This window comes from Hyla sarda, chromosome 8 (assembly GCF_029499605.1).
Source record: "Hyla sarda isolate aHylSar1 chromosome 8, aHylSar1.hap1, whole genome shotgun sequence".
Taxonomy (NCBI): Eukaryota; Metazoa; Chordata; class Amphibia; order Anura; family Hylidae; genus Hyla; species Hyla sarda.
The window spans coordinates 170,765,798-171,054,155 of NC_079196.1; the positions used below are offsets into that span (position 1 = coordinate 170,765,798).

General features: G+C 45.0%; 3 long non-coding RNA genes across 3 annotated transcripts; 2 read left to right on the top strand and 1 right to left on the bottom strand.

Annotated features, from left to right (window-relative positions):
- The first annotated feature begins 816 nt into the window (after positions 1–816).
- Positions 817–30,193, top strand: LOC130284301 (uncharacterized). The gene is made up of 4 exons (XR_008846973.1): positions 817–850; positions 1,595–1,655; positions 3,032–3,146; positions 30,086–30,193. It is a non-coding gene; the product is annotated as an uncharacterized LOC130284301 (long non-coding RNA).
- A 4,778-nt stretch (positions 30,194–34,971) lies between these two features.
- LOC130284303 (uncharacterized) lies at positions 34,972–137,684 on the top strand. Its single transcript, XR_008846975.1, has 4 exons — positions 34,972–35,097; positions 36,216–36,330; positions 37,728–37,780; positions 137,494–137,684. It is a non-coding gene; the product is annotated as an uncharacterized LOC130284303 (long non-coding RNA).
- On the bottom strand, positions 109,404–168,253 carry LOC130284302 (uncharacterized). The gene is made up of 3 exons (XR_008846974.1): positions 168,094–168,253; positions 131,679–131,862; positions 109,404–109,760 (listed from the first exon to the last, which is right to left on the bottom strand). It is a non-coding gene; the product is annotated as an uncharacterized LOC130284302 (long non-coding RNA).
- Between the last annotated feature and the right edge of the window lie 120,105 nt (positions 168,254–288,358).

The following is a 288,358-nucleotide window of genomic DNA, read 5'->3' on the forward strand; positions in this document are numbered from 1 at the left end:
AAATGGATAGAGGTGTCAGCAGAGAGCTCTGTGGTCATGATGTCAGCAGAGAGCTCTGTGTTCCACAAAGAAAATAATTTCCTCTTTGGTATTCAGCAGCTAATAAGTACTGGAAGGATTAAGATTTTTTTAATAGAAGTAATTTACAAATCTGTATAACTTTCTGGCACTAGTTGATTAAAAAATAAAAAGTTTTTCCACCGGAGTACCCCTTTAAGTTCCACTGCATCATGACGTACATTTATGTCCATTGTCGGTAAGGGGTTAAGAGCATTAGTTTGTGCACCACTATTCTGGGACATACATTTTGTAAAAGCGGCAGGCGACATCCTCTGTGCCATGTGTCTGCTGTGCTCCCTGGCCTTCCTCCTCTGGACTCTCTACTGCAGCTTTAGCCATTGCTGCAGTTTCCTCATTGTCCTCTAGGGGGCCGCACAATCACTGGCAGAGATTTATAGGGCCAGCATGCACTCCCTAATGGATCCCCTTCTAATCTCTGCCAGACACTGCCTATATAACTTTGCTCCACCTGTTCCCTGATGCCTTAGCAATTGTGTAGTTCTAACACAACAAAGGTCTCTGAGTTTGTCTGCCATCCAAGTGTTTCCTGCCATAGCCTGCCTTCTGGACTTTACTTGTGCCTTTTCCCTTGGATCCTGCCTTGTCTCTCCTCTGTATGAAATTGGACTGTCGACCAGGCCTCTGTTGGCCCCCAAGCTTGTTCCACCTAGCTGCACCTGCAGCCTTCTCAGCTCTGCTGTTCTCACAGCATCTGCTCTGCTGCATCTGATGCCAGTTAAGTGTCAGTTTGTCCCATTTGCCTCCCTGGCCAACAGACACTTGTGGCACAGTGAGTCTACCCCCATGGGGCGTTAGAGATATAACACACTAATAAGTTTAATTGTTAATCATTATAAATAAAAAATATTGGTATTCAATTTAAGACTGGAGTCATACACAGTGGCCGACATTTATCATTGTCTTTAGACAGTTTTTTGTGTCTAGAAAAGGCACAAAAAAGGCACAAGCAGGGTTTATTTACTCATTTTTTGCGCCTTTTAGTTTACACATTTCTGCTGATTTTGAGTTGCAATCCACTGATTTTGGCAATACACATGATATGGAAGGGTTTTATGAACTGCGCCTTTTTGTGAAAAGGTGCAAAAAAGGTGGAAAGCCACTGAAATGTCTCTAAAACTAAACCAGCCCAGACTTAGCTTTTTGGTGTATGTGAAGAGAGAAATTTCAGAAAATATGACCTGCACAAAATATATCAAATGCTCTGTGACCATTTAATAAATTTGGTGCTCCTAAACAGTGGCGTCTCCAGCATTCATATTTAGAGGGGGCACATGGGGGGCCAGTGACAAAAGTGGGGGGCCAATTTTAAAACGTGTGTGTGTGTGTGTATATATATATATATATATATATAAATATATATATATATACACACACACACACACTGTGCAGAACATGTTTAATTTAAAAACATAAATCAGATTTTTGCAGACTCCGTCTGCAAACTGCATTCTCAGGTAGGTAAGGTAGCAGCACTGCTCGCTCCACTCATTCCCTCTGCAAACTGCTTTCTCAGGTAGATGATGTGTAGCCGTACTGTCCTCACCACTGGCTCCCTCTGCAAACTGCAATCTCAGGTAGGTAAGGTGTAGCCGCACTGTCCACTTGCTCTGCTCCCCCTTTCTTGCCCAGGTCCCCCTTACTTGCTCTGCTCTCAGCCCCCCCCCTTACTTGCTCTGCTCACTGCTCTACTTGCTCTGCTCCCTCTTCCTTGCTCAGCCCCCCCACTTACTTGCTCAGCCCCCCCTTACTTTTTCAGCCCCCCCTCACTTGCTCAGCCCCCCTTACTTGCTCAGCCCCCCCTTACTTGCTCAGCCCCCTCCTTACTTGCTCAGCCCCCCCTTACTTGCTCTGCTCCCCCTTAATTGCTCAGCTCCCCTTACTTGCTCAGCCCCCTGCTGCTCCTTACTTGCTCAGCCTCCCTTGTTTGCTCAACCCCCCTTACTTGCTAAGCACCCCCTTATTTGATAAGCCCCCCTATTAGCTCAGCCCTCCTTAATTGCTCATCCTCCCCTGTTTGCTCACCCCCCTTACTTGCTCAGTCCCCCCTTACTTACTTCCTTTGCTCCTCCTTACTTGCTCTGTTCTCTGCTCCCCCTTCCTTGCCCAGCCCCCTTACTTGCCCAGCCCCCTATTAGCTAAGCCTCCTCTTACAGCTCAGCCCCCCTTATTTGTTCAGTCCCCCCTTATTAGTTCAGCCCTCCTTACTTGTTCAGCTCCCCCTTACCTTACTTGCTCATCCCCCTTATTTGCTCAGCCTTCCCCCCTTATTTGCTCAACCCCCTCACTTGCTCAGCCCCCCTTATTTGCTCAGTCCCCCCTTATTAGCTCAGCCCCCTTACTTGCTCAGCCCCCCTTATTTGCTCAGCCCCCTCTTATTAGCTCAGCCCCCCTTATTTGCTCAGCCCCCTTTTTTGCTCATCCCCCTTTTACAGCTTCCCCATTATTTGCTCAGCCCCCCTTATTTGCTCATCTCCCTTATTTACTCGCCTTCCCCCCCCTTATTTGCTCAGCCCCCTCTTATTAGCTCAGCCCCCCTTACTTGCTCAGCCCCCCTATTTGCTCATCCGCCTCTTACAGCTTCCCCCTTACTTGCTCAGCCCCCCTTACCTTACTTATTCATCTCCCTTTACTTGCTCATTCCCCCTTGTTAGCTCAACCCCCTTAAGTTATTTGCTGAGGCCCCCTTATACAGAGCCCAGAATCAGACCCCACCATAATACAGACCCCAGAATTAGACCCCACCATAATACAGACCCCGGAATCACTATATATGTAGATGACTGTGTCCCGTAGCTGAATGTAAACTGTGCAGAGATTGGCTGTACACATAGATTCCATCAGCAGAACAGAGGGGTCAGGGATGGACAGAGGGGTCTACAACAAAGTTACACTTCTACCTAATAGTTGAGGCAGGAGCACTTTCATATCTCCAAATCTGTTCTTGCTGCAGGTTCTCTCACCCTCTTTGTGTCAGTGGCAGGTCTGGCAGGCAGCATTCAGCGGAGCACACTGAAATGGCATGGCGAAGTTAAGCGTATGTACACAGTGACACCTCCAACAGAATAGTGAGTACAGCTCTGGAGTATAATACAGGATATAACTCAGGATCAGTACAGGAAGGGTAATGTAATGTATGTACACAGTGACCTCACCAGCAGAATAGTGAGTGCAGCGCTGGAGTATTACAGGATATAACTCAGGATCAGTACAGGATAAGTAATGTAATGTATGTACACAGTGACCTCACCAGCAGAATAGTGAGTACAGCTCTGGAGTATAATACAGGATATAACTCAGGATCAGTACAGGAAGGGTTATGTAATGTATGTACACAGTGACCTCACCAGCAGAATAGTGAGTGCAGCTCTGGAGTATTACAGGATATAACTCAGGATCAGTACAGGATAAGTAATGTAATGTATGTACACAGTGACCTCACCAGCAGAGTAGTGAGTACAGCTCTGGAGTGCTGACCAATTAGGTGTGGTCGTGCTTCAGCTGTGCTGTGTGTGTCTGCTGTGTCTCCTGAGCTCCAGGGATTTCCATCTGTTCCACCTGGGGCCTGCTTCCTCCTCCCCAGGGAGGGAGTGGGTTTCCAGGCATGAGTGAGGGAGGCGAGGCCCAGGCTTCTGCTCCTCGGAATAGGCCGCAGGGGAGCAGTAGAAGCCAGCAAGCGGCCGGAACATCGGAGGATTTGGGTGTGAGGCATTCCACCAGGAGTCGCAGCAATGCTGCTCCAACTCCCCCCACAGAGGCGAAAAACTCCAAGGTGGGATCCTCCTTGGGAAAGCTGGGTGCTGCCAGTGGAAAGCTGGGTTCGTCCGGAAGAAGGCAGAGTACTCACGGAGGTGAAGCCGACCTCAGTGAGGAAGGCTGGGGAGTGCTGATGACCCGGGAGTCTATTTCCACCTATACCTCCAGGGTAAAAAGTCACCTCCGTGAGTATGAAGACGCCTGTAAGGCCATCAGGAGGCTCCGAGAGGAACTGTGCTGTGCCCGTGCCAGGGCTAAGGTAACTCCTAAACGGAAAAAAACTGAGATCCACTCAGAGATAAAAAGACTTATGGCTGACATGCAAGTTTTGGAGGAGAGGAGAGCAGAATTACTGGAGAAGAGTGGGCCATTTAAAGAAAAATTGGAAAATGAGGAACGCTTCAGGGTGACAGAAGAAGAAAAAAATAAAAGGTTGATGAGGCTGCAACCTGAGAGCCAGGTGGATGATGTGGAGGAGATGGAGGAAGAACTACATCCAGATCCACCTGGTGGCCTGCGGCAACAGCAGCAGGCCCCGTACAGTGGGCCCCCTGCACAGCAGCCAGCATTATCACCTGCCGACTCAGGAGAGGACAGTGACAGCAGCTACCAGGGAGGGGCGCTAATGGCCCAGATCCGCATGCTGGAATCCCCAGTGTGTCCTCAGAACCTGGTGTTTGGAGATGAGCTCCCAAATGAGGCACCTGGGGATAGGAAGAAAAAGAAGACCAAGCCAAAGCAGCAAGAAGTGGTGAGTTACATCTACACCCCCCTCCCTGTAAACCCTGAGTCGGCCGCAGGGTCAGCTCATTGTGCAAGCCCCGTTACCCAGCCCAGCCCGTGTTCTGTGGTGGACTCGGTGCAAAGGTGCGGGGAGAGTACAAATACTAAAAGGGCGCAGAGCTCCATGCCTGTTTGCAGTAGCAGGGATAGAGCAGAGAAGGCATCGGCCGCAAGGACGTACAGCGAGGGCAGCCCAGCAGTGGGCAGAGAGGCAGACTCCGGTGCTGTAGTTCGCTCCCCTGTGGGAGAGGGGGGTGACTCAGTGCCGGAGGTAGTAAAGGGCATAACGGACTCTCCCAAAAGTGAATAAAAACGTTTGTTTTGCATTGGTGCCGCTGATCCCATTGATCAGCGGCGCCATGAAAAGACTGGAGATGATGCTGATGAGGCGGAGGGCACTAATAAGAACAGGGCTGGGGCCTCCTCTAGACCGGGCAAGCATGCTGCCCAGTCCCTTAAAGGGCCAGCGGAGGTTGTCCCAGCCCCAGTGCCCCGTGATGCTGAGGCAAAACTGGAAAAAACATCATCATCATCCTCGTTTCCCGGATTTGCTATTTCTGGTCCAGCTAGAGTGAATGAGAAGGTAAATGGGGGTACGGGGTGTATGACTGGGGAGAGGATTGAGGTTAATGTTATTGGAGAAGGTGATTTTGCTGTTGCTGTAATTGGGGGTGGTGGTGATGGGACTACAGATGAGGCTATTGGAAACAATGTTGTTGGGGGAAGTGCTAATGTTTTCATTGGGGGTGGTGGGGATGTTGTCATTGGCAGTGGTGTAGGTGTAGGGTCGGGTCCAGTTGCCCCCCCAGTGGTGACAGACCATAGGAGTTATGCCAATGTCACTGCTAGGGGAAGTAGAATATTTTCCTCGTCTCCTGACTCTAGGGACGGTTTATTGCAGCGACGTCTCCTGGAAGCTCTGAAAAAGGGGGAAAGGTTGATTAATGTAGAGGGTAGAGCAGTTGATCTGTCTTTCTGGATAGAGAGACACGGTCTCTCTGCCTTCCGAGAGGAAAGAGGGGGCGATACTGTGTGGTCCCTCCCAACAGCCGGGGCAGGTAGTAACCGTAGGAATGTGGTTCGTCTTCGGTGGCAGGGCGAAGATATGTGTCCTTCAAGGACCAAAGTGGTTGAGCTCTTGCTAAAGATGGACTTCAAGGCAGTCGATATCTTCGCCTTGATACATCCCTACGGTACTCCTGAATTCGATATCAGTTTTGTTTGGCCAGAGGGGCTTGAGCTTTTCTGGTCGAATTATGAATTGGTAAAGAATGAGCCCGGCTGGCGAGACTTTGCCGTACAGGCATTGTCTCGTCAAAAGGAAATCAAGAAAGTGACCGTTTTGACCCGTAACGAATCACTCTCTTGTGTTGACATCATCACCTGGTTAGGACGGTATGGCGAGGTAATGGGGGTCCTGCAGAAGAACAGGGACGAGTTTGGCATCTGGTCAGGAGCCTGGACGTTTTTGGTAAAACTTAAGCGTTCAGGAAATACAGTTACCCATATTCCATCCTCTGCCTTTCTCGGTAGGGATCGTATCCAGATTTTCTACCGGGGTCAGCCGAAGCTCTGTCACAGATGTGGTGACCCCACACACTTCAGTGCAAACTGTACGGTGCAGAAATGTGCCTTGTGTGGGGGTGTAGGCCATCTTGCCGCATCTTGTGCAGAGATTAGGTGTCACCTGTGTGGTGACTTAGGTCACCCATTCAGTCGTTGTCCTCGTTCTTTCGCTAATGCGGTCTTGTCCCCAGTGGGTGAAGATCACGAGCCGGAATCTGCTGGGGAGGGGACTAGCAGGGGTGGAGGAACTGAGGGGTCAGTGAGGAACAGCAAGAGAAAGACACCAGCCCAACTAAGACGTCTTGATAAACGCCAAAGGGATAGGGTGATGGGGAAAGCCCGGGTTACCGGGATGACCTCTCATTCTGTCCCAGAGGCCAACCTTGCTGCTGAGACCCCGAGGGATGGCGAGTTGAATGAGGAGGTCAGGAGGATCCAGAATGAGGAAGGTGCCATCTCCTCAGATAGCGTGGAGGAGGATGATGGGGGATGGCAGAAGGAGACACGAAAGCGGGGTACAAGTAGAAAAAAGGGAGATTTAAGATCTTCTCCCACCCTGGTCCAGGTGCCAAAGGAAGGCAAAACTGACTCCCCTCTGGTTGGTCTTTCCAATCGATTACGACCCCTCAGGGACATCTCCTCCTCTTCTTCGGAAGGGGAGGATGAGGGGGAGGTGGCAGAGGGGCTTCCAGGGGGCGCCGAGTCCTCTTCCCCTGGGGAGGTTATGTCCTCAGGGGAAGGGACTGGCCTAGAATCCGGAGACGAGGAAAGTAAAACGACGTCTGGTGAGATGGACACTTCTATTTCTCTAAAAAGGGTGAAGAGTTCTTCTCATGTGGAGGGTGAGAAGGGGAGTGGGAAAAAGAAAGCTGTTTAACTCAATCACCCTTGATGGCAGCACCCTCTCCGTTGACGCTGGCGTCCATTAATGTCGCCAGCATTAAGTCAGATACAGCTCGTTTTGCTGCCTATGATTTTTTTGCCCATATTAATGCTGATATTTTATTTTTGCAGTAGACCAGGCTAACAGATATGTCATCTATCTACAAGGCTAAAAGAGGGTGGAGGAATGGGCCCTCCTACTGGTCTCTTGGGGCCGAGCCGTATAGCGGAGTGGCGGTCCTTTTTACCGCAGCGGTAGAATGCCGACGGATTATCGAGTTAGAAATGGGGAGGTGCCTGATCTTAGATGTCCTCATGAGGGGACAAGAACTTCGCCTTATTAACATCTACGGCCCACAGTCTAAGTGGGACCGGAAGTGTCTCTTTATGAGGATCAAGCCCTATCTTTTTACAAGTCGGCAGGTGGTTTTGGAGGGGACTTTAATGCTGTCACGAGGCCCCAAGACAGGGGAGGTTCCAGAGACAAGCTGACTTATGATAGCGTCGCCCTTAATAGCATAGCGAGTGAGGCTCGCCTGGTGGATGTCCACATCCGGCACACCCCAGGCCACGCGGGATTCACCTATCATAGGGGTAGTTGTAGGTCTAGGATAGACAGGTTTTATTTAAAGGAGGAAGCCGTCTCTTCAGCAGTGTCTGTTGTTGAGGTGGAGTTCTCCGATCACTGTTTAATTTTGTTTTCTCTGAATGTCACAGAGACCCCCCGGATGGGCAGAGGCTATTGGAAGCTGAATTCGTCTCTCTTGGAAGAAGCGGAGATAAGACAGTCCTTTGAGGATTTTCTTCAGAGCCAGGTACCATTGCTGGGCCTTTGTAGCAGTAAGTCAGAGTGGTGGGAGATCTTCAAGGAAAGGGTTGCGAGATTCTTCCGCCAGCTCTCAGGCCTCAGAAGCCTAAACAGGTACCGCTTGTACCAGGGCCTGAGGAAGAAACTTGAGAACCTTGTCTCGACTGGAGGTAGTCGTGATGATATCTCCAGAGTGAAGTCCTTGCTGATGAAGTGCCAGTACAATAGGCACGCATCTTTGATTTTTGAGAGGGATTACGGGAAGTACCGCTCGCCCGACCCTTTCAGAAACTGCAAGATGTCAGTGAATAGTAAAGTAGTCTCAGGACTGATTGATAGTACGGGATCCTTGAAAAGGTCCAGATCAGGGATCCTGGAGGTCGTCAGATCCTTATACTCGCACCTCTTGGGAAGGAAGGATCTAGATCGAGATAAGGTGTCAGCTTTCTTGGCTGAAACTGTCCCTGAACCAGGAGTAGACCCCTCTCTTGGCATTTTGACAGAGATGATCCGGGAAGAGAAAGTCAGGATGGCTATTGATGGGCTTGCCCTCAAGAAGTCACCCGGTCCGGATGGCTTAACATCTGAGTTCTATAAGACCTTTAAGGACACTTTGGTTCCACTCTTGACCGCGGTTTTTAATGAGTGTCTATCCTCGGGCACTCTGCCAAAGTCAATGAGGAGGTCAGCGCTGATCATCCTGTCAAAGGGTAAAGACCCGTCCCACATTGAGAATTGGCGTCCCATAGCACTTCTCAATGCGGACAGAAAGATTCTGGCAAAAGTGCTGTTTAACCGACTGGTGGAGTTTGCACCCCGGCTCCTTTCGGGGGCTCAGCATTGCTCTGTTCCGGGCCGCAGTACATTTAGTGCTGTGTTCAGTGTCCGAGAGGCTGTGGAGCAGGGTAGGGCTGGGCACTGGAAGGGGTACTTGATGTCCTTGGATCAGGCAAAAGCGTTTGATCGGGTTAACCATGAGTACCTCTGGTCTGTCCTTCTGAGATATGGTCTGCCAGGGGGGTTTGTTGATTGGCTTAAGACCTTGTATGTAGGGGCAGAGAGTTTCCCGCTTGTGAATGGTTGGATTGGCCGCTCTTTTGAGGTTGGGTCTGGTGTCCGTCAGGGTTGTCCTTTGAGCCCTTTGCTGTGCGTGTTTGCAATCGATCCTTTCTTTAGAAGGATTGATTGTGGACCGTCGGCGGGGGTGAGAATGGACCTGGTGGTGCCGGATTCGGCTCTGAGGGCGGTAGCGTACGCTGATGATGTCACCGTGTTTGTCTCCTCACAAGAGGAGGGCAGATGGGTGATGTCAGAGGTGGACCGCTACTCGGAGGCATCCGGGTCCAAGATCAATCAGGATAAGTGTGAGAGTCTCTGGCTGGGAGGGGGAGATCCTGATTTTGATCTCCCGGGCGCCCTTCCAGAGCCCCAGGAATCCGCAAAAGTCCTCGGCATCGAATTTAGTCAAGGGGATTACCCCAAACAAAACTGGGAAAGCAGGCTTAAGATCGCCGCTCAGAAGGTGGATCAGTGGAAGAGTTGGTCTTTGACCCTCCGGGAAAGGGTTAACCTGATGAAAACTTTCCTGCTCCCTTTGCTGATATATCTGGGCAGTGTATGCATGTTGCCAGAACCTCTTTGGACCCGGGTCTACAGTGTGTTCTTCCAAATGTTATGGGGGAATAGACTGAACCTAGTGAAGAGGGAGGTTACTTACCGTACGAGGAGACTAGGGGGGTTGTGTATGGTCAACCCTGTGGTGTTCCTAGTGAATACCTTTCTTAAGACCAATATAGCAAACCTCTGGTCAGAGAGGGCTCCTCCGTGGGTATCCTCCTGTAGGGGATGGTTTCGGCCTTTCTTCCAGGAATGGGAGACAGGAGGGCAAGTGAAGGATCTTCGCACACCACACGGACATCGCCCGGCTTATGCTACCCTGGTTCTGAAGGTTATTCGTCGGTGGGGTCTGGGGATGTGGGAGATTAGGACTCTGTCGAGGAAATTCCTTGACAAGAGGGTCCTGTCTTCTCATTTCATGAGGCCATTGGCGCTCAAGGACTGCCCAAGTCGGGATCTGGAGGTGGGTTTAGAGCTTTTGAATTCTATCAGGATCCCCTTGAAGTTTTGGGACTTGACTTGGCGGTGCTTCCATGGGAAACTGTGTGTGAGGGACAATCTGAAGTGCAGGAGCTCTGATGACCGGGGATGTCCCCGCGAAGAGTGTGGAGGCATGCTGGAAAGCATGGAGCATTTTCTGCTTCATTGTCCCTTTAACACAGAGGTTTACAACAGGGTGGGCGCTTCCGTTGGTTGGCCTCGGCTGGCCAGTCTCTCCTATGCGGAATGGGCCTATAGGGCATTCAGAAACCTTGGAGGCTGGGACCGGTGCACTTTATTCCTAGTCAGCTCAGTGGTCAGGTATTACACGTGGAACGCACGGTGTTTAGTGTCGAGACAGCGTAAAATCCTCCCTGTGGGTGAGGTGGTTAGGAACATTCTCGGTGACCTGGTGAAGGTGCGTTCTCTGGAGTACGAGAGGCTGGGTGCTGGCAGGGCCTCCCGTCTGTGGAGGGGCTCTGCCTTTAAAGTGCCTTAGCCTGTTGTCTGCCCCTGGTGGTGGGCTGATGCTGGCACATTAGTCTTTTTGTTTTGGGCTGTAGATATATGGTGATATAGGGCTTGCAGGCACTGAACTTGAGCTTTAGGGGTTTGTGTGATTGAAAAGCCTTATTGTTGTTTGTTGTTTGGTTTGTATAGTTTGTATTATTTTGTATATATTTGTTTTGTTTGTACATTTATGTATATGTGTATATATGTATATATATTGTATTTTTTTTCTAGGGGTTGTGTTGTGTTGGGGTTTAGTGTTAGGTTGGGTGGTGGGTAGATGGGGGGAGGGGGGTTTCTGTGTGGGACCTTTTATAAAAAAAAAAAATCCTGGACGTCTGTTATCATGTACTGGGGGCATGGGATGCGGGACCAGCTCAGGGCCAAAAAACAAACAAACAAAAAAAAAACATTGTATATTCTGTTTTTCTGTTTGCGGTGTTTGTTGGTGGTTTGACACATATTTATTATATTTATTATTTTGGGTGGGGAAATGAAACCGGACCAGTTTTTAGTTATTATTGTTGTTGTTATTATTATTACTGTAAGTATTATTATTATTGTAGAGTGTTTAGTAGTTGTTGTTATTATAGCGGTGTGTTTGGTGAGAATGAGGCTGGACCAGAAGATACTTGGTTGGACATTTTTGGACTAATATGGACTCATTTTTGTATATATTATACAGGTGTATGTTGTTTGTATTATTGTTATGGTGATGTTCGTTCTTTTTGTAATGTTTTATATTTTTTAATAAAAGATCTACAGGATATAACTCAGGATCAGTACAGGATAAGTAACGTAATTGTTACGCCGAGCGCTCCGGGTCCCCGCTCCTCCCCGGAGCGCTCACGGCGTCTCTCTCCCTGCAGCGCCCCGGTCAGTCCCGCTGACCGGGAGCGCTGCTCTGACATGGCCGTCGGGGATGCGATTCGCACAGCGGGACCCGCCCGCTCGCGAATCGCATCCCATGTCACTTACCCGTCCCGGTCCCCTGCTGTCATGTGCTGGCGCGCGCGGCTCCGCTCTCTAGGGCGCGCGCGCGCCAGCTCTCTGAGACTTAAAGGGCCAGTGCACCAATGATTGGTGCCTGGCCCAATTAGCTTAATTGGCTTCCATCTGCTCCCAGACTATATCTGCTCACTGCCCCTGCACTCCCTTGCCGGATCTTGTTGCCTTGTGCCAGTGAAAGCGTTTAGCGTGTCCAAAGCCTGTGTTAACTGAACTTCTGCTATCCATCTTGACTACGAACCTTGCCGCCTGCCCCGACCTTCTGCTACGTCTGACCTTGCCTCTGCCTAGTCCTTCTGTCCCACGCCTTCTCAGCAGTCAGCGAGGTTGAGCCGTTGCTAGTGGATACGACCTGGTTGCTACTGCCGCAGCAAGACCATCCCGCTTTGCGGCGGGCTCTGGTGAACACCAGTAGCCTCTTAGAACCGGTCCACTAGCACGGTCCACGCCAATCCCTCGCTGACACAGAGGATCCACTACCTGTAAGCCGAATCGTGACAGTAGATCCGGCCATGGATCCCGCTGAGGTGCCGCTGCCAAGTCTTGCTGACCTTCCCTCGGTGGTCGCTCAGCAATCGCAGCAGATTGCCCAACAAGGACAGCAGCTGTCGCAGTTGACCGCCATGTTACAGCAACTTCTGCCTCTGCTACAGCAGCAACCATCTCCTCCGCCAGCTCCTGCACCTCCTCCGCAGCGAGTGGCCGCTCCTAGCCTCCGCTTGTCCCTGCCGGACAAATTTGATGGGGACTCTAGACTCTGCCGTGGATTTCTGTCTCAGTGTTCCCTGCATATGGAGATGTTGTCGGACTTGTTTCCTACAGAACGGTCTAAGGTGGCGTTCGTAGTGAGCCTTCTTTCAGGAAAGGCCTTGTCTTGGGCCACACCGCTCTGGGACCACAATGATCCTGCCACAGCCACAGTCCAGTCCTTCTTCGCTGAGGTCCGTAGTGTCTTCGAGGAGCCAGCCCGAGCTTCTTCTGCCGAGACTGCCCTGCTGAACCTGGTCCAGGGTAATTCTTCAGTGGGCGAGTACGCCATCCAATTTCGTACTCTTGCGTCCGAATTATCAAGGAATAACGAGGCTCTCTGCGCGACCTTTAAAAAAGGCCTATCCAGTCGCATCAAGGATGTGCTGGCCGCACGAGAGATTCCTGCCAACCTGCAAGAACTTATCCATTTGGCCACCCGCATTGACATGCGTTTTTCTGAGAGACATCAAGAGCTCTGTCAGGAAAAAGACTTAGATCTCTGGGCACCTCTCCCACAGTCTCCGTTGCAATCTACGCCTGGGCCTCCCGCCGAGGAGGCCATGCAAGTGGATCGGTCTCGCCTGACCCAGGAAGAGAGGAATCGCCGTAGGGAAGAAAATCTTTGTCTGTACTGTGCCAGTACCGAGCATTTCTTGGTGGATTGCCCTATTCGTCCTCCACGTCTGGGAAACGCACGCACCCAGCTCTCGTGGGTGTGGCGTCTCTTGGTTCAAAGTCTGCTTCTCCACGTCTCACGGTGCCCGTGCGGAATTCTCCTTCAGCCAACTCCTCCCTCTCAGCCGTGGCCTGCTTGGACTCTGGTGCCTCTGGGAATTTTATTCTGGATTCTTTGGTGAATAGCTTCTGCATCCCGGTGACCCGTCTCGTCAAGCCGCTCTACATTTCCGCGGTCAACGGAGTCAGATTGAATTGCACTGTGCGTTACCGCACAGAACCCCTCCTGATGTGTATTGGACCCCATCACGAAGTGATTGAGTTCTTCGTCCTTCCCAACTGTACCTCTGAGGTCCTCCTCGGTCTGCCATGGCTCCGGCTTCATTCTCCCACCCTTGACTGGACCACCGGGGAGATCAAGAACTGGGACTCTGCCTGCCATAGGAAGTGCCTCTCCCCCCCTCCCAGTCCCGTCAGGCAAGCCTCTGTGCCTCCTCATGGCTCCCATCCTTGTGTCACCCTGCCCCGTGCCAAGCTTCACCCTCTGCCCTCCCTCCCCATTCCCACTCCTGCTGTACTCCCTGCCTTTGAGGAAACCCTCCAATCATTCCCGGTGTCCTCATCCCTTGGGAAGCAGTTACCGCACAAAGAAAGGGGGAGACCTAAGGGGGGGGGTACTGTTACGCCGAGCGCTCCGGGTCCCCGCTCCTCCCCGGAGCGCTCACGGCGTCTCTCTCCCTGCAGCGCCCCGGTCAGTCCCGCTGACCGGGAGCGCTGCTCTGACATGGCCGTCGGGGATGCGATTCGCACAGCGGGACGCGCCCGCTCGCGAATCGCATCCCATGTCACTTACCCGTCCCGGTCCCCTGCTGTCATGTGCTGGCGCGCGCGGCTCCGCTCTCTAGGGCGCGCGCGCGCCAGCTCTCTGAGACTTAAAGGGCCAGTGCACCAATGATTGGTGCCTGGCCCAATTAGCTTAATTGGCTTCCATCTGCTCCCAGACTATATCTGCTCACTGCCCCTGCACTCCCTTGCCGGATCTTGTTGCCTTGTGCCAGTGAAAGCGTTTAGTGTGTCCAAAGCCTGTGTTACCTGAACTTCTGCTATCCATCTTGACTACGAACCTTGCCGCCTGCCCCGACCTTCTGCTACGTCTGACCTTGCCTCTGCCTAGTCCTTCTGTCCCACGCCTTCTCAGCAGTCAGCGAGGTTGAGCCGTTGCTAGTGGATACGACCTGGTTGCTACTGCCGCAGCAAGACCATCCTGCTTTGTGGCGGGGTCTGGTGAACACCAGTAGCCTCTTAGAACCGGTCCACTAGCACGGTCCACGCCAATCCCTCGCTGACACAGAGGATCCACTACCTGTAAGCCGAATCGTGACAGTAATGTATGTACACAGTGACCTCACCAGCAGAATAGTGAGTACAGCTCTGGAGTATTACAGGATATAACTCAGGATCAGTACAGGATAAGTAATGTAATGTATGTACACAGTGACCTCACCAGCAGAATAGTGAGTACAGTTCTGTAGTATAATACAGGATATAACTCAGGATCAGTACAGGATAAGTAATGTAATGTATGTACACAATGACCTCACCATCAGAATAGTGAGTGCAGCTCTGGAGTATTACAGGATATAACTCAGGATCAGTACAGAATAAATAATGTAATGTATGTACACAGTGACCTCACCAGCAGAATAGTGAATACAGCTCTGGAGTATTACAGGATATAACTCAGGATCAGTACAGGATAAGTAATGTAATGTATGTACACAGTGACCTCAACAGCAGAATAGTGAGTACAGATCTGGAGTATTACAGGATATAACTCGGGATCCTGTCAAGCTAAGGGTTAAACTTGGTGAATCAAACCTTACTGACAAGAAAAGTTCTGCCAGGAAAGGGATGAATTCACCTCATAGCCACAACTACTTAGAGATCCCCTCCATACAGAAAGAAAGATAAGAAACCTGACTGTGATAACTTCCTCAGCGGTGGGCTCTGTCAGCTTTTCAGTCCTGACAAGGGAGAAGATGAATGGCCTCTCTCCCTCACTCTGCGCGGCAGACAACTTGCTAGCAACGGCAGCAGGTTCTTGAGTAATCAGGCAGGCAGAGGAGCTGCCCAGCACCAAGGCCTCTTTATCAACACACCACATCACAGACTGGGAAAGGCCCAGAGGAGACGCACTAGCAGTGGTGAGGTATTTTCTTCTCTCTCCTCTCCTCTAGTGTGGGAGGGTAGAGGACGCAGGAGACGTGCCTGCGCGCAGTGAGTCTCTGACAGCAGTCCCGGTGTGAGGTGAAATCTCACCTCACACCGGCCTGCTCACACAGCCCTTATGGCCGTATCACCCTACCATGTATAACTTTTACAAGTGAATGTCGGCAGCCCCCCGCATCATGCCACTTAAGTGGACCCCGCATGCCATGAGTGTGGCACGAGTGCCCTGGGTTGCCGACCCCTGACTTAGTTTATTTTAAATTGGGGGGCACAAGGGGGGGCATGGCCTGATCTAGGGAGGGGCATGGCCCCTTCTGCCCCCCCCCCCCCCCCTAGTGACGCCACTGCTCCTATATATTACCAGCACACAAAAAAAGGTGTAGAGAAATGCTTCACTTACACCTACAATGATAAATGCCGGCCAGTATTTTGGGCCTTTATTTGGACCTTATTTTGGTCAGTATGTTTTCGGAAAGCAGAAAAAGTGGCAAATCATTCCATTATAGTTTTTTTTGTGTAACTTTCACTTCTGAGGCCCAAAAAAATGCCCAAAGTACTGTGTGTGAATCAAGCCTAAGGCTATGTTCACACACTGTTTTTGAGCCACATGTCCCTTACCTGAAAGTTTCCAGGGTCATCTTTCAAGTTGTTGGTGAGGAGGTCGCTATCGGTGGCCACCCTGGACAGGGTCTTATCATGATTTTTCAGATTACTGACGGCATTTCCGAGAGCATTAAACATCTTTTCACCATGGTTGAGGAGGTCAGCAGATCCATCAGACAGGTCCAAGTTGGGATAGAAGGCCTTGGTCTGAGGGTAGGTCACAAACATTCTAGGATACAATTATAATAAAGTGAATAAAAACTATATAATAATATAGATTTATAACAATATTAACTCCCCACTCAGATGATCATTGGGTAAAGACACTATATTTTTCAACATTTTTAGTTTCTAGCTAACTGGCAGTTATACTACACTATATACACAGCTATTTTTATTACTCTGTAATACTATGAATAATAAAAATGATGTCCAGAAAGTGATTTTTATGATCATCAGCATCTATTGCAGACATTACAGAGAAGGAATTTATGAAAAACCATTCTAGATTATTGAGTCTTCTGTACCTTATGACATGATAAAAAATTCATGATATATAGCATATAAATACTGGTGTATGTAGTGTGTAATCTATATATATATAACTCAATGGCCCTCATTTACGCATTTTCCACTTTCCCTACACTTAGGTTTTTTTTACACATGCTCTGATCTGTCTGGTTTTCCTCAGCTCAAATTCCCCACATTTTATGTTGAAACCTTAGTAAATATGTTGTTTTTTTGTGAAAATGTCGGGAACATGCCCCTTTTTTGAGACCACACCCCCTTTTCCCGGCGACCATGCCCCTTTTTCAGGTTTTCTTTGCAAAATGGAGAGTTAGTTGGGTTTTTTCAATTCTGGCGCAGACAGAATTTCTGGCACAATGCGACAGAATCTGGTGCACAACCCGACAAAACATGTCGGGTTTGCAATAGTAAATGAGGGCCCAGGTGTGTGTGTATGTGTGTCCAAACCGCTAAAGATCACGTCCAAACCGCTAAAGATCACGTCCAAGCCGCTAAAGATATTAACATAAAACTTGGCACACATGTTACTGATATGTCAACAACGAACAAAGGATAGGTAATTTAACCCTTACTCACCCCCATTTGCCAGGGTCAGGGTTTTTGTTTAAAGTCCCATACAAGTCTATGGGAAATATATGTTACTGCATAACTTCCAAACGGCTGGAGATATTTCGAAAATACTTGGTCACATGTTACTTATATGTCCACTTAAAATATAAGATAGTTAATTTAACCCTTAACTACCCCCATTTGTGAGGGTCAGGGTTTTTGTTTAAAATCCTAATCAAATCTATGGGAAATGTATGTTCCCACATAACTTCCGTACGACTGGATATATTTCAATACCTGGTACACATTTTACGGGTCAGGATATGAGGACGGGATAGGTGGTTAGGATAGGAGGTTAAGATATAAGAGGACAGGATATGAGGACTGGATAGGAGGTTTGGATAAGAGGTCGGATGGGAGGTCGAGATATGAGGTTGAGATATGAGGATGGGAAAGGAGGTTGGGATAGGAGGTCGGGATAGGAGGTCAAGATACGAGGATGGGATAAGAGGACGGGATAGGAGGTTGAGATAGGAGGACTGGATATGAGGGGAAATGAGGACGGGATATGAGGTCGAGATATGGGGACAGGATATGAGGATGGGATATGGGGGGGCGGGATATGGGGTCGAGCTATGATGACGGGATATGGGGTCAGGCTATGAGGATGGGATATGTGAACGGGATATGTGAACGGGATATGAGGACGGGATATCAGGTCGGGATAGGAAGTCAGGATAGGAGGTCGAGATAGGAGGTCGAGATAGGAAGAAAGGGAAAGGAGGACAGGAAAAGAAGGCCGGGATAGGAGGACAGGATAGGAGGACGGGATAGGAGGTCAAGATAGTAGGACGGATAGGATGACGGGATAGGAGGTCGAGATCAGAGGTTGGGATAGGAGGTCAAGATAGGAGGTCGGGAAATGAGGACAGGATAGGAGGTCAGGATAGGAGGTCGAGATAGGAGGATGGGATAGGAGGTCGGGATATGAGGACGGGATAGGAGGTTGAGAAAGGAGATCGGGATAGGAGGTCTAAATAGGAGGTAAAGATAGGAGGATGGGATAGGAGGATGGGATAGGAGGTTGAGATAGGAGGACTGGATGTGAGGATGGGATATGAAGACGGGATATGAGGTCGAGATATGAGGACAGGATATGGGGGGCGGGATATGAGGTCGGGCTATAAGGATGGGATATGAGGACGGGATATGAGGACAGGATATGAGGTCGAGATATGCTTTAAAATGTGTGTAGTTCATAATATAGTGTCTGTACCTGTGTTTGATGACTGGTCTCGCAATTCTAATGTGATCTGTGCCTCAACAATTATTTTTATCAGCATACAAAATGAGTGTTGTCTAAGGTTTTTCCAAGTTGCAGTGTGGCCCAAGGCATTGCATCACTAGTCAGGTGTTGAAAGGATTCCTGTCTGCTTCAATGAATGGAGTGACCACTGGGTGGGAGGGAGAGCATTCTCCAGAGGACTGCAGGGAATTGTAGTTTCATGTTGCAATGGGTGAGGCGCCTGATGTGTGGGAGGGAGGAAAGTGACCTTACACTTACAAACAAAGGACTGGGACTTGTAGTTGCAGGGAGGGAACTCCAAAAGGAAAAAGCCATTTGACAAAAAAGAAAGCAACAGCGTTATGGTGGACTTACAACACATCCATTTAGCCCCAAGACAAGCACAGATCTTTTCTAAGCATGTCCATTGCTGTCTGGCAGGTAAGTACTAAAGTCACATATGGTGGCATGGGATCATATAGATAGCTATAGGTCAATCCAAACCAGATAGTAAATACTTCATTATATGAAAACATAAATGAGAAATACGTAGCTTTTAATAAATAAAATAAAATATTACCAATAGAATGTATGTAAGTAAAAAAAAAAAGTACAAAAAAAAACACTATGTACACTAATCAGTAAGAACCTCCAGATATAGTAATTATAATAGCAATATAACAACGCTAGTCTAGTGATATGCTGTCGGGACCACTACTAGTGTTGCTCGCGAATATTCGCAATGCAAATTTTATTCGCGAATATCGCATATTCGCGAATTCGCGAATATTCGCGAATATAGCACTATATATTCGTAATTACGAATATTCGTTTTTTGTTTTTTTTTTATTTTATTTTTTTTCACAGTACACATCACAGTGATCATCCCTCTCTGCTTCCAGCTTGTGTGGTGTAAAGAAGACTCTAATACTACTGTGCGAATGTTCGCATATGCGAAAATTTGCATATGCTTATTTTCGCATATGCGAATTTTCGCTTATACTTATTTTGTATGTTAATTTTCGCATATGTTAATTTTCGCATTCGCGAATTTTTGCTTATGCAAAAAAAAAGCGAATATGCGAATATTCGCGAATATATGACGAATATTCGTCCATATATTCACGAATATTCGCGAATTCGAATATGGCCTATGCCGCTCAACACTAACCACTACACCTATTAAGCACAGTTCCAAATCTCATGCAGGTTCAACCTTCCGTTGCCCGTGTGTTTCAAAATGCAATAAGTATCTCACCAAACAGAAGAAGGATGACACAGCACCTGGAGTACTGTTGCAAAAACTTGCTGCTTTATTGCTTTAGCAAAGCATACAAATGAGGATGCATTACATACAGCAATAATGCACTTGTTTCATGTCACAGTGACGTTTTCTCAAGGTATGCTGGGAAAAGGAGGCAGTCCGCCTGCTTAAACCTTGGTGCACCTATTAATAATGATCCACATAAAAACATTCTCATAATAAAGGCAACATGAAATACATAATAACAATTTTACCCAAGTGAAGTATGGAAGGTGGTAAAAGAGGCACACAGATCTAAGGCTCCGGGCCCGGATGGGATACCATTCGAATTGTATAAAAAGTATGCGAGTATTTTAGTTTCTAGGTTAGTTAAATTATTTAAAGACATTTCAAAGAGAGGAATATTGCCCCCCTCAATGAAGGAAGCAGTAATAACGTTAATTCTTAAACCTGGAAAAGATGAATATGAGCCGGATGCATATAGGCCAATCTCACTGCTAAATACCGATATGAAGATATTGGCAAAGATCCTAGCAGTGAGATTGGCGAAGGTAATGCCCTTACTAATCTAGAAAGACCAATGTGGATGTATGAGGGAAAGAACTATGGCAGATTATGTGAGGTGATTGTTTGGAAGTCTGCAGATGAGGGAGAGGGGGGGGGCTGCTCCATCCTGTCATTGGATGCTGTTAAGGCCTTTGACAGGGTGGAGTGGTCCTTCCTCTGGATGGCAATGAGGGGATATGATAAGGGGATCCCTAGGGGATAGGGGTTCTGATAAATGGTGTGCAATCGGAAGGATTTCAGTTGACCAGAGGAGCCAGACAAGGCTGTCCTGTGTCCCCCCATATCTTTGTCCTACATATTGATCCATTGGCAATAAGGATCAGAAATAACAAGAGGCTAGAGGGGTTTTAATGTCGGGACAGAGGACAGATTATCACTTTTTGCAGATGACATATTGCTTTATATTCGAAATACGCAGCAGATATTGAAGGAGATCATAGAGGAAATAGAGGAATTTGGAAATAAATCAGGATTAAGCATAAACTCAAAAATATCCGGAACTAAATGTCTGGCCCATCTTGAGAAAAATAAAAGTAAAAATAAAAATCTGGTTAGGCCTACCACTCAGTATGGAGGACAAGATTGGCTTATTGAAGATGATAATTTTACCTCAGATACTGTTTGTGTTGACCAATAGTCCGGTTTGGTTAGGAGAACAATTTTTTTTAAGCAATTGAAACTATGGAAAGAGAACTTGTCTGGAAGGGGAAAAAAACAAGAATGAAATGAAGTTATCTAAGCAGAGGGGTGAATAATGGAGGACTAGCTGTTCCAGATTTTAGATTATACTATATAGCAGCACAGTTGAGGTATGTAAAGAAATGGAAAAAAACAGATGTCTTTGCGAATATGACAAAAGAAAAAAAAAGATGAGTGTGAGGATATGGGAGAATTCCTAGAATCCAAGCTGGGTGGAAAGAACCCCATAGAGAAAATGGTGGGTGAAGTATGGGAACGAATGAAAAAGTAATGAATGTGAAAGGTTCATTTGTATATACGAGATTATTTAACAACAAAATATTTAAAGAATTAGAGGGGCAGGAATGGCGATTTTGGAGTAAATATAATTTGAAATTTGCAGCACAATTTTTTGAAGAAGACGCAGAACATCTGGATCTGAGGATCTGAGCGCACAGTACAAAATTCCTAGCAGTTTGATGTCACTATTTAGGTATGTATAAACAAAGAAGAAGGATCGCACTCACAAGGAATTCAACTCTTTATTCCATCACCAGTACGCAAGGCAATGACATAAGTGGAGGCGGGGGGGACAGGAGCTCCGGAACAAGTTGTTTCATGCCTGTTTGGCGCTTCCTCAAGCCGGTGAATGATTTCCGTCTCCGGGCGACACCTAAAATAGGCGTCACATCCGGAGACGTCACTCATCACGTGATACATGTAAACAGAGGATATCATGTGACTCCCGAAAGTAAGTCCTGGCTCCGCTCATAAAACAAACTAAAATATACAGTAAACATCAATATATAGACCAAAACAAAATCATGTAGAGACATATATGATCTACACTAACATTAAATAATAGTAATATAATACAAATGATGATATATTATAACAAAGGCGCTAATTCTACCCGGTCATAAAAGCCCAAACTGCCCGTGGCTTCCAATTTAAGGATCCAGTGGGCTTCACGACGTAAAAGGTAAGTCTGACGATCGCCACCTCCTGGGAGATCTCTCACCCTTTCTATACCCGCAAAATTGAGGACACTCGGATCCTTTTGGTGGGCTTCTTCCATGTGGGCAACTAAGCTAGGGACACCAACTCCGGTCCGTATCGAACGTAAATGTTCACGGAATCTCACATGGAGGGGTCGAATGGTTTTGCCCACATAGAAGAAGCCGCAGGGACAAAAAATACTGTAGACCACAAAGGAGGTACGACATGTGATTAAATCAGTTATTTCATGCAAAAAAAAAAACCAACCGTAGATTTTTAGTACACAAGAATTGGGAGCAAAATGAGCAATTTCCACATCGGAAATTGCCCTTAGGCATAGAACCAGAAAGCCATTCACAACCCTTTAGGGCCGGTTTATGTCAAACAGATTGGACATGCTTCAATTTATCACCTAGTGTTCGATTTTTCCTATAAGTGATAAGAGGACAGTATTTGGCAACATCCTTGAGATCAGCATCTGACTCAATGATGTACCAATTATTTCTAATGGCATTAGCGACAGTGCGATTCATATGGGAATTAGCCAATGAAAATATAAACCTCCTTGGTTTAAGGTCTACTCTACCCTTTGGTCCCAGTAGATCCTTCCGTCTAACTGTCATAGCTCTGTCAAAACCGTCTTCAATTAAACTTTCAGGATAGTGTCGTTCAATAAGTCTTTTCTTTAAGTCAGTTGCCTGAGTCAAAAAAAAGTGTTGTCACTATTTACTTTACGCAAACGGAGAAATTAAGAGTAAGGAATGCTGCGCTTAACATGTAAGGAGTGGAAACTATCAAAATGGAGCAAGGAATTGCGAGCAATCTCCTTGAGGTAGCCCTCAGTGGTAAGCGCACCATTCTTCACGACCAACTTAACGTCCAAGAAACTAAGGTCAAAACACCCAAAAACAGACGTGAACAACATATTTTCCTTGTTAGTTATGTTCAGAAAATCAACAAAAGAAGCAAAAAGCTCTTCGGATCCCTCCCAAACTACCAGAATATCATCCACATACCTTAAAAAAGTTTGATATTCTGAACAAAAGGGTTAACAGAAGAAAATATGTAACGTCGCCCAAAAATAGTCAAAAAAAGATTGGCATATGTACAGGAGACCGGGCTGCCCATAGCAGTCCCGGTCTCCTGCCTATACCAAATGTCTCCATCTATGAATTCATTATGCGTCAAAATAAACATTAAGGAATCAGTTACAAAAGTGATGGTCTTCAGTCTTGTCCGTCTCTGTCAAAACCTCACGGATAGCCTGTACACCCGCACCATGTGGGATGCGAGTGTACAGGCTCTCAACGTCAATGGATGTAAGTCTGTAAGTCTCTTGCCATGGAAAATCATGCAAGTGTGTCAGGTGGTCCCCTGTGTCTTTAACATAAGATGCTGTGGAAGGTAACGGGTTTCAAAAGCCACTCTATGTATTGAGAAAGGTATTTAGTCGCTGAGCCGATCCCCGCCACAATGGGGCGACCAGGGGGTCAGCTCAGCGACTTGTGAACCTTTGGTAAATAATACCATTTGGCAAACTGAGGATGTTTGGGTCTTAATTTTTCTGCAGTTTTAACATTGATCTGCCCTATTTCTACTTTAGTTCTCAAAAAAGTATGTAGTTGGATGAGGGTTTTATTAGTAGGATTACTACCTAGGCATTTATAGGTAACTATATCTCCCAGGAGGCGAACTTTCTCAGCTTCATACATTGCAAGTGGCATTACCACTAATGCGGGTATAGAAAGGGTGAGAGATCTCCCAGCAGGTGGCGATCGTCAGACTTACCTTTTACGTCGTGAAGCCCACTGGATCCTTAAATTGGAAGCCACGGGCAGTTTGGGCTTTAATGACCGGGTAGAATTAGCGCCTTTGTTATAATATATCATCATTTGTATTATATTACTATTATTTAATGTTAGTGTAGATCATATATGTCTCTACATGATTTTGTTTTGGTCTATATATTGATGTTTACTGTATATTTTAGTTTGTTTTATGAGCGGAGCCAGGACTTACTTTCGGGAGTCACATGATATCCTCTGTTTACATGTATCACGTGATGAGTGACGTCTCCGGATGTGATGCCTATTTTAGGTGTCGCCCGGAGACGGAAATCATTCACCGGCTTGAGGAAGCGCCAAACAGGCGTGAAACAACTTGTTCCGGAGCTCCTGTCCCCCCCGCCTCCACTTATGTCATTGCCTTGCGTACTGGTGACGGAATAAAGAGTTGAATTTCTGGTGAGTGCGATCCTTCTTCTTTGTTTATGCATGAACTTTCTTCTTCCTGTTTATGGAGACGCACCACTACAGAAAACCCTCTAGCTAGCTCCGCAGCCCCCTTGGATGCTATTAGTGCCAGTAGCCTTTAATTCTGGTAGTGTCGGATCCGTTTTCTTCTTACTTTGAATAGACTATTTTGGTATGCACAGTTAAGAGAGGCAGTCAAAAAAATAGATAAGAAAGAGGAATTGAGAATTAATGACTGCCCGATAATGAAGGTGTTAAGGGAAGGCACGATAATAAAAAAATAATTTCTAAGATGTACAAAATAATGGTGGATGTTAAAAAGAAGGGAGAAAAGCACTATAGTATAATAGAATGGGAGAAGGATATAGGACAAGTAATAGAAAGGGAATGGAGGGGGATTTGGGAAGAGAACTTGAATATTATTAAAAATAGTTCACAAAGAGTTACACAATTTTTTATAACACACAGGTTATATTACACGCCGCAACTCCTGGGAAAAATAAACACATGTAAAAATACAAATGCCCAAGATGTGAGAATGAAGGAATGGGGTTCTTCCATATGGATTATGAGTGTCCTGTGCTTAAAGAATTCTGGATGAAGGTGGTAAGGATCAGAGGCGGCTCTCTAATTAGGCGATTTAGGCGGCCGCCTAAGGCCTCGTGCTAAAAGGGGCCTCACGGCCGCCTAAGTCGTGTAATTCAGGGGTCTCAAACTCCCGATCCGTAGGCCATTTGCAGCCCGCGGAACAAGAGTTTGTGGCCCGCACCAGATATGTGTAATTTGTATTGCCCGACACCTGGGACATGCAGTTCTGGGTGGAGGGCAGGTAACTTTTTCAGGCATTTAGCCCTGCTTCCGGCAAGCAGCGCTAAATGCCGGAATGTTTCACTTACCTCGCCCTCCTCCTCCTGGTCTCCGGTTGTCCGGCTGGCACCGAGTCTGTAGAGGGACGTCACGCATGTGACGTCCCTCCACATACCCGCACAGGAGGACGTCAGTGACGTCACTTGTCAGGCCGCCGCCGGAGAGGAGAAGCGCAGCGCAGGATCGGTAAGTGTGTCCATGTGTGTGCATATGTGGGTGTCAGTGTGAGAGTCGGGGGTGGGAGGGGGGTGAACGACAATGCTACCCAATGTGGGGAAACTGCTACTACCTAATGTGGGGAACCTGCTACTACCTAATGTGGGGAAACTGCTACTACCTACCTATTGTGGGAAACCTGCTGCCTATCTAATGTGGGGAACCTGCTTCTACCTAATGTGGGGAACCTGCTGCTACCTTATGTTGGGAACCTGCTACTACCTAATGTAAGGAACCTGCTACTACCTAATGTGGGGAACCTGCTACTATCTTATGTGGGGAACCTGCTACTACCTAATGTGGGGAACCTGCTACTACCTAATGTGGGGAACCTGCTATTACCTAATGTGAGGAACCTGCTACTACCTAATGTGGGGAACCTGCTTCTACCTAATGTGGGGAACCTGCTACTACCTAATGTGAGGTACCTTCTTCTACTTAATGTGGGGAACCTTCTTCTACCTAATGTGGGGAACCTGCTATTACCTAATGTGGGGAAACTGTTTCTGCCTAATGTGGGGAAACTGCTTCTACCTAATGTGGGGAAACTGCTACTACCTAATGTGGGGAACCTGCTACTACCTAATGTGTGGAACCTGCTTCTACCTAATGTGGGGAACCTGCTACTACCTAATGTGGGGAACCTGCTACTACCTAATGTGGGGAATCTGCTACTACCTAATGTGGGGAACCTGCTACTACCTAATGTGGAGAACCTGCTACTACCTAATGTGGGGAACCTGCTACTACCTAATGTGGGGGAACTGCTACTACCTAATGTGGGGAAACTGCTATTACCTAATGTGGGGAACCTGCTACTACCTAATGTGGGGAACCTGCTACTACCTATATGTAAGGGGCGCATTATGGGTGCATTATATGTACGGGACGCATGCGCCTAAGCCTCACCCAGTTGCTACCTCCAGTGGCCCCCAGATAATTTGAGTTTGAGACCCCTGGTGTAATTAGAGAACTGCAGGCTGCAGTCTTTCCTGGTAAAATGTTTTAACCCCTTAACGACCAAGTACGTATATTTACATCCTTGGCTGGCTCCCGCGATATAATGCGGGGTCACGTGGTGACCCTGTGTCATATCGGGTCGGTCCCGGCATGTAACATGTTGCATGCCGAGACCTGGGGCTAATAGCACGCGGCAGCGATCGCGGTGCCGCTTGTTATTAACCCTTTAGACGCCGCATCTAAAACGTAAGTAAAAGATTCCCGGCTGCTCAGTGTGGCTGATCGGGACCACCGCAGTGAAAATGCGGTGTCCCGATCAGCTGGGATGCGAGCGGAGGTCCTCTTCCCTTCCTCCGGCGCGTCCCTCCGGTGATTGATTGCTCCAAGCCTGAGATGCAGGCTTGAGCAATCGACCGCCGATAACACTGAGCAATGCAAAGCTATGGCTTTGCAGTGATCAGAGTACAAAATCAGTGTGTGCAGTGTTATAGCCCCCTATGGGAGCTATAACACTGCAAAAAAAAAAAAGTGTAAAAAAAAGTTCATGAATGTGATTTAACCCTTTCCCCAATAAAAGTCCAAATTACCCCCCTTTTCCCATAAAAAAAACCATGTAAATAAAAATAAATATAAACATATGTGGTATCGCTGCGTGCATAAATGTCCGAACTATAAAAATATATCATTAATTAAACCGCATGGTCAATGGTGTACACGTAAAAAAATTCCTAAGTCCAAAATAGTGTATTTTTGGCCATTTTTTATATCATGAAAAAATGAATAAAAAGCGATCAAAAAGTCTGATCAATAAAAAAAATGTACCACTAAAATCTTCAGATCACGGCTCAAAAAATGAGCCCTCATACCGCCCCATATGCGGTAAAATAAAAAGTTATAGGGGTCAGAAGATGTCAATTTTAAGCATATAAATTTTCCTGCATGTAGTTATGATTTTTTACAGAAATACGACAAAATCCAACCTATATAAGTAGGATACCATTTTAATAATATGGACCTACAGAATAAAGATAAGGTGTCATTTTTACCGAAAAATGTAATGCGTAGAAACGGAAGCCCCCAAAATTTACAAAATGGAATTTTTTCTTCAATTTCGCAGCACAATGATTTAGTTTTTTCCGTTTTGCCGTTGATTTTTTGGGTAAAATGACTGATGTCACTGCAAAGTAGAATTGGTGGTGCAAAAAATAAGCCATAATATGGATTTTTAGGTGCAAAATTGAAAGGGTTATGATTTTTAAAAGGTGAGGAGGAAAAAACGAAAGTGCAAAAACGGAAAAACCTTAAGGGGTTAATTGTTTGGCCCCTTTCTCGCCGCCTGATCGCATCGCATTTCATCCTGATGCTGGAATGAGTCCCCTCCCATCCGCCTTCTGACCTGGCAATCCACCAATCCGCATTCCTCAATGGCTTTTACGTCATGACGTGACGTAACCGCTCCCTGCATTCCCCCACTCACGGTGCCAAGAAGAAGAAAAGAAGAGGAAGAAAGAAGACTGCTGGAAAGTGAGGACAGAGCAGAAAAAAGGGGAAGAGGAGCAGTGAAGGTGAGCAAAGGGGTAAGGGAGCAGAAGGAGAGCAAAGAAAAGGGATGTTAGAGCAGCAGATAAGATGAAGAGCCGCAGGAGAGCAAATACAATGGGAAGAAGAGACAACAAAATGGGATGGAGAGCAGAAAGAGGAGCAGAGAAAGGATAGAAAAGGGAAGGGAAGCAAAAGGAGAGCAAAGAAAAGGGGAATGAGAGCGGAGAAAAGGGAAGGAGAGCAAAAAAAAAGGGGAAGAGGAGCAGAGAAAAGGGGAAGGAGAGTAAAGAAAAGGGGAAGGAGAGCAAAGAAAAGGGGAAGGAGAGCAAAGAAAAGGGAAGGAGAGCAATAGAAAGTTGACTCCTTGGCTGACATCAGAATTGAAGTTTTAAGCCAATCCAATGCTTTCCTATGATTGACTGAGATAATCAATTAAGATTATGTCAACCAATTTGGCGCATCCAGCGCTGGCGGACTTGTGCAAATCTAGAATTAAGGTACCTTTTTTCAAAATTTAAAGGGGATGTAGGGTGCTAAATAGTTTACCACTATAGGGTCAGGAATACACATTTGTGTTCCTGATTCTAAAGTGTTCTTTGAATACCCTGTTATCAACTTTATTTCAGTTTTAGGAGACACCAACAAGAATAACTGAGTAGTCAGAGAATTTTTTTTTTTTATCTATACCCATTGTTTTTGTATAGATATTTTGTAGATTAATTTAATTAGAAAAATAAGATTTCAAGAGCTGTGAATAGCAAGGTTATGATATATATTAAAGTTTGCCTTAAAATATGAAATTTATACAGTTAATTTAAACATCGCCTGCTTACTTTTTTTTTTTTCTTTTCTTCTTTTTATCGTGCTTGGGGGGCCTCAGATTTATTTTCGCCTATGGCCTCAAAAAGTCTAGAGCCACCTCTGGTAAGGATAATAGAAGGAAGGCTAGAATTGAAGGAAGGAGATAAATTGATATCTTGGTTATCAGGGGGAGAAAGAACGGAAGGAAGGAAGAAAGATGGACAAGATTCTAAGAGGGAAAGTGCAATTTGCAACAAGACTATTGGTGGCAAGAAAATGGATGTCTAAAGAAGCTCCAAATATTGATGAACTTAAAGCTACAGTATGGAAGATGATGAATTTTAAGTTCTGTTGGGCAGCTAAGGCTGGGTGCTTGGCTAAGTTCCCCCTAATTTGGGATAGGTGGATTGAAGGTATGACAGAGAGAGAAAGATTGTGTTTGGTGTAGAGTCTTAGAAAAAGGTATAAGGTGGGAATATTATATAAAACATTTTTTTCCCTTCTGCCATGGGGTGCGATAAGGGGGGGGGGGGGGGAGGGATGATTATATATATTTATATATTTTTAAGGAGAGGTGCTCTGTCCGACCGAAGCCAGTAACAATTACAAGATGGGTAGGTACTATTGTCTTTTTTTATTTTCTTTCTTTTTTTCTTTGGCTGTTTGTTTGCCTTTATGGTTTTTCTTTCCGGTTTCTTGGCTCTCCTCCCTCGTTCCTCTCCTCTCCAAGTTGGAATGATAATTGAGTGATTGAGAACCCTTAAATGGGATCAAGTGAATGAATTAAATATGATTATTTTCCCCTATATAAAAAAAAGAAAAAAGAAAAGAAAAAAAGGAAAAATATATATTTTATAGGTCCTCCCCGAAATTGTTAATCCAGGGGTGTGCGTAATAAACGCATCAGCAGTAGAACACAAGTAGCCAGGGAGGAGTGGGGCGTGAAGGTGCAGCGCTCTTTGCTGGCAAGGGGAAGAAATTTGTAAATACTGAATTCGTAGGGAAAGGGAAAAAATAAATAATAATAATAAGGGGAGAGCGCCCAGGAGAGTGCGAGTGAGAAAATAGGTGAGAGGGAGGAAATGAGTAATATGGCTGTGTCTGGACTGAAAGTTGGATTCTGAGGGGGGGAGGAGCCAAATGCAATTTTTTTTATTCTGTTTGATTTTAGCGATAGGAAGGTCTATTTAGGGGGGGAAGGGGGAGAGGAGGAGAGGTAGTATTAGATAAGGCAAAAGGAATCTTCAGTGGCGAGGGTCGGAAAGGGCACTGGAACTGGATTGGAGAAATGTACAGGGGGGGGAGGCGTAAAAAGGAAAAAAGTTTTCTGAAATATTGATAATAGAAAATGGAAATGCGATTTTATATGGAATGTATAATTGTCGTTGAAATAAAAAAATAAAATAAAATAATTTTACCCGACCAATAAACTTCACATAGTAAAAAAGATGACGAATCATTATGATCATTTAATCCTAAAATGCCAGTGGCCCTGTTCAGATAATCCATCTAGCTTCGGCTTGTAGTAATCTTGTGTGTCTGTCCAAACTGCTGTCTGTATGTATGTGTTGCAGACCCAAGAACTGTAATCCATTCAGATTCCCAGCATGTTCTAGATTCATTTGTGTTATGAACTGGGGAGATCCCCTTCAAGTTCACAAGGAATTCAGATGTTCCCTGTTACAGTGGAAAAGTGGATGTATAGTTTTACCAATGTAACATTTCTTGCAGGGACAGATTAAAGCGTATACTATAAAATCAGATCTACATGTGATAAAATCAGTAACTGTGTATAACTGAACCCAACTGTATGCATTGAAAATTTCCCTTAGGTTGATCCCATTGCAGCCAGTTCACATTAGGTGTCGACAAACAACTTTTTACAAGTTCATCCCTCAAATTACACGTCCTGCGAAAAGAAACTAGAGGGCATTCTTTTGTCAAGTCTGATAAGTCTCACCACCAGTCTGCCAGGTATGCCAGTTTTTATTAATAGCTTGTTTTATCGCGTCAGCTTCTGCACTATATTCAAAAGAAAAATTGAAAGTTTTATTTGATTTTTCCATTTCCTACTCCCAAAGTTAAGTCTCAACATTTCTGTTTCCTAGCCCTATTAAAAGATTCCCGAATAAATGATTCAGTGTATCTTCGGGACCGTAACTTATCCATAAGCATACATAATTGTTCTTAAAATACTGCATACTCAGAATTGACAGAAGAATACCCTCTGTTTTTTTTTCAGAGGACGTGTAATTTGAGGGATGAACTTGTAAAATTGTAAACTGGCTGCAACGGGATTTACCTAACATATATAGCTGCTGATGTGATCTTGTGCAATATTGACGCTGCTAATGGGACTTTGTGCAATTATCAGTGCATACAGCTGAAAGATATCAAGGGGAGTGTATTCAATTGTGAGATACAGCGCTGTGTGAATGACTCTAAATGGATACTGTGGAAAAAGTGATTTCCAAGTAACACCAGCTCAGATACATTTTTGCTGTTGCAGTGTGCATAAGTGTTTTTAAGACAACATCTACAACAGAAATGCTTCCCAATATGGATGCACACTGTTTGAATAAACTATGCAATGCTGAGGCTGCTATTGGAACATTGTGCTTCAGTGTTGCATAGTTCAATAAAAATGTATAAAGAGCGATCAAAAAGTCCCATCAAAACAAAAATGGTACCGATAAAAACTTCAGATCACAATGCAAAAAAAATAGCCCGGTATACTGAAAAATAAAAAAAAGTTATAAGGGTCAGAAAATGAAATTTTTAAACATACAAATTTTGGTGTATGTAGTTATAATTTTTTTTTAAGCAGTAAACTAAAATAAAACCTATATAAATTAGGTATCCTTGTAACCGTATGGACCTACAGAATAAAGATATGGTGTCATTTTTACAGAAAAGCGAACTGCGTAGAATTGGAAGCCCCCAAAAGTTACAAAATGGCGTTTTTTGTTTTTTTTTCAATTCTGCCCCACACATATTTATTTTCTGGTTTTGCCATAGATTTTGTGGTGAAGTGATTGATAGTATTACAAAGAAAAATGTTATATATTTAAATCAGTAGCTCTCTCCCTGTCACTAGATAGGACTTCTAAAGTCGAACTAATTACAAAACATCCTTTTAAATGGTCGGAGGACTCAAACACATACCTGGGAATTAACTTGAGCCATCTCCACGACAATCAGTACTAATTAATACAGTGCTGCTTTGCAATAGATTACAGGTAGATATTAAAACATTTTCTAAATGATCCATCTCAAGGTTGGGGCGGATAGGGGTGGGGAAAATGGTGCTACTCCCCAAAATATTATATCTGTTCTGCAACCTCCCACATAAAATCCCCCTCGTGACTATTAAAAAATTACAATATATACTAATAAAATATATTTGGAAGAACAGCACAGCTAGAGTATCTTCAAAAATACTTTATAAACATATTAAGAAGGGAGGATTAGTATGCCCGGACCTCAGAAACTATTATAGAGCAGTCCACCTCACTCAGCGGCAAAGATGGTGTCACAATGACACCTCTGCAAAATGGATATCAATAGAAGCATGTTTAACCAGCACATCATCTTTAAATTCAGCCCTATGCCAAATCTCACTAAATAAACAATCAATTCCCACAAGCAGTCCAGCAGCAAGTAAGCATAAAGTAAGTACATTATTAATTATATTAAACACGATAACATCCCATTAAAATTGATCCATAAGTCATTACCAGGCATGGACCTCTCCCTTTGGATCAAAAACGGAATCACTAAAATTAAACACGTGAGCAATAAAGGCCTTCTACTACCATTAGAGCATATTTATCAGAAATACAAATTACCACCACATGATTTTTTTTTTTTTATATCTCCAGATTCAACACCTCCTAGGGTCATACAGGGAAGAGCCACAAACACCTAAAACTCTGTTTGAAAAATACTTTCTTCAATTTAAAGGTGCTCACTGCACCAGACCCAAGCCCAAGCATTCACGCAAAGTGGGAAAAAGACCTAGACATTTAGACTGAGCACTGGGATAAAATGTATGCTTTACCTACAAGCGTCTCTCACTGCATTTCACATCTGGAAATCTCTCGCTTTATTATTAGTGGTCCGCACCGCAATAGATAAAAATTGGAAGTTATCTCATGTTTCAAATATATCAGAAATCTTGAATTTCGTGTGCACAATGGAAAAAAATTAGTTTCGGTCCGAATATATTTGCAGCAAATTGCTATTAAAAACGTCTATTTCTGGCCTACAGAGAGCCTCAATAAGGGTGTAGGACACTTTTCCTTGCTGTAACACACATAGGGTGCGTTCTGGGTTTGTGAAATAATATTATTATTCAGTATGACATGCAGATCAGAGGCGTCACTATTAGAATCACTGTCGCAGACAGTATAAGGAGACCATATAGTGGCTTAATGACAAAGTGTGGCGGTGGCGGCAGCATGAGGAGACCATATAGTACCTGAAAGACACAGCGTGGAGGTGGCGGCAGCATGAGGAGATCATATAATACCTGAATGACACAGCATGCAGGTGGCGGCAGCATGAGGAGACCATATAGTGGCTGAATGACACAACCTGGAGGTGGCGGCAGCATGAGGTGACCATATAGTGCCTGATTGACACAGCCTGGAGTCAGCGGCAGCATGAGGAGACCATATAGTGGCTGAATGATGCAGCGTGGAGGTGGTTGCAGCATGAGGAAACCATATAGTGGCTGAATGACACAGCCTGGAGTTGGCGGCAGTATGAGGAGACCATATTGTGGCTGAATGACACAGGGTGGAGGTGGCAGCAGCATGAGGAGACCATATAGTGGCTGAATGACACAGCCTGGAGTTGGCGGCAGCATGAGGAGACCATATTGTGGCTGAATGACACAGGGTGGAGGTGGCAGCAGCATGAGGAGACCATATAGTGGCTGAATGACACAGCCTGGAGTTGGCGGCAACATGAGGAGACCATATAGTGGCTGAATATGAAGAACATACCTGAGCCCGCACACCAACGCCAAGGTTTCTCAAGTGGCATGGGACCTAACACTAAACCTACCTGTGCCGTATGGGCAATAGCAGGGGCCAGTGGGCAATTACTGCGGCATTAGGTCCGTCTCACAGCCTGCTCCCAGTTCACTCCAGTATGGCTAAGCACCCATACAGTGGGAGGAGGTAGTAAGGCTATGAGCCCCACCCAAGTAGGCTGAAATGTTGCGGCCTCACAGGTGCACCAACATGCTGCCTACAATAGTGTTTAAGGCGCATTAAATTTACAGTTTATACACCTCCAAGTATAAGATTTGAACAACAAGAAAAAACGTGGTTTCAAATGGCAGGAAATGCTCAACCCAAATGGAGCCTGGAGGTGGCGGAAGCATGAGGAGACCATATAGTAGCTGAATGACACAGCCTGGAGGTGCCATCAGCACGAGGAGATTAACAACAACAAAAATTCCCCAGGGATTCCAGGGCAAATTATATATAACAACAGCCTTTAGGGGTCGCCCCCCAAGGGGTTAACCCTAAACTAGAAACCCCCCTTAAAACTGAATTTTATTGGATCATTTAAAATATATATGAGCTCCGGTGTTGTGATTAAAAGCACAGCTAGTAGTTGCTTGGATAGTGTATGAGCGTCCTATAACTTCGTTTGTAATGGTATTGTGCTTTACTAGCACTAATCTATGGATGCCACTATATAGACAGAAAAGCACTGATAGCTGCTAGTTAAAATGTGAATAGCCCTCCGCTTCCCGACGTTTCATTGGATAAACCAACTTTATCAAGGTACAGAGGCTAATGGCTACTCGTTTGGTCCGCTCTCCCTTTTATATCCTCTGTTGGTGATGTCAAAAAGCACTGTATCATTATGCGCCGATTGTTCAGCCTATCTGGACTCAAGGTACGCGACTAACCAATCCGGTCATGCCGCGTCACTATGTGTTGATATCCTCCCTACCAATCAGCACACTTCATTCCCCGTTACTCACCCTACGTATATACGGTGCGCGACGCATGTCTCCGCACTTGGTAATAGTCCATCACAGTTACGAGCAGTTGCGCATGTCCGCTCCACGGCAATCAGCCGTTCGCGCATGTCAATGGACTTAGATTCAATCTTAGATTTAGTCAGTATCTGCGCCTGCGTCCGACTTAAGATGTCCCGATATCGGATTCCGCGCATGTCTGTGGACTTAGTCGTTTTGCAGCAATGATGGCAGTTATGAAATACATTTAGTTATTCTAATGATGCTATTACTAACTTATGCACATTTAATATGTGCAAAATAGATCTTATTCAGCCACATAGGTAGGGAGTTCCTTGAATACAACGCATACTTATCAAGCACATTGTTCTAATGAGTATTAGTCTATACATATAGATATAGGGGATCATGGTGATGGAGGTTATCTATCATTAATTCTGGATTCAGGTATATCAATATATACAGTGGGTGTTGATGTTATTGAGATTAACTATTTAAGTCTATTGGCTGTGGGTGTTTGTGGACTAGAAGCCAGCTATGTACATCAAATGTGTGTTATACTTTCATATGGAGGCATCTTTTTACATGCTAATAATAGATGTCATTCATCCATTGACTCTAAACGTTAAGTGTAGATGCCAATTATTGATATTTAGTGTAAACTGTTGCTAAGATCTAGTTTCCCCCCCCCCCCTAGGGGAACCATGTACAAGGCACTCCAAACAAAATCCAGACACAACCAAAAGAACACCATCCCATCCGATCCAACCCTTTCCCCCACGGGGGGTCCCAGGACAGGGGCACAAGATCCGGGCGGACCACCAGCACATGTCCCCACAACTGGTAAGTATGACTCTCAGTGGATCTAAATAGTTTTTACACTGGAATAATTAACTGAATGTGTCCCGATGCTTCGTAATAATGTCCTTAAGGGGAGGGACAATATATAAGGTAATTAGGATATGTGATGGATGATCATAAATATTGTCTGTGCCCACCGCTCCAGGTAAGTATATCTCAATTAGAACTGTATAATCATATAGTCATTGTGCTAGACAGCACAGAAGATAAGGGAGAGGATCATCTATCCGGTGCTCAATTTTACACATCTGTTTGGTTTTAATAAGTAATAAGTCAAAATATCAATTCTCCAAGAACGCTGTGAAGGAGAAACCTTCATTTAATCCGTCTGGACTTCTTGTCCTCAACTTGTATATCCACTTAGCCTCTTCTCTAAGTAATATCCTGTTTACATCCCCTTTCCTTGGACCCATCTTGATTTGTCGTAGTCCCCAAAACTTAATCTGATCAATCCTGTTATTGTGCATGATCCTAATATGTTTGGCCAGTGGTGTATCAGCATTGGTTCTAATAGTGCTGAGGTGTTTGCCAATCCTACGTCTGACTTCTTGGGTTGTTTTGCCCACATATAATTTGGGACAGGTGCAGCAAGCTACATATAGTACATTTCTGCTGCTGCAATTTATAAAGTCAAAGATGTTATAGGATCTATTATCATGTGGATTGATAAATTCCTTAGTTTTGGGGAAGGAACTGCAAATTGTGCAGTGGCCACAGGGATATGAGCCTGCTGGTGGGTTGGGTAACCATGTCTGTGGGGTGTCTGTCTTCTCATCAAGGTGGCTATGTACCAAAATTTCACGTAAATTGGCCCCCCTTCTATATGTGATGTTAGGTCTAGGTCCAATTTTCCCCTTCAAATCCGGATCAGATAATAAGACGTGCCAATGTCTTTGCAATATTTGATTAATCTGTGGAGTATAGGCATCATATGTGCCTATCATTCTAGTAACTGAATCCTTGGATGATGAGTTACTATTGTTTGGTCCTAGTAACCTATTCCGGTCACTGTGTTGTGCTCTATTGAAGGCCTTTCTCATATATTTAATTGGGCATCCCCTATTCAAAAATCTAGATGTTAAATTTTGACTTTCTTTCAGAAATCGGTCTTCTTCCGAGCAAATACGGCGCGCCCTAAGGAACTGGCCAGTTGGGATGCTCCTCCGCAAAGTGACCGGATGCCAACTAGTCCAGTGAAGGAGACTATTTGTCGAGGTGGGTTTCCTGAAGATGTCTGTCTGGTGTAAATTTCATTCCAATCACCTTTTGATTAAGAACCAAAACAAATTCCCTGAACAGTGTAACACCCCCTTCCCAAAAAATTAAAATGTCGTCAATGTACCTTCCCCAAAAAGAAATGTGCTGAGTGTACAAAACCAAATCTTCACCAAAAACAAAAGTGCTTTCCCACCACCCCAAAAATAAATTTGCATACGTGGTTGCACAAGTAGTCACCATGGCGGTGCCCTTCATCTGTTGATAGAGGGCACCGCCAAAGAGAAAATAATTGTGAGTTAAGATAAAGTGCAATAGTTCAATAATGAACTTATTGTGAAATAAAGTGCTCTTAGTATCCAAAAAAGTGCTAATGGCTCTTAAGCCTAAATCGTGTTGGATATTACTATAAAGTGATTCCACATCCAAACTCAAAAGAAGTGTAGTGTCCGTGACTAAAAGTTCACTAATTTTTAGAACTGTGTCCTTACTGTCCTTTAAATGTGAAGGAAGGGAAGGTACAAAAGGTGATAAAACTTTATCCAAATAAACACTAGCATTTTCCGTTAGATTGTTGTTGCCCGATACAATAGGTCGGCCTTTAATGGGGTCCATATTCTTGTGTGTTTTTGGTAGAACGTAAAATGTGGAAATGGTGGGGTGTTCATTTAGAATAAATTTGTATTCATTTTCTGATAATACATTTTCCAACCTCGCTCTCGACAGAATTTCCTTCATTTGTTCCAGATACTCTCTAGTTGGAACACGCGCTATTCTCTGATAGGTCTCCTCATCATTAAGTAATCTCATCGCCATATCCACATAGTCTTCCTTATTTAGGAGGACTATGTTTCCGCCTTTGTCTGACGGTTTTATGATCAGACTATCGTCATCTTGTAATATACGTAGGGCCCGTTTCTCCCCTTCACTCAAATTAGAATGTATCAGGCGGCTTCTGGGGTGAATTTGTTGAATGTCTTTCGTGACCAACTTCACAAAGGTATCTATCTCCGAATATTGACTAAATGCTGGAGTCATAGTTGATCTGGGTTTCAATAATGTGAATGGTGCTTGTATTTCGCTCGCTGTACCTTCATTTTCTTCTTGTAAAGATTCAAGGACTTCCAAAGCGCGTGAGTCCAAAATAGATTGGGTTCTTTCATCATTTTTATGTAAACCGTGCCACTTGTGGAGAGCAAGTTTTCGGGCAAATAAGTTTACATCCTTCACCCAGGTGAATTCCTCAAACCTAGGCATCGGTGTAAAGGACAATCCTTTCAAAAGCAATGATTCTTCATCATTGTTCAACCTATGTGAGGATGAATTGAATATTTGCATGGTATCTTGTCTGTTGTTAATGTGATCTTCTAATAATGTCACTGATTCCCTTTCCTCAGGCGCTGAAATTCCTTGATGTCCCGTTTGGAAATATGTATTGGAGGGATTAACTGTAAGTATACCATAATTATTGTGTTGTTGCTCCGTTTACGTTTCCCATTCCCCATCTTGGGATGGAGCCCCTCTTGGGTATTCACTGATGGGGTGGTTTTCATGTTTGTCCGATCCATGCATGGGTATTAATGGGCACTCATTGTTTCTTTGTGCTTCAAAGGCATCAATGTCATACAAATCAGCCAGTGGTGTCATTAAAGCAGCGTTATACATGTCACCAAATGATGCAATTATGTTAGACTCCTGATTAGGGGTTAGTAATTCGACCCCTATATCATCCGAGGTTTGAGCGGTGTTGGGGGTACTATGGTACTCGTCATTTGTGATAGTGGCACCTGTCCCAACTGTTGGGGCATGGTACCCATAGCGCCTGATGGTACTGGCACCTGTCCCAGCTGTTGGGGCATGGTGCCTGCTCCTAAAAAAGGTTGAGTGTTCAGGCCAGGTTGTGGCATAAAGGTTGGTATATTGGACGCAGGAGCTGGTGCCATTACTGGAATAGCTCCCATCTGCCTTTGTGATAGCGGTGGTGGTTGAGTTGTGGACATATTGGTATAGAAAGAGGTAGATCCAGAAGCCGATTTGGCCTGTGGTCCCCATGTTATATTTGTTTGATGTGGGTTTGGATGATTTACTGTTTTACGATAAGGCTGTTTATTTGCTCTTGAATTGTTGTAACCAGTTTTATTTTTCCTTTTTGTTCCTGTGTTTGATTGGTTTCTTGAATCAGAGTGGTATTCTGATCCTGATGCTTCAGATTCAGAGGCCTGTTTATTTGGCCTGTATTGAGTGGTTCTATTTTGAGTGTTCCTTTCTTTATATGAGTAGACTTTGTCCGCAGCAAAGTCAGTAAAATCTCTTACGTATTTACTATGTTTACGTTCTTTTAATTCGTTTTTGTAGCTGTCCAGATTTTTCTGTAGCTTCTGTTCCAGATTGGTGTATTCTGGATTATTAGCTAATATCTGTATTTGTTTGATTTCTGAATCTAATTGATCACTGATCTTTTGTAAATAACCTTTCTCGTAATCTAGCAAATAGTTGATGAGCCTCAACGAGTTCTCAGTTTTAATGTGTTCCCACCCACGTAGGAAATCTTCGTCCTTCCTATGTGCGTTGGGGACAAGGGTAGATCTTAAACCCCTATACACAAGTTTCTGCTGTGAATAAGTGTCCAAACTTTGCACTTCCCACCACGATCTAATGTATGATTTATAAGTCTTGTTTAATGTTTTAAATGCTTGAAAAATATCAACCTGATTCAGAGGCAAATTACAGAGAATACATGTGTCGCTTCAGTGGTAAAGGAGTCAGCGTTCATGGGCTGTGACAGAAACCCTGACATTACGGGTTAATGAGGAATAATGGGGTATACCCACTAATGAAAATAACAACAACAAAAATTCCCCAGGGATTCCAGGGCAAATTATATATAACAACAACCTTTAGGGGTCGCCCCCCAAGGGGTTAACCCTAAACTAGAAACCCCCCTTAAAACTGAATTTTATTGGATCATTTAAAATATATATGAGCTCCGGTGTTGTGATTAAAAGCACAGCTAGTAGTTGCCTGGATAGTATATGAGCGTCCTATAACTTCGTTTGTAATGGTATTGTGCTTTACTAGCACTAATCTATGGATGCCACTATATAGACAGAAAAGCACTGATAGCTGCTAGTTAAAATGTGAATAGCCCTCCGCTTCCCGACGTTTCGTTGGATAAACCAACTTTATCAAGGTACAGAGGCTAATGGCTACTCGTTTGGTCCGCTCTCCCTCTTATATCCTCTGTTGGTGATGTCAAAAAGCACTGTATCATTATGCGCCGATTGTTTAGCCTATCTGTACTCAAGGTACGCGACTAACCAATCCGGTCATGCCGCGTCACTATGTGTTGATATCCTCCCTACCAATCAGCACACTTCATTCCCCGTTACTCACCCTACGTATATACGGTGCGCGACGCATGTCTCCACACTTGGTAATAGTCCATCACAGTTACGAGCAGTTGCGCATGTCCGCTCCACGGCAATCAGCCGTTCGCGCATGTCAATGGACTTAGATTCAATCTTAGATTTAGTCAGTATCTGCGCCTGCGTCCGACTTAAGATGTCCCGATATCGGATTCCGCGCATGTCTGTGGACTTAGTCGTTTTGCAGCAATGATGGTAGTTATGAAATACATTTAGTTATTCTAATGATGCTATTACTAACTTATGCACATTTAAAATGTGTGAAATAGATCTTATTCAGCCACATAGGTAGGGAGTTCCTTGAATACAACGCATACTTATCAAGCACATTGTTCTAATGAGTATTAGTCTATACAAGCGTTTGAGGAAAGGGAATCAGTGACATTATTAGAAGATCACATTAACAACAGACAAGATACCATGCAAATATTCAATTTATCCTCACATAGGTTGAACAATGATGAAGAATCATTGCTTTTGAAAGGATTGTCCTTTACACCGACGCCTAGGTTTGAGGAATTCACCTGGGTGAAGGATGTAAACTTATTTGCCCGAAAACTTGCTCTCCACAAGTGGCACGGTTTACATAAGAATGATGAAAGAACCCAATCTATTTTGGACTCACGCGCTTTGGAAGTCCTTGAATCTTTACAAGAAGAAAATGAAGGTACAGCGAGCGAAATACAAGCACCTGTCACGATGCCGGCTGGCAGGTAGTGGACCCTCTGTGCCAGAGAGGGATTGGCGTGGACCGTGCTAGTGGACCGGTTCTAAGCCACTACTGGTTTTCACCAGAGCCCGCCGCAAAGCGGGATGGTCTTGCTGCGGCGGTAGTGACCAGGTCGTATCCACTAGCAACGGCTCACCTCTCTGGCTGCTGAAGATAGGCGCGGTACAAGGGAGTAGGCAGAAGCAAGGTCGGACGTAGCAGAAGGTCGGGGCAGGCAGCAAGGATCGTAGTCAGGGGCAACGGCAGAAGGTCTGGAAACACTGGCAAGGGACACACAAGGAACGCTTTCACTGGCACTAAGGCAACAAGATCCGGCAAGGGAGTGCAAGGGAAGTGAGGTAATATAGGGAGTGCACAGGTGATAACCCTAATTGGAACCACTGCGCCAATCAGCGGCGCAGTGGCCCTTTAAATCGCAGAGACCCGGCGCGCGCGCGCCCTAGGGAGCGGGGCCGCGCGCGCCGGGACAGAACAGACGGGGAGCGAGTCAGGTAGGGGAGCCGGGGTGCGCATCGCGAGCGGGCGCTACCCGCATCGCGAATCGCATCCCGGCTAGCAGCAGGATCGCAGCGCCCCGGGTCAGAGGACGTGACCGGAGCGCTGCAGCGGAGGAGGTGAAGCGAGCGCTCCGGGGAGGAGCGGGAACCCGGAGCGCTCGGCGTAACAGTACCCCCCCCCTTGGGTCTCCCCCTCTTCTTGGAGCCTGAGAACCTGAGGAGCAGACTTTTGTCAAGGATGTTGTCCTCAGGTTCCCAGGATCTCTCTTCAGGACCACAACCCTCCCAGTCTACTAAAAAAAAATTTTTCCCTCTGACCTTTTTGGCAGCCAGAATCTCCTTGACCGAGAAGACGTCCGAGGAGCCGGAAACAGGAGTGGGAGGAACAGATTTGGGAGAAAAACGGTTGAGGATGAGTGGTTTGAGAAGAGAGACGTGAAAGGCATTAGGGATACGAAGAGAAGGAGGAAGAAGAAGTTTATAAGAGACAGGATTAATTTGACACAAAATTTTGAAAGGACCAAGATAGCGTGGTCCCAACTTGTAGCTAGGGACACGGAAGCGGACATATTTAGCGGAGAGCCATACCTTGTCTCCAGGGGAAAAAACGGGGGGAGCTCTTCTTTTCTTATCCGCGAACCTCTTCATGCGTGAAGAAGCCTGTAAGAGAGAATTTTGGGTCTCTCTCCATATAATGGAAAGGTCACGAGAAATTTCATCCACAGCGGGCAGACCAGAGGGCAAGGGGGTAGGGAGGGGGGGAAGAGGGTGACGGCCGTACACCACGAAAAATGGGGATTTGGAGGAAGATTCAGAGACCCTGAAGTTATACGAGAATTCGGCCCATGGAAGGAGATCTGCCCAGTCATCCTGGCGGGAGGAAACAAAATGTCGCAAATAATCACCCAGGATCTGGTTAATTCTTTCTACTTGTCCATTGGACTGGGGATGATATGCAGAGGAAAAATTTAATTTAATCTTGAGTTGTTTACAGAGAGCTCTCCAGAATTTAGACACGAATTGGACCCCTCTATCCGAGACAATCTGCGTAGGCAACCCGTGAAGACGAAAAATGTGTACAAAAAATTGTTTAGCCAACTGAGGCGCAGAAGGAAGACCAGGAAGAGGAATGAAATGTGCCATTTTGGAGAATCGATCAACGACCACCCAAATAACAGTGTTGCCACGGGAAGGGGGTAAATCAGTAATAAAATCCATACCAATCAGTGACCAAGGCTGTTCGGGGACAGGCAGAGGATGAAGAAAACCAGCGGGCTTCTGGCGAGGAGTCTTATCCCGGGCACAGACAGTGCAGGCTCGCACAAAGTCCCCAACATCCGTCTCCAGAGTTGGCCACCAATAGAAGCGGGAGATGAGTTGCACAGATTTCTTGATGCCCGCATGACCTGCGAGATGGGAGGAGTGACCCCATTTGAGAATTCCGAGGCGTTGGCGTGGAGAAACAAAGGTCTTTCCTGGAGGAGTCTGCCTGATGGAGGCAGGAGAAGTGGAGATCAGGCAGTCAGGTGGAATGATGTGTTGCGGAGGGAGATCAACTTCTGAGGCATCCGAGGAACGAGAGAGAGCATCGGCTCTAATGTTCTTATCGGCAGGACGAAAGTGAATCTCAAAATTAAATCGGGCAAAGAACAGAGACCACCGGGCCTGGCGAGGATTCAGCCGTTGGGCCGACTGGAGGTAGGAGAGGTTCTTGTGGTCGGTGTAGATAATAACAGGAAATCTTGATCCCTCCAGCAGATGCCTCCATTCCTCAAGTGCTAATTTAATGGCTAGAAGCTCTCGATCCCCGATGGAGTAGTTCCTCTCCGCTGGAGAGAAGGTCCTAGAGAAAAAACCACAAGTGACAGCATGCCCGGAAGGATTTTTTTGTAGAAGAACAGCTCCAGCTCCTACTGAGGAGGCATCAACCTCCAATAGGAAGGGTTTGGAAGGGTCAGGTCTGGAGAGCACGGGAGCCGAAGAAAAGGCAGACTTGAGTTGTTTAAAGGAGTCTTCTGCTTGAGGAGGCCAGGACTTGGGATCAGCATTTTTTTTGGTTAAGGCCACGATAGGAGCCACAATGGTAGAAAAATGTGGAATGAATTGCCTGTAATAATTGGCGAACCCCAAAAAGCGTTGGATAGCACGGAGTCCGGAGGGGCGTGGCCAATTTAAGACGGCAGAGAGTTTGTCTGGATCCATCTGTAGTCCCTGGCCAGAGACCAAATATCCTAGAAAAGGAAGAGATTGGCATTCAAACAGACATTTCTCAATTTTGGCATAGAGTTGGTTGTCACGAAGTCTCTGAAGAACCATACGGACATGCTGGCGGTGTTCTTCTAGATTGGCAGAAAAAATTAGGATATCGTCCAGATATACCACAACACAGGAGTATAATAGATCACGAAAAATTTCATTGACAAAGTCTTGGAAGACGGCAGGGGCATTGCACAGTCCAAAGGGCATGACCAGATACTCAAAGTGTCCATCTCTGGTGTTAAATGCCGTTTTCCACTCGTCCCCCTCTCTGATGCGGATGAGGTTATAGGCGCCTCTTAAGTCCAATTTAGTGAAGATGTGGGCACCTTGGAGGCGATCAAAGAGTTCAGAGATGAGGGGTAAGGGGTAGCGGTTCTTAACCGTGATTTTATTAAGACCGCGGTAGTCAATGCAAGGACGTAGGGAGCCATCTTTTTTGGAGACAAAGAAAAATCCGGCTCCGGCAGGAGAGGAGGATTTACGGATAAAGCCCTTTTTTAGATTCTCCTGGACGTATTCGGACATGGCAAGAGTCTCTGGGGCAGAGAGAGGATAAATTCTGCCCCGGGGTGGAGTAGTACCCGGGAGGAGGTCGATAGGGCAATCATAAGGCCTGTGAGGAGGTAGAGTCTCAGCTTGTTTTTTGCAGAAAACATCCGCGAAGTCCATATAGGCCTTAGGGAGACCGGTTACTGGAGGAACCACAGAGTTACGGCAAGGGTTACTGGGAACCGGTTTTAGACAGTTCTTGGAACAAGAGGACCCCCAACTCTTGATCTCCCCAGTGGACCAATCCAGGGTTGGGGAATGAAGTTGAAGCCAGGGAAGTCCAAGGAGAATCTCCGAGGTGCAATTGGGGAGGACCAAAAGTTCAATCCTCTCATGATGAGATCCGATGCTCATAAGAAGGGGCTCCGTGCGGAAACGTATGGTACAGTCCAATCTTTCATTATTTACACAATTGATGTAGAGGGGTCTGGCGAGACTGGTCACTGGGATGCTGAACCTGTTGACGAGAGAGGCCAAAATAAAATTTCCTGCAGAACCAGAGTCCAAGAAGGCCACTGTAGAGAAGGAGAAGGCAGAGGCAGACATCCGCACAGGCACAGTAAGACGTGGAGAAGCAGAGTAGACATCAAGGACTGTCTCACTTTTGTGCGGAGTCAGCGTACGTCTTTCCAGGCGGGGAGGACGGATAGGACAATCCCTCAGGAAGTGTTCGGTACTAGCACAGTACAGGCAGAGGTTCTCCATACGGCGTCGTGTCCTCTCTTGAGGTGTCAGGCGAGACCGGTCGACCTGCATAGCCTCCACGGCGGGAGGCACAGGAACAGATTGCAGGGGACCAGAGGAGAGAGGAGCCGAGGAGACGAAACGCCTCGTGCGAACAGAGTCCATATCTTGGCGGAGTTCCTGACGCCTTTCAGAAAAACGCATGTCAATGCGAGTGGCTAGGTGAATAAGTTCATGTAGATTAGCAGGAATTTCTCGTGCGGCCAGAACATCTTTAATGTTGCTGGATAGGCCTTTTTTGAAGGTCGCGCAGAGGGCCTCATTATTCCAGGACAATTCTGAAGCAAGTGTACGGAATTGTACGGCATACTCGCCAACGGAAGAATTACCCTGGACCAGGTTCAACAGGGCAGTCTCAGCAGAAGAGGCTCGGGCAGGTTCCTCAAAGACACTTCGGATTTCCGAGAAGAAGGAGTGTACAGAGGCAGTGACGGGGTCATTGCGGTCCCAGAGCGGTGTGGCCCATGACAGGGCTTTTCCGGACAGAAGACTGACTACGAAAGCCACCTTAGACCTTTCAGTGGGAAACAGGTCCGACATCATCTCCAGATGCAGGGAACATTGGGAAAGGAAGCCACGGCAAAACTTAGAGTCCCCATCAAATTTATCCGGCAAGGATAAGCGTATCCCAGGAGCGGCCACTCGCTGCGGAGGAGGTGCAGGAGCTGGCGGAGGAGATGACTGCTGAAGCTGTGGTAGCAACTGTTGTAGCATAACGGTCAGTTGAGACAGCTGTTGGCCTTGTTGCGCAATCTGTTGTGACTGCTGGGCGACCACCGTGGTGAGGTCAGCGACAACTGGCAGAGGAACTTCAGCGGGATCCATGGCCGGATCTACTGTCACGATGCCGGCTGGCAGGTAGTGGACCCTCTGTGCCAGAGAGGGATTGGCGTGGACCGTGCTAGTGGACCGGTTCTAAGCCACTACTGGTTTTCACCAGAGCCCGCCGCAAAGCGGGATGGTCTTGCTGCGGCGGTAGTGACCAGGTCGTATCCACTAGCAACGGCTCACCTCTCTGGCTGCTGAAGATAGGCGCGGTACAAGGGAGTAGGCAGAAGCAAGGTCGGACGTAGCAGAAGGTCGGGGCAGGCAGCAAGGATCGTAGTCAGGGGCAACGGCAGAAGGTCTGGAAACACTGGCAAGGGACACACAAGGAACGCTTTCACTGGCACTAAGGCAACAAGATCCGGCAAGGGAGTGCAAGGGAAGTGAGGTAATATAGGGAGTGCACAGGTGATAACCCTAATTGGAACCACTGCGCCAATCAGCGGCGCAGTGGCCCTTTAAATCGCAGAGACCCGGCGCGCGCGCGCCCTAGGGAGCGGGGCCGCGCGCGCCGGGACAGAACAGACGGGGAGCGAGTCAGGTAGGGGAGCCGGGGTGCGCATCGCGAGCGGGCGCTACCCGCATCGCGAATCGCATCCCGGCTAGCAGCAGGATCGCAGCGCCCCGGGTCAGAGGACGTGACCGGAGCGCTGCAGCGGAGGAGGTGAAGCGAGCGCTCCGGGGAGGAGCGGGAACCCGGAGCGCTCGGCGTAACAGCACCATTCACATTATTGAAACCCAGATCAACTATGACTCCAGCATTTAGTCAATATTCGGAGATAGATACCTTTGTGAAGTTGGTCACGAAAGACATTCAACAAATTCACCCCAGAAACCGCCTGATACATTCTAATTTGAGCGAAGGGGAGAAACGGGCCCTACGTATATTACAAGATGACGATAGTCTGATCATAAAACCGTCAGACAAAGGCGGAAACAGTCCTCCTAAATAAGGAAGACTATGTGGATATGGCGATGAGATTACTTAATGATGAGGAGACCTATGAGAGAATAGCGCGTGATCCAACTAGAGAGTATCTGGAACAAATGAAGGAAATTCTGTCGAGAGCAAGGTTGGAAAATGTATTATCAGAAAATGAATACAAATTTATCCTAAATGAACACCCCACCATTTCCACATTTTACGTTCTACCAAAAACACACAAGAATATGGACCCCATTAAAGGCCGACCTATTGTATCGGGCAACAACAATCTAACGGAAAATGCTAGTGTTTATTTGGATAAAGTTTTATCACCTTTTGTACCTTCCCTTCCTTCACATTTAAAGGACACTAAGGACACAGTTCTAAAAATTAGTGAACTTTTAGTCACGGACACTACACTTCTTATGAGTTTGGATGTGGAATCACTTAATAGTAATATCCAACACGATTTAGGCTTAAGAGCCATTAGCACTTTTTTGGATACTAAGAGCACTTTATTTCACAATCACAATAAGTTCATTATTGAACTATTGCACTTTATCTTAACTCACAATTATTTTCTCTTTGGCGGTGCCCTCTATCAACAGATGAAGGGCACCGCCATGGTGACTACTTGTGCACCCACGTATGCAAATTTATTTTTGGGGTGGTGGGAAAGCACTTTTGTTTTTGGTGAAGATTTGGTTTTGTACACTCAGCACATTTCTTTTTGGGGAAGGTACATTGACGACATTTAAATTTTTTTGGGAAGGGGGTGTTACACTGTTCAGGGAATTTGTCTCGGTTCTTAATCAAAATGTGATTGGAATGAAATTTACACCAGACAGACATCTTCAGGAAACCCACCTCGACAAATAGTCTCCTTCACTGGACTAGTTGGCATCCGGTCACTTTGCGGAGGAGCATCCCAACTGGCCAGTTCCTTAGGGCGCGCCGTAATTGCTCGGAAGAAGACCGATTTCTGAAAGAAAGTCAAAATTTAACATCTAGATTTTTGAATAGGGGATACCCAATTAAATATATGAGAAAGGCCTTCAATAGAGCACAACACAGTGACCGGAATAGGTTACTAGGACCAAACAATAGTAACTCATCATCCAAGGATTCCGTTACTAGAATGATAGGCACATATGATGCCTATACTCCACAGATTAATCAAATATTGCAAAGACATTGGCACATCTTATTATCTGATCCGGATTTGAAGGGGAAAATTGGACCTAGACCTAACATCACATATAGAAGGGGGGCCAATTTACGTGAAATTTTGGTACATAGCCACCTTGATGAGAAGACAGACACCCCACAGACATGGTTACCCAACCCACCAGCAGGCTCATATCCCTGCGGCCACTGCACAATTTGCAGTTCCTTCCCCAAAACTAAGGAATTTATCAATCCACATGATAATAGATCCTATAAGATCTTTGACTTTATAAATTGCAGCAGCAGAAATGTACTATATGTAGCTTGCTGCACCTGTCCCAAATTATATGTGGGCAAAACAACCCAAGAAGTCAGACGTAGGATTGGCAAACACCTCAGCACTATTAGAACCAATGCTGATACACCACTGGCCAAACATATTAGGATCATGCACAATAACAGGATTGATCAGATTAAGGAAAGGGGATGTAAACAGGATATTACTTAGAGAAGAGGCTAAGTGGATATACAAGTTGAGGGCAAGAAGTCCAGACGGATTAAATGAAGGTTTCTCCTTCACAGCGTTCTTGGAGAATTGATATTTTGACTTATTACTTATTAAAACCAAACAGATGTGTAAAATTGAGCACCGGATAGATGATCCTCTCCCTTATCTTCTGTGCTGTCTAGCACAATGACTATATGATTATACAGTTCTAATTGAGATATACTTACCTGGAGCGGTGGGCACAGACAATATTTATGATCATCCATCACATATCCTAATTACCTGATATATTGTCCCTCCCCTTAAGGACATTATTACGAAGCATCAGGACACATTCAGTTAATTATTCCAGTGTAGAAACTATTTAGATCCACTGAGAGTCATACTTACCAGTTGTGGGGACATGTGCTGGTGGTCCGCCCGGATCTTGTGCCCCTGTCCTGGGACCCCCCGTGGGGGAAAGGGTTGGATCGGATGGGATGGTGTTCTTTTGGTTGTGTCTGGATTTTGTTTGGAGTGCCTTGTACATGGTTCCCCTAGGGGGAAAAAAAAAAAAAAAAAAACTAGATCTTAGCAACAGTTTACACTAAATATCAATAATTGGCATCTACACTTAACGTTTAGAGTCAATGGATGAATGACATCTATTATTAGCATGTACAAAGACGCCTCCATATGAAAGTATAACACACATTTGATGTACATAGCTGGCTTCTAGTCCACAAACACCCACTGCCAATAGACATATATAGTTTATTTCTAATACCATCAACACCCACTGTAGATATTCATATACACCCACTGCCAAAAGACTTAAATAGTTAATCGCAATAACATCAATACCCACTGTATATATTCATATACCTGAATCCAGAATTAATGATAGATACCCTCCATCACCATGATCCCCTATATCTATATGTATAGACTAATACTCATTAGAACAATGTGCTTGATAAGTATGCGTTGTATTCAAGGAACTCCCTACCTATGTGGCTGAATAAGATCTATTTCGCACATATTAAATGTGCATAAGTTAGTAATAGCATCATTAGAATAACTAAATGTATTTCATAACTACCATCATTGCTGCAAAACGACTAAGTCCACAGACATGCGCGGAATCCGATATCGGGACATCTTAAGTCGGACGCAGGCGCAGATACTGACTAAATCTAAGAGTGGACATGCGCAACTGCTCATAACTGTGATGGACTATTACCAAGTGCGGAGACATGCGTCGCGCACCGTATATACGTAGGGTGAGTAACGGGGAATGAAGTGTGCTGATTGGTAGTGAGGATATCAACACATAGTGACGCGGCATGACCGGATTGGTTAGTCGCATACCTTGAGTCCAGATAGGCTGAACAATCAGCGCATAATGATACAGTGCTTTTTGACATCACCAACAGAGGATATAAAAGAGAGAGCGGACCAAACGAGTAGCCATTAGCCTCTGTACCTTGATAAAGTTGGTTTATCCAACGAAACGTCGGGAAGCGGAGGGCTATTCACATTTTAACTAGCAGCTATCAGTGCTTTTCTGTCTATATAGTGGCATCCATAGATTAGTGCTAGTAAAGCACAATACCATTACAAACGAAGTTATAGGACGCTCATATACTATCCAAGCAACTACTAGCTGTGCTTTTAATCACAACACCGGAGCTCATATATATTTTAAATGATCCAATAAAATTCAGTTTTAAGGGGGGTTTCTAGTTTAGGGTTAACCCCTTGGGGGGCGACCCCTAAAGGTTGTTGTTATATCAGCACGAGGAGAACATTTGGTGTCAGAATGAGACAGCCTGGAGGTGGCAGCAGCCTCAGGAGTTCTGAAAGTGACCCGGTGACAGAGTGGTGCAGTGGGTGGCAATACCAGTACACAGTGATGAAGGTGGGTGAAAAAAGGAGAGCTTGCCATCAGATGTATGGCATCAGGTGGGTGGCAGGATCAGAATAGTAGCTGAGGCAGGTAGGCAGAAGAAAACTGTCTCTTTTGTAAAAGTGTTAGTGTGCACAAATAAAAATGAAGATGTGCATTACGTAAAACATAACTTTTATTAACCTCTTAAGGACGCAGGCCGTACCTGTACACCCTGCGCCTGGTCCCAGTATAAAACCAGGTTGGTCCCGGTGGCTAATGACAGCTGGGACCCTGGGCTAATAGCGTGCGGCACTGATCGTTGTGCCGTGCGCTATTAACCCTTTAGACGCAGGGTTCAAAGTTGATTGCCGTGTCTAAAATGAAAGTAAAAGCTTCCCGGCAGCTCAGTCGGGCTGAACGGGACCATCAAAATGAAATCGTGATGTGCCGATCAGCTAGAACGCGAGCAGAGGTCCCATCACCTGCCTCCGTCTTGTCCGATCAGCGATTGATTGCTCCAAGCCTGAAATCCAGGCTTGAGCAATCGACCGCCGATTACACTGATCTTTGCCGTGTCAATGCACGGCAATGATCTGTGTATGAGATCGGTATGTGCAGTGAAATAGCTATAACACCGCAAAAAAAATTTATAAAAAAAAAGTTAAAGATCATTAGTAATAAGAGTAAGAGGCACCCCATTTTTCCCATTTAAAAAAAAAACTGTGTAAATGAAAATAAACATATTTGGTATCGCCGCGTGTGGAAATGTCCGAAATATTAAAATATATTGTTAATTAAACCGCATGATCAATGGCATACGCGCAAAAAAATTCAAAATCCAATATAGCGTATTTATGGTCTCTTTTTATATAATGAAAAATGAATAAAAAGCAATCAAAAAGTCCGATCAATATAAAAATGGCACCAATAAAAACTTCAGATCACGGCGCAAAAAATGAGCCCTCATACTGGCCGATGCGCGGGAAAATAAAAAAGTTATAGGGGTCAGAAGATGACAATTTTAAACGTATAAATTTTCCTGCATGTAGTTATGATTTTTTTTTTAAGTAAAATAAAATCAAACCTATATAAGTAGGGTATCATTTCAACCGTATGGACCTACAGAATAAAGATAAGATGTAATTTTTACACCCTTCCTGTGTAGAAACGTAAGCCCCCAAAAGTTACAAAATGGCATTTTATCTTCCATTTTGTCACACACTTAATTTATTTTCCGCTTTGCCGTGGATATTTTGGTAAAATGACTAATGTCACTGCAAAGTAGAAAAATAAGCCATAATATGGAATTTTAAGTGCAAAATTGAAAGTATTATGATTTTTAGAAGGTGATGAGGAAAAAATGAAAATGCAAAAGTGGAAAAACCCTGCGTCCTTAAGGGGTTAATATGCTTAGTATAAAATATATGGACACACATTTTTTTTTTAAATCAAATAAAAGGAAAGGTGTGCAAAAAACACCATGTGCCACCTACACCACCAAGTATTAATGTGATGCAAAGACCTCTAAAAGGTGGAAGGGAACAGCGTATGGTCCATTGTAACCAGTGGGGGTAAAAACTTTCTATGTAAGGCCCTACTCTCCCATTATTAATTCCCTTCTTGGCAAGTGTTACTCGCCCTAAAAGGGGCAGCCCCACACAGGAACCTCTCCCTATTTCCACCTACAAACACTGCCGTTTCCCAGGGTATTTAGGTGGAAATAAGGATTGGTTCCTGTGTGGGGCCGCCCTTTTTAAGAAGAGTAACACTCTCCTCGAAAGGTGGGCAGGTGGGGGTAAAAACTTCCCTTGTAAGGCCCTACTTTCACCCTATTAATTCCCTTCTTGGCAAGTTTTACTCACCCTAAAAAGGGCACCCCCACACAGGAAACTTTCTCTATTTCCACCTAGAAACCCTGGGAAATGGCAGCATTTGTAGGGGGAAATAGGGAGAGGTTCCTGTGTGGGGCCACCCATTTAGGGCCTACTCTCCCATTATTAATTCCCTTTTTGGAATTAATAATGGGAGAGTAGGGCCTTACAGGAGAAGTTTTTACCCCCACCAGTTACAAAGGACCATACGTTGTTCCCTTCCACCTTCAATACTTGGTGGTGTAGGTGGCACGTGGTGCTTTTGCACCCCTTTCCTTTTGTTTGATTTTAAAAAAATGAAAAATAAATGTTGGGTACTTATATAATATCCAAAGAAAAGATTTTAGCAAATGCATATCCTCAATATTTACTTGTGGCCTGATGCGGAGGAATGTCTGTAACTGGGGAGCAGCGCCTTAAATATGTTTAGCACTATCCATATTTGTGAAGTGTTGGTGTGGCACCATGGTCAATCTACTCTGATGCATCAGGCATTGGTGGGTGGAAATCCTGGCTGATCCATGCCTGATTCCTCTTTACAAAGGTCAGTCTCTCCACATTTTTCATGAACAGAGTTGGGGCCACAAATCAAATTGGCTGCCCAGAAGTCCAGCGGATCTTCAAGGTGTGTTGGCAGAGTCATGTCAAGGTATGCCACCACCTGCTGGTTCAGGTCCTGCTCCAGGTCTACCTGCTGCTGATGAGTTGCTTCATTATGCAGGTGAAGAAGGCTACTAATCAGCGACTGTAGACTCAGGCTGCTGCTGATGGAGCTGGTACTACTCCTGACAGCCCTCCCCTCCCCAGCAGCCATGGCAGTGGAATGTGAGCGCAGAGGGCCCCCCAAGTCACACCTGCAAGGGTGTGAAAAAGGCTCCCATTTCGTGCCAGTAGCGAGGGTCCAATAAGGGGGAGAGCCAGAAGTCATCCCACTGCCGAGTGGTGACAATTTGGCGGTCACTATGCAAGCAAGTGAGCATGCATCGTGCCATTTGTGCAGGTGACTCTGAATGACTTCCTTCCTCCATCTCCACTGCATACTGCCAAGGTGTGTCTGGGTCCTCTGTCTCACCTTCCTCATAACCCTCTAGCTCCTCTAGCTGCTCCTCCTCCTCCTCTCCTGTCAGATGACTAGAAAAACTGCCCATCTCACAAAACCTAAACTGTGCTCCACTGTGCCCCTCCCCCTTCTCCTCCAGTTCAGCCCCCACAGGGCTCATGTGACCATGAGATGTAGGTGCCAAGTCTCCAGTGCCCTGACCAGCCATCATTTTCAACACGTGTTGTAGTAGATGAAGTAGTTGAATGACGTCGTTCATCCCTTAATCCTGGCAATGACTAATAATGTGGCTTCCTCAAAGGGCCTGAGCAAATGGCAGGGGTCATGTATGAGCTGCCACTGGTTGATATTGAAGTCACACAGGGGAGTCCCCCTATCCGCTTGGATCATCAAGAAATCGGTGATGGCTTTTTTCTGTTCGTCGGTCCAACATATGGAGGGTGGAATTTCAATTTGTGGAAACGTCGCAGATCAGATTATGTTGGGGAATGCTGTTATGATGCTGCAGCTAAAAGAGTGTGTGCTTTGAAGTGTACGAGTGGCTGAAGTGCATGCAAAGTTTCCTTCCCATTGTTAGGATGTCTTGAAGATGGTGGGAACACTTCAGGAACCACTTGTCAACTAGATTGAACATGTGTGCCATGCAGGGCTCATGTCTAAGGCTTCCTTGTCGCAACGCAGACAAGATGTTTTTCCCATTGTTCCCATAGTTTTCGTGGAGTAAGCCATGATTCAATTTCTTGATGAATGACTTTTAGCAGTTCTTCCCCTGTGTGACTCTGTTCGTCAAGGCAAACCATGTGAAGAACAGCGTGACACCGCCGTGCCCTGCACGCATGGTATGCTGGAAGGGCACTGAGACTTGTCCGTGCAGTGAAGGCTGAGGACACGGTGAAGGATGAGGAGGCAGAGTGGCACACTGTCACAGGACCACCGGGCTGAGAGCGTGGAGGAGGAATCGGCGTGACCTGTCTAAGTTGCTGTTGTGGCTGTGCAGGAACCACATTCACTCAGTGGGCCATAAAGGACATGTATAGTCCATGACCGAAGTTACAGCTCCATACGTCTGCGCTGCCGTGCACTTTAGTACACATCGATCAGCTCAAGGACTGGCCTACCTTCTGTCCCACAAAATTGTGCAAGGCTGGTATTGCCTTCTTCGCAAAGAAATGATGACTTGGGACTCTCCACCTCAGCTCAGCACAAGCCATCAGTTTTTTGAAAGGTGCAGAGTCCACCACTTGAAAAGGGAGGGACTGTAGCATCAGCAACTTGGACAGGAGCGCATTGCGCTTCTGCGCCATTGGATGATTGGGTGATTACTGTTGTCTCTTGGACATGGCTTCGCCGATGGATTGCTGGTGGAATGACTGACTCGAAGTAGGAGAAGCAGGAGAACCTGGAGCGACAGATGGGTATGACACACAGCTTCATTCGGCTGAGGTGGTGAAGCTTTGGCTGGCAGAAACGTGCCACTGGGTGATGCAGCCGGCTGGACCACCACATCGGAGCCACGGTTATTCCAGGTGATGCTGCATATGTTGACGCAAGGCCATGGTGCCAACATTGGGACCCTGGCCACGCTTTACCTTCTGCCGACTCAATAACTAAACCCCAAGGCCGAAGCCCGGGGTGTAAACCCCTATTGCTTACCCCTTAAAAATAACTTTTATTATTTATTGTTAAAAGATAATTCCCACAACAAAAAGATTAAAACTGACAACCAGGTGATCCAAATGTAGCAGTGAGTGCGTTAAACAGGATCAATGTCCTCTCAAGTACTAGGTAGCCCTGCAGTGGCTGCCTATTCAGAGGATCACTCTGGTGTCGCTTAAAAAATATACATACAATTGCCGCCTCTACATGTTTCGCCGCCTCCGCGGCTTTCTCAAGAGGCAATGGTGGCAATGGCAGCTGCCAAAATGGCGGAGGGGGTATATATAACCCATCCCTCAAATGTCATCAATGTGAGCCCAGTCCTACTCTCCAATGTGGTCCATTATAACAAACATTGCCGCTAAGGCAACCAATAAGATGTCACTTGTAATCAGCACAATCTGTGTGCGAAAATCATTCACCAATACGGGACCTAAAATACCTAGTCCAACGGTCCCACGTCATACTCCGTCATCAGTTAATGTCAATACTTCCTCCCGATATCATCAAGATGTGCGGCGCATGTCAAAAGCCGACTGCGGGGAACTTCAAATCTCCGCCGGCCTGCTAGAATCTTCTGCGCCTGCGCTAATGTCTCCACAGGTATTCTCAATACAGAGGCCGCGCATGCGCTAGAACTTAGAAAGAATCTGTGATTTGATGCTCTCTCATAGTTAGCAAATGAAAAATAGATAGCTCAAACGCCCTCAATCTTACCCTTAACCTTGTATATATGAAATAAATAGCAACCAGCTCATTAAGGTAACAGTATATAACTGTAAAGGAAAAATGGGGTAAGATGACGACCTACACCGGGATTAGTGAATTCAGGAGTGAGGTATATGATCATTCATCATATAGGTTTGTAACCTTATTATAATGTTCCCATTCAAAACATGATAGAAATGGGGCAAATGGGGTAAAATGACGACGTACACCGGGGTTGGTGAATTGAGGAGTGGGATATATAATCATTTCCCATATAGGTATATAACCTTATTATAGTGTTCCAATTTAGGACATGATAAACAGCACAATATAAGATAGCAACTGCTCATCAAGGTATGAGAACTAATATCTAAGAAGGGGAGTTCAAGACCTCTAGAGATGATGGATTTATCTCCAAAGATGAATTTAAATTTATGTTTAATTCCCGTCCCACTATAGCCACGTTTTATGCACTTCCTAAGATGCACAAGTCCACTACCCCCATTAGGGGTAGACCTATAGTTTCGGGGAATGACTGTCTCACACATGGGGGTAGTCTTTATTTGGATCACATACTTTCACCTTTTGTCACTACACTTCCTTCCTATCTGCGGGACACTAAGGACACCGTCCTTAAACTGACAGACATTACTGTCACAGACACTACAATACTCACAAGTCTGGACGTTGAGAGCTTGTATAGCAATATACGGCATCAGCTAGGACTTGCAGCAGTCTCTAGATATTTAAGCACTAAGAGCACTCGTTTTCACAGGCACAATAAATTTATTCTAGCACTTTTGGAATTTATTCTTACACATAATTATTTCTTATTTAATGGCACCTTCTATCACCAGACACAGGGCACAGCTATGGGGGCTTCATGTGCACCAAATTATGCAAATTTGTTTTTAGGGTGGTGGGAGAGCATGTTTGTTTTTTCTGATGAGTTGAGTTTATACACGGAGCACATTTGATTTTTTTGGACGATATATAGATGACGTCCTGATGCTGTGGGACGGACCGAGTGAGCTCTTTCAGGAGTTCACCAATAAACTGAATGTTAACGACATTGGTATTACCTTCACTTCGGAGATTGGGGGTAGAAGCATCAACTTTTTGGATTTGAGAATTTACATTGATGATGAGAACCATATCCAGACGGATATTTATCGTAAGCCTACCTCTACTAATTCTCTCTTGCACTGGGATAGCTGGCACCCGGGGTCTCTCAAAAAGAGTATCCCGGTTGGCAAGTATCTCAGGGCAAGGAGAAACTGTTCTGAAGAAACCAGTTTCCAACAGGAGAGTTCGAACCTGTTCAATCTGTTCAGACAGAGGGGTTATCCCCGTAAGCATCTGAAGAGAGCCTATTATAGAGCCTGTCACTCAGAAAGAAATCAACTACTAACAGAGACAAGGGTAGTCGATACCTCAAAAAAAGTTAGATGCATTGGCACTTACTATGGCCATACAGATCAAGTAATGGCCGTCCTTAAACGACATTGGCATTTATTGGCAAGAGACATGGATCTTTTACCAGTCATAGGCAATACCCCGAGCGTGACATTCCGCAAAGGTCCTAACCTCAAAGAGCAATTGGTAAATAGTCATCTTAGAACCACAGCCAACAAGGAAAGTTGGCTACAAACTAGGACAGTGGGTATGTATACTTGTGGCCACTGTAACCTATGTCGTCATGTTCAAAAAACTAAAGAAATAATTAACCCGGTTGATGGCCGTACATACCAAATTAGACAGTTCATTAACTGTAGCTCACATAATGTCATCTATGGGGCAAAATGTACATGTCACAAAATTTATGTGGGAAAAACGACTCAAGAACTAAGGAGGAGGATCTCCAACACTTAAGCAATATTAGAACAGGTAAGGACACCCCTTTGGCGAGGCATGTGCTCGCAATCCATAATGGGAGATTGGAGGATCTAAAATTTGCTGGACTTTGCCAATTGATATTAGGACCCCGAACTAATATCTAAGAAGAGCCTTGTCTTGAACTCCTCTTCTTAGATATTAGTTCTCATACCTTGATGAGCAGTTGCTATCTTATATTGTGCTGTTTATCATGTCCTAAATTGGAACACTATAATAAGGTTATATACCTATATGGGAAATGATTATATATCCCACTCCTCAATTCACCAACCCCGGTGTACGTCGTCATTTTACCCCATTTGCCCCATGTCTATCATGTTTTCAATGGGAACATTATAATAAGGTTACAAACCTATATGATAAATGATCATATACCTCACTCCTGAATTCACTAATCCCGGTGTAGGTCGTCATCTTACCCCATTTTTCCTTTACAGTTATATACTGTTACCTTTAATGAGCTGGTTGCTATTTATTTCATATATACAAGGTTAAGGGTAAGATTGAGGGCGTTTGAGCTATCTATTTTTCATTTGCTAACTATGAGAGAGCATCAAGTCACAGATTCTTTCTAAGTTCTAGCGCATGCGCGGCCTCTGTATTGAGAATACCTGTGGAGACATTAGCGCAGGCGCAGTAGATTCTAGCAGGCCGGCGGAGATTTGAAGTTCCCCGCAGTCGGCTTTTGACATGCGCCGCGCATCTTGATGATATCGGGAGGAAGTATTGACATTAACTGATGACGGAGTATGCCGTGGGACCGTTGGACTAGGTATTTTAGGTCCCGTATTGGTGAATGATTTTCGCACACAGATTGTGCTTATTACAAGTGACATCTTATTGGTTGCCTTAGCGGCAATGTTTGTTATAATGGACCACATTTGAGAGTAGGACTGGGCTCACATTGATGACATTTGAGGGATGGGTTATATATACCCACTCCGCCATTTTGGCAGCTGCCATTGCCACCATTGCCTCTTGAGAAAGCCGCGGAGGCGGCGAAACATGTAGAGGCGGCAATTGTGTGTATATTTTTTAAGCAACACCAGAGTGATCCTCTGAATAGGCAGCCACTGCAGGGCTACCTAGTACTTGAGAGGACATTGATCCTGTTGAACACACTCACTGCTACATTTGGATCACCTGGCTGTCAGTTTTAATCTTTTTGTTGTGGGAATTATCTTTTAACAATAAATAATAAAAGTTAATTTTTAAGGGGTAAGCAATAGGGGTTTACACCCCGGGCTTCGGCCTTGGGGTTTAGTTATTGAGTTTGTATATGGCCCCTTACTACCCTAGGGTAGTTTGTTTAATATAGTTACCTTCTGCCAACACATCTTGCATGTGGCCAGGTTAACATCCTCTGGATGCTTGATGAAAAGCTGCCAAACCGCCGAGTAGCTGATTTTCCCCCCAACAGTCCGCACTGATTGACTGCTACTGCTGCCGACTCCAGGAACCCCTGTTCCCGGGAAGCTGGTCTACCCCGGGCATGTTTGGCTCCAGACTTTCCACTTCTGCCACCATGCTGACTGCCAACCATGCTACTACCTTGCTGGCTCAGCTTCTGCCTCACAAGCAACCTGCAACCCTCTTCTTCTGATGATGATGAAGCACCTTCTGCATCTGGCTCCCAAGTGCGATCGGCTAAATCATCATCGAGTTGTGTCTGCACGTCATTGATGTCCTCCTCAGGTTCCTCAACAGTGTATGCTTCAGGAGCCTGAACGCTCGCAACGCCACCTCCCACGCCACTCTCCTCATCACTATTTGCCCGCCTCCACTTCTTGGCTGGGCAGTAGCTGCTGACTGTATTCTAGTAGATTGTCCTCACTAAACCGGTGCTGAAACACATTTACTTTATTGACCCGACTGGAGTCAAATGGTTACTCCGGTCGGCTCATTTTGTACCCCTATCCGGTTTTGTGACTGGACCTAAAACTTTCAGGTTCGGTCAGGAAACCAGATACGGGTCAAAAATGAGATGACCGGAGTCACCGTTTGGGGTAAGGAAGCGCCCTGTTTTCCCCTCCCCCAGCCGTATCCGGCAACCGTAGGCTGAAAATGAGATGTGAATGCAACCTTAGATGTACATATGGGGTATGCACTTATGGGGGGAAGGACAATGCGCTTTACTACGCTTGAAACAGTATTTGTGTACAACATCAACAGGTGTGTACTTTTGCCTGGCCTTTCACAGTATCTAGGCCCTTAAGACTTTAACAGGAACAAAATAGTACACCACTTAGATGTACCTATGTGGTATGCACTTATTAAGGGAGGACAATGCTCTCCACTATGCTTAAAACAGTATTTGTCAACAACAACAGCAACAGGTGTGTACTTTTGCCTGGCCTTTGACAGTATCTAGGCCCGGTAGACTTTAACAGGAACAAAATAGTACACCACTTATATGTACGTATGGGGTGTGCAGTTATGAGGGGAGGACAATGCGTTCCACTATGCTTAAAACAGTATCTGTCTACAACACCAGCAGGTGTGTACTTTTGCCTGGCCTTTGACAGTATCTAGGCCCTTAAGACTTTAACAGGAACAAAATGATACACCAATTAGATGTACGCACAGGTTACCTATAACCCCTTGGGGACGGAGCCCATTTTGACCCTAAGGATGGGAGCATTTTTTGCAAATCTGACCTCTGTGACTTAATAACTCTGAGATGCTTTTACTTATGAATTTAATTCTGAGATCGTTTTTTCGTGACATATTGTACTTTATGTAAGTGGTAAATTTTTTGTCAATACTTGCATCATTTCTTGGTGAAAAATTCCAAAATGTCATGAATAATTTGAAAATGTAGCATTTTTCTAACTTTGAAACTCTCTGCTTGTAAGGAAAATGGACATGCCAAATAAATTATACACTGCTCAAAAAAATAAAGGGGACACAAACAATACAATGTAAATCCAAGTCAACCACACTTTCCACTCAGGAAGCAACACTGATTGACAATCTATTTCACATGTTGTTGTGCAAATGGAACAGACAAAGGTGGAAATTATAGGCAATTATCAAGACACCCCCAATAAAGGAGTCGTTCTGCAGGTGGTGACCACAGACAACTTCTCAGTTCCTATGCTTCCTGGCTGATGTTTTGGTTACTTTTGAATGGTGTCGGGGCTTTCACTTAAGTGGTATCATGAGACGGAGTCTACAACCCACACAAGTAGCTCAGGTAGTGCAGCTCATCCAGGATGGCACATAAATGCAAGCTGTAGCAAGAAGGTTTGCTGTGTTTGTCAGCGTAGTGTTCAGAGCATGGAAGCGCTACCAGGAGAGAGGCCAGAACATCAGGAGACATGGAGGAGGCCTTAGGAGGGCATCAACCTAGCAGCAGGTCCGCTACCTCCGCCTTTGTGCAAGGAGGAGCAGGAGGAGCACTGCCCGAGGCTTGCAAAATGACCTCCAGCAGGCCACAAATGTGCATGTGTCCACTCAAACGATCAGAAACAGACTCGATGAGGGTGGTATGAGGGCCTGATGTCCACAGGTGGGGGTTGTGCTTACAGCCCAACACCATGCAGGACGTTTGCCATTTGCCAAAGAACACCAAGATTGGCAAATTTGCCACTGGCGCCCTGTGCTCTTCACAGATGAAAGCAGGTTAACACTGAGCACATGTGACAGACGTGACAGAGTCTGGAGACACTGTGGAGAACTTCTGCTGCCTGCAACATCCTCTAGCATGACCAGTTTAACGGTGGGTAGGTAATGGTGTGGGGTGGCATTTCTTTTAGGGGCCGCATAGCTCTCCATCTACTTGCAAGAGGTATCCTGACTGCCATTAGGTAATGATATGAGATGCTCAGACCCCTTGTGAGACCATATGCTGGTGTGGTTGGCCCTGGGTTCCTCCCAATGCAAGACAAAGCTAGACCTCATGCGGCTGGAATGTGTCAGCAGTTCCTGCAAGAGGAAGTCATTGATGCTATGGACTGGCCCACCCGTTCCCCAGACCTGAATCCAATTGAGCACATCATGTCTCGCTCCATCTACCAACGCCACGTTGCACCACAGACTGTCCAGGAGTTGGCGGATGCATTAGTCCAGGTCTGGGAGGACATCCTTCAGGAGACCATCTGCCACCTCTTCATGAGCATGCCTAGATGTTTTAGGGAGATCATACGGGCATGTGGAGGCCACACACATTTTGACTTGTTTTATTGACATTACATCAAAGTTGGATCAGCCTATAGTGTTGCTTTCCACTTAAATTTTGAGTGTGACTCCATATCCAGACCTCCATTGGTTGATAAATTTGAATTCCATTGATAATTTTTGTGTGATTTTGTTGTCAGCACATTCAACTATGTAAAGACAAAAGTATTTCATACGATTAGTTCATTCATTCAGATCTAGGATGTGTTATCTAAGTGTTCCCTTTATTTTTTTGAGCAGTGTATATTGATTCACATATTCAATGGCCGACATTTCTCATTGTCTTTAGACTGTTTTTTTGTGTCTACAAAAGGTGCAAAAAAAGGTGCACGCTGAGTCTATTTGCACCTTTTTGGTGCCTTTTGGTTTACAAATTTCTGTTGATTTTGAGTTGCAATTCACTAATTTTGGCAATACACATGATACGGTAGGATTTTATGAACTGCGCCTTTTTGTGAAAAGGCGCAAAAAAGGTGCAAAGCCACTGAAAAGTCTCTAAAACTACACCAGCCCAGACATAGCTTAACTTGTTGGTGTATGTGAAGAGAGAAATTTCAGAAAATGTGACCTGCACAAAATTTATCAAATGCTCTGTGACCATTTAATAAATTCCTACACATTACCAGCACATTCACTAAAACCTACAATGATAAATGCCGGTCAATATGTCTACTTTATGTCGGCATCATAAAATTGACATGTTTTTACTTTTTGAAGACATTAGAGGACTTCAAAGTAAAGCAGAAATTTTTTCAAATTTTCAAGAAAAATTGAAAATCAGAAATTTTTAGGGCCCAGTTCAGTTTGAAGGGGAATTAAGGGGCTTTTCTGTATGAAATCCTCTATAATGGACCCCATAATGAAAAGAGCACCCCTGAAAGTATTCAAAATGACATTCAGAAAGTTGGTTAACCATTTAGGTGTTTCACAGGAATAGCATCAATGTGAAAACTGATGAGAAAACTCAAAATCTCCAATTTTTACATTAACATGTTCTTGTAGCCCCATTTTTCTTATTTTTACATGTGGGTAAAAGGAGAAATATCTCCCCAAAATTTGTAACCCAATTTCTCTTGAGTATGGCAATACCTCATATGTGCATGTAAAGTGCTCTGGGAGCGCACAACATGGCTCAGGAGGGAAGGAGCAACTTTGGGATTTTAGAGAACGAATATTGCACTTTAGTTTTTTTGGGGGGCATGTTGCATTGAGGAAGTCCCCAGGGTTCCAGAATAGCAAAAAAAAATTGCTATTTGGGGAACTACACCCCTCAAGGAATGTAACAATAGGTACAGTGAGCCTTAACACCTTACAGGTGATTGACGACTTTTCGTTAAAGTTGGACGTGAAAAGGATCTTTTTTTTATTTTTAACACTAAAATATTGCCCCTCAAAATGTAAAACTCCATTTCTCCCAAGTAAGGAAATACACCATATGTGGTTGTAAATTGCTCTGCTGGCACACTAGAGGGCTCAGAAAAGAAGGAGCGCCATTGGGGTTTTGGAGAGAGAATTTGGTTGGAATTGAAGTCGGGGTCCATGTGCGTTTACAAAGCTCTCATTGTGCCAGAACAGCAGAAACCCCCTACTCGAGATGTCCCGAATAGTTTGCCGGCAAATAGTTCCCGGCCAATATAGCTTGTTCACGTTCGCCGCGGCGGGCGAACATATGCGATGTTCTGTTCGCCCCCTATTCGTCATCATTGAGTAAATTTTAACCCTGTACCTCACAGTCAGCAGACACATTCCAGCCAATCAGCAGCAGACCCTCCTTCCCAGACCCTCCCACCTCCTGGACAGCATCCATTTTTGCTTCATTCTGAAGCTGCATTCTTAGTGAGAGGAGGGACAGTGTAGCTGCTGCTGATTTAATAGGGAAATCAATAGCTAGGCTAGTGTATTCAGTGTCCACTACAGTTCTGATCTCTGCTGTAAGAACAGCACCCCAAAAAAAAACTTTTTAGGGCTAGAACATCAGTCTGCTTTTTTTTCCTGTGTAATCTAATTGCAGTTGCCTGCCTGCCAGCCTGTGTGTAAGGCTCACAGCGTATACTGTGCCCACTTGCTGATGTTTTAATAGGGAAATCGATAGCTAGGCTAGTGTATTCAGTGTCCACTACAGTCCTGAAGGACTCATCTGATCTCTGCTGTAAGAACAGCACCCCAAAAAGCCCTTTTTAGGGCTAGAACATCAGTCTGCTTTTTTTTCTCCCTGTGTAATCTAATTGCAGTTGCCTGCCAGCGTGTGTTTCAGGCTCACAGCGTATACTGTGCCCATTTGCCTAGTGCCACCACTCATATCTGGTGTCACAATAGCTTGCATTTAAAAAAAACAAAAACTTTTTTGACTGTGAAATAATAGCAGTCAGTTTCCTTCACATGTGTGCGTTTCAGGGCCTGCCAGGGCACAGTGTCACACCAGTGCAACTCATATCTGGTGTAACAGTAGTGTACATAAAAAAAATAGAAATTTGACTGTGAAATAATAGCAGTCAGTTTCCTTCACACGTGTGCATTTCAGGGCCTGCCAGGGCACAGTGTCACACCAGTGCAACTCATATCTGGTGTAACAGTAGGGTACATTTAAAAAAAAACTAAAAACTTTTTTGACTGTGACATAATGGCAGTCAGTTTCCTTCACACGTGTGCGTTTCAGGGCCTGCCAGGGCACAGTGTCACACCAGTGCAACTCATATCTGGTGTAACAGTAGTGTAAATTAAAAAAAAATATAGAAATTTTACTATGAAATAATAGCAGTCAGTTTCCTTCACATGTGTGTGTTTCAGGGCCTGCCAGGGCACAGTGTCACACCATTGCAACTCATATCTGGTGAAACAGTAGTATACATTTGACTGCATAGAACACACTCCCCCTCATATACCAAGAACCCTCCCCCCCATTCCCCCCAAAAACAACAGACTCAATTCTCCATTTTAACTGGGCTGGGTAGTGGTCACAGCTCAAATTTATTTTATGTAAGCAACATAACCATATAAAACTGCACGGCAGTTAACATTTTACATCAGTTTTTACCTCAACATAAACCAGAAACTGTTACCAAGGCGGTATGCCGACCGCAAGACTCCTGGCGGGCATGTGTGCCCTCGTATGTTTTCCTCCAACTCTTCTCTTACCAGACCACTGAGGAGCCCGTGTACAAGGTGCCCCAACCGCCACTGAGGAGGAAAAGTACCTGTTCTAGGCCATCCTGAAGGCCGGACAAAAATATGTCCAGGCCAATATCGTTCAGGTGGACCCCGTCCGGGATCATTAAAGGCCTGTTGTCCCCTTCGAGCTCCCGGTGGCGAACAACCACACCACCTTTCGAGTGCACAAACCTTGCCATCAGCGAGTTCACCAGCCAACGAAATCGCTCGATGGCGTCGTCATTGCTGGCCCCCTGCCACGAAACCCTCTGAACAATCTCCGACCACACCAGCACCACTTTCATAAAGAAAACTGACATTTCTCCACATCAGCCTTCATCAGTGTTATAAGGTCCAGAACCCAGGAACAACAAAGGTCATTTCCCCCAACATGAACCACCAAAATCACACTAGTAGGAGTCAACATTGCGATGTCCACCGCCTACTCCGGCCACCGCATGCCCGGAATACATCTCCAGTGAGTCACAATGTCACTGCAGCCCAAAGATCGACCGCCAGGCCGACAATCCACTCTCTGAGCCGCTCGATGGAAGTAAGAGAGACCCAGGAAATAAACATTAGCTCTCGGAGAATCTGAAAAAGAAAAAACATTGAAGCAACAATTCTGAGCGAACGTACCCCCCATAACAACCAGATCTCCAGCGCCCAATACGCTGTATTGCATCCACTGACAGGCCCGCTCTCGAAGCCTCAGTTGCAGCCCCAATCCGAAAGGAGTGGGTACCATACTTCGCACTGCAGCATGTCCTCTGCCACAAGTGGAGCTTGTATTTGCACAAGCTGAGGAATCGACAATGCCCTTCATTAAACAACCAACATGCCCCGGGCCGGTGTACGGCCGCTGGTCCCGCAACCCCGGAGTGGCCAGCGGCCCCCGGCTGAAAAGAAGGCACCTTTTGTGCCATCATGAAATGCAACTATACATTGGTCGCCTTAACACCCCAACCCACCTCCAGCTGCAAAGCCAAGCGACGACGAAACTCTTCGTCATAACGCCACCAAGCAGGCTAATCCCACAAAAGAAAGCATCCTTATGAACCCCTACCCTAACCGGGGACTCCCTACGACCAGAGACCTTTTCCACAGGAGGGGCTAACTTTGCTAACACAGATTTTAAGGTAGACAATATAGCATCCTGCCTGTCCCCCCAAGCACCCGCAAAGGAAAACTCACCAGTCTGTGCAGGAACCACCATAGCCAATGCAGCAGCATCTGAGGACGTAGTGGGAACAGGGTCAGGACTGGGGACCGGGACCGAGGCCGCAACTGCATGGGGCCGACTGCACCCGCGGGAGGACCTCCTGGAAGACCAGGAGCTGGAGAGCTCCCGTCCCCTGGAGCCACTAGAACTGTCCCGGGAGGAAGAGGGTGATCGCCAGTGGGATGAGCGGGATCTGCGGGAACGCTCCCTGCTCCTAGAATCCCGGGGATCATATCTCCGCCACCTCCCGGAGGATCTAGCAGTTCTGCTACACCTGGAGCGGCCAGAACCACGGGAGGATGACCGTGATCGCCTCCCGCGGGTCCGTCCCCAGTGTTGGGGCAAGGGTCCATCTGACCACTGATACCTGGTCTGTAAAGCATGGTCAGGGCAGGTATATCACCTACACTGTGCATTGGGTAAACCTGCTGACTGCTGCCAAGCATGGAATGCGTGGCTCTGCAGAGGAGTTGGTGACACCGCCACGACTTGCAGGCAGGCCTGCTGCCACCTCTTCTACTCCTCCTACTCCATCCTCTTCCATAACCTCCTCGGCTGAGTCCTCTTCTGCTGCTGCATCTTGCTCCACATCAACGGCACCCCCCCCCCCAGCTTCACATCCCGGATATGGCAGTGTCATGCCGCCTTGGGGTTGACTTGCCTGAAAGCAGAGTCACATCGCACCAGCACTCCAGTCTGCCCTGACTCCGCACCAACTGGAGATCGGCAAAGTGGTTTGTAACAATGGAAGAAATATTTTGGCGGCATTGAATTTGGGCAATTTGACACATGTGCTGTGCAAGGTACATGTGTGTAATCTGATCGTACAACGCTTTGTGCATAAGTTCCCAGGCTTACAGGACGTCCTGATGCTGGCCCGGAATGTGTGTGGCCATTTCAGGCGTTCCTACAGGGCCATGGCGCACTTTTCAGATATCCAGCTGCGAAACAACATGCCAGTGAGGCGCTTGATTTGCGACAGCCCGACAAGTTGGAATTCAACACTCCTAATGTTCGAACAAGAAACAGCCGTTAATGACTATTTGTATGACCGGGGTGCTAGGACAGCCTCTACGGAGCTGGGAATTTTTTTGCCACGTTACTGGACGCTCATGCACAATGCCTGTAGGCTCATGTGTCCTTTTGAGGAGGTGACAAACCTAGTCAGTCGCAGCGAAGGCACCATCAGCGACATCATACCATTTGTTTTCTTCCTGAAGCATGCCCTGCGAAGAGTATTGGATGAGGCTGTAGATGAGCGTGAAGAGGAAGAGTTGTGGTCAACATCACCACCAGAAACAGCCTCATCAGCATCGCTTGCTGGACCTGCGGCAACGCTGGAAGAGGATTGTGAGGAAGAGGAGTCAGAGGAGGAATGTGGCTTTGAGGAGGAGGAGGAGGAGGAGGAAGACCAACCACAACAGGCATCCCAGTGGGCTCGTTGTCACCTATCTGGTACCTGTGGTGTTGGACGTGGCTGGGAGGAAGAACATACCTTCAGTGAGATCACTGAGGACGAGGAACGGGACATGAGTAGCTCGGCATCCAACCTTGTGCAAATGGGGTCTTTCATGCTGTCGTGCCTGTTGAGGGACCCTCGTATTAAAAGGCTGAAGGAGAAGAACTGTACTTTGGTGTCCACGTTACTAGACCCCCGGTATAAGCAGAAAGTGCCTGAAATGTTACCGAATTACCGCAAGTTGGAAATGATGCAGCAGTTTCAAAATAAATTAAAAAGTATGCTTTACACAGCGTATAAGGGTGATGTCACAGCACAACGGGAATCTAACAGGTTAAGAGGTGAAAATAATCCTCCTCCCATGACCACGCCAGCAAGGACAGGACGCTTGACAGACGTGTTGTTGATTGAGGACATGCAAAGCTTTTTAAGTCCTACGCATCACCACAGCCCTTCGGGGTCCACCCTCAGAGAACAACTCAACCGACAGGTAGCAGACTACCTCACCGTAACTGCAGATATCGACACTCTGAGGAGCAATGCACCCCTTGACTACTGGGTGTGCAGACTTGACCTGTGGCCTGAGCTATCTCAATTTGCGATAAAACTTCTGGCCTGCCCCGCTTCAAGTGTCATAAAGGACCTTCAGTGCAGCAGGAGGTATTGTCACTGAGAAGAGAAGTCGCCTTGGTCAAAAAAGTCTAGATTACCTCACCTTTATTAAGATGAATGAGGGATGGATCCCGAAGGGACTGAGAATGGGCGAGACATTCGACTAAAAAAAGGCCTGATGAGATGAGCTGCTTTTTGCTTAAAATGGTCCACACGCTGCTGTATTGTATTTCTGAATGCCGGATGACTTGCAAGACTTATCCGCCACCAACTAGGGTTCAAGCCGCAATGTTTTAGGGCACTTTCTGCATGGGAAACAAACATCAAATTTTCTGGCCGCTGCTACAACAATACCTGGCTGCTGCTGTAAAAATACCTAATTTTTCAGGCATGTGCACATGCCTAATTTTTCTGGCCTCTGGTGCTGCACTGTGGCTTCAAAAACCAAACCAAAAAAAGGCACATAACAGGGATTAAACTGATAGGAATAGTACTACTTAACATACCACTCCTATCTGGTGGCACATTAGATTGCACGAACAGTGCCCCAAATTTGAAGTAGGAGGTCCGACCAAGCATCTTTTTCATCTCCCGGTTCCTAAAATCGATGCCATATACACGTCCCCTGATAGGGGATGTAACAGGGATTAAACTGATAGGAATAGTACTACTTAACACACCTTATAATAACGCAGAGAGAGGCAACGCAGAGAGAGGAGTCTGAAGAAGAAGAGTCAGAGGAGGAAGTTGGCTTTGAGGAGGTGGAAGACCAAACACAGCAGGCATCCCAGGGGGCTTGTTGTCCCCTTTCGGGGACCATTGGTGTTGTACGTGGCTGGGTGGAGGAAGAGACCTTCAATGACATCAGTGAAGACAAGGAACGGGATATGGCTAGCTTGGTATCCAACCTTGTGCAAATGGGGAGTTGACAGTTGTGCAAATGGACTGTTTGCAGTTGTATGCGGTGCGTTAAACGGGGAGTTTGCTCTGTCACTGTAAAGCGGGCGTAACCCTTACACTACCTGATCGATACAACATCATACCTGATGTTTTAAAGCACTTTATTCCAGACAATTTAGGGATGTTAGGTGATTTTTGCCCTTTATGGATTAAAACCAGACTCTGCATCAACTATGTAATTTTCCATGGGAGTTTTGCCATGGATCCCCCTCCGGCATGCCACAGTCCAGGTGTTAGTCCCCTTGAAACAACTTTTTCATAACTATTGTGGACATCCCTGTGGTTTTTAACCCCTTAAGGGCCAGGCCAATTTCCACTGTAGGAACAGAGCGTTTTCTGATTCCGAGATTGTTTTTTCGTGACATATTCTACTTTATGTTAGTGGTAAATTTTTGTCAACATTTGCATCATTTCATGGTGAAAAATTCCAAAATTTGATGAAAATTTTTTACATTTTGCATTTTTCTAACTTCGAAGCTCTCTGCTTGTAAGGAAAATGAATATTCCAAATAAATTATATCTTGATTCACATATACAATATGTCTACTTTATATTTGCATCATAAAGTTGACATGTTTTTTTTTTTGGAAGACATCAGAGGGCTTCAAAGTATAGCAGCAATTTTCAAATTTTTCACAAAATTTTCAAAAGCGGAATTTTTCAGGGACCAGTTCAGTTTTGAAGTGGATTTGTAGGGCCTTCTTATTAGAAATACCCCACAAATGACCCCATTATAAAAACTGCACTCCTCAAAGTATTCAAAATGACATTCAGTAAGTGTTAACCCTTTAGGTGTTTCACAGGAATAGCAACAAAGTGAAGGAGAAAATTCAAAATCTAAAATTTTTACGCATAAATTTTCGCATGTTCTTGTAAACCCAGTTTTTGAATTTTTACAAGGGGTAAAAGGAGAGAAATCTTCCTTAACATTGTAACCCAATTTCTCTCGAGTAAGGAAATACCTCATATGTGTATGTCAAGTGTTTGGCGGGCGCAGTAGAGGGCTCAGAAGGGAAGGAGCGACAGTGGGATTTTGGAGAGTGAGTTTTTCTGAAATGGTTTTTGGGGGACATGTCACATTTAGGAAGCCCCTATGGTGTCAGGACAGCAAAAAAAAAAAACCCACATGGCATACTATTTTGGAAACTACACCCCTCAAGGAACGTAAAAAGGGGTCCGCTGAGCCTTAACACCCCACAGGTGTTTGACGACTTTTCGTTAAAGTTGGATGTATAAATGAAAAAAAATAATGTTTTCACTAAAATGCTGGTTTTCCACCAAATTTTACATTTTTACAAGGGGTAATAGGAGAAAATGTCCCCCAAAATTTGTAACCCCATCTCTTCTGAGTATGAAAATACCCCATGTGTGGGCATCAAGTGCACTGCGGGCGCACTACAATGCTCAGAAGAGAAGGAGTCCCATTTGGCTTTTGGAAAGCACATTTTGCTGAAATGGATTTTGAGGGGCATGTCCCATTTAGGAAGCCCCTATGGTGCCAGAACAGAAAAAAAAAAAAACACATGGCCTACTATTTTGGAAACTGCACCCCTCAAGGAACGTAACAAGGGGTCTGCTGAGCCTTAACCCCCCCACAGGTGCTTGACGACTTTTCGTTAAAGTTGGATGTGTAAACAATTTTTTTTTCCACTAAAATGCTGGTTTTCCACCAAATTTTTCATTTTTACAAGCGGTAATAGGAGAAGATGCCCCCCAAAATTTATAACCCCATCTCTTCTGAGTATGGAAATACCCCATGTGTGGGCATCAAGTGCACTGCGGGCGCACTACAATGCTCAGAAGAGAAGGAGTCACATTTGGCTTTTGGAAAGCACATTTTGCTGAAATGGATTTTGGGGGGCATGTCCCATTTAGGAAGCCCCTATGGTGCCAGAACAGCAAAAAAAAAAAAAAAAACACATGGCCTACTGTTTTGGAAACTACACCCCTCAAAGAACGTAACAAGGGGTCCGCTGAGCCTTAACACACTACAAGTGTTTGACGACTTTGGATTTGTAAATTTTGTATTTTTATTTTTTTACTAAAATGCAGTTTTTTCCCCAAATTTAACATTTTTAAAAGGGGTAATAGTAGAAAATGCCCCCCAAAATGTGTAATCCCATCTCTTCTGAATATGGAAATACCCCATGTGTGGACGTCAAGTGCACTTTGGGCGCACTACAATGCTCAGAAGAGAAGGAGTCACATTTACATTTTCGCATTTAGGAAGCCCCTATGGTGCCAGGACAGCAAAAAATAACCCACATGACATACTATTTTGGAAACTACATCCCTCAAGGAACCTAACAAGGGGTATAGTGAGTCTTAACACCCCACATGTGTTTGATAAATATTCATGGTGTGGGATGTGAAAATGAAAAATTTTATTTTTTTACACTAAAATGCTGGGGTTACCCCAAATTTTTCATTTTCACAAGTGGTAAAAGGAGAAAATGTCATTGTAAATGTCTAAATACATTTCTTTGGAGTAAGGACATAACTCAAGTCTTGGCGTAAACAGCTTGCACACTGGTCTCAAAGGATTCAGGGGCCTTGAGCTTCTGCGTTGCGGCCTATGGAGCCAGAACAGTGGGACCCCCCCTCAAGGGGCAATACATGGGGTAAATAACTGGGGTACACTAAATAACTAAAATGGGGTACAGTGGGACATAAAATTATAAAACAGGTTATGTTCCCAGAATGATGACCCAGAGAATAGCCAAAACTAAAAAATATGCCCGCCCCAAACTCTGTGCTCTGAATCATCATTCTGGGAATGTGAGTGTGTGGCCGTCCCTAACCTGTTGCCTCAAGAGAAAAAAATACCCCCAGAGGTCTTATCAGTTTTTTTTTTTAGATGATTTTTTTGGGGCAATTTAGTGGTTTATGGAGTTAAAATTTGGAATGTACTCTGGACTTGGTACATTGGGGTCAAATTATGGAAAATTAAAATGAAAAGGGAAAATGTTGTACTGCATGGAAGTGTGATACTCCCTGAAGCAGTTTTTAATGCAGAGGCCCGGATGATCGGGGCAAGTGTCACACTGAGTGGTGGTATCCTTCCGTATCCCCCTCCTATTACACACTCTGCATTTTTTCTGGGATCGTCCCTTCTTTCCAGTGTGAGGGACCTCACCTGGAAAGTGTTGGCCTGGGATGATCCTGGCATCTATAACAGTTTCTTGAGAAGTCCGGCCTGCTCTTTCACGGTCGCCAAAGATCAGGACCTTTAGGACTTCTTCTTAGAACTGGAGGAATGTCCCTGTGTTGCCAGCGTACTGGGACAGTACAAAAGCGTTGTACATGGCAACCTGTACCAAGTAGACTGCGACTTTTTTGTACCATACCCGTGTTTTGCTTGAGGACTTGATAAGAGAGATCAACTCCCCCCATATACCGATTGTAGTACAGAATACAATCGGGCTTGAGGACCGGTGTTGTGGTACCTCGCACAGGGACAGGTGAGCTGCCGTTACCATGAATAGTGGTCAGCATAAGGACATCCCTCTTATCCTTATACCTGACTATCAACAGGTTTTCATTGGTAAGGGCACGGGACTCTCCCTTGGGCATAGGTGTCTGCAGAAAATTTAGAGGGAGGCCTCTCTGTTTTTTCCGCACGGTCCCACAAGCGGACATGGATCTGGCAGCAAGGGATGTGAACAGAGGGATGCTGGTATAAAAGTTGTCCATGTACACATGGTATCCCTTATCCAGCAATAGGTGCACAAGCTCCCAAATGATTTTCCCGCTAACACCCAGAGTGGGGGAACAATCTGGGGGTTCAATACGGGAATCTCGTCCCTCATACACTCTAAACTTGAGAGTGTACCCTGAGGTACTCTCACAAAGTTTATAGAGCTTCACGCCATACCGCGCCTGCTTCGAGGGAATATACTGGTGGAAGATGAGTCTCACCTTAAAACTGATAAGAGACTTATCGACCGAGAGCTCCCTGAGGGGTACGTTGGCCTCCAAAAATTTGGCCAAAGTGATCGATGACCGGCCTCACTTTGTAAAGCTGGTCATAGGTGGGATCAACTCGGAGTGGACATGCCTCATTATCTGCATAATGGAGGCATTTCCGAATGGCCTCGAACCGGGCCATGACCATACTGTAAAGCGGGGTCTGGTAGAAGATGTCCCCGCTCCAGTACTGCCTGACACTTGGTTTTTCGACCAGGCCCATATACAGCAAGAGGCCCCAAAATGTCCTCATTTCTGCTGCATCAATGGCGCACCATTCATTGGGCCTGGCCAAAACAGAATCAGGGTGGTGGGCGATGAACTGCCTGGCGTACAGATACGTCTGCTCCACCATGTGATTGACAAAACTGTCACTGAAAAAATAACTGAAATAGTCAATTTCAGTAAATCCAGAATTGTCTATCCGGATTCCGGAGTCGCCAACAAACTCCGGAACCCATGGCTGATAACCCTCTGGGGGTCTGCAGGCAGGTTCACTGGAAGGGGGCTCCTGTAAACTTGTCTGGGGGGTCGGACTCCTAGTACGAGCGGCATCACCACTCGCACTAGTGCCGGCCACTGGGCCACTATCATGGGGGGTGCGTGACCTCGCCTGGCGGCGTCTCCGCCGCCATCCAGGGGACTCATCCTTAGTACTAGATGATGAGGAGGACAATGAGGAACACATGAATGTAGGATCTTCATCGTCCTCACTGGCAGATTCAGAGTCGGAGGCAAGAAAAGCGTATGCCTCCGCTGCCGAAAATGCCTTGCGAGCCTTTTTTCTATGGTGGTGGAGGGGGGGTGTCGGGTGTGTGTGTGTGTGGGGGGGGGGAGTATGTAGTGTGTGTGATTGGTGTAACTGTAACTGTATGGGGAAAAAAAAGCGCTGTGGCCAAAATAAATAAATAAATGGGGGGGGGGGGGGCAAATGCAGCGCCCTGAACCCCTAATAGGGCCTGGGTCACACTAAAAAAATTGTCGCGGACCCTTTAGGTCCTATTAGTGGGTCGGGGGGGGGGGGGGAAATTGTAACTTTTTTTACACTTTTTTTTTTTAACTTTACTGGTTAACCCTACCTGTCCCTGGGGCTGTACTCTCTCCCTGCTCTAAGGGGGGTCTTCCTCTGTGAGGGGCTCCGATTTTCACAGAGGGAGGTCCCAGTTTCCTTCTCGCAGCTCTGCCCGCTGAATGAACTCAGGGGACTAGCAGAGCCGCGAGAAGGGGCCGTTAACCCCTCCCCTGCTGGCTGTTATTGATCATCCGGCCAATAGCAGCGTTCCTGGGGGGGTGACGAAATCGCCACCTCTCCATAGATACAGAGGGTGATAGGGGGTGTATTCTACACCCCCGATCACCTTGTATCTCCTGGTCAGCGGGTCACACGTGATCCGCATCACCGGAATAGCCGAAAATCGCAAGTGTGAATTCACTTGCGATTTTCGGCGATCGCCTACATGGGGGGTCTGATGACTCCTCTGGGCATTGGTGCGGGGTGCCTGCTGATCGATATCAGCAGTCACCCCGGTCCGGTCCCCACCCGGCGCGCGGCAGGGACCGAAATTCCCACGGGCGTACAGGTACGCCCTTGGTCCTTAAAGAGGTAATCAACTGGTGGCAGAAAGTTAAACATATTTGTAAATTACTTCTATTAAAAAATATTAATCCTTCCAGTACTTATTAGCTGCTGAATGCTACAGAGGAAATTCCTTTCTTTTTGGAACACTGATGACATCACAAGCACAGTGCTCTCTGCTGACATGCTGGGAGTTGTAGTTTTGCAACAGCTGGAGGCACACTGGTTGGGAAACTTTGAGTTAGGAAACAGACTCTAACTCAGTGTTTCCCAACCAGTGTGCCTACAGCTGTTGCAAAACTACAAGTCCCAGCATGCTCTGACAGCCGAAGGGCATGCTGGGAGTTGTAGTTATACAACAACTGGAGAACAGTTTGGAGACCACTGTACAGTGGTCTCAAAACTGTGGACCTCGAGATGTTGCAAATCTACAATTCCAAGCATGCCCAGACTGTCCAGGCATGCTGGCAATTGTAGTTTGGCAACATCTGAAGAGCCAGATGTTGTAGAACTGCAATGCCCAGCATGCCTGACAGTTTGGGAGACTTTCTTATAAGTACCGTATTTATCGGTGTATAACACACATTTTTCAACACACATACTGTTATAGCACGCTAAATACAGTATTTAAGTGTTCTATGTGTTCTATGATCAGTATCGTGGCCTTGGCGTTGCCGAGTACTAGTTGTCGTCTTATTGCAACGATAATGACCAGCCTTGAATGATGTCCAGTTCCAGTATTATTAACCCCTTAAGGACTCAGCGTTTTTCCGTTTTTGCATTTTCATTTTTTCCTCATCACCTTCTAAAAATCATAACGCTTTCAATTTTGCACCAAAATATCCATATGATACCCTATTGTTTGCGACACCAATTCTACTTTGCATTGACATTAGTCATTATACCAAAAAATCCACGGCAAAACGGAAAAAAATAATCATTGTGCGACAAAATTGAAGAAAAAATTACATTTTGTAAATTTTGGGGGCTTCCGTTTCTACGCAGTGCATTTTTGGGTCACAATTACACCTTATCTTTATTCTGTAGGTCCATACGGTTAAAATGATACCCTACTTGATTTTGTTGCACTTCTGAAAAAAATCATAACAATCAGGAAAATGTATACGTTTAAAATTGTCATCTTCTGACCCATGTAACTTTTTTCGTTTTCTGCGTACGGGCTGTTATGAGGGCTCATTTTTTGCACCGTGTTCTGAAGTTTTAATCGGTATCATTTTTGTTTTGATCGGACATTTTGATCGCTTTCTATTCATTTTTTTATGGAATTTGTTTGCGCGTACGCCATTGACTGTGCGGTTTAATTAACTATATAATTTTATAATTCGGACATTTACGCACGCGGCGATATCACATATGTTAATTTTGATTTTTATTTACACAGTTTTTTTTTTTTATGGGAAAAGGGGGGTGATTCAAACTTTTATTAGGGAAGGGGTTAAAAGATTTTTGTTAACTTTTTTTTTCACTTTTTTTTGCAGTGTTATAGCTCCCATAGGGACCTATAGCACTGCACACACTGATCTCCTATGCTGATCCCTGCAAAGCCATAGCTTTGCACGGATCATTCAGCTAGGGGCTTGACTGTAGCTCAGGCTTGGAGCAATCAATCGACGATCAGATGCCGCGGAGTCAAGTAAGGAGACCTCCGCCTGCGTCCCAGCTTATCGGAATGTCCCGATCAGCCCGACTGAGCTGCGGGGAAGCGTTTACTTTCGTTTTCAGACGCGGCGGTCAACTTTGATCGCTGTGTCTGAAGGGTTAACAGCGCGCGGCACAACGATCGTTGCCGCACGCTGTTAGCCCAGGGTCCTGGCTAGTGTGACCCCGTTTTTCACACCGGGACCGGGCTCAGGGCGTACAGGTACGCCCTGAGTGCTTAAGAGGTTAAATCATGTTCAGAAAATGTGAATCATGTGCAGAAATATTATTTTTTAATTAACTGTCTTGATACGAATTGAAGGGAATAGTTTATATACGTCTATGGGAATCATGAATAATTCCTATGTACAGGAATCATCATGCTAGTAATGCATCTATGAGATATTACTGAATTACTCATATTAATTATATTGTCATGAATTGGCTATAAGTATTTATTTGAGTTATGAATAGCATGCCTGTTGGTGTGGCTGTATGTTAAACAGCAGTCCCATGAATTAGTTAAAATTAATCATGCATATTAATGCTATGTGTGGTAACTTACTTAATTATATGAACATGTAAGAAATTGCAATCACCCATCTGTTCCTATGTGAACCATGAATAATAATTATTGACTTGGGAGGCTTTAGTAATAGTGCTATTATGAAGCAGTTATGGGATTGCTAGCCCTGCCCTTTAACTGGTTTGAAGCACCTAGTAATATTATGCTAATAACTAGTTCCTTGAGCCAGGAATAGTAAAGATGCTAATGATGCTTTTTAACCCCTTAAGGATGCAGCTCATTTTCACCTTAAGGACGGAGCCCTTTTTTGCAAATATGACCACTGTCACTTGAAGCATTAATAACTCTGGAAAATTTAGGGTAACACCATCGTCAAACACCTGTTGGGTGTTCAGGCTCACTATACCCCTTGTTAAGTTCTGTGAGGGGTGTAGTTTCCAAAATGGGGTCACATGTGGGTATTTATTTTATTTTATGTTGCATTTATGTCAGAACCGCTGTAAAATCAGCCACCCCTGTGCAAATCACCAATTTAGGCCTCAAATGTACATAATGCGCTCTCACTCCTGAGCCTTGTTGTGCGTCCGCAGAGCATTTTACTCCCACATATGGGGTATTTCCATACTTAGGAGAAATTGCGTTACAAATTTTGGGGGTCTTTTTTTCCTTTTTCCTCTTGTGAAAATAAAAAGTATGGGGCCACACCAGCATGTTAGTGTAAAAACATTTTTTTTTTTTTACACTAACCGGCTGATGTAGACCCCAACTTTTCTTTTTCATAAGGGGTAAAAGGAGAAAAAGCCCCCCAAATTTTGTAACTCAATTTCTCCCGAGTACAGAAATACCCCATATGTGGCCCTAAACTGTTTCCTTAAAATACGACAGGGCTCCGAAGTGAGAGAGCGCCATGCACATTTGAGGACTAAAATAGGGATTGCATTGGGGTGGACATAGGGATATTCTACGCCAGTGATTGACAAACAGGGTGCCTCCAGCTGTTGCTAAACTCCCAGCATGCCTGGACAATCAGTGGCTGTCCAGAAATGCTGGGAGTTGTTGTTTTGCTACAGCTGGGGGCTCCGTCTTGGAAACACTTCCGTACTATGTTTTTTATTTTTATTGCGGGGGGGCAGTGTAAGGGGGTGTATATGTAGTGTTTTACTCTTTATTATGTGTTAGTGTAGTGTTTCTAGGGCACATTCGCACTGGCGCAGGTTTACAGTTTCTGCCGCTGCTCAAACATGAAGCAGGAAACTTTCTGTAAACCTGCCTGTGTGAATGTACCCTGTACATTCACATGGGAGGGGGGGGGGGGGGAGAAACATCCACAGCTGGAGGCACACTGGTTGGAAAACGTTCAGTTAGGTTCTGTTACCTAACTCAGTATTTTCCAACCAGGGTGCCTCCAGCTGTTGCAAAACTACAACTCCCAGCATGTACTGATCGCCGAAGAGCATGCTGGGAGATGTAGTTACGCAACAGCTGGAGGTATGCAACTACAACTCCCATCATGCCGAGACAGCTGTTTGCTGTTTGGGCATGCTGGGATTTGCAGTTTTGCAACATCTGGAGGGTGACAGTTTAGAGACCACTGCACAGTGATCTCCAAACTGTGGCCCTACAGATGTCGCAAAACTACTAATCCCAGCATGCCCAGACAGCAAACTACTGTGTGGGCATGCTGGGAGTTGTAGTTTTGCAAGATTTTGAGGGCCACAGTTTAGAGACCAATGCACAGTGATCTCCAAACTGTAGCGCTCTAAATCTTGCAAAACTACAACTCCCAGCATGCCCAAATGGCTATCTGGGCATGCTGGGAGTTGTAGTTTTGCAACATCTGGGGGGGGGGATACAGTTTAGAGACAACTGTATAGTCGTCTCCAAACTTTAGCCCCCCCCAGATGTTGCTAGGCAACTACTCACCGGCTTCTGTAGTCTTCACGAGGGAGCCGCACATCATTGCCACCCGCCGCCACTGGTCAGGTAAGGGACCTCCACCGCCGTCACGCTACAGTTTCCCCGTTCTGCCCGGATTACCGCCGGTGGGCAGGACAGGGGAACCGAACTTAAACCCCCCAGTCCCTGATCTGCTATTGGTCGTCGCTTCTTGACGACCAATAGCAGGGATAGGAGGGGTGGCACCCCTGCCACCTAACTCCCATCCCTTCAGGGGGAGCGGGGGTGTCTTGGACACCCCCAATCCCCATGATTTTCTGGGTCACCAGACACCGGTATGACCCGTAACTGCAGAAAATCGCCAGTCTGAATTGACCGGCGATTTCCTTCGATCGCCGACATGGGGGAGGGGGGGTCTCAGGACCCCTTGGGCATATGCACGGCGGGGACCAGAAATCCCATGGGCCTATCCATACGTTCTTAAGGACTCAGCATGCAGGGGATATGCATACGCCCTTCGTCCTGAAGAGGTTAATTATTTTATGTTAATTGTATTACTTTGTAGTTGCCATAAGCATATACTTCAACTATGTAAAGTATTCCCTTCTTTCATTGAGGCAAGGGATGGGCTGTAATTTTTGTTTCTGCTATTTTTTTTTTTGAGGGGGCGGAGACAGGGGATTGGGTAGGGGAGGGAAGGGAGTCTTATCTGACTTGGGGTATATAGGGACACTTAGGAGGTGAGGAAGGGGGGGAGTATAGGAGGTGCTTCCCTACAGGACAGGGGAGTTTTTTTTTTTTATATCTTTATTTTGTATTCTATAACTGTGTATGGCTACTAGAATATTAATATGGTATGTGAGAGATATGAGAGAAAAAATTAAGAGATGCTCTGTATTTGATTGTGTTACACGTCATCTTCCAGCTATTGTATGTTTCTTATAGAAGTATGTTACTGAAGACTGTAACTTTGTGGTTATTAGGAGCTGGGCTTCGATGGAATTTCACTCCTATGGTTCTCCTTATTCTTTCGGGGTATCGGTGTATATACATAGGGGTGTTAATTTTATTCTTCTTTCGAAAATTTTCAATGAGAGGGGAAGATACATTATTATGGAGGGGGTTCTGAACTCAAAAAAGATTATTTTTTGCTTTTTTATGTTCCTCCCTCATTCTCTACTAAGGTTTTTGACCCTTTGATTGATTTAATCAAGATTAAAGAGAACAATTAAATATATCTCAGTGGGGATTTTAAGTGTATTCTCGATTCCAATTTAGAGAAGATTTCTTCTAAAATTATGAACTCAAGATATTCGTCCCCCTTGTGCTTCTCATGAAACAGTTGGGTTATTTTGATATCTGGAGAAAGTTATATGGAAATAAAAAAAGCATATTCATGTTTTAGTTCATCATATAATACTGCTTCTCGAATTGACTTAGTCTTCAGTAATATGTTGGCAGTGGAAAGTTGTAGTTCTTTAACCCCTTCAGGACCAAGCCCATTTTGGCCTTAAGGACCAGAGCGTTTTTTGCACATCTGACCACTGTCACTTTAAACATTAATAACTCTGGAATGCTTTTAGTTATCATTCTGATTCCGAGATTGTTTTTTCGTGACATATTCTACTTTAACATGGTAGTAAATTTTTGTGGTAACTTGCATCCTTTCCTTGTGAAAAATCCTAAAATTTGATGAAAAATTTGAAAATTTTGCATTTTTCTAACTTTGAAGCTCTCTGCTTGTAAGGAAAATGTATATTACAAATAAAAAAATTTTTTATTCACATATACAATATGTCTACTTTATGTCTGCATCATAAAAGTGACGAGTTTTTACTTTTGGAAGACACCAGAGGGCTTCAAAGTTCAGCAGCAATTTTCCAATTTTTCACAAAATTTTCAAACTCACTATTTTTCAGGGACCAGTTCAGGTTTGAAGTGGATTTGAAGGGTCTTCTTATTAGAAATACCCCACAAAAGACCCCATTATAAAAACTGCACCCCCCAAAGTATTCAAAATGACATTCAGTCATCATTTTAACCCTTTAGGTGTTTCACAGGAATAGAAGCAAAGTGAAGGAGAAAATTCACAATCTTCATTTTTTACACTCGCATGTTCTTGTAGACCCAATTTTTAAGTTTTTACAAGGGGTAAAAGGAGAAAATGTATACTTATATTTGTAGCCCAATTTCTCTCGAGTAAGCACATACCTCATATGTCTATGTAAAGTGTTCGGCGGGCGCAGTAGAGGGCTCAGAAGGGAAAGAGCGACAAGGGGATTTTGGAGAGTACGTTTTTCTGAAATGGTTTTTGGGGGCATGTTGCATTTAGGAAGCCCTTATGGTGCCAGAACAGCAAAAAACCCTCACATGGCATACCATTTTGGAAACTAGACCCCTTGAGGTACGTAACAAGGAATAAAGTGAGCCTTAATACCCCACAGGTGTTTCACGACTTTTGCATATGTAAAAAAAAATATTTTTTCACTAAAATGTGTGTTTCCCCCCAAATTTCACATTTTTCCAAGGGTTAATAGCAGGAAATACCCCCCAATATTTGTAACACCTTCTCTTCTGAGTATGGAGGTACCCCATAAGTTGACCTGAAGTGCACTATGGGTGAACTACAATGCTCAGAAGAGAAGGAGTCATATTTGGCTTTTTGAGAGCAAATTTTGCTCGGGGGGCATGTCGCATTTAGGAAGCCCCTATGGTGCCAGAACAGCAAAAAATACCCACATGGCATACCATTTTGGAAACTAGACCCCTTGAGGAATGTAATAAGGAATAAAGTGAGCCTTATTACCCCACAGGTGTTTCATGACTTTTGCATATGTAAAAAAAAAAAATAATAATTTCCACTAAAATGTGTGTTTCCCCCCTAATTTCACCTTTTTGCAAGGGTTAATAGCAGAAAATACTCCCCAAAATTTGTAACCCCATCTCTTCTGAGTATGTAGGTACCCCATAAGTTGACCTGAAGTGCACTATGGGCGAACTACAATGCTCAGAAGAGAAGGAGTCATATTTGGCTTTTTGAGAGCAAATTTTGCTCGGGGAGCATGTCGCATTTAGGAAGCCCCTAAGGTGCCAGAACAGCAAAAAAAACCACACATGGCATACCATTTTGGAAACTAGACCCCTTGAGGAACGTAACAAGGGGTACAGTGAGCATTTACCCTCCACTGGTGTCTGACAGATCTTTGGAACAGTGGGCTGTACAAGTTTTCATTTTCATGGACCACTGTTCCAAAGATCCGTCAGATACCTGTGGGGTGTAAATTCTCACTGCACCCCTCATTACATTCCGTGAGGGGTGTCGTTTCCGAAATGGGGTCACATGTGGGGTTTTGTTTTTTTTGCGTTTGTCAAAACCGCTGTAACAATCAGCCACCCCTGTGCAAATCACCTCAAATGTACATGGTGCACTCTCCCTTCTGGGCCTTGTTGTGCGCCCCCAGAGCCCTTTGCGCTCACATATGGGGTATCTCTGTAGTCGGGAGAAATTGCGTTACAAATTTTGGGGGGCTTTTTTCCCTTTTACCTCTTGTGAAAATTTAAAGTATAGGGCAACATCAGCATGTTAGTGTAAAAAATAAAAAATGTTTACACTAACATTCTGGTGTAGACCCCAACATTTCCTTTTCATGAAGGGTTAAAGAAGAAAAAGCCCCCCACACCTTGTAACGCAATTTCTCCCGAGTACAGCGATACCCCATATGTCGCCCTAAACTGTTGCCCTGAAATACGACAGGGCTCCAAAGTGAGAGCGCCATGTGCATTTGAGGCCTAAATTAGGGATTTGCATAGGGGTGGACATAGGGGTATTCTACGCCAGTGATTCCCAAACAGGGTGCCTCCAGCTGTTGCAAAACTCCCAGCATGCCTGGACAGTCAACGGCTGTCCGACAATACTGGGAGTTGTTGTTTTTCAACAGCTGGAGGCTCTGCTTTGGAAACAGTGGTGTACCGGACGTTCTTATTGGGGGAGGGGGGCTGTGTAAGGGTATGTGTATATGTAGTGTTTTTAACTTTTTATTTTATTTTGTGTTAGTGTAGTGTAGTGTAGTGTTTTTAGGGTACAGTCACATGGGCGGGGGATTACAGCGAGTTTCCCAGCGCAAAATTTGCTGCATCTCAAGATGCGAGAAACCCACTGTAAAAGCCTCGCCCATGTGAATGTACCCTGTACATTCACGGGGGTGGCGGGGCGGGGGGGGGGGGGCTTGCATCAGCTGTTGCAAAACCACAACTCCCAGCATGCATGGTCTGTTAGTGCATGCTGGGAGTCATAGTTTTGCAACAGCTGGAGGCACACAGGTTAGGAAACACTGAGTTAGAAACAGACAATGTTTCCCAACCAGTGTGTCTCCAGTTGTTGCAAAACTACAACTCCCAGCATGCCCAGACAGCTGAAGGGCATGCTGGGAGTTGTAGTACGGCAACATCTGAAGGGCCAGATGTTGCTGAACTAAAACTCCCAGCATGCCTGGACAGTCAGTGCATACTGGGAGTTGTAGTTTTGCAACAGCTGGAAGAGCACAGATTGGAGACCATTATACAATGGTCTCCAAACTGGGGCCCTCCAGATGTTGCAAAACTACAACTCCCAGCATGCATGGTCTTTTAGTGCATGCTGGGAGTTATAGTTTTGCAACAGCTGGAGGCACACAGGTTAGGAAACACTGAGTTAGAAACAATGTTTCCCAACCAGTGTGTCTCCAGCTGTTGCAAAACTACAACTCCCAGCATGCCCAGACAGCTGAAGGGCATGCTGGGAGTTGTAGTTCGGCAACATCTGAAGGGCCAGATGTTGCTTAACTAAAACTCCCAGCATGCCTGGACAGTCAGTGCATGCTGGGAGTTGTAGTTTTGCAACAGCTGGAAGAGCACAGATTGGAGACCATTATACAATGGTCTCCAAACTGAGGCCCTCCAGATGTTGCAAAACTACAACTCCCAGCATGCCCAGACAGCCAAAGGCTGTCTAGGCATGCTGGGAGTTGTAGTTTTCAGACTCCTAGAAGCAGCAGTGAAGATCTTCACTGCTGCTTCTGAGGACCATATACTCACCCGTCGCAGCTCGTCCACGTGGCCGGTCCCGCGCTGCTCCTCGGTCCCGCCGCTGGATCAGGTAAGTCCGCCGGTCCCCACGTGTTCCCCCCGAATGCCGCAGGTCCCCGCAGCCATCGTCCCCCGTTCTGCCCGACTTCCAGGGGCGGGCAGTGCGGGGGATCTGAACTTTCACCCCAGATCACTGTGATTGGTCCACAGGGACCAATCACAGTGATCGCTGACCAGGACCATCAATGGATGGTCCTGGGGGTGAAGCAGAAGTTGTCCCCTGCTGGAAACAGCGGGACTTCTGCCAGTTAACCCGTGCGATGCTGCGCATCGCCGGGTTAACTGCATGTCATTTATAAACGCCGGGATGCGCGAACGCACTGCACAACCCGGCGTTTATATATGACATTCTGCGGGAAGGGGTTAAGATATGAAGCTAGTATTAGAAATTGGGAATAGAGGCATATGTTTCTCTAATTTTAATTAAAAAATTAATCCTTTTTGGCTAACTATTATTGAAGATCTAGAAGAAATAGGGACAGATATAAATGAATTTTGGGCGATTAACAAAGGGTCAGCAAGTTTGGGGAATGTTTGGTGTGCTTTGAAGGCCTTTGTTAGTGGCCTATTGTGTAAAAAAAATTATATGTTTCTAAAGAAAAAAATTGTCAAGAGGAGGATAAATTAACTAGGGGGATTGAAGAAAATGATAAAATCTTGGAATATGATCCTAACCCTGAAAAATTATTGCAATTAGAGGAAAAGAAACGATTATTAAAATTTTTACAAAACAAAATTCTAAATAAACTTTTCTTTCTGGGCAAAAAAAAGTTCTAGGAGGGTGGTAAACCGAATAAATTTCTTGCCAATATTATTGCAAATCAAAGGGACTGCTCTAAGATCAAATTTATCCTTAACAAAAAAGTAGAGAAAGTGATTAATGAAAATTAATGAGTTTAGATTTTTTTTTTTGAAGAACTATACTCCTCTGATGTTAGGACAACAGATGAGAAAATTGAGTTTTTTTTTATCACAACTCCATTTTCTCAGCCTTTCTATGGATATTAGAGAAGATTTGGAGAAACCAATTCGTTTCATACAATTAGAGACAGCTTTACAATCTTTTCATGAAAATTCATCCCAAATTCAATGAAAATTGGCTTTAACAGACATCGATAACATATTCACTATTTAAAACAAAAAAGGTGTGTAGGTAAAGCCTGATTGACAGGTCGCCTAATGTGAACGGCGCCTCACAAGAAGCGCATATTGATGACGTGTTCACAGAATACGTGTGTGGGTTCATATTTTGTTTATAATCCTGTTATATAGTGTTGATGCAAGTATGTATGTTGGGCAGGAATTTTCTTAAAAACTTAAACTTTTCCAGTTAGGTTTTTTCCTGGTCCACATTTTCGCCGTTCAAATTTTTGAGAGGAGGTAGTTAGAACAGACCATATTATCTGTCTATTACTGTTGTTCTTTTTCGGCAAGTTTTATTCTTTCTTCTTTACCTTTCTGCTCCGGGATCCCGACTGCGGGCTTACACTGGTGCAGCAAGTGTATTAGTGCATGCGCAGTGAAGTTCTGTGGTTCAGGACTATGACAGTTTGTACTGGCATTGCGCTTTCGCAGGATCTTCATTCATAGGAGGACACAGGATGAAGGTTTTGTATGTTCCATAGAGGTATCGCAATAAAGTTTCTACATGTTTTAGTGGTTATAAAGTGCATGTTCATTGTAGACTGTTAGGGATATTAAACCTGGGTCCTGGTATGTAGTTAAGTTGAGAGAATTTAATTGGTTGGTAGATATTCCGGTCTAAGGTTTCCTTGTCTCTCTCCTTATTATTATAGATCTGGAAGAATGCAGTGCATGATGTTGGGGTTAATTTATCAATGGTTCAGGGGTTGCTGGGGAACCGCAGCCCGAGACAATATATTACATGGAATGTTAAGTTTGGTTGTGCATGTGGTTGTACATTTGATGCATGGACTACTCTGTCTAGTTTTACATTTATACTGGTATTCTTGGAGGAATATAGTGCATGGAGTGTGTATTTAAATATTCCTGATAAAATGAAGGCAGAGGAAATATAGTGCGTTGGGTGTTATGATTAGGTATAAAGCACCTGGCAGAGTATAATAATTGTACCACTGGGGTTGGTTATTAATTATGTAGCCATTTCTGGGATATTACAGCATGGGAGGATATAATGAAAAGATTGCTGGGATGGGTTGTGCATTATCTGGACATTACTGTGATGGTATATAGGGTAAGAAGAAATTAAAGATTATCCAAACATTCATTTAGTCCTGACGGGTGTAGCGTGTCCATCTTTTATATCCAATAAGATTCACGTTTACAGAGTTTGCTGAAGCGGTCATTTGTGTCTTCTGATATTTGTTCAATTGCGGTTACAGAGAATTCTTCCATCTTGCTGTCACGTCTCTCTATTGCATGTCGGCAGACACTATGTTTTGGTGAATTGGTGGATATTTGAATCTATGTCAGTTTATTCTGCTTTTCAACTGTTGTGTAGTCCAATGTACTGTAATTGACATGTGCATTCAATCAGGTATATAACATACGCTGAACTGCAGTTCATTCTAGTTTTTATCTGAAAGGTCTCTCCAGTCTGTTTACTGGTGAAGGACGTTACATCATTGTTGAAATTGCTGCATAGTTGGCAGGTCTTTTTCCGGCATTTAAAGCATCTTTTGGTTGCGGAAATAGCTGTTTATTGTTGTTGGCTCTTTTTCTTTAAACGACTGAGGGCTACATGGTTTTTAATTATTTTAGCCCTACTGTATGTAAACCCAGGGTTAGATGCTAGTATCTTTTTCAATATTGGGTCATGCTGTAGTATATTCCAGTGGGTGTTAAATATTTTTTAAGGGATTTTTAGCCAGCTGAATAGTCTGTTATAAAATTGTATTTGTATTTCTCTGTTGGTTTCTTTCTTTCTTCTGTTGGTTGTGCTGTGCGGGATTCTAATGCTCTTACATATGCTTTATTTATAATGGGTTTTGGATATCCATTCTAGGTCAGCATTTTCTTTATGATTTTACTTTGTGATTCAAAATCTGTGGTTTTTGTGCAATTTCAGCTTACTCTATGGAATTGGCCATATGGTAACCTTTTTTTCCATTTTTGGAAATTACAACTCTTGAAGTCCAACAAGCTGTTGCAGTCTACGGATCTGAAGTATGTTTTGGTGATTATGGATATATTTTCTGAGGTGAGCTCCAGGTCCAAATTGTTAGGATTCGGCAGGCTGGATGTGGATCCTCTGTGTCAGCGAGGGATTGGCGTGGACCGTGTCGGTGGACCGGTTCTAGGTTGCTACTGGTATTCACCAGAGCCTGACGCAAAGCGGGATGGTCTTGCTGCGGTGGTAGCAACCAGGTCGTATTCACTGGCAACGGCTCAACCTCGCTGACTGCTGAGAAGGCGTGGGACAGAAGGACTAGACAGAGGTAAGGTCAGACGTAGCAGAAGGTCGGGGCAGGCGGCAAAGTTCATAGTCAATGGCGATAGCAAGAGGTCAGGAACACTGGTAAGGCAAACACTATAAACGCTTTCTCTGGCACAAGGCAACAAGATCCGGCAAGGAAGTGAAGGGGAAGTGAGGTTATATAAGCAGGGAGCAGGTGGAGGCTAATTAGACTGATTGGGCCAGGCACCAATCATTGGTGCACTGGCCCTTTAAATCTTAGAGAGCTGGCGCGCGCGTGCCCTAAGGAGCGGAGCCACGCGCGCCAGGACGTGACAGCCGGGGACCGGGACAGGTAGGTGACTTGGGATGCGATTCACGAGCGGGCGCTTCCCGCTATGCGAATCGCATCCCCGTCGGCAGTGTCACTGCAGCGCTCCCGGTCAGCGGGTCTGACCGGGGCGCTGCAGAGAGAGGAAAGCCGCGAGCGCTCCGGGGAGGAGCAGGGACCCGGAGCGCTCGGCGTAACACAAATATTCTTTTTTTTCTTCTGTACATTTCCCAGTTAGTGTGAGGCTATTATTGTTAGTATTTAAATGATTTGTAAAGGCAGTGAATTGATCTTCTGTTCCATTCCGGATAAAAAGCAGGTCGTCAATGTATCTTTTGTACAAAATGATGCATTGACTCCAGGGATGGTTACTGTATGTAAGATCCGGCTAGAGGAAGTGCGAAAAGCGCACAAAACAAAACAACTTGTTCCGGAAGCCCCCTCCTCCACCCCACTCCCCTGTCTGTTATCTGTGTCTGGTTCCCGAATGGTGAATAAAGACCTCCTGAATGGTGATTGCCGCCTTCTGTGTTTCTTTTGCTTTCGAACTGTATATAAAGTTTTCTCAAATGCCCCCATGTAGAAATTTGCGAAGGCCGGGGCGAATTGCGTACCCATCATTCCTGTCATCTGTAAGTATATATTCTCTTCAAAGTTGAAATAGTTATGGGACAAAATAAATGATATGCTGTTGGTGATGAATTCTTTTTGTTCAATTGGTATGGAGATATCAGCAGCTAAGACGGCTGATATGACATCAAGTCCATGTTTGTGTGGAATGTTTGAATAGAGGGCGGACACATCCAAGGTGGCCAATTTGTAGCCAGATTTCAAACTGAGGGGTTTGAGTAGTTCAATGAATGGATAGCATCCCCAACAGAGGAGACACTCCTGATACCCAGAAAAACAACATCACAAAAAATTCCCACTCCTTTGTAAAAAACAACAACTCACAACTCAAACACCTGTGAGAACCAGGAACACCACTGAATTTGAGAACCCTAGAGAAGATCATCTGGAGGGACTAATACTAATCCAAATATCAGTCCATCTTAGCCCTACACAGGACCTTACCCCATCTCTAGAAGAGGTCTTCTCCAGAGTAGGGGTACCATCAGACCTGGATATACTATTACAAGAAGCAGGGGAACTCATCACTAGCCCTTCCCCCCACATTTTTTTTTTAAGTAAACCCAGAAGACCTAGGTTACCTAGGGTCACTATCTAACAATTCAGTCCATCTTCCCGAAATAATCCGGACACCCAGCATAACATCCATGGGCACACAACATCTAAATGAGAGCCCAAATACTACCATCAGGAATATGGAGGAAGCAGGACATGAGTTTTTCACCACACCATCAGGTACACACAGATGCTTGCCGGCTTTTTTAGAGCTTACCCCAAGCTCTGACACCCACCCCCATGCTACATGGCAGACCCGAGATGCTCAATACACTGATTACAGAATAGTACAGTCTGGCGAGACAAAAAATAAAGAACCTGGAAGAAGAAAAACAAACAGGGGACATAGAGGAAAGGGGACAAGAAGATCCAAACAAACCAGAACCAAAGAAAAACAAGAAACTACGCTAAAAATATTCAAACTATCCAGCCATTTGCTATCACAGGCAGAGAGTGATGTCCTGAGTAAAGGACTATCTTTCTGCCCTACAGGGTAAATAGATGAATTGCAATTATTTATAGACCTTAATGCTTACATCAGAAAACTTACCCTCACCCATCATTTTTCCATGATGGAACAAAATGGAACAAAACCTTCTACCATTAAGGAGACCCCTACCACCAGTCTGGATCCACCAGTTACCTTTACAGCTTTAAAACCTAAATCTAAAAACTCTACCCTACACACCATAAAGGAGAATTTGTGGAAACCTTCTATGCCCTAGTGGCAGATGATTTCCCAAAAATCAACAACAACAAATCAATCAAGCGGAACCTCACAGGAAAAGATGAAAAATCCATGAAAGAACTAGCAAATAATAGGCACATTGTCATAAGGAGTGCAGGTAAAGGCGGTGGGATAGTCATTCAGGATTGTCCTACATACACCGCTGAAGAATCAAAAATTATATCCGACCGAAACTACTATATCCAACTACCATCAGACCCCACCGCCGTTTATATGGGTGAATGTAGTACTCTCATCAATCACGCATTTGATCTTTAAGTTCTAAATAAAAATGAATGTGACTTTATAAAAATTCGGAACCCTAGAATGCCACTATTTTACCGCTTACCCAAGATCCATAAAGATCCTGTCAATCCCTCAGGCGGCCCAATCATTTTGGGAATCAATTCAATCACCAGCAATCTATCAAACTATGTAGATATCCAGCTACAAAAATATGTCATAAAACTCCCATCATATCTTAAGGACACACCTACCCTCATTGAACTACTCAAACCCCTTATTTGGAAATCTGGCTACAAATGGGCCACCTTGGATGTGTCCGCCATCTATTCAAACATTCCACACAAACATGGACTTGATGTCATATCAGCCGTCTTAGCCGCTGATATCTCCATACCAATTGAACAAAAAGAATTCATCACCAACAGCATATCATTAATTTTGTCCCATAACTATTTCAACTTTGAAGAGAATATATACTTACAGACAACCGGAACGGCGATGGGTACAAAATTCGCCCCGGCCTTTGCAAATCTCTACATGGGGGCATTTGAGAATAACTTTATATACAGTAACCATCCCTGGAGTCAATGCATCATTTTTAAAAAAATATACATTGACGACCTGCTTTTTATCTGGAATGGAACAGAAGATCCATTCACTGCCTTTACAAATCACTTAAATACTAACAGTTACAGCCTCACACTAACTGGGAAATGTACAGAAGAAAAAATAGAACATTTAGACGTGGAGCTCACCTCAGAAAATACATCAATTATCACCAAAACATACTTCAAATCTGTAGACTGCAACAGCTTGTTGGACCTCAAGAGTTGTCATTTCAAAAAATGGAAAGAAGCGTACCATATGGCCAATTCCATAGAGTAAGCCGAAATTGCACAAAAAAACACAGATTTTGAATCACAAAGTAAAATCATAAAGAAAAGGCTGACCGAGAAGGGATATCCAAAACTCATCATAAATAAAGCAAATGCGAGATCATTAGAATCCCCCACAGCACAACCAACAGAAGAAAGAAACAAACCAACAGAGAAATACAAATACAATTTTATAACAGACTATTCAGCTGGCTACAAATCCATTAAAAAATATTTAACACCCTCTGGAATATACTACAGCATGACCCAATATTGAAAAATATACTACCGTCTAATCCTGGGTTTACATACAGTAGGGCCAAAACAATTAAAAACCATGCAGCCTCCAGTCGTTTAAAGAAAAAATGCCAACAAAAAAAAAAAGCTATTTTCACATCCAAAACATGTTTTAAATGCCGGAACAAGACCTGCAAACTATGCAGCAAGTTGAACAGTAGTGCAACCTCTATCACCAGTAAACAGACTGGAGAGACCTTTCAGATAAAAACTAGAATGAACTGCAGTTCAGCGTATGTTATATACCTGATTGAATGTACATGCCAATTACAGTACATTGGACGGACTACACAACAGTTGAAAAGCAGAATAAACTGACATAGATTCAAATATCCACCAATTCACCAAACGTGGCGTCTCCCGACTTGCAATGGAGAGACATGACAGCAACATGGAAGAATTCTCTGCAACCGTAATCGAACAAATATCAGAAGACACAGATGACCGCTTCAGCAAACTCTGTAAACGTGAATCTTATTGGATATTAAAGATGGACACGCTAAACCCGTCAGGACTAAATTAATGTTTGAATAATGTCTAATAATGTCTAATTTCTTCTTACCCTATATACCATCACATACTGTACTGGCACACACGCAATGCACAAGCACATACCAGTACGAACTTTCATAGTTCCGAACCACGGAACTACACTGCGCATGCGCTAATACACTCGCGGCGCCAGTATAAGACCGCAGTCAGGATCCTGGAGCAGAAACTTGCCAAAAAGAACAACAGGAATAGACAGATAATGTGGTCTGTTCTAACTACCTCCTCGCAAAAATATGAACGGGGAAAATGTGGAACACGAAAAATACCTAACTTGATAAGTTAAATGATTAAGAAAAATCCTGCCCAACATACATACTTGCATCAACACTATATAACAGGATTATAAACAAAATATGAAACCACACCAAATACATTAATTCTCACTTTTATTGTTTTAAGAACATTTGACTCTTTTAACTCTCCGTATTCTGTGAACACGTCATCAATATGCGTTTCTTGTGAGGCGCCGTTCACATTAGGCGACCTGTCAATCAGGCTTTACCTGTTTTAAGTAGTGAATATGTTATCGATTTCTGTTAAAGGGTTACTCCACCCCCTGACATCTTATCCCCTATCCAAAGCATAGGGGATAAGATGTCTGATCGCGGGAGTCCCGCCGCTGGGTACCCCCGCAATATAGCATTCGGCTCCCACCTGTTTCTGGTCCGGAAGCGCTGGAAGGTCTGGGTCCCGACCACGGGAACGGAAGTTCGTGGCGTCACGATTCCACCCCAGAGTGACGTCACGCCCCGTCCCATCAATGCAAGTCTATGGGAGGCTGTCACGCCCCCTCCCGTAGACTTGCTTTGAGGGGATGGGGCGTAACGTTACAGGGTGGCGGAGTCGTGACGTCATTAACTTCCGTTCCCGTGGTCGGGACCCAGACCCTCCAGCGCATCATGACCAGAAACAGGTGGGTGCCGCATGCTATATTGCGGGGGTCCCCAGCGGCGGGACCCCCACGATCATACATCTTATCTCCTAAACTTTGGATAGGGAATAAAATGTCTAGGGATGGAGTACCCCTATAAAGGCAATTTTCATTGGGAAAGGGATGTGCCGCCCCGAAACACATCTGATGCTGGCTGAATAAAGGAATCTTATACAATACCACCCTCGCATTGTCATGCATTGATGCGGATTGCGCCTCTACATCCCGGCATTTTCCAGATAGCGCTGCTATCCTTGTATCTGCCTACTACTCTCAGCTGGAACGTCCAGGACCTGATCCCCAGGTGGCTGCACCGCAAATTGTATACAAGGCTCTGCAAAGTGGTTGTGTCTTCTACCGAAACCCAGAGAGGTGAGTAAATATCTCACCACTTTGCCTATTCACACTTGTACCAGACGTACTGTCCCATGGGAGGCTCTGCCTTTTTTTTCTCTGTAGTGCCATTTGAGAAATATGTGATATTCTTTTTATCTAAGTGTTGAGTAAACATGCAAATCTTTTATTTAAGTCTGCTGAAGTATCACATCATATGTATTTGTATTTTGTACATAAGTGCAACTTTGTATATTTTTGCATGAAATGTAATATTGTTCTTCTATGATTTCTAATATAATGAATTTATGCACAATATTTTGTTGAATATTTATATATATATATATATATATATATATATACTCTACCATTCACACACAATTATTTGCTCATACTCTCATGAGGTCTTGTTTCCCTGATGACGTATCATGTTTGCATTTATTCCATAGCCACTATGGAATAAATGAGTTCTGCAGATGTTAAAGTGACATAGAGTTATGCAGATGTTGAAGTAGGAATAAAGGTGTATATTCAATCTCTTCACCTAGAAGTTTTATGAGGACTCTAATAAAATTCTCTACTAATCAGTAAGTACTTTGTAACTAATGGCCTAAGTAGTCTGGATCGAAACTTGGCCCTAAAAAGTATAGATTGAATCCACAGATTTCATCCGACCAATAAAATAAAAGTGTTTTTAATACAAAAAAAGTCAACCTTCAAATAATTATGTTCAGTTATGCACTCAATATTTGGTCGAGAATCCTTTTGCAGATATTACTGCTTCAATGTGGAGTGGAATGGAGGCAATCAGCCTGTGGCACTGCTGAGGTATTATGGAGGCCCAGGATGCTTCGATAGCGGCCTTAAGCTCATCCAGAGTGTTGGGTCTTGCATCTCTCAACTTTCTCTTCACAATATCCCACAGATTCTCTATGGGGTTCAGGTCAGGAGAGTTGGCAGGCCAATTGAGCACAGTAATACCATGGTCAGTAAACCATTTACCAGTGGTTTTGGCACTGTGAGTAGGTGCCAGGTCGTGCTGGCAAATGAAATCTTCATCTCCATAAAGCTTTTCAGCAGATGGAAGCATGAAGTGCTCCAAAATCTCCTGATAGCTAGCTGCATTGACCCTGCCCTTGATAAAACACAGTGGACCAACACCAGCAGCTGACATGGCATGTTCAAAAGTGGCAGCTGACATGTTTCTGGTTCAAATGTGGCTTGACCTGGGGAATGTGGCACCTATAGCCCATTTCCTGCACACGCCTGTGCACAGTGGCTCTGGATGTTTCTACTCCAGACTCAGCCCACTGCTTCCGCAGGTCCCCCAAGGTCTGGAATCGGTCCTTCTCCACAATCTTCCTCAGGGTCCGGTCACCTCTTCTCGTTGTGGAGCGTTTTCTGCCACATTTTTTCCTTCCCACAGACTTCCCACTGAGGTGCCTTGATACAGCACTCTGGGAACAGCCTATTTGTTCAGAAATTTCTTTCTATGTCTTACCCTCTTGCTTGAGGGTGTCAATGATGGCCTTCTGGACAGCAGTCAGGTCGTCAGTCTTACCCATGATTGCGGTTTTGAGTAATGAACCAGGTTGGGAGTTTTTAAAAGCCTCAGGAATCTTTTGCAGGTATTTAGAGTTAATTAGTTGATTCAGATGATTAGGTTAATAGCTCGTTTAGAGAACCTTTTCATGATATACTAATTTTTTGAGATAGGAATTTTGGGTTTTCATGAGCTGTATGCCAAAATCATCAGTATTAAAAGAATAAAAGACCTGAAATATTTCAGTTGGTGTGCAATGAATATAAAATATATGAAAGTTACATTTTTATCATTACATTATGGAAAATAATGAACTTTAGCACAATATGCTAATTTTTTTTAGAAGAACCTGTATATAGAATTGCTGGAGATCATACTGTGGAGTGGTTTCCTGTGTCCCAGATTGTTCAACGGGTGTGGAAGTGGGATCCTACGGTTTCTTCATGTGTTAGAAATTCTAAGGTTAATTTCTGTGTATTATCAGAGATTTAGAGGTTAATCTCTGTGTACGAGGTTCTACAGTTAAAACTAGGGGATACGTTTTAGATTGCAGGGGTCCGAGTGCTGTGGCCCCCTGCAATCATCTGTATGGAGCCCCAGCTCTCCCACAGAGTCGTGCGTCATGCCCCCCACCCCCAGCAGGGGCTGCCATGCCCCCTCCATATATCTCTATGGGAGAACCAGAGATTGCCAAACAGCTCTCCCATAGAGAAGTATGGAGGGGGCATGGCGACCCCCGCTTCGGACCACTGGCGTGCTGCGCTACTCTGTGGGAGAGCTGGGGCTCCATACAGATGATCCCAGGGGGCCACAGCAGTCGAATTCCCCGCGATCTAAAACTTATCCCCAACCTGCGGATAGGGGATACGTTTTTCTGTACTTCCATGCATGAGACTTCTTCTTTAATCTCTTTGCTGTAGCCTGCATTTTAATCCATATGGTTACATAGTTACATAGTTACATAGTTAGTATGGTTGAAAAAAGACATACGTCCATCAAGTCCAACCAGGGAATTGAAGGGAAGGGTGTAAGGGGATAAGGGAAAGGGATGTAGTTTTATAATTCTGCATAATCATTATTTTGTTCCAGGAATGTATCTAATCCTGTTTTAAAGCTGTTAATTGTTCCTGCTGTGACCAGTTCCTGAGGTAGACCGTTCCATAAATTCACAGTCCTCACGGTAAAGAAGGCGTGTCGCCCCTTTAGACTAAACCTTTTCTTCTCCAGACGGAGGGAGTGCCCCCTCGTCCTTTGGGGGGGTTTAACCTGGAACAGTTTTTCTCCATATTTTTTGTATGGGCCATTTATATACTTATATACGTTTATCATATCCCCCCTTAAACGTCTCTTCTCAAGACTAAACAATTGTAACTCCTTTAATCGCTCCTCATAGCTAAGATGTTCCATGCCCCATATTAGTTTAGTCGCGCGTCTCTGCACCCTTTCCAACTCCGCAGTGTCCCTTTTATGAACAGGCGACCAAAATTGAACAGCATATTCCAGGTGAGGCCGTACCAATGCTTTATAAAGGGTTAGTATTATGTCCCTTTCCCTTGAGTCCATGCCTTTTTTGATACATGACAATATCCTGCCGGCTTTGGAAGCAGCAGCCTGACATTGCATGCTATTCTGTAGTCTGTGATCTACAAGTACACCCAGATCCTTCTCTACCAGTGACTCTGCCAGTTTAATCCCCCCTAAGACATACGACGCATGCAGGTTATTAGTACCCAGATGCATAACTTTACATTTATCCACATTGAACCTCATTTGCCAAGTGGATGCCCAGACACTTAGTCTATCCAAGTCATCTTGTAACTTATGCACATCCTCTATAGACTGTACCGTGCTACAAAGCTTGGTGTCATCTGCAAAGATAGAAACAGAGCTGTTAATACCATCCTCTATATCATTGATAAATAAATTAAACAGCAGCGGGCCCAGTACTGAACCTTGGGGTACACCACTAATAACCGGGGACCAATCAGAGTACGAATCATTGACCACCACTCTCTGGGTATGATCCATGAGCCAGTGTTCAATCCAGTTACAAACTAAAGTTTCCAAGCCCAAGGACCTTAACTTACCTGTCAGACGTCTGTGAGGGACAGTATCAAACGCTTTGGCAAAATCCAGAAACACTATATCCACAGCCATTCCTCTGTCAAGGCTTCTACTCACCTCTTCATACAAGCAAATTAGATTGGTTTGACAACTTCTATCCTTAGTAAACCCATCCTGGCTATCACTTATAATACTATTATCCCCTATGTATTCCTGTATGTAATCCCTTATAAGTCCTTCAAACTATTTACCCACAATGCACGTTAGACTTACCGGTCTATAATTGCCTGGCGAAGACCTAGAGCCCTTCTTGAAGATTGGTACCACATTAGCCTTGCGCCAGTCCCTTGGCACAATACCAGACACCAGAGAATCTCTAAATATCATGAACAAGGGTACAGATATTACTGAACTTACCTCTCTAAGAACTCTTGGGTGCAATCCATCTGGCCCTGGAGATTTGCTTACATTTATATCACTTAACTTACCTTGTACCATCTCTACATTAAGCCAGTTCAGTACATTACATGATGTGTTACCAGCACTGACCTGGCCAATGTCAGCTCCTTTTTCTATAGTGTATACAGAACTAAAGAACCCATTCAGTAGCTCCGCCTTCTCTTGATCTCCCGTGACAACCTCCCCATTATCATTATTAAGGGGTCCTACATGCTCTGTCCTTGTTTTTTTTGTATTTATATATCTAAAAAAATATTTAGGATTAGTTTTGCTTTCTTTGGCCACCTGTCTCTCATTTTGAATTTTTGCTGTTTTTATTACATTTTTACAGATTTTATTAAGCTCCTTGTACTGTTTAAATGTTATAGCTGACCCATCAGATTTGAATTTTTTGAAGGCTATTTTTTTGTTGTTTATTGTTCTTTTAACCTAATTTGTCAGCCATGTAGGATTTAGTTTTAATCGTTTATATTTGTTCCCCTTTGGTATATATTTAGCTGTATAGTTATTTAGAGTTGATTTAAAGATGTCCCATTTACCTTCTGTATCAGTATTTGAGAACACCTCCCCCCAGTCTATGCCCTGTAGTGCAGCTCTCAGCCCAGGGAAATTTGCCTTTTTAAAGTTATATGTTTTTGCTTTCCCCGTCTGTCTTTGTTTTCTACATTTTAAGTCAAAAGTAACTATATTGTGGTCGCTATTACCAAGGTTTTACCACACAGTTACATTACCAATCAGCTCTGCGTTGTTGGAAATGATCAGATCCAACAAGGCATCACTTCTTGTTGGGTCCTCCACAAACTGGCCCATAAAATTATCCTGCAATAAATTTAGGAATTGTCGCCCCTTTGTAGTTTTAGCCAACCCCGGACCCCAATCTATATCTGGATAGTTAAAATCTCCCATTATTACCACTGTACCTGCCCGGGCGGCCCTCTCTATTTGTTTATGAAGCCAAACTTCTATCTCTTCAGTGATATTACGGGGTCTGTAGATTACACCAAGTATTATTTTTTATAATAAAAGTATTACCTTTTGTAATTCTACCCACAGTGATTCCACCTCCTCAGAATCATCACACACTATGGCATCGTTCAGACTGACTTTCATACCACTTCTTACATACAGACAGACTCCACCACCTTTTCTGTTCATTCTATCCTTGCGAAACAATGTAAACCCCTGCAGATTGACAGCCCAGTCATGCGAGGAGTCCAGCCATGTCTCAGTGACCCCAACTATATCAATATGTTCCTCCAGTATCAAGGCCTCAAGCTCCCCAATTTTATTTGCTAGGCTTCTGGCATTTGTGCACATACACTTTACATTTCCATCCTTTATGTTATTGGGGTAAATGGGATTCAAGGGTGTAAGTTTTATTTTCCTATGAAGCCTATTCCTATTAACTATTCTAACCCCTCCCTCCGCTCCACCCCCAGGTACATTTATAATTCCCACCTCTCTATCTACACTATCTTCCCCCTCTTTGCTGTAGGTTCCCTCCCCCCAAGTCCCTAGTTTAAACACTTCTCCACCCTTCTAGCCATCTTCTCCCCAAGCAAAGCTGCACCCTCCCCATTGAGGTGCAGCCCGTCCCTACGGTAGAGCCGGTAACCGACAGCGAAGTCAGCCCAGTTCTCCATGAACCCAAACCCTTCCTTCCTACACCAGCTTCTGAGCCACTTGTTTACCTCCCTGATCTCCTGCTGCCTCTCTGGTGCGGCTCGTGGTACTGGTAGTATTTCAGAAAATACTACCTTGGAGGTCCTTGCCTTAAGCTTGCGGCCTAAGTCCCTGAAATCATTTTTAAGGACACTCCACCTACCTCTTACTTTGTCATTGGTGCCAATATGTACCATGACTGCTGGGTCCTCTCCAGCCCCGCCCAGCAACCTGTCAACCCGATCCGCGATGTGCCGAACTCGTGCGCCAGGCAGACAACACACTGTTCGGCGATCCCGGTCTTTGTGACAGATTGCCCTGTCTGTCTCCCTAATAATTAAGTCCCCCACCACTAGTAACTGTCTGACCTGCCCTGTACTCCTGCCTCCCTCCTTACTGGAGCAGACATCCCCCTGGCGGTCAGAGGCGGTATCCTGCTGCAGTTCTGCTAGCTCTGTAATGGCATCCCCCTCATCTGCCAAGCGGGCAAACTTGTTGGGGTGTGCCAGTTCAGGACTAGCCTCCCTGACACTTTTTCCCCTACCCCTCTTTCTAACTGTAACCCAGCTAACTGCCTGACTGTCCTGCAACTCCGTCCCACTGTCCTCCCCCACCTCTATTCCCAAGAGTGCCTGCTCAGTGAGCAGAAGACTCCTCTCCATGTTGTTAATGCTTCTCATTGTTGCCAGTCGCCCCTCTAGATGCAGGATCTGGGCTTCCAAATGGACAACTAAAAGAGTTATGGCGCTTAGAAGGAGAGGAGGAAAAAACGAAAATGCAAAAATGAAACTGGCCTGGTCCTTAACCCCTTAAAGACCACAGTTTTTTTTTCACCTCACCTTTTAAAAATCAGAACGCTTAAAATTTTGCATCTACAGACCCATATGTTTTTTATACCACCAATTGTACTTTGTAATGACATCAATCAGTTCACCCAAAAATGTATGGCAAAATAAATATTTTGTAACATTTGGGGCTTCCGATTTTATGCAGTGTCCTTTTCGGTAAAAATGACACTATATATTTCTTCTGTAGGTCCATGATTATAATGATACCCACTTTATATAGTTTTTTTATTTTATTTTGCTACTTTAAAAAAACTTAAAACTACATGCACCAACATTAGTATGTTTAAAATTGTCAAACTCTGACCCCTATAACTTTTTTATTTCTCCATATACGGGGCGGTATGGGAATCATTTTTTGGGCCATGATCTGTAGTTTTTATCAGGACCACGATTGTTTTGATGGGACTTTTTGATCGCTTTTAATAGGGTATACAAAGTGACCAAAAATACACAATTTTGGACTTTGGAATTTTTTACATATACCCCATTGACCGTGCGGTTTAGTTAACTTTATATTTTTATAGTTTGGACATTTATGCATGTGGCGAGACCACACGTTTATTTTTATTTTTGTTTACATTTTTTTTTTAAATGGGAAAAAGGGATGATTCAAACTTTTATTCAGGATGGGGTTAACCTCTTAAGGACCCAGCCATTTTACACCTTAGGACCCGGCCATTTTTTGAACATCTGACCACTGTCACTTTAAACATTAATAACTCTGGAATTCTTTTAGTTATCATTCTGATTCCGAGATTGTTTTTTCGTGACATATTCTACTTTAACATATTGGTAAAAAAAAATTGTAACTTGCATCCTTTCTTGGTGAAAAATTTGAAAATTTTATGAAAAATTTGAAAATTTTGCATTTTTCTAACTTTGAAGCTCTCTGTTTGAAAGGAAAATGGATATTCAAAATATAAAAAAAAAAATTTCACATATACAATATGTCTACTTTATGTCTGCAACATAAAATTGACGAGTTTTTACTTTTGGAAGACACCAGAGGGCTTCAAAGTTCAGCAGCAATTTTCCAATTTTTCACAAAATTTCCAAACTCACTATTTTTCAGGGACCAGTTCAGGTTTGAAGTGGATTTGAAGGGTCTTCATCTTAGAAATACCCCATAAATGACCCCATTATAAAAACTGCACCCCCTAAAGTATTCATAATGACATTCAGTCAGCATTTTAACCCTTTACGTATGTCACAGGAATAGCAGGAAAGTGAAGGAGAAAATTCACAATGTTCATTTTTTACACTTGCATGTTCTTGTAGACCCAATTTTTGAATTTTTACGAGGGGTAAAAGGAGAAAGTGTATACTTATATTTGTAGCCCAATTTCTCTCGAGTAAGCACATACCTCATATGTCTATGTAAAGTGTTCTGTGGGCGCAATAGAGGGCTCAGAACCGAAGGCGTGACAAGGGGATTTTGGAGAGTACGTTTTTCTGAAATGGTTTTTGGGGGGGCATGTTGCATTTAGGAAGCCCCTATGGTGCCAGAACAGCAAAAAAAAAAACACATGCCATACCATTTTGGAAACAAGACCCCTTGAGGAACGTAACAAGGAATTAAGTGAGCCTTAATACCCCACATGTGTTTCACGACTTTTGCATATGTAAAAAAATAAAAAATAAATTCACTAAAATGTGTGTTTCCCCCCAAATTTCACATTTTTGCAAGGGTTAATAGCAGAAAATACCCCCCCAAAATTTGTAACCTCATCTCTTCTGAGTATGGAGGTACCCCATAAGTTGACCTGAAGTGCACTACGGGCGAACTACAATGCTCAGAAGAGAAGGAGTCATATTTGGCTTTTTGAGAGCAAATTTTGCTCGGGGGCATGTCCCATATAGGAAGCCCCTATGGTGCCAGGACAGCAAAAAATACCCACATGGCATACCATTTTGGAAACTAGACCCCTTGAGGAACGTAACAAGGAATAAAGTGAGACTTAATACCCCACACGGGTTTCAAGACTTTTGCATACGTTAAAAAAAAAAAAAAAAAAATGTCATTAAAATGGGTGTTTCCCCCCAAATTTCACATTTTTGCAAGGGTTAATAGCAAAAAATACCCCCCAAAATTTGAAACCCCATCTCTTCTGAGTATGGAGGTACCCCATAAGTTGACCTGAAGTGCACTACGAGCAAACTACAATGCTCAGAAGAGAAGGAGTCATATTTGGCTTTTTGAGAGCAAATTTTGCTCGGGGGCATGTTGCATTTAGGAAGCCCCTATGGTGCCAGAACCGCAAAATAACCCCCACATGGCATACCATTTTGGAAACTAGACCCCTTGAGGAACGTAACAAGGGGTACAGTGAGCATTTACCCCCATTGGTGTCTGTCAGATCTTTGGAACAGTGGTCTGTACAACATTTTTAATTTGCACAGCCCACTTTTCCAAAGATCTGTCAGACACCTGTGGGGTGTAAATTCTCACTGCACCCCTAATTACATTCCGTGAGGGGTGTAGTTTCCGAAATGGGGTCACATGTGGGGTTTAGTTTTTTTTGCGTTTGTCAAAACCGCTGTAACAATCAGCCACCCCTGTGCAAATCACCTCAAATCTACATGGCGCACTCTCCCTTCTGGGCCTTGTTGTGCGCCCCCAGAGCACTTTACGCCCACATATGGGGTATCTCCGTAGTCGGGAGAAATTGCATTACAAATTTTGGGGGGCTTTTTTCCCTTTTACCTCTTGTCAAAATGAAAAGTATAGGGCAACAGCAGCATGTTAGTGTGAAAAAATTATTTTTTTACACTAACATGCTGGTGTAGACCCCAACTTCACATTTTCATAAGGGGTGAAAGGAGAAAAAGCCCCCCAAAATTTGTTAGGCAATTTCTCCCCAGTACGGCGATACCCCATATGTGACCCTAAACTGTTGCCCTGAAATAAGACAGGGCTCCAAAGTGAGAGAGAGCCATGCGCATTTGAGGCCTAAATTAGGGATTTGCATAGGGGAGGACATAGGGGTATTCTACGCCAGTGATTCCCAAACAAGGTGCCTCCAGCTGTTGCAAAACTCCCAGCATGCTTGGACAGTCAGCGGCTGTCCAGCAATACTGGGAGTTGTTGTTTTGCAACAGCTGGAGGCGCCATTTTGAAAACAGTGGCGTACCAGACGTTTTTCATTTTTATTAGGGAGGGGGGCTGTGTAGGGGTATGTGTATACGTAGTGTTTTTTACTTTTTATTTTATTTTGTGTTAGTGTAGTGTAGTGTAGTGTAGTGTTTTTAGGGTACAGTCACACGGGCGGGGCGGTTACAGCTGGTTTGAGCTGCCGCGCAAAATTTGCTGCATGGCAAACTTGCAGCCTGATACTCACTGTAAGCCCCTGCCCATGTGAATGTATCCTGTACATTCACAGGGGGGGACCTCCAGCTGTTGCAAAACTACAACTCCCAGCATGCACAGTCTATCAGTGCATGCTGGTAGTTATAGTTTTGCCACAGCTGGAGGCACACGGGTTGGGAAACACTGAGTAAGGAAACAGACAATGTTTCCCAACCAGTGTGCCTCCAGTTGTTGCAAAACCACAACCCTCAGCATTCTCAAGCATGCTGGGAGTAGTAATTCGGCAACATCTTTAGAGCCAGATGTTGCCGAACTACAACTCCCAGCATGCTTGGAGTTGTAGTTTTGCAACATCTGGAGGACTAGTTTGTAGACCACTAATACAGTGGTTCCCAATCTGTGCCCTTCCAGATGTTGCAAAACTACAACTCCCAGTATGCCAAAACTGTCCAGGCATGCTGGGAGTTGTAGTTATGCAACATCTGAAGGGCCAGATGTTACGGAACTACAACTCCCAGCATGCCTGGACAGTAAGGGCATGCTGAGGATGTGTAGTTTTGCAACATCTGGAAGGGCACAGTGGTCCCAAACTGTGGACCTCCAGATGTTGCAAAACTGCAACTCCCAGCATGCCCAGACGCCAAGGGCTGTCTGGGCATGCTGTGAGTTGTAGTTTACAGGGTCCCATTACAGCAATGCATGTCGCTTTACGGCGACGTGCATTGCTGTAAAGGGCCCGATTGCGGCTGAAGATCTACTCACCTGTCGCCGCTGCCGCCATCTTCCTCGCCGGGATCCGGGTCTTCAGGGACGAGGTAAGTACCGGGGCCGGTCCCCAGCACTCCCCCGTCCCCCGCCGCGTCCTCCGGTCTTCCTCCCGTCCTCTCCGGACTTCCAGGGGCCGGGCAGGACGGGAGGAAGTAACCGCCCCCCCTCCTGCGATTGGTCGGTTAACTAACCGACAGATCGCAGGGGGATCGGAGGAGGTGGCAGGCTTGCCACCTCGCTCCTAGGCTCCAGCATGGTCCTGGCTGTCTGTGACAGCCGGGATCATGCAAAATTACCGGGCGGTCGGGTCCCAGAGACCCGATCAGCCCGGTATCGCCGCAGATCGCAAGGGCGATTTCCCTTGCGAATTGCGGCGATCGCCGACATGGGGGGCCTACATGGCCCCCCTCGGCACTTGCCCTGGATGCCTGCTGAAGGATTTCAGCAGGCATCCAGTTCCGATCTCTGCCGGCGCGCGGCAGAGACCGGAAAACGCCAGGGCGTATGGATACGCCCTGGGTCCTTAAGGCCCAGGGTTTGAGGGCGTATCCATACGCCCTGGGTCCTTAAGAGGTTAAATCATATTTATTCACTTTTTTTACACTTAATTTTAGACCCATAGGGGAATATTACATGCAATCCTTTGATTGCATACACTGAACAATGCTATGCCATAGCATACCATTGATCAGTGTTATCTGAGCTCGATTGCTCAAGCCTGGATCTCAGGCTTGGGCAATAAAATGCCAATTTGACAGTGTGGAACAAGGCGCCTCCCACTGTCCTCTCAGCTGTTCGGGTCACCGCGATTTCATAGCGGCAGTCCCGAATAGCTCTGCTGAGCTAATCGGCAGTGATTTCTCCCAGTTTAGATACCCGACATTAGCCCGATCGGCGATGTCCAGTATTAGCTGCGGGTCCTGGTTGCTGGTAGCAACTGGGACCCAGCAGATATGAAGGGCGCTCAGCTCCTGAACGCGCTTCAAATTACGTAAATATACGTCCTTGGCCATTAAGGTATTAAAGGGGTACTCCGACCCTATACACCTTATCCGCTATCTTCCTGCTGCACCCGGCATTCATTTAGAGCAGGGGTCTCAAACTCCAGGCCCGTGGGCCATTTGCGGCCTGCGGAGCGAAAGTTTGTGGCCCGCGTTAGGTATTTATTGAGGAAAACTGTGTCTTGAAGCAGTTCTGTGTCCTGAGCAAAGCAGAGACTGCACACGCCCCCCCATCAACCAATCACAGTGTCTCAGCACAGTGACTCAGCACTTTCCTCGGGATACAGAACGCTTCAAGACACAGTTTTCTTCACTACTCTGGAGAGGAGAAGCGCAGTGCAAGACAGGTAAGGTTGTCTATGTGTGTGTCTGTCTGCGTGTGTGCATGTGTGGGTGTCTGTCTGCTTGTGTGCATATGTGTGTGCATGTGTGGGTGTCTGTCTGCTTGTGTCTATGTGTGTGGGCATATGTGTGTGTCTGTCTGTCTATGTGTGTGTGTCTGTCTATGTGTGCGTGCATGTGTGTGTGCCTGTCTGTCTATGTGTGTGTGCATGTGTGTGTGTGTCTGTCTGTCTATGTGTGTGTGCCTGTCTGTCTATGTGTGTGTGCATGTGTGTGTGTCTGTCTGTCTATGTGTGTGTGCATGTGTGGGTGTCTGTGTGTGTGTCTGTGTGTACGTAAATCGGGGGGGAGCGGGGTAATCGAAAATGCTACCTAATGTGGGGAACCTGCTTCTACCTAATGTGGAGAACCTGCTTCTACCTAATGTGGGGGACCTGCTATTACCTAATGTGGGGAACCTGCTACTATCTAATATAGGGAACCTGCTACTACCTAATGTGAAGAACCTGCTTCTATCTAATGTGGGGAACCTGCTTCTACCTAATGTGGGGAACCTGCTACTCCCTAATGTGGGGAACCTGCTACTACCTAATGTGGGGAGCCTGCTTCTACCTAATGTGGGGAACCTGCTGCCTATCTAATGTGGGGAACTTGCTGCCTACCTAAAGGGGGGAACTTGCTGCCCACCTAATGTGCAGAACTTGCTGCCCACCTAATGTGGGGAACCTGCTGCCTACCTAATGTGGGGAACCTGCTGCCTACTTAATGTGGGGAACCTGCTGCCTACCTAATGTGGGGAACCTGCTACTATCTAATGTGGGGAACCTGCTACTACCTAATGTGGGGAACCTGCTGCCGTAGGCTTGCATTGAGGGGCGGAGCGTGACGTCACACGGGGGCGGAGGCGTGACGTCACACGCCGACGGCCGCGTGGTCGCAGGTAATCAGACCCGGAGCGAACACTCTCCGGGGACTGATTACAAACGGGGTGCCGCGTGCAAGATCCCGGGGGTCCCCAGCGGCGCTACTCCCGCGATCAGGCATCTTATGCCCTATCCTTTGGATAGGGGATAAGATGTCTAAGCACCGGAGTACCCCTTTAAGGACCCGGCCATTTTTTTTACATCTTGAACATCTGACCACTGTCACTTTATACATTAATAACTCTGGCATGCTTTTACTTTTCATTCTTATTCCAAGATTCTTTTCGTGACATATTCTACTTTATGTCAGTGGTACATTTTTAATGATACTTGAAAAAATTTAATTTTTTTTTTAATTTTTTTTTACTTTGAAGCTCTCTGCTTATAAGGAAAATGAATATTCCAAATAAATTATATATTGATTCACATATACAATATGTCTACTTTATGTTTGCATTATAAAGTTGACATGTTTTTACTTTTGGAAGACATCAGAGGGCTTCAAAGTTCAGCAGCAATTGTCCAATTTTTCACAAAATTTTCAAAATCAGATATTTTCAGGGACCAGTTCAGTTTTGAAGTAGATCTGAAGGGCTTTCATATTAGAAGTACCCCATAAATGACCCCATTACAAAAACTGCACCCCTCAAAGTATCCAAAATGACATTCAGTAAGTGTGTTAACCCTTTAGGTGTTTCACAGGAATAGCAGCAAAGTGAAGGAGAAAATTCAAAATCTTCATTTTTTACACTCGCATGTTCTTGTAGACCCAAATTTTGTAACCCAATTTCTCTTGAGTAAGGAAATACCTCATATGTGTATGTCAAGTGTTTGGAGGGCGCAGTAGAGGGCTCAGAAGGGAAGAAGTAACATTGGAATTTTGGAGCGTGTATTTTGCTGAAATGGTTTTTGGGGGGCATGTCACATTTAGGAAGCCCCTATGGTGCCAGAACAGCAGAAAACCCCACATGGCATTCCATTTTGGAAACTACACCCCTCAAGGCACGTAACACGGGGTCCAGTGAGCCTTAACACCACACAGGTGTTTGACGACTTTTTATTAAAGTTGGATGTGTAAATGGAAAACATTTTTTTTCCCTAAAGGGCAGTTTCCCCCCCCCCCCCCAAATTTACCATTTTTACAAAGGGTAATGGGAGAAAATGCCACCCAAAATTTGTAACCCCGTCTCTTCTGAGTATGGAAATACCCCATGTTAGGACATAAAATGCTCTGCCCGCCACATGTGACTCCATTTTGGAAACTACACCCCTCACAGAATTTAATAAGGGGTGCAGTGAGCATTTACACCCCACTGGCGTTTGACAGATCTTTGGAACAGTGGGCTGAGCAAATGAAAAAGTTAATTTTTCATTTTCACAGACCACTGTTCCAAAAACCTGTCAGACCCCTGTGGAGCGTAAATGCTCACTGTACCTATTATTACATTACGTGAGGGGTGTAGTTTCCAAAATGGGGTCACATGTTGGGGGGGTCCACTGTTCTGTTACCATGGGGGCTTTGTAAACACATGTGACCTTCAATTCCGGACAGATTTTCTCTTCAAAATCCCAATTGCGCTCCTTCTCTTCTGAGCATTGTAGTTCACCCGCAGAGGACTTTACATCTACATATGGGGTATGTTCTTACTCAAAGGAAATGGGGCTACAAATTTTGGGGGGCTTTTTAGTCAAAAATTTTTTTTTTTCATTTTCTCATCCAACTTTAATGAAAATTCGTCAAACACCTGTGGGGTGTTAAGGCTCACTATACCCCTTGTTATGTTCCAAGAGGGGTGCAGTTTCCAAAATGGGGTCACATGTGGGTATTTATTTTTTTGCGTTTACGTCAGAACCACTTTAAAATCAGCCACTCCTGTGCAAATCACCAATTTAGGCCTCAAATGTACATGGTGCGCTCTCACTCCTGAGCCTTGTTGTGCGCCCCCCGAGCATTTTACACCCACATATGGGGTATTTCCGTACTCAGGAGAAATTGCGTAACAAATTTGGGGGGTCTTTTATTTCTTTTATCTCTTGTGAAAATAAAAAGTATTGGGCAACACCGGCATGTCAGTGTAATTTTATTTTTTTTTTTACTCTAACATGCTGGTGTAGACCCCAACTTTTCTTTTTCATAAGGGGTAAAAGGAGAAAAAGCCCCCAAAATTAGTTGGGCAATTTCTCTCGAGTACGGAAATACTCCATATGTGGCCCTAAACTGTTTCCTTGAAATACGACAGGGCTCCAAAGTGAGAGAGCACCATGCGCATTTGAGGACTAAATTAGGGATAGCATAGGGGTGGACATAGGGGTATTCTACGCCAGTGATTCCCAAACAGGGTGCCTCCAGCTGTTGCTAAACTCCCAGCATGCCTGGACAGTCAGTGGCTGTCCGGAAATGCTGAGAGTTGTTGTTTTGCAATAGCTGGAGGCTCCGTTTTGGAAACACTGCCGTACAACACATTTTTCATTTTTATTGGGGGGACAGTGTAAGGGGGGTGTATATGTAGTGTTTTACCCTTTATTATGTGTTAGTGTAGTGAAGTGTTGTGTTTTTAGGGTACATTCACACTGGCGGCAGTTTGCAGTGAGCTTACCGCTAGGAGTATGCGCTGCGGTGAAAAATTTGCCGCAGCTCATACTTGAAGCAGGAAACTTACTGTAAACCTGCCCGTGTGAATGTACCCTGTACGTTCACATGGGGGGGGGGGGGAACCTCCAGCTGTTTCAAAACTACAACTCCTAGCATGCACTGACAGACAGTGCATGCTGGGAGTTGTACTTTTGCAACAGCTGGAGGCACACTGGTTGGAAAACCTTCAGTTAGGTTCTGTTACCTAACTCAGTATTTACCAGCCAGTGTGCCTCCAGCTGTTGCAAAACTACAACTCCCAGCATGTACTGATCGCCGAAGGGATGTAGTTATGCAACAGCTGGATGTACGCAACTACAACTCCCAGCATGGCGACGGGCATGCTGGGATTTGCAGTTTTGCAACATCAGTAGGGCTACAATTTAGAGATCTCCAAACTGTGGACCTCCAGCTGTTGCAAAACTCCAGATACCAGCATGCCCAGACAGCAAACTGCTGTTTGGGCATGCTAGGAGTTGCAGTTTTTCAACATCTGGAGGGCCACAGTTAGAGATCACAGACAGTGATCTCCAAACTGGGGCCCTCCAGCTGTTGCCAAACTACAAATCCCTGCATGCCCAAACAGCTGTCTGGGCATGCTGGGAGTTGTAGTTTTGCAACATCTGAAGGGTTATTGTTTAGAGACCACCGTATAGTGGTCTCAAACTGTACCCTCCAGATGTTGCTAGGCTACTTACCGTCTTCCGACAGATCCAGGGAGCCTGCCGCACGACATCCGACATCCAGGGACCGAAATTCCCACGGACCTATGAGTACGTGCCTGGTCCTTAAGACCCAGGGTGCAGGCACGTACTCATACATGCCTGGTCCTTAAGGGGTTAAAGTAATTTACAAATCTGTTTAACTTTCTGGCACCAGTTGATTTAAAAAAAAATATTCTACCGGAGTACCCCTTTCAGTGCACCCATTATTTTTAATGTGCGCCAACATTTGTGGAAACTGGGTCCCTACGTACGTACATTTTTTTCCTGATAGTATGGTTACAGCCTAACCTATTGTTTAATACATATAATTACAGTGTGTAAGCATGTGCTGGTGGGTTGTGAGTAGGTATTTAGTGACTCGGTCACATGCTAATGTCACCATTTCTAAGGTCACTATCAGGAATTCTAATTTGCATAGTGTTTTAATTCTTGCGGAGTGAGGTAGAAAAAAGCAAAAAATTTGAATCCCACACATGTGAAGACAATTTATTTTTGTCACCTTGATGAAAACAATAGTAATGGAGGACACATACACACAACCTCATAGGGAAAAAGCTAAATAGATCATTAATTATTTGACAGAAGAGCCTTATATTTAATTAAAAACACATGAAAGTATCCTTTATGCACTAAAGTCTTAAATTTAATATGATATAGCCTGAAACTCTAAAATGGATAAAGCTAAAAAGAAATAGATAACTGGTCAGGTATATGTGACCTGTAATAATAATATATGCACTTTTATTGGAGACTACACCAGATTTATTGTGATAAACAAGTGGTAGACACAAGTAGTAGGCTAAGTTTCCACTTGGTTTTTTTTCTGGCAGTTTTTGGAAACTGCAGCTTTCGAGCCAAAGTCAGAAGTGGATTCATAAGGGAGGGGAAGTATAAGTCCTTCCTTTATACGTCCCATTCCTTTTTAATACATTTCTGGCTTTGGCTCAAAAATTGGAGTGGCAGTTTTCCAAAAACTGCCAGAAGAAAAAACAAGTGGAAACTTAGCCGTAGGCAGCCAAAGACTGCTAAGAAAACTCAAAATTATATTGCAGCTGAATCATGTTCTTTGACTGGCTGTGGATTTGATAAAAAACTTATGTGCGTAGTTTCCTCTGAACTTCCCACAGGATGGTGTGCTGCAGGTACTGATGTAGTCTTCTAGCCCAAGAGCATTTATTTATCAGTAGAGACTTCAGAAAGGAATTTGTCCCAAGCAGCCTTTGCTTCGGAGGTGAAGTCATCAGGAAAGTGATCAGCCAGGACATCCTTCATGGTTTTAGACATGGGCTGCAGAAGGAAATAAATTGTTTGTTTATTTTTAGGTATGTTTTTGTTTGTTTGTTTGTTTTTTCAAATAATTTGTGTCACGATTTGGCAGGCTGTAGGTGGATCCTCTGTGTCAGAGAGGGATTGGCATGGACCGTGTCGGTGGACCGGTTCTAAGTTGCTACTGGTTTTCACCAGAGCCCGCCCCAAAGCGGGATGGTCTTGCAGCGGCGGTAGCAACCAGGTCCTATCCACCGCCAACAGCTCAACCTCTCTGACTGCTGAGATAGGCGTGGTACAAGGGATAAGGCAAGAGCAAGGTCGGACGTAGCAGAAGGTCGGGGCAGGCGGCAAGGTTCGTAGTCTATAGAAATAGCAGGAGGTCAGGAACACAGTATGGGTAAACACAGTAGTAGCTTTCTCAAGACACTAAGGCAACAAGATCCGGCAAGGAAGTGCAGGGGAAGTGAGGTAATATAGCCAGGGAGCAGGTGGAAGCTAATTAGGCTGATTGGGTCAGGCACCAATCATTGGTGTACTGGCCCTTTAAATCTCAGAGAGCTGGCGTGCGCGCGCCCTAGAGAGCGGAGCCGGGCGCGCCAGAACATGACAGCCGGGGACCGGGACAGGTGAGTGACTTGGGATGCGATTCGCGAGCGGGCGCGTCCCGCTATGCGAATCGCATCCCCGCCGGCAATGTCAGTGCAGCGCTCCCGGTTAGCGGGTCTGACCGGGGCGCTGCAGGGAGAGAAACGCCACGAGCACTTCAGGGAGGAGCAGGGACCCAGAGCGCTCGGCGTAACAATTTGTATTAAACTTTCTCGAACAATAAGCAAAAACCAATCCAGGGATAATAACCCTTGACTGGATACATAAGACAAAGGTATCAAGCATTGAGATAGCAAACAGCTTGTATTAGAATATTGAATAAGAAAGGAAGTAAAATTCAAACCTCCCAAAACCCAATCCATTATGCCCAATTATGGTTCAGCTAAGAAAATAAGGATACAAAAAAAGTTATATGGAATCCACCTATATTGCATATGCCAAAGCTCTTAGAAAGGACAAACAACTTTGGGAAATTCAGAAATTTCCCAGAAAACCTGCCAACTCTAGTGATGTCGCAAACATAAAATTTTCGGTTCGCGAACCGCGAACGCAAACTTCCGCAAAAGTTTGCGAACCAGGCGAACCGCCATTGACCTGAATGGGCAGGCAAATTTTAAAACCAACAGAGACTCTTTCTGGCCACAATAGTGATTTAAAAGATGTTTCAAGGGGACTAACACCTGGACTGTGGCGTGCCAGAGTGGGATCCATGGCAAAACTCCCATAGAAAATTACATAGTTGATGCAGAGTCTGGTTTTAATCCATAAAGGGCATAAATCACCTAACATTTCTAAATGGTTTGGAATAACGTTCTTTAGCCCCCTTTAGGCATCATATAGTTAGAGCCCCCCTTGAGGCAGCACATAGTTGGATTTGAACCCAAGGCCCCAGCGCTGCAAGGCAGCAGTGCTAACCTCTGAGCCACCATGCTACCCTTAGCATACATCTAATATCCACAGTTGCTAAAATGGACAGAGATGTCAGCAGAGTACCAGAAAAATTAGGCATGTACACATGCCTGAAATATTTGGTATTGTTGCAGCCGCTTCTGTAGCAGCGGACAGAAAAATTGCAGCACCATAACAAGTGCAGCAGCAGAGGCCAAAAAAAAAATTAGGCATGTACACCTGGCTGGAAAATTTGGTATTGTCGCAGCCGCTGCTGTAGCAGCGGCCAGAAACATTTCTGTTTGTTTCGCCAGGCAGAAAGTGCCCTAAAACATTGCGGCTTGAACCCTAGTTGGTGGCGGATAAGTCACGCAAGTCATACGGCATTCAGAGTTCAAAAACAGCAGCGTGTGGACCATTTTTAGCCCAAGGCAGCTCATCTGATCAGGCCTTGTTCAGTCAAATGTATCGCCCAGTGTCAGTCCCTTCGGGATCCATCCCTCATTTATCTTAAGAAAGGTGAGGTAATCCAGACTTTTTTGACCAAGGCGACTTCTCTTCTCAGTGACAATACCTCCTGCTGCACTGAAGGTCTTTTCTGACAGGACACTTGAAGCGGGACAGGCCAGAAGTTTGAGCGCAAATTGGGATAGCTCAGGCCACAGGTCAAGCCGGCACACCCAGTAGTCAAGGGGTTAATCGCTCCTCAGAGTGTCGATATCTGCGGTTAAGGCCAGGTAGTCTGCTACCTGTTGGACAAGTCGTTTTCTGATGGTGGACCCCGAAGGGCTGTGTCGTGATGCGTAGGACTTAAAAAGCTCTGCATGTCCTCCATCAACAGCATGTCTGTACAGCATCCTGTCCTTGCCAGCGTGTTCGTGGGAGGAGGAGGAGGATTACTTTCACCTCTTCCCCTTTTAGATCCCTATTGTGCTGTGACATGACCCTTTTATGCTTTGTACAGCATACTTCTTCATTTATTTTGGACCAGCTGAATCCTTTCCGCCTTGCTGAAATGCGGTAACATGTCAGGTACTTTATGTTTATACCGGGGGTCTAGTAGCATGGACACCCAGTACAGGTCGTTCTCCTTCATCCTTTTTATACAAGGGTCCCTCAACAGGCACGACAGCATGAAAGACCCCATTTGCACAAGGACAGATGCTGAGCTACTCATGTCCCATTCCTCATCCTCAGTGATGTCAGTGATATCATCTTCTTCCCCCCAGCCACGTACAACACCATGGGAACAAGATAGTTGACAAGGAGCACCCTGAGATGCCTGCTGTGGTTGGTCTTCCTCCTCCTCTTCATTCCTCCTCTGACTCCTCTTCCTCACAATCCTCTTCCAGCGTTGCCACAGGTCCAGCAAGCGATGCTGATGGTTACGCCGAGCATTTCGGGTCCCTGCTCCTCCCCGGAGCGCTCGCGGCGTTCTTCAGCGTGCAGTGCCCCGGTCAGACCCGCTGACCGGGAGTGCTGCTCTGTTATCACCGGTGGGGATGCGATCCGCGTGGCGGGACGCGCCCGCCCGCGGGTCGCATCCCAGTCCTCTCACCTGCCCCGATCCCCTGCTGTCATGTCCTGGCGCACGCAGCCCCGCTCTCTAGGGCGCGCGCGCGCCGGCTCTCTGAAATTTAAAGGGCCAGTGCACCACTAATTGGTGCCTGGCCCAATCAGTGCTAATCACTCCCAAACACATAAAAACCCACTTTCCCTTCCTGTCCTTGCCGGATCTTGTTGCCTAGTGCCCTGAGAAAGCGTTCTGTGTGTTCCCAAGCCTGTGTATCCAGACCCTTGCCGTTGCCCCTGACTACGAACTGTCACGATTCGGCAGGCTGGAGGTGGATCTTCTGTGTCAGCGAGGGATTGGCGTGGACCATGTCGGTGGACCGGTTCTAAGTTGCTACTGGTTTTCACCAGAGCCCGCCACAAAGCGGGATGGTCTTGCTGCGGCGGTAGCAACCAGGTCGTATCCACCGGCAATGGCTCAACCTCGCTGACTGCTGAGAAGGACAGAAGGACTAGGCAGAGGCAAGGTCAGACGTAGCAGAAGGTCGAGGCAGGCGGCAAGGTTCGTAGTCAATGTGGATAGCAGGAGATCTGGAACACAGGCTTTGGACAACACTAAATGCTTTCACTGGCACAAGGCAACAAGATCCGGCAAGGAAGTGCAGGGGAAGTGAGGTAATATAGCCAGGGAGCAGGTGGAAGCTAATTAGGCTGACTGGGCCAGGCACCAATCATTCGTGCACTGGCCCTTTAAATCTCAGAGAGCTGGCGCGCGCGCGCCCTAGAGAGCGGAGCCGCGCACGCCAGAACATGACAGCCGGGGACCGGGACGGGTAAGTGACTTGGGATGCGATTCGCGAGCGGGCGCGTCTCGCTATGCGAATCGCATCCCCGACGGCAATGTCAGTGCAGCGCTCCCGGTCAGCAGGTCTGACCGGGGCGCTGCAGAGAGAGAGATACGCCGCGAGCACTCCGGGGAGGAGCAGGGACCCGGAGCGCTCGGCGTAACAGTACCCCCCCTTAGGTCTCCCCCTCTTTTTGTCTCCTTGTCTCTTCAAAAGAGACGAGAACATAGGGGGTGCCTCTTGAGTCTCCTTCTGAAAAAAGAAGTCCTGGGTAGCTATACCAGCGGCAGGTAGTTCAGAAGAAGTGGGAATGGGGAGGGGGGCAGAGGGTGAAGCTTGTCACGGGGCAGAGTGTCACCAGGACGGTGGCTATGAGGAGGCACGGCACAGTCCTGATAGGCCTTGGGGAGACTAGGCACAGGAGGAGACACTGAGGCCCGACAGACGGGACTGGGAGCAGAGGTGAGGCATTTCTTACGGCAAGCAGAACCCCAATTCTTGATCCAGTCAAGGTCCAGTCAAGGGTGGGAGAATGATGCTGGAGCCATGGCAGACCGAGGAGGACTTCAGAGGTGCAGTTGGGAAGGACGAAAAATTCAATCTTTTCGTGATGGGGTCCAATGCAGATTAAGAGGGGTTCTGTGCGGTAACGCACAGTACAGACCAACTTCACTCCTTTGACCGAAGAAATGTAGAGCGGCTTGACGAGACGGGTCACCGGGATGCAGAACTTATTCACCAAAGAGTCCAGAATAAAATTTCCAGAAGCACCAGAGTCCAAGCAGGCCACGGCTGAGAGGGAGGAGTTAGCAGAAGGAGAAATCCGCACGTGCACAGTGAGACGTGGAGAAGCAGACTTCGTACCAAGAGACGCCACACCCACGTGAGCTGGGTGCGTGCGTTTCCCAGGCGTGGAGGACGAATAGGGCAATCCACCAAGAAATGTTCGGTACTAGCGCAGTACAGACAAAGATTTTTTTCCCTATGGCGAGTCCTCTCTTCCTGGGTCATGCGAGACCGATCCACTTGCATAGCCTCCTCGGCGGGAGGCACAGGCGTAGATTGCAGAGGATACTGTGGGAGAGGTGCCCAGAGATCAAGGTCTTTTTCCTGGCGGAGCTCCTGGTGTCTCTCAGAAAAAGCATGTCAATGCGGGTGGCCAAATGGATAAGTTCTTGCAGGTTGGCAGGAATCTCTCGTGCGGCCAGCACATCCTTGATGTTACTGGATAGGCCTTTTTTAAAGGTCGCGCAGAGAGCCTCGTTATTCCAAGATAATTCGGAAGCGAGAGTACGAAATTGGATGGCGTACTCGCCTACTGAAGAATTACCCTGGACCAGGTTCAGCAGGGCAGTCTCGGCAGAAGAAGCTCGGGCTGGTTCCTCGAAGACACTACGGACTTCAGCGAAGAAGGACTGGACTGTGGCTGTGGCAGGATCATTGCGGTCCCAGAGCGGTGTGGCCCAAGACAAAGCCTTTCCAGATAGAAGACTCACTACGATCGCCACCTTAGACCGTTCTGAAGGAAATTGGTCCGACAAAATCTCCATATGCAGGGAACATTGAGACAAGAAGCCACGGCAGAGTCGGGAGTCCCCATCAAACTTGTCCGGCAGGGACAAGCGGAGGCTAGGAGCGGCCACTCGCTGCGGAGGAGGTGCAGGAGCTGGCGGAGGAGATGGTTGCTGCTGTAGCAGAAGTTGCTGTAACGTGGTGGTCAACTGCGACAGCTGCTGTCCTTGTTGGGCAATTTGCTGCGATTGCTGGGCGACCACCGTGGGTAGGTCAGCGAGACTTGGCAGCGGCACCTCAGCGGGATCCATGGCCGGATCTACTGTCACGATTCGGCAGGCTGGAGGTGGATCCTCTGTGTCAGCGAGGGATAGGCGTGGACCATGTCGGTGGACCGGTTCTAAGTTGCTACTGGTTTTCACCAGAGCCCGCCGCAAAGCGGGATGGTCTTGCTGCGGCGGTAGCAACCAGGTCCTATCCACCGGCAACGGCTCAACCTCGCTGACTGCTGAGAAGGCGTGGGACAGAAGGACTAGGCAGAGGCAAGGTCAGACGTAGCAGAAGGTCGAGGCAGGCGGCAAGGTTCGTAGTCAATGTGGATAGCAGGAGATCTGGAACACAGGCTTTGTACAACACTAAACGCTTTCACTGGCACAAGGCAACAAGATCCGGCAAGGAAGTGCAGGGGAAGTGAGGTAATATAGCCAGGGAGCAGGTGGAAGCTAATTAGGCTGATTGGGCCAGGCACCAATCATTGGTGCACTGGCCCTTTAAATCTCAGAGAGCTGGCGCGCGCGCGCCCTAGAGAGCGGAGCCGCGCGCGCCAGAACATGACAGCCGGGGACCGGGATGGGTAAGTGACTTGGGATGCGATTCGCGAGCGGGCGCGTCCCGCTATGCGAATCGCACCCCCGCCGGCAATGTCAGTGCAGCGCTCCCGGTCAGCAGGTCTGACCGGGGCGCTGCAGAGAGAGACGCCGCGAGCGCTCCGGGGAGGAGCAGGGACCCGGAGCGCTCGGCGTAACACGAACCTTTGCCGCCTGCCTTGACTAGAGATGAGCGAACGTTTCAAAAATTCGATTCGGATGATCCGCCGAATTTTCCCGAAAAGTTCCTTTCGATCCGAATTTGTTCGCGGCGAATCGATATTAACCCCTTAAGGACCGAGCCCTTTTTCACCTTAAGGACCGGAGCGTTTTTTGCAATTCTGACCACTGTCACTTTAAACATTAATAACTCTGGAATGCTTTTAGTTATCATTCTGATTCCAAGATTGTTTTTTCGTGACATATTCTACTTTAACTTAGTGGTAAAACTTTATGGTAACTTGCATCCTTTCTTGGTGAAAAATCCCCAAATTTGATGAAAAAATTTAAAATTTTGCATTTTTCTAACTTTGAAGCTCTCTGCTTGTAAGGAAAATGGATATTCAAAATAATTTTTTTTTTGGGTTCACATATACAATATGTCTACTTTATGTTTGCATCATAAAATATATGAGTTTTTACTTTTGGAAGACACCAGAGGGCTTCAAAGTTCAGCAGCAATTTTGAAATTTTTCACAACATTTTCAAACTCGCTATTTTTCATGGACCAGTTCAGGTTTGAAGTGGATTTGAAGGGTCTTCATATTAGAAATACCCCATAAATGACCCCATTATAAAAACTACACCCCTAAAGTATTCAAAATGACATTCAGTAAGTGTATTAACCCTTTAGGTGTTTCACAGGAATAGCAGCAAAGTGAAGGAGAAAATTCAAAATCTTCATTTTTTACACTCGCATGTTCTTGTAGACCCAATTTTTGAATTTTTGCAAGGGGTAAAAATGAGAAAATTTTTACTTGTATTTGAAACCCAATTTCTCTCGAGTAAGCACATACCTCATATGTCTATGTTAATTGTTCGGCGGGCGCAGTAGAGGGCTCAGAAGGGAAGGAGCGACAAATGGTTTTTGGGGGGCATGTCACCTTTAGGAAGCCCCTATGGTGCCAGGACAGCAAAAAAACACACATGGCATACCATTTTGGAAACTAGACCCCTCAGGGAACGTAACAAGGGGTAAAGTGAACCTTAATACCCCACAGGTGTTTCACGACTTTTGCATATGTAAAAAAAAATAAAAAAAATTTACCTAAAATGATTGATTTCCCAAAAATTTTACATTTTTAAAAAGTGTAATAGCAGAAAATACCCCCCAAAATTTGAATCCCAATTTCTCCCGATTCAGAAAACACCCCATATGGGGGTGAAAATTGCTCTGCTGGCGCACTACAGGTCTCAGAAGAGAAGGAGTCACATTTGGCTTTTTGAAAGCAAATTTTGCTCTGGGGGCATGCCGCATTTAGGAAGCCCCTATGGTGCCAGGACAGCAAAAAAAAACACATGGCATACCATTTTGGAAACTAGACCCCTCAGGGAACGTAACAAGGGGTAAAGTGAACCTTAATACCCCACAGGTGTTTCACGACTTTTGCATATGTAAATAAAATAAAAAATTTTTTACCTAAAATGCTTGGTTTCCCAAAAATGTAACATTTTTTAAAAGGGTAATAGCAGAAAATACCCCCCAAAATTTTAAGCCCAATTTCTCCCGAGTACGGCGATACCCCATATGTGTCCCTAAACTGTTGCCTTGAAATACGACAGGGCTCCAAAGTGAGAGCGCCATGCGCATTTGAGGCCTAAATTAGGGATTGCATAGGGGTGGACATAGGGGAATTCTACGCCAGTGATTCCCAAACAGGGGGCCTCCAGCTGTTGTAAAACTCCATGCATGCCTAGACAGTCAGTGGCTATCTGGCAATACTGGGAGTAGTTGTTTTGCAACAGCTGGAGGCTCCGTTCTGGAAACAGTGGCGTACCAGACGTTTTTCATTTTTATTGGGGAGGGGAGGGGGGCTGTGTAGGAGTATGTGTATATGTAGTGTTTTTTAATTTTTATTTTATTTTGTGTTAGCGTAGTGTAGTGTTTTTAGGGTACAGTCGCACGGGCGGGGGTTCACAGTAGTTTCTCCCTGGCAGCTTGAGCTGCAGCAGAAAATTTGCCGCAGCTCAAACTTGCATCCGGATACTTACTGTAATCCTCCGCCCATGTGAGTGTACCCTGTACGTTCACATTGGGGGGGGAACATCCATCTGTTGCAAAACTACAATTCCCAGCATGGACGTTCTATCAGTGCATGCTGGGAGTTGTAGTTTTGCAACCGCTGGAGGCTCCGTTTTGGAAACAGTGACGTACCAGACGTTTTTCATTTTTATTGGGGAGGGGAGGGGGGCTGTGTAGGGGTATGTGTATATGTAGTGTTATTTACTTTTTATTTTATTTTGTGTTAGTGTAGTGTTTTTACGGCACAGTCACACGGGCGGGGGGTTCACAGTAGTTTCTCGCTGGCAGCTTGAGCTGCAGCAGAAAATTTGCCGCAGCTCAAACTTGCAGCCGGATACTTACTGTAATCCTCCGCCCATGTGAGTGTACCCTGTACGTTCACATTGGGGGGGGGGGGGGAAACATCCAGCTGTTGCAAAACTACAACTCCCAGCATGTACGGTCTATCAGTGCATGCTGGGAGTTGTAGTTTTGCAACAGCTGGAGACACACAGGTTGTGAAACACCGAGTTTGGTAACAAACTCAGTGTTTTGCAACCAGTGTGCCTTCAGCTGTTGCAAAAGCTACAACCCCCAGCATGTACGGACAGCGGAAGGGCATGCTGGGTCTTGTAGTCATGCAACAGCCGGAGGCATACTACATTGGCTGGGGATGCTGGGGATTGTAGTTATGCAACAGCTGGAGACACACTGGTTTACTACTTAACTCAGTGTGCCTTCAGCTGTTGCAAACTACAACTCTCAGCAGTCACCGACAGCCAACAGGCATGCTGGGAGTTGTAGTTATGCACCACTACAACTCCCAGCATGCACTTTAGCTGATTGTGCAAGCTGGGAGTTGTAGTTACACAACAGCTGAAGGTACACTTTTCCATAGAAAGAATGTGCCTCCAGCTGTTGCAAAACTACAAGTCCCAGCATGCCCATAAGGGCATGCTGGGAGTTGTGGTGGTCTGCCTCCTGCTGTTGCATAACTACAGCTCCCAGCATGCCCTTGTTGCATGCTGGGAGCTGTTGCTAAGCAACAGCAGGAGGCTGTCACTCACCTCCAATGATCCACACTGCAGGACTGTCCCTCGCCGCCGCCGTCGCTCCTGGGGCCCCGATCCCAACAGGGACGCCGGGGATCGGGGTCCACAGCACCTGGGGTCGTCTTCCCGCACCCGCTCACGTCCTCCGGAAGAGGGGCGGAGCGGGTTGTGGGAGTGACACCCGCAGCAGGCGCCCTGATTGGTCGGCCGGTAATCCGGCCGACGAATCAGGGCGATCGTGAAGTGGCACCAGTGCCACCTCACTCCTGCAGGCTCTGGCTGTTCGGGGCCCGATTGACCCGGAATCCGCCACAGATCGCTGGACTGAATTGTCCAGCGATCTGCGGCAATCGCCGACATGGGGGGACATAATGACCCCCCTGGGCGATATCCCGGGATGCCTGCTGAACGATTTCAGCAGGCATCCGGCCCCGGCTCCCCTCCGGCTAGCGGTGGGGGCCGGAAATGCTCAGGGCGTATCCATACGCCCTCGGTCCTTAAGGACTTGGAAACAGGGGCGTATGGTTACGCCCTATGTCCTTAAGGGGTTAAAAAAGGCTATTTCTAGCCTACATACTGCCTCTATAGGGGTATAGAACACTTTGCTGTGTCCTACAACGCATATGGAGTGTGCTGGGCTAGTGAAATAATACTGTTATTCAGAATAGCATGCAGATTACCGGCATCGCTCTTAGAATCACTCCTGCATAGTGTTGAGCGGCATAGGCCATATTCGAATTCGCGAATATTCGCGAATATATGGACGAATATTCGTCATATATTCGCGAATATTCGCACATTCGTAATATTCTCATTTTATTTTCGCATACACAAAAATTCGCGTATGAGAAAATTAAAAAATGCGAAAATTCGCACACCGGTCTCACACAGTAGTATTAGAGTCTTCTTTACACCACACAAGCTGGAAGGAGAGAGGGATGATCACTGTAATGTGTACTGTGGAAAAAAAAAAAAAAACGAATATTCGTAATTACGAATTCGCGAATATGCGATATTCGCGAATAAAATTCGGATTGCGAATATTCGCGAGCAACACTACTCCTGCACAGCAGCACAATGACAGAACATCAGTGTCAGGAGACCATATAGTGGCTGAATGACATAGCGTGGAGGTGTTGGCAACATGAGGACACCATATAGTGGATGAATGGCACAGCGTGGAGGTGTTGGCTGCATGAGGACACCATATAGTGGGTGAGTGGCACAGCGTGGAGGTGTTGGCAGCATGAGGACACCATATAGTGGCTGAATGGCACAGCGTGGAGTAGTGTTGAGCGGCATAGGCCATATTCGAATTCGCGAATATTCGAGAATATATGGACGAATATTCGTCATATATTCGCTAAATTCGCATATTTGTAATATTCGCGTTTTATTTTCGCATATGCGGACAAATTCGCATATGCGAAAATGAGCATATACCAAAACTAACACAAGGACAATTCGCATATGCGAAAAGTAGCATACACAAATGTTCGCATATGTGAAAATTAGCATACACAAATGTTCGCATATGTGAAAATTAGCATATGTAAATGTTCGCATATGCGAAAATATGCACACCAGTCTCACACAGTAGTATTAGAGCCTTCTTTATACCACACAAGCTGGAAGCAGAGAGGGATGATCACTGTGATGTGTACTGTGATTAAAAAAAAATATATATATTCGTAATTACGAATATATAGTGCTATATTCGCGAATATTCGCGAATATGCGATATTCGCGAATAAAATTTGCATTGCGAATATTCGCGAGCAACACTAGCGTGGAGGTGTTGGCAGCATGAGGACACCATATAGTGGCTGAATGGCATAGCGTGGAGGTGTTGGCAACATGAGGACACCATATAGTGGCTGAATGACACAGCGTGGAGGTGTTGGCAGCATGAGGACACCATATAGTGGCTGAATGGCACAGCGTGGAGGTGTTGGCAGCATGAGGACACCATATAGTGGCTGAATGGCACAGCGTGGAGGTGTTGGCAGCATGAGGACACCATATAGTGGCTGAATGGCACAGCGTGGAGGTGTTGGCAGCATGAGGACACCATATAGTGGCTGAATGGCACAGCGTGGAGGTGTTGGCAGCATGAGGACACCATATAGTGGCTGAATGACACAGCATGGACATGTTGGCAGCAAGAGGAGACCATTTAGTGGCTGAAGTGGCACAGCGTGGAGTTGGCTCATGCACTAGTACACTACACACCAGGGCCTCACAATCCCCCCCAAAAAAACAACACAATATGAGAAGTTTTTGACAAAGATTTCTCATAGGTAGCACCCGCTATACAAAAAAATTTTAATTCACAGACCCAGGCCCCACCACAGCGGCATCAGTAACCCATTTATTGCCTGAAGGACACAGCCTGGAGTTGGCTGATGCACCAGTACACACAGGGCTTCACTATCCGCCCCAAAATCAACAAAATTGTATAATTTTTTTTTTTAAATGTATACCTTTGTGTAAGTACAAGCGCATATCCAACATTTCAAAAGACTCTAGAAGGCAGGACGGTGGACCACCCAAAGACTTTCTTCTCAAAAATAATGATCCACACAATTTTTGAAATTTTTTTTTTAAATTGAAATTCCTAGACCCAGGCCCAACCTCAGCTCCATCAGTAACCCAAATATTACTGGAGTTGACTGATGCACGGGTACACACCCGGGCTTCACAATCCACCGCAAAAAACAACACAATATGAGACATTTTGCGTGTGTATATCTTTCACTGACAGGTGCGGGAAATTCAGGAGCCAAACGTGCCCGGGGGAGGCCACCTGCTTCGCGGCAGCCTACCTTTCATGAGCTGCCTACCGCTGGGGCCCCCCGCGATCAAACACTTATCCCCTATCCTGTGGATAGGGGATGAGTGTAAAACGCAGCATTTCTCCTTAAACGTAGCCACATGAAAGATATGTCGGCAGAAGGTGAAGCGTGGCCAGGGTCCCAATGTGGGCACCACGGCCCTGTGTCAACACATGCTTCGCCACCATAAAGCGGCCTTGGAGAACCGTGGCTCCGATGTAGTGGTCCAGCCTGCTGCATCACCCAGTGGCCATCTGCTCCCTCCTTCATCCAGGCAAGGCTCCACCATATCAGCCAAATGGAGCTGTGTGTCAAACCCTCCTTCTGTCGCTTCTGATTCTCCTGCTTTTTGATCAGAAATTTTGAAAAAATTATAGAGTTTTCGAGAATTTTGGATATGCACTTGTTCTTAAACAAAGGTAACAAAACCAGAAATGGGCGGTCAGGGCTATGAAAAACATTTAGTATAGGTGCTACCTTTGAGAAAATTTGAAATTCCCTGACCCAGGCCCCACCTCTGCGGCATCAGGAACCCATATATTGAGGGACACAGCCTGGAGTTGACTGATGCACGGGTACACACCAGGGCTTCACAATCCCCCCCAGAAAACCACAAAATCTTCTGAAATTGGCTAACGAAATACCTTTGTGTAAGAACAAGCGAATATACAAAATTTCCGTAGACTCCATGTTTGAAAATTTGTTAAAAAATTGAAATTACAAGACCCAGGCCCCACCTCTGCTGCATCAGTAACCCATAGATTGCCTGAAAGACATAGCCTGGAGTAGGTTGAAGCACGATTACACACCAGGGCTTCACAATCACCCCCAGAAAACTAAAATTTTATCAAAATTGTTAAAAAAGAATTTGTACCCTTGTGTAACAAGCGCATATCGAAAATTTGTCAAGACTCTATAATGCAGGTCTTCCCTGCATACTCCCAAAGCCGACCTGTAATAAATTGGACTTTATTACCTCGTAACTAGTGTTGCTCACGAATATTCGCAATGCGAATTTTATTCGCAAATTTCGCAGATTCGCAAATTCGCGAATATTCGCGAATATAGCACTATATATTCGTAATTACGAATATTCGTTTTTTTTTTTCACAGTACACATCACAGTGATCACCCCTCTCTGCTTCCAGCTTGTGTGGTGTAAAGAAGGCTCTAATACTACTGTGTGAGACTGGCGTGCGAAGTTTCGCATATGCGAAAATTAGCATATGCAAATTTTCGTATATGCGAATTTCCGCTTATGCTAATTTGTGTATGTGCAAAATTTCGCATATGTTAATTTTCGCATACGCGCATTTTCGCATATACGAAAATATAACGAGAATATTACGAATATGTGAATTTAGCGAATATATGACGAATATTCGTCCATATATTCGCGAATATTCGCGAATTCGAATATGGCCTATGCCGCTCAACACTACTTCTAACAGCGGGATCTATGTTATCATATTGTAACCTGGTCTTTTTAATATGTAATGACTCAGTGTATTATTGAATGTACTTTGATTTTTTTATTGTTAAATTTATTTTTAATATAATTATTATTATTTTTTTAAAGGTTTTGATAAAATACCCAGAAAAGCATAATTTTCACTAAAAATGATGCTGAAGCAGTGTTACGCCCTCAGATGTCCTGGCCGCACTAGCGCTCCACTGAACGCATTGGCGTGTCTCTATCTTTCAAGGACAGCGTGTAACTCACTGAAACCAATTAGTGATAGGGATTGCAATTATTTGCCATCAACGATTAATTCCCAGTAAGTGCGGGTCACACCGTTCACACCGCCCGTCGCTACTACCGATTGGACGGTTTAGTGAGGTCCTCGGATCGGCACCAGAGGGGTAGGAGAAGGCCCTGGCAGAGCACCGAGAATTTAACAATTATTTTTAAAATTTGCAATAGGCATGTATTTAGCGACTGCTAAACATCCAAAAAATTAAGGGCCAAGGCCTGAGGCATCAGGGAGGCAAGTAGACCCTGAAAGACACAGAATGAGTCAGAAGCAGTCATTCGCAGTACCCAAGAGGGTTTCATAACTCCTTACATTTAAAGATCAATGTTGACATTTGCATTAAGCATGTATTTAGCTACTGCTAAACTTCAAACATTTATAGGCACCAGGGAGGCAAGTAGTTACTGATAGACACAGAATGATTCTGGAGCAGTCATTCGCAGTACCCAAGAGGGTTTCATAACCCCTTACATTTAAAGATCAATGTTGACATTTGCATTAAGCATGTAGTTAGCTACTGCTAAACTTCAAAAAATTATAGGCCCAAGGCCTGTGGCACCAAGGAGGTAAGTTGACCCTGAAAGACACAGAATGTGTCTGGAGCAGTCATTCGCAGCACCCAAGAATGTTTCATAACCCCTTGCATTTAAAGATCAATGTTGAAATTGCATTAATCATGTATTTAGCTACTGCTAAACTTAAAAAAATGATAGGCCAAAGGCCAGAAGCATCAGGTTTCCCCATGTTAGCAGCATAGATGTCCCCCTGATTAGGCAGCATAGATGTCACCCAGATTAGGAGCATAGTTGTCCCCCAGATTAGGAGCATAGTTGTCCCCCAGATTAGGCAGCATAGTTGTCCCCCCAATGAGCGCGGGCCGGTCAGAGCCAATCAAAGGGCCGTATGTGGCAAGCGGGCCGCACAATGCCTAGGTCTGCCCCAGAGGGTTTCATAACCAACCATAATAGAGAAAATTTTGTTGTAGGAGCATGGTCAATCTACTCAGACCCATCTGTCATTGGTGGCTTGAAATCCTGGCTGATCCATCCCTGATTCATCTTGACAAACGTCAGTCTCTCCACATTTTTATTGGACAAATGAGTTTGCCTTGGGGTGACTATGGCCCCGGACGTACTAAACACCCGCTCTGATGGCACACTACTGGCCGGGCAGGACAGCTTTTTCAGGGCAAACTCCGCTAGTTGCGTCCATAAATCGAGTTTGGCTGCCCAGAAGTCCAGCAGATCTTGTTGGCAGGGTCATGTCGAGGTAAGCTACCACCTACTGGTTCAGGTCCTGCTCCATGTCCACCTGCTGCTGATGAGTAGCTTCACTATGCGGCTGAAGGAAGCTACTCATCAGCGACTGTAGACTCAGGCTGCTGCTGATTGAGCCGATACTGCTCCTGCCACCCCTCCCCTCCCCAGCAGCCGTGGCAGTGGAAGGTGAGTGCAGAGGGCCCCCCGAGTCAGACCTGTGAGTGGATGGACCATGTGGCCGATAGGCATCGGCCTACCGACTACGTAGAAGCTCCCTGTAGTAGGTCAGTTTGTCCTCCCTCTCAGTGGGTGTAAAAAAGGCCCCCATTGTGGGCCGGTAGCGAGAGTCTAATAAGGTGGAGATCCAGAAGTCATCGCGCTGAAAAATTTTGACAATTCGGGGGTCACTACGCAAGCAACTCAGTATGCATTGTGCCATTTGTGACAGTGACTCGCTGGGACTACCTGCCTCCATCTCCACTGCATACTGCCACGGTGCGTCTGGGTCCTCTGTCTCGCCTCCCTCGTAATAACCCTCCAGCTCCTCTGGCTGCTCCTGCTCCTCCTCTCCTGTCCAATGACCAGAAACACCGGCCATCTCATCCACCGTAAACTGTGCTCCGCTCTGCCCCTCATCATCCTCCTCCAGTTCATCCCCCACAGGACACATGTAGCCTTCTGATATAGGCGCAACATCTCCATTGCTGTGACCAGCCATGTTTTCAATTATTTTTTGGAGTAAATGTAGGAGTGGAATTACGTCGTTCATGGCGTAATTCGAGCGACTAACAAAAAACGTGACTTCCTCAAAGGGCCTCAGCAAACGGCAGGTGTCACGTATGAGCTGCCACTCGTTCACATTGAAGTTACACAGGGGAGTACTCCTATCTGCCTGGATCATCAAAAAATCGGTGATGGCTTTTCTTTGTTCGTATAGTCTGTCCAACATATGGAGGGTGAAATTCCAACATGTGGCATAGTCACAAATAAGACTATGTTGTGGAATACTGTTCTGACGCTGCAGCTCAAGCAAAGTGTGCTTGGCGGTGTACGAGTGGCTGAAGTGCATGCACAGTTTCCTTGCCATTGTCAGGACGTCTTGCAAATGGGGTGAAGACTTGATGAACTTCTTGACAACCAGATTCAACACGTGTGCCATGCAGGGCGAATGCTTCACACTTCTGTGTCGCAGCGCGGCCACAATGTTCTTCCCATTTCCAGATTTCGTGGAGTAAGCCATACTCGGATTTCTTCCCTAATGAACTTTAGCAGTTCCTCCCCTGTGTGACTCCGTTCGCCAAGGAAAAAAATGTGAAGGACGGCTTGACACCGCTGTGCCCTACACACGTGGTATGATGAAGAGCCACCGAGATTTGGATGTGCAGTGGAGGCCGAGGACACGGGAGAGGAGGAAGAGGAGGAGGCGCACACTGTAAAAGGAAAACTGTCTGGGAGCGAGAGCGTGGAGGAGGAAGCGGTGTGACCTGTCCAAGTTGCTGTTGTGGCTGTGCAGGAACAACATTTACCCAGTGGGCTGTAAAAGACATGCATTGTTCCTGCCCGTAGTTACAGCTCCACATGTCGGCGCTGCCGTGCACTTTTGAACACACCGACAGGCTCAAGGACTGGCCCACCTTCTCTTATACAAACTTATGCAGGGCTGGTACTGCCTTCTTTGCAAAGAAATGACGGGTTGGGACTCTCCACCTCGGCTCGGCACAAGCCATCAATTCCCTGAAAGCTGCAAAGTCCACCAGTTGGAAAGGGAGGGACTGCAACACCAGCAACTTGGACAGGAGCACATTCAACTTCTTTGGATGAGTGGGCGCATACTGTTGTCTCTTGGACATGGCTTCGCCAATCGATTGTTGGTGGAATGGCTGACTAAAAGAGGGAGAAGCAGGAGCATCTGGAGCGACAGAAGGAGGGTTTGACACACAGCTCACTTCGGCTGAGGTGGTGGAGCCTTGGCTGGATGACGGAGGGAGCGGATGGCTACTGGGTGATGCGGCAGGCTGGACCACTACATCGGAGCCACGGTTATCCCAGGCCGCTTTATGGTGGCGAATCATGTGTTGACGCAGGGCCGTGGTGCAGAGATTGGGACCCTGGCCACGCTTCACTTTCTGCCTACAGATTTTGCATGTGACTACGCTAATGTCCTCCGGATTCTTTATGAAGAACAACCACACCGCAGAGTAGCTCATTTTCCCACCCGCAGTCCGCACTATTTGACTGCTATTGGCGCCTTCTCCAGGAACCCCTGTTCCACTGCCTCCCAGAATGGTAGCTTTCCGCGAAGCAGGTGGTCTCCCCCGGGCACGTTTGGCTCCTGAATTTCCACTACTGCCACCACCACGCTGATTGCCAACCGTGCTACTGCCTTGCTGCCTCATAGACAAAGAGCAAATCTCTTCTCCTGATGATGATGAAGCCCCGGCTTCTGCACCTGGCTCCCAATTGCGATCGGCTTCATCATCATCAAAAGATGTGTGCACGTCACTGATGTCCTCCTCGTGTCCAACAACAATGTCTGCTTCAGGACCCTGAACAATTGAAACACCGCCTCCCACATCACTCTCCGCATCACTACTTGGCCACCTTGCGGAGCAAGCGACGCATGTCTCCTCCCATTCTTGGCTGCCCATTAGCTGCTGACTGTCCTCTATGAACCCAAAGCATGAGATACTTCTTTGGGAGAGGGAACAGCATAGGGCAAAGGCAATGGGATTACAGGGACTGCTCCCGGGCCATGCCAACTGAGGGTTGTGTCTGAGGAACCCACCGACTCTTGACTGGGGTTGTCAGATGTCACTTGTGATGATGGGGATGAGTGTGGAAACCAATTGACGAGGAGAGATGGGTCGACGACACGACCGCTGGGTGTTAACGGGAGCTCAGGCCTATTGCTGCGACTCCTGCTGCCACTTGCACCAAGTCTGCTGCCAACTCGGCCTGACGTATGTAGGCCTCTGCCCCTTCTCTGTGCACGTCCTGGCACTTCCCTGCCTGACATACTTAGTGCATTTATGAGGGTATAGAACAGCAGCAGGCGATTACTTACGACTGTCCTTTCACAGTATATAGGCCCTAGACAGAATAACAGTTACTAAATAGTACACTTCTTTGTTGTATGTATGCCCTTTGCAATGATGAGCGCACTGGTATGCGTATTTCTACGCAGGAAAAACTTTTTTTTCTTTAATACACCGGCAGGTGTATAACGTGTGGTATAACACTGAATTTAGCACAGAGACAGAGTAACAGGTGAAAAATGGTAAAAAGGCACTAAAGTCCACACTAATATGACTTATTTCTGAACAGCAGCAGGACCCAACAGTGCAGCACCACCAAAAAAAAAAAAAAAAAAAAAAAAAACAGGGATTAAACCCTTGATTGCACTCTGTCACACAATTCTGAGCAGCAGAAGATTTGTGGAGAAAAAAAAAAATTCAATAGAGCTGAAAAATGAGGAGATGAGATGCTTCAGAAAGTTCAGGCAGCTTGGAGATCTGTATGAGGCAGCTGACAGCTATCTGCCCCTCTCTGCTGCAATGCTCAATAACGTGAATAGTAGTGTTGAGCGGCATAGGCCATATTCGAATTTGCGATATTTCGCGAATATATGGACGAATATTCGTCATATATTCGCTAAATTCGCATATTCGTAATATTCGCATTTTATTTTCGCATATGCGAAAATGCGCGTATGCGAAAATGTGCATATGCGAAAATTTGCATAAACCAAAATTAGCATACACTAAAATTCACAAATGCAAAAATTAGCATATGCAAATTTTCGCATATGCGAAAATCCACACGTCAGTCTCACACATTAGTATTAGAGCCTTCCTTACACCACACAAGCTGGAACCAGAGAGGGATGATCACTGTGATGTTTACTGTGAAAAAAAAAAAATTACAAAAAAAAAATAAAAAAATTAGAATATTCGTAATTACGAATATATAGTGCTATATTCCCGAATATTCGGGAATATACGATATTTGCGAATAAAATTCGCATTGCGAATATTCGCGAGCAACACTAGTGAATAGGAGGTTTAGCTGCCAATGATCCTTCTCAGTGTAACAGCACAGCACTCTGCACTCCTGTCTTTCCCTAATGCTGATGTGAGTAGCAGTTGCACTGTAACGCTGTGGTATGAGCTATTCACACACACGCAGTCCCGTCCTCTCCATCTGAGTGCATAGATAAAATGAAGAGAGGCAAGATGGCCGCCGATTGATTCAGGGTCAGCCCGCCTACCTTCCTTCCCTCCCATAATCCCCTGCCCCATGTACTCACATTTGGATCCGCCATCTTAGCTTTACAATAGCCTGGAACGCTGTAAAATGGAGTTTATGGGTGTGTTCACACGGGCGCATTTGTCAGCGGATCCGCAGCTGCCCCTAAAGGCCCCTAAAGTGCTGCTCTCTTTGTGCCTGCTAATAGCGGCAATCCGCAGCTACCAGCAGACACTGCGATGTGCGAGTTACCTTGCAGTGTACTCACACACATCGCGGCCGCTCTGTGTGTAGCTCAGGGAGGCGGGGGAGCGGGCGCGATGTGCAGGATGTGCGGATACACTGCGACTCGCACATCACAATGTGTCTGCTGGTAGTGGAGGATTGCCGCTATTAGCAGGCACAAAGAGGGCAGCACTTTAGGGGCCTTTGTCAGCGGATCTGCAGCGATTCATGCGATAGAATCGCGGCGATATTCGTATTAGTTGCGAATCAAATTTTTCATGAAATTCGTAATGAATTCGGGTTCGTCAAGTTCGATTCGCTCATCTCTAGCGTACACATAAAAAAAATTCCAAAGTCCAAAAAAGCTTATTTTTGGTCACTTTTTATACCATTAAACTCTACGGCGAAACAGGAAAAAAAATCATTGTGAGACAAAATTGAAAAAAAAAACCACACCATTTTGTAACTTTTGGGGGCTTCCGTTTCTACACAGTACATTTTTCGGTAAAAATGACACCTTCTCTTTATTCTGTAGGTCCATACAATTAAAATGATACCCTACTTCCTGCATTATAACTACATGCAGGAAAATGTATGCGTTTATAATTGTCATCTTCTGACCCCTATAATATTTTATTTTTCCACCTACAGGGCGGTATGAGGACTAATTTTTTGAGCCATGATCTGAAGTTTTTAGCGGTACCATTTTTGTTTTGATCTGACTTTTTGATCACTTTTTATTCATTTTTTCATGATATAAAAAGTGACCAAAAATGCACTATTTTGGACTTTGGAATTTTTTTTGCGCGTACGCCATTGACCGTGCGGTTTAATAAACGATATATTTTTACAATTTGGACATTTACGCACGTGGCGATACCACATACGTTTATTTTTATTTTTATTTACATAGTTTTTTTTTTTGGGGGGGGGGGGGAAGGGGGGTGATTAAAACTTTTATTAGGGAAGGGGTTAAATGATCCTTATTCACTTTTTTTTCCACTTTTTTTTGCAATGTTATGGCTCCCATAGGGGATTTAACACTGCACACACTGATCTTTTACATTGATCAGTGGTTTCTCATAAGAAACCACTGATCGATGATTCTGCCGCTTGACTCCTCATGCCTGGATCTCAGGCACTGAGCAGTCATTCGGTGATCGGGCACCAGGAGGCAAGGTAGGAGACCCTCCTCGTGTCTTACAGCTGTTCGGGATGCGGCGATTTCGCCGTGGTGATCCCGAACAGCTCCCTGTGCTAACCGGCATGGTTTTACTTTAACTTTAGATGCGGCGTTCAACTTTGAACGCCGTGTCTAAAGGGTTAATAGCACCCGACATCGCGATCAGTGCTGCGCGCTATTAGCCACGGGTCCCGGCCATTGTTAGAGGCTGGGCCCAACCCGCTATGACGCATTATAGAACGGGAGCAGACTCATGACATACCGGTACATCATGGGTTCTTAAGGGGTTAAGACTGGTTTCATACACAGTGGCCGACATTTATCATTGTCTTTAGACTGTTTTTTGTGTCTAGAAAAGGCGCAAAAAAGGCACAAGCAGGGTTTATTTGCACCTTTTTTGCACCTTTAGGTTGACACATTTCTGCTGATTTTGAGTTGCAATCCACAGATTTTGGCAATACACATGATATTGAAGGGTTTTATGAACAGTGCCTTTTTGTGAAAAGGTGCAAAAAAGGTGCAAAGCCACTGAAATGTCTCTAAAGTACACCAGCCTAGACTTAGCTTAGTTTTTTGGTGTATTTCAGAAAATGTCACCTGCACAAAATTTATCAAATGCTCTATGACCATTTAATACATTTGGTGCTCCTTCCTACACATTACCAGCACACAAAAAAGGTGTAGAAAAATGCTTCACTTACACCTACAATGATAAATGCCGGCCAGTATTTTGGGCCTTTATTTGGACCTTATTTTGGTCAGTATGTTTACGGAAACCAGAATGAGTCCAAACTGAAAAAAGTGGCAAATCTTTCCATTATAGTTTTTCTTTTGTCAGTTTCACTTCTGAGGCCCAAAAAAGGACCAAAGTACTGTGTGTGAATCCAGCCTAAGGCTATGTTCACACACTGTTTTTGAGCCACATATCCCTTACCTTAAATATTTTAGGCTCCACTGTCAACTTGTTGGCGTGGGGGTGGCTATGGTGGTTATTCAGATTACTGATGGCATTTCCAAGAGCATTAAACATCTTTTCACCATGGTTGAGGAGGTCAGCAGATCCATCAAAGTCAAAGTGGGGATAGAAGGCCTTGGTCTGAGGGTAGTTCAGAAACAGTCTAGGATTAAAATCAGGGTAAAAATTAGAATTATATTAAAGTGAATAAAAACTACATAATAATATAGATTTATAACAATATTAACTCCACATCATTGGGTAAGACACAATATTTTTCAAAATTTTTAGTTTCTAGCTAACTGGCAGTTATACTACACTACTTCTATTAGTTATACAGCTATTTGTATTTCTCTGTAATACTATGAATAATACAAATTATGGCCTGAAAGGGATTTCTATGACCATCAGTATCTAATGCAGACATTACAGAGAAGGAATCTATGAAAAACCATTCTAGATTATTGAGCCTTCTGTAACTAATGACATGAACTAATGACATGATAACAAATTCAAGATACATAGCATATAAATACTGGTGTATGTAGTGTGTAATCTTTATTTATAAAACTTAAATTTTTGCGCAAAATTTTGTGCAAGCTGTTTTTTTGCATCTTTTTTGCGCACATTCTGGTGGAGCATTTCCTCCAGATGTGTATGTTTTGGTGTACCTTGGAGTGACATATTTAGTAAGCACGAATTTATTAACTGCGTACATTTAATTTACCCACAGAAATCTTGCGCAATTACCATATTTTTAACGCAAATAATAAGCCATCTTGGACTGCACGTAGCAAGATGCTCAAAATCATCGGTTCCATTTTTCAAAGAGTGGATTGCGGAGATTACTATGCTTCTGCCCCCAGGCAGATTATCTCTGGGATATTTCCATGTACCTTTTAACCCCTTAAGGACCGGAGGTTTTTCCGTTTTTGCATTTTCGTTTTTTGCTCCTTGCCTTTAAAAAATCATAACTCTTTCAAATTTACACCTAAAAATCCATATGATGGCTTATTTTTTGCGCCACCAATTCTACTTTGTAATGACGTCAGTCATTTTGCCCAAAAATCTATGGTGAAGCGGGAAAAAAAATCATTTTGCGACAAAATTTAAAAAAAACGCTGTTTTGTAACTTTTGGGGGCTTCCGTTTCTACGTAGTACATTTTTCGGTAAAAATGACACCTGATATGTATTCTGTAGGTCCATACGATTAAAATGATACCCTACTTATATAGGTTTGATTTTGTCGGACTTCTGGAAAAAATCATAACTACATGCAGGAAAATTAATACGTTTAAAATTGTCATCTTCTGACCCCTATAACTTTTTTATTTTTCCGTGTATGGGGCGGTATGAGGGCTCATTTTTTGCGCCGTGATCTGAAGTTTTTAACGGTACCATTTTTGCATTGATAGGACTTATTGATCACTTTTTATTCATTTTTAAATGATATAAAAAGTGACCAAAAATGCACTATTTTGGACTTTGGAATTTTTTTGCGCGCACGCCATTGACCGAGCGGTTTAATTAATGATATATTTTTATAATTCGGACATTTCCGCACGCGGTGATACCACATATGTTTATTTTTATTTTTATTTACACTGTGTTTTTTTTTTTATTGGAAAAGGGGGGTGATTCAAACTTTTAATAGGGGAGGAGTTAAATGATATTTATTCACTTTTTTTTTTCACTTTTTTTTTGCAGTGTTATAGGTCCCATAGGGACCTATAACACTGCACACACTGATCTTCTATGTTGATCACTGGTTTCTCATAAGAAACCAGTGATCAACGATTCTGCCGCATTACTGCTCAGGCCTGGATCTCAGGCACTGAGCAGTCATTCGGCGATCGGAGAGTGAGGAGGCAGGTAGGGGCCCTCCCGCTGTCCTGTCAGCTGTTTGGGATGCCGCGATTAGCCGCGGCTATCCCGAACAGCCCGACTGAGCTAGCCGGGAACTTTCACTTTCACTTTTAGCCGCGCGGCTCACCTCTGAGCGCGCGGCTAAAGGGTTAATAGCGCGCGGCACCGCGATCGGCGCTGCGCGCTATTAGAGGCGGGTCCCGGCTTCACTATGACGCCGGGCCCGCCATGATATGACGCGGGGTTACTGTGTAACCCCGCGTTATATCAGAAGAGCAGGACCAAGGACGAACCGGTACGTCCTTGGTCCTTAAGAGGTTAAAAACAATGCAATGTTTATGGACAATTGTGATCACCCTTCACCCGCAGTCTAACCCCATACACCAGGATAATAAACCTTGATAATATACCGGATTATAGTGCGGGTGAAATACTTCCTGGCACAGATCACACTTTGGACTGTATAAAATTCTAACTCTCCTCTGTTCTTGATGAGTGCAGGAGATTGCACCTGAGTAGTGTTACCATGGTGATGGTACAGCTAACAATATGCCACTGTATGTGCAGAGAGAAGGAGGTACAGCTGTTATGTCTATGTATATGTGATTGTGTGTATGTAGCAGAGCTGAGTGTGTAAGTGTGTGTATGTAGCAGAGCTGAGTGTGTGTATGTATACGCCCTGCATTCCGAGTCCTTAAGGACCGAGGGCGTATCCATACGCCCGTGGGAAATCCGGTCCCCACCACTAGCCGGTTGGGGACCGGAGCCGGATGCCTGCTGAAATCATTCAGCAGGCACCCTGGCACATCGCCCAGGGGGGTCCTGAGACCCCCCCATGTTGGCGATCGGAGAAAATCGCAAGTCAATTCAGACATGCAATTTTCTCCAATTCCGGGCTGATCGGGTCTCTGGTGACCCGATCACCCGGAAAATAGGGCTGATCGGAGTTGTCAGCAACACCCCCGATCAGCCTAAAGGATTGGAGTAAGATCGCAGTGCTGCGATCTACTCCTATCCCCTGCCATTACTCAGAACGGAGTTCTGACCAATGGCAGCGCAGGACAGGGGGTTGCCATGGCAACCCCCCCGTTCTGCCCGCCCCTGGATGTCGAAGGGCTCTGGGAAGAAGATGGAGGCTGTACCTACAGGAGAAGATGCCTGGGGACCTGGGATCTTCGCTGGAGCCTGCAGGATCCTGATCAGGTAGGGAATCGACAGTGGGGGGGGGGGGGAATTGAAAGTGAAAGTAAATCGATCTTTACTGTGGCAACCACTAGGGGGGTCAAACTGCAACTCCCAGCATGCCCAGAGAGCCAAAGGCTGTCTGGGCATGCTGGGAGTTGTAGTTTTGCAACATCTGGAGGGTCACAGTTTGGAGACCACTGTTACAGTGGTGCCCAAACAGTAGCCCTCCAAATATTGCCAAACTACAACTCTCAGCATGCCTCGACTGCCCAGGCATGCTGGGAGTTGTAGTTCTGTAACATCTGTCCCTTCAGATTTAGCAATTTTCATGACATTTTTGAAAATTGCTGCTCTACTTTGAAGCCCTCTAATTTTTAAAAAAAGCAAAAGTATGTCCATTTTATGATGCCAATATAAAGTGGACATATTGTATTTGTGAAGAAAAATAAAATTTATTTGGAATATCCATTTTCCTTACAAGCAGAGAGTTTCAAAGTTAGAAAAATGCAACATTTTCAAAATTTTCATGAAATTTTGGGATTTTTCACCAAAAAAGGATGCAATTAACGCCGAAAATTTACCACCAAAATAAAGTAGAATATGTCACGAAAAAACTATCTCAGAATCAGAATATTCGGTAAAAGCGTTTTCGCGTTATTAATTTGTAAAGTGACGGTGGTCAGAATTGCAAAAAAGGGCTCAGTCCTTAAGGTGAAAAAGGGCTGCGTCCTTAAGGGGTTAAGTGTGTGAATGTGTCTGTAGCAGAGTTGAGTGTGTGTGTATATAGCAGAGCTGAGTATGTGAATGTGTGTATGTAGCAGAGTTGAGTGTGTGAGGGTGTATGTAGCAGGGTTGAGTGTGTGAGTGTGTATGTATCAGAGTTGAGTGTGTATGTAGCAGAGTTGAGTGTGTGTGTGTGTATGTTTGTAGCAGAGCTGAGTGTGTGAGTGTGTGTATGTAGCAGAGCTGAGTGTGTGAATGTGTGTATGTAGCAGAGCTGAGTGTGTGATCAGGTGTGTGTAGCAGAGTTGAGAGTGCTTACACATAATCACACATTCGGCTCTGCTGCATACCCATTTCGCACACTAATTTCTGCTACCAGGGTGCCTCCAGCTTTCGCAAAACTGCAACTCCCAGCATGCCAAGTTTTACAACACTTGGAGGCATTCTGGTTGGTAAATACTGATATAGAGGTAAGGGGACAGATTGTTCAGCAAAATTACATGTTTTTAAAACCCAGACATTCTGGTGGAGATTCTCAAAAACGACTAATTTCTGTTCCAGCGATATTACTCACACCTTTTCTTTCCTCCTCACATTTTCAAAGGTCTCTTTTGCTGCTTTGAAAATATGTGAAAATTCATTTTTGCGCCACTTTTTTTTTATTGCACCAAAATATTTTGGATTTTTTTTGCGCCAAAATTGTCGAGGTCGGGATAAGACGACGGGATAGGAGGTCGAGATAGGAAGACGGAATATGAGGATGAGGTAGGAGGTCGGGATAGGAGGTCAGGATAGGAGGTCGAGATAGAAAGTCGAGATAGGAAGACGGGATAGGAGGTCGAGATTAGTGTTGCTCGCGAATATTCGCAATTTGAATTTTAATCGTGAATATCACATATTCGCGAATTCGCGAATATTGCGAATATAGCACTATATATTCGTAATTATGAATATTCATTTTTTCCGCATATGCGATATGCGCATATTCGCGAATATTGAGTCCTCCCTTATTTAATGGTATAGGGAACTATGACTGGTGCATTGAGCAGGACCGTCTCGGCAGCACAGTGGATGGGAGACCACCACGGGTTTGAGTCCCGGGGTGGGACAGAGTTTTACAGTGTTGTGGTTTAATTTTACTTTCCTGGAAAAGCTGCAGAGTTGCCCATAGCAACCAATCAGATCGCTTCTTTCTTTTTTCACAAGGCCTCTGTAAAATGAAAGAAGCGATCTGATTGGTTGCTATGGGCAACTCAGAAACTTTTCCTGGAAAAGTTTCTGAGTTGCCCAAAGGAACCAGATTGCTTCCTTCATTTTTCAGAGGCCTTTTCAAAAATGAAAGAAGCAATCCAATTGGTTGCTATGGGCAACTGCACAACTCTTCCTCTACACTGGTTTTGATGAATCTCCCCCATAGAGGGAGATTTATCAAAACCTGTCGAGAGGAAAAGTTTGAGTTGCCCAGAGCAACCAATTAGATTGCTTCCTTCATTTTTCAGAGGCCTTTTCAAAAATGAAAGAAGCAATCTGATTGGTTGCTATGGGCAACTGCACAACTCTTTCTCTACACTGGTTTTGATGAATCTCCCCCATAGAAGGAGATTTATCAAAACCTGTCCAGAGGAAAAGTTTCTGAGTTGCCCATAGCAACCAATCAGATTGCTTCCTTCATTTTGCAGAGGTCTTGTGAAAAATGAAAGAAGCGATCTGATTGGTTGCTATGGGCAACTCAGCTGCTTTTCCAGTAAAGTAAAGTTAAACCACAGTACTGTTTCACTCTGTCCCACCCCGGTACTCGACCCCGTGGTGGTCTCCCAGTCCACTGTGCTGCCGAGACGGTCCTGCTTATCTTACTGTTTAACATGCCGTGAGATCCCCATAGACCACAATGGTCCTATTGGTTTCACTGGGCAAAAAATGCACTAGTTAATGCACTAGTCATAGTTCCCTATACCATTAAAGAAGGGAGTACTCGGTAGAAAGAAATAGAAGGCACTCATGATTTTCGTTGCTGTGCAGGTTTTCTTTATTTCGGAGTGCTTAAAATGTCCATGAATCCATATGCGGGACGCCGGAGCAGAATCAGGTTAAAACCGTGATAATAGCCATATCGCGCCTTCTCTTCGGCGCTTCATCAGACCACACCTAACCTCAGGTGAGTGAAAAGGTAAATACCTGATATCACGTGACACCCCAGGGTAGGGGCGTTTACATCTTTATTTAAACTAGACAAGAAGTTAAAAACAATAGAATGTAAAGAAACAGTAATTAACCTGTACTTCTCATCGTAACAGACTAAACAACACAATACATAAGTGCCGGAGGTATTATTCTATTTAGAGATACGGAAGGATTGTTTGTAGCGCTCCTAACTATAAATGCTCATGTCAAGGCGGTCGTTCAGACCGAGTCCGCCTTGAGCATCCGTCTTTAAGATCCATTTGGCTTCTCTCTGTACAAGTCTATCTATCCCTTCCACTCGTTTAACTTTTTCCAAGCCAAAGAATATTAGCTCTGAAGTTGAGCCTCCATGTACTTCGTTAATATGAGCAATAAATCTCGGGGAACCTTTACCGGTTTTAACCGACGAAATATGTTCCCTAAAGCGAGTGTGGATTGCCCTAACAGTACATCCAATGTAAAACCTCTTACAGGTACACAATATAACATACACTACATGATTGGATCTGCAGCACATAACATCCATAAAACTATGAAAAATACCACCTATATTGGCACTCTTATCTGTGCAGATGTAATTGCACCATTTGCAAGTCCCACATTGATAGTTTCCGGGATTTAAAGTTTTACCCAGCCAGTTTTCTTTCTTATTCATTTTTAATTTGCTGGAGACTAAATGGTCCCTAATAGTTTTTTCTTTTTTTTTTTTTTTTAAGGTTATGAGCGGAAAGTTACCAGTGTACTCTTTTAAATCATTGTCATTTTGTAACAAAAAAATGTTATTTCTGATAGATTTTTTGATTGCTTCAGCCATCGGACTAAATTGAAAAGAAAAGCACAGTCTCGGGTTATTGGTCTTTTTACTTTGTGCACATGACAGTACTTCATTCCTATTTTTCTCTTCGATCTCTTGTGATTTTTCTCTTCTTTTCAATTTTATTTCTCTGAGGAGATCTTCTCTACTTGTAATCAACGCTTTATTTAATATTTCTCTTGGATAGCCTCTCACCAAGAGACGATTTATTAAATCATTTGCTTGTGTCTGAAAATCTTCTTCTTTACTATTAATCCTTCTCAGGCGCAAAAATTGCCCATAAGGGATTGCAGATTTTACGTGGTCTGGGTGGTAGCTACGGTGATGTAATAATGAATTGCATGCTGTTGGTTTACAATAGCCCTTTGTTATGATTTTGTTGTCCTTCATCATGACCAGGACATCTAAAAACTCCAGTTTGCGTTGACCTCCTTTATAGTTGAATTTTAAATTCATTTTATTCTCTCTATTTAGAGTAGCTACAAACTCAGTGAAGGATGTCTCACCATCTGTCCAGATGATGAACACATCGTCCACAAAGCGGCGATAACAGGCAATGTGTCTAAGAAAGGGGTTATTATCAGTGAAAATAGATCTTTTTTCAAAAATGGCCACATAGAGGTTGGCAGGGTTATACGCGACCGGTGTACCCATTGCCACTCCTCCTACTTTGGTATACCACTCGTCCCCGAACATAAACACATTGCCCGTTAGGATAAAATCCAATAAGTCACACACGAACCAGATATATTCTGGACTTTTATCAGATGGCAACAGGTGCTCCCTTATGGACTCGATAGCCCCTGCCTGCCGGATACTAGTAAACAGGCTTTCAATGTCGATGGATACCAATATACTGTTTTCTGGCCAGCTCAAACCTTCCAAGGTGAGTAAAAATTCATTGGTATCCTTGACTAATGCCGGTATTTCCGCAAGCAGGGGATGCAGAATCCAATCAAGGAATTTTGATAGGGGTTCTGTGAGTGACCCCACCCCGGAGACAATAGGTCTCCCGGGTCGGGACACAAGTGTCTTATGCACTTTTGCCCAAAAATACCAGTTAGGTATTTTCGGTTGTGGAGGTAACAATTTTTCTGCGGTTTTATTAGATAGTACATTTTTTTCAACGTAGCACCTCAACAAGGACCGTAAACGATTTATTAATTTTTGTAACGGGTTAGAGCTCAATTTACAGTAAGAACACGAATCACTTAATTGCCTTTTGGCTTCAAATAAATAATAATCTCTATTCATCAGGACTACATTGCCCCCCTTATCTGACTTTTTGATGACAAATTCTTCCCTCATCTTTCATTTTTCCAAGGCAGATTTTTCTTGTGATGTCAGATTTGGGGGGGCAATGGGGTACCTGAGGGCCTTAATTTCCTCCTACACTCGCCGAGAGAACAAATCAATGCTACTACCGGGGGCCACCGGGGGGCAAAAGTTAGATTGAATCCCTCCGGTGAACTCCGGCACTGATATAAAATCATGTACAGTGTGAGAAGTATTCTCATTTTCTGACAGCAAGTCGATCAGAGAGTCCAGTGCTTCTAATTCAGCCTGAGGGGCTGACTGCAATACTGAAAATCCTAATGGTCCAATACTGACCGGTATTTCTCCCTCAGTGTGTATGGGCTCTCTAGTCTTGCTGTGAAAAAAATGGTTTATACCGATTTTGCGCATAGAGTGATGAAAGTCAATCTCAAACAAAACAGGATCAAACTGGTCAGTAAGACAAAAATTAAGTCCCTTGGAGAGGACTTAACCCCTTAAGGACCAGGCCATTTTATACCTTAAGGACCGGAGCGTTTTTTGCAATTCTGACCACTGTCACTTTAAACATTAATAACTCTGGAATGCTTTTAGTTATCATTCTGATTCAGAGATTGTTTTTTCGTGACATATTCTACTTTAACTTAGTGGTAAAATTGTATGGTAACTTGCATCCTTTCTTGGTGAAAAATCCCAAAATTTGATGAAAAAAAATGAAAATTTTGCATTTTTCTAACTTTGAAGCTCTCTGCTTGTAAGGAAAATGGATATTCAAAATATATATTTTTTGGGTTCACATATACAATATGTCTACTTTATGTTTGCATCATAAAATTTATGAGTTTTTACTTTTGGAAGACACCAGAGGGCTTCAAAGTTCAGTAGCAATTTTGAAATTTTTCACAAAATTTTCAAACTCACTATTTTTCAGGGACCAGTTCAGTTTTGAAGTGGATTTGAAGGGTCTTCATATTAGAAATACCCCATAAAAGACCCCATTATAAAAACTACACCCCCTAAAGTATTCAAAAAAACATTCAGTAAGTGTATTAACCCTTTAGGTGTTTCACAGGAATAGCAGCAAAGTGAAGGAGAAAATTCAAAATCTTCATTTTTTACACTCGCATGTTCTTGTAGACCCAATTTTTGAATTTTTGCAAGGGATAAAAAGGAGAAAATTTTTACTTGTATTTGAAACCCAATTTCTCTCGAGTAAGCACATACCTCATATGTCTATGTTAATTGTTCGGCGGGCGCAGTAGAGGGCTCAGAAGGGAAGGAGCGACAAATGGTTTTTGGGGGGCATGCCGCATTTAGGAAGCCCCTATGGTGCCAGGACAGCAAAAAAAAAACACATGGCATACCATTTTGGAAACTAGACCCCTCAGGGAACGTAACAAGGGGTAAAGTGAACCTTAATACCCTACAGGTGATTCACGACTTTTGCATATGTAAAAAAAATATATTTTTTTTTTACCTAAAATGCTTGGTTTCCCAAAAATTTTACATTTTTAAAAAGGGTAATAGCAGAAAATACCCCCCAAATTTTGAAGCCCAATTAATCCCGATACAGAAAACACCTCGCATGGGGGTGAAAAGTGCTCTGCTGGTGCACTACAGGTCTCAGAAGAGAAGGAGTCACATTTGGCTTTTTGAAAGCAAATTTTGCTCTGGGGGCATGCCGCATTTAGGAAGCCCCTATGGTGCCAGAACAGCAAAAAAAAAACACATGGCATACCATTTTGGAAACTAGACCCCTCGGGGAACGTAACAAGGGGTAATGTGAACCTTAATACCCTACAGGTGTTTCACGACTTTTGCATATGTAAAAAAATATATATTTTTTTTACCTAAAATGCTTGGTTTCCCAAAATTTTTACAATTTTAAAAAGGGTAATAGCAGAAAATACCCCCCAAAATTTGAAGCCCAATTTCTCCCGATTCAGAAAACACCCCATATGGGTGTGAAAAGTGCTCTGCTGGCGCACTACAGGTCTCAGAAGAGAAGGAGTCACATTTGGCTTTTTGAAAGCGAATTTTGCTCTGGGGGCATGCCGCATTTAGGAAGCCCCTATGGTGCCAGGACAGCAAAAAAAAAAACACATGGCATACCATTTTGGAAACTAGACCCCTCGGGGAACGTAACAAGGGGTAATATGAACCTTAATACCCTACAGGTGTTTCACGACTTTTGCATATGTAAAAAAATATATATATTTTTTTACCTAAAATGCTTGTTTTCCCAAAAATTTCAAATTTTTTAAAAGGGTAATAGCAGAAAATACCCCCCAAAATTTGAAGCCCAATTTCTCCCGAGTACGGCGATACCCCATATGTGGCCCTAAACTGTTGCCTTGAAATACGACAGGGCTCCAAAATGAGAGCGCCATGCGCATTTGAGGCCTAAATTAGGGACTTGCATAGGGGTGGACATAGGGGTATTCTACGCCAGTGAATCCCAAACAGGGTGCCTCCAGCTGTTGTAAAACTCCCAGCATGCCTGGACAGTCAACGGCTATCTGGCAATACTGGGAGTAGTTGTTTTGCAACAGCTGGAGGCTCTGTTTTGGAAACAGTGGCGTACCAGACGTTTTTCATTTTTATTGGGGAGGGGGGTTGTATAGGGGTATGTGTATATGTAGTGTTTTTTACTTTTTATTTTATTTTGTGTTAGTGTAGTGTAGTGTTTTTAGGGTACAGTCGCACGGGCGGGGAGTTCACAGTAGTTTCTCGCTGGCAGTTTGAGCTACGGCAGAAAATTTGACGCAGCTCAAACTTGCAGCCGGATACTTACTGTAATCCTCCGCCCATGTGAGTGTACCCTGTACGTTCACATTGGGGGGGGGGGGGGGGGAATCAGTGCAAAACTACAACTCCCAGCATGTACGGTCTATCAGTGCATGCTGGGAGTTGTAGTTTTGCAACCGCTGGAGGCTCCGTTTTGGAAACAGTGGCGTACCAGACATTTTTCATTTTTATTGGGGAGGGGAGGGGGGCTGTGTAGGGGTATGTGTATATGTAGTGTTTTTTACTTTTTATTTTATTGTGTGTTAGTGTAGTGTTTTTAGGGTACAGTCACACGGGCGGGGGGTTCACAGTAGTTTCTCGCTGGCAGTTTGAGCTGCGGCAGAAATTTTGCCGCACCTCAAACTTGCAGCCGGATACTTACTGTAATCCTCCGCCCATGTGAGTGTACCCTGTACGTTCACATTGGGGGGGGGGGGGGGAATCAGTGCAAAACTACAACTCCCAGCATGTACGGTCTATCAGTGCATGCTGGGAGTTGTAGTTTTGCAACCGCTGGAGGCTCCGTTTTGGAAACAGTGGCGTACCAGACGTTTTTCATTTTTATTGGGGAGGGGAGGGGGGCTGTGTAGGGGTATGTGTATATGTAGTGTTTTTTACTTTTTATTTTATTGTGTGTTAGTGTAGTGTTTTTAGGGTACAGTCACACGGGCGGGGGGGTTCACAGTAGTTTCTCGCTGGCAGTTTGAGCTGCGGCAGAAATTTTGCCGCACCTCAAACTTGCAGCCGGATACTTACTGTAATCCTCCGCCCATGTGAGTGTACCCTGTACGTTCACATTGGGGGGGGGGGGGGGAACATCCAGCTGTTGCAAAACTACAACTCCCAGCATGTACGGTCTATCAGTGCATGCTGGGAGTTGTAGTTTTGCAACAGCTGGAGGCACACTGGTTGTGAAACACCGAGTTTGGTAACAAACGCAGTGTTTTGCAACCAGTGTGCCTTCAGCTGTTGCAAAAGCTACAACCCCCAGCATGTACGGACAGCGGAAGGGCATGCTGGGTGTTGTAGTTATGCAACAGCTGGAGGCATACTACTTTGGCTGGGGATGCTGGGGATTGTAGTTATGCAACAGCTGGAGACACACTGGTTTGCTACTTAACTCAGTGTGCCTTCAGCTGTTGCAAAACTACAACTCTCAGCAGTCACCGACAGCCAACGGGCATGCTGGGAGTTGTAGTTATGCATCCACCAGATGCACCACTACAACTCCCAGCATGCACTTTAGCTGATTGTGCAAGCTGGGAGTTGTAGTTACACAACAGCTGAAGGTACACTTTTCCATAGAAAGAATGTGCCTCCAGCTGTTGCAAAACTACAAGTCCCAGCATGCCCATAAGGGCATGCTGGGAGTTGTGGTGGTCTGCCTCCTGCTGTTGCATAACTACAGCTCCCAGCATGCCCTTTTTGCATGCTGGGAGCTGTTACTAAGCAAAAGCAGGAGGCTGTCACTCACCTCCAACGATCCTCGCTGCACCAGGTCAGTTCCTCGTCGTCTCCGCCGCCGCTGCTCCTGGGGCCCCGATCCCAACAGGGGCGCCGGGGATCGGGGTCCCCAGCACCCAGGGTGCACGTCCCGCACCCGCTCACGTCCTCCGGAAGAGGGGCGGAGCGGGTTGCGGGAGTGACACCCGCAGCAGGCGCCCTGATTGGTCGGCCGGTAATCCGCCCGACGAATCAGGGCGATCGTGAGGTGGCACCAGTGCCACCTCACCCCTGCTGGCTCTGGCTGTTCGGGGCCGTCGGAGACGGCCCCGAACAGCCTGTAATTCCGGGTCACCGGGTCACTGGAGACCCGATTGACCCGGAATCCGCCGCAGATCGCTGGACTGAATTGTCCAGCGATCTGCGGCCATCACCGACATGGGGGGTCATAATGACCCCCCTGGGCGATATGCCCCGATGCCTGCTGAACGATTTCAGCAGGCATCGGGGACCGGCTCCGCTCCAGATGGTTGCGGGGGGCCGGTAAAACACATGACGTTCTCATACGTCATGTGTCCTTAAGGACTCGGAAATGGAGACGTATGAGAACGTCATGTGTCCTTAAGGGGTTAAGTAGTCACCTCATCAGTGAACCGATCCAACCAGCTACCTTCTACATTTTTGGACTTACTTAAGTTCCGGATCAGAGCACGAATTAACGCTGAACCGTTACTGCTGAGGAGCGTCGTATACCAGGAATGGATTTTGACGACTTGAGTGGAAATATCATGGAAGACACAGAAAGTACACTAAATGCCGGGCGCCCTGATGCAGATACTTTTTTCACTGTATGCAACAGCAAGGACGCACTACAAATCATGAGTGCTATAAATCTCGAGTACCGAGTAAATAACTTATCTGAAAAACTTTAAAATCACTAAGATCTTATGAAGAGTGTGGACGGGTCCCTCGTGGACTCAGGAACTATAAGGAGCCCTCTCAGTTCACTGATGATAGAGAGTTCCTGACTGAATGGTCAAAAGTTCATCTAGACTACTCCTTAAATATGTTAAGATTAGTCATTACAAGAACTGAGAAAGAACATGAGATGACTACACAGGAACTCCTCAAAGCAAAGACAGAATTGAGAGTGCGCCTTCCTGAGCCCCAGTATTCAGCGTTCATGAAAAATTTGGAAAAAAAAAACTTACATCTATACAATCCCTCATTAAGGACACAAAAAGAGACAAGTTACTATGGGATAAATTAGATTTCGACACTGACAATGTATTTTCTTTCGCTACCTTTAAAAAACGTCAAAAGAGGGGAAAGATTAAGTGGAAAAAGAGCGACTTCTGGACAACTGAATTGGAGTCCAGTGAATCAGAGAAAGAAAAACCGCATCATGCACAAAAAGGGAGACCCAGAGCCCCGACATCGGCCCCTTTAGGAAAAGAAGACAAGGCGAGGCCAGAGCAGAAAACATAGGGATAAAAAGGAAAAGTGTCTCGTGGAGGAAATAAAAGCAACCGAGACTTTAGCTATAATCAATCTCTCTGATTATGTTTTGGATGAGGCGACTACTTCAGTCCTCTCCAAGGGACTTAATTTTTGTCTTACTGACCAGTTAGATCCTGTTTTGTTTGTTACCGCACTCAACCACTACTCATGTCTGTTGGAGTTCATCATCATGAACATATTGAATTTTTTGTGCTACCCAACTGCACTTCTGAAATTCTTCTGGGTTTTCCCTGGCTCCAACGTCATTCGCCTAGCCTCGACTGGGTCACCGGGGACATTAAGAGCTGGGGATCTTCTTGCCACAAGCGATGTCTCCACCCAGTTTCCTCCTGCCAGGTCTCCATGGCTACTCAATTGCCAGGTCTTCCTAAGGCCTATCAGGACTTTTCGGACATCTTTTGTAAAAAGCAAGCAGAGGTCTTACCTCCACATAGACCCTATGACTGCCCTATCCACCTGCTCCCTGGTACCACACCGCCCCGTGGTAGGATTTACCCACTTTCCACCCCGGAAACACAAGCTATGTCTGAGTACATACAAGAAAATCTCAAAAGAGGTTTTATCCGGAAATCTTCTTCTCCACCTGTAGCTGGATTTTTCTTTGTTGCTAAAAAAGATGGATCACTCCGCCCTTGTATTGATTACCGCCGTCTCAATAAAATTACCGTAAAAAAAATGCTATCCTCTGCCTCTCATCTCCAAACTCTTCGACCGATTGCGAGGTGCTAAGATTTTCACCAAACTTTATCTAAGGGGCGCATATAACCTCATCCGTATTCGAGCAGGCGATGAATGGAAAACTGCCTTCAATACCAGAGATGGACACTTTGAATACCTAGTCATGCCTTTTGGTCTATGCAACGCTCCAGCAGTCTTTCAGGACTTTGTTAATGAGATTTTTCGGGACATGCTGTACTCATGTGTGGTAGTCTATCTTATTGACATCCTCATTTTTCCCCCAACCTAGAGGAACATCGCCTTCATGTTCGTCAAGTGCTCCAGCGACTACGCCAAAATCAACTTTACGCCAAAATTGAGAAGTGTCCATTCGAACGCAGCAAGCTTCCCTTCCTGGGGTACATTGTGTCCGGACAAGGTCTTCAAATGGACCCTGATAAACTTTCTGCGGTAATGGACTGGCCTCGTCCCACTGGCCTGCGAGAAATCCAAAGATTTCTAGGATTTGCTAATTATTATCGTCAATTCATTCCCCACTTCTCCACCATTGTTGCTCCTATTGTAGCACTGACTGAGAAAAATGCTAATCCGAAATCCTGGCCGTCACAGGCGGAGGAAGCCTTTAATCACCTCAAAGTCGCCTTCTCCTCTGCTCCAGTCTTGTCCAGACCAGATCCTCAGAAGCCCTTCTTCCTCTGTTGGAGCCGGCGCTGTTCTCCTACAAAAATCCGCAAAAGGAAAAAATTTCACTTGTTTCTCCAAAACCTTTTGTTAGGATTCGGCTAGCTAGATGTGGATCCTCTGTGTCAGTGAGGGATTGTCGTGGACCGTGTCGGTGGACCGGTTCTAGGGTTGCTACTGGTTTTCACCAGAGCCCGCCGCAAAGCGGGATGGTCTTGCTGCGGCGGTAGCAACCAGGTCCTATCCACCGGCAACGGCTCAACCTCGCTGACTGCTGAGAAGGCGTGGGACAGAAGGACTAGGCAGAGGCAAGGTCAGACGTAGCAGAAGGTCGGGGCAGGCGGCAAGGTTCGTAGTCAATGAGGATAGCAGGAGATCTGGAACACAGGCTTTGGACAACACTAAACGCTTTCACTGGCACAAGGCAACAAGATCCGGCAATGAAGTGCAGGGGAAGTGAGGTAATATGGACAGGGAGCAGGTGGAAGCTAATTAGGCTGATTGGGCCAGGCACCAATCACTGGTGCACTGGCCCTTTAAATCTTAGAGAGCTTGCGCGCGCGCGCCCTAGAGAGCGGAGCCGCGCGCGGAAGAAAATGACAGCCGGGGACCGGGACGGGTAGGTGACTTGGGATGCGATTCGCGAGCGGGCACGTCGCGCTATGCGAATCGCATCCCCGCCGGCAATGTCAGTGCAGCACTCCTGGTCAGCGGGTCTGACCGGGGCGCTGCAGAGAGAGAGACGCCGCGAGCGCTTCGGGGAGGAGCAGGGACCTGGAGCGCTCGGCGTAACACCTTTTCACCTCCAGAAAAAAATTATTCCATTGGAGACAGTGAACTATTGGCGAATAAGTTGGCCCTTGAGGAGTGGAGACATCTTCTGGAAGGATCCCTTCATCCCATCACCATCTATAAAGATCACAAAAATCTGTCTTATCTCCAGTCCGCCCAGCGGCTAAATCCTCGCCAGGCTAGATGGTCTTTGTTATTTGCCCGTTTTAACTTTCAAATCCATTTTCGTCCCGCAGACAAGAATGTCAGAGCTGACGCTCTATCTCATACCTCCAATGCCTCTGAAGCCGAGACCCTTCCTCAGCACATCATTCCCCTTGAGTGTCTGATCTCTTCTGCTCCTGCTTCTCTGGTACCTGTCCCTCCAGGAAAAACTTATGTTCCTCCACGTCTTTGCCTCCGGATCCTCAAATGGGGCCATTCCTCCCATCTGGCTGGTCACGCTGGAATAAAAAAGACTTTACAGTTGATTGCCAGACACTATTGATGGTTCTCCTTGGAAAAGGATGTGACCGATTTTGTACGGGCCTGTACAGTATGTGCACGTGACAAGACCCCTCGTCAGAAGCCTTCAGGTCTTCTCCATCCGCTGCCGGTGCCTGAACAGCCTTGGTCCCACATAGCCATGGACTTCATCACTGATCTTCCTGTATCCCATGGCAACACTGTCATCTGGGTGGTCGTTGATCGTTTTTCCAAAATGGCTCACTTTATTCCGCTTCCTGGCCTTCCTTCTGCACCACAGTTGGCGAAACAATTTTTTCTGCAGATTTTTCGTCTCCACGGGCTTCCCACGCATATCGTCTCGGATAGAGGCGTTCAATTTGTGTCTACATTTTGGAGAGCTCTCTGTAAAGATCAAATAAAATTTCTCGTCCTCCTACCACCTGCAGTCCAATGGACAAGTGGAGAGAGTGAACCAGATCCTTGGTGACTATCTGCGACATTTTGTCTCCTCCCGCCAAGATGATTGGGTTGACCTGTTACCCTGGGCTGAATTCTCGTACAATTTCAAAAACTCTGAGTCATCCGCCAAATCTCCGTTCTTTGTGGTGTACGGCCGTCACCCGCTTCCCCCCCTCCCCATCCCCACTTCATCTGGAGTTCCTACCGTAGATGAAGTGACCCTGGATTTCTCCACTAACTGGAAAGAGACTCAAAAGTTGCTCTCACTGGCCTCTTCTCGCATGAAGAAACATGCGGATAAGAAGAGAAGAACTCCTTCTGTCTTTGCCCCTGGTGACAAAGTGTGGCTCTACCTCGGGCCATTTAGAGTCAAAAGTCAAATCAACCCTGTCTCCTAAAAGCTTCATCTTCCTCCTTCTCTTCGTATTCCTAACTCCTTTCATGTATCCCTTCTCAAACCTCTCATTCTTAACCGCTTTTCCCTCAAGGTCACTGTTCCTGCTCCTGTCACTGGGTCTTCTGATGTCTTCTCGGTAAAAGAAATCCTCGCCTCCAAGGTCGTCAGAGGTAAAAATAAAAAAAATTCTTGTTGACTGGGAGAATTGTGGCCAGCGAAGAGAGGTCTTGGGAGCCCGAGGACAATATCCTCGACAAGGAGCTCATCCATAGGTTCCTGGTCTCCAAAAAGAGGGGGAGACCAAAGGGGGGGTACTGTAACGCCGAGCGCTCCTGGCCCAGCTTCCCCTGCAGAGCGCTCGCGGCGTTACTCCTCTGCTTGCAGTGCTCCGGTCTGCGAGTCTGACCGGGAGCGCTGCTCTATGTCCCTCGGCGGGGACGCGATCCCCGCGGCGGGACGTGCCCGCCCACGGGTCGCATCCCGTGTCTCTTACCGGCCCCGTCCTTCTGCTCAGTCCCGGCGCGCGCGTGCCGGGTCTCTCAGATTTAAAGGGCCAGTGACTGGTCCAATTAGTTTCTAAGCACTCCCCACTCCATAAAAACCCACTTCCCCTTCCTGTCCCTGCCGGATCTTGTTGCCTTGTGCCCTGAGAAAGCGTTTCTGTGTGTTCCATTGCCTGTGTACCCAGACCCTTGCCGTTGCCCCTGACTACGAACCGTTGCTGCCTGCCCAGACCTTCTGCTACGTCCGACCTTGCTCTTGCCTTATCCTTGTGTACCGCGCCAGTCTCAGCCGTCAGTGAGGTTGAGTCGCTATCGGGTGGAATGACCTGGGGGTTACCTGCCGCTGCAAGTCCATCCTGCTTTGCGGCTGGCTCTGGTGAAAACCAGTAACCCCTTAGATTCCGTTCCCCTGGTACGGCCCACGCCATCACCTCACTGACACAGAGGATCCACCACCTGTGTCCTCCCCACATACCAGTCCAGATCCTGACAATCACGTTCCACCGATGTCTCCAAATCTGAAACTCTTCCTCAGCACATTATTCCTCCTGAGTGCCTTATCTCCTCAGCTCCTACCACCCTTGTGCAATTTCCTCCGGGAAAGACCTTCGTACCTCCACGCCTTCGGCTCAAAATCCTTAAATGGGGACACTCCTCTCATTTGGCCGGACATGCTGGTGTCAAGAAGTCTGTGCAGTTATTTTCCAGACACTATTGGTGGTCTTCCCTGGAGAAGGACATGATTGATTTCATTCGGGCTTGTACTGTTTGTGCCCTTGACAAAACCTCACGTCAGAAACCTGCAGGTCTTCTTCTTCCTCTGCCTGTGCCTGAACAGCCGAGGTCCCATATAGCCATGGACTTCATTACTGACCTTCCATTGTCTCACGGCAATACAGTCATTTGGGTGATCGTTGATAGTTTTTCTAAAATGGCTCACTTTGTCCCTCTGCCTGGTCTGCCTACTGTGCCTCAATTGGCGAAACAATTTTTTCTTCATATTTTTCGCCTCCATGGGCTTCCCACGCACATCTTCTCTGACAGAGGCGTCCAATTTGTTTCCAAATTCTGGAGAGCGCTATGTAGTCAATTAAAAATCAAATAAAAATTTTCATCGGCTTACCACCCTCAATCCAACTGTCAAGTGGAAAGAGTAAATCAAATACTCGGTGACTACTTGCGTCATTTTGTCTCCTCCCGTCAAGATGACTGGGTGGACCTCTTGCCCTGGGCCGAATTTTCATACAATTTTAAAGATTCTGAGTCTTCTTCCAAGTCCCCATTTTTTGTGGTGTACGGCTGTCACCCGATTCCCCCCCGCCCTATTCCCTCTTACTCTGGAGTTCCGGCTGTGGATGAATTGACTCAAGATTTTTCCTCCATCTGAAGTGAGACTTGTAATTCTCTTTTGCAGGCCTCATCTCGCATGAAGAAACATGCCAATAGTAAAAGACCTCCTCCTGTTTTTGCCCCTGGTGAAAAAGTGTGGCTTTCAGCTAGGTACATTTGTTTCCGTGTGCCTAGCTGCAAGCTAGGTCCTCGTTTTCTTGGCCCTTTTAAAGTTAAAAAACAAATCAATCCCGTCTCCTACCAACTTCATCTTCAACCCTTCTCTTCGTATTCCCAACTCTTTCCATGTCTCTCTTCTTAAACCTCTCATACTTAACCGTTATTCTCCCAAGGTCACTGTTCCTGCTCCTGTTTCTGGCTCCTCTGATGTCTTCTCGGTCAAAGAGATCCTCGCCTCCAAGGTCGTCCCAGGTAAAAGATTTTTTTTAATCGATTGGGAGAATTGTGGTCCAGAAGAGAGGTCCTGGGAATCTGAGGTCAACATTCTTGACAAAGTGCTCGTCCGCAGATTCCTGGGCTCCAAAAGGAGGGGGAGACCTAAGGGGGGGGGGGTTCTGTAACGCCGAGCGCTCTGGGTCCCTGTCCCTCCCCGGAGCGCTCGCGGCGTCTCTCTCTCTGCAGCGCCCCGGTCAGACCCATGACCGGGAGCGCTGCACTGACATTGCCGGCGGGGATGCGATTCGCATAGCGCGACGCGCCCGCCCGCGGGTCGCATCCCGATCCTCTCACCTCCTCTCACCTCTCGCTGTCCCGGAGCGCTGCTCTGGTGTCTCCGGTGGGGATGCGATCCGCGTGGTGGGACCTGCCCGCGGGTCGCATCCCGATCCTCTCACCTGCCTTGTCCTCCTTCAGCTCCGTCCCGTCTCTAGGGCGCGCGCGCGCCGGCTCTATGAAATTTAAAGGGCCAGTGCACCACTATTGGTGCCTGGCCCAATCAGTTCAAATCACTTCCACACTATATAATTCCACTTCCCCTTCCTGTCCTCGCCAGATCTTGTTGCCTTTGTGCCAGTGAAAGCGTTCCCGTGTGCCTATCGCCTGTGTATCCAGACCCTTGCCGTTGCCCCTGACTATGAACCGTTGCTTCCTGCCCAGACCTTCTGCTAAGTCCGACCTTGCCCTTGCCTTCTCCTTGTGTACCGCGTCTGTCTCAGCTGTCAGTGAGGTTGAGTCGTTATCGGGTGGAACGACCTGGGGGTTACCTGCCGCAGCAAGTCCATCCCGCTTTGCGGCGGGCTCTGGTCAAAACCAGTAACCCCTTAGATTACGTTCCCCTGGTACGTCCCATGCCATCGCCTCACTGACACAGAGGATTCACTACCCGTGTCCACCCCGCATACCAGTCTGGATCCTGACAATGACACACAGCTCCATTCGGCTGAGGTGGTGGAGCCTTGGCTGTCTTAAACAGGGAGCGGCATGCCACTGGGTGATTCAGCAGGCTGGACCACCGCATCGGAGCCACGGTTTTCCCAGGCTGCTTTATGATGATGCTGCATATGTTGATGCAGGGCCATGGTGCCAATATTGGGACCCTGGTCATGCTTCACCTTCTGCCGACACATCTTGTATGTGGCTGGCTAGGTTAACATCTTCCGGATGCTTGATGAAAAACTGCCACACCGCAGAGTAGTTGATTTTCCCACCAACAGTCCGCACTGATTGACTGCTACTGCCGACGACTTCAGGAACCCCTGTTCAATTACCTCCCGGGAAGGTAAGCTGCCACAGAGCAGGTTGTCTACCCCAGGCATGTTTGGCTCAAGACTTTCCACTTCTGCCACCATGCTGACTACCAACTTTGCTACCACCTTGCTGGCTCAGCTGCTGCCTCACGGGAAAACTGAAACCCTCTTCTCCTGACGATGATGAAGCCCCTTTTGCACCCGGCTCCCAAGTGCGATTGGCTTCATCATCATCGAGTTGTGTCTGCACGTCACTGATGTCCTCCTCAGGTTCCTCAACAGTGTCTGCTTCAGGAGCCTTAACTCTCACAACACCTCCTCCCACGCCACTCTCCTCATGACTACTTGCCCACCTACCGGAGGAGGCGGCAGATTTCTCTTCCACTTCTTGGCTTGGCAGTAGCTGCTGACTCTCCTCTAGTAGATTGTCCTCACTAAATAGTGGAGCTGAACCCACAGCATAAGATACTTCTGTGGGGGAGGGAACAGCACAGGACAGAGGCAATGGGAGGACAGGGACTGCTCCCTGTTACGCCGAGCGCTCCGGGTCCCTGCTCCTCCCCAGAGCGCTCGCGGCGTTCTCCTCTCTGCAGTGCCCCGGTCAGACCTGCTGACCGGGAGAGCTGCACTGACATTCGCGATGAGGATGCGATTCGCATAGCGGGACGCGCCCGCTCGCGAATCGCATCCCAAGCCACTTACCCGTCCCGGTCCCCGGCTGTCATGTTCTGGCGCGCGCGGCTCCGCTCTCTAGGGCGCGCGCGTGCCAGCTCTCTAAGATTTAAAGGGCCAGTGCACCAGTGATTTGTGCCTGGTCCAATCAGTCTAATTAGCTTCCACCTGCTCCCTGTGTTTATTACCTCACTTCCCCTGCACTTCCTTGCCGGATCTTGTTGCCTTGTGCCAGAGAAAGCGTTTAGTGTTGTCCAAAGCCTGTGTTCCAGATCTCCTGCTATCCTCATTGACTACGAACCTTGCCGCCTGCCCCGACCTTCTGCTACGTCTGACCTTGCCTCTGCCTAGTCCTTCTGTCCCACGCCTTCTCAGCAGTCAGCGAGGTTGAGCCGTTGCCGGTGGATAGGACCTGGTTGCTACCGCCGCAGCAAGACCATCCCGCTTTGCGGCGGGCTCTGGTGAAAACCAGTAGCAACCCTAGAACCGGTCCACCGACACGGTCCACGCCAATCCCTCGCTGACACAGAGGATCCACATCCAGCTAGCCGAATCCTAACACTCCCGGGCCATGCCAACTGAGGGTTGTGTCTGAGGAACCCACCAACTGTTGACTGGGGCTGTCAGATGTCACTTGTGATGAAGTGTTAACCAATCGATGATGGCAGATGGGTTGCTGGTCGAGAAACGACCGCTAGCTGAAACGGGGTGCTCAGGCCTCTCACTACCACTCCTGCTGCCACTCGCCACTAGTCTGCTGCAACCTCTGCCTGATGAATTTAGGCCTCTGCCACTCCTCTGTGCACGTCCTGGCACTTCTCTGCCTGACATACTTAGTCCGTATATGAGGGGAGTACGATACGCTCCACCACGCTTAAAACAGTATTTATCTAAAACACCAGCAGGTATGTACTTTTGCCTGGCCTTTAACAGTATATAGGCCCTTAAGGCTTTAACAGGAACAAAATAGTTTACTGAGTTGTACATATGTGGTATGCACTTATGAGGGGCTGACAATGTGCTCCACTACGCTTAAAACTGTATTTGTCTACAACACCAGCAGGTGTGTACTTTTGCCTGGCCTGTCACAGTATCTAGGCCCTTAAGACTTTAACAGGAAAAAAATAGTACACTAAGTTGAACGTATGTGGTATGCACTTATGAGGGGAGGACAATGCGCTCCACTAAAACAGAATTTGCCTACAACATTAGCAGGTATGTACTTTTGCCTGGCCTTTCACAGTATCTAGGCCCTTAAGACTTTAACCTGTTAAGGCCCAACGACATACCGGTAAGTCCTGAGTCCTTACCCTTTCCATAACGCGGGGCGGGCCGGGACCCGTGGCTAATAGCATGCGGCTGTTAAAATGATTAATATACAATATAACTTATGCAAGGGTATACAAGATGGCTGACAAGAGTCAAACCTAAAATGGATGCCATGACCTTTAGGAACAGTTAAGCTATAGCTGAATACTATAGATAGAATTGCTGAGGTATGCATAACTATACTATTCTAGGAAGGGTACTAATGTCCAATTAGTATGTAAGTTAAGCATGACATAATGTATACACCCATTAGTTAAAGATATACTCAATCCAACCCACTAGGAGGAGATATATAGAGACAAGTATATTTATAGATATAAGGCGTAGTATAACCACGCCCACAAATGTAAAGAACACACCCATAAGTACAGTATTTAAGAAGACGGCAGGATCATTAAGGCATCATTAAGGAAGCATCATTAAGGAAGCCTCATCCATGGAGGACGAGGAGGACATCATGAAGCAAGACCATTGATGTAAGCCAAGCCAAGCTAAGAGGAAGGAGGCGGAGCCAGACCAGTCTGATGAAGGAGGAAGCCATCTTAGATGAACTTTCCATGATGGATCCAGCCCACACAACCCTCACTTGGTGAGATTGTTCTAAGAACATGACTACACTTCCTACTGTTATTATTGTAATACTTAAGCAAGAACTGTTATTTACATAAGATTTACTAGTTTGTTCTGTTTGCCATATTGTCTATGAGCCTAAAATAAATGTATGATTGTTTACTAAATTTGACGTAACCTGAGTAATTTATTCCTCTCCAATGGTGACTGTGTCAAATGAAATTTGACCAGTATAAGAATGTAACATTTTGGCGACGCCAGCCATTCGTCTTTGTTCAGCTTGTACAGGGGGAGAGACGTACGGATGCCATATACTATACAAGCTTCCCAGGAAGACGAGATCCTAAGAATCTGACGACCATTGGAGAAGGCCAGGAAAAGAATTCAGCTGTGGGAAATTGCTAAAGGATGTTTCAGCAAAGCAGACTGAGAGACAATAGGCTATCTTGTGAGTATTGTTTTAATTACTCTATATTATGGTAAACAAATGTAAAATGCAGGTTTCAGACATGTCTAATTTTAAGTTAGATGCATCTAAAGTAGACTTAACACAGTTATGGTTTAAATTAGTAACAGAATATGAAACTAAGAATAAGGAAATAGATGGTAAACTATTTGTAAATAAAGAGAAATGTAAAATAGCAAATCTGGTACATATGTCACAAGTTTTCCATAATCAAGTTTTAATACATGGTTCTGATACAAGTGATAGAATTGTATCCAAACGAGATATGGCTATACAATGGAATGGTGACGTAACAAGTCAGAGTCAAAATGTGTTGACATCTGATCTGGATACAGAGTCACAAGCAATATTTACTACTCAGTGTAGTGAAGACTTAAGGGAGTCAGCTGCTGACATCTGTCAAAGTGACAGGTCAATGCATTTGTTAACAGAATTACATTATTTGAGTAAACTTAAAAAAGAAATCCCTACATTTAATAAGAAATTTCATGTAGCGAGAAGTTTAGAAGTTTTTGAGGTACACGTAGCTAAGTTTGGTTTAACCAAGTCTCAAATCAATAAAACTTTCCGATTATATATTCCTGTAGATATTTGGAGAATTATAGAGTTACATCACAATGTACAGGGAGAAGAATGGTTGGAATGTGATGATGTTGACAGGCTGACAATGCTCTGTACAGGTGTCAACAAGGACATTCCAAGCATAGATATGTTAACTTCCTATCAAATCGGAAAAGACCAATGTGTTTTTGAGTACATGAAAAGTTTTGAACGAATGTTCAAGGTGGTCATGGGAAAAAACACATCAATTGATAAAAATCAGATTATGATAAGTACATTTATTAAAAAGTTTCCTTTTATGGATAAAATAATATTAGCAATAGCGTCAAAGAAAAATTCGTTAATCGAAGTTGCTAAACTAATTGATGTAGCCAGGAAGCAAGAAAAAGATAAAAATTGTCAGGCTTCTAAAATATCACAAAACAACATGGCTAGGCACACTTGTAAAAAGTCCAACATGCAGGAGAACATTAGGCAGACAAAGCCAGAACCAGTGTCAGACATCAGGCAAGTGAGACACATAATAAGGGAGAAAATGGTAGCTCAGAAGAGACACATACCGCAGAGAGATCACATGACAAAAATTCCACAGCTACAGAAAAGTTCAATACATAATCTGAGTAAACCTATATCAAAAGGAATTGTAACCCCAACATTGCCTAAAAAGAGTTACAAAAATCAGGATGCAATCTATGAACAGCGGAGGAGATTACTACATATAAATGTTAAGTCATATAATGAAACAATTAATTTTGAAAGTAATCCAGTAAAAGTGTTAGCAGGTAAGATTGAAGGAATTCACTCTGCACTGTCCAATCAAAACACAGCCGATGGTAGTGAAGCTAAGACAACTGTAGAGGAAAATGACATCCCAGCTTTAACTAGGTCTTTGAATGACAGGCTTAAACATTGTAAGTTAGAGAAAGTAGAGCATAGAGAAATTAAAGGGTTAATGGGATTGTTTACTGATTTTCTTATGAAAGAAATGATTAAACCAAAAATAGCAATTGGATAAAAAGGTTTTAAATAATCTTAAGTATAGATTACATGGTAAATGATTTTTGGCTAGTCTAATGGATTTTGGCAATATTATGTAAAAAAATGTTAGTTATATTATATATGGTAGTGAGAGATTACCTAATGTTATATGTTTTTACTCTTTGCTACATTTGTTATGGTAAAGAGTGGAGATATATATATATACTCTATGGAGTTAGACAGATTAGATGTGTACATATATATATATATATATATATATATATATAGATATATATATCTGTGTATAGCTATTTAAATATATAGATGTATAGTACTAGTGATATGTTGTATGCATATACATTATTGATAAGATAGAGAAAGATCATGTTTCTTTGAAACAGCTGCAGGGTTATAATCTGGAGACCACTGTTATATGATGTTATTCTGCAATGATAATGGAATATGTAACTAATGATATCTGTTTTTATCTCTTAGTAGAAGTAAATGTTGGAAAACAAATAAAAGTTATTTTGTCCCAAGGATATGGTTAACAGAGATGCAGGACAAGAGCTGATTAGCTATACGTTTTGTGACTAACATTGGCTAATGGAGTTTAAATAATATATTGTATGTACTTACATATATAATTGCATCTTGTATATGTTTAAAAAGCATGAAGAATAAAGTTATCCATTTGTTCTGTAGAGTAAGCATGGTTCTTCTCTGTCTCCTCTATTTAAGTAACCTTGAGTCCATGTATCTGTCGCCATTGTAACTGCACGTGTGTGTAAGTAAAGGACAAAATGGGCACAGGCATGAGAAACCTTGGGTACGAGCATTTGTTGCAATGTATGCATGTATCTGTGATTGACAGGGACCATGTGTGACCATAGGTATGGTTAAGTAAATTAAGGAATGTGTCTTTGGAAGACTGAAACCAGAGTGTGATGTGAGTGATGACACCGCAGTGTTTGTAAGAAGTGAGTTAAAAATATTGAAAAGATAAGGCCTTTTGAATATTTTCAAATACATGTCTTGAATTCATTAATTTAGTTAATACATATATTAATTAATTAATTGAATTCTTGGGAAGTACTTCATATAAATTGAATATTTTTATGGTACCAAATTCAAATTATTAAATGTAAGAAAGCATATGTTGATCAACATTTTATAATTAAATGTATGAAAAAGGTGTATTCAGTGAGTGAATAATGTATGCTGAGTACGGAGAATATAGTGAAGTGATTGGAGTATGCTATGTTCTAAGAAATATAAAATAATGTTTGAAATTCAAAAGATAAAGGGTTAATAATGATTGGTCTTATATGGAATAAAATATGAGTGCACAATATTTCATTCTATACTAAATTATAGAGAGAATTACATATTGACATGAAAATACATATATTTCTATGTTAATATGGAGAAATTGGTGAATCACATGATTTCAAATATTATTGTGGTTAAAGGTTCTAGGGGTATTGTATTTTATTTTATTCTAGTTATTCTTAAGAAAGTTTAGGTTACATTATGGTTATTTTCATATGAAGAAATTTTAAGGTAATTACACACTGACATAATGTAGGTTCAATTATTAATTGTTCTTTATTTTACATGTTCAGTATACATGAATATTCATATGGGAATTAGTTCAAGGAAATACACAAATTCATATATATGTGTTTGTGAATGTCTTGTGTTGTATAAATGTTTACACAAGTAAATCTTCATGTAATTCACATAGGTAAAAATGTGGGGAATTATTTTATTCATTTTAATGGAGTCCATTACTATAACAAAGTTGGTGACAAATATATACTGGGTTTCACTGGGTTTCTTTATTAAATGGTATTACAAACACAGTAACAAGGAAGAGGGGAATTCCATCTCTCTCTCTTACATACAGTAATCCTACACTTTGTAATATATTGTGGTGTTCCCAACAACAAAAATCACAGAGTGCTTCAGCTCTCATAAGCTGAATGGGGCGAGTGACAGCTGTTAAGACAAAGTTTGGTATTGGTAAAGTGATATGGTAAATCACTATGACTTCTAAAAAGGTACAAAAAAGTGAAATACACACAACAATATAAGGTTTTATACACATTTTATGGTGTCATGTGGGATAATAAAAAAAATGGGTAATAAAGATTATTTTGAAAGTGTCAATTTTGTATAATGAATAACATGGTGGAATACATGGGTAATTAATTAATTAATAAAGTTTAAGGTTATATTTAAAGTAATTATTAATATGAAATGAAAATAAGAATGTTATGAGAATGCTTAGATAATATGATATGATTTAAATGACATGAGAATAACTTATGAGTTAAGACTTGTTTACTATTATACTATTGTATTGTTTTAAGATATTTAGAAATTCGCAGTCAGATATGGTGAATATAATAGTATAATAATAATAATATTATGAATAGTCATAGAATAATGTTTAGCATATGTGTCATAATAATAATAATAATGTTTTTTAATAATTATTTCATATTTAAAATTATAAGGTATATATGATATGAAATGATGTGGTATATTGTAATAAATATATTATAGGAAAAGTTACCAATATTTTGGGTATAGTTTAGGGAAAAAGAAGAGTTTTTGTTTTTGATTATTTTTGATATTTCCAAAATCAAGTGGGATATCCAAGTAAAACAGATGAAGAACAAAGATAAGTTTTTGGACTATTGGACTATCACTAAGGATTATCTGTTATTTTTATTTGACTATTTTTCCAAAGGATATTTGCTGGACAATTGATGGACAAGAACAGCTGATGAGCATCAATGCTGAGACTGACTACAGATTGTTTTCAAAGAACTTCTCTGTTAAAATTATTTTAAAATACTCCCATGGGGAAAGGATTTCACTTGCTGTGAGGATCAAGGATATGATGAACTGTGTTTCAGGAAAAAGACTTTATGTCTACAGATGAATAGGAGTCTGAAGTCCAGAGGTAACCAATGCTAAGGTTTACCTGTATTAAAGAAATATAAAGAGGACTTGCTGGGACTTCTAGTTCTACAGATGACTAAGAGAAAAAGGCCTGAGTGGAATTCACCGCCTGAGTCAAGTAACAGAGTGAGGTATTTGACCATCAGCTTCTGTCTCAAGCAAAAGAGTTAAAGAAATGTATTTCTACAAATTGGGCTAAAACAAGTCCAGGAGCCAAAAGGTGAAGAAAAAAGTTATTTGAAAATGGATTGTTTTCTTATCACCAGCTGTTGTCCCATCAAAGAAATGAAAGAGGTAAAATTAACTGTTGCAGTGCTGATGCAGAGTCTTTATGGAAGTGACTTATCATCAAGGGATGTTAACCCTTGGCTGTCCAGGACTAAAAAGAATGTTTCCTATTACAGTAAAATTCAAGGAACCAACTGAGAAAAAGATGATCTTGGAATTGGAGCAAAGAAAGAAAATTTATTATTGGTAAAAATAATCAAAGGACAATGACTTTATGTTTTTCAAGGATTTTGTAAAGTTTTTCCATTTCTAGGATTTTTTATGGACTGTGTTATGGACTGAGTCAAAAGCTACATTGATCTTCTATATTTTGATTTTTTCCAAGACCCAAGAAGACAAATATTTGGATTAGATTTAGGTATTGGTTAAAAATGTTTTTTATGAAAAATAAATTACAGTATACCACAACACAACATAACATGATATAATATAACACAATATGGGAAATTGATAATGTATTATTGTATGGACTAATATAACATGATTTGTTATATATCATGATATACTATGACAAAGAATTATTAGAATAATGATAATAATACCAATGTATACTATGAATGGATTTACTTAAAATTGATATTCTAAGATGATATATACTAATTTAAAGGGGATTGTCTAATTAATTTATAAATTGATTACAAAGTAAGGATTTGGTTACTAATACTATATATGGTAATTGTATATTGAAACAACTGTATTATGAGTAATTTTAAAAAACTCATAATAGGGGGAAATGTTAAAATGATTAATATACAATATAACTTATGCAAGGGTATACAAGATGGCTGACAAGAGTCAAACCTAAAATGGATGCCATGACCTTTAGGAACAGTTAAGCTATAGCTGAATACTATAGATAGAATTGCTGAGGTATGCATAACTATACTATTCTAGGAAGGGTACTAATGTCCAATTAGTATGTAAGTTAAGCATGACATAATGTATACACCCATTAGTTAAAGATATACTCAATCCAACCCACTAGGAGGAGATATATAGAGACAAGTATATTTATAGATATAAGGCGTAGTATAACCACGCCCACAAATGTAAAGAACACACCCATAAGTACAGTATTTAAGAAGACGGCAGGATCATTAAGGCATCATTAAGGAAGCATCATTAAGGAAGCCTCATCCATGGAGGACGAGGAGGACATCATGAAGCAAGACCATTGATGTAAGCCAAGCCAAGCTAAGAGGAAGGAGGCGGAGCCAGACCAGTCTGATGAAGGAGGAAGCCATCTTAGATGAACTTTCCATGATGGATCCAGCCCACACAACCCTCACTTGGTGAGATTGTTCTGAGAACATGTCTACACTTCCTACTGTTATTATTGTAATACTTAAGCAAGAACTGTTATTTACATAAGATTTACTAGTTTGTTCTGTTTGCCATATTGTCTATGAGCCTAAAATAAATGTATGATTGTTTACTAAATTTGACGTAACCTGAGTAATTTATTCCTCTCCAATGGTGACTGTGTCAAATGAAATTTGACCAGTATAAGAATGTAACAGCGGCAGTGATCGCGGCGCTATTAACCCTTTAGACGCGGCGTTCAAAGTTGAAACCATGCCGGTTAGCTCAGGGAGCTGTTCGGGATCACCGCAGCGAAATCGAGGTGTCCCAAACAGCTGTAGGACACGAGGAGGGTCTCCTACCTTGCCTCCTGGTGGTCGATCGCCGAATGACTGCTCAGTGCCTGAGATCCAGGCATGAGCAGTCACGCGGCAGAATCATCGATCACTGGTTTCCTATGAGAAACCAGTGATCAATGTAAAACATCAGTGTGTGCAGTGTTATAGGTCCCTATGGGAGCTATAACACTGCAAAAAAAAAGTGAAAAAAAAGTGAATAAAGATCATTTAACACCTTCCCTAATAAATGTTTGAATCACCCCCCTTTTCCCATTTAAAAAAAAAAAACTGTGTAAATAAAAATAAACATATGTGGTATTGCCATGTGCAGAAATGTCCAATTTATAAAAATATATCGTTAATTAAACAGCACGGTCAATGGCGTACGCGCAAAAATTTCCAAAGTCCAAAATAGTGTATTTTTGGCCTCTTTTTATATCATGAAAAAATGAATAAAAAGTGATAAACAAGTCCGATCAATACAAAAAGGGTACCGCTAACAACTTCAGATCACGATGCAAAAAATGAGCCCTCATATTGCCACATACATTGTAAAATAAAAAAGTTATAGAGGTCAGAATATGACCTTTTTAAACATATAAATGTTCCTGCATGTAGTTTTTCAGAAGTATGACAAAATAAAACCTATATAAGTAGGGTATCATTTTAATTGTATGGACCTACAGAATAAAGAGAAAGTGTCATTTTTACCAAAAAATTTACTGCGTAGAAACAGAAACCCCCAAAAGTTACAAAATGGCGTTTTTTTCCAATTTTGTCTCACAATTATTTTTTTCCCATTTCGCCGTAGATTTTTCGGTAAAATGACTGATGTCATTACAAAGTAGAATTGGTGGCGCAAAAAATAAGCCATCACATGGATTTTTAGGTGCAAAATTGAAAGGGTTATGATTTATAAAGGTAAGGAGGAAAAAACAAAAGTGCAAAAACGGAAAAACCCCTGGTCCTTATGGGGTTAACAGGAACAAAATAGTACACCACTTAGATGTACATATGTGGTATGCACTTATGAGGGGAGAATCTGCTCCACTACGCTTAAAACAGTATTTGTCTACAACACCAGCATGTATGTACTTTTGCCTGGCCTTTCACAGTATCTAGGCCCTTAAGACTTTAACAGGAACAAAATGATACACCAATTAGATGTACGCACAGGTTACACTTAACCCCTTGGGGACAGAGCCCATTTTGACACTAAGGAAGGGAGCATTTTTTGCAAATCTGACCTCTGTGACTTTAAGCATTAATAACTCTGAGATGCTTTCACTTATACATTTGATTCTGAGATAGTTTTTTGTGACATTTCTTGGTGAAAAAATTCCAAAATTTCATGAAAAATTTTGCATTTTTCTAACTTTGAAACTCTCTGCTTGTAAGGAAAATGGACATGCCAAATAAATTATACACTGCTCAAAAAAATAAAGGGAACACTTAAACAACACAATGTAACTCCAAATCAATCACACTTCTGTGAAATCACACTGTCCACTCAGGAAGCAACACTAATTGACAATCAATTTCACATGCTGTTGTGCAAATGGAACAGACAACAGACAACAGGTGGAAATTATAGGCAATTAGCAAAACACCCCCAATAAAGAAGTGGTTCTGCAGGTGGTGAGCACAGACAACTTCTCAGTTTCTATGCTTCCTGGCTGATGTTTTGGTCACTTTGAATGCTGGCGGTGCTTTCACTCTAGTGGTAGCATGAGAAGGAGTCTACAACCCACACAAGTGGTTCAGGTAGTGTAGATCATTCAGGATGGCACATCACTGCGAGCTGTGGCAAGAAGGTTTGCTGTGTCTGTAAGCGTAGTGTCCAGAGCATAGAGGCGCTACCAGGAGACAGGCCAGAACATCAGGAGACGTGGAGGAGGCCTTAGGAGGGAAACAACCCAGCAGCAGGACCGCTACCTCCGCCTTTGTGCAAGGAGGAGCACTGCCAGAGCCCTGCAAAATGACCTTCAGCAGGCCACAAATGTGCATGTGTCCACTCAAACGGTCAGAAACAGACTCCATGAGGGTTTTATGAGGGCCCAACATCTACAGGTGGTGGTTGTGCTTACAGCCCAACACCATGCAGGATGTTTGGCATTTGCCAGAGAACACCAAGATTGGCAAATTTGCCACTGGCGCCCTGTGCTCTTCACAGATGAAAGCAGGTTCACACTGAGCAGATGTGACAGATGAGTCTGGAGATGCCGTGGAGAACGTTCTGCTGCCTGCAACATCCTCCAGCATGACCATCTAGGCTGTGGGTGGGTAATGGTGTGGGGTAGCATTTCTTAGGAGGGCCGCATAACCCTCCATGTGCTTGCCAGAGGTGGCCTGACTGAAACATAACATAACAGGAACATACAACTCTATAACAGATTAAGTTCAGAGGACATAGATCAGTGAGCAGCACAGGGGACACTATGGATCAGCGGTCATGAACAGAGGACACTTTAGATCAGCGAACATAAACAGAGGACTCAGTGGTCGTGAAAAGAAAACACTATAGATCCGTGGTCGTGAACAGAGGACACTATAGATAAGTAGTAATGTGCAGAACTCTAGAGATCTGAATTCAAGAACTAATAAACATGAAGTTCAAAACTGGAACAGAAAATGAATAAGTAATCCGACTTTAGGAACAGAGAGGAATAAAGCATAATCCCCCATAACATCCAGAAGACAAAGTCCCCATGGACCAGAAACAGGGATCTATAGCTAATCAGGAATATAAGCATTCTCTATGCAAAACCTCCAGTAGACATGAAGTCCCCATGGACAGGTAATAGAAATGCCAGAGACACAGGATATAGATATATATATATATATATATATATATATATATATATATATATAGATAGATAGATAGATAGATAACACTGTTCCCACTGAACACAAGACAGAAATCGCAAACCCCTAGGAAACCTCCAGCAGACAATACGTTTCCACATGGAGGATGCCTAATATAGGACACTGTTCACACTGGACACACAAACTGGACACTCCACTCCACTATAGCAGTGGCCATTAATAATACTTACAAATAGACTACTGGCCAGCGGCACACTCTGCAGAGGTCAGGATGCAGGCCCAGTAGGAAAACAGAAATATAAAACACAGAACTTAACATAAACAGATACAAGAGAAAACACAGTGTGAACAGAAACATAGCAGAAAGGATAAACTAATCCTAAAACTGACTAAACAAACACAGCTTAAAATCCACTAAGAGCATGCCACATAAAATTGGCTAAAGCCAGAAAATACAAAGTGCATGCTAAAACAGACATAGTAGATTTAAAAGCTCAAACAAAGAGTGTTTCACCAAGCCTCCATTAGCTGCATGTCCAGCAACTTAGCAAGTCAGGATGTAATTATCTAAGTATCCAGCACAGAGGCTAGACTGGGCTGACATTAAATAGACACACCCTAAAGGCTATTGGACAACAGAGGCTGAAGCTGAAAAAGCCAGAGACATTTACTTTTGCCTGACCAGGAAACATAAAACTGTTCACACACAAGAAAACCAATAGGTTGTGTGTGAACACAGACTGAGACAAACATGACAACAGGTTTTTTGAACAGTGGTCCGTAAAAATGAAAAACTTGGCTTTTAACACTAAAATGCTGGTGTTACCCCAAATTTTTATTTTTCATATGGGGTAATAGGAGAAAAAGGCCTTCAAAATTTGAAGCCCAATTTCTCCCAAGTAAGGAAATACCCCATATGTGGTTGTACAGTACTCTGCTGGTGCACTACAGGTCTCAGAAGATGAAGAGCACCATTGGGCTTTTGGAGAGAGAATTTGGTTGGAATGGAAGTCGGGGATTATGTACATTTACAAAGCCCCCATGGTGCCAGAACAGTGGAACCCCCCCCCCATGTCACCCCATTTCGGAAATGACACCCCTCATGGAATGTAATAAGGGGTGCAGTGAGCATTTACACCCCACTTGCATTTGACAGATCTTTGGACAAGTGGGCTGTGCAAATGAAAACTAAAATTTTTCATTTTTACGGACGACTGTTCAAAAAATCTGTCAGGCACCTATGGGGTGTAAATGCTCACTGCACCCATCCTTGAGAGGTGTAGTTTCCAAAATGGGGTCACATGTGGGGGGGGGATGTCCACTGTTTTGCTCCCTCTCTTATGAGCATTGTAGTGTGCCAGCAGAGCACTTTATATCCACATATGGGGTATTTTCTTACTCAGAAGAAATGGTGTTACAAATTTTGGGGGGCTTTATCATCTATTATCCCTTGTGAAAATGTCCAACTTCAATGAAAATTTGTCAAACATCAGTGGGGTGTTAATGCTCACTATACCCCTTGTTACGTTCCGTGAGGGGTGTAGTTTCCAAAATAGGGTCACATGTGGGTGTTTTCCTTTTTGCGTTTATGTCAGAACCACTGTAAAATCAGCCACCCCTGTGCAAATCACCAATTTAGGCCTCAAATGTGCATAATGCGCTCTCACGCCTGAGCTTTGTTATGCGCCCACAGAGCATTTTACGTCCACAGATGGGATATTTCCGCAAAACTACAACTCCCAGCATGCACTGACAGCCAAAGGGCATGCTGGGAGTTGTAGTTATGCAACATCTGGAGGAGAACAGTTTGGAGACCACTGTACTGTGTTCTCCAAACTGTTGACCTCCAGATGTTGCAAAACTACAATTCCAAGCATGCCCAGACTGTCCAGGCATGCTGGGAATTGTAGTTTTACAACATCTGGAGGTCTACAGTTTGGAGACCACTGTATAGTGGTCTCCAAACTGTGCCTCTCCAGATGTTGCAAAACTACAACTCCCAGTATGCCAAGACTGTCCAGGCATGCTGGGAGTTGTAGTTCTGCCGTACAGATATTGCAAAACTACAACTCCCAGCATGTCCAGACAGTCTTTGGCTGGGAGTTGTAGTTTTGCAACTTCTTGAGGGCCACAGTTGAACATCATTTACCAGCGATCTTCATACTGTGGCCCACCCACGCCGATCGTCCCTGCCTCAGGTCACGCGATTGTTCATGCTGCTGCCGGTGGTGAGGAATGCCGAATCCTCTGCCCCCTCTCTGCCTGGACTTCTTTTGGTGGGCAGTGTGAGGGATCTTGACTTTATACCCCCCCGCCCCCTCCTGTCATTGGTCGGTCAGTCATGACCGACCAATGGCAGGGGATAGGAGGAGGTGGCACCCCTGTCACCTCATTCCTATTCTTTAGGATGATCGGGGATGTCTCTGATCCAATCATCCTAATTTTCCAGGCAATTGGGTCACTAGAGACCCGATCAGCCTGGAAAAGCTGTAATTGAACCGTCAGAATTGACCGTCCAATCACAGCAATTGCCGTTATGGGGGGGTCTCAGGACACCCCTGGGCAATGTCACGGGATGCCTGCTGAACGATTTCAACAGGCATCCCGTTCCGATCACCACCCGGCGAGCGGCGGTGATTGGAAATATGTACCGGGACGCGAGGGCGTACCTGTATGCCCTCTGTCCCCAACAGGTTAGTAGAGCACAATATGCTTTTAGTGCTCTGCTCATCCTAACTGGCTGGCTACTATTAGCTTTTCAGTTGTTGTACACACCAGTGCTGCAGCACACAGTCGCTGTATACTACACCCAAAATTGCACAAAAAATTCTCTCTCAATCTCACTCCCTTCCCTATCAGTGCTTCTAGGCTGGATTTGGGATTGAGGGGATTCGCTGTTGTAAAAAAGCTTTTCTGTGCAACACATTGCTCTCTGTCCCTCTCTGCAATAGAACGCTGATGTGACTGGGAGGTGAATCGCTGCTCTAAAAATGCTTTTCTGTGCAACACACACTGCTGTCTGTCTCTGTCCCTCTCTCTCTCTCTGCAATATAAGGCTGAAGTGACTGGCCGCAAGATGGCTGCTGATAATGTGACATCACAGGGGTGGCTGGCTGCTGATAGGCTGCATGCTGCACGTGATTCAGGGTCATCCCGCCTACCCTTGCTCCCGCCTTCCCAGGATTCCTCGCCCCATGTCCTCACATGTGGATCCGCCATTTTAGATGCCCTGGAGCCTGGACCGCACTAAATGGAGTTTAAAGGAGGACTCCGGAGCGCTGGTACTTAAAAAAAAAAGTTTACCTGATCTGATAGCTCTTTCAAAGACCTTTCCAACGATACCTCATTTGTCAAATTTGGCCCAGCCATTCTCTTGTAATTGCCACCTGTAGCAGTAAGCAGCCATGTCATAAAGACTACATTTCCCATGACTCCCTGCGCCAGCTTCCTGTTAGCTGCTGCTCTCTCCCCCTCCTCTCCCCCCCCCAGGAAATTATAATAAATTATAATGAAGTGACGCCCACAGCTCCTTCCCTTGTGGTTATCTCCTCCCATCCTCCCTCTCCCAGCTCATCAGCCCTCTCCATGTGCCCACTAGCCCACTGATCCATGTGCCCTCTAGCGCAGTGTTTCCCAACCAGGGTGCCTCCAGCTGTTGCAAAACTACAACTCCCAGCATGCCCGGACAGCCTAGCAGTGTCACAAGAATGCTGCAGCACTACCCAAATAGCGTAGGGATAACACTAAGCTCCTATCGCTGCATACGTTAGCCCTACGCTATTTGCGTAGTGCTGCGGCATTCTTGTGAAACCGCTAGTGCAGTGTTTCCCAACCAGGGTGCCTCCAGCCTTCGGCTGTCCGGGCATGCTGGGAGTTGCAGTTTCGCAACAGCTGGAGGCACCCTGGTTGGGAAACACAGCACTAGCGGCATCACAAGAATGCCGCAGCACTACGCAAATAGAATAAATAAGCAGAATAAATTAACTTTGGGGGAGTAACCGACTCCGGGCGGGGAGGCCGGCACAGCCCGCAGTGACTCATGGGAGCGATGAGTCACCGGGCGAAGATGGCGGTGGATCAAGAAGAAATACAGGTCGAGCGTCATCAAAAGACCAAGCTTCCGGACGGGGACAAAAGCGAGGAGAAGACCGGGAAGAAGACCATATGGAAAACGTGAGTATATTGGAATGTTATATAACTTTGCCTCATGCTCCAATTCCCCCATAAAAGGTTAGCTCCGGAGTACTCCTTTAATGAAGTGATTCATGCGATCGAATCGCGGTGATATTCGCATTTATTGCAAATCAAATTTTTCCAGAAATTCGCAAAGAATTCGGATTCATCAGATTAGATTCACTCATCCCTACAGCAGAAAGCTAGTAGGAAATTGTGCAATAGTCAATCCCACAGAGAGATACAGCATATTATGAATGAAGGTTATTATGTGAAATAACGCGTTAGTATGAAATGTTTCATTTTGTTTTTGTTTTTTAACTATTTTAACTGCACGGATGTGAATTGCTGGGACTATGCATATGTTGAAGTAACGCCTAGGTTTATGGTTTGTCATGCTGATAGCGTCTATATGACTTATAAGTACCATATTTATCAGCGTATAACACGCATTTTTCAAACTAAAGACTTTTTCCACCAAATTTCCTTGGAAAAATTAGGGTACGTGTTATAGGCCGGTGCGTGTTGTACCCCGAAAAATATGGTATTTAAATGGGCACTCTCATTAAAACTAATTTTTGCTATTGCACTCCTTATGGCAAATAAGATATAAGATTTCTAATATACTTTGGTTAAAAAAAATTAAGTTTTCTATATTTTATTTGTGCTTAAAAAAAGCTCAAGAGCACATTTTCCCCCATCTTATACACAGACTTAGGACCGAAGCCCAAACACAGGAAGTACAGCCTGGAGTGCTGAGGTGGTGTGTCCAACCAACAGCATATGGCAGTTAAGTGTGAGAGGAGCTATGATTGGATGAGGCTGGACACACACACTCCTCAGCACTCCAGGCTGCACTTTCTGTGTGTATAAGATGGGGGAAAATGTGCTTTTGAGCTTTTTTAAGCACAAATAAAGCATAGAAAACGTCATTATTTTTAAACAAAGTATATTAGAAATATTTCTTATTTACCATAAGGAGTGCGATAGCAAAAAATTTATTTTAATGAGAGTTACATATCCACGCTGGTCGCCCAGCAATCCCGACAGATCGCCCAGCAATCCCGACAGATCGCCCAACAAGATCACCAGCTGTCGTACTTGACCACCATGACACAGCAACTTCAGCCACAGCTACAGCAACTTCATTCACAGCTACAGCAGCTGCAACAGCAACAACCATCTCCTCCGCCGGCTCCTGCACCTCCTCCGCAACGAGCGGCCGCTCCTCACCTCCGCTTGTCCCTGCCGGACAAATTTGATGGGGACTCTAGACTCTGCCGTGGTTTCCTGTCACAATGTTCCCTACATTTGGAGATGTTGTCTTACCAATTTCCTACTGAACGGTCGAAGGTGGCTTTTGTGGTTAGTCTCCTGTCTGGGAAGGCTTTGTCTTGGGCCACACCACTCTGGGACTGCGATGATCCTGTCACCGTCACTGTACAGTCCTTCTTCTCTGAGGTTCACAGTGTTCGCAGTGCCGAAACTGCCTTGTTAAACCTGGTCCAGGGTAGTTCTTCTGTAGGCGAATACGCCATCCAATTTCGTACCCTCGCCTCTGAATTATCCTGGAATAACGAGGCTCTCTGCGCGACCTTTAAAAAAGGCCTATCCAGTAACATCAAGGATGTGCTGGCCGCACGAGAAATTCCTGCAAACCTGCATGAACTTATCCCTTTGGCCACCCGCATTGACATGCGTTTTTCTGAGAGACACCAGGAGCTCCGCCAGGAAAAAGACCTAAATCCCTGGGCACCTCTCTCACGGTATCCTTTGCAATCTACCCCTGTGCCTCCCGCCGAGGAGGCTATGCAAGTGGATCGGTCTCACCTGACCCTTGAAGAGAGGTCTCGCCGTAGGGATAAAAATCTATGTCTGTACTGCACTAGTACCGAACATTTCTTGGTGGATTGCCCTATCCGTCCTCCACGTCTGGAAAATGCACGCTCGCACCCTGCTCACGTGGGTCTGGCGTCTCTTGGTACGAACTCTGCTTCTCCATGTCTCACTGTGCCCGTGCGGATTTCTCCTTCTGCCAACTCCTCCTTCTCTGCCGTGGCCGTCATGGACTCTGGTTCTTCTGGAAATTTTATTCTGGCCTCTTTGCTTGATAGGTACTGCATCCCGGTGACCCGTCTCATCAAGCCGCTTTACATTTCTTCGGTCAACGGAGTGAAGTTGCACTGCACTGTGCGTTACCGCACGGAGCCCCTGCTTATGAACATTGGACTGCATCACGAGAAAATTGAATTTTTGGTCCTACCCAACTGCAACTCTGAAGTCCTCCTCGGTCTGCCATGGCTCCAGCTTCATTCTCCCACTCTGCACTGGACCACCGGGGAGATCAAGAATTGGGGTCCTGCTTGCCGCAAGAAATGCCTCACGTCTGCTCCCAGCCCCGTCTGTCGGGCCTCAGTGTCTCCTCCTGTGCCTGGTCTCCCCAAGGCTTATCAGGACTGTGCCGTGCCTCCTCATAGCCCCCGTCCTGGTAACACTCTGCCCCGTGCCAAGCCTCACCCTCTGCCCCCCCTCCCCATTCCCACTCCTTCTGAACTGTCTGCCGTTCAAGGGCATACCCAGGACTTCACTGTCCCCCAGAAGGAGACTCTACAATCGCTCCCAATGTCCTCGTCCCATGTGGAGCGACATTCCGACAAAAAGAGGGGGAGACCTAAGGGGGGGTCGCCGAGCGCTCCGGGTCCCTGCTCCTCCCCGAAGCGCTCGCGGCGTTTCTCTCCCTGCAGCGCCCCGGTCAGACCCGCTGACCGGGAGCGCTGCACTGACATTGCCGGCGGGGATGCGATTCGCATAGCGGGACGCGCCCGCTCGCGAATCGCATCCCAAGTCACTCACCTGTCCCGGTCCCCGACTGTCATGTTCTGGCGCGCGCGGCTCCGCTCTCTAGGGCGCGCGCGCCAGCTCTCTGAGATTTAAAGGGCCAGTGCACCAATGATTGGTGCCTGGCCCAATCAGCCTAATTAGCTTCCACCTGCTCCCTGGCTATATTACCTCACTTCCCCTGCACTTCCTTGCCGGATCTTGTTGCCTTAGTGCCTTGAGAAAGCTACTACTGTGTTTACCCATACTGTGTTCCTGACCTCCTGCTATTTCTATAGACTACGAACCTTGCCGCCTGCCCTGACCTTCTGCTACGTCCGACCTTGCTCTTTCCTTATCCCTTGTACCACGCCTATCTCAGCAGTCAGAGAGGTTGAGCCGTTGCCGGTGCATACGACCTGGTGGCTACCACCGCTGCAAGACCATCCCGCTTTGCGGCGGGCTCTGGTGAAAACCAGTAGCAACTTAGAACCGGTCCACTGACACGGTCCACACCAATCCCTCTCTGATACAGAGGATCCACCTCCCGCCTGCCGAATTGTGACATCTACTTTATGTTTGCATCATAAAATTGACGTGTTTTTACTTTTGGAAGACACCAGAGAGCTTCAAAGTTCAGCAGCAATTTTCCAATTTTTCACAAAATTTTCAAACTCACTATTTTTCAGGGACCAGTTCAGGTTTGAAGTGGATTTGAATGGTCTTCATCTTCGAAATACCCCACAAATGACCCCATTATAAAAACTGTACCCCTCAAAGTATTCAAAATGACATTCAGTAAGTGTTTAAAGGGGTATTCCAGGAAAAAAATTTTTTTATATATCAACTGGTTCCAGAAAGTTAAACAGATTTGTAAATTACTTCTATTAAAAAATCTTAATCCTTTCAGTACTTATGAGCTTCTGAAGTTAAGGTTGTTCTTTTCTGTCTAAGTAATCTCTGATGACACGTGTCTCGGGAAACGCCCAGTTTAGAAGCAAATTCCCATAGCAAACCTCTTCTAAACTGGGCGGTTCCCGAGACACGTGTCATCAGAGATTACTTATACAGAAAAGAACAACCTAAACTTCAGAAGCTCATAAGTACTGAAAGGATTAAGATTTTTTAATAGAAGTAATTTACAAATCTGTTTAACTTTCTGGAGCCAGTTGATATATAAAAAAAAGTTTTTTCCTGGATAACCCCTTTAACCCTTTAGGTGTTTCACAGGAATAGCAGCAAAGTGAAGGAGAAAATTCACAATCTTCATTTTTTACACTTGCATGTTCTTGTAGACCCAATTTTTGAATTTTTGTTTGGCGGGCGCAGTAGAGGGCTCAGAAGCGAAGGGGCCACAAGGGGATTTTGGAGAGTACATTTTTGGGGGCATGTCACATTTAGGAAGCCCCTATGGTGCCAGAACAGCAAAAAAAAAAACACATGGCGTACCATTTTGGAAACTAGACCCCTTGAGAAACATAACAAGGAATTAAGTGAGCCTTAATACCCCACTGGTGTTTCACTACTTTTGCATATGTAAAAAAAAATAATAATTTTTCACTAAAATGTGTGTTTCCCCCCCCCCCCAGATTTCACATTTTTGCGAAGGTGAATAGCATAAAAGACCCCCAAAATTTGTAACCCCATCTCTTCTGAGTATGGAGGTACCCCAATAAGTGGACCTGAAGTGCTCTACGGGCGAACTACAATGCTCAGAAGAGAAGGAGTCATATTTGGCTTTTTGAGAGCAAATTTTGCTCGGGGGGCATGTGGCATTTAGGAAGCCCCTATGGTGCCAGGACAGCAAAATAACCCCCATATGGCATACCATTTTGGAAACTAGACCCCTTGAGGAACGTAACAAGGGGTACAGTGAGCATTTACCCCCCCCCCCCCCCCCCCACTGGTGTCTGTCAGATCTTTGGAACAGTGGGCTGTATGAAATTTTTTATTTGCACAGCCCACTGTTCCAAAGATCTGTCAGACACCTGTGGGGTATAAATTCTCACTGCACCCCTCATTACATTCCGTGAGGGGTGTAGTTTCCGAAATGGGGTCACATGTGGGTTTTTTTTTTTGCGTTTGCCAAAACCGCTGTAACAATCAGCCACCCCTGTGCAAATCACCTCAAATGTACATGGTGCACTCTCCCTTCTGGGCCTTGTTGTGCGCCCCCAGAGCACTTTGCGCCCACATATGGGGTATCTCCGTAGTCGGGAGAAATTGCATTACAAATTTTGGGGGGCTTTTTTCCCTTTTACCTCTTGTCAAAATGAAAAGTATAGGGCAACACCTGCATGTTAGTGTAAAAAATTTTTTTTTTTACAATAACATGCTGGTGTAGACCCCAACTTCACCTTTTCATAAGGGATGAAAGTAGAAAAAGCCCCCCAAAATTTGTAGTGCAATTTCTCCCGAGTACGGTGATACCCCATATGTGGCCCTAAACTGTTGCCTTGAAATACGACAGGGCTCCAAAGTGAGAGAGCGCCATGTGCATTTGAGGCCTGAATTAGGGATTTTCATAGGGGTGAACATAGGGGTATTCTACGCCAGAGATTCCCAAACAGGGTGCCTCCAGCTGTTGAAAAACTCCCAGCATGCTTGGACAGTCAACGTCTGTCCGGCAATACTGGGAGTTGTTGTTTTGCAACAGCTGGAGGCTCCATTTTGGAAACAGTGGAGTACCGGACGTTTTTCATTTTTATTGGGGAGGGGAGGGGGGCTGTGTAGGGGTATGTGTAATGTAGTGTTTTTTACTTTTTATTTTATTTTGTGTTAGTGTAGTGTAGTGTACAGTCACACGGGCGGGGGATTACAGTTTCCCGCTGCGAGTTTGAGCTGCTGCGCAAAATCTGCTGCATCGCAAACTTGCAGTCAGCTGCAACAGCTGGAGGCACACAGGTTTGGAAACACTGAGTGAGTTAGGAAACAGACAATGTTTCCCAACCAGTGTGCCCCCAGTTGTTGCAAAACCACAACTCCCAGCATGCCCAGACAGCCGAAGGGCATATTGGGAGTAGTAGTTATGCAACAGCTGGAGGAGAACAGTTTGGGGACCACTGTGTAGTGGTGTCCAAGCTGTAACCCTCCAGATGTTGCAAAACTACAACTCCCAGTATGCCAAAACTGTCCAGGCATGTTGGGAGTTGTAGTTCTGCAACATCCGAAGGGCCAGATGTTACAGAACTACAACTCCCAGCATGCCTGGACAGTAAGGGCATGCTGAGGATGTGTAGTTTTGCAACATCTGGAAGGGCACAGTGGTATCAAAACTGTGGACCTCCAGATGTTGCAAAACTGCAACTCCCAGCATGCCCAGATGCCAAGGGCTGTCTGGGCATGCTGGGAGTTGTAGTGTAAGGGGACCAGATGGAGCAGTCCAGATCGCTTTACGGCGGTCTGGACTGCTGCAAAGGTCCCACAACGCCGCCGAAGATCCACTCACCTGTCGCCACCGCCGCCGTCTCCGCCGCCGGGATCCGGGTCTTCAGGGACGAGGTAAGTACCGGGGCTGGGCCCCAGCACTCCCCCGTCCCCCACCGCGTCCTCCGGTCTTCCTCCCGTTCTCTCCGGACTTCCAGGGGCCGGGCAAGGCAGGAGGAAGTAACCGCCCTCCCCCTGCGATTGGTTGGTTAGCTAACCGAAGAATCGCAGGGGATAGGAGGAGGTGGCAGGCTTGCCACCTCGCTCCTTTACTTCAGCATGGTCCTGGCTGTCTGTGACAACCGGGTTCATGCAAAATTACTGGGCGGTCGGGTCCCAGAGACCCGATCAGCCCGGTATCGCCGCAGATCGCAGGGGCGATTTCCCTTGCGATTTGTGACGATCGCCGACATGGGGGGCCTACATGGCCGCCCTCTGCGTTTGCCCTGGATGGCTGCTGAAGCATTTCAGCAGGCATCCGCTTCCGATCTCTGCCCGGCCCACTGCAGGGACCGGAAAATGCCAGGTCCTTAAAGCCCAGGGTGCCAGGACGTCCCCTGGGTCCTTAAGGGGTTAAGCCAAATATGCCACTCCTGGTAAGTAGAGAACAAATTGGCTTTATGCCCAAAAAAAATTTTGGGACAATATCCATCAGGTATTTGCAGGTATACAGACGGGTGAGAGATTGTGGCGCTTCATCCTGTCGTTGGATGCAGCTAAGGCCTTCGACAGAGTGGAACGGTCCTTTCTGTGGAAAATTCTTGATAGATTGGGAAATGAGACAATTTTAGTATGATTAAAACTCTATTTTCAACCTGTGGCAAATGGAGATCTAATGGAACGCTTTCTATTACACAAAGGAACTAAACAGGGATGTCCTCTCTTCCCTTTGCTTTTTTTTATTTTATTTGTGAAACCTCTGGTACTTTTGCTAAAAGATATAGTTCCCTATGAAAGTTCTTGCATATGCAGATTATATTTTCCTTTTTGTTAAAAATCTGATGCATGTTACCCATTTTTTTTTTTAATAGACAGCTTATTGAATTTGCCCCACTGAGGAGAATATTTGGGTTAAACGAAAGTTGCCATTTTCAATTTTATCAAATTCAACATGCAAACACAATGAATAAAGATAGGTTATTGGTAAAAACACAATATTTGTTTGAAATACTTATGGGGAATATCACTTAAAGTCAATCATTTTTCCATAAAATTATTAATGATACTGTCTCTCGAGAAGTTGAATTTCCGAGTAAGAATAGATGGGAAAGGGAAATGGGTGAAAATCTGAGTCTGAATGGAAAACTATATTGAAAAGTCTGAAAATGTTTTCACTCAATGAGGGGCATTTACTAATCTTTTACTATGTAGTCTGGTTTTTACCCTGTTTTTTTCTACTTCATTTTTGACTATGTGCGACAAATTTACTAAATTGTTGCACGGCATTAATAAATTTGGCACACATAGGCAAAAGTGGGAAATTTACTTTATGTAGTAGAAAAAATAGTCTATTCCTTTTTCCTGCTGTCTGAATAGGTTTGGCTGCTAGGTTTCCTTCTGGATCTTTTGTTTTTGAGTTTTTTTTAGCTTTTTCACCACATCTAAATAATTCAATAACTAAATTGTAGCCATGGCTCAGAATAGTGGTAAACGGCGTTTAGTGTGTGTTTATTACATTTTTTTTAACACGTTTTTTTTCTCCCTAAATGTACTTACGCTTTTTTTTTTTGTTACTTCTTCTACAGATCCGTGTATCCTGTGGACTCCTTCGGATTCGGTGGGCTACTTCGACGACCAGCGTTTTTCTTTGCTTGATGTTAATAAAATGGTTAACGAGGGCTTGTGGGATAGTTTTTTTATGTAATAAAATTTTTTTTTAAACCTGGTGTGTTTTTTTTTTTTTTTTTTTTACTTTACTAGACAGGCTTAGTAGTGGAAGCTGTCTTATAGATGGAGTCCATTACTAAGCCGGGCTTAGCGTTAGCCACAAAAACAGCTAGCGCTAACCCCCAATTATTACCCCAGTACCCAACCCCACAGGGGTGCCGGGAAGAGCCGGTACCAACAGGCCCGGAGCGCCAAAAATGGCGCTCCTGGGCTTGGGGGGTAACGGGCTGGCATTATTTAGACTGGGGAGGGCCAGTAACAATGTTCCTTGCCCACCCTGGTAACGTCAGGCTGTTACTGTTTGGTTGGTATTTGGCTGAGAATAAAAATAGGGGGGACCCTATGTGTTTTTTTTTAAATATTTAATTATTTATTTAAAAAAAAAAACGCATAGGGTCCCCCCTATTTTCATTCTCAGCCAAATACCAACCAAACAGTAACAGCCTGACGTTACCAGGGTGGGCGAGGACCATTGTTACTGGCCCTCCCCAGCCTAAATAATGCCAGCCTGTTACCGCCTAGGCCCAGGAGCGCCATTTTTGACGCTCCAGGCCTGTTGCTACCGACTCTTCCCTGCACCCCTGTGGTGTTGAGTACCGGGGTAATAATAGGGGGTTAGCGCTAGCTGTTTATGTGGCTAACGCTAAGCCCAGCTTAGTAATGGACTCCGTCTATAAGACAGCTTCCACTACTAAGCCTGTCTAGTAAAGTAAGGAAAAAACACAACAGGTTTTAAAACATTTTTATTACAAAAAACACTCCCCCACAAGCCCTCGTTAACCATTTTATTAAAATCAAACAAAGAAAAACGCTGGTCATCGAAGTAGTCCACCGAATCCGAAGGAGTACACAGGATGAACGGATCTGAAATGAGAAGAAAAAAAAATGGGTTAGTACATTTATTATCACCTGCTCACACATCTCCCGCCCCGCACGACTACAACTGCCAGCATGCCCTTACAGTAAGGACATGCTGGGAGTTGTAGTTGTGTGTTGCAGGAGATGTGTGGGCAAGTGACAAGCTTGTCCCCTGCCCCCAGCTGCAGAACTACAACTCCCAGCATGCCCTTACAGTAAGGTGGGGCGGAGGCCGGGCACAGTGTTTCAGTGTTTTAGGCCAGTATTTCCCAACCAGGGTGCCTCCAGATGTTGCAAGACTACAACTACCACCATGCCTAGACAGCCTTTGGCTGTCCAGGCATGCTGGGAGTTGTAGTTTTGCAACATCTGGAGGCACCCTGGTTGGGAAACACTGGCCTTAAACAGTGTTTCCCAACCAGGGTGCCACCAGATGTTGCAAAACTACAACTCCCAGCATGCCTGGACAGCCAGATCTGCTGAGTGTCTGTGTCCGATTCCTCCAAAATATCGTACACCACGTTGATACCCGTAGAAACCAGGGCTTGGTAATTGATTCAACAATAAATGGTGCCGAAACCTGGGAGAACTGATAAGCTGATCACAGTGGTCTAGAAAGTTAGAAAGTCCCCTACTTCCAACATGGAAGAGATAAATCCGTGTACAGGTGAACAATTGTAACCCTTCTCCTCCACCTTGTGCTAGGGAGGGGTCTTAGACTAACTGCTGTTGTCTTACATGTTCCCTAATTGAGTACCCACGTGAGTGATCTGTTTTCTGTTTGCTTGTCTGTGTTGTTAACTGTTTGCTTGCTATATGTGCTGTTTGTCTATGGAACTGTTTATTGACTTTGCCTGCCCGTCCTTAGCCTGTCTTGTAATTTTGGCTCTGTGGGTTCTATATAGAATTGTTGAAGATCATACTGTGGAGTGGTTTCCTGTGTCCCAGATTGTTCAACGGCTGTGTAAGTGGGATCCTATGGTTTATTCCTGTGTAGGGAATTCTAAGGTTAATTTATGTGTATTCTCAGAGATTTAGAGGTTAATCTCTGTGTGAGAAGTTCTACGGTTAAAACTAGGGGATAAGTTTTAGATCACGAGGGTCCGAGCGCTGTGGCCCCCCGCAATCATCTGTAAGGAGCCCCAGCTCTCCCACAGAGTGGCGCGTCATGCCCCCTGCCCGAAGCGGGGGCTGCCACGCCCCCTCCATATATCTCTATGGGAGAGCCAAAGATTGCCAAACAGCACTCCAAAAGAGATATATGGAGGGGGCGTGGCAGTGTCTGCTTTGGGCGGGTGGCGTGCTGTACCACTCTGTGGAAGAACTGGGGCTCCGTACAGACGATCGCGGGGGACCACAGCGCTCGGACCCTCCCCCCATCTAAAACGTATCCCCTTACCTGCGGATATGGAATACGTTTTTTTCTGTACTCCCAGGCATGAGACTTCTTCTTTAATCTCTTTGCTGTAGCTTGCATTTTAATCCATACGTTTGGATCAGTGTGGGATGGTAAAAGTATTCCCGATGAACATGAGAGACCAAAGGAGATTGTTTGTCCAAGAAAAGGCAGTGAGGCATGTGTTGGAAGAAAGATGATGTTTGAGAGAGGAGGTTTTCAGCAAGGGGGTATCACCTGGATACACGCCAGTCACTGCAAGAGAGTGAGACCAGAGGAAGTGACAATGATGATTCAGTTGCTACTAGGATTGATGATACTGGCACTCCCCATATGGGCGCATATCACTTGTAAATTCATTTCACCCAGAAGAGAGGCCAAAAGATTACTGGGTATGCACACATAGTCCTATAGCTGCACATACTATGCCATACCTAGGAATACCACTCACTGTACAGCAAGTAAGAAATCACAAATTTTGAGGTACACTTACAGAGTTATGGGTGACATTAGTCATGCGACAGTAGCATTATCAGTAGCTGCATGGTTAGAAGACTCATGGCTAGTACTTGACCAACTTGCAGTTGCAGACCAAGATGGCCATGATGTTGTGCCATTTGGTGAGAAGACTAAGACTGCAGCTTGTTTTCCCTCTAGAGAAAACTGTGACAGGTAGAAGACGGATATTCACTTTTATCTCACACACCTACACTGATGTGTAATGGACAGGACAGTAGATATGTGCAATTTGTTTCATCACGAATGCATATTCATACAAATTTTACCAAATTTGTATGTTTGGAACGATCTGAATATAGGAAAAAAATGTTACGAATAATACGAACAATGCATTGCTGAAAGCTGAAAACGAACAAATGAATGCATTCGATAAACGTGTATCCACAGTAATGAATTAATTTGATTTATTTCATTAGTCCTTTTTTACGAGGATCATTAAAGCTTGTTAAAAATGTCTGGCCTAGCCTATCTGCTTATTCACTTTGTCCGTTATTAGTTAGAAATAACGAATCTATCTGAATAACAAATTTGTCCGAATAAGTAATAAAACGTGAATAACGAATAGATCCGAAAATTTTTCTGACTGTGACCGAAGACAGAATGAAACAAATTATTCCATCCCGAATATCGAACAGAACCGAAATTTTTTTTTCCCGAAAATAAGCTTACCAAAACGAAACATAATTTTTGGTTCTGCACAACTCTACAGGACAGTGCACAAACTAAATGTTGGGGAGTGCATATAGAAAATTTTAGTGAACCATGCATAACCAGGACATGCATAAGCATAATAAATAAAAATTAACACTGATTATTTAGATGATCACAGTGAATCAAACAAATATAGTCCAGTCACAGGCAAAAGAGGCAGAATTACTGAGGCAAATAAACAAGGCAGCAAATCAGAATGAGGTGATAATAATGGGGGATTTTAACTATCCCGATATAAACTGAGAGACTGAGACCTGTGAATCTCATAAAGGAAACAGGTTTCTGACTATAACTAAAGACAATTATCTGTCCCAAATGGTGCAGGACCCGATCAGAGGGGACACCCTACTGGACTTAATATTAACCAACAGATCAGACAGAGTAACTAATGTGCAGGTAGAAGGACATCTAGGAAATAGTGATCATAATATAATACATTATTACTTGTTCTTCAATAAAGGAACCTTGTGAGGGGCCACAAAAACAATGAACTTTAGGAAGGCAAAGTTTGATCAACTCAGAGAAGACCGTGTACTCCCGTGGAAAACTTTTTTTTTTCAAATCAACTGCTGCCAGAAAGTTAAACAGATTTGTAAATTACTTCTATTAAAAACATCTTAATCTTCCAGTACTTTTTAGGGGCTATATACTACAGAGGAAATGCTTTACTTTTTAGATTTCTCTGATGTCATGACCACAGTGCTCTCTGCTGACCTTTGCTGTTCATTTTAGGAACTGTCCAGAGCAGCATATGTTTGCTATGGGGATTTTCTCCTGTGCTGGACAGTTCCTAAAATGGACAGCAGAGGTCAGCAGAGAGCACTGTGGTCATGACATCAGAGACATCTAAAAAGTAAAGCATTTCCTCTGCAGTATATAGCCCCTAAAAGTACTGGAAGATTAAGATTTCTTTTAACAGAAATAATTTACAAATCTGTTTAACTTTCTGGCAGCAGTTGATTTAAAAAAAAAAAGTTTTCCACAGGAGTACCCCTTTAACAATATGAATTGGGATAATTTCCTCAAAAATAAGAGTACTGACACTAAATGGGAGACTTTTAAAAACATCTTAAATTCTCACTGTAAGAGGTACACACCTTATGAGAATGAAATGGTCAGAAATAAAAGAAAACCAATATGGATGAATAAAAATGTTACGGGGGAAATGAACGACAAAAATTAAGCATGTAAACTACTAAAACAGGATGGCAGTGAAGATGCATTAACCCCTTAAGGACTGAGCCCTTTTTCACATTAAGGACTCGGCCATTTTTTGCAAATCTGACCACTGTCACTTTAAACATTAATAACTCTGGAATGCTTTTAGTTATCATTCTGATTCTGAGATTGCTTTTTCGTGACATATTCTACTTTAACTCAGTGGTAAAAAATTTTGGTAACTTACATCCTTTCTTGGTGAAAAATCCCAAAATTTGATGAAAAATTTGAAAATTTTGCATTTTTCTAACTTTGAAGCTCTCTGCTTGTAAGGAAAATGGATATTCCAAATAAATTTTTTAAATTCACATATACAATATATCTACTTTATGTTTGCATCATAAAATTGATGAGTTTTTACTTTTGGAAGACACCAGAGGGCTTCAAAGTTCCGCAGCAATTTTCCAATTTTTCACAAAATTTTGAAACTCGCTTTTTTTCAGGGACCAGTTCAGGTTTGAAGTGGATTTGAAGGGTCTTCATATTAGAAATACCCCATAAATGACCCCATTATAAAAACTGCACCTCCCAAAGTATTCAAAATGACATTCAGTAAGCGTTTAACCCTTTAGGGGTTTCACAGGAATAGCAGCAAAGTGAAGGAGAAAATTCACAATCTTCATTTTTTACACTCGCATGTTCTTGTAGACCCAATTTTTGAATTTTTGCAAGGGGTAAAAAGGAGAAAATTTTTACTTGTATTTGAAACCCAATTTCTCTCGAGTAAGCACATACCTCATATGTCTATGTTAATTGTTCTGCGGGCGCAGTAGAGGGCTCAGAAGGGAAGGAGCGTCAAATGGTTTTTGGGGGGCATGTCACCTTTAGGAAGCCCCTATGGTGCCAGAACAGCAAAAAACCCCATGGCATACCATTTTGGAAACTAGACCCCTCGGGGAACGTAACAAGGGGTAATGTGAACCTTAATACCCCACAAGTGATTCACGACTTTTGCATAGGTAAAAAATTTTTTTTTTACCTAAAATGCTTGGTTTCCCTAAAGTTTTAAATTTTTTAAAAGGGTAATAGCAGAAAATACCCCCCAAAATTTGAAGCCCAATTTCTCCCGATTCAGAAAACACCCCATATGGGGGTGAAAAGTGCTCTGCTGGCACACTACAGGTCTCAGAAGAGAAGGAGTCACATTTGGCTTTTTTGAAGGAAATTTTGCTCTGGGGGCATGCCGCATTTAGGAAGCCCCTATGGTGCCAGGACAGCAAAAAAAAAACAAAACACATTGCATACCATTTTGGAAACTATACCCCTCGGGGAACGTAACAAGGGGTAAAGTGAACCTTAATACCCTACAGGTGTTTCACGACTTTTGCATATGTAAAAAAAAATAAAAAAATTTACCTAAAATGCTTGGTTTCCCAAAAAATTTACATTTATACAAAGGGTTAAAGCAGAAAATACCCCCCAAAATTTGAAGCCCAATTTCTCCCGATTCAGAAAACACCCCATATGGGGGTGAAAAGTGCTCTGTTGGCGCACTACAGGTCTCAGAAGAGAAGGAGTCACATTTGGCTTTTTGAAAGCAAATTTTGCTCTGGGGGCATGCTGCATTTAGGAAGCCCCTATGGTGCCAGGACAGCAAAAAAAAAAACACATGGCATACCATTTTGGAAACTAGAGCCCTCGGGGAATGTAACAAGGGGTTAAGTGAACCTTAATACCCCACAGGCGTTTCCCGACTATTGCATATGTAAAAAAAAAAATAATAATTTTACCTAAAATGCTTCTTTTCCCAAAAATGTTACATTTTTAAAAAGGGTAAAAGCAGAAAATATCCCCCAAAATTTGTATCTCCCGTGTACGTCGATACCCCATATGTGACCCTTAACTGTTGCCTTGAAATACGATAGGGCTCCAAAGTGAGAGCGCCATGCGCATTTGAGGCCTAAATTAGGGATTGCATAGGGGTGGACATAGGGGAATTCTACGCCAGTGATTCCCAAACAGGGTGCCTCCAGCTGTTGCAAAACTCCCAGCATGCCTGGACAATCAACGGCTGGAGGCTCCGTTTTGGAAACCGTGGCGTACCAGACGTTTTTCATTTTTATTGTGGAGGGGAGGGGGGCTGTGTAGGGGTATGTGTATATGTAGTGTTTATTACGTTTTATTTTATTTTTTGTGGTAGTGTAGTGTAGTGTTTTTAGGGTACAGTCGCACGGGCGGGGGTTCACAGTAGTTTCTCGCTGGCAGTTTGAGCTGTTGCAGAAAATTAGCTGCAGCTCAAACTTGCGGCCAGATACTTACTGTACCCTGTACATTCACATTGGGGGGGACATACAGCTGTTGCAAAACTACAACTCCCAGCATGCGCTGACAGACTGTACATGCTGAGAGTTTTAGTTTTGCAACAGCAGTAGGCACAATGGTTATGTATCACTGAGTTTGTGACCTTACTCAGTGTTTCAAAACCAGTGTGCCTCGAGCTGTTGCAAAACTACAACTCCCAGCATGTACGGTGCATGGTGTAAGGTGACTGCTGGGAGTTGTAGTTTGCAACAGCTGGAGGCACACCGGTTGTGAAACACTGAGTTAGGTAAAAAAAAAAAAAAAAGGGTTTCACAACCAGTGTGCCTTCAGCTGTTGCAAAACTACAACTCTCAGCAGTCACCGACAGCCAACGGCATGCTGGGAGTTGTAGTTATGCAACCAGCAGATGCCCCACTACAACTCCCAGCATGCACTTTAGCTGTTTGTGCAAGCTGGGAGTTGTAGTTATACAACAGCTGTAGGTACACTTTTCCATAGAAAGAATGTGCCTCCAGCTGTTGCAAAACCATAAGTCCCAGCATGCCCATAAGGGAATGCTGGGAGTTGTGGTGGTATGCCTCCTGCTGTTGCATAACTACAGCTCCCAGCATGCCCTTTTTGCATGCTGGGAGCTGTTGCTAAGCAACAGCAGGAGGCTGCAACTCACCTCCTGCTGCTGCTCCATCGCAGGACTGTCCCTCGCCGCCGCCGTCGCTCCTGGGGCCCCGATCCCAACATGGACACCGGGGATCGGGGTCCCCAGCACCCGGGATCGTCTTCCCCGCAGCAGGCGCCCTGATTGGTCGGCCGGTAATCCGCCCGACGAATCAGGACGATCGTGAGGTGGCACCAGTGCCACCTCACCCCTGCAGGCTCTGGCTGTTCGGGGCCGTCAGAGACGGCCCCGAACAGCCAGTAATTCCGGGTCACCGGGTCTCTGGAGACCCGATTGACCCGGAATCGCCGCAGATCGCTGGACTGAATTGTCAGGCGATCTGCGGCGATCGCCGACATGGGGGGGCATAATGACCCCCCTGGGCGATATGCTGGGATACCTGCTGAACGATTTCAGCAGGCATCCGGCTCCGGTCCCCAACCGGCTAGCGGTGGGGACCGGAATTCCCACGGGCGTATGGATACGCCCTGCATCCTTAAGGACTCGGAATGCAGGGCGTATCCATACGCCCTACGTCGTTAAGAGGTTAAAAAGCTATAGAGAAAAATGTAAAAACAAATAAAAGCCACAAAAATAGAGACAGAAAGACTCATTGCCAAAGAGATTAAGACCTCAAAATGTTCTTTAACTATATAAATAGCAAAAAGGTTCAAAATGAAAGTGTTGACCCTTTAAAAAATGATAAAGAAGAAATTATAAACGGGGATCAGGAAAAAGCTAATATATTAAACTAATTCTCCTCCACTGTTATCACTGAGGAAAATGAAATGCCAGGTGAAATACAGCAAGATAAGGTAAACTCCCCAGTAAAGGTCACCTGTCTAACCCAGGAAAAAGTACAGTGCACATACTAAAAATCTAAATAGACAAATCACCAGGTCCAGATGACATTCACCCCCGTGTTCTAAAGGAATTAAGTAGTGTAATAGACAGACCCCTATTTTTAATATTCAGGGACTCTATAGTAACAGGGACTGTTCCTCAGGACTGACACATGGAAAATATGAAGCCAATATTTAAAAAAGGGGTCAAAAGGTGACCCCAGGAATTATAGACCTGTTTTGTTAGTTTAACCTCCATTGTATGTAAATTGTTTGAGGTTTTCCTAAGGGATGCTATTTTGGAGTATCTTGATAAAAATAAATGTATGACTCCATATTAGCATGGCTTTATGAGGGATCGGTCCTGTCAAACTAACCTGATCAGCTTTTATGAGGAGGTGAGCTCCAGACTGGACCAGGGGCAATCGCTGGATGTCGTATATATCTGGATTTTTCCAAAGCATTTGATATGGTGCCACATAAAAGGTTGGTGCATGAAATGAAAATGCTTGGAATGGGGGAAAATGTGTGCAAGTGGGTAAGTAACTGTCTCAGTGAAAGGACACAGAGGGTGGTTATTAATGGTAATTATTCGAATTGGGTGACTGTTACTAGTGGGGTACCACAAGGGTCAGTCTTGGGTCCTGTCCTATTTCATATATTCATTAATGACCATGTAGAGGGGTTGAATAGTAAAGTAGTAATCTTTGCAGATGATACTAAACTCTGTAAAGCGGTAAACACAATAGAGGGCAGTGCACTGTTACAAATGGATCTGGATATGTTGGAGGTTTGGGCTGGGAAGCGTCAGATGAGGTTCAACACTGATAAATGTAAGGTAATGCACATGGGGAGGAAAAATCTGGGCTGGGATTGTGTATTAAATGGGAGAACACTTGGGACAACTGATATGGAAAATTACTTGGGAGTCTTAGTTAATAGTAAATTTAGCTGTAGTGGCCAGTGTCGGGCAGCTGCTGCCAAGGCAAATAAAATCATGGGGTGCATCAATAGGGGCACCGATGCCAACGACAAGGAAATAATTCTACCGCTGTACAAATCACTAGTCAGACCACACATAGAATACTGTGTACAGTACTGGGCACCAGTGTACAAGAAAGATATAGTGGAGCTGGAGAGGGTTCAAAGACAAGTAACCAGGGTAATACGGGGAATGGGAGGACTACAGTACCCAGAAATATTATCAGAATTAGGGTTATTTAGTTTAGAAAAAAAAAGGCTTAGGGGTGACCTAATAGCTATGTATAAATATATCAGGGGACCGTACAGAGATCTCTCCCATGATCTATTTGTACCCAGGACTATCTATAACAAGGGGGCATCCTCCTACGTCTTGAGGAAAGAAGGTTTCTACACCAGCACAGTAGGGGATTCTTTACTGTAAGAGCAGTGAGACTGTGGAATTCACTGCCTGAGGAGATGGTCATGGGGAACTCTGTTAACCCCTTAAGGACCAAGGACGTACCGGTACGTCCTTGGTCCTGCTCTTCTGATATAACGCGGGGTTACACAGTAACCCCGCGTCATATCATGGCGGGCCCGGCGTCATAGTGAAGCTGGGACCCGCCTCTAATAGCGCGCAGCGCCGATCGCGGCGCCGCGCGCTATTAACCCTTTAGCCGCGCGCTCAAAGCTGAGCCGCGCGGCTAAAAGTGAAAGTGAAAGTTCCCGGCTAGCTCAGTCGGGCTGTTCGGGATAGCCGCGGCTAATCGCGGCATCCCGAACAGCTGACAGGACAGCGGGAGGGCCCCTACCTGCCTCCTCGCTGTCCGATCGCCGAATGACTGCTCAGTGCCTGAGATCCAGGCATGAGCAGTCATGCGGCAGAATCGTTGATCACTGGTTTCTTATGAGAAACCAGTGATCAACATAGAAGATCAGTGTGTGCAGTGTTATAGGTCCCTATGGGACCTATAATACTGCAAAAAAAAAGTGAAAAAAAAAGTGAATAAAGATCATTTAACTCCTCCCCTATTAAAAGTTTGAATCACCCCCCTTTTCCAATAAAAAAAAACACAGTGTAAATAAAAATAAAAATAAACATATGTGGTATCACCGCGTGCGGAAATGTCCGAATTATAAAAATATATCATTAATTAAACCGCTCGGTCAATGGCGTGCGCGCAAAAAAATTCCAAAGTCCAAAATAGTGCATTTTTGGTCACTTTTTATATCATTTAAAAATGAATAAAAAGTGATCAATAAGTCCTATCAATGCAAAAATGGTACCGTTAAAAACTTCAGATCACGGCGCAAAAAATGAGCCCTCATACCGCCCCATACACGGAAAAATAAAAAAGTTATAGGGGTCAGAAGATGACAATTTTAAACGTATTAATTTTCCTGCATGTAGTTATGATTTTTTCCAGAAGTGCGACAAAACCAAACCTATATAAGTAGGGTATCATTTTAATCGTATGGACCTACAGAATACATATCAGGTGTCATTTTTACCGAAAAATGTACTACGTAGAAACGGAAGCCCCCAAAAGTTACAAAACAGCGTTTTTTTTTCAATTTTGTCGCACAATGATTTTTTTTCCCGCTTCACCATAGATTTTTGGGCAAAATGACTGAATTCATTACAAAGTAGAATTGGTGGCGCAAAAAATAAGCCATCATATGGATTTTTAGGTGTAAATTTGAAAGAGTTATGATTTTTTAAAGGCAAGGAGCAAAAAACGAAAATGCAAAAACGGAAAAACCTCCGGTCCTTAAGGGGTTAAATAATTTAAAAGGGGTTACATAGTTACATAGTTAGTACGGTCGAAAAAAGACATATGTCCATCAAGTTCAACCAGGGAATTAAGGGGTAGGGGTGTGGCGCGATATTGGGGAAGGGATGAGATTTTATATTTCTTCATAAGCATTAATCTTATTTTGTTCCAGGAATGTATCTAATCCTGTTTTAAAGCTGTTAATTGTTCCTGCTGTGACCAGTTCCTGAGGTAGACCGTTCCATAAATTCACAGTCCTCACGGTAAAGAAGGCGTGTCGCCCCTTGAGACTAAACTTTTTTTTCTCCAGACGGAGGGAGTGCCCCCTCGTCCTTTGGGGGGGTTTAACCTGGAACAGTTTTTCTCCATATTTTTTGTATGGGCCATTAATATACTTATATACGTTTATCATATCCCCCCTTAAACGTCTCTTCTCAAGACTAAACAATTGTAACTCCTTTAATCGCTCCTCATAGCTAAGATGTTCCAAGCCCCATATTAGTTTAGTCGCGCGTCTCTGCACCCTTTCCAACTCCGCAGTGTCCCTTTTATGGACAGGTGACCAAAACTGAACAGCATATTCCAGGTGAGGCCGTACCAATGCTTTATAAAGGGGGAGTATTATGTCCCTGTCCCTTGAGTCCATGCCTCTTTTGATACATGACAATATCCTGCCGGCTTTGGAAGCAGCAGCCTGACATTGCATGCTATTCTGTAGTCTTTGATCTACAAGTACACCCAGATCCTTCTCTACCAGTGACTCTGCCAGTTTAATCCCCCCTAAGACATACGATGCATGCAGGTTATTAGTACCCAGATGCATAACTTTACATTTATCCACATTGAACCTCATTTGCCAAGTGGATGCCCAGACACTTAGTCTATCCAAGTCATCTTGTAACTTATGCACATCCTCTATAGACTGTACCGTGCTACAAAGCTTGGTGTCATCTGCAAAGATAGAAACAGAGCTGTTAATACCATCCTCTATATCATTGATAAATAAATTAAACAACAGCGGTCCCAGTACTGAACCTTGGGGTACACCACTAATAACCGGGGACCAATCAGAGTACGAATCATTGACCACCACTCTCTGGGTACGATCCATGAGCCAGTGTTCAATCCAGTTACAAACTAAAATTTCCAAACCCAAAGACCTTAACTTACCTGTCAGACGTCTATGAGGGACAGTATCAAATGCTTTAGCAAAATCCAGAAACACTATATCCACAGCCATTCCTCTGTCAAGGCTTCTACTCACCTCTTCATAAAAGCAAATTAGATTGGTTTGACAACTTCTATCCTTAGTAAACCCATGCTGGCTATCACTTATAATACAATTATCCCCTATGTATTCCTGTATGTAATCCCTTATAAGTCCTTCAAACAATTTACCCACAATGCACGTTAAACTTACCGGTCTATAGTTTCCTGGGGAAGACCTAGAGCCCTTTTTGAAGATTGGCACCACATTCGCCTTGCGCCAGTCCCTTGGCACAATACCAGACACCAGAGAATCTCTAAATATCATGAACAGGGGTACAGATATTACTGAACTTACCTCTCTAAGAACTCTTGGGTGTAGTCCATCCGGTCCTGGGGATTTGCTTACATTTATATCACTTAACTTACCTTGTACCATCTCTACATTAAGCCAGTTCAGTACATTACATGATGTGTTACCAGCACTGACCTGGCCAATGTCAGCTCCTTCTTCCATAGTGTATACAGAACTAAAGAACCCATTCAGTAGCTCCGCCTTCTCTTGATCGCCTGTGACAACCTCCCCATTATCATTATTAAGGGGTCCTACATGCTCTGTCCTTGGTTTTTTTGCATTTATATATCTAAAAAAATATTTAGGATTAGTTTTGCTTTCTTTGGCCACCTGTCTCTCATTTTGAATTTTTGCTGTTTTTATTACATTTTTACAGATTTTATTAAGCTCCTTGTACTGTTTAAATGTTATCGCTGACCCATCAGATTTGTATTTTTTGAAGGCTATTTTTTTGCTGTTTATTGCTCTTTTAACATCATGTGTCAGCCATGTAGGATTTAGTTTCAATCGTTTATATTTGTTCCCCTTTGGTATATATTTAGCTGTATAGTTATTTAGAGTTAATTTAAAGATGTCCCATTTACCTTCTGTATCAGTATTTGAGAACACCTCCCCCCAGTCTATGTCCTGTAGTGCAGCCCTCAGCCCAGGGAAATTTGCCTTTTTAAAGTTATATGTTTTTGCCTTCCCCGCCTGTCTTTGTTTTCTACATTTTAAGTCAAAAGTAACTATATTGTGGTCGCTATTACCAAGGTTTTCCCGCACAGTTACATTACCAACCAGCTCTGCGTTGTTGGAAATGATCAGATCCAACAAGGCATCACTTCTTGTTGGGTCCTCCACAAACTGGCCCATAAAATTATCCTGCAATAAATTTAGGAATTGTCGCCCCTTTGTAGTTTTAGCCAACCCCGGACCCCAATCTATATCTGGATAGTTAAAATCTCCCATTATTACCACTGTACCTGCCCGGGCGGCCCTCTCTATTTGTTTATGAAGCCGAACTTCTATCTCTTCAGTGATATTAGGGGGTCTGTAGATTACCCCAAATATTATTTTTTCAGTATTTCCCTCCTTTTGTAATTCTACCCACAATGATTCCACATCCTCAGAATCATCACACACTATGGCATCGTTCACACTGACTTTCATACCACTTCTTACATACAGACAGACTCCACCACCTTTTCTGTTCATTCTATCCTTGCGAAACAATGTAAACCCCTGCAGATTGACAGCCCAGTCATGCGAGGAGTCCAGCCATGTCTCAGTGACCCCAACTATATCAATATGTTCCTCCAGTATCAAGGCCTCAAGCTCCCCCATTTTATTTGCTAGGCTTCTGGCATTTGTGAACATACACTTTACATTTCCATCCTTTATGTTATTGGGGTTAATGGGATTCAAGGGTGTAAGTTTTATTTTCCTATGAAGCCTATTCCTATTAACTATTCTAACCCCTCCCTCCGCTCCACCCCCAGGTACATTTATAATTCCCACCTCTCTATCTACACTATCTTCCCCCTCTTTGCTGTAGGTTCCCTCCCCCCAAGTCCCTAGTTTAAACACTTCTCCACCCTTCTAGCCATCTTCTCCCCAAGCAAAGCTGCACCCTCCCCATTGAGGTGCAGCCCGTCCCTACGGTAGAGCCGGTAACCGACAGCGAAGTCAGCCCAGTTCTCCATGAACCCAAACCCTTCCTTCCTACACCAGCTTCTGAGCCACTTGTTTACCTCCCTGATCTCCCGCTGCCTCTCTGGTGCGGCTCGTGGTACTGGTAGTATTTCAGAAAAGACTACCTTGGAGGTCCTTGCCTTAAGCTTGCGGCCTAAGTCCCTGAAATCATTTTTAAGGACACTCCACCTACCTCTTACTTTGTCATTGGTGCCAATATGTACCATGACTGCTGGGTCCTCTCCAGCCCCGCCCAACAACCTGTCAACCCGATCCGCGATGTGCCGAACTCGTGCGCCAGGCAGACAGCACACTGTTCGGCGATCCCGGTCTTTGTGACAGATTGCCCTGTCTGTCCCCCTAATAATTGAGTCCCCCACCACTAGTACCTGTCTGGCCTGCCCTGTACTCCTCCCTCCCTCCTTACTGGAGCAGACACCCCCCTGGCGGTCAGAGGCGGTATCCTGCTGCAGTTCTGCTAGCTCTGTAATGGCATCCCCCTCATCTGCCAAGCGGGCAAACTTGTTGGGGTGTGCCAGTTCAGGACTAGCCTCCCTGACACTTTTTCCCCTACCCCTCTTTCTAACTGTAACCCAGCTAACTGCCTGACTGTCCTGCAACTCCGTCCCACTGTCCTCCCCCACCTCTATTCCCGAGAGTGCCTGCTCAGTGAGCAGGAGACTCCTCTCCATGTTGTTAATGCTTCTCATTGTTGCCAGTCGCCCCTCTAGATGCAGGATCTGGGCTTCCAAACGGACAACTAGCACACATCTCGCACAACAATATGCACCCTCAAACTGTTGTTCAAGGATTGCATACATTGAACAGGATGTACATTGGACTGCATTTTCCAACATGGAGGCCATCTAATTATGGGGATTTCACAAATGTATAGGAAAAAACAGACAGTCAAAATGACACTTAAAATTTTTTGTAGACCTTGTGGGTTCAAAAATGAAAACTCACAGCGATCTCAACCTCCTGCTTTCAAACTCCAGTTTTTGAAACTCCTCTTTCACGCCCCCTCTTACACAGCAACACTCAAAAAGAGCAAGCTCTCAATAAGAGTCCCAAGCTAAGATTTATACACCTGTGCCCAATCTACTCCTCCTCCCCCTAGAGGTGGAACAGAGAAAAAAAAAAAAAAATGAAAAAGGGTGTTTAAACTCTAACAGTTATCCCACTATGTGCAAAAGAGAAAAACTTACCCAAAATAAGAATGTGGGCTATAGGCAGTCGCACCCACTCCACAGATTCACTCCGCACAACAGATAATCACAGTTTTTGAAACTCCTCTTTCACGCCCCCTCTTACACAGCAACACTCAAAAAGAGCAAGCTCTCAATAAGAGTCCCAAGCTAAGATTTATACACCTGTGCCCAATCTACTCCTCCTCCCCCTAGAGGTGGAACAGAGAAAAAAAAAAAAAATGAAAAAGGGTGTTTAAACTCTAACAGTTATCCCACTATGTGCAAAAGAGAAAAACTTACCCAAAATAAGAATGTGGGCTATAGGCAGTCGCACCCACTCCACAGATTCACTCCGCACAACAGATAATCACAGTTTTTGAAACTCCTCTTTCACGCCCCCTCTTACACAGCAACACTCAAAAAGAGCAAGCTCTCAATAAGAGTCCCAAGCTAAGATTTATACACCTGTGCCCAATCTACTCCTCCTCCCCCTAGAGGTGGAACAGAGAAAAAAAAAAAAAAATGAAAAAGGGTGTTTAAACTCTAACAGTTATCCCACTATGTGCAAAAGAGAAAAACTTACCCAAAATAAGAATGTGGGCTATAGGCAGTCGCACCCACTCCACAGATTCACTCCGCACAACAGATAATCACAGTTTTTGAAACTCCTCTTTCACGCCCCCTCTTACACAGCAACACTCAAAAAGAGCAAGCTCTCAATAAGAGTCCCAAGCTAAGATTTATACACCTGTGCCCAATCTACTCCTCCTCCCCCTAGAGGTGGAACAGAGAAAAAAAAAAAAAAATGAAAAAGGGTGTTTAAACTCTAACAGTTATCCCACTATGTGCAAAAGAGAAAAACTTACCCAAAATAAGAATGTGGGCTATAGGCAGTCGCACCCACTCCACAGATTCACTCCGCACAACAGATAATCACAGTTTTTGAAACTCCTCTTTCACGCCCCCTCTTACACAGCAACACTCAAAAAGAGCAAGCTCTCAATAAGAGTCCCAAGCTAAGATTTATACACCTGTGCCCAATCTACTCCTCCTCCCCCTAGAGGTGGAACAGAGAAAAAAAAAAAAAAAAATGAAAAAGGGTGTTTAAACTCTAACAGTTATCCCACTATGTGCAAAAGAGAAAAACTTACCCAAAATAAGAATGTGGGCTATAGGCAGTCGCACCCACTCCACAGATTCACTCCGCACAACAGATAATCACAGTTTTTGAAACTCCTCTTTCACGCCCCCTCTTACACAGCAACACTCAAAAAGAGCAATTTAAAAGGGGTCTGGATGCATTTTTGGAGAACAATAACATTACAGGTTATGGATTCTAGATCTATAGGGACAGAAGGTTGATCTATGGATTTATTATGATTGCCATATTGGGAGTTGGGAAGGAATTTTTACCTCGAGTATGAGTTTTTTTTTGCCTTCCTCTGGATCAATTCAGTAGGGACTCATAAGGGTTATAGGTTGAACTTGATGGACTCAACTGGGTTTTTGTCAAATACAGTGACCCCCCCGACCTACGATGGCCCCAACATACTATCATTTCAACATGCAATGGCCTCTCAGAGGCCATCGCATGTTGAAGGCAGCATCAACATACTATGTTTTTGTCGGGGCCATCACATAAACGGCTATCCGGCAGCGCAGACTGCTTTAGCTGCCGCCGGATAGCCGTTTACGGTGCCCTGTGTGGTCCGCTGACGATCACTTACCTGTCCTCGGGGCTCTGGCGTGTCCTCTTCAGGATCCCCTGCATCGTCGGCGCTCTCCATCGTCATCATAACGTCGCTGTGCACGCCGTCCCTTCATCCAATAGGAGCGGCGTGCGTAGCGACGTGATGGCGGCGACGGAGAGCGAGGATGTTGGGGAAGCAGAGGTCTTGCTGGAGCATCAGGGACACCCCGGGGAAGCGGCAACAGCGATGGAAGGCGACATCCAGGGAAGCGGTGACGGTCCGGAGCAGCGGGGACACGTGAGTATAACCTCCAATACCAGTGGTCTTCAACCTGTGGACCTCCAGATGTTGCATAACTACAACTCCCAGCATGCCTGGACAGCCGTTGGCTGTCTGGGCATGCTGGGTGTTGTAATTTTGCATGATCTGGAGGTCCGCAGGTTGTAGGCCACTGTCCTATACTTTACATTGCATGGATCCCTCAATAGACGTTGGTTTCAACAAACGATGGTCCATTTGGAACGGATTACCATCGTATGTTGAGGGACCACTGTTATTGGACCAACCTACTGCCACTATATCCAGCAGGTAATTTGCAGGAGCAAGCTGGCATTAAAATAATAACAGAAATGAGAGAATGTTGCGTCAAGGAGCATGATAACTAGAGATGAGCGAACTTTTGAAAAATTTGATTCGGCCGATTCGCCGAATTTTCCCGAAAAGTTAGTTTCGATCCGAATTTATTTGCGGCGAATCAATGTTAAAAAAGGCTATTTCTAGCCTACATACAGCCTCTATAGGCGTATAGAACACTTTGTTGTGTCCTAAAATGCATATGGAGTGTGCTGGGGTAGTGAAATAATACTGTTATTCAGAATAGCATGCAGATTACCGGCATCGCTCTTAGAATCACTGTCGCACAGCAGCACAATGACAGAGCCTGGTGGTGGCATCAGTGTCAGGAGACCATATAGTGACTGAATGACATAGCGTGGACATAGCGTGGCAAGAGGAGACCATTTAGTGGCTGAATGGCACAGCGTGGAGTTGGCTGATGCACTAGTACACTACACACCAGGGCTTCACAATCCCCCCCAAAAAAACTACACAATATATGAAATTTTTGACAAAGATTTCTCATTGGTAGCACCCGCTATCCAAAAATTAGAAATTTCCAGACCCAGGCCCCACCTCTGCGGCATCAGTAACCCATATATTGCCTGTAGGACACAGCCTGGAGTTGGCTGATGCACCAGTACACACCAGGACTTCACAATCCCCCCACCAAAATCAACACAATGAGAAATTTTTGTCAAAGATTTATCATTGGTAGCACCCGCTATCCAAAAATTTGAAATTTCCAGAACCAGGCCCCACCCCTGTGGCATCAGTAACCCATATAGTGCCTGCATGACACAGCCTGGAGTTGGCTGATGCAAAAGTACACACCAGGGCTTCACAATCCCCCTCCCAAAAACAAACACAATATATGAAATTTTGGTCAAAGATTTCTCATTGGTAGCACCCGCTATCCAAAAATTTGAAATTTCCAGAACCAGGCCCCACCCCTGCGGCATCAGTAACCCATATATTGCCTGCATGACACAGCCTGGAGTTGGCTGATGCAAGAGTACACACCAGGGCTTCACAATCCCCCCCCCCCCAAAAAAAAAAACCAACACAATATATGACATTTTTGTCAAAGATTTCTCATTGGTAGCACCCGCTATCCAAAAATTTGAAATTTCAAGAATAAGGCCCCACCTCTGCGGCATCAGGAACCCATATATTGCCTGAAGGACACAGCCTGGAGTTGGCTGATGCACCAGTACACACCCGGGCTTTACAATCCCCTCCAAAAAACAACAACATTTTAGAAATTTTTTAAAGAAATACCTTTGTGTAAGAACAAGCACATATCCAACAGTTCACAAGACTCTATAATGCAGGACGGTGGACCACCCAAAGACATTCTTCTCAAAAATAATAAACCACACAATGTTTACAAAAACTAATTCAATATATGTGTAAGCGCATCTGTCTCCAAAAGATCAGATCACCAAAGGATTTTTTTCGACCAAAATGATGAAGCAGAGTTAATCCCTGTCCATATTATTATTTTTTCATTAAAAAATCACACGCAACAAGCGTTCCGTTGTGTAACGATTAGCATTCTGGAAAATTCTATTTTATTACTGATAAAATTACCAGTAAATTTAACAATAACACTTAAAAATGTTTTTTAAAAAAACACTACCCAAGAGTGTTTAATTACCCCATACATTGCACCAGGAGCAGTCAAGAGTAGGCCTCAGCAGTACCCAAGAGGCTTTAATAACCCCCTACCTTTGCACGATCAATTGCGAGATCGAGCAATACCAGGTGTGTAATGCCCTCTGATTTCCGGGGCCGCAGGCGCGCTCCACTGAACGGATTAGCGTGTCTCTATCTTTCATCGACCGGTGCTGGTAACCCACTAACTCCCGGAAAGGTAAGCTGCCGCGAAGCAGGTGGTCTCCCCCGGTAGTGTTGCTCACGAATATTCGCAATTCGAATATTATTCGCGAATATCGCATATTCGCGAATTTCGCGAATATAGCGCTATATATTCGTAATTATGAATATTCGTTTTTTTTTTTTTTCTACACAGTACACATCACAGTGATCATCCCGCTCTGCTTTCAGCTTGTGTGGTGTAAAGAAGGCTATAATACTACTGTGTGAGACTGGCGTGCGAAAATTCGCATATGCGACAATTCGCATATGCGAAAATTAGCATATGCTACTTTTCGCGTATGTTAATTTTGTATGTGCTTATATTCACATATGTTAATTTCCGCATACGCGAATGTTCGCATATGCGAAAATAAAACGAGAATATAACGAATATGCGAATATTCGCGAATATATGACGAATATTCGCCCATATATTCGCGAATATTCGCAAATTCGAATATGGCCTATGCCGCTCAACACTATCCCCCGGGCACGTTTGGCTTCAGAATTTCCACTACTGCCACACCACGCTGACTACCAACCGTGCTACCGCCTTGCTGACTCAAGGGCAACCTGCAACTCTCTTTTCCCTATGATGAACCCCCTTCTCCTGAGATCGAGCAATAACAGGTGTGTTATGCCCTCAGATGTCCGGGGCCACAGGCGCGCTCCAATGAACGGATTAGGGTGTGTCCATCTTTTTTTTGTAGCACCCGCAATCCAAAAATGTTAAATTTCCAGACCCAGGCAGCACCTCTGCTGCATCAGTAACCCATATATTGCCCGTCACCCTTGCTTCACAATCCACCCCAACAAACCACAAAATTTTATCGAAATTGTCGAACAAAATACCTTTTTTTTTTTTTTTTTTTTTAAAACAAGCACATATACAGCAGTTCAGAAGACTCTATAATGCAGGATGGTGGACCACCCAAAGACATTCTTCTCAAAATTAATAAACCACACAATGTTTGAAATTTGGTTTAAAAAATTAGTACATGTGTGTAAGTGCATCTGTCTCCAAAAAATCAGATGGCAAAAGGATTCTATTCGCCAAAAATGATTAAGCAGAGTTAATCCCTCTCCATCTATTTTTTTTTTTCATTAAAAAATCACACGCAACAAGCGTTCCGTTGTGTAATGGTTAACATTCTGCAAAATTCAATTTTATTACTGATAAAATTACCAGTAAATTTAACAATAACACTACCCAAGAGTCTTTAATTACACCATACATTGCACCAGGAGCAGTCAGGAGTAGGTCTCAGCAGTACCCAAGAGGCTTTAATAACCCCTTACCTTGCCCGATCAATTGCGAGATCGAGCAATAACAGGTGTGTTATGGCCTCAGATGTCCTGGGCCGCACTAGCACTCCACTGAACGGATTAGCGTCTCTCTATCTTTCAAGGACAGGTGCGTGTTGCACGCTGAAACCAGTTCGTGATAGGGATCTGTGATTGCAATTATTTAATCTTAAAACAAGGAATTACCAGTAAGTGAGGGTCATAAGCTGGTGTTTATTAAGTCCCTGCCCTTTGTACACACCGCCCGTCGCTATAAGCGATTGGATTAGTTAGTGAGTTGGTTAGTGAGGTCCTCGGATCGGCCCAGGCGAGTTGGAGAAGGCCCTGGCAGAGCGCCGAGAATTTAACGATCATTGTTGAAATTTGCATTAAGCATGTATTTAGCTACTGCTAAACATACAAAAATGTAAGGCCCAAGGCCAGAGGCACCAGGGAGGAGGGTAGTTTGTGAAAGACACAGAATGAGTCTGGAGCAGTCATTCGCAGTACCCAAGAGGGTTTCATAACCTCTTACATTTAAAGATCAATGTTGACATTTGCATTAAGCATGTATTTAGCTACTGTTAAACTTCAAAAAATTATAGGCCCAAAGCCAGAAGCTTCAGTTTTCCCCATATTAGGAGCATAGTTGTCCCCCAGATTAGGCAGCATAAATGTCCCCCAGATTAGGCAGCATAGATGTCCCCCAGATTAGGAGCATACTTGTCCCCCAGATTAGGCAGCATAGATGTCCCCCAGATTACGCAGCATAGTTGTCCCCCAATCAGCGCGGGCCGGTCAGAGCCAATCAAAGGGCCGTACAATCCCCAGGTCTGCCCCAGAGGGTTTCATAACCAACCACAATAGAGAAAATGTTGTTGTAGGGGCATGGTCAAACTTCTCATACCCATCTGTCATTGGTGGCTGGAAATCCTGGCTGATCCGTCCCTGATTCATCTTGACAAATGTCAGTCTCTCCACATTTTTAGTGGACAGACGAGTTCGCCTTGGGGTGACTATGGCCCCGGCCGCACTAAACACCCGCTCTGATGGCACACTACTGGCCGGGCAGGACAGCTTTTCCAGGGCAAACTCCGCTAGTTGCGGCCATAAATCGAGTTTGGCTGCCCAAAAGTCCAGCGGATCTTCAACGGTTGTTGGCAGGGTCATGTCGAGGTAAGCCATCACCTCCTGGTTCAGGTCCTGCTCCATGTCCACCTGCTGCTGATGAGTAGCTTCACTATGCGGCTGAAGGAAGCTACTCATCAGTGACTGTAGACTCAGGCTGCTGCTGATTGAGCCGGTACTGCTCCTGCCACCCCTCCCCTCCCCAGCAGCTGTGGCAGAGGAAGGTGAGCGCAGAGGGCCCCCCGAGTCAGACCTGCGAGTGGATGTTCCATGTGGCCTCAGCATCAGCCAACTGACTACGTAGAAGCTCCCTGAAGTAGGTCAGTTTGTCCTCCCTCTCAGTGGGTGTAAAAAAGGCCCCCATTCTGGGCCGGTAGCGAGGGTCTAATAAGGTGGAGATCCAGAAGTCATCGCGCTGACGAATTTTGACAATTCGGGGGTCACTACGCAAGCAACTCAGCATGCATCATGCCATTTGTGACAGGGACTCACTGGGACTACCTGCCTCCATCTCCACTGCATACTGCCACGGTGTGTCTGGGTCCTCTGTCTCGCCTCCCTCGTAATAACCCTCCAGCTCCTCTGGCTGCTCCTGCTCCTCCCCTCCTATCCAATGACCAGAAACACTGGCCATCTCATCCACCGTAAACTGTGCTCCGCTCTGCCCCTCATCATCCTCCTCCAGTTCATCCCCCACAGGACTCATTAGCCTTCTGATGTAGGCGCAACATCTCCATTTCCGTGACCAGCCATGTTTTCAATAATTTTTTGGAGTAAATGTAGGAGTGGAATTACGTCGTTCATGGCGTAATTCGAGCGACTAACAAAAAATGTGGCTTCCTCAAAGGGCCTCAGCAAACGGCAGGGGTCACGTATGAGCTGCCACTCGTTCACATTGAAGTTACACAGGGGGAGTACTCCTATCTGCTTGTATCATTAAAAAATCCGTGATGGCTTTTCTTTGTTCGTATAGTCTGTCCAACATATGGAGGGTGGAATTCCAACCTGTGGCAACGTCACAAATGAGACTATGTTGTGGGATACCGTTCTGACGCTGCAGCTCAAGCAAAGTGTGCTTGGCGGTGTACGAGTGGCTGAAGTGCATGCACAGTTTCCTTGCCATTGTCAGGACGTCTTGCAAATGGGGTGTAGACTTGATGAACTTCTTGACAACCAGATTCAACACGTGTGCCATGCAGGGCGAATGGTTCACACTTCTGTGACGTAGCGCGGCCACAATGTTCTTCCCATTCTCAGTCACCATGGTTCCCATTTCCAGATTTCGTGGAGTAAGCCAGGATTTCTTCCCTAATGAACTTCAGCAGTTCCTCCCCTGTGTGACTCCGTTCGCCAAGGCAAACCATGTGAAGGATGGCTTGACACCGCTGTGCCATACACACGTGGTACGATGAAGGGCCACCGAGATTTGGATGTGCAGTGGAGGCCGAGGACACGGGGGAGGAGGAGACGGAGGCGCACACTGTAAAAGGACCAACTGCCTGGGAGCGAGAGCGTGGAGGAGGAAGCGGTGTGACCTGTCCAAGTTGCTGCTGTGGCTGTGCAGGAACAACATTTACCCAGTGGGCCGTAAAAGACATGTATTGTCCCTGCCCGTAGTTACAGCTCCACACGTCGGTGCACTTTTGAACACACCGACAGGCTCAAGGACTGGCTCACCTTCTCTTGTACAAACTTATGCAGGGCTGGTACTGCCTTCTTCACAAAGAAATGACGGCTTGGGACTCTCCACCTCGGCTCGGCACAAGCCATCAATTCCCTGAAAGCTGCAGAGTCCACCAGTTGGAAAGGGAGGGACTGCAACACCAGCAACTTGGACAGGAGCACATTCAACTTCTGCGCCGTTGGATGAGTGGGCGCATATTGTTGTCTCTTGGACATGGCTTCGCCGATCGATTGTTGGCGTTATGGCTGACTACGAGCGGAGGAAGCAGGGGTGCAAGAAGGATGGTTTGACACAATGCTCCCTTCGGCTGAGGTGGTGGAGCCTTGGCTGGATGACGGAGGGAGCGGATGGCCACTGGGTGATGCGGCAGGCTGGACCACTACCTCGGAGCCACGGTTATCCCAGGCCGCTTTATGGTGGCGAATCATGTGTTGACGCAGGGCCATGGTTCTGAGATTGGGACCCTGGCCTCGCTTCACTTTCTGCCCACAGATTTTGCATGTGACTACGCTAAGGTCCTCCGGATTCTTTATGAAGAACAACCACACCGCAGAGTAGCTGATTTTCCCACCAGTAGTTCGCACTATTTCATTGCTATTGGTGCCATCTCCAGGAACCCCTGTTCCACTACCTCCCTGAATGGTAGCTTGCCGCGAAGCAGGTGGTCTCCCCCTGGCACATTTGGCTCCTGAATTTCCACTACTGCCACCACCATGCTGATTGCCAACCGTGCTACCGCCTTGCTGCCTCATAGACAAAGTGCAAATCTCTTCTCCTGATGATGATGAAGCCCCGGCTTCTGCACCCGGCTCCCAATTGCGATCGGCTTCATCATCATCAAAAGATGTGTGCACGTCACTGATGTCCTCCTCGTGTTCCACAACAGTGTCTGCCTCAGGACCCTGAACAATTGAAACACCGCCTCCCACGTCACTCTCCGCATCACTACTTGCCCGCCTTGCGGAGCAAGCGACGCATGTCTCCTCACATTCTTTGCTGCCCATTAGCTGCTGACTGTCCTCTATTACATCGTCCTCACTAAATAGTGGAGCTGAACCCAAAGCATGAGATACTTCTTTGGGAGAGGGAACAGCATAGGACAAAGGCAATGGGATTACAGGGACTGCTCCCGGGCCATGCCAACTGAGGATTGTGTCTGAGGAACCCACCGACGCTTGACTGGGGTTGTCAGATGTCACTTGTGATGATGGGGATGAGTGTGCAAACCAATTGACAAGGAGAGATGGGTCGACGACACGACCGCTGGGTGTTAACGGGAGCTCAGGCCTATTGCTGCGACTCCTGCTGCCACTCGCCCCAAGTCTGCTGCCAACTCTGCCTGACGTATGTAGGCCTCTGCCCCTTCTCTGTGCACGTCCTGGCACTTCCCTGCCTGACATACTTAGTATGTTTATGAGGGTATAGAACAGCAGCCGGCGATTAATTACGGCTGTCCTTTCAAAGTATATAGGCCCTAGACAGAATAACAGTTACTAAATAGTACACTCCTTTGTTGTATGTATGCCCTTTGCAATGATGAGCGCACTGGTATGCGTATTTATACGCAGAAAAAAACTCTTTTTTTTTGTTGTATACACCAGCAGGTGTATACTAATGTGTGGAATAGCACTGAATTTAGCACCGAGACAGAAATACAGGTACTAAATAGTACACTACTTGGTTGTATGTATGCCCTTTGCAATGATGAGCGCACTGTTAAGCGTATTTGTACACAGGAAAAACTTTTTTTTTCTTTAATACACCGGCATGTGTATAACGTGTGGTATAACACTGAATTTAGCACAGAGACAGAAAAAAAGGTGGTATATGGTACTCTATTTGCTTGTATTTAGGCCCTTTTCAATGATAAGGCCACTGAAAAAGCATATTTGTACGCAGGAAAAACTTTTTTTTCTTTAATACACCGGCAGGTGTATAACGTGTGGTATAACACTGAATTTAGCACAGAGACAGAGTAACAGGTGAAAAATGGTAAAAAGGCACTAAAGTCCACACTAATATGACTTATTTCTGAACAGCAGCAGGACCCAACAGTGCAGCACCACCAAAAAAAAAAAATCCAGGGATTAAACCCTAAATTGCACTCTGTCACACAATTCTGAGCAGCAGAAGATTTATGGAGAAAAAAAACTCAATAGAGCTTAAAAATGAGGAGATAAGATGCTTCAGAAAGTTCAGGCAGCTTGGAGATCTGTATGAGGCAGCTGACAGCTATCTGCCCCTCTCTGCTGCAATGCTCAATAACGTGAATAGGAGGTTTAGCTATCAATGATCCTTCTCAGAGTAACAGCACAGCACTCTGCACTCCTGCCTTTCCCTAATGCTGATGTGACTAGCAGTTGCAGTGTAACTCTGTGGTATGAGCTATTCACACACACACACAGTCCCGTCTTCTCTATCTGAGTACATAGATGAAATGAAGAGAGGCAAGATGGCCGCCGATTATATAGGGGCTGTGACATCACAGGGGTCAGTGAACACTGATAGGCTGCATCTCACATGTGGTTCTGGGTCAGCCCGCCTACCTTCATTCCCGCCGTTGTTTCCCGCCCTCCCATAATCCCCTGCCCCATGTACTCACATGTGGATCCGCCATCTTAGCTCTAAAATAGCCTGGAACGCTGTAAAATGGAGTTTAATGAAGCGATTAGAATCGAGGCGATATTCGTATTCGTTGCGAATCAAATTTTTCATGAAATTCGTAACGAATTTGGGTTCGTCAAGTTCGATTCGCTCATCTCTAATGGTAACACTAAAAACCGTTGGTGGGAGGAAGGAAGCCTTTTCAGTGTTAAATCCTGCAGACTGGTTTAAAGATATTTATGGATTGATAGTTTGACTCATGCAGATTATTATACATGGTACACTTGTTCTACTAGTCTATGTGTTATGCAAAACTCTCATGTTTCTCATTCCCAAATGTTCTGGTTTACGTGCTCAGTGTCACTGTTCCAGCTGCATACACTCCAGTACTCATACAACACCATCCAATGATCCATGAGCAATTAGAGCTTGGTGATCGGACTGCTGGGGGAGAAAAATTAGGATTAAGTCCCCCACATGGGACTAACCCATGTGAGAGCACTCCACATTTTGATCATTAAGCTATAAACATTTTTTGATTAAATTATTAAATATATTTTTCAAATGAAAATAAGTGGGATTATTGTTAAAGTAGGAATAAAGATCTAGCTCCTATAAGAAATATATTCAATCTTACACTTCACCTAGAAGTTTTATCAGTAAGTACTTTATAACTAATGGCCTAAGTAGTCTTGATTGAAACTTGGCCCTAAGTAAAATTGATTGAATAGAATCTTGCTCCGCATGTGGGATGAATATTGTTAAATCAGCATAAATTTGCACCTGTTCCCTATATCCGACTTTTAGGTAACCACAATGACCTTACATCCTTCTTGAGACATGTATTACTATGTAACATATAAATATTGCTTGAACCTTTTTAATAAACATGGTGCTGTTGTTGTTACGCCGAGCGCTCCGGGTCCCTGCTCCTCCCCGGAGTGCTCGCGGCGTTCGTCTCTGTGCAGCACCCCGGTCAGACCCGCTGACTGGGAGCGCTGCACTAGTGTCACTGGCGGGGATGCGATTCGCGTAGCGGGACGCGCCCGCCCGCGCATCGCATCCCAATCTCCTCACCTGCCCTGTCCTCTGTCTGCTCAGTCCCGGCGTGCGCGGCCCCGCTCTCTAGGGCGCGCACGTGCCGGCTTTCTGAGATTTAAAGGGCCAGTGCGCCATTGATTGGTGCCTGGCCCAATCAGTACCTGCTCCTGTGTCTTGTGTATATAAACCCACTTCCCCTTCCTGTCCTCGCCGGATCTTGTTGCCTTGTGCCCTGTGAAAGCGTTTAGTGTGTTCCCAAGCCTGTGTTATCAGACCTTCTGCTGTTGCCCCTGACTATGACTCTTGCTGCCTGCCCTGACCTTCTGCTATGTCCGACCTTGCTCTTGCCTTGTCCCTGTGTACCGCACCCGTCTCAGCTGTCAGCTGGGGTTGAGTCGCTATCGGGTGGAACGGCCTGGGGGTTACCTGCCGCTGCAAGTCCATCCCGCTTTGCGGCGGGCTCTGGTCAAAACCAGTAACCCCTTTGACTCCTGGTACGGCCCACGTCATCACCCCCACTGACACCACCAGTGTCCTCGCTGCATACCAGTCCGGATCCTGACAGTTGTCATTGATATTCAGATCTGCCAAGTGTCTGTGTCTGATTCCTCCCATATATTGTACACCATGTGGGTACCCTTAGAAACCAGGGCTTGGTAATTGATTCAACAGCAAAAATATTGGGGGAGATTCATCAAAACCTGTGTAGAGGAAGAGTGGTGCAGTTGCCCATAGCAACCAGATTTCTTCTTTCATTTTCAGAGGCCTATAAAAAAATGGAAGAAGCAATTGGATTGGCTGTTATGAGCAACTGCACCACTCTTCCCCTACACGGGTTTTGATGAATCTCTCCCATTGTTATTTCAGTTTTCTTTTGACTCTGTCACAGCATATAGTTACCCCACACCACAATACTAGCATGGAACATCTGAGATGGAGTGTTGTAGTCTTAGCAATTTTCTAAGATATCCATATTGCTATTACAGATACTATAGCCAGAGGTTCCTGCTAATTACTGTATACAGTGGCTGTTTTGTATTGTTTGATAGACAAACAGAAATGCTTATTACCTTTTGAAAACCTCAGCACCCAATTCTCTGGATCGAGGAGCAATCTTCGTCCAAAGAGACTTGACGAGACCCCGTTCTTTTGCAGATAGAACCATTGTGAAGTGGAGTTGGTGAGTCTTAGGTTGACTTGGAAACTCAAGAATAGTCCAACTGTTGTTAAAGCTTTTTATAGCCTACAGGTACAATATACACAAATTGCATTTTATTTCTATAGGCCACAACCTAATCCCACCCTGAAGAGTTATCTACTCAGCCCATATGCAATATGACATCCTATAAATCTTTATGTCCGTACGTTCTTCTTTAGCTCATAGTATTGTTTATTGATCATCACCAGAAACCTACAGCTATGCTTTTATACCAGTATGATGAAACTGAAAATATACCTGTATCGTACAGAAAAACAAATATCCCAATATTTAAATTGGCATAATAGAATAATACTACAATTAAATATTGTACAATTGCCCTTTTATTGTTACTTGTTTACTCAATAGAATATTTAGTGTCATGAATACAATATGGATTTTATACACTGACTTTTTCTATTCTACATAGTATTCTATTGTTATATACTATACACGAAAATAAATTGTTTAACATAGTACATAGAGCCTTTTTGGCCTCAAAGGAATGTTCAAGAAAAGATTATTATTTTTTTTTTAAGTGAAAGAAGGTCAGACTTAGGCATAGCGGGGGAGCTAGTCCTTAATTAAATTCACAGCCTCTCACTTTGTGTTAGGTGGTACTATACGTGTGATATAGTTATTGTTATGTGCAAACACTTTACATGGAGAAGAAAAGTACGTAGCGACTCACCCTTAGTTGGGAATTCTCTTCTTGTTTATTCGTCAATCTTCTTATAAAAAACACAAACAGTAGTGGATTAATAACAAAGTAAGAAAAAGTGGTGGATGCAGGGGAACAATGAGACAACAGTCTTCTTTGCTTCCCTCCAAAGCTTTGTTTGGCCTCTATGCTAGGATAGTGTGATGTGTTCTTATGTGCACACCCAGGGGCGTGACTAACACCACAGGTAAACATTGTATTTAAAATCATGTAAAAAAAAGATAATTCGATATCCTATAATGACTTGCATTCATATGAAGAAAGACATATGATTATGTTCATTCAGCCCTAGAGGGCCCTAAAACATTAAGCCTACTGATCTAAAGGACTTCTTTTTTTCATCAAAAGTATGTTCCAATCTGTCTCCCTGTTCACATGTATCAATGTGTTCCAAGACCGCAAATACTAATCCTTCAGGATTGTTATCATGGATTTGTAACATATGCTCTATGAATCGTGTTGTTCCTTTTAGTCTTTCCTAAATGGAGTTTTCTCGTTATGTAAAGTCCAGTCTGAAGGCCGCACTGTGGGAGGATATATGGGAGGGAAATTATAATGTGGAGTCATTCTTGGTAGAAATATATGGAGATAAAAATTTTAAAAAATCCCGATAGGGGTTTGCTGTAAGCCACCAAACATAATGGAAGAGCCAGAAGATCAATTACTGAGGCAAATAAACAAGGCAGCAAATCAGAATGAGGTGATACGCAGGACTGTATCCATAACAAGGGGGCATCCTCTACGTCTTGAGGAAAGAAGGTTTCTACACCAGCACAGAAGGGGGTTCTTTACTGTAAGAGCAGTGAAACTGTGGAATTCTCTGCCTGAGGAGGTGGTCATAGGGAACTCTGTAAAAGAGCTCAAAAGGGGTCTGGATGCATTTTTGGAGAGTAATAACATCGCTGGTTATGTATACCAAATTTATACGGACAGAACGTTGATTCAGGGATTTATTCTGATGCCATATTTAGAGTCGGGAAAAAGTTTTTTGCCTTCCTCTGGATCAACTCAGTAGGGACTCATTAGGGATATAGGTTGAACTTGATGGAATCTGGTCTTTTTTCAACCTTATGAACTATGTTACTATGTTACATAAAACAGTCTACACGGGCACATTATGCAATACATGACATGTGTGCTGTGGCAAGTAATAAATTGGAAGCAAAACAGACTGTTGTCTCATTGATCCCCTGCATCCACACCCTCCTGCTCTGAGTCCACACCCTCCTGCTCTGAGCAGCATAGAGAGGTTCAGTGTCTGTTTGGCTAAGGCTGCACACATCTCCCAGTTATCAGCACTAATGGGAGCATGACCCATGAATGCAGGGCAGAAACCACATAGTCTGTGTCTCTCAAGAGGGTGAGGGCTGCTTTCAGAGAGGGATTTGGACAGAGACAGAGTGGATGGAAGGGTGATGTCATTCCCTCACTTCATGCATGTAAGTGAAAACCAAAGAGGGAAAAATGCTCAATATAGCTTAAGGATGCAGGGCATTCCTGTTCACCCTGCACCCACTCCCCTGCTATGATGAGGGCTCACAAGTTTAACTCACATCATAGCAGGGTGGTCCCGGTGGCTGTCAGCTGCTGGGACCCATGTCTAATGCCAGACATCATCAATTGTATTAACAGAGCATCTGTTAACAAAAATGAATAATCCAACTCAGTATTTATTGCCCTAGTTCAGCAGTTTGTTTGTTTTTAATATTCAACATATGGCTCAAGTGCGCTACTTGAGTCAACCATAGGCCTCAGACATTGGATTTTGGGGCCTCCTTTTGATTTGGGCATTTAAATTCCAGTACCATTTCAGGTTTGCACAGGCTTTGGGGTGCTAAAACATGAAAAAGTCTCCAAAGGTGTCTCCATTTTGGAAACTATACCCTCGAAGAAATGTAACGAGGAATGCAGTTAGTATTTAGACTGCACAGGTGTTCGACAGATTTTTGGAATATTGAGCGCCTCTTGAGAAAGGAATTATCCGAAACATGTGTCGAGGTCGCAGGACTATCACTGGGAGGCTGTCAGCATGTCACAATTAGGTAAAGTGTTTTGAGATGTTGTTCTATTATACGCTGACTTAACCTATATTGTAGGATTGTGTCATTGGCAACATTGTGATATTTGTACTTATCCCAGAGATATCCTGCTCAGCTTTTTGTTGTTTTTTTTTTAAGGGTGGGTCATTTTATGGGTGTTTTTTCTACCTGTTTTGTATACATAAAGCTAAAATATAACCCGGTCTGACCATGGAGAAAGTGAGTTCTTGTTTGTATAACAACATACATTTATTGTATTGTAATATTCTTGACATCATGGCAGTCAGTACATAAATACAGTAGGAGGGTTATTTAGGCATGTTCATAAACTTGTCTCACCAGCTGGGATTTCTGTGTGCTGGATCCATCTTGAAGTCCCTTTAAGATGGCCGCTTTTGTTAGCATACTCTAGCTGTCATCCTCCTTCAGGCTTTCCTTGTTCCTCCTCTAGCTTTCTCTGGAACACTTATGCTCAAATGATGGATGTGTCCATCATGATTGAAGTGTGTCCTTTATATATGTGGGCATGTTTATCCTAAGTGATCCATGCTTATCCTAAGTGATGGTTTATTAAAAGTATATATCCCCTCCTAGTGGGTTGGCTGAATATATATAACTAGTGGGTGTATACATTATGTCATGGCCACATTGTTATCTCTTTGCTTACTACTAACCTTACATATATGGTACGTCTCTGAAGTCTCGCGTGACTATGTGACCATTCTCCTGCTACATGTCTACTGAAATAGTATATAGTGGGTCATGATATTTTACATTTCCCCCGTTTTGAGTTTAAATACATATTTCATACTCAAAATAAAGATTTTTCAATAAACAGTTACCATATATAGTATTAATTACCAAATCCTTACTTAGTAGTTTTCTTCATAAATAAATTAGACAACCTCCAAAAAATTATCCTATATCATTATAGAATATCAAGTGTAAGTAAACTAATTAATTCATGGCATTAATGGGTAATATTATCAATAATTCTATGTCATAGTATATCATGATATATACCAGATCATGTTATACTACACCATATTATGATCAATTATGTCATATGATATTATCCTATTACATTATACCATGTTGTGTTTTATTCTGTCATGTTACGTTATGTTATACTGTAATACATTTTTCACAAAAAACATTGACTAATACCTAAACCTAATCTAGATTTTCTTGTCTTCTTCTCTTGTGCCTTGGAAAAAATTTTAATATAGAAAATCAATGTAACTTTTTATCAAAACACAGTCCATAAAAGTCCTTGGGATGGGAAAAACGTGAAAAATATTTGAAAAATAATAAGTAATTGCCCTTATATTACTTTTGTTTTTCTGTCATAGGGTGCGTTCACACAGAGTAAATCAAGAGTAATTCACGCCAAAAAATTTAAGGGCGGAAATAAGAATTTTATTTTTGCGTGCAATTTGCAATTTGCGTGGAATTGTGTGCGGAATTGCGCGCAGAAATGGGGGAGAAAGAAATGAAGGGTTTTTCAGCCATTTCCGCACGAATTCCACACGAAAACGATGTCGGGCAGAATTTTTTTTTACCATTGACTTCTATTGATTTCTGCTAGCAGATTCCGCTTGAACTATGTACATGCTCATTCTTCAAGCGGAACGGAATTCAGCATCGGATTTCCGCTAGCAGAATTTCCGCAGTGTGAACAGGACAGCGGAAAAAACATTAAAGTCAATGGGCAGTGGAGATTAATTAATTTGGAGCGGAGAATTCAAGAGGAATTACTCGAGTAAATTCCTCTTGAATTACTCCGTGTGAACGCACCCATAATATTTTTCTTTTTCTTTGCTCCAATTCCTATGATCATCTTTTGTTAGCTGAATCTTTGGATGAGGTGGTCTGTAATAGGAAACACCAATTTAGTCCTCTGGACAGCCAAGGGTTTACATCCCCCCTTGATGAGTCACTTCAAGGCAGATTCTTTGTCTCTGTGTACAGCCCTGCAATGGTTAACTTTGAACTCTTTAACTTCTTTGCTGGAACAGCTGGTGGTCGTCTTTTCTCATACTTGACTCAGCCTTTTCATCAGTCATCTGGCAAACTAGAAATCTCAGCAGGTCCACTTTACAATCCTTTGATGCAGGCAAACCTTTGCAATGGTTTCCTTTGGACCCCAGACTCTTATCCATCTGTAGAAACCACTTGTAGAGTCTTTGTTACTGGAACACAGTTCATCATTTAAATATCACCATCCTTTTGTAACTTGATCCTCATAGTAGTGTAAACTACAAAGCAAATTAAGTCATTCCAACCAATGGGAGTTCTTTGAACAATCTCAGCAGTGATTCTCCTCAGCAGTTGTCACTGTCCATCAATATCCTTAAAGGGTTATTTCAGGAATCAAAAAACAGGCCTTTTTTCTTTCAAAGACAGCGCCCTCGTTGTCTCCACTTTGGATGTGGCATTACAACTTGACTCCATTCACTTCAATGGAACTGAGCTGCAGAACCACACCCAAACTGGAGGCAAACAGCAAGAGGTCTTTGAAAGGAAAAAGGCCTGTTTTTTTATTCCTGGAATACCCCTTTAAGCTTTTTAGGAAGTCAATTAGTCAATGAATAAACAAAAAATAATGCAAAAGCTGATCCTTCATCTTCATGTCTTTTCTTTTTATATGTCATCTGTTGAACAACATATCTCAGTAATGACGTCATAACAATCCAATAAAAAGAACAGATAGTCCACAAACTTATACTCTCAGTCCTTCTGTTTTACTTGGAATTAAAAAATATTCAAAAAACAAAAAATCTTCTTTTCCCTAATCTGTACCTAAAATATTGGTAAATGTTCCTATAATATATTAATCACAATATACCATATCATTTCATATCATATATACCTTTACAATTCTAAATCTGAAATTATTATTGGATATATTATTGTTATTATTAGAAATATGCCAAACATTATACTATGACTATTCCTAATATTATACCATTATACTAGAAGATCCTTGAATCCCCTTTAACCTTATTTTCACCATACATCTGACTGCAAATTTCCAATATGATATCTTATAAATAATACGATGGTATAATAGTAAACAAGTCTTATCAAGTCTTAACTTACAAGTTATTCTTATATGTAATTCAAATCATATCATTATCTAAGCATATTTCATAACAATCTCATCTTTATATCATATTAATTATTACTTTATAAAATGTAACCTTAAACTCTATTAATTACTCCTGTATTCCACCACGTTATTTATTATAGAATGTAAACTTTTAAAATCATCTTTATTACCCAATTTTTTTATTATCCCAAATGATACCATAAAGTGTGTATAATGTCTTTAAAAAAAAATAAAACTAAACCTTATATTGGCTTGTGCATGTCACCTGTTCGCACCATTAGAAGTTGTCATAGTGATTTAATGTAAATACATTCCCAATACCAGACTTTTTTTTTAACAACCGTCACTTGTGAGAGCTAGGCTGGGAGCTCTTCCTCCCCCTCCTATGAGCTTTCTGCAGCTTCATGACCTTTTGTTGCTGGAAAACACCAGGGCATATATGTTGGTAGCTCTGTGTTGAAGAATACAATTCATTAAAGACATCAATCAATCAGAATAGATAATGTACTCAGTTAAAAAATAATAAAATAATTCCCCAAATTTTTACCAATTAATAGTTGAACAATCATTATGTTAGTGTATAATTACATGTAATTTGATGACTCGCTCTTGCAAATAGGTGCGGTTGCAGTATAGAGGCAAAGAAGCAGTATTTTACAAATCAAAGTTAAAGGGGTATTCCAGGCAAAAAAAAATTTTTTTTATATATCAACTGGCTCCTGAAAGTTAAACAGATTTGTAAATTACTTCTATTTAAAAATCTTAATCCTTCCAATAGTTATTAGCTTCTGAAGTTGAGTTGCTGTTTTCTGTCTAACTGCTTTCTGATGACTCACGTCCCGGGAGCTGTCCAGCTCCTATGGGGATAGTCTCCCATCATGCAAGGGATATTCTCTCATCATGCACAGCTCCCGTGACGTGAAATCATCATTGAGCAGTTAGACAGAAAACTTCAGAAGCTAATAACTATTGGAAGGATTAAGATTTTTTAATAGAAGTAATTTACAAATCTGTTTAACTTTCCGGAGCCAGTTGATATATAAAAAAAAAGTTTTTGCCTGGAATACCCTTTTAAGTGTTTTATTCACACTTGTCACACAGCAAACATTCTTTAAATGCAGAACAAGTCCACCTGTATTCGTTAGGTGTTTGTTCGCACCTCAGACCATGCCATGCGGCATCAAGCACGTCTTTTCCAGGCCTCCAGGCAAGCTGTTTACCAGCTTCCAACCTTGGAGCAAACGTAGGAGAACTCTACTCTCAGCTCTCTCTGGCAGTGTGAGCTGCAACCAGCAAATCCCCCTCAGCTGGTGAAACAGGTTGCCTTTACAGGGGTACTCCCATGGAAAACTTTTTTTTTTTTTTTAAATCAACTGGTGCCAGAAAGTTAAATAGATTTGTAAATTAATTCTATTAAAAAATCTTAATCTTTCCAGTACTTTTTAGGGTCTGTATACTACAGAGGAAATGGTTTTCTTTTTGGAACACAGAGCTCTCTGCTGACATCACGAGCACAGTGCTCTCTGCTGACATCTCTGTCCATTTTAGGAACTGTCCAGAGCAGCATATGTTTGCTATGGGGATTTTCTCCTACTCTGGACAGTTCTTAAAATGGACAGAGATGTCAGCAGAGAGCACTGTGGTCATGATGTCAGCAGAGAGCTCTGTGTTCCAAAAAGAAAACCATTTCCTCTGTAGTATTCAGCAGCTAATAAGCACTGGAAGGATTAAGATTTTTTTAATAGAAGTAATTTACAAATCTGTTTAACTTTCTGGCACCAGTTGATTTCAAATTTTTTTCCACAATAGTACCCCTTTAACCTGTAAAGGACCATGGACGTACGCGTACGTCATGTAGAATTTCGGTCCCCGCCGCGCGATATCGATCAGTTGCACCCCGTGCAAATGCCGAGGGGGGCAATCAGACCCACCCATGTTGGCGATCGCGGCAGATCGTTGGTGAATTCACACCAACGATCTGCCGCTATTCAGATGATGCGGGTCACGGGTGACCAGCTGACCCTGAGATACAAGGTGATCGGGGGTGTAGGATACACCCCCAATCACCTCCTGTATCTATGGGGAGGTGGCGATTTCGTCACCTCCCCCCCCAGGATCGCTGCTATTGGCTGCCGGCAGGGGAGGAGTTAACAGCATTCCCCTGCAACCAGCGGTCAGAGCTGCTGGAGGAAGTCAGGGATCCCCCCTCTGCCGAGATCGGAGCCCCCTCTGGAGATAAGAAGCCCCCATAGAACAGGGAAAGAATCCAGCCCAGGGAAAGGTAGGGTAAAAAGTAAAAAAAAAAAAGTTAAAAAAATCCCCCTCCCCCCCGACCCCCTAACAGGTCCCCAAGTGTCCACCACAGTTTTTTCAGTGTGACCCAGGCCCAATTAGGGGTTCAGGGCTCTGCAATTTGCCCCCATTTTTTTTGGGCCGCAGCTAATCACACACCATTATATATAGTATACACCAAGCACACACACAGTAGATACTCTACCCACACACACACACACCCTCCCCCCCGCAAACGCCCCCCCCCCCCCGCCACCTTAGAAAAAAAGGCGATGGCTCGCCGGGCATTTTCGGTAGCGGAGGCATACGCTTTTCTTACCCATGAAAAGCTGTTGCTGGTCGGGTATAAGGATAAGAGGGATGTCCTTATGCTGACCACTATTCATGGTAACGGCAGCTCACCCGTCCCTGTGCGAGGTACCACAACACCGGTCCTCAAGCCCGATTGTATTCTGGACTACAATCGGTATATGGGGGGAGTTGATCTTTCTGATCAAGTCCTCAAGCCATACAACGCCATGCGGAAAACACCGGTATGGTACAAAAAAGTTGCGGTCTACTTGGTACAGGCTGCCATGTACAACGCTTTTGTACTGTCCCAGTATGCTGGCAACACAGGGACATACCTTCAATTCCAAGAAGAAGTCCTAAAGGTCCTGATCTTTGCTGACCGGGAAAGAGCAGGCCGGAGTTCCCAAGGAACTGGAGTTATAGGTGCCAGGATCGTCCCAGGCCAACACTTTCCAGGTGAAGTCCCCTACACTGGGAAGAAGGGACGAACCCAGAAAAGATGCAGAGTGTGTTACAAGAGGGGGGGATTCAGAAGGACACCACCACTCAATGTGACACTTGCCCCGATCATCCAGGCCTCTGCATTAAGGATTGCTTCAGGGAGTAAAAAAAAAAAAAAAAAACCTGATAAGACCTCTGGGGGTATTTTTTCCAAAAATGGGTCTTGGGTCACTATCATCAGGGAAATGGGTCATGAAGATTTTGAATTTTCTCCTTTACCTTGCTGCTATTCCTATGAAACACCTAAAGAGTTAACACACTTACTGAATGTCATTTTGAATACTTTGAGGGGTGCAGTTTTTAAAATGGGGTAATTTATGGGGTACTTATAATATGAAGGCCCTTCAAATCCCCTTCAAAACTGAACTGGTCCCTGAAAAATTCAGATTTTGAAAATTTTGTGAAAAATTGGAAAGTTGCTGCTGAACTTTGAAGCCCTCTGATGTCTTCCAAAAGTAAAAACATGTCAACTTTATGATGCCAACATAAAGTAGACATATTGTATTTGTGAATCAATATATAATTTATTTGGAATGTCCATTTTCCTTATAAGCAGAGAGCTTCAAAGTTAAAAAAAATCTTTCACCAAGAAATGATGTAAGTATCGACAAAATTTTACCTCTAACATAAAGAAGAATATGTCACGAAAAAAACAGTCTTGGAATCAGAATGAAAGGTAAAAGCATCCCAGAGTTATTAATGCTTAAAGTGACAGTGGTCAGATGTGCAAAAAACGCTCTGGTCCTTAAGGCCAAAATGGGCCTGGTCCTTAAGAGGTTAAGGCCAACAAAAAGGCGGCCTGGATAGTGGGGAGTGACCCCCACCCTGCACTTGTTCATTCCCAGTAAGAGCTGTCCCAGATTGGCCTTCCAGCCATACTACGGCCACAGTGTCAGTCTGCATCGCAGCACAGCCACTGAATGAATACCGGCTCTTACTTCACCAAAGCCAGGAGCCTTGGTGACACATATCGCCCATCCACCACGATACCTTTCACCTCCTCACACGCCTGAGGGGGTGAACATTTGTACAACAGTGGACTCTTGATAGGGCATCAGCATTGCCTAGCAAACGACCCCCTCTGTGTTCAACCCTAAACTTGAAGTTCTGTAATGACAGAAACCACCTAGTGACCCTGGCATTTTTGTCCTTGGTTTGACACATCCACTTAAGGGGGGAAGGATCCGTGACAAGATGAAATTTCCTGCCCAACAGATAATAGCGGAGAGACTCGAGTGCCCACTTAATAGCTAGGCACTCTCTCTCCACTATACTATACCTGGTCTCGGCCAGGGTCAGTTTTCGGCTGAGAAAGACAACCGGATGCTCTTCCCCATTGACTTCCTGGGAAAGTACAGCACCGAGACCTACCTCAGAGGCATCGGTCTGTACCACAAATTCCCTTTTGAAGTCGGGTGTCAATAAGACCAGATAGCCACATAGGGCCGACTTCAAAGCGGAAAAAAGGCCTGCTCTGCCTGTTCGTTCCAACGCACCATGGCGGACTTGCGTCCCTTCAGGAGGTTTGTTAAGGGCGCGGCCACAGTCGCAAACTGTAGGATAAACCTCATATAGTAACCCACCATTCCTAAGAACAACCTCACCTGTCGAGTAGTGACAGATCGGGGCCAATTCCGAATGGCCTCTATTTTGTTTACCTGGGGTTTGACAACTCCACGCCCAATGACATACCCCAGGTATTTGGTCTCTTCCAACCCTATGGTACACTTTTTGGGGTTAGCAGTTAACCCTGCCTTCCTAAGGAAGTCTACCACTGCCTGTAATTTTGGAAGGTGACTCTCCTAGTCTGTACTGTGGATGATGATATCGTCCAGATAAGCTGTAGCATACCAACGATGTGGCTGAAGCACACTATCCATTAGCCTTTGAAATGTAGCGGGAGTGCCATGTAAACCAAAGGGTTATACCTTGTACTGGTAATACCTTGAACTCTTGTGTGATAAAGGCTGTTTTCTCTTTGGCAGCCTCCATGAAGGGCACCTGCCAGTACCCTTTGGTGAGGTCCAAAACAGAAAAATACCAAGCCTGTCCTAACCTTTCAATAAGCTCATCAACTCAGGGGATGGGGTATGCATCAAACTTGGACACCTCATTAAGACTGGCCCACTCACTCTTTGATTCCTCGATGACATCCGGTTTTAACATCTGCTGTACTTCTTCCGAGATGGCTTGTCGCCGCAACTCAGGTACCCGGTATGGTTTCAACCGTATTCTTACCTGGGGTTCAGTGACAATGTCATAGCGGATGACAGAGGTATGACCAGGAAGGTCTGACAACACGTCGGTGTTCCTACTAACAAACTCCCTGGCCTCCTGAGTCTGTGCAGGGGGAAGGCTGTCAGCATTTTTCACTGTGGCAACTGCTTCCCTTGCACCAGACTGAGGGTCGGGAAACTCCACCCCTAACAAACCTGGCCGGGGGCTGTCATCCACACTAGTCTCCCTATCTTTCCAAGGTTTCAACAAGTTTACATGGTACACTTGATCTGGCTTTCTTCGCCCAGGCTGGTGTACCCTGTACGTCGCCTCCCATACCTTTTCGATCACTTCGTAGGGACCCTGCCACCTGTCGACCGTTGATACCAGAACCCGATCTCCCGGGTTAAAATTCTGAACCCGAGCCTGGCGATTATAAACTCTGCTATGAGCTCGCTGAGCTGCTTCCATATGTTCCCTCACCAGGGGCAACACTGTTTCCATCCGTTCCTGCAACTGAGTGACATATTCAATTACACTTTTATGTGGCGTGGGCTGTTGTTCCCATGCCTCTTTTGCTATGTCTAACAGACTATGTAGATTTCTGCCGTATAGCAGTTCAAAGGGCGAGAACCCAGTAGAGGCCTGGGGCACTTCTCGCACTGCGAACATGAGATAGGGCAATAAAAGATCCAATTTTTTTCCATCTCTAGCCACCACCCGCTTCAACATATTTTTTTTAATGTTTGGTTAAACCATTCTACCAGGCCGTCCATTTGCGGGTGATACAAGGAAGTCCGTAGCTGTTTTACGTGCAGTAATTTACTGAGCTCTTTCATTAATTTTGACATAAACGGGGTGCCCTGGTCAGTCAACACCTCTTTAGGTAAGCCCACTCAGGAAAACATCTCCATTAGCTCCTTAGCTATGAGTTTGGCTGAGGCATGTCACAGAGGCAGCGCCTCGGGATATCTAGTCGAATAGTCCAGGACTACCAGGATATGTTAGTTCCCCCCTAGCAGATTTTGGCAACGGGCCTACCAGATCCATAGTGATCCGTTCAAATGGGACCTCAATAATCGGGAGCGGAACCAGGGGACTACGGTAATGTTGCTGGGGGCTAGTTATTTTGCATGTTGGGCAAGATTCACACTACCTCTCGACCTCTTTATACACAATGCGGTCCTGCGTCTTCTGCTGGCCCAGGTGCCCCCTTAGAACATGTTGATGGGCTAACTCTAACACCAGTAATATGCTTTAGGTACCACCAACTGTTCCACATTCTCATCCCACACCTGGTTTACCCAGTATAACATCCCCTGATGAACCACAACACGGGGGTACACAGTCTCGGCCCCCGGTTGTTGTGGTGCACCTTCTACAATTTAGTCTCCCAGGCTCAAGATAATGTCGGGTCTTGATGCTGTGCTGTACTGAAATTTTCTCCGGAGACATTGAGGTCTGCCAACTTGGGACCTGACGGCAGCTCCTCCACATCTCCTACTATTACTTGCAGTGGAGACTTCTCCGTCTCTTCCACCGTAGGAGTGGTCACCCCAACTGTGGTTGCTTCCAACTCAGGTTCCCAGGGTTCCGGGGTCACCCCTGAGTAGGGCCAGTCTATTGGGGACACCCCTGACTCACAGGTCTGGGGTGCGCTTATCTGGGGCCACAAAGACACAAACCCTGGAAAGTGTCTCCCAATAATCACTTTGTGTGGTAACTTTGTAGCCACGGCCACTTCATGAGTCTATCGGCTGTTTGGGGTTGACACGGTCACCAGGGTAGTGGGATAGTCTTTTAGTTCACTGTGGATACTCAATACCCCAGCCTGCTGTCCTGTGTAGTCCGTGTGCGGCACCAGTTTGGACCTCACTGGGGTCACCATACTCCCTGAGTCCAACAACGCCTCCACAACACAACCTCCCACCTTCACCTGGCGGAGGTGACCCGAGTTGCAACCCGAGCTACAACTAGCAAATCCCCCTCAGCTGGTGAAACAGGTTGCCTTTAAGGTCAACAAAAAGGCGGCCTGGATTGTGGGGAATGACCCCCACCCTGCACTTGGTCATTCCCAGTAAGAGCCGTCCCAGATTGGCCTTCCAGCCATACTACGGCCATAGTGTCAGTCTGCATCGCAGCACAGACATTGAATGAATACCGACTCTTACTTCAACAAAGCCAGGAGCCTTGGTGACACATATGGCCCATCCACCACGATACCTTTCACCTTCTCACAGTAAGTATAACTTATGTAACCTGAAATTCCTTAAAAATAATTGGAATAAATAAAAGATTAAAAGTTAAATATAACAACTAGTAGGGAAGAATAAAATAGAACAAAATACCTAAAGTAATGCAAAATAACATTTGAAATGATGTAATCCAGTAATCCTTTCATATTAGCATTGAAATATATGTATTTATATGCCAATATTTAATTCTCTTTCTATAATTTGCTATCAAATGAAATACTGTGCACTCATATCTCACTCCCTAAAAGACCAATTGTTATTTAAACCCCTTAACCACTTAAGGACCAAGGACGTTCTGGAACGTCCCCGCACCCTGGGCTTTAAGGACCAAGGACGTTCCCGAACATCCTGGTGTTTCCCCTGTCTCCGCCGGGCAAAGATCGGAACAGCATGTCTGCTGATATCGTTCAGCAGGCATGCTGTGCAAATGCCTAGGGGGGTCCCGGCATGTCGGCGATCGCCGGAGATCGCTTGCAAAATCACGCAAGCGAGCTTCGGCGATTCGGGTCATTCGGGTCACAATGACCCGGTAATAAATGGTGATCGGCGGTTTACAATTCACCGCCAATCACCTTCCGTTGCTGGGGAGCGGTGACAATACTGTCACCGCCCCAGCAACGCTGCTATTGGCCGACGATCGTCCAGCCAATAGCAGTGCGGCAGAGGAGGGGTTAACGGTCCCTTCCCGCTGATGCACCCGCTCTCTGAGTTCAGTCAGCGGGTGCAGCAATGAGAAGAAGCCGTGGATCCTCCTTCGGAGCTCCGGAGCCCCCTCAGGAGCCTTAGATTAGGGACGGCGGATTTCAGGGACAGGTAGGATTCAATAAAGTTAAAAAAGTAAAAAAAAAGTAAAAAAAAAAAAAGTCCCCCCGACCCCCTAATAGGTCCCCCAGGGTCCTATTAGGGTCTAATCCCTTACCCTGGGTCCTATTAGGGGTTCAGGGAGCTGCGTTTGTCACCCCTTTTTTTCTTGCCCGCAGCTTTTTTTTTTTTCTATCACTGTTATTACACTTTTTACACCGAACACTACATACTTCATCGCCCTCCCCCCGCACACACAACTCCCCCCCACCACCGTAGAAAAAAGGCGATGGCCCGCTGGGCATTTTCGGCAGCGAAGGCTTACGCTTTTTTAGCCTCCGACTCCGAATCTGCCAGTGAGGACGAGGAAGAACCTACATGTTTGTTTTCTTCCTCGCCCTCCTCATCATCTAGTAGTGATGATGAGTACCCTGTACGGCGGCGGAGATGCTGCCAGGCGAGGCCACGCACCCCCCATGAGAGTGACCCAGTGGCCAACACTAGTACGAGTGGCAATGCCACTCGTAATAGGAGTCCAGCCCCCCAGACAAGTGCACCGGAGCCCCCTTCCGGTGACCCTGTCTGGAGCCCCCCAGAGGGTTATCAGCCACGGGTTCCTGAGTTTTTTGGCGACTCAGGAATCTGTATTGACACAGCTGGCTTCACTGATCTGGACTTTTTAAAGTTTTTTTTCAGTGACAGCCTGGTCAATCACATGGTGGAGCAAACGAACTTGTATGCCCAGCAGTTCATTGCCCATCACCCCGATTCGCTTTTGGCCAGGCCCAATGAATGGCACGCCATTGATGCAGCGGAAATGAGGACATTTTGGGGCCTCACGCTGCATATGGGCCTGGACAAAAAGCCAAGTGCTCGTCATTACTGGAGCGGGGACGTCCTCTACCAGACCCCGCTTTACAGTATGGCGATGACACGGAGGCGGTTCGAGGCCATTCGGAAATGCCTGCATTATGCAGATAATGCGGCATGACCACCCCGAGGTGATCCCGCCCATGACTGGCTTTACAAAGTGAGGCCGGTCATCGATCACTTTGGGGCCAAATTTTTGGAGGCCTTTTGGAGGCTCAGGGACCTCTCGGTAGATGAGTCTCTCATCAGTTTTAAGGGGAGACTCATCTTCCGCCAGTATATTCCCTCGAAGCGGGCGCGGTATGGCGTGAAGCTCTATAAACTTTGTGAGAGTACCTCCCGGTACACTCTCAAGTTTAGAGTGTATGAGGGACGAGATTCCCGTATTGAACCCCCAGAATGTCCCCCCACTCTGGGTGTTAGCGGGAAACTCATTTGGGAGCTTGTGCACCCATTGCTGGATAAGGGTTTCCACGTGTACATGGATAACTTTTATACGAGCATCCCTCTGTTCACATCCCTTGCCGCCAGATCCACGTCCGCTTGTGGGACTGTGCGGAAAAACCAGAGAGGCCTCCCTCTAAATTTTGTTAAGACGCCTATCCCCAAGGGTGAGTCCCGTGCCCTGACCCATGATAACCTGTTGTTAGTGAAGTATAAGGATAAGAGGGATGTCCTTATGCTCACCACTATTCATGGGAACTGCAGCACCCCTGTCCCTGTGCGAGGTACCGCGGGACCGGTCCTAAAGCCCGATTGTATTCTGGACTACAATCAGTATATGGGGGGAGTTGATCTCTCAGATCAAGTCCTCAAGCCATATAACGCCATGCGGAAAACACGTGCATGGTACAAAAAAGTTGCGATCTACTTGGTACAGGTTGTCATGTACAACGCTTTTGTACTATCCCAGTACGCTGGCAAAACAGGGACATTACTGCAGTACCTAGAAGAAGTCCTAAGGCTCCTGATCTTTGCTGACCGGGAAAGATCAGGCCGGCGTTCCCAAGGATCTGGAGTTATAGGCGCCAGGATCGTCCCAGGCCAACACTTTCCAGGTGAGGTCCCCCCCAGTGGAAAGAAGGGACGATCCCAGAAAAAATGCAGAGTGTGTTACAGGAAGGGGAGACGGAGGGACACCACCATTCAGTGTGACACTTGCCCAGATAATCCAGGCCTCTGCATAGGCTGCTTCAGGGTGTATCACACTTCCATGGAGCCCTAAATTTTCCCTTTTTATTAGAATTTTCCATAATTTGACCAATGTACCAAGTCCAGAGTACATTCCAAAATATAACCCCCATAAATCACTAAATTGCCCAAAAAAACCTTTAAAAAAAACAAAAAAAAAACTGATAAGACCTCTGGGGGTGTTTTGTCAAAAATGGGTCATAGGTCACTGAGTCACTATCATAGGGGACTTTTTTATGTTGCCTCAAATGTGCAGCGCTCTCTCTCCACATGAGCGGGTTTGAGGCAACAGGTTAGGGACGGCCACACACATCACATTCCCAGAATGATGATATAGAGCATAGGGTTTGGGGTGGGCATATTTTTTTAGTTTTGGCTATGCTCTGGGTCATCATTCTGGGAACATATCCTGTTATATTTTGTTTTTAAATTTTCTGTCCCACTGTACCCCATATTACGGGCCTCTGTACCCCACCTGTCTACCCCAGTTACGGCCCGTTGTCCCCCATAGTGTTCCCCTATTTTAGGGCTCAGTGCTCCCCCCATTAACGCTCCTTGAGGGGGGATCCCTTATCCTTGCTCCATATCAAGCTCAAGGTCCCTGACTGCGCTCCCACTCAAGCAAGACCCGCTGTGCACCCGCCAAGCCTAAATAATCAAAAAATAAGGTGTGTCCTTACTCCAAAGAAATGTATTTACAAATTGTGGGGGTCTTTTCTGCTATTAACCCTTGTAAAAGTGTAAAAACATTTTTTTACATATGAAAAAGTTGTGAAACCCCTGTGGGGCATTTAGGCTTACTTTTCCCCTTGTTACATTCCTCAAGGGGTCTAGTTTTCAAAATGGTAGGCCATGTGGGGGGTATTTTGTTGTCCTGGCACCATAGGGGCTTCCTAAATGCGACACGTAACCCCCATTTCAGCAAAGTTTGCAAATGTGACTCCTCTTCTGAGCATTGTAGTTCGCCCGTAGTGCACTTGACGTCCACTTATGGGGTACCTCCATACTCAGAAGAGATCGGTTTACAAATTTTGGGGGGTCTTTTCTACTATTAACCCTTGCAAAAATGTGAAATTTGGGGGGAAACCCACATTTTTGTGAAAATAAAATATTTTTTTTTACATATGCAAAAGTCGTGAAATCCCTGTGGGGTATTAAGGTTCACTTTACTCCTTGTTACGTTCCCCAAGGGGTCTAGTTTCCAAAATATAATGCTATGTGTTTTTTTTTTTGCTGTCCTGGCACCATAGGGGCTTCCTAAATGAGGCATGCCCCCAGAGCAAAATTTGCTTCCAAAAAGCCAAATGTGACTACCCCTCTTCTGAGACCTGTAGTGCGCCAGCAGAGCACTTTTCACCGCCACATGGGGTGTTTTCTGAATCGGGAGAAATTGGGCTTCAAATTTTGAGGGTTATTTGCTGCTTTAACCCTTTGTAAAAATGAAACATTTTTGGAAAACCAAGCATTTTCGGTAATTTTTTTTTTTTTTTTTTTTTTACATATGCAAAAGTCGTGAAACCCCTGTGGGGTATTAAGGTTCACTTTACTCCTTGTTACGTTCCCCAAGGGGTCTAGTTTCCAAAATATAATGCCATGTGTTTTTTTTTTGCTGTCCTTGCACCATAGGGGCTTCCTAAATGCGGCATGCTCCCAGAGCAAAATTTGCTTCCAAAAAGCCAAATGTGACTACTCCTCTTCTGAGACCTGTAGTGCGCCAGCAGAGCACTTTTCACCCCTTATGGGGTGTTTTCTGAATCAAGAGAAATTGGGCTTCAAATTTTGAGGGGTATTTTCTGCATTAACACTTTGTAAAAATGAAAAATTTTTGGGAAACCAAGCATTTTCGGTAAAATTTTTTTTTTTTTTTTACATATGCAAAAGTCGTGAAACCCCTGTGGGGTATTAAAGGGGTACTCTGCCCCTGGCATCTTATCCCCTATCCAAAGGATAGGGGATAAGATGTCAAATCGCCATGGTCCTGCTGCTGGGGACCCCGGGGATCGCCGCTGCGGCACCCCGCTATCATTACTGCACAGAGCGAGTTCGCTCTGTGCGTAATGATGGGCGATATAGGGGACGGCGCAGCGTGACGTCATGGCCCCGCCCCTCATGATATCACGGCCCGTCCCCTTAATGCAAGTCTATGGCAGCCACGTCCCCTCCCATAGACTTGTTATGATGGGGGCGGGCCTTGACGTCACGAGGGGCGGAGCCATGACGTAATGATGCTCCGCCCCTGTATTGCCTGTCATTACGCACAGAGCGATCTCGCTCTGCGCAGTAATGATAGTGTGGTGCTGCAGCGGCGATCCCCAGGGTCCCCAGCAGTGGGACTGCGGCGATCTGACATCTTATCCCCTATCCTTTGGATAGGGGATAAGATGTCTAGGGGCGGAGTACCCCTTTAAGGTTCACTTTACCCCTTGTTACGTTCCCCAAGGGGTCTTGTTTCCAAAATATAATGCCATGTGTTTTTTTTTTGCTGTCCTGGCACCATAGGGGCTTCCTAAATGCGGCATGCCCCCACAGCAAAATTTGCTTCCAAAAAGCCAATTGTGACTACTCCTCTTCTGAGACCTGTAGTGTGCCAGCAGAGCACTTTTCACCCCCCTATGGGTTTTTTTTCTGAATCAGGAGAAATTGGGCTTCAAATTTTGGGGGGAATTTTCTGCTTTAACCCTTTGTAAAAATGAAAAAAAACATTTTTACATATGCAAAAGTCGTGAAACCCCTGTGGGGTATTAAAGTTAACTTTACCCCTTGTTAAGTTCCCCAAGGGGTCTAGTTTCCAAAATGGTATGCCATGTTTTTTTTTTTTTTTTTTTGCTGTTTTGGCACTCTAGGGGCTTCCTAAAGGTGACATGCCCCCTAAAAAACATTTCAGAAAAATGTTCTCTCCAAAATCCCCTTGTCGCTCCTTCCCTTCTGAGCCCTCTACTGAACCCGCCGAACAATTTACATAGACATATGAGGTATGTTCTTACTCGAGAGAAATTGGGCTACAAATACCAGTAAACATTTCCTCCTTTTACCCCTTGCAAAAATTCAAAAATTGGGTCGACAAGAACATGCGAGTGTAAAAAAATGAAGATTTTGAATTTTCTCCTTCACTTTGCTGCTATTCCTGTGAAACACCTAAAGGGTTAAAACACTTACTGAATGTCATTTTGAATACTTTGGGGGGTGTAGTTTTTATAATGGGGTAATTTATGGTTTTTTTGTGAAAAATTTGAAAATTGCTGCTTTGAAGCCTTCTGGTGTCTTCCAAAAGTAAAAACTCATCAATTTTATGATGCAAACATAAAGTAGGCATATTGTATATGTGATCCAAAATTTTTTTTATTTTGAATATCCATTTTCCTTACAAGCAGAGAGCTTCAAAGTTAGAAAAATGCTAAATTTTAATTTTTTTCTTCAAATTTGGGGATTTTTCACCATGAAAAGATGCAAGTTAACACAAAAATTTACCACCATGTTAAAGTAGAATATGTCACGAAAAAACTATCTTGGAATCAGAATGATAACTAAAAGCCTTCCAGAGTTATTAATGTTTAAAGTGACAGTGGTCAGATGTGCAAAAAATACTCTGGTCCTAAGGTGTAAAATGGCCTGGTCCTTAAGGGGTTAAAGGGGTACTCCCATCAAATTTTTTTTTTTTTTTTTTTATCAACGGGTGCCAGAAAGTTAAACAGATTTGTAAATTACTTCTATTCAAAAATCTTAATCTTTCCAACACATTTTATGGGCTGTATACTACAGAGGAAATGCTTTTCTTTTTGGATTTCTCTGTTGTCACGACCACAGTGCTCTCTGTTGACCTCTGCTGTCCATTTTAGGAACAGCATATGTTTGCTATGGGGATTTTCTCCTGCTCTGGACAGTTCCAAAAATGGACAGCAGAGGTCAGCAGAGAGCACTGGGGTCATGACATCAGAGAAATCCAAAGAAAAGCATTTCTTCTGTAGTATATAGCCCCTAAAAAGTACTGGAAGGATTAAGATTTTTCAATAGAAGTCATTTACAAATCTGTTTAACTTTCTGGCACCAGTTGATTTAAAAAAAAAAAAAAAAGTTTTCCATGGGAGTACCCCTTTAACCCCCTAACACAACAGGACGTACATTTACGTCCTATGCATAACCGCGAGCATCGGAGCCGCCATCAATACAGATTACGGCATCTGCGGTACTTTGAATGGATGATCGCCCGCAGCGCTGCCGCGGCAATCCGATCATCCAACATGGCAGGGGGAGGTCCCCTCACCTGCCTCCGCTGCCTTCCACGGGTCTTCTGCTCTGGTCTGCGATCGAGCAGACCAGAGCAGAAGATGACCGATAATACTGATCAGTGCTATGTCCTATGCATAGCACTGAACAGTATTAGCAATCAAATGATTGCTATAAATAGTCCCCTATGGGGACTATTAAAGTGTAAAAATAAAAAAAATATGAAAACCCCCCTCCCCCAATAAAAACGTAAATTGCCCCATTTTCCCAATTTCACCCCAAAAAGTGTAAAAAAATATTTTATATACATAATTGGTATCACCGTGTGCGTAATCATCCCAACTATTAAATAAAATGTTAATGATACCGTACGGTGAACGACATGAACGTAAAAAAAATCCAATATAGCTGCTTTTTTATAACATTTTAGTCCAAAAAAATTTATGAAAAAAAGTATTAAAAGTTTTATATATACAAATATAGTATAAATTAAAGGTACAGATCACGGCACAAAAAAATTAGCCCTCATACCATCGCTTATACGGAAAAATGAAAAAGTTATATGTCTTCAAAAAAGGGGGATTTTAAACGTACTAATTTGATTAAACAGTTGGTGATTTTTTTTAAGTGCAACAGTAATAGAAAAGTATGTCATCATGGGTATCATTTTAATCGTATTGACCCAAAGAATTCATGTCCTTTTTACCGTAAATTGTAGGCGTGAAAATGAAACCTTACAAAAAATTAGCAAAATTGAGGTTTGCTTTTTAATTTCCCCACACAAATAGTATTTTTTGGTTGCGCCATACATTTTAAGGTAAAGTGAGTGATGGCATTACAACAGACAACTGGTCGCGCAAAAAACAAGCCCTCATACTAGTCTGTGGATGAAAATATAAAAGAGTTATGATTTTTTAAGGTGGGGAGGAAAAAACGAAAACGTAAAAATTAAATTGTCTGAGTCCTTAACCCCTTAAAGGGGTACTCCGGTGCTTAGACATCTTATCCCCTATCCAAAAGGCGGGCGGCATGTGATGTCACGCCCCCGCCCCGTGTGACGTCACGCTGCGCCCCTCAATGCAAGCCTATGGGAGGTTGCGTGACAGCTATCGCGCCCCCTCCCGTAGGCTTACATTGAGGGGCGAAGCATGACGTCACAGGGGGCGGGGCATGATTTCACACGCCGCCCGCCCTGTAGTCGCCGGTAATCAGTCCCAGAGCGAACGCGCTCCGGCGGTTGATTACAAACGGGGTGCCGCGTGCAAGATCGCGGGGGTCCCCAGCGGCGGGACTCCCGTGATCAGGCATCTTATCCCCTATCCTTTGGATAGGGGATAAGATGTCTAAGCATCGGAGTACCCCTTTAAGAACCCAGCCATTTTACACCTTAGGACCAGAGCGTTTTTTGCACATCTGACCACTGTCACTTTAAACATTAATAACTCTGGGATTCTTTTAGTTATCATTCTGATTCAGAGATTGTTTTTTCGTGACATATTCTACTTTATCATAGTGGTAAAATTTTGTGGTATCTTACATCCTTTCTTGGTGAAAAATCCCAAAATTTGATAAAAAAATTTGAAAATTTAGCATTTTTCTAACTTTGAAGCTCTCTGCTTGTAAGGAAAATGGATATTCCAAATACATTTTTTTTGTTCACATATACAATATGTCTACTTTATCTTTGCATCATAAAATTTACTTTTGGAAGACACCAGAGGGCTTCAAAGTTCCGCAGCAATTTTCCAATTTTTCACAAAATTTTCAAACTCACTATTTTTCAGGGACCAGTTCAGGTTTGAAGTGGATTTGAATAATCTTCATCTTAGAAATACCCCACAAATGACCCCATTATAAAAACTGCACCCCTCCCCCCCACCCAAAGTATTCAAAATGACATTCAGTCAGCGTTTTAACCCTTTAGGTGTTTCACAGGAATAGCAGCAAAGTGAAGGAGAGAAGTCACAATCTTCATTTTTTACACTCGCATGTTCTTGTAGACCCAATTTTTGAATTTTTACAAGAAGTAAAAGGAGAAAATTTATACTTATATTTAGAGATGAGCGAGCTTTTCAAAAATTCGATTCGGCCGATTGGCCAAATTTTCCCGAAAAGTTTGTTTTGATCCGAATTTGTTTGCGGCGAATCAATATTAAAAAAGGTTATTTCTAGCCTACATACAGCCTCTATAGGAGTATAGAACACTTTGCTGTGTCCTAAAACGCATATGGAGTGTGCTGGGGTAGAGAAATAATACTGTTATTCAGAATAGCATGCAGATTAAAAGCATCGCTCTTAGAATCACTGCCGCACAGCAGCACAATGACAGAGCCTGGTGGTGGCATCAGTGTCAGGAGACCATATAGTGACTGAATGACATAGCATGGAGGTGTTGGCAGCATGAGGACACCATATAGTGGCTGAAAGGCACAGCGTGGAGGTGTTGGCAGCATGAGGGCACCATATAGTGGCTGAATGGCACAGCGTGGAGGTGTTGGCAGCATGAGGACACCATATAGTGGCTGAATGACACAGCTTGGATGAGGCTGAAGCATGAGGACACCATATAGTGGCTGAATGACACAGCGTGGAGGTGTTGGCCGCATGAGGAGACCAAATAGTGGCTGAATGGCACAGCGTGGAGGTGTTGGCAGCATGAGGACACCATATAGTGGCTGAATGGCACAGCGTGGAGGTGTTGGCAGCATGAGGACACCATATAGTGGCTGAATGGCACAGCGTGGAGGTGTTGGCAGCATGAGGACACCATATAGTGGCTGAATGGCAAAGCGTGGAGGTGTTGGCAGCATGAGGACACCATATAGTGGCTGAATGGCTCAGCGTGGAGGTGTTGGCAGCATGAGGACACCATATAGTGGCTGAATGGCATAGCGTGGAGGTGTTGGCAACATGAGGACACCATATAGTGGCTGAATGGCACAGCGTGGAGGTGTTGGCAGCATGAGGACACCATATAGTGGCTAAATGGCACAGCGTGGAGGTGTTGGCAGCATGAGGACACCATATAGTGGCTGAATGACACAGCGTGGACGTGTTGGCAGGAAGAGGAGACCATTTAGTGGCTGAATGGTACAGCGTGGAGTTGGCTGATGCACTAGTACACTACACACCAGGGCTACACAATCCCCCCAAAAAACCACACAATATATGACATTTTTGACAAAGATTTCTCATAGGTAGCACCCGCTATCCAAAAATTAGAAATTTCCAGACCCAGGCCCCACCTCTGCGGCATCAGGAACCCATATATTGCCTGAAGGACACAGCCTGGAGTTGGCTGATGCACCAGTACACACCCGGGCTTCACAATCCCCTCCAAAAAAACAACAACATTTTAGAAATGTTTTAAAGAAATACCTTTTTGTAAGAACAAGCGCATATCCAACAGTTCACAAGATTCTATAATGCAGGACGGCGGACCACCCAAAGACATTCTTCTCTAAAATAATAAACCGCACAATGTTTGAATTTTTTTACAAAAACAAATTCAATATGTGTGTAAGCGCATCTGTCTCCAAAAGATCAGATCACCAAAGGACTTTTTTCGCCCAAAATGATGAAGCAGAGTTAATCCCTATCCGTATTTTTATTTTTTTTCTTTCATTAAAAAATCACACGCAACAAGCGTTCCGTTGTGTAACGATTAGCATTCTGGAAAATTCTATTTTATTACCGATAAAATTATCAGTAAATTAAAAAAAAAAAAAACACTACCGAAGAGTGTTTAATTACCCCATACATTACACCAGGAGCAGTCAGGAGTAGGCCTCAGCCGTACCCAAGAGGCTTTAATAACCCCCTACTTTTGCTTGATCAATTGCGAGATCGAGCAATACCAGGTGTGTTATGCCCTCAGATTTCCGGGGCCGCAGCCGCGCTCCACTGAACGGATTAGCGTGTCTCTATCTTTCAAGGACAGGTGTGTGTTGCACGCTGAAACCTGTTCGTGATAGGGATCTGGGACTGTAATTATTTAACCTTAAAACGAGGAATTACCAGTAAGTGAGGGTCATAAGCTGGCGTTGATTAAGTCCCTGCCCTTTGTACACACCGCCCGTCGCTATAAGTGATTGGATTAGTTAGTGAGTTGGTTAGTGAGGTCCTCGGATCGGCCCAGGCGGGGTAGGAGAAGGCCCTGGCAGAGTGCCGAGAATTTAACGATCATTGTTGAAATTTGCATTAAGCATGTATTTAGCTACTGCTAAACATCCAAAAATTTGAGGCCCAAGGCCAGAGGCACCAGGGAGGCAAGTAGTTCCTGAAAGACACAGAATGAGTCTGGATCATACATTTGCAGTACCCAAGAGGTTTTCATAACCCCTTACATTTAAAGATCAATGTTTACATTTGCATTAAGCATGTATTTAGCTACTGCTAAACTCCAAAAAATTATAGGCCCAAGGCCTGAGGCACCAGGGAGGCAAGTAGTTTGTGAAAGACACAGAATGAGTCTGGAGCAGTCATTCGCAGTACCCAAGAGGGTTTCATAACCCCTTACATTTAAAGATCAATGTTGACATTTGCATTAAGCATGTATTTAGCTACTGCTAAACTTCAAACAATTATAGGCCCAAGGCCAGAAGCATCAGTTTTCCCCATATTAGGAGCATAGTTGTCCCCCAGATTAGGCAGCATACATGTCACCCAGATTAGGCAGCATAGATGTCCCCCAGATTAGGAGCATAGTTGTCCCCCAGAGTAGGCAGCATAGATGTCCCCCGGATTAGGCAGCATAGATGTCCCCCAGATTAGGAGCATACTTGTCCCCCAGAGTAGGCAGCATAGATGTCCCCCAGATTAGGAGCATACTTGTCCCCCAGATTAGGCAGCATAGATGTCACCCAGATTAGGCAGCATAGATGTCCCCCAGATTAGGCAGCATAGATGTCACCCAGATTAGGCAGCATAGATGTGCCTCACATTAGGAGCATACTTGTCCCCCAGAATAGGCAGCATAGATGTCCCCCAGATTAGGAGCATACTTGTCCCCCAGATTAGGCAGCATAGATGTCACCCAGATTAGGCAGCATAGATGTCCCCCAGATTAGGCAGCATAGATGTCACCCAGATTAGGCAGCATAGATGTCCCCCACATTAGGAGCATACTTGTCCCCCAGAGAAGGCAGCATAGACATCCCCCAGATTAGGAGCATACTTGTCCCCCAGATTAGGCAGCATAGATGTCCACCAGATTAGGAGCTTAGTTGTCCCCCAGATTAGGAGCATAGTTGTCCCCCAGATAAGGAGCATAGTTGTCCTCCAGATTAGGCAGCATAGATGTCCCCCAGATTAGGCAGCATAGTTGTCCCCCAATCAGTGCGGGCCGGTCAGAGCCAATCAAAGGGCCGTATGTGGCAAGCGGGCTGTACAATGCCCAGGTCTGCCCCAGAGGGTTTCATAACCAACCACAATAGAGAATTTTGTTGTAGGAGCATGGTCAATCTACTCAGACCCATCTGTCATTGGTGGCTGGAAATCCTGGCTGATCCATCCCTGGTTCATCTTGACAAATGTCAGTCTCTCCACATTTTTAGTGGACAGACAAGTTCGCCTTGGGGTGACTATGGCCCCGGCCGCACTAAACACCCGCTCTGATGGCACACTACTGGCCGGGCAGGACAGCTTTTCCAGGGCAAACTCCGCTAGTTGCGGCCATAAATCGAGTTTGGCTGCCCAGAAGTCCAGCGGATCTTCAACGGTTGTTGGCAGGGTCATGTCGAGGTAAGCCATCACCTCCTGGTTCAGGTCCTGCTCCATCTCCACCTGCTGCTGATGAGTAGCTTCATTATGCGGCTGAAGGAAGCTACTCATCAGCGACTGTAGACTCAGGCTGCTGCTGATTGAGCCGATACTGCTCCTGCCACCCCTCCCCACCCCAGCAGCCATGGCAGTGGAAGGTGAGCGCAGAGGGCCCCCCCGAGTCAGACCTGCAAGTGGATGGACCATGTGGCCGACTACGTAGAAGCTCCCTGAAGTAGGTCAGTTTGTCCTCCCTCTCAGTGGGTGTAAAAAAGGCCCCCATTCTGGGCCAGTAGCGAGGGTCTAATAAGGTGGAGATCCAGAAGTCATCTCGCTGACGAATTTTGACAATTCGGGGGTCACTAAGCAAGCAACTCAGCATACATTGTGCCATTTGTGACAGTGACTCGCTGGGACTACCTACCTCCATCTCCACTGCATACTGCCACGGTGTGTCTGGGTCCTCTGTCTCGCCTCCCTTGTAATAACCCTCCAGCTCCTCTGGCTGCTCCTGTCCAATGACCAGAAACACCGGCCATCTCATCCACCGTAAACTGTGCTCCGCTCTGCCCCTCATCATCTTCCTCCAGTTCATCCCCCACAGGACTCATGTAGCCTTCTGATGTAGGCGCAACGTCTCCTTTGCCGTGACCAGCCATGTTTTCAATCATTTTTTGGAGTAAATGTAGGAGTGGAATTACGTCGTTCATGGCGTAATTCGAGCGACTAACAAAAAATGTGGTTTCCTCAAAGGGCCTCAGCAAACGGCAGGTGTCACGTATGAGCTGCCACTCGTTCACATTGAAGTTACACAGGGGAGTACTCCTATCTGCTTGTATCATCAAAAAATCTGTGATGGCTTTTCTTTGTTCGTATAGTCTGTCCAACAAATGCAGGGTGGAATTCCAACGTATGACAACGTCACAAATGAGACTATGTTGTGGGATACCATTCTGACGCTGCAGCTCAAGCAAAGTGTGCTTGGCGGTGTACCAGTGGCTGAAGTGCATGCACAGTTTCCTTGCCATTGTCAGGACGTCTTGCAAATGGGGTGAAGACTTGATGAACTTCTTGACAACCAGATTCAACACGTGTGCCATGCAGGGCGAAGGGTTCACATTTCCTTGTCGCAGCGCAGCCACAATGTTCTTCCCATTGTCGGTCACCATGGTTCCCATTTCCAGATTTCAAGCCATACTCTGATTTCTTCCCTAATGAACTTCAGCAGTTCCTCCCCTGTGTGACTCCGTTCGCCAAGGCAAACCATGTGAAGGACGGCTTGACACCGCTGTGCCCTACACACGTGGTACGATGAAGGGCCACTGAGATTTGGATGTGCAGTGGAGGCCGAGGACACGAGGGAGGAGAAGGCTCACACTGTAAAAGGACCAACTGCCTGGGAGCGAGAGCGTGGAGGAGGAAGCCGTGTGACCTGTCCAAGTTGCTGTTGTGGCTGTGCAGGAACAACATTTACCCAGTGGGTGTAAAAGACATGTATTGTCCCTGCCCATAGTTACAGCTCCACACATCGGGGCTGCCGTGCACTTTTGAACACACCGACAGGCTCAAGGACTGGCCCACCTTCTCTTGTACAAACTTATGCAGGGCTGGTACTGCCTTCTTCTCAAAGAAATGACGGCTTGGGACTCTCCACCTCGGCTCAGCACAAGCCATCAATTCCCTGAAAGCTGCAGAGTCCACCAGTTGGAAAGGGAGGGACTGCAACACCAGCAACTTGGACAGGAGCACATTCAACTTCTTTGGATGAGTGGGCGCATACTGTTGTCTCTTGGACATGGCTTCGCCAATCGATTGTTGGTGGAATGGACGACTAAAAGAGGGAGAAGCAGGAGCATCTGGAGCGACAGAAGGAGGGTTTGACACACAGCTCACTTCGGGTGAGGTGGGGGAGCCTTGGCTGGATGACGGAGGGAGCGCATATCTACTGGGTTATGCAGCATGCTGGACCACTACATCGGAGCCATGGTTATCCCAGGCCGCTTTATGGTGGCGAATCATGTGTTGACGCAGGGCCGTGGTGCCGAGATTGGGACCCTGGCCACGCTTCACTTTCTGCCCATAGATTTTGCATGTAACTACGCCAAGGTCCTCCGGATTCTTTATGAAGAACAACCACACCGCAGAGTAGCTGATTTTCCCACCCGCAGTCCGCACTATTTCACTGCTATTGGCGCCGTCTCCAGGAACCCCTGTTCCACTACCTCACTGAATGGTAGCTTGCCGCGAAGCAGGTGGTCTCCCCCGGGCACGTTTGGCTCCTGAATTTCCACTACTGCCACCACCATGCTGATTGCCAACCGTGCTACCGCCTTGCTGCCTCATAGACAAAGGGCAAATCTCTTATCCTGATGATGATGAAGCCCCGGCTTCTGCACCCGGCTCCCAATTGCGATCGGCTTCATCATCATCAAAAGATGTGTGCACGTCACTGATGTCCTCCTCGTGTTCCACAACAGTGTCTGCCTCAGGACCTTGAACAATTGAAACACCGCCTCCCACGTCACTCTCCGCATCACTACTTGCCCGCCTTGCGGAGCAAGCGACTCATGTCTCCTCACATTCTTGGCTGCCCATTAGCTGCGGACTGTCCTCTATTACATCGTCCTCACTAAATAGTGGAGCTGAACCCAAAGCATGAGATGCTTCTTTGGGAGAGGGAACAGCATAGGACAAAGGCAATGGGATTACGGGGACTGCTCCCGAGCCATGCCAACTGAGGGTTGTGTCTGAGGAACCCACGACTCTTGACTGGGGTTGTCAGATGTCGCTTGTGGTGATGGGAATGAGTGTGCAAACCAATTGACAAGGAGAGATGGGTCGACGACACGACCGCTGGGTGTTAACGGGAGCTCAGGCCTATTGCTGCGACTCCTGATGCCACTCGCCCCATGTCTGCTGCCAACTCTGCCTGACGTATGTAGGCCTCTGCCCCTTCTCTGTGCACGTCCTGGCACTTCTCTACCTGACATACTTAGTGCGTTTATGAGGGTATAGAGTTTTGCAACAGCTGGAGGCACACTGGTTGGAAAATACTGAGTTAGGCCATAGAACCTAACTCAAGGTTTTCCAACCAGTGTGCCTCCAGCTGTTGCAAAACTACAACTCCCAGCATGCATGGTCAGTCAGTGCATGCTGGGAGTCGTAGTTTTGACCCCCCCCTGCCATGTGAATGTACAGGCTACATTCACACTGGTGGCAGATTACAGTGAGTTCCCCGCTTCAAGTTTGAGCTGTGGCAAATTTTCCGCCGCAGCTCAAACTCCTAGCGGGAGATAATCTGCCTCCAGTGTGAATGTACCCTAAAAACATTACACTACACTAACATAAAATAAAGAGTAAAACACTACATATACACACGTACACTGCCCCCCCCCCTACCACCCCCTTCCCCAATAAAAATGAAAAATGTATTGTATGGCAGTGTTTCTAAGATGGAGCCTCCAGCTGTTGCAAAACAAAAACTCCCAGCATTTCTGGACAGCAATTGACTGTCCAAGCAAGCTGGGAGTTTTAAAATAGCTGGACGCACCCTGTTTGGGAATCATTGTCATAGAATACCCCTATGTTTACCCCTGTGCAAGTCCCTAATTCAGGCCTCAAATGCGCATGGCGCTCTCACTTTGGAGCCCTGTTGTATTTCAAGGCAACAGTATAGGGTCACATATTGGGTATCGCCGTACTCGGGAGAAATTGCCTAACAAATTTTTGGGGCTTTTTCTCCTTTTACCCCTTATGAAAAGGGACAGTTGGGGTCTACACCAGCATGTTAGTGTAACAAAATAAACATTTTTACACTAACATGCTGGTGTTGCCCTATACTTTTCATTTTCATAAGAGGTAAAAGGGAAAAACGCCCCCCAAAATTTGTAACGCAATTTCTCCCGAGTACGGAGATACCCCATATGTGGGCGCAAAGTGCTGTAGGGGCGCACAACAAGGCCCAGAAGGGAGAGTGCGCCATGTACATTTGAGGTGATTTGCACAGGGGTGGCTGATTGTTACAGCGGTTCTGACAAATGCAAAAAAAAAACACCCACATGTGACCCCATTTTGGAAACTACACCCCTCACGGAATGTAATAAGGGGTGCAGTGAGAATTTACACCTCACTGGTGTCTGACGGATCTTTGGAACAGTGGTCCGTGAAAATGAAAAATTTTGCACAGCCCACTGTTCCAAAGATCTGTCAGACACCAGTGGGTGGTAAATGCTCACTGTACCCCTCATTACATTCTGTGAGTGGTCTAGTTTCCAAAATGGTATGCCATGTGTTTGTTTTTTTGCTGTCCTGGCACCATAGGGGCTTCCTAAATGCGACATGCCCCCCGAGCAAAATTTGCTCTCAAAAAGCCAAATATGACGACTTCTCTTCTGAGTATTGTAGTTCGCCCGCAGTGCACTTCAGGTCCACTTATGGGGTACCTCCATACTCAGAAGAGATGGGGTTACAAATTTTGGGGGGTCTTTTCTGCTATTACATATGCAAAAAACGTGAAACACCTGTGGGGTATTAAGGCTCACTTTATTCCTTGTTATGTTCCTCAAGGGGTCTTGTTTCCAAAATGGTATGCCATGTGTTTTTTTTTTTGCTGTTCTGGCACCATAGGGGCTTCCTAAATGCGACATGCTCCCCAAAAACCATTTCAGAAAAACGTACTCTCCAAAATCCCCTTGTCGCTCCTTCGCTTCTGAGCCCTCTACTGCGCCCGCCGAACACTTTACATGGACATATGAGGTATGTGCTTACTCGAGAGAAATTGGGCTACTAATATAAGTATAAATGTTCTCCTTTTACCCCTTGTAAAAATTCAAAAATTGGGTCTACAAGAACATGCGAGTGTAAAAAATGAAGATTTTGAATTTTCTCCTTCACTTTGCTGCTAATCCTGTGAAACACCTAAAGGGTTAAAATGCTGACTGAATGTCATTTTGAATACTTTGGGGGTGCAGTTTTTATAATGGGGTCATTTATGGGGTATTTCTAATATGAAGACCCTTCAAATCCACTTCAAACCTGAACTGGTCCCTGAAAAATATAGTGAGTTTGAAAATTTTGTGAAAAATTGGAAAATTGCTGCTGAACTTTGAAGCCCTCTGGTGTCTTCCAAAAGTAAAAACTCGTCAATTTTATGATGCAATCATAAAGTAGACATATTGTACATGTAAATTATTTGAAATATCCATTTTCCTTACAAGCAGAGAGCTTCAAAGTTAGAAAAAGGCAACATTTTTAATTTTTTCATCAAATTTGGGGATTTTTCACCAAGAAAGGATGCAAGTTACCACAAAAAGTTACCACTATGTTAAAGTAGAATATGTCACGAAAAAACAGTTTCAGAATCAGAATGATAACTAAAAGCATTCCAGAGTTACTAATGTTTAAAGTGACAGTGGTCAGATTTGCAAAAAAGGGCTTTGTCCTAGAGGTGAAAATGGGCTCCGTCCTTAAGGGGTTAATACCCCACAGGTGTTTCACGACTTTTGCATATATAAAAAAAAATTCACATTTTTGCAAGGGTTAATAGCAGAAAATACATAGAAGCATAGAATGTGTCGGCAGATAAGAACCATTTGGCCCATCTAGTCTACCCAATAATCTGAATATTATGAATAGTCCCTGGGCCTATCTTATATGAAGGATAGCCTTATGCTTATCCCATGCATGTTTAAACTCCTTCACAGTATTTGCAGCGACCACTTCTGCAGGAAGGCTATTCCATGCATCCACTACTCTCTCAGTAAAGTAATACTTCCTGATATTACTTTTAAACCTTTGCCCCTCTAATTTACCCCCCAAAGTTTGTAACCCCATCTCTTCTGAATATGGAGGTACCCCATAAGTTGACCTGAAGTGCACTACGGGCGAACTACAATGCGCAGAAGAGAAGGAGTCATATTTGGCTTTTTGAGAGCAAATTTTGCTCGGTGGGCATGTCTCATTTAGGAAGCCCCTATGGTGCCAGGACAGCAAAAAAAAAACAAAAACATATGGCATACCATTTTGGAAACTAGACCCCTTGATGAACATAACAAGGAATAAAGTGAGCCTTAATACCCCACAGGGGTTTCACGACTTTTGCATATGTAAAAAAAAAAGTTTTTTTTCCCTAAAATGTGTGTTTCCCCCCAAATTTCACATTTTTGCAAGGGTTAATAGCAGAAAAGACACCCAAAATTTGTAATCCCATCTCTTCTGAGTATGAAGGTACCCCATAAGTGGACCTGAAGTGCACTACGGGCGAACTACAATGCTCAGAAGAGAAGGAGTCACATTTGGCTTTTGGAGAGCAAATTTTGCTCAAGGGGCATCTAGCATTTAGGAAGCCCCTATGGTGACAGGACAGCAAATAACCCCACATGGCAAACCATTTTGGAAACTAGACCCCTTTAGGAACGTAACAAGGGGTACAGTGAGCATTTACCCCCCCACTCGTGTCTGTCAGATCTTTTAATTTGCACAGCCCACTGTTCCAAAGATCTGTCAGACACCAGTGGGGTGTAAATTCTCACTGCATCCCTCATTACATTCCGTGAGGGGTGTAGTTTCCGAAATGGGGTCACATGTGGGGTTTTGTTTTTTTGCGTTTGTCAAAACCGCTGTAACAATCAACCACCCTTGTGCAAATCCCCTCAAATGTACATGGTGCACTCTCCCTTCTGTGCCTTGTTGTGCGCCCCCAGAGCACTTTGCGCCCACATATGGGGTATCTCCATAGTCGGGAGAAATTGCATTACAAATTTTGGGGAGCTTTTTTCCCTTTACCTCTTGTTACCTCTTGTCAAAATGAAAAGTATAGGACAACACCAGCATGTTAGTGTAAAAAATTTTTTTTTTTTACACTAACATGCTGCTGTGGCCCCCAACTTCACCTTTTCATAAGGGGTGAAAGGAGAAAAAGCCCCACAAAATTTGTTAGGCAATTTCTCCCGAGTACGGCAATACCCCATATGTGACCCTAAACTGTTGCCTTGAAATACGACAGGGCTCCAAAGTGAGAGCGCCATGCGCATTTGAGGCCTAAATTAGGGATTGCATAGGGGTGGACATAGGGGAATATTACGCCAGTGATTCCCAAACAGGGTGCCTCCAGCTGTTGTAAAACTCCCAGCATGCCTGGACAGTCAACGGCTGTCCGACAATTCTGGGAGTTGTTGTTTTGCAACAGCTGGAGGCTCCGTTTTGGAAACCGTGACGTACCAGACGTTTTTCATTTTTATTGGGGAGGGGAGGGGGGCTGTGTAGGGGTATGTGTATATGTAGTGTTTTTTACTTTTTATTTTATTTTTTGTGGTAGTGTAGTGTAGTGTTTTTAGGGTACAGTCACACGGGCGGGGGTTCACAGTAGTTTCTCGCTGGCAGTTTGAGCTGTTGCAGAAAATTTGCTGCAGCTCAAACTTGCAGCCAGATACTTACTGTAATCCTCTGCCCATGTGAGTGTACCCTGTACATTCACATTGGGGGGGACATCCAGCTGTTGCAAAACTACAACTCCCAGCATGCGCTGACAGACTGTACATGCTGAGAGTTTTAGTTTTGCAACAGCTGTAGGCACACTGGTTATGTATCACTGAGTTTGTGACCTTACTCAGTGTTTCAAAATCAGTGTGCCTTCAGCTGTTGCAAAACTACAACTATCAGCAGTCACCGACAGCCAACGGGCATGCTGGAAGTTGTAGTTATGCAACCAGCAGATGCACCACTACAACTCCCAGCATGCACTTTAGCTGTTTGTGCAAGCTGGGAGTTGTAGTTATACAACAACTGAAGGTACACTTTTCCATAGAAAAAATGTGCCTCCAGCTTTTGCAAAACCATAAGTCCCAGCATGCCCATAAGGGAATGCTGGGAGTTGTGGTGGTCTGCCTCCTGCTGTTGCATAACTACAGCTCCCAGCATGCCCTTTTTGCATGCTGGGAGTTGTTGCTAAGCAACAGCAGGAGGCTGTAACTCACCTCCTGCTGCTGCTCCATCGCAGGACTGTCCCTCGCCGCCGCCGTCGCTCCTGGGGCCCCGATCCCAACATGGACGCCGGGGATCGGGGTCCCCAGCACCCGGGGTCGTCTTCCCGCACCCGCTCACGCCCTCCGGAAGAGGGGCGGAGCGGGTGCGGGAGTGACACCCGCAGCAGGCGCCCTGATTGGTCGGCCGGTAATACGGCCGATGAATCAGGGCGATCGTGAGGTGGCACCAGTGCCACCTCACCCCTGCAGGCTCTGGCTGTTCGGGGCCGTCAGAGACGGCCCCGAACAGCCAGTAATTCCGGGTCACCGGGTCACTGGAGACCCGATTGACCCGGAATCGCCGCAGATCGCTGGACTGAATTGTCTGAATTGGACTGAATTGGACTGAATAATGACCCTCCTGGGCGATATGCCGGGATGCCTGCTGAACGATTTCAGCAGGCATCCGGCTCCGGTCCCCAACCGGCTAGCGGTGGGGACCGGAATTCCCACGGGCGTATGGATACGTCCTGCGTCCTTAAGGACTCGGAATGCAGGGCGTATCCATACGCCCTGCGTCCTTAAGAGGTTAAAGCCCAGGGTGCCAGGACAACCCCGGACGTCCTTGTTGAAAGTGAAAGTAAAACAATCTTTACTGTGGCAACCACTAGGAAGGCCAAACTGCAACTCCCAGCATGCCCATACAGCCAAAGTCTGTCTGGGCATGCTGGGAGTTTTAGTTTTGCAACATCTGGAGGGTCACAGTTTGGAGACCACTGTTACAGTGGTGCCCAAACGGCATCCCTCCAGATGTTGCCAAACTACAACTCTCAGCATACCTGGACTGCCCAGGCATGCTGGGAGTTGTAGTTCTGTAACATCTGTCCCTTCAGATTTAGCAATTTTCATGAATTTTTTGAAAATTGCTGCTCTATTTTGAAGCCCTCTAATTTTTTCAAAAAGTAAAAATATGTCCATTTTATGATGCCAACATAAAGTGGACATATTGTATTTGTGAATAAAAATAAAATGTATTGTGAATATCCATTTTCCTTACAAGTAGAGAGCTTCAAAGTTAGAAAAATGCAAAATTTTCATGAAATTTGGGGATTTTTCACCAAAAAAGGATGCAAGTAACGCCGAAAATTTTCCACCAAAGTAAAGTAGAATATGTCACAAAAAAACTATCTTATAATCAGAATATTCGGTAAAAGCGTTTTCGCGTTATTAATTCGTAAAGTGACGGTGGTCAGAATTGCGAAAAAGGGGTCAGTCCTTAAGGTGAAAAAGGGCTGTGTCCTTAAGGGGTTAAAGGTTTAAGTTAGTTTTTGTCACATATCTTACATTTATTGTGCTAACATGCAATCCTTGTCCTTGTATTTAGGATCAAATAACATTATCCAAATTTTGCTTCTACAAAGAGAGATAAAAATCAAATACCATTAGTTACATATTTTAATAATGTAAGCATTAACTTCAATATATCTTAAGTAGAGATGAGTGAATTGAAGCTGACGAACCCGAATTCGTTACGAATTTCATGAAATATTCGGTCGCAACAAATGCAAATATTGCCACGATTCTATTGCGTGAATTGCTTCATTAAATTCCATTTTACAGCGTTCCCGGCTAAAGGAGACCTAAAATTGCGGATCCACATGTGAGTACATGGGGCAGGGGATTATGGGAGGGCGGGAAACTGCGGCGGGAAGGGAGGTAGGCGGGCTGACCCTGAATCACATGCGAGATGCAGCCTATCAGCATTCATTGACCCCTGTGATGTCACAGCCCTATATAATCAGCAGCCATCATGCCTCTCTTCATTTCATCCATGCACTCAGATGGAGAGGACGGGCTGCACGTCTGTGTGTGAATTGCTTATACCACAGCGTACCACTGCAACTGCTAGTCACATCAGCATTGTGGACAGACAGGAGTGCAGTGCTTTGGTGTTCTCACTGAGAAGGATCTTATGATATATAAACCTCCTATTCACGTTATTGAGTATTTCATCAGAGAGGGGCAGATAGCTTTTTGTTGCCTCATACATATCAACAAGCTACCTGAACTTTATCAACCATCTTATCACATTATTTTTCAGCGCAATTCTGTGCTTTTTTTTGCTCCACAAATCATCTGCTGCTTAGAATTGTGTGTAGACTGTATAAAAACCAGTGCACATCATTCTTAACACTCTGTGACAGAGTTCAATTTAGGGTTTAATCCCAGTTTTTTTGTGGTGCTGCACTGTTGTGTCCTGCTGCTGTTCACAAATAAGTTTTTTCAGCGGACTGTAGTGCACTTGTCCGCCCTCATACGTGCATACCACATGCCTACATCAAAGCAGTCTACTATTTTGTATATGTAACAAGTCTAGATACAGGGAAAGTCCTGGCAAAAGTAATAACCTGCTGGTGTTTTACAAAAATACAGATTTTTTCTGCGTATGGTTGCGCATTTTTCTGCCCTCATCAGTGCATACCGCATACGTACATCCAAGTAGTGTACCATTTTGTACCTGTTAATCTGTCAAGGGCCTATATACTGTGAAAGTCCAAACAATAGTACTCACCGGCTGGTGTTTTACAAAAATAAAATTTTCTGCGTATTGTTGCGCATTTTTCTGCCCTCATCAGTGCATCCCGCATACGTACATCCAAGTAGTGTACCATTTTCTACCTGTTAATCTGTCAAGGGCCTACATACTGTGAAAGGACAGCCAAAAGTATTCAACGGCTGCTGTTCTAGACAAATACGGTTTAACCCCTTAACGACGCAGGACGTATATTTACGTCCTGCGCCAGCTCCCGCGATATGAAGCGTGATCGCGCCGCGATCCCGCATCATATCGCGTCGGTCCCGGTGCTAATCAACGGCCAGGACCCGCGGCTAATACCACACATCGCCGATCGCGGCGATGTGCGGTATTAACCCTTTAGAAGCGGCGGTCAAAGGCGGTGAAACTGAAAGCATCCCGGCTGCTCAGTCGGGCTTTTCGGGACCGCCGCGGTGAAATCGCGGCGTCCCGAACAGCTGATCGGACACCGGGAGGGCTCTTACCTGCCTCCTCGGTGTCAAATCGACGAATGACTGCTCCGTGCCTGAGATCCAGGCAGGAGCAGTCAAGCGCCGATAATGCTGATCACAGGCGTGTTAATACACGCCTGTGATCAGGATGAGAGATCAGTGTGTGCAGTGTTATAGGTCCCTATGGGACCTATAACACTGCAAAAAAAAAGTAAAAAAAAAGTGTTAATAAAGGTCATTTAACCCCTTCCCTAATAAAAGTTTGAATCACCCCCCTTTTCCTATAAAAAAAATAAAACAGTGTAAAAAAATAAATAAATAAACATATGTGGTATCGCCGCGTGCGTAAATGTCCGAACTATAAAAATATATTATTAATTAAGCCGTACGGTCAATGGCGTACGCGCAAAAAAATTCCAAAGTCCAAAAAAGCGTATTTTGGTCACTTTTTATAACATTAAAAAATGAATAAAAAGTGATCAAAAAGTCCGATCAAAACAAAAATCATACCGATAAAAACTTCAGATCACAACGCAAAAAATGAGTCCTCATACCGCCCCGTACGTGGAAAAATAAAAAAGTTATAGGGGTCAGAAGATGACATTTTTAAACGTATAAATTTTCCTGCATGTAGTTATGATTTTTTCCAGAAGTGCGACAAAATCAAACCTATATAAGTAGGGTATCATTTTAACCGTATGGACCTACAGAATAATGATAAGGTGTAATTTTTACCGAAATATGCACTGCGTAGAAACGGAAGCCCCCAAAAGTTACAAAGTGGCGTTTTTTTTCGATTTTGTCGCACAATGATTTTTTTTTCCGTTTCGCCGTGCATTTTTGGGTAAAATGACTAATGTCACTGCAAAGTAGAATTGGCGACGCAAAAAATAAGCCATAATATGGATTTTTAGGTGGAAAATTGAAAGGGTTATGATTTTTAAAAGGTAAGGAGGAAAAAACGAAAGTGCAAAAACGGAAAAACCCTGAGTCCTTAAGGGGTTAAAGAGTAGTGAAGCGTATTGTAATACCCTCATATACGCACTAAGTATGTTAGGCAGAGAAGTGCCAGGACGTGCACAGAGGAGTGGCAAAGGCCTAAATACTTCAGGCAGAGTTGGCAGCAGACTAGGGGCGAGTGGCAGCAGGAGTCGCAGCGAGAGGCCTAAGCTCCCGTTATCAGCCAGCGGTCGTGTCTCGACCAGCAACCCATCTGCCGTCGATTGGTTAACACGCTCATCCATTTCCTCACAAGTGACATCAGACATCCCCAGTCAACAGTTAGAGGGTTCCTCAGACACAACCCTCAGTTGGCATGGCCCGGGAGCAGTCCCTGTCCTCCCATTGCCTTTGTCCTATGCTGTGTACTCTCCTAGAGAAGTATCTTATGCTGTGGGTTCAGCCCAATTATTCACTGAGGACGATCTAATAAAGGACAGTCAGCAGCTACTGCCCAGCCAAGAAGGGGAGGAGACATGGCTAGGCGGCCAAGTAGTGATGCGGAGCGTGACGTGGGAGGGGGTGTTGCCAGGGTTCAGGGTCCTGAAGCAGACACTGTTGGGGAACCTGAGGAGGACATCAGTGACATGCAGACACCTGTTGATGATGATGAAGCCAATCGCAATTGGGAGCTGGGGGCCGAAGGGGCTTCATCATCATCAGGAGAACAGAGTTGCAGGTTGCCCTTGAGACAGCAGCTGAGCCAGCAAGGCGGTAGCACGGTTGGCAGTCAGCATGGTGGCAGGAGTGGAAATTCTGGAGCCAAACGTGCCCGGTGAAAACACCTGCTTCGCTGCAGCCTACCTCTCCGGGAGGTAGTGGAACAGGGGTTCCTGGAGACGGTGGCGGTAGCAGTCAATTAGTGCGGACTGTAGGTGGGAAAATCAGCTACTCGGCGGTGTGGCAGTTTTTCATCTGGCATCCGGAGGAGGTTCACGTAGCCACATGGAAGATATTTTGGCAGAAGGGGAAGCGTGGCCAGGGTCCCAATGTCGGCACCACGGCCCTGCGTCAACACATGCTTCGCCACCATAAAGCGGCCTGGGAGAACCATGGCTCCGATGTAGTGGTCCAGCATGCTGCATCACCCAGTGGCTATGCGCTCCCTCCTTCATCCAGCCAAGGCTCCACCACCTCAGCCGAAGGGAGCTGTGTGTCAAACCCTCCTTCTTTCGCTCCAGATGCTCCTGCTTCTCCCTCTTTTAGTCAGCCATTTCGCCAAAAATCCATCTGCGAAGCTATGTCCAAGAGACGACAGTATGCGCCCACTCATCCAATGGCGCAGAGGTTTAATGTGCTCCTGTCCAAGTTGCTGGTACTGCAGTCCCTCCCTTTTTTAAGTGGTGGACTCTTTCAGAGAATTGATGGCTTGTGCCGAGCATAGGTGGAGAGTCCCAAGCCGTCATTTCTTTGCGAATAAGGCAGTACCAGCCCTGCATAAGTTTGTACAAGAGATGGTGGGCCAGTCCTTGAGCCTGTCGGTGTGTTCAAAAGTGCACTGCAGCACCAACGTGTGGAGCTGTAACTACGGGCAGGGACAATGCTTGTCTTTTACCGCCCACTGGGTAAATGTGGTTCCTGCACAGCCACAACAGCAACTTGGACACGTCACACAGCTTCCTCCTCCACGCTCTCGCTCTCAGGCAGTTGGTCCTGTGACAATGTGCGACTCTGCCTCCTCCTACTCCACCGTGTCCTCGGCCTCCACTGCACGTACAAATCTCGGTGGCCCTTCATCGTACCATGTGTGTAGGGCACGGCGGTGTCAAGCTGTTCTTCATATTGCCTTGGCGAACGGAGTCACACAGGGGTGGAACTGCTAAAATTCATTTGTCAAGAAATCCGAGTATGGCTTACTCCACGAAATCTGGAAATGGGAACCATGGTGACCGACAACGGGAAGAACATTGTGTCCGCGCTGCGACAAGGAAGTGTGAAACATGCGCCCTGCATTGCACACGTGTTGAATCTGGTTGTCAAGACCTGAAGTCTTCACCCCATTTGCAAAACATCCTGACAATGGCAAGGAAACTGTGCAAGCACTTCAGCCACTCGTACACCGCAAAGCACACCCTCCTTGAGCTGCAGCGTCAGAACGGTATCCCACAACATAGTCTTATTTGTGACGTTACCACACATTGGAATTCCACCCTCCATATGTTGGACAGACTATACGAACAAAGAAAAGCCATCACCAATTTCTTGATGATCCAAGCAGATAGGAGTACTCCCCTGTGTAACTTTAATGTGAACCAGTGGCCGCTCATACGTGACACTTGCCGTTTGCTGAGGCCCTTTGAGGAAGCCACATTATTTGTAAGTCGCCTGGATTATGGCATGAACGACGTAATTCCACTCCTACATTTCCTACAACAAATGATTGCAACGATGGCTGCTCACGGCAATGGAGATGTTGTGCCTACATCTAAAGGCTACATGTGCCCTGTGGGGGCTGAACTGGAGGAGGAGGATGAGGGGCAGAGTGGAGCACAGTTTAGGTTTGATGAGATGGTCGGTGTTTCTAGTCATCGGATCAGAGAGGAGGAACATGAGCAGCCAGAGGAGCTAGAGGGTTATGAGGAAGGCGAAACAGAGGACCCAGACACACCGTGGCAGTATGCAGTGGAGATGGAGGCAGGTAGTCCCTCCGAGTCACTGGCGCAAATGGCATGATGCATGCTCAGTTGCTTGCATAGGGACCCCCGTATTGTCAAAATTCGTCAGCGGGATGACTTCTGTCACTCCACCTTATTGGACCCTCGCTACAGTCCCAGAATGGGGGCCTTTTTTTACATTCACTGAGAGGGAGGACATACTGACCTACTACAGAGAGATCCTACGTAGTCAGTTGGCTGATGCCTATCGGCAACATGGTCCATCCACTCACAGGTCTGACTCGGGGGGGGGACCTCTGCGCTCACTTTCCACTGCCATTGCTGCTGGGGAGGGGAGGGGTGGCAGGAGCAGTACCAGCTCCATCAGCAGCAGCCTGAGTCTACAGTCGCTGATGAGTAGCTTTCTTCACCCGCATAGTGAAGCAACTCATCAGCAGCAGGTATACATGGAGCAGGACCTGAACCAGCAGGTGGTGGCATACCTTAACATGGCCATGCCAACAAACATTGAAGATCCGCTGGACTTCTGGGCAGCCAAACTTGATTTATGGCTGCAACTAGCAGAGTTTGCCCTGGAAAAGCTGTCCTGCCCGGCCAGTAGTGTGCACCCAGAGCGGGTGTTTAGTGCGGCCGGGGCCATAGTCACCCCAAGGCGAACTCGTCTGTCCACGAAAAATGTGGAGAGACTGACCTTTGTGAAGATGAATCAGGGATGGATCCGCCAGGATTTCAAGCCACCAATGCCAGATGCCTCAGATTAGATTGACTATGCTGCTACACCAACACTTCACAATTATGGTTATGAATCCCTCTTGGGTTATCAATTAGGGTTATGAAACCCTCTTGGCTACTGCGAATGCCTGCTCCTGACTCATCCTGTGTCTTTCAGGAACTACTTGCCTCGCGGATGCTTTGGGCCTTGGGCCTTTAATTTTTGGATGTTTAGCAGTAGCTAAATACATGCTTAATGCGAATTTCAACATTTATCTTTAAATGTAAGCGGTTATGAAACCCTCTTGGGTACTGTGAATGCCTGCTCCTGACTCATCCTGTGTCTTTCAGGAACTACTTGCCTCACTAATGCTTCGGGTCTTGGGCCTTTCATTTTTGGATGTTTAGCAGTAGCTAAATACATGCTTAATGCAAATTTCAATATTGATGTTTAAATGTAAGCGGTTATGAAACCCTCTTGGGTACTGCGAGCGCCTGCTCCTGATTCATCCTGTGTCTCTTTCAGGAACTACTTGCCTCACTGATGCTTCTGGCCCTGTGCCTTTAATTTTTGGAAGTTTAGCAGTAGCTAAATACATGCTTAAAGGACATCTGCAGCGTGTTTAACACTTATCCCCTATCTACAGGATAGGGGATAAGTGTTTGATCGCGGGGGGTCCGACCGCTGGGACCCCCTGTGATCTCCTGTACGGGGCAGTGGCTGTCCCGTGCAGGGGGCGTGCCGGCCGCAGCATGACGTTGCGGCCGGCACGCCTCCTCCATACATCTCTATGGGAGAGGCGGGGAGGCAGCCCCAATAGAACTGTATTGGGACGGGGAGGAGACGGGGCGTCACCGTCGACCTCTAGGTCGATGCTACGCACCTTAGCGTTCACTATGAGCGCTAATGGCGGTGCCCCGTTAGGGAGATAGCGGGGGGTCCCAGCGGTCGGACCCCCCGTGATCAAACACTTATCCCCTATCTTGTAGATAGGGGATAAGTGTATATAGCGCTGCAGTTGTCCATTAATGCGAATTTCAACATTGATCTTTAAATGTAAGCAGTTATGAAACCCTCTTGGTTACTGCGAATGCCTGCTCCTGACTCATCCTGTGTCTCTTTCAGGAACTACTTGCCTCACTAATGCTTCGGGCCTTTCATTTTTGGATGTTTAGCAGTAGCTAAATACATGCTTAATGCAAATTTCAACTTTGATCTTGCAATGTAAAGGGGTTAGGAAAGCCTGCTCCTGTGTCTTTCAGGAATTACTTGGCTTACTGATGCTTCTGGGCTTGGCCCTTAAATTTTTGGATGTTTAGCACGAGAAAAATACATGCTTAATAGAAATTTCAACATTGATATTTCAATGTAAGGGGTTATGAAACCCTTTTGTGTACTGTTGATGCCTGCTCCTGACTGTGTGTTTCAGGAACTACTTGGCGTATTAATGCTTCTGGGTTTGGGCCTTAAATTTGGATGTTTTGCACTAGCTTACATACATGCTTAATTGAGATTTCAACATTAATCTCTCAATCTTAGGTGTTATGAAATCTTCTTGTGTACTGCTGATGCCTTTTCCTGAATGCCTTTCAGGAACTGCTTGGATTACTGATGCTTCTGGGCTTAGGCCTTAAAGCTTTGGATTTTTGGACTAGATACATACATGCTTAATTTAATTTCTAAATTTATGGTGCAATGTATGGGGTTAATAAACCCTCTTGGATTCTGTTTTTTTCAAATTTTCTGATAATTTTCTCAGAAGTAAACTTAAATTTTCCCGAGTACTAACCATTTCACCATGGCAAGCTTGTTGTGTGTGATTTTTTAATTAAAATTTTCCCAAAATAACACGGTGAGGGATGAACTCCTGCTTCCTTATGTCAGAACACTTTACTTTAGAGAACAATGTCTTTTTGTGGTCCACCGTCATGCATTATAGTCTTCTGGACTCTTGGATATGTACTGTTCTAGCACAAAGGTATTTCGTCAGATAACATACCTAAAACAACTTTAATATTTTCTTCTGACTGAGAGAACTATTGAATCCTTCAGTACACTTTTAACCCCTTAACGACGCAGGACGTATATTTACGTCCTTCACCGGCTCCCGCGATATGAAGTGGGATCGCGCCGCGATCCCGCATCATATCGCGTCGGTCCCGGCGCTAATCAACGGCCGGGACCCGCGGCTAATACCACACATCGCCGATCGCGGCAATGTGCGGTATTAACCCTTTTGAAGCGGCGGTCAAAGCTGACCACCGCTTCTAAAGTGAAACTGAAAGTATCCCGGCTGCTCAGTCCGAACAGCTGATCGGACACCGGGAGGGCTCTTACCTGCCTCCTCGGTGTCCGATCGACGAATGACTGCTCCGTGCCTGAGATCCAGGCAGGAGCAGTCAAGCGCCGATAATGCTGATCACAGGCGTGTTAATACACGCCTGTGATCAGGATGAGAGATCAGTGTGTGCAGTGTTATAACACTGCAAAAAAAAAGTAAAAAAAAAGTGTTAATAAAGGTCATTTAACCCCTTCCCTAATAAAAGTTTGAATCACCCCCCTTTTCCCATAAAAAAAATAAAACTGTGTAAAAAAATAAATAAATAAACATATGTGGTATCGCCGCGTGCGTAAATGTCCGAACTATAAAAATATATCATTAATTAAGCCGTACGGTCAATTGCGTACGCACAAAAAAATTCCAAAGTCCAAAAAAGCGTATTTTGGTCACTTTTTATAACATTAAAAAATGAATAAAAAGTGATCAAAAAGTCCGATCAAAACAAAAATCATACCGATAAAAACTTCAGATCACGGAGCAAAAAATGAGTCCTCATACCGCCCCGTACGTGGAAAAATAAAAAAGTTATAGGGGTCAGAAGATGACATTTTTAAACGTATAAATTTTCCTGCATGTAGTTATGATTTTTTCCAGAAGTGCGACAAAATCAAACCTATATAAGTAGGGTATCATTTTAACCGTATGGACCTACAGAATAATGATAAGGTGTAATTTTTACCGAAATATGCACTGCGTAGAAACGGAAGCCCCCAAAAGTTAAAAAATGGCGTTTTTTTTTTTCGATTTTGTCGCACAATGATTTTTTTTTTCCGTTTCGCCGTGCATTTTTGGGTAAAATGACTAATGTCACTGCAAAGTAGAATTGGCGACGCAAAAAATAAGCCATAATATGGATTTTTAGGTGGAAAATTGAAAGGGTTATGATTTTTAAAAGGTAAGGAGGAAAAAACGAAAGTGCAAAAACGGAAAAACCCTGAGTCCTTAAGGGGTTAATAAACACTGAAGTTAGCCTTTTTTTTATTCAGTCTATTCTTTATTGTGGGAATCTCAATTTTGTGCAAGCCTTCATTTGATGGAACTTGGCTACAGCTGACTGCTGTGTCATGTGACTCAACACTGTTATCCACTTTTAATGAGAGTGTCTAAAGGCTGTCATTTTTACTTTCTATTAAAATTGGAGTGTCTGTCTGAATTTCGGAGATCTCGAGTTAAATAATTAAAATCCTCAAAGGATTTACTTTTTGCTTCTTTGGATGGACCTATTTCCTATGTGTGTGAGCCATAGTGGCTTCCCATTGCTTCAGCCACCTCAATGATGTGGCATTCAGACACCGTATAGTCTAGAATCTGCTATCAGTTGATCTCGAGTTACATAATTAAAATCCTCGAATTAATTACTTGTTGCTTCTTTAGATGTACCTATTTCCTATGTGTGTGAGCCATAATGGCTTCCCATTGCTTCAGCCACCTCAAGGATGTGGCATTCAGACACCATATAGTCTAGAATCTGCTATCAGGTGATCTTGAGTTAATTAATTAAAATCCTCAAATTAATTGGTATTTCAATCTTATTGCTTATTAAATCCCCCGGTGTAATGCAGATGCCTTTTCCTGACTGTTTTTTTCCGGAACTAATTTACTTAATGCTGCTTCTGGCTTTGGCCCTCAAATTTGGTGATATTTAGCACTTGCTTAATTGAAATTTCAACATTGATCTTGCAATGTAAAGGGGTTATGAAACCCTAGAGTGTGCTGCTGATGCCTGCGCCTGTGTCTTTCAGGAATTACTTGGCTTACTAATGCTTCTGGGCTTGGGCCTTACATTTTTGGATGGTAGCACTACCTAACATGCATCTTCAATAGAGATTTCAAAGTTCACCTTTTAATTTTAGGGGTTGTGAACCCCTCTTGTGTACTCATGCTGCTTCCTGCTACACTCTGTCAGCCCATTGGTCCTTTGACAGTGTGCGACTCCGCCTCCACATCCTCCACTGTGTCCTAAGCCTCCACTGCCCGGACAAGTCTCAGTGGCCCTTCAGCATACCATGTGTGCAGGGCACGGCGGTGTCACTGTTCTTCCCATGGTTTGCCAAGGCGAAAAGTCTTGGAAACAATGGCAGGTCAGGGCAATGGAGACGTTGCACCTACATCTCACTGCCACATGAGCCCTGTGGGGGCTTGTTAAATGTGGTCCTTTGTACCCACACGCTGGGGTCCGGGACACTGAAACTTTGATTTAAATTTCAAATAAAAAAAATCTGACATTTCAATGGTCTCCTCATGCTTCAGCCAACTCCAGGCTGTGTCATTCATGCAATATATGGTTTACTGATGCCGCTGCTGGGCCTGGGTCTGGGAATTAAAATTTTATGATAGGTAGCAGGACACGCTATCCTCTTCAAAAAAAAAATCTTCTTCAAAAATTAAAAAAATTGTTGTGTTTTATTTTAGGGATTGTGAAGCCCTGGTGTGTACTCATGCATCAGCCATCTCCAGGCTGTGTCATTCAGGCAATGTATGGTTTACTGATGCCACTGCTGGGCCTGGGTCTGGGAAATTCTAATTTTATCATAGGTAGCACCCGCTATCCAAAATCTTCAGTTTAAATTTCTAAATTCATCTTTCAATCTCAGGGATTATGAAGCCTAGTGCCTACTCATGCTGCCAACACCTCCACGCTGTGTCATTCAGCCACTATATGGTCTCCTCATGCTTCCAACACCTCCTTGCTGTGCCATTCAGCCACTATATGGTCTCCTCATGCTGCCAAAACCTCCACGCTGTGTCATTCAGCCACTATATGGTGTCCTCATGCTGCCAACACCTCCACGCTTTGTCATTCAGCCACTATATAGTCTCCTCATGCTGCCCACACCTCCATGCTGTGCCATTCAGCCACTATATGGTTTTCTCATGCTGCCAACACCTCCATGCTGTGTCATTCAGCCACTATATGGTGTCCTCATGCTGCCAACACCTCCACACTTTGTCATTCAGCCACTATATGGTGTCCTCATGCTTCAGCCTCATCCAAGCTGTGCCATTCAGCCACTATATGGTCTCCTCATGCTGCCAAAACCTCCACCCTGTGCCATTCAGCCTCTATATGGTCTCCTCATGCTGCCAACACCTCCACACTGTGTCATTCAGCCACTATACGGTCTCCTCACACTGATGCCACCTCCAGGCTCTGTCATTGTGCCGCTCTGCGGCAGTGATTCTAAAAGCGATGCCGGTAATCTGCATGTTGCAGCGCAAACTCCTAGCGGGAAACTCGCTGTAAACCTGCACCTGTGTGAATGTACCCTAAAAACACTGCACTAAACTACCCAAACTCATAATGTACGTATTGTACGGCAGTGTTTCCAAAACAGAGCCTCCAGCTGTTGCAAAACAACAACTCCCAGCATTTTCGGACAGCCACTGACTGTCCAGGCACGCTGGGAGTCTGGAGGCACCCTGTTTGGGAATCACTGGCGTAGAATACCCCTATGTCCACCCCTATGCAACCCCTAATTTAGTCCTCAAACGCGCATGGCGCTCTCTCACTTCGGAGCCCTGTCGTATTTCAAGGAAACAATTTTTAGGGCCACATATGGGGTATTTCCATACTCAGGAGAAATTGCACTACAAATTTTGGGGGCTTTTTCTCCCTTTACTCCTTATGAAAAGGCAAAGTTGGGGTCTACACCAGCCTGTTAGTGTAAAAAAAAAAAAAATTACACTAACATGCTGGTGTTGCCCCATATTTTTTATTTTCACAAGAGGTAAAAGGAAAAAAAGACCCCCAAAATTTGTAACGCAATTTCTCCTGAGTATGGAAATACCCCATATGTGGGCATAAAATGCTCTGCGGGCGCACAACAAGGCTCAGGAGTGAGAGTGCACTGTGTATATTTGAGGCCTAAATTGGTGATTTGCACAGGGGTGGCTTATTTTACAGTGGTTCTGACATAAATACAAAAAGGAAATACCCACATGTGACCCCATTTTGTAAAATACACCCCTCATGGAATGTAACAAGGGGTATAGTGAGCCTTAACACCCCAAAAGTGTTTGATGTATTAAAGTTGGATGGGAAAATGAAAAAAAAAAATTCACTAAAATGCTGGTGTTACCCTAAATTTTTCATTTTCACAAGGTAAAAATAGGAAAAAAAACCCTCAAAATTTGTCACCCCATTTCTTCTGAGTAAGAACATACCCGACATGTGGATGTAAACTGCTCTGCGGGTGAGCTACAATGCTCAGAAGAAAAAATGTGTCCGGAACTGAAGGCCACGTGTGTTTACAAAGTCCCCATAGTGCCAAAAGAATGGACCCCCCCCCACATGTGACCCCATTTTGGAAACTACACCCCTCATGTAATGTATTAAAAGATACAGTGAGCATTTACACCCCACAGGTGTCTGACAGATTTTTGGAACAGTGGTCAGTGAAAATGAAAAATTTTATTTTTCATTTGCTCAGCCCATTGTTCCAAAGATCTGTCAAACGCCAGTGGGGTATAAATGCTCACTCACCCCCTTATTACATTTTGTGAGGGGCGTAGTTTCCAAAATGAGGTCACATGTAGGGGGGTCCACTGTTCTGGCACCAGGGGGGGCTTTGTAAACACACATGGCCCCTGACTTCCATTCCAAACAAATTATCTTTCCAAAAGCTCAATGGCGCCCCTCCTCTTCTGAGCATTGTAGTGCGCGCGCAGTGCACTTGACGTCCACACATGAGGTATTTCCATACTCAGAAGAAATGGGGTTACAAATTTTGGGGGTCATTTTATCCTATTACCCCTTGTAAAAATGTAAAATTAGGGGGAAAAATGCATTTTAGTGAAATATTTTTTTTTTTCATTTACACATCCAACTTTAACAAAAAGTCGTCAAACACCTGGGAGGTGTTAAGGCTCCCTGTACCCCTTGTTACGTTCCTTGAGGGGTGTAGTTTACAAAATAGTATGCCATGTGTTTTTTTTTGTTTTGCTGTTCTGGCACCATAGGGGCTTCCTAAATGCGACATGCCCCCCAAAAGCCATTTCAGCAAAATTTGCTTTCCAAAAGCCAAATGTGACTCCTTCTCTTCTGAGTATTGTAGTTCACCTGCAGAGCATTTTACATCCTAACATGGGGTATTTCCATACTCAGAAGAGATGCGGTTACAAATTTTCGTGGGGCATTTTCTCCCATTACCCTTTGTAAAAATGGTAAATTTGGGGGAAAAAACTGCACATCAGTGAAAAAAAATTTTTTTTCATTTACACATCCAACTTTTACGAAAAGTTGTCAAACACCTGTGCGCAGTTAAGGCTCACTGGACCCCTTGTTACATGCCTTGAGGGGTGTAGTTTCCAAAATGGTATGCCATGTGGGGTGTTTTCTGCTGTTCTGGCACCATAGGGGCTTCCTAAATGTGGCATGCCCCCCAAAAACCATTTCAGAAAAACTCACGCTCCAAAATCCCATTGTCGCTCCTTACCTTCTGAACCCTCTACTGCGCTCACCAAACACTTGACATACACATATGAGGTATTTCCTTACTCAAGAGAAATTGGGTTACACATTTTGAGAGGATTTTTCTCCTTTTACACCTTGTAAAAATTAAAAAACTGGGTTTACAAGAACATGCAAGTGTAAAAAATGAAGATTTTGAGTTTTCTCCTTCACTTTGCTGCTATTCCTGTGAAACACCTAAAGGGTTAACACAATTACTGATACTGACAATATGTCATTTTGAATCCTTTGAGGGGTGCAGTTTTTTTTAAATTTTTTATTGAAAGATTTGTGGGGTATTTCTAATAAGAAAGCCCATCAAATCCATTTCAAACCTGAACTGGTCCATGAAAAATTTTGTGAAAAATTGGAAAATTGATGCTGAACTTTGAAGCCCTCTGATGTCTTGCTACATGTAATTTCTCATGAAATGCAGGCACTTGACTTTTTATCTTCATTAAATATGCTTGTGTCCTTAATTTGCATCAACCTGTCACTTTGACAGATGTCAGCAGCTGACTGCACTGTGCTTTCCTTTAAGTCACTACTACTACACTGAGTAGAAAAATCTCTTTGAGACACAAGGTCAGAATCATATGTCAGCACAGACATATTCTGAGCTTGTCCTGTTATGTCACTATAATACTGTATAGCATCAGTCTTATTCTCTTCTTGGTTAACATAGTTATTAAATATTTGTACTATGTGACAAATATTTTTTACTCTGCTTTCTCCCTATTTACAGATATTAATTTACTCTCTAATTCTTTGTTCTTAGTTTCACGCTCTGTAAAAAAAATTAAGCCATACTGTCTTTAAATCATCTGACTTAAAACTAGACATGTCTGGAAATGTCTGGAAATGTCTGGAAATTGCTTTAATTGCTTTAATTATTCCTGCCATAATAAAATTAATTAAAGCAATACTCAGTAATAAAACACACAATAAGTGTGTGTTATTTAGATAATTACATGTAGTGCATTACCATCCAGTATGACGCAACACAGATATCAACAAACTGTTAAATATAAATTCCTCATCAATACCATTGAGAGATAGAGTTACTATTCCAAAATAAATGGTCTCCAGAAACTTGCCCGACGTGTTTCAGACACCGGTAAGGTGACCTCCTCAGGGTCTTAGAGGGAGACAGTGACATAGAAAGGATAAATACACTTATTGCATATGCTAGTTTTGCATTGTGCAACTAAAGGAGTCGCTGATACAGTGGCGGCTCCCAATGAGAGATACTTGTGCTCAGTGGAACATCTATCACATATATATAAGGCACAAGCAGAGTAAACAGGAATAGCCTATGTCCCGATGGGATGACAATGTAAATGAAAAGACATAAAATATACAATCAGGCCAGCTCAGTATCCATAACTTACATAGTCCTGTGGAAGGAAAAGGGGTTCTTACTCACTATTAGGCATATTTGCGTCCATGCCCCCACATGTGTGTACCCACTGTGGTGGAGAGCCGTGCAGTCTTGCTGGGTTTGGAGCACACATGTGAGCTGAGACGGCATCTGAGCTCATATCCGCATCCGGAACGGTGGGCGGTACTCGGTGATGATGTATCTCCCAGCCGGCGCCGAAGTGGGAGACAGTGGGAGTCTGGATTAACCCAAACACTGCCGGATGGAAAGGAGTTACAGCTGCCCTGCAGGGCTGCCTATAAAAATACTGCACACAGTGGTTTAGTGGCAAGTTCAAACCACACCTGGATAGGTACAGAAGCCCTATATACATAGTGTATAATGTATATCAGAGATGGCATTTATAAAGGCATAAAGGATGAAAATTGACAAAACCATTTATTAATGAGATATATCTGATATTTGATATATCTCAACTCAGACAGTCTGAAAGGGGGGCTGAGTAGCACAGGCAAGAAATATCAATATTTATCTATATATATATACATATGTGGGTATATCATTTATCCCTACACTCTCCACATCTCTTGCCTGTGCTACTCAGCCCCACTTCTCAGACTCTGAGTTGAGATATATCAAATATCAAATACCAGATATATCTAATTAATAAATGGTTTTGTCAATATTCTTCCTTTATGCATTGATATATGATATCTCTGATATACACTACACTATACACTATGTATATAGGGCTTCTGTATATATGTCCAGGTGTGGTTTGGACTTGCCACTAAGCCACTGTAGGCAGTATTTCTATAGGCAGGAGATATGTCATCATTGAGTCCCGCCCACCGCTCCGGATGCGGAAATGAGCTCAGACGCCGTCTCAGCTCACATGTGCCCTCCGAAGCCATCAAGACTGCACGGCTCCCCACCATAGCGGGTAGGCACATGTGGGAGCACAGACGCAAATACGCCTAATAGTGAGTAGGAACCCACAGGACTATGTGAGTTACGGATACTGAGCCGGCCTGATTGTATACTTTATGTCTTTTCATTTACAGGGTCATCCCATCGGGACATAGGCTATTCCTGCTTACTCTGCTTGTGCCTTATATATATATGATGGATGTTCCACTGAACATAAGTATCTCTCATTAGGAGCCACTACTGTATCAGTGACTCCTTTAGTTGCACAATGCAAAACTAGCATATGCAATAAGTGTATTTATCCTTTCTAGGTCACTAAGCCCCTGAAGAGGTCACCTTACCGGTGTCTGAAACGCGTCAGAAAGTTGCTAGAGACCATTTATTTGGGGGGATATTTAACAGTTTGTTGATATCTGTACTGTGTAATACTGGATGGTAATGCACTACATGTCATTATCTAAGAACACTCACTCTTATTGTGTGTTTTATTACTGAGTTACTATTAAAAGCTAAGTTTTATTTCACTCCCCATACTTACCCTTATTATTGGACTTGGAGAACTGCTTATTATAGGTTGCTAGATACCTTACCTTATCTATTTATTTTTAATTAAAGCAATACTCACAAGATAGCCCACTTGTATCAGTCACCCTGCTTTGCTTGTAAGTCTGTACTTTAGATCACTTTCCTGTGTCTGGCATGTCTTTTCTCCAGCAATGTCACCAGCTAACTTCTCCTGGCACCTCCAATGGTCCTTTAGGTTCACATCTTCCAAAAGCTTGAATATGGCATCCGTTCGTCACTCCACCTGTTCAAGCTATACAAAGACGAATGGCTGGCTCACCAAATGTTAAATATAAGCGGAACGCTAAAATATAACCTGGTCTGACCATGGAGAAAGTGAGTTCTTGTTTGTATAAAAAACATATATTTATTATATTGTAATCTTTTTGACATAATGGCAGACAGTACATAAAACAAGAAATCTTCATGTAAAGGCAGTCCTTAGCATAAGTAAATATAGTAGGAGGGTTATTTAGGCATGTCCATAAACTTGTCTTTCCAGCTAGGATTTCTGTGTGCTGCATCCATCTTGAAGTCCTTTTAAGGTGGCCGCTTCTGTTAGCATCCTTCAGCTGTTATCCTTCTTCAGGCTGCTTGGTTTGGTCTGGCTTGGCCCCGCCTTCCTTAGCCTGTTCTTGTTCATCCCCTAGCTTTCTCTGGAACACTTATGCTCAAATGATGGGTGTGTACATAATGATTGAAGTGTGTCCTTTATATATGTGAGCATGTTTATCCTAAGTGATCCTATGTCTACTATCCATAAATATACCTATATGGTTTATTAAAAGTATATATCTCCTCCTAGTGGGTTGGCTGAATATATATAACTTGTTGGTGTATACATTATGTCATGGCTACATTGTTATCTGATTGGATACAACTAACCTTACATATATGGTACTTCTCTGAAGTCTCGACGTGACTATGTGACCGTTCTCCTGTTACATATATACTGAAATAGTATATAGTGTGTCATGTTGTTAATCTATAGACATGATCTCCTTTGACAACTGGTGAGCACGTTATTTCAAAACGTGGTTACCATAACTTTGACACATTTATTTAAAAATACATCTCATATTATTTTACAGTAACCCAATTTATCCTGAGTATGGAAATACCCCATATGTGGGTATCAGCAGGGCTCAGAAGGGAAGGAGCGCCATTTGGCTTTTGAAGAGAGAATTTGCCTGGAACAGTTTTTGGGGGCTATGTCGCACATACATAGCCCCCGTGGTACCACATGGGACCCCCTTTTGGAAACGACACCCCTCAAGCAACATACGGGGTTAGGAGAAGTGTTGAGCGGCATAGGCCATATTCAAATTTGCGATATTTCGCGAATATATGGACGAATGTTCGTCATATATTGCAAAATTTGCACATTCGCAATATTCACCTTTTTTCACTATGCGCCATAAAATTTGCATGCGTATTCACCATAAAATTTGCATGCGCAATATCGCGTGATAAAGGAGCTAAAAGAAGGGAGGGATCAATGTGCGCAAAAATTCACTTATGCAAATTTTCGGGCGCTCTCCAGTCTGAAACATTAACTAGTATTGGAGCCTTGTTTACACCACAAGCTGGAAGCAGGGAGGGATGACCACTGTGATGTGTACTGTGAAAAAAAAGCGAATATTTGAAATTGCGAATATTTAGCGCTATATTCGCAATATTTGCGAATTCGCGAATATGCGATATCCGCGATAAATATTCGCACCCAACACTAGTTAGGGCTTGTTCACACGGCCGCCTCTCCCCGATTTTTTATCCCGATTTAATTTCCTTTTTTTTTTTTGCAGACTGCAAATGGATTAAAAACGGTTTAAAAAAAATCCCATTCATGTCAATGGGATTTTTTTACAATCCGTTTATATTCGTTTACATCCATGTGCACCCGTTTGCACCCGTCTGTACTCATTTCCGTTTTTTTCACGGAAGAAAAAAACGGCACATACAGTATTTTTTCTTCCATGAAAAAAACGGAAGAAAACACGGACATCATAATTTTAACATTGAAGTCTATGGCAAACGAATGAACCTTTAATGTCATCCGTTTGCACCCGGATTTAAAATATCTGTAATTACATCTGAGCATGCTCAGAAGAGGTGACATCAGCAGACTCCTACAGTGTTGTGGGACTACTACTACTCTCATCATGGAAACAAGTCTGTTCCATGATGGGAGTAGTAATTCCCCGGCTGCGGGAGTCTGCCGGTGGCTGGGGGGACTACATTAGTGCTTGTACTACTATCCCCATCATGGATCAGACTCAGATCATGGAGGGATTGATCGCACCAGGTTTCACTTCTGACACCCGATCAGATCAGAAGTTATTAAGCAGGGCAGCGGGCGGCCTGGTCTGCAACCCTGCGATCACCGATGTATTTTACTTTCATTTTTAAATTCCCCACAGGGAGCTCTGAATGGCCGGTACTGAGGAGCCAATCGGGGCTCCCTGCGTTTTTTTTTTAAAAATGGACAATGTATTTTAAAAGCGCTGTGGGGGGCAAGATATATAGCGCTAAATATCTAGCCCCCCAGCGCAAAAATATATACCCCCGTAGTATATATATATGACCCCCCACCAGAGCATTTATAATGTAACCCCCGCAGGCGCATTTATAATTATATACCCCCTGCCTGCGCAATTATCAATATATACCCCCCCGCCGGCGCATTTATGTGACACTCCCCCCGCTGGCGCATTTGTTATTAATGCAGCGCTATCTGTGAAAAGCATTTTACGTGCAGAGCATCACACCAGCAGCCGCCGGCGCAATGCTGCTGATAGAATACTATTCATACATAGCGCTGCAGGGGGATATTATATAGAAGTGCTGTGGGGGCCAGATATAAAGTATTATCTGGCCCCCAGGGTACTTCTATATAATATGCCCCTGCAGCGCTTTGTATGAATAGTATTCTATCAGCAGCATCGCGCTGGCGGCAGCTGGTGTGATGCTCTGCACGTAAAATGCTTTTCACAGATAGCGCTGCATTAATGCCAGCGGGGGGGGGGTCACATAAATGCGCCGGCGGGGGTATATATTGATAATTGCGCAGGCGGGGGGTATATAATTATAAATGCACTTGCGGGGGTTACATTATAAGTGCGCTGGCAGGGGTCATATATATATACTGCGGGGGTATATATTTTTGCATTGGCGGGGGTTTTATCTTTATAAATGTGATGGGGTGCTAGATATATAGCGCTATATATCTTGCCCCCCCCACCCACAACACTTTTAATATACATTGTCCATTTTAAAAACCCTGCAGGGAGCCCTTATTGGCTCCTCAGTACTGGCCATTCAGAGCTCCCCGTGGGGAATTTAAAAACGAAAGTAAAATACATCGGTGATTGCAGGGTTGCAGACCCCTGCTTAATAACTTCTGATCGGATCAGGTCTCAGAAATGAGACCCAGTGTGATCAATCCCTCAGCCCCTGTACTAAAACCCCCATCATGGAACAAAGTCTGTTCCATGATGAGGATAGTAGTACAAGCACTAATGTAGCCTCCCCAGCCGCCGGCAGACTCCTGCAGACAATAACTAGTACTCCCATCATGGAAACAAGTCTGCTCCATGATGGGAGTAGTAGTAGTCCTGGCTGCGGGAGTCTGTAGGTGGCTGATTTTTCATACTTTTTTAATACCCCATATGTTGACTAGTGTTGGGCGCGAATATTCGCAATGCGAATATTTATCGTGAATATTGCGATTTTTTTTCCACAGTACACATCACAGTGATCACCCCTCCCTGCCTCCAGCTTGTGGTGTAAACAAGGCTCCAATACTAGTTAATGTGTCAGATGGCGAGCGCCCGAAAATATGCGAATTTTCGCGCACATTGATCCCTCCCTTCTTTTAGCTCCTTTATCATGCGATATTGCGCAGGCAAATTTTATGGTGAATGCACATGTGAATTTCATGGTGAATGCACATGCAAATTTTGTGGTGCATAGTAAAAAAGACTGTAAATATTGCGAATATGCAAATTTTGCGAATATATGGCGAATATTCGTCCATATATTCGTGAAATATCGCAAATTCGAATATGGCCTATTCCGCTCAACACTAATGTTGAAATAACCTGCTGTGTGAGTGTACAACATAGCTAAGAGGGTGCCATGTAGATTTGAGGCCTAATGAAGAGAAAGAGAAGAAAGAAAAAAAGAGCACACAACCACTGATATCTGTATCTTCAAAAAAATGGAATTACTTTTAATTTATATATGCAACACTACCAGACTAATATATTAAAACAATTAAAAACGTGCACAAACACATAAATATAGCAGAAAAATATGAACCCCTCCTATAGGCTGCAATATGCCCCAGTGCTCTGTATTTAATACAAAACTACAAATACCAACCTCTAAATATTAGTACACTATATATATATATATATATATATATATATATATATATAGATATATGTGTGTAGGTATTAATAAACTATAGCATCAAACACTAAAGTGGCTGCAAAATGAGGCAATGTACAATAGTATAAACCCAGAATCTTACAAAATATTTAAACAATTAGACTTGTGAAGTTCACAAAATGAAACCCAATATACAATCCCAGTTTCCTAGTCCACATAAAGTATATCTCACGTGTTCCATTGCAGTGTTACCTCCTCAGGGGTGATCAACAATGATATTTAGAGATGAGCGAACTTTTCAAAAATTCGATTCGGCCGATTTGCCGAATTTTCTCGAAAAGTTTGTTTCGATCCAAATTTGTTCGCGGTGAATCAATATTAAAAAAAGCTATTTCTAGCCTACATACAGCCTCTATAGGGGTATAGAACACTTTGCTGTGTCCTAAAATGCATATTGAGTGTGCTGGGGGAGTGAAATAATACTGTTATACTGTGACTGAATGACATAGCGTGGAGGTGTTGGCAGCATGAGGACACCATATAGTGGCTGAATGGCACAGCATGGAGGTGTTGGCAGCATGAGGAGACCATATAGTGGTTGAATGGCACAGCGTGGAGGTGTTGGCAGCATGAGGACACCATATAGTGGCTGAATGGCACAGCGTGGAGGTGTTGGCAACATGAGGGCACCATATAGTGGCTGAATGGCACAGCGTGGAGGTGTTGGGAGCATGAGGACACCATATAGTGGCTGAATGGCACAGCGTGGAGGTGTTGGCAGGATGAGGACACCATATAGTGGCTGAATGACACAGCGTGGACATGTTGGCAGCAAGAGGAGACCATTTAATGGCTGAATGGCACAGTGTGGAGTTGGCTGATGCACTAGTACACTACACACCAGGGCTTCACAATCCCCCCCCCCCCCCCCCAAAAAAAAAAAAACAACACAACATATGACATTTTTGACAAAGATTTCTCATAGGTAGCACCCGCTATCCAAAAATTTGAAATTTCCAGACCCAGGCCCCACCTCTGCGGCATCAGGAACCCATATATTGCCTGAAGGACACAGCCTGGAGTTGGCTGATGCACCAGTACACACCCGGGCTTCACAATCCCCTCCAAAAAACAACAACAGTTTAGACATTTTTTAAAGAAATACCTTTGTGTGAGAAAAAGCGCATATCCAACAGTTCACAAGACTCTATAATGCTTGCTCTTCTGAGTGTTGCTGTGTAAGAGGGGCGTGAAAGAGGAGTTACAAAAACAGGAGTTTGAAAGCAGGAGGTTGAGATCGCTGTGAGTGTTAATTTCTGAACCCACAAGGTCTACAAAAAATTTTAAGTGTCATTTTGACTGTCTGTTTTTTCCTATACATTTGTGAAATCCCCATAACTAGATGGCCTCCATGTTGGGAAATGCAGTCCAATGTACATCCTGTTCAAAGTATACAATCCTTGAACAACAGTTTGAGGGTGCATATTGTTGTGCGAGATGTGTGCTAGTTGTCCGTTTGGAAGCCCAGATCCTGCATCTAGAGGAGCGACTGGCAACAATGAAAAGCATTAACAACATGGAGAGGAGTCTCGTGCTCACTGAGCAGGCACTCTCGGGAATAGAGGTGGGGGAGGACTGTGGGACGGAGTTGCAGGACAGTCAGGCAGTTAGCTGGGTTACAGTTAGAAAGAGGGGTAGGGGAAAAAGTGTCAGGGAGGCTAGTCCTGAACTGGCACACCCCAACAAGTTTGCCCTGTTGGCAGATGAGGGGGATGCCATTACAGAGCTAGCAGAACTGCAGCAGGATACCGCCTCTGACCGCCAGGGGGGTGTCTGCTCCAGTAAGGAGGGAGGGAGGAGTACAGGGCAGGCCAGACAGGTACTAGTGGTGGGGGACTCAATTATTAGGGGGACAGACAGGGCAATCTGTAACAAAGACCGGGATCGCCGAACAGTGTGTTGTCTGCCTGGCGCACGAGTTCGGCATATCACGGATCGGGTTGACAGGTTGCTGGGCGGGGCTGGAGAGGACCCAGCAGTCATGGTACATATTGGCACCAATGACCAAGTAAGAGGTAGGTGGAGTGTCCTTAAAAATGATTTCAGGGACTTTGGCCGCAAGCTTAAGGCAAGGACCTCCAAGGTAGTATTTTCTGAAATACTACCAGTACCACGAGCCGCACCAGAGAGGCAGCGGGAGATCAGGGAGGTAAACAAGTGGCTCAGAAGCTGGTGTAGGAAGGAAGGGTTTGGGTTCATGGAGAACTGGGCTGACTTCGCTGTCGGTTACCGGCTCTACCGTAGGGACGGGCTGCACCTCAATGGGGAGGGTGCAGCTTTGCATTGGGAGAAGATGGCTAGAAGGGTGGAGGAGTGTTTAAACTAGGGACTTGGGGGGAGGGAACCTACAGCAAAGAGGGGGAAGATAGTGTAGATAGAGAGGTGGGAATTATAAATGTACCTGGGGGTGGAGCGGAGGGAGGGGTTAGAATAGTTAATAGGAATAGGCTTCATAGGAAAATAAAACTTACACCCTTGAATCCCATTAACCCCAATTACATAAAGGATGGAAATGTAAAGTGTATGTTCACAAATGCCAGAAGCCTAGCAAATAAAATGGGGGAGCTTGAGGCCTTGATACTGGAGGAACATATTGATATAGTTGGGGTCACTGAGACATGGCTGGACTCCTCACATGACTGGGCTGTTAATCTGCAGGGGTTTACATTGTTTCGCAAGGATAGAATGAACAGAAAAGGTGGTGGAGTCTGTCTGTATGTAAGAAGTGGTATGAAAGTCAGTGTGAACGATGCCATAGTGTGTGATGTTTTTGAGGAGGTGGAATCACTGTGGGTAGAATTACAAAAGGAGGAAAATACTGAAAAAATAATATTTGGGGTAATCTACAGACCCCCTAATATCACTGAAGAGATAGAAGTTCGGCTTCATAAACAAATAGAGAGGGCCGCCCGGGCAGGTACAGTGGTGATAATGGGAGATTTTAACTATCCAGATATAGATTGGGGTCCGGGGTTGGCTAAAACTACAAAGGGGCGACAATTCCTAAATTTATAGCAGGATCATTTTCTGGGCCAGTTTGTGGAGGACCCAACAAGAAGTGATGCCTTGTTGGATCTGATCATTTCCAACAACGCAGAGCTGGTTGGTAATGTAACTGTGCGGGAAAACCTTGGTAATAGCGACCACAATATAGTTACTTTTGACTTAAAATGTAGAAAACAAAGACAGGCGGGGAAGGCAAAAACATATAACTTTAAAAAGGCAACCTTCCCTGGGCTGAGGGCTGCACTACAGGACATAGACTGGGGGGAGGTGTTGTCAAACCAATCTAATTTGCTTTTATGAAGAGGTGAGTAGAAGCCTTGACAGAGGTATGGCTGTGGATATAGTGTTTCTGGATTTTGCTAAAGCATTTGATACTGTCCCTCATAGACGTCTGACAGGTAAGTTAAGGTCTTTGGGTTTGGAAATTTTAGTTTGTAACTGGATTGAACACTGGCTCATGGATCGTACCCAGAGAGTGGTGATCAATGATTCGTACTCTGATTGGTCCCCGGTTATAAGTGGTGTACCCCAAGGTTCAGTACTGGGCCCGCTGTTGTTTAATTTATTCATCAATGATTTAGAGGATGGTATTAACAGCTCTGTTTCTATCTTTGCAGATGACACCAAGCTATGTAGCATGGTACAGTCTATAGAGGATGTGCATAAGTTACAAGATGACTTGGATAGACTAAGTGTCTGGGCATCCACTTGGCAAATGAGGTTCAATGTGGATAAATGTAAAGTTATGTATCTGGGCACTAATAACCTGCATGCGTCGTATGTCTTAGGGGGGATTAAACTGGCAGAGTCACTGGTAGAAAAGGATCTGGGTGTACTTGTAGATCACAGACTACAGAATAGCATGCAATGTCAGGCTGCTGCTTCCAAAGCTGGCAGGATATTGTCATGTATCAAAAGAGGCATGGACTCAAGGGACAGGGAGATAATACTCCCCCTTTATAAAGCATTGGTACGGCCTCACCTGGAATATGCTGTTCAGTTTTGGGCACCTGTCCATAAAAGGGACACTGCGGAGTTGGAAAGGGTGCAGAGACGCGTGACTAAACTAATATGGGGCATGGATCATCTTAGCTATGAGGAGTGATTAAAGGAGTTACAATTGTTTAGTCTTGAGAAGAGACGTTTAAGGGGGGATATGATAAACGTATATAAGTATATTAATGGCCCATACAAAAAATATGGAGAAAAACTGTTCCAGGTTAAACCCCCCCAAAGGACGAGGGGGCACTCCCTCCGTCTGGAGAAGAAAAAGTTTAGTCTCAAGGGGCGACACGCCTTCTTTACCGTGAGGACTGTGAATTTATGGAACGGTCTACCTCAGGAACTGGTCACAGCAGGAACAATTAACAGCTTTAAAACAGGATTAGATACATTCCTGGAACAAAATAACATTAATGCTTATGAAGAAATATAAAATCCCATCCCTTCCCCAATATCGCGCCACACCCCTACCCCTTAATTCCCTGGTTGAACTTGGTGGACATATGTCTTTTTTCGACCGTACTAACTATGTAACTATGTAGGACGGTGGACCACCCAAAGACATTCTTCTCAAAAATAATAAACCACACAATGTTTGAAATTTTTTTTACAAAAACGAATTCAATATGTGTGTAAGCGCATCTGTCTCCAAAAGATCAGATCACCAAAGGACTTTTTCGCCCAAAATGATGAAGCAGAGTTAATCCCTGTCCGTATTTATTTATTTTTTTTCATTAAAAAAATCACACGCAACAAGCGTTCCGTTGTGTAACGATTAGCATTCTGGAAAATTAAATTTTATTACTAATAAAATTATCAGTAAATAAAAAAAAAACACTACCCAAGAGTGTTTAATTACCCCATACATTACACCAGGAGCAGTCAGGAGTAGGCCTAAGCAGTACCCAAGAGGCTTTAATAACCCCCTACCTTTGCATGATCAATTGCGAGATCAAGCAATACCAGGTGTGTTATGCCCTCTGATTTCCGGGGCCGCAGGCGCACTCCACTGAACGGATTGGCGTGTCTCTATCTTTCATCGACCGGTGCTGGTAACCCGCTAACTACCGGAAAGGTAAGCTGCCGCGAAGCAGGTGGTCTCCCCCGGGCATGTTTGGCTCCAGAATTTCCACTACTTCCACACCACGCTGACTGCCAACCGTGCTACCGCCTTGCTGACTCAAGGGCAACCTGCAACTCTCTTCTCCCGATGATGAATCCCCCTTCTCCTGAGATCGAGCAATAACAGGTGTTTTATGCCCTCAAATGTCCGGGGCCGCAGGCGCGCTCCACTGAACGGATTAGGGTGTGTCCATCTTTTTTTGTAGCACCCGCAATCCAAAAAATTTAAATTCCCAGACCAAGACGGCATCAGGAATAGTGTTGCTCGCGAATATTCGCAATTCGAATATTATTCGCGAATATCGCATATTCGCGAATTCGCGAATTTCGCGAATATAGCGCTATATATTCGTAATTACGAATATTCGTTTTTTTTTTTTTTTTGCTTTTTTTCTTCACAGTACACATCACAGTGATCATCCCTCTCTGCTTCCAGCTTGTGTGGTGTAAAGAAGGCTGTAATACTACTGTGTGAGACTGACGTGCAGAAATTCGCATATGCGAAAATTAGCATATGCTAATTTTCGCATATGCGAATTTTCACATGTGTTAATTTTGTATATGCAAATTTTCACATATGTTAATTTTCGCATACGCGAATATTCACATACGCGAAAATAAAACGAGGATATAACGAATATGCGAAAATTCGCGAATATATGACGAATATTCGTCCATATATTCGCGAATATTCACGAATTCGAATATGGCCTATGCCGCTCAACACTAATCAGGAACCCATTTATTGCCTAAAGGACACAGCCTGGAGTTGGCTGTTGCACCAGTACACACAGGGCTTCACAATCCGCCCCAAAATCAACAAAATTGTATAATTTTTTTATTTTTTATTTACAACTTTGTGTAAGCACAAGCGCATATTCAACATTTCAGAAGACTCTATAAGGCAGGACGGTGGACCACCCAAAGACTTTCTTCTCAAAAATAATGAACCACACAATTGTTGAATTTTTCTTTAAAAATTGAAATTCCTAGACCCAGGCCCCACCTCAGCTGCATCAGTAACCCATAGATTGCCTGAAAGACAGAGCCTGGAGTTGGCTGATGCACGAGTACACACCCGGGCTTCACAATCCACCCCAAAAAACCGCAAATTTTTTTGAAATTGTCTGACAAAATACCTTTTTGTTAAAACAAGCGCATATACAGCAGTTCAGAAGACTCTATAATGCAGGACGGTGGACCACCCAAAGACATTCTTCTCTAATATAATAAACCACACAATATGTTCCATTTTTTTAATTAATTGAAATTCCAAGACCATGGACCCACCTCTGCTGCATCAGTAACCCATATATTGCCTAACGGACACAGACTGGAGTTGACTGATGCACGAGTACACACTACACACCCGTCACCCGGGCTTCACAATCCACGCCCAAAAAACGCAATTTTTTTTAAAATTGTCTGACAAAATACCTTTTTGTTAAAACAAGCGCATATACAGCAGTTCAAAAGACTCTATAATGCAGGACGGTGGACCACCCAAAGACATTCTTCTCTAATATAATAAACCACACAATATGTAAAAAAAATTTAAATAATTGAAATTCCAAGACCATGGACCCACCTCTGCTGCATCAGAAACCCATATATTGCCTAACGGACACAGACTGGAGTTGACTGATGCACGAGTACACACTACACACCCGTCACCCGGGCTTCACAATCAACCCCAAAAAAACGCCATTTTTTTTAAATTGTCTGACAAAATACCTTTTTGTTAAAACAAACGCATATACAGCAGTTCAGAAGACTCTATAATGCAGGACGGTGGACCACCAAAAGACATTCTTCTCAAAAATAATAAACCACACATTGTTTGAAATTTGGTTAAAAAAATTATTACATGTGTGTAAGTTCATCTGTCTCTTAAAAATCAGATGACAAAGGATTCTAATCGCCAAAAATGATTAAGCAGAGTTAATCCCTCTCCATCTATTTTTTTATTTTTCATCAAAAAAATCACACGCAACAAGCGTTCCGTTGTGTAACGGTTAGCATTCTGCAACATTAAATTTTATTACTGATAAAATTTCCAGTAAATTTAACAATAACACTACCCAAGAGTGTTTAATTACCCCATACATTGCACCTGGAGCAGTCAGGAGTAGGCCTCAGCAGTACCCAAGAGGCTTTAATAACCCCTTACCTTGCCCGATCAATTGCGAGATCGAGCAATAACAGGTGTGTTATGGCCTCAGATGTCCTGGGCCACACTAGCGCTCCACTGAACGGATTAGCGTGTCTCTATCTTTCAAGGACAGGCGCGTGTTGCACGCTGAAACCAGTTCGTGATAGGGATCTGTGATTGCAATTATTTAAAACGAGGAATTACCAGTAAGTGAGGGTCATAAGCTGGCGTTGATTAAGTCGCTGCCGTTTGTACACACCGCCCGTCGCTATAAGCGATTGGATTAGTTAGTGAGTTGGTTAGTGAGGTCCTCGGATCGGCCCAGGTGGGGTAGGAGTAGGCCCTGGCAGAGTGCCGAGAATTTAACGATCATTGTTGAAATTTGCATTAAGCATGTATTTAGCTACTGCTAAACATCCAAAAATGTAAGGCCCAAGGCAAGAGGCACCAGGGAGGCAAGTAGTTCCTGAAAGACACAGAATGAGTCTGGAGCATGCATTTGCAGTACCCAAGAGGTTTTCATAACCCCTTACATTTAAAGATCAATGTTTACATTTGCATTAAGCATGTATTTAGCTACTGCTAAACTTGAAAAATTATAAGCCCAAGGCCTGAAGCACCAGGGAGGCAAGTACTTTGTGAAAGACACAGAATGAGTCTGGAGCATGCATTCGCAGTACCCAAGAGGGTTTCATAACCCCTTACATTTAAAGATCAATGTTGACATTTGCATTAAGTATATATTTAGCTACTGCTAAACTTCAAAAAATTATAGGCCCAAGGCCAGAAGCATCAGTTTTCCCCATATTAGGAGCATAGTTGTCCCCCAGATTAGGCAGCATAGATGTCCCCCAGATTAGGAGCATACTTGTCCCCCAGATTAGGCAGCATAGATGTCCCCCAGATTAGGCAGCATAAATGTCACCCAGATTAGGCAGCATAGATGTCCCCCAGATTAGGCAGCATAGATGTCCCCCAGATTAGGAGCATACTTGTCCCCCAGAGTAGGCAGCATAGATGTCACCCAGATTAGGCAGCATAGATGTCCCCCAGATTAGGAGCATACTTGTCCCCCAGAGTAGGCAGCATAGATGTCCCCCAAATAAGGAGCATACTTGTCCCCCAGATTAGGCAGCATAGATGTCCCCCAGATTAGGCAGCATAGATGTCACCCAGAATAGGCAACATAGATGTCGCCCAGATTAGGCAGCATAGATGTCCCCCAGATTAGGAGCATACTTGTCCCCCAGAGTAGGCAGCATAGATGTCCCCCAGATTCGGAGCATACTTGTCCCCCAGATTAGGCAGCATAAATGTCACCCAGATTAGGCAGCATAGATGTCCCCCAGATTAGGAAGCATAGATATCCCCCAGATTAGGAGCATACTTGTCCCCAGAGTAGGCAGCATAGATGTCACCCAGATTAGGCAGCATAGATGTCCCCCAGATTAGGAGCATACTTGTCCCCCAGAGTAGGCAGCATAGATGTCACCCAGATTAGGAGCATACTTGTCCCCCAGATTAGGCAGCATAGATGTCCCCCAGATTAGGAGCATACTTGTCCCCCAGAGTAGGCAGCATAGATGTCACCCAGATTAGGAGCATACTTGTCCCCCAGATTAGGCAGCATAGATGTCCCCCAGATTAGGAGCATACCTGTCCCCCAGAGTAGGCAGCATAGATGTCACCCAGATTAGGCAGCATAGATGTCCCCCAGATTAAGCAGCATAGATGTCCACCAGATTAGGAGCTTCGTTGTCCCCCAGATTAGGAGCAGAGTTGTCCCCCAGATTAGGCAGAATAGATGTCACCCAGATTAGGCAACATAGATGTCCCCCAGATTAGGAGCATACTTGTCCCCCAGAGTAGGCAGCATAGATGTCCCCCAGATTAGGATCATACTTGTCCCCCAGATTAGGCAGCATAGATGTCCCCCAGATTAGGAGCATAGTTGTCACCCAGATTAGGCAGCATAGATGTCCCCCAGATTAAGAGCATACTTGTCCCCCAGAGTAGGCAGCATAGATGTCACCCAGATTAGGCAGCATAGATATCCCCCAGATTAGGAGCATAGTTGTCCCCCAGATTAGGAGCATATTTGTCCCCCAGAGTATGCAGCATAGATGTCACCCAGATTAGGCAGCATAGATGTCCCCCAGATTAGGCAGCATAGATGTCACCCAGATTAGGCAGCATAGATGTCCCCCAGATTAGGAGCATACTTGTCCCGCAGAGTAGGCAGCATAGATTTCCCCAAGATTAGGAGCATACTTGTCCACCAGATTAGGCATCATAGATGTCCACCAGATTAGGAGCATAGTTGTCCCCCAGATTAGGCAGCATAGTTGTCCCCCAGATAAGGAGAATAGTTGTCCCCCAGATTAGGCAGCATAGATGTCACCCAGATTAGGCAGCATAGATATCCCCCAGATTAGGAGCATACTTGTCCCCCAGAGTAGGCAGCATAGATGTCACCCAGATTAGGCAGCATAGATGTCCCCCAGATTAGGAGCATACTTGTCCCCCAGAGTAGGCAGCATAGATGTCCCCCTGATTAGGAGCATACCTGTCCCCCAGATTAGGCAGCATAGCTGTCACCCAGATTAGGCAGCATAGTTGTCCCCCAGATTAGGAGCATACTTGTCCCCCAGATTAGGCAGCATAGATATCCCCCAGATTAGGCAGCATAGATGTCCACCAGATTAGGAGTTTAGTTGTCCCCCAGATTAGGAGCATAGTTGTCCCCCAGATTGGGCAGCATAGATGTCCCCCAGATTAGGCAGCATAGATGTCCTCCAAATTAGGAGCATACTTGTCCCCCAGAGTAGGCAGTATAGATGTCCACCAGATTAGGAGCATACTTGTCCCCCACATTAGGCAGCATAGATGTCCCCCAGATTAGTAGCATAGTTGTCCCCCAGATTAGGCAGCATAGATGTCTAGCAGATTAGGCAGCCCCGGCCGCACTAAACACCTGCTCTGATGGCACACTACTGGCCGGGCAGGACAGCTTTTCCAGGGCAAACTTCGCTAATTGCGGCCATAAATCGAGTTTGGCTGCCCAGAAGTCCATCGGATCTTCAACGGTTGTTGGCAGGGTCATGTCGAGGTAAGCCACCACCTGCTGGTTCAGGTCCTGCTCCATGTCCACCTGCTGCTGATGAGTAGCTTCACTATGCGGCTGAAGGAAGCTACTCATCAGCAACTGTAGACTCAGGCTGCTGCTGATTGAGCTGGTACTGCTCCTGCCACCCCTCCCCAGCAGCCGTGGCAGTGGAAGGTGAGCGCAGAGGTCCCCCCGAGTCAGACCTGTGAGTGGATGCATCGGCCAACCAACTACGTAGAAGCCCCCTGAAGTAGGTCAATTTGTCCTCCCTCTCAGTGGGTGTAAAAAAGGCCCCCATTCTGGGCCGGTAGCGAGGGTCTAATAAGGTGGAGATCCAGAAGTCATCGCGCTGTCGAATTTTGACAATTCGGGGGTCACTACGCAAGCAACTCAGCATGCATTGTGCCATTTGTGACAGTGACTCACTGGGACTACCTGCCTCCATCTCCACTGCATACTGCCACGGTGTGTCTGGATCCTCTGTCTCGCCTCCCTCGTAATAACCTTCCAGCTCCTCTGGCTGCTCCTGCTCCTCATCTCCTGTCCAATGACCAGAAACACCGGCCATCTCATCCACCATAAACTATGCTCCACTCTGCCCCTCATCATCCTCCTCCAGTTCATCATCATGTAGCCTTCTGATGTAGGCACAACATCTCCATTGCCCTGACCAGCCATGTTTTCAATCATTTTTGGAGTAAATGTAGGAGGGGAATTACATCAATCATGGCGTAATTCGAGCGACTAACAAAAAATGTGGCTTCCTCAAAGGGCCTCAGCAAACGGCAGGTGTCACGTATGAGCTGCCACTCGTTCACATTGAAGTTACACAGGGGAGTATAGCTATCTGCTTGTATAATCAAAAAATCTGTGAGGGCTTTTCTTTGTTCGTATAGTCTGTCCAACATATGGAGGGTGGAATTCCAACGTGTGGCAATGTCACAAATGAGACTATGTTGTGGGATACCGTTCTGACGCTGCAGCTCAAGCAAAATGTGCTTGGCGGTGTACGAGTGGCTGAAGTGCATGCACAGTTTCCTTGCCATTGTCAAGACGTCTTGCAAATGGGGTGAAGACTTGATGAACTTCTTGACAACCAGATTCAACACGTGTGCCATGCAGGGCGAATGGTTCACACTTCCTTGTCGCAGCGCAGCCACAATGTTCTTCCCATTGTCGGTCACCATGGTTCCCATTTCCAGATTTCGTGGAGTAAGCCATACTCGGATTTCTTCCCTAATGAACTTTAGCAGTTCCTCTACTGTGTGACTCCGTTCGCCAAACCATTTGTAGGACGGCTTGACACTGCTGTGCCCTATACACGTCGTACGATGAAGGGCAACCGAGATTTGGACGTGCAGTGGAGGCCGAGGACACGGGGGAGGAGGAGGAGGATGAGGCGCACACTGTAAAAGGACCAACTGCCTGGGAGCCAGAGCGTGGAGGAGGAAGCGGAGTGACCTGTCCAAGTTGCTGTTGTGGCTGTGCAGGAACAACATTTACTCAGTGGGCGTAAAAGACATGTATTGTCCCTGCCCGTAGTTACAGCTCCACACGTCGGCGCTGCCATGCACTTTTGAACACACCGACAGGCTCAAGGACTGGCCCACCTTCTCTTGTACAAACTTATGCAGAGCTGGTACTGCCTTCTTTGCGAAGAAATGACGGCTTGGGACTCTCCACCTCGGCTCGGCACAAGCCATCAATTCCCTGAAAGCTGCAGAGTCCACAAGTTGGAAAGGGAGGGACTGCAACACCAGCAACTTGGACAGGAGCACATTCAACTTCTGCGCCGTTGAATGAGTGGGCGCATACTGTTGTCTCTTGGACATGGCTTCGCCGATCGATTGTTGGCGGAATGTCTGACTACGAGCGGAAGAAGCAGGAGCGCAAGAAGGAGGGTTTGACACAATGCTCCCTTCGGCTGAGGTGGTGAAGCCTTGGCTGGATGACGGAGGGAGCGGATGGCCACTAGGTGATGCCGCATGCTGGACCACTACCTCATAGCCACGGTTATCCCAGCCCGCTTTATGTTGGCGAATCATGTGTTGATGCAGGGCAATGGTGCCGACATTGGGACCCTGGCCTCGCTTCACTTTCTGCCCACAGATTTTGCATGTGACTACGCCAAGGTCCTCCGGATTCTTTATGAAGAACAACCACACCGCAGAGTAGCTGATTTTCCCACCCGCAGTCCACACTATTTCACTGCTATTGGCGCCGTCTCCAGGAACCCCTGTTCCACTACCTCCCTGAATGGTAGCTTGCCGCGAAGCAGGTGGTCTCCCCCTGGCACGTTTGGCTCCTGAATTTCCACTACTGCCACCACCACGCTGATTGCCAACCGTGCTACCGCCTTGCTGCCTCATAGACAAAGAGCAAATCTCTTCTCCTGATGATGATGAAGCCCCGGCTTCTGCACCCGGCTCCCAATTGGGATAGGCTTCATCTTCATCAAAAGATGTGTGCACGTCACTGATGTACTCCTCGTGTTCCACAACAGTGTCTGCCTCAGGACCCTGAACAATTGAAACACCGCCTCCCACGTCACTCTCCGCATCAATACTTGCCCTGTGGAGCAAGGGACGCATGTCTCCTCACATTCTTGGCTGCCCATTAGATGCTGACTGTCATCTATTACATCATCCTCACTAAATAGTGGAGCTGAACCCAAAGCATGAGATACTTCTTTGGGAGAGGGAACAGCATAGGACAAAGGCAATGGGATTACGGGACTGCTCCACGGCCATGCCAACTGAGGGTTGTGTCTGAGGAACCCACCGACTCTTGACTGGGGTTGTCAGATGTCGCTTGTGATGATGGGGATGAGTGTGCAAACCAATTGACGAGGAGAGATGGGTCGACGACACGACCGCTGGGTGTTAACGGGAGCTCAGGCCTATTGCTGCGACTCCTGCTGCCACTCGCCCCAAGTCTTCTGCCAACTCTGCCTGACGTATATAGGCCTCTGCCCCTTCTCTGTGTACGTCCTGGCACTTCCCTGCCTGACATACTTAGTATGTTTATGAGGGTATAGAACAGCAGCAGGCGATTACTTATGGCTGTCCTTTCAAAGTATATAGGCCCTAGACAGAATAACAGTTACTAAATAGTACACTCCTTTGTTGTATGTATGCCCTTTGCAATGATGAGCGCACTGTTAAGCGTATTTATACGCAGAAAAAAACTCTTTTTTTTGTTGTATACACCAGTCAGTGTATACTAATGTGTGGAATAGCATTGAATTTAGCACCGAGACCGCAATACAGGTACTAAATAGTACACTACTTGGTTGTATGTATGCCCTTTGCAATGATGAGCTCACTGTTAAATGTATTTGTACGCAGGAAAAACTTTTTTTTTCTTTAATACACCAGCAGGTGTATAACGTGTGGTATAACACTTAATTTAGCGCAGAGACAGAAAAAAAGGTGGTATATGATACGCTATTTGCTTGTATGTAGGCCCTTTGCAATGATAAGGCCACTGAAAAAGCGTTTATGTACTCAGGAATAGTGTTGAGTGGTATAGGCCATATTCGAATTCGCGAATATTCGCGAATATATGGACGAATATTTGTCATATATTCGCGAATATTCGCGTATTCGTAATATTCTCGTTTTATTTTCGCATATGTGAACATTCGCGTATGCGAAAATTAACATATGCGAAAATTAGCATATACAAAATTAGCATACGCGGAAATTCGCATATGCGGAAATTAGCATATGCTAATTTTCGCATATGCGAATTTTCATCCGGCAGTCTCACACAGTAGTATTAGAGCCTTCTTTACACCACACAAGCTGGAAGCAGAGAGGGGTGATCACTGTGATGTGTGCTGTGAAGAAAAAAAAACGAATATTCGTAATTACGAATATATAGCGCTATATTCGCGAAATTCGCGAATTTGCGAATATGCGATATTCGCGAATAATATTCGAATTGCGAATATTCGCGAGCAACACTACTCAGGAAAAACTTTTTTTCTTTAATACACCGGCAGGTGTATAAAGTGGGGTATAACACTTAATTTAGCACAGAGACAGAAAAAAAGGTAGTATATTGTACGCTATTTGCTTGTATTTAGGCCCTTTGCAATGATAAGGCCACTGTTCAGCGTATTTGTACTCAGGAAAAAAAACATTTTCTTTAATACACCGGCAGGTGTATAACGTGTGGTATAACACTGAATTTAGCACAGAGACAGAAAAAAAGGTGTTATATGGTACGCTATTTGCTTGTATGTAGGCCCTTTGCAATAAGGCCACTGAAAAAGCGTATTTGTACTCAGGAAAAACTTCTCTTGCTTTAATACACCGGCAGGTGTATAACGTGTGGTATTACACTTAATTTAGCACAGACAGAAAAAAAGGTAGTATATGGTACGCTATTTGCTTGTATTTAGGCCCTTTGCAATGATAAGGCCACTGTTAAGCGTATTTGTACTCAGGAAAAAAAACATTTTGTTTAATACACCGGCAGGTGTATAACGTGTGGTATAACACTGAATTTAGCACAGAGACAGAAAAAAAAGGTAGTATATGGTACTCTATTTGCTTGTATTTAGGCCCTTTGCAATGACAAGGCCACTGTTAAGCGTATTTTTACGCAGGAAAACCTTTTTTTTCTTTAATACACGGGCAGGTGTATAACATGTGGTATAACACTGAATTTAGCACAGAGACAGAAAAAAAGGTGGTATATGGTACGCTATTTGCTTGTATGCAGGCCCTTTGCAATGATAAGGCCACTGAAAAAGTGTATTTGTACTCAGGAAAAACTTTTTTTTCTTTAATACACCAGCAGGTGTATAACGTGTGGTATAACACTGAATTTAGCACAGAGACAGAAAAAAAGGTGGTATATGGTACGCTATTTGCTTGAATTTAGGCCCTTTGCAATGATAAGGCCACTGTTAAGCATATTTTTACACAGGAAAACCTTTTTTTTCTTTAATACACCGGCAGGTGTATAACGTGTGGTATAACACTGAATTTAGCACAGAGACTGAAAAAAAGGTGGTATATGGTACGCTATTTGCTTGTATGTGTCAGGATTTGGCAGGCTCGTGGTGGATCCTCTGTGTCAGTGAGGGATTGGCGTGGACCGTACCGGAGGACCGGTTCTAAGTTGCTACTGGTTTTCACCAGAGCCCACCGCAAAGTGGGATTGCCTTGCTGCGGCGGTAGCAACCAGGTCGTTTCCACCGGTAGCGGCTCAACCTCTCAACCTCACTGACTGCTGAGACTGGCGTGGTACAGGATGACTAGACAGAGGCAAGGTCAAACGTAGCAGAAGGTCAGGACAGGCGGCAATGGTTCGTAGTCAAGGGCAACGGCAGAAGGTCTGGAAACACTGGTAATGGCACACACAAACGCTTTCACTAGGCACTAAGGCAACGAGATACGGCTAGGAGAGGAAGGGGAAGTGGGTTTTTATTCACATGGAGCAGAGGAAGCTAATTGACACTGATTGGGCCAGGCACCAATTAGTGGTGCACTGGCCCATTAAATCTCAGAGAGTCGGCGCGCGCGCCCTAGAGAGCAGGGCCGCACGTGCCGGGACGTGACAGCCGGGGATTGGGACAGGTGAGTAGATTGGGATGCGACACGCGGACGGGTGCGTACCGCTACGTGGATCGCATCCCCACCGGCATTGACAGTGCAGCGCTCCCGGTCATCGGGTCTGACCGGGACGCTGCAGAGAGGAGAACGCCGCAAGCGCTCCGGGGAGGCGCAGGGACCCGGAGCGCTCGGGGTAACAGTACCCCCCCCCCCCCTCTTAGGTCTCCTCCTCTTTTTATCTGCATGTCTCTTCGTACGAGACGAGGCCAGTAGGAGCGACTCTTGAGTCTCCTTCCAGATAATGGAGAAGTCCCGGGTTACTTCATCTACGGCAGGAACTCCAGAAGAAGTGGGAATGGGGAGGGGGGGGCAGAGGGTGAATCCTGCCACGGGGCGGAGTGGTACCAGGAAGGAGGCTATGAGGAGGTAAGATGTCTGCTTGCTTTTTGCAGAAAACATCAGAAAAGTCCTGGTAAGCCTTGGGAGGGCCCGGTAAAGGTGGAGCCTCAGGGGTTTGACAAGTGGGAGCAGACGTGAGGCATCGTTTGTGACAAGAAGGACCCCAACTTTTCATCTCCCCGGTGGTCCAGTCGAGGGTAGGAGCATGACGTTGGAGCTACGGCAGGCCGAGAAGAACTTCAGAGGTGCAGTTAGGCAGAACGAAAAATTAAATTTTTTCATGGTGAAGTCCAATGTTTATGGGCAGGGGTTCAGTTCGGTAGCGCACAGTGCAGTCCAATTTTTCTCCGTTAACAGAAGAGATAAAGAGCGGTTTGACGAGACGGGTTACTGGGATACTGAACCTATTAATGAAAGAGGCCAAAATAAAGTTTCCTGCAGAACCTGAGTCCAAGAAGGCCACTGCTGAGAAGGAGGAGTTGGTGGAAGGGGAAATCCGCACAGGTACAGTCAGACGTGGAGAGGCAGAATTCACACCAAGTGACGCCACTCCCACGTGAACAGGGTGCGTGCGTGCGTTTCCCAGACGCGGAGGACGAATAAGGCAGTCCACTAGGAAATGTTCGGTACTAGCACAGTACAGGCATAAATTTTTGTTTCTGCGACGAGTCGTCTCTTCTTGGGTCAGGTGAGACTGATCCACTTGCATAGCCTCCTCGGCGGGAGGCACAGGAGTAGATTGCAGAGGATTCTGGAAGAGAGGTACCCAGTGATCAAGGTCCTTTTCTTGGCGGAGCTCCTGGCATCTTTCAGAAAAACGCATATCAATGCGGGTGGCCAACTGGATAAGTTCAGACAGGGTAGCAGGAATTTCTCGTGCGGCCAGAACATGTTTGATGTGACTGGATAAGCCTTTCTTGAAGGTCGCGCAGAGGGCCTCATTATTCCAGGATAGCTCAGAGGCGACGGTGCGGAACTGGATAGCGTACTCGCCCACAGAAGAACTCCCTTGGACAAGGTTCAATAGGGCTGTCTCGGCTGAAGAAGCCCGAGCTGGCCCCTCAAAGACACTGCGTACTTCATCGAAGAAGGACTGGATAGTAACAGTGGCAGGATCGTTGCGATCCCAAAGCGGTGTGGCCCAGACAAGGTCTTTCCAGATAACAGGCTTACCATGAAAGCCACCTTAGACCGTTCTGTAGGGAATTGGTCTGACATCATCTCCAGGGGCAGGGAACACTGGGATAGGAACCCACGGCACAATTTAGAGTTCCCATCAAACTTGTTGGTAGGGACAAGCGGAGTCTGGAAGTGGCAACTTGCTGCGGAGGAGAAGCAGGAGCTGGCGGAGGAGATGGTTGCTGCTGTAGAGGCAGAAGCTGGTGTAGCATGGCGGTCAACTGCGACAGCTGTTGTCCTTGTTGGGCAACCACGGTGGCGAGGTCAGCGAGACTTGGCAGCGGCACCTCAGCGGGATCCATGGCCGGATCTACTGTCAGGATTCGGCAGGCTGGTGGTGGATACTCTGTGTCAGTGAGGGATTGGCGGGGACCGTACCGGAGGACCGGATCTAAGTTGCTACTGGTTTTCACCAGAGCCCGCCGCAAAGCGGGATGGTCTTGCTGCGGCGGTAGCAACCAGGTCATGTCCACCGGTAGCGGCTCAACCTCACTGACTGCTGAGACTGGCGTGGTACAGGTGGATTAGATAGAGGCGAGGTCAAACGTAGCAGAAGGTCAGGGCAGGCGGCAATGGTTCATAGTCAAGGGCAACGGCAGAAGGTCTGGAAACACTGGTAATGGCACACACAGAAACGCTTTCACTAGGCACTAAGGCAACAAGATTCGGCCAGGAGAGGAAGGGGAAGTGGGTTTTTATTCACATGGAGCAGAATAAGCTAATTGACACTGATTGGGCCAAGCACCAATAAGTGGTGCACTGGCCCTTTAAATCTCAGAGAGCCGGCGCGCGCGCGCGCCCTAGAGAGCGGGGCCGCGCGCTCCAAGATGTGACAGCCGGGGAACGGGACAGATGAGTAGATTGGGATGCAACCGGTGGGCGGGCGCGTCCCGCTACGCAGATCGCATCCCCACCGGCAGTGACAGTGCAGCGCTCCCGGTCAGCGGGTCTGATCGGGGCGCTGCAGAGAGGAGAATGCCGCGAGCGTTCCGGGGAGGAGCAGGGACCCGGAGCGCTCGGCGTAACAGTATGTAGGCCCTTTGCAATGATAAGGCCACTGAAAAAGCGTATTTGTACTCAGGAAAAACTTTTTTTCTTTAATACACCGGCAGGTGTATAACGTGTGGTATTACACTTAATTTAGCATAGAGACAGGAAAAAAGGTAGTATATGGTACGCTATTTGCTTGTATTTAGGCCCTTTGCAATGATAAGGCCACTGTTAAGCGTATTTGTACTCAGGAAAATAATTTTTTTCTTTAATACACTGGCAGGTGTATAACGTGTGGTATAACACTGAATTTAGCACAGAGACAGAAAAAAAGATGGTATATGGTACGCTATTTGCTTGTATTTAGGCCCTTTGCAATGAGAAGGCCACTGTTAAGCGTATTTTTACGCAGGAAAACCTTTTTTTTCTTTAATACACCGGCAGGTGTATAACGTGTGGTATAACACTGAATTTAGCACAGAGACAGAAAAAAAAGGTGGTATATGGTACGCTATTTGCTTGTATGTAGGCCCTTTGCAATGATAAGGCCATTGAAAAAGCGTATTTTTACGCAGGAAAAACTTTTTTTTCTTTAATACACCAGGAGGTGTATAACGTGTGGTATAACACTGAATTAAGCACAGAGACAGAGTAACAGGTGAAAAATGGTAAAAAGGCACTAAAGTCCACACTAATATGACTTATTTCAGAACAGCAGCAGGACCCAACAGTGCAGCACCACAAATAAAAAAAAATCCACACACTTCTGAGCAGCAGCAGATTTGTGGAGCAAAAAAGAAACTCAATTGGGCTGAAAAATGAGGAGATAAGAGGCTTCAGAAAGTTCAGGCAGCTTGGAGATCTGTATGAGGCAGCTGACAGCTATCTGCCCCTCTCTGCTGCAATGCTCAATAACGTGAATAGGAGGTTTAGCAATCAATGATCCTTCTCAGTGTAACAGCACAGCACTCTGCACTCCTGTCTTTCCCTAATGCTGATGTGACTAGTAGTTGCAGTGTAACGCTGTGGTATGAGCTATTCACACACACGCAGTCCCGTCCTCTCCATCTGAGTGCATAGATGAAATGAAGAGAGGCAAGATGGCCGCCGATTATATAGGGGCTGTAACATCACAGGGGTCAGTGAACACTGATAGACTGCATCTCACATGTGGTTCAGGGTCAGCCCGCCTACCTTCATTCCCACCGCTGTTTCCCGCCCTCCCATAATCCCCTGCCTCATGTACTCACATGTGGATCCGCAATCTTAGCTCTACAATAGCCTGGAATGCTGTAAAATGGAGTTTAATGAAGCGATTCGTGCGATAGAATCGCGGCAATATTCGTATTCATTGCGAATCAAATTTTTCCTGAAATTCGTAACGAATTCGGGTTCGGCAACTTCAATTCGCTCATCTCTAGTTATGTACAAGGAGCCCAGCAAGGGTGGGAAGGGGGTCACCGATATCCCAACTCTGCTGCGGTCTTCTTTTGCATGTGTCAGCGTGCAGAGGACTTTGGTCGGAAACCAAATGCAAGCTATTGTGCCACCAGATAGGAGTGGTATGTTAAGTAGTTCTATTCTTATCAGTTTAATCCCTGTTATGTGCCTTTTTTTTTTTTGAAGCCACAGTGCAGCAACAGAGGCCAGAAAAATTAGGCATGTACACATGCGTAAAAAATTTGGTATTGTTGTAGCCACTGCTGTAGCAGCGGCCAGAAAAATTTCTGTTTGTTTCCCAGGCAGAAAGTGCCCTAAAACATTGTGGCACTTGACTTGCACTAGTGTGACACAGAGCCCTGCAGGCCCAAAAACTCCCAAATGTTTAGTAAACTGACTGATTTTATTTCACAGCCAAAAAAGTTTTTTTTTTTTTTTAATTTACACTACTGTTACCCCAAATATGACTTGCCCTAGTGTGACGCAAAGCCCTGAAGGCCCCAAAACTCCCAAGTGTGAAGTGAACTGACTGATTTTATTTCACAGCCAAAACTGTTTTTTATTTTCAAATTTACACTACTGTTACACCAAATATGACTTGCACTAGTGTGACAATGAGCCCTGCAGGCCCAAAAACTCCCAAGTGTTTTGTAAACTGACAGATTTTATTTCACAGCCAAAAATGTTTTTTTTTTTTTTTTCAAATTTACACTACTGCTACACCATTTATGAGTAGCACTGATGTAACACTGTGCCCTTGCAGGCCCTGAAACGCACTTGTGTGATGGAAACTGTTATTATTTCAAACAAAATATTATTTCAAACAAAAATGCAGACTGATGTTTGAGCCCTAAAAAGGGCTTTTTTGGGTGCTGTCCTTACAGCAGAGATCAGATGAGTCCTTCAGGACTTTTGGGAACACTGAATACTGTAGTTGCTTGAAAGAAAAAAGTTTTCTACCAGAGTACCCCTTTTAACCAGTTGTTCCCAACCAGGGTTCCTCCAGCTGTTGCAAAACACACGTGTGAAAGAAACTGTCAGGATCCAGGCTGGTATGCAGGAAGGTCACTGGAGTGGATGCTCTGTGTCAGTGAGGCAATGGCATGGGCCGTACCAGGGGAAAGGAATCTAAGAGGTTACTGGTTTTCACCAGAGCCCACCGCAAAGTGGGATGGACTTGCTGCGGCAGGTAACCCCCAGGTCGTTCCACCCGATAGAGACTCAACCTCACTGACAGCTGAGATAGTATATATCTAGTGATATATATCTAGAGATATATAGTGTGGGAAGTGATTGGAACTGATTGGGCCAGGCACCAATTAATGGTGAACTGGCCCTTTAAATCTGAGAGACCCGGCGCGCGCGCCCTAGAGAGCGGGGCCGTGCGCACCGGGACTGAGCAGGAGGACGGGGCAGGTGAGTGGAACGGGATGCGACCCGCGGGCAGGCACGTCCCGCCGCGCGAATCACATCCCCGCCGGGGGACACAGAGCAGTGCTCCCGGTCAGCGAGTCTGACCGGGGCACTGCAAGCAAGATCAGAACGCCATGTCTCTTCATGCGAGACGAGGCTAGTGAGAGCTACTTTTGAGTCTCCTGCCAGATAGATGAGAAGTCCTGAGTTAATTAATCTACGGCAGGAACTCCAGATGAAATGGGAATGGAAAGGGGGGGCAGCGGGTGACGGCCGTACACCACAAAAAATGGAGATTTGGCGGAAGACTCAGAATTCTTGAAATTGTACGAAAATTTGGCCCAGGGCAGCAGATCAACCCAATCATCTTGACAGGAGGAGACAAAATGTCGCAGGTAGTCACCAAGAATTTGATTCACCCTCTCCACTTGTCCATTGGATTGGGGGTGATAGGCGGACGAGAAATTTTATTTGATCTTCAATTGAGTGCAGAGTGCTCTCCAAAATTTTGAGATAAATTGAACGCCTCTATCAGAGACGATATGCGTGGGAAGCCCGTGGAGACGAAAAATCTGCAGATAAAAATGCTTTGCCAACTGTGGCGCAGAAGGAAGGCCAGGAAGCGGGACATAATGAGCCATTTTGTTAAAGCGATCAACGACCACCCAAATGACGGTGTTTCCATAAGATGAAGGAAGGTACGTGATGAAGTCCATGGCTATGTGGGACCATGGCTGTTCAGGCACCGGCAGGGGGTGGAGGAGACCTGCAGGCTTCTGGCGTGGAGTTTTATCACGTGCACATACTGTACAGGCCCGTACGAAATCAGTCACATCTTTTTCCAGGGAAGACCACCAGTAGTGTCTGGACATCAACTGTATGGATTTTTTAATTCCAGCGTGACCAGCAAGATGGGAGGAATGACCCCATTTGAGAGTCTAGAGGCGAAGACGTGGAGGAACATAAGTTTTTCCTGGAGGAACTGGCACCAGAGAAGAAGGAGCAGAGGAGATCATGCACTCTGGCGGTATGATGTGCTGAGGAGGGGTCTCGGCTTCGGAGGCATCGAAGGAACGTGATAAGGCATCAGCCCTGATATTCTTATATGCGGAACGAAAATGAATTTGAAAATGGAAGCGGGCAAAGAACAACGACCACCTGGCCAGGCGAGGATTTAAATGCTGGGCGGACTGAAGATAGGACAGATTTTTATGGTCAGTGTAGATGGTGATGGGGTAAGTGAGCCTTCCAGGAGATGTCTCCACTCTTCAAGAGCCAACTTGATGGCCAACAGTTCACGGTCTCCTATGGAATAGTTCTTTTCAGGAGGAGAAAAAGTTTTGGAGAAAAAACCGCAAGTGACATTTTTTCCTTTAGCGGTTCTTTAAAGAAGGACAGCCCCGGCTCCTACCAAGGAGGCGTCAACCTCAAGGAAGAAAGGCTTCAGTGGATCTGGCCTAGATAAGACAGGTGCAGAGGGGCAGCCTTAAGGCGAGTAAAAGCTTCATCCGCTTGGGAAGGCCAGGACTACGGATTCGCACTTTTCTTGGTCAGTGCCACAATAGGGGCAACGATGGTGGAGAAGTGGGGAATGAACTGACGATAGTAGTTGGCGAATCCGAGGAAGCGCTGGATAGCACGAAGGGGCGTGGCCAATCCAAGACCGCGGAGAGCTTGTCAGGATCCATTTGAAGACTCTGTCCAGAGACCAGGTATCCCAGGAAAGGAAGACAGCTACATTCAAAAAGGCATTTTTCTAATTTGGCTTAAAGATGGTTTACACAAAGGCGCTGGAGTACTTGACGGACATGGAGCCGGTGTTCCTCAAGGTTGGAGGAAAAAAATTAGGATGTCATCTAGATAGACCACTACACAGGTATACAGTAAGTCCCGAAAGATTTCGTTGACAAAATCTTGAAAAACTGCAGGGGCATTGCAAAGTCCAAATGGCATGACGAGATATTCGAAGTGGCCATCTCTGGTATTAAAAGCGGTTTTCCACTCATCTCCTTCACATATTCTGATGAGGTTATAGGCACCCCTGAGGTCAAGCTTTGTAAAAATTTTGCTCTGCGCAGACAGTCAAAGAGCTCAGAGATGAGAGGCAGAGGGTAGCGGTTCTATACTGTAATTTTATTGAGGCCACGATAGTCTATGCAGGGGCGTAGTGATCCATCCTTCTTGGCAACGATGAAGAACCCCGCTCCGGCTGGTGAAGAAGACTTCCTAATGAAACCTCTCTTAAGATTTTCCTGAATGTATTCAGACATGGCCCTGGTTTCAGGAGCGGAGAGAGGATAGATTCTGCCACGGGGCGGAGTGGTGCCTGGAAGCAAGTCAATAGGACAGTCGTAGGGTCTATGTGGAGGCAGGACCTCCGCTTGCTTTTTACTAAAGACGTCAGCAAAGTCCTGGTAGACCTGAGGAAGGCCAGGCAATGGAGCAGCGATGTGGACTTGGCTGATGGGTACAGACTTAAGGCAACATTTGTGGCAGGAAGCGCCCCAGGACTTAATGTCCCCAGTGGTCCAATCGAGGGTAGGAGTGTGACGCTGGAGCCAGGGCAAACCAAGCAGAATGTCCGAGGTACAATTTGGCAAAACAAAGAATTCAATCTTTTCTTGGTGGAGAATTCCAAAGGTCATGAGCAAGGGTTCAGTGCAGTAACGCACGGTGCAGTCCAGATTCTCTCTGTTTACAGATGAGATGTAGAAGGGTTTGATGAGACGAGTAACAGGAATGTTAAATCTGTTGATGAACGAGGCTTCAATAAAATTTCCTGCAGAACCAGAGTCCAGGAAGGCCACCGCAGAAGAGGAGGAGTTAGCGGATGGAGAAATCCGCACTGGAATAGTCAGGCGTGGAGAGGAGGAATTCACACCTAGTAACGCCTCTCCCACGTTAACTAGGTGCGAACATATCCCTGACGCGGAGGGCAAATAGGGCAGTCTTTAAGGAAATGTTCAGTACTGGCACAGTACAAGCAGAGATTTCCATTTCTGCGGCGAGTCCTCTCTTCCTGGGTCAGGCGAGACCAGTCCACTTGCATTGCCTCCTCGGCGGGAGGCACAGGGGTAGGTTGCAGAGGACTCTGGAAGAGAGGTGCCAAGCGAGAAAACCGCCTGGTGTGAACAAGATCCTTTTCCTGGCAAAGCTCCTGGCGTCTTTCAGAGATACGCATATCAATGCGGGTGGCCAAATGGATGAGTTCAGACAGGGTAGCAGGAATTTCTCGTGCGGCCAGAACATCTTTGATGTGGCTGGATAAACCTTTCTTGAAGGTCGTGCAGATGGCCTAATTGTTCCAAGCTAGCTCAGAGGCGAGGGTGCAGAACTGGATGGCATATTCGCCCACTGAAGAGCTCCCTTGGACGAGATTCAGAAGAGCTGTCTCGGCAGAGGAAGCCCGGGCTGGCTCCTCGAAGACACTGCGTACTTCGGAGAAGAATGACTGGACAGAAGCAGTGGCAGGATTGTTGCGGTCCCACAGCGTTGTGGTCCAGGACAAGGCCTTTCCAGATAACAAACTGACCACGAAAGCCACCTTAGACCGTTCTGTGGGGAACTGGTCCGACATCATTTCGAGGTGCAGGGAACATTGGGACAGGAATCCCCGGCACAACTTAGAGTCCCCATCAAATTTCTCTGGGAGAGACAAGGGGACTCTAGAGGTAGTTGCAGCAACTCGGAGTGGAGGAGATGCTGGAGCTGGCGGAGGAGATGATTGACGCTGGGCTGGCAGAAGCTGCTGGAGCATGGCGGTCAACTGCGTCAGCTGTTGTCCTTGTTGGGCGATCTGCTGGGACTGCTGGGCAACAACGGTAGTGAGATCAGCAAGACTCGGCAGCGGCACCTCAGCGGGATCCATGGCCGGATCTACTGTCAGGATCCGGGCTGGTATGCAGGAAGGGCACTGGAGTGGATCCTCTGTGTCAGTGAGGCGATTGCATGGGCCATACCAAGGGAACGGAATCTTAGAGGTTACTGGTTTTCTCCAGAGCGCGCCGCAAAGCGGGATGGACTTGCTACGGCAGGTAACCCCCAGGTTGTTCCACCCAATAGCAACTCAACCTCACTGACAGCTGAGACAGGCGCAGTACACAAGGACAAGGCGAGGCGAGGTCAGATGTAGCAGAAGGTCAAGGCAGGCGGCAAGGTTCGTAGTCGGGGCAACGGCAAGGGGTCTGGATACACAGGCTAGGGAACACACAGAAATGCTTTCTCAGGGCACAAGGCAACAAGATCCGGCAAGGACAAGAAGGGGAAGTGAGATTATATAGTGTGGAGAGTGATTGGAACTGATTGGGCCAGGCACCAATTCATGGTGCACTGGCCCTTTAAATCTGAGAGACCCGGCACACGCATGCCCTAGAGAGCGGGGCAGCGCGCGCCGGGACTGAGCAGGAGGACGGGGCAGGTGAGTGGAACGGGATG